The sequence below is a fragment of the Jaculus jaculus genome, chromosome 5 (assembly GCF_020740685.1).
Source record: "Jaculus jaculus isolate mJacJac1 chromosome 5, mJacJac1.mat.Y.cur, whole genome shotgun sequence".
NCBI lineage: Eukaryota > Metazoa > Chordata > Mammalia > Rodentia > Dipodidae > Jaculus > Jaculus jaculus.
Genome location: NC_059106.1, coordinates 47,645,675 through 47,934,032, shown reverse-complemented (window position 1 = coordinate 47,934,032; position 288,358 = coordinate 47,645,675). Strand labels below are relative to the sequence as shown.

At 45.3% G+C, this 288,358-nt stretch overlaps 1 protein-coding gene and 2 pseudogenes across 3 annotated transcripts; 1 reads left to right on the top strand and 2 right to left on the bottom strand.

The window, feature by feature from the left end:
- Positions 1 to 90,966: 90,966 nt before the first annotated feature.
- Positions 90,967 to 218,294, bottom strand: Prdm2 (PR/SET domain 2). 3 transcript variants are annotated; one of them, XM_045150661.1, is made up of 10 exons: positions 218,232 to 218,294; positions 199,727 to 199,798; positions 182,135 to 182,312; positions 181,936 to 182,039; positions 169,844 to 169,996; positions 161,922 to 162,048; positions 136,427 to 136,522; positions 128,535 to 132,930; positions 98,398 to 98,541; positions 90,967 to 92,741 (listed from the first exon to the last, which is right to left on the bottom strand). In XM_045150661.1, the coding sequence occupies exons 2-9, from the start codon at positions 199,733 to 199,735 to the stop codon at positions 98,421 to 98,423; spliced, it is 5,184 nt and encodes a 1,727-aa protein (XP_045006596.1). In that variant the 5' UTR covers positions 199,736 to 199,798; positions 218,232 to 218,294; the 3' UTR covers positions 90,967 to 92,741; positions 98,398 to 98,420. The 3 variants fall into 3 exon arrangements, with proteins under 3 accessions (XP_045006596.1, XP_004657684.2, XP_045006597.1); XM_004657627.2 differs by having other exon boundaries at positions 182,195 to 182,312; XM_045150662.1 differs by lacking the exons at positions 90,967 to 92,741; positions 98,398 to 98,541 and adding an exon at positions 124,084 to 125,618.
- A 24,931-nt stretch (positions 218,295 to 243,225) lies between these two features.
- Positions 243,226 to 245,018, top strand: LOC101616717 (annotated as a pseudogene).
- Positions 245,019 to 246,093: 1,075 nt separating this feature from the next.
- Positions 246,094 to 262,213, bottom strand: LOC101617016 (annotated as a pseudogene).
- Positions 262,214 to 288,358: the final 26,145 nt, after the last annotated feature.

Here is a 288,358-nt window from a genome sequence, read left to right as displayed (position 1 = left end):
CCCCGTGTCCACTGGCCATTCAGCGGGCTCAGCCAATGGGAGGTATACCGGGAGGGCATAGGTCAAAGGGTGATTGAGGGTGGGCATTGACTCCTTTGTTCTCCCCAGGGCCTAGCTGATCCCAGGCAGCTCTTTCCCCAGTCTCTTGCCTCCTGCACTTGTCCATGTGGTTTCTACCTACCCTGCCTACACCTGTGTAAGCTGTATCTCTATGAAAACGAATAGTCCAGGGCTGGAGAGATGGCTTAGCAGTTAAGTGCAAGCCTGTAAAGCCTAAGGACCATGATTTGAGGCTCAATTCCCCAGTACCCACATAAGCCAGATGCACAAGGTGGCACGTGCATCTGGCTGGAGACCCTGATGCACCCATTCTCTCTCCCTCTCTCTCTGCCTCTTTCTCTGTCTGTCGCTCTCAAATAAATATAAATAAACAAAGATAAAACCAATAGTCCAGTCTGAACTGTCCACTTCTGGCCAGGACCCCATTTCCTGACCATCTACGGAGGACAGCAATAGTGAACTAGACTCTTCGCTCATTCATAACTTGGAACACGAGCTCTGGCAGGTGAGGTCTGGAAGGCTAGGGACTCTGAAAGCAAAAGATGCACGCCTGTCCCCATGGAGTTCATAGTCTGATGGGAGAGACAACCTAACCCCAGAGACAGGCATAAAACAACAGCTTTTAGTGAGTTAGGGGTAGAGGTGTAGGGCAGGGAGGAGGTGGCTCAGCAGTTAAAGGTCCTTGCTTATAAAGCCTGCAGACCCATGTTTGATCTTCCCAGCACCCACATAAGCTAGATGCAGAGTAGTATATGTGCCTGTGATCTCAATACCTACATAGTAGGAGGAGGAGCCAGAAGACCACAAAAGCTGTGGGCCAGCTAGACTGGTTCATTTGCAACAGCAAGAGACTGATTCAAAGGTAGAAAAACACAGATACATCAATGTTTTCCTTTGATCTGCCTGTACATGCCACAGCATGCTTATCCCTACACATACACATGTATCAAAAGATAAACAGGGGCTGGAGGGATGGCTTAGCAGTTAAGGCATTTGCCTGCAAAGCCAAAGGACCCAGGTTTGATTCCCCAGAGCCCACGTTAGCCAGATGCACAAAGGGGCACATATGTTTGGAGTTCGTTCACAGTGGTTAGAGGCCCTGGTGTGCCCATTTTCTCCCCCTTCCTCTCTCTCTTTTTTTCTTCCTCCCTCTGTCCCTTCCTATTTCTCTGTCAAATAAATAAGTAAATAAAATATTTTTAAAGGGAAGATAAACAGGTACATAGATAGCAATAGATGATTGATAGATGAATAGATAGATAGATAGATAGATAGATAGATAGATAGATAGATAGATGATAGGTAGATAAACAGCTCTTCATGCTTTGGGGATCAAGGGAGAGGGGCCTGAGAGAGACCAGGGAAGTCATAAAGCTTATAAAGGACACCATCATTACCTAACTAAGTGCAAGGACTGGGGCCAAGGTAGGAGATGGGTGGATGTAGTACACAGCCTCAGGTTTCTGGGATGAACTTCCAGACCAGGCACAGTTATGGAGGAAGGGATATTTACTGAAGCTTACAGAGCCAGGGGAAGTCCAATAATGGCAGAAGAAGCTGGGCTACTTTCATAGATCCAAGCAGAGACAGAAAAATCCGCAAGCCACCAACACCTGAACATGCAACCACACTTCAGGAACGTCATGCAGAGCTCAAGCACTTTGATATCTTTAGACAGGAATTCCAAATCCACCCCACGCCTTAGAGCTGGATCCTAGGATCCACCTACAGTGACACCTCCTCCAGCCAGGTGGCTGCAGAAAATTGAAATAAAATTCTGTATATATTGGGAGGCCATCCATTCAAAATACCACATTCCACACCTGGCCCCCAGTAGCTTCAGTAACCTAAAGCCTGTCTCTGTACCAGTATATTTTAAACTTGCTTGATTTTTTCCAACTTAAAATCTTAAATCTCTCAGTCTCATATCTTTAGCCAAGCACATCCTTCCATTACAAATTTAACCATGATCAAACTCTCTGGGCTGGGGCAGCAGAATGTAGCCAGCCTTTATGCCAGTAGCCCAGTTCCAACAAAGTCCTCTGCAGTCTTTCCTTCCCGTAAGAAAGTTTGTAAGCCAAGAGACAAAATATAATTTTCCAAATACAACCTAGCATTTTCAAACACTTACAAGAATAATCCTTAATACTTGGCTTACCACTCCAGAAGGGGTCTTCAGTAGCAAGTACCAAGTCCATGCCCATTCCTCTAAAACAAAGGTTCCAAAAGACCAAAAACCACGTGTTCAATTCATCTCAGCCACACCCCACATTCTAGTACCAATTCTGTAGTAGAAAGCTGCAGGTATCTGGGATGAACTTCCAAACCAGGCACAGTTACAGAGGAAGGGATATTGCCTGAAGCTTACAGATCCAGGGGAAGTTCCATAATGGCACAAAAAGCTGACCTGTTTTTACAGGTCCAAGCAGAAGAAGAAAAAGCCACAAGCCACCAACACCAGCACACACAAGCACACTTCAGGAACTCCAAGGAGAGCTCAAGTATTTTGTGCACCTTCAGAATGGAATTCCAGATCTACCCCCACACCTTAGGGCTAGACCCTAGCATCCACCCACAGGGATATCTCCTCCAGCAATGTGGCTATATCTCTAAATTACAAACTGTAATAAAATCCTGAATATATGGGGGGGCATCCATTCAAACTACCACAGTGGGCTAGACTAAGCAACCATCAAGGAAGAAGCCTTGTGAGAGAACCTGCTCTGGGAACCCCAGAGAGGGGCCCCTGTGGAAGATGAGATGGCAGTAAGTAGGGGAGACCCACAAGGCCCTAACAGCTGTTTCAAAGGTCTTCGGATCTGACTTGGTCCCTGTGTTGCCAAACCTACTTATCCAGGAAGTTCCTTCTAACATTAGATGCTCCCAGTCCGCCATGGATGGCTTTGGGGTGTGTGTGGGGGAGACCTTGGATGTGTTTTGGGCAGCACCTCCCATTACCTCAGTCTCTTAAAGATGGAAGTTTGGAACTGGGGCTCTGGGCTCAACTTGTTTGGGTTGGCATTTTGTCACCCGCCTGCCAGCTGGGTCAGCCTGATGACCCCGATTCCTTCTCTGTAATATTGGCAGGATGACTGTCTGCTCCTTGTAGAATACTGTGACTCAGGAATGGGATGAAATCCAAGGAGGGCTTAGAACAGCCCAGCATGGAGAAAAGCCTCATTAGCTGTGAGCTACTGTGGTCCTTATACAGAGCCCTGCCTATGGGGAAGAATCCCATGTAAGGTATTTCTCACACGGACGTTCCCACGAGGATAGCAGCCTGAGAAGCCTCCCTTCTTTTTAAGTCCTCCTGAGCCATTTACGTAGTGGTTGTTTCCAAATTCAGTGGACCCTGAATCTCCCCTGCCGGCCAATTCAGGAAGTGTTTCTGCTGGCCAAGCTCCTACGGAAAGTACTGGCTGTCACAGGACATTCTTCGTAGTGATTCTGGAATGAGATGTCACCCTGCGCCAGCAGAGGTTTGGGAATAATCAAGTGGGGTGCCTATATGTAAGAATCAAGGCTACTGAAATAAAAATTGTGAGAGTAGCTGTGATTTCTGGGACAGCTCTTCTCTCTGGGGTAGAGAAGATGCACAAAGAGGTCCAAAGTCAGATGCTAGCTGTAAAGAAGACTGTGTGGGCTCAGAAGGGCCAGACAGGAGATTGCTTTACTTGGGAGTCTAGCTGTCTGTTTCTGAGCATGTCATACATGCAAAGAACTGTGTCCATCAGAGAAATGCATATGTATGATTAAGGTGACAGGACATTTGAGCTAGGACCTAGGTCCAGGCCCTATCGTGCCTACTTGATCCTTGGGTGAGCTTGGGATATTCAGTTTATTTCCTTCACCTCCATCTTCCATCTGTAAAATGGGCAGAGTCTCCATCTCGGGAAACATAATGAAACAGCAGTTGGTAAAGCTTCCAAGAAGCTTCCAGAGACCCAAAAGGGAAGCCAGGAACCAGGGGTAGTTTCACTGAACAGAAAGACTGTTTTCCCAGAAAAGATTAATAGGACACAAGGTCAAAGTCCAGGCACAGGTCTCAGGATCTTGGGAAGCCAGCCCTTGACTCCAGCACAGGACACGTTCCAGCCACACTCCTCTGCTGAGCTGGGTGGTCCTGGGGGCTGGTGGGTAAAGCGCTTGTCATCTAAGCATGAGAGCCTGAGTTCTGATCCCCAGCATGGGAACGCCAAACATGTCAGTGCACACCTATAACCCCTCACTGAAGAGCTGGAGACAGGAGAGCCCCCAAGGCTCACTGGCTAGTTAGTCATCTAATTTGTGGGGTTCAACAAGAAGCCCTATCTCAAAAAATAAGATGGAGAGTGACTGAGGAATGTTGATCGCTTGGCCTCTATACACACGTGCACCCATACGCATACTAACACACGGACCACGCATACAGATGCTTGCCAGAATAGTTGAAAAACAAAAAGGACTCTGACAGTCCCTATGGAAGTTCCCTTCTCATTCATTGCTGGCACAAAACACCTGACTAAAAGCAGCTTATGAAAGGCTGGGGTTTATTTCGGCTTACAGTTTTGAGGGGAAGTTTCATCACGGCAGGAAATGGCACCAAGAACAGACAGCAGAGCATCACAACTTGTCACAGCAGCAGGGGAAAAACAGAAAGATCAAGCTAGCTAGCACTAGCAAATGGGCTGGGGTGCAAAATCCCAAGGCCCATCCCCAGGGACACACCTCCTCCAGCAAGGCTCTACCTCCCAAAGGCTCCACCTATGAGGGATCAAATAGGAGGCTTCATCACAGACATATGAGGCTATGGAGGACATTTTACCTTCAAACCACCCCAGTCCTCCTCATCCTCTGCCTCTCCTTTTCCCTTCCTGTAGCAGGCTGCAGACGGCTGCTCTTCTACCTCCACTCACCTCTCACTCCCTGGAATCTGCAGATGACTCCTTTGTGGGAAAGTAGGGTGCAGGTGATTACCATAAGAATTAGCAAGTGGAAATGGGTTGGAGAGGTGACTTAGTGTTTAAGGCGTTTGCCTGCAAAGCCAAAGGATCCTGGTTCAGTTCTCCAGGACCCATGTAAGCCAGATGCACAAGGAGGTGCACACATCTGGAGTTCATTTGCAAAGGTTGGAGGCCCTGGCACACCCATTCTTTCTCTCCCTCTCTCTCAAATAAAAATAAACAAATTTAAAAACAAAAAGAATTAGCAGGTGGGAAGATCATCCTGGACTCTCTAGGGATGAGCCCTGTGGCCTTACTTACATTTATATGGTGAAATCCTAGGGGCCAGTACTTCTGAATGTGGCTGTATGAGGAGCTGGGATCTTGAAAGAGATGATTCAGTCAAATGAAGTCCTGGAGGTGGGCCCTGATCTTACATGACTGATATCTTCATGAAAAAGTAAAAGGACACAGGCAGGCACACAGCCAAAAGAGTGTGAAGACACAAAGACAGAATGCCACTGGCAAGCCCAAGCCAAGAAGAAAGACCTCAGGAAACACCCTATGACTCTTCTGTTCCGTGTGTGTGCATATGCACGTGTATATGTTATATGTGTGGTGTGTGTGTGGTGGGGGGGGTCTATGCACATGTAGGTGCTCATGCGGCTGGTAGCCGTAGCAGGGTACACACAGCCATGGCAGCCAGAGCCAGAGGGGAACGGTGGGTGGCCCCGGTCTCTGCTCTTGGGCCTGTTCTCGAGCGGCAGTCTCTTCACTGATCCTGGAGCCCACTGTACTTGTCTCCCCACCCCAGCCACGCTCCTGTCTCTGTTCCCCACAGCACTGGGATTATAGGCGTGTGTGGCTATGCCCAGCTCTTTATGTGGGTCCTGGGGATCCACAGTCTTTCTGGCCTCCTCAGGTCCTCATCCTTGCATAGGAGGTGCTGCTCTCCACTGAGCCCACTCTCCAGAATCCCCCCCCCCCCCGCCACCATCCACACTGTGTGACACTCGGCCTCAGACTTCCAGTCTCCAGAACGTTGGAACAATAAGCTTTTATAGTATATGAGTCCCTGGTCTATAGTATTTGCTATGACAACCCTGGGAGCTTACAGTTTTGTGGGGAAGTTTTATCATGGTGCAGAAAGCATGGCAGGCCTGAGCAGGAAGCCTAGGTCCCGTCTCCACATCAACAGAAAAGAATTAGTCCTTCTGAGCTTAGAGCCAGGCTATACTAGCCTAAAGCCTACCCCCAGCCACGCTCCTCCTCCAGCAAGTTTCCACTTCCCAAAGACTCCTCAACCCTCTCAAATTGCCACCAGCTAGGGACCAAGTATACAAGTACAGGAGCCTGGGCCAGGCGCAGTGGCGCACACCTTTAATCCCAGCACTTGGAAGGCAGAGGTAAGAGGATCGCCGTGAGTTTGAGGCCACCCTGAGATGACATAGTGAATTCCAGAGACCCTACCTCAAAAAAACAAAAACAAAACAAAACAAAAAAAAATGAGCCTATGGGGCACATTTCATTCAAACAACCACAGTGAGTAAAAGCGTACTTACTGCCGTCAATCACTATACTGGCAGACTTTGAAGTTCATGGTCTCTTCACCCACAGAACTGTTCATTTTATCTGCATTTTTTGGAAGGGGACAAGAAGTAATTTGCCAAATACCACAATGAGGAAGAATCCCAGTCTGGGTCCTGGGAAGATGGGCTTCAAAATCTGGATCAGCCCCTCCCCTGGTCAGGGCACGTGGCTGAGGTGGTGCCAGTTGTTTAAGAAGTCAGCGGTAGGAGGGCTCCATCGATAAGACTGCAGTAAGCAGAGCGGAGTAGAGGCACTTAAAGCATGACATGACTGATTCAGCTTGGCCAAAGAACGTAATTCTTGATAGAAAAAGCGCCAGCACTTGCTGACCAGGGGAAAATGCTGAAACGCTAACTCGGGATTTATTTAAAAATAGGATAGTTTCATCTGTCTGAGTGACAGTTCTGAGGACGCAGGAACCCAGAGTGTCTGACCACTGCCATCTGGGCCCTCTTGCTGCTGGACAGACGCCTCTCTGGGAACTCCCAAAACCAATCACTGTAATGTTTCGGGAGCCAAGGCAGTGAGTAAAGCAAGCACAAGAACCTGCAAGGGGCGACAGTGTGGACCTCACCTGATGGCCTTCCTCCACCCAGTGCTGCTGTTGGATCCAGCGTCCTGATGCGCAGGATTCCTCCCTCCCCACATCAGCACGAGTGGCTGTTGACATTCGTTTTTTTGATGGTAGCAGATCTGGTGACGTGGACTCTCTGACCTCTTTTAATTTACATTTCCTTGATGGCTAAAGATGTTGAGCACCTTTTTCAAATATTCATTGGCCATTGGTATTTCTTCTTTTGAGAACTATCTATTCCAGTTCATTAGCCCACTTATTGATTGAATAATATGTTGAGATTTGGGCATTTACTTTTTTTTAAAGTATTTTATTTATTTACTTGAGAGAGAGAGAATGGGCATCCCAGGGCCTCTAGCCACTGCAAACCAACTCCAGATGCATGCACCATCTGGCTTATGTGGGTACTGGGAAATTGAACCTGGGTCCTTAGGCTTTGCAGCCAAGTGCCTTAACCACTAAGCCATCTCTCCAGCCTTGGGCATTTTAATTTTTGTAGGTCTTTATATATTCTAAATATTAAGCCTCTGTTGGATGTGTAGTTGACAAAGATGTCTTTCCATCTCTAAGGCTGTCTCTTCACTCATAACTGTTTCCTTTGCTGCGTAAAAGCTCCTTACCTTCATATAGCATCATTCATCCATTCTTAGGACAGTTTCCATTACTACTAGTTTCTTTTTCAGGAAGTTTTTTTTTAATATCTATGCTGATATAATGAAATGTTTTCCCAGCATCCTTCTTGTCAGTTTCAAAGTTTCAGGTCATATGTTTAGGGCTTTCCTCCATTTTGAATTGGTTTTTGTGAAGGGTGAGAGATATGGATCTAGTTTCATTCCTCTGCATATACATAGCCTGTTTCCCCAGTACCATTTGTTGAAGACACTGTCCTTTCCAATGTACGTTTTTGATACCTTTGTCAAATATCATGTGGCTTTACTTCTGGGAACTCTGTTCTATTCCACTGATCTATATTTCTGTTTTGTGCCAGTACCATAGAGTTTTTATTACTATGGATGTGAAGTATAATTTGAGATCATGTATTGTGATACCTCTAGCAATGCTTTTGCTGCTTAGGAGTCCTATGGCTACTCAATGTCTTATGGTATATTTCTGTATGAATCTTGGCATTTTTTTCAATTCATTGAATCATGTTACTAGAATCTTGATGGGGATTGCATGAAATCTTCATATAGCTTTCAGTAATGTTTCCATCTTCACAATATTAATTCTATCAACCCATGAGATTGGAAGGTCTTTCCACCTTCTAGTGCCTTCTTTAATTTCTTTCTGTGGTGCTTGAAAATTTTTCATGGTAGAGGTATTTCTTGATTTCTTTCTTGGCAAGTTCGTTATTCATATATAAAAATATATGTAGATTTTGCTTACTTCTACCTTGCTGAAAGTGTTTATGTATGTTCATGTCTAAGAGTTTTCTGGTAAGGACATTAGGATCTTTTAAGGATATGATCATATTATCTGCAAACAGGGAAAATTTGACTTCTTCTTTTCTTCATTGCATTCCCTTTCTTTTCCTTTCCATTGTTTTATTGCAAGCACACTAGCAAAGATTTTTAGCACTGTATTGAATCTGAGCTAAGAGTGGTACCCTGGCCTTGTTCTTCATTTTAGAGGGAATGCTCTGTTTTTTTCCCCCACATGGTATAATGTTGGCTATAGGATTGCCACATACAGCCTTTATCATATTGAGACATATTCTTTCTATTCCTAGTTTCTTTAAGGCTTTTATCAAGAATGGATGGTGAACTTGGCCAAGGGTCTTTTTTGAACATACTTTTAAAATACATTTTAAATGACTTTATTGCATCTATTAAGATGATTGTGTGGTTTCTTTTCTTAAGTCTACTAGGTGTTGTACATTCATTGACTTATCCTTGGGATAAAACCAACTTGATCATGGTGTGTGAACTTATGCTATTGAATTTGATTCGCAAGTGTTCATTGGGGAAATTTGTCTATGATTTTTTTTTCTTGTGTCATTAATCAATTTTGGTATCAAGATAAAACTAGAAGGAGTTAATAGTGTTTCTTCATTTCTATTTTGTGTAATAATTTGGAGAGTATTGTGTTAACTCTTCCCTAAAAGTTTGATAGAATTTAGCAGGACTTCTGTCCAGTCTTGGGTTTTTCTCTTTGGAGAGATTTTTAAATCACTATTTCATCTTGTTGCTTATCATGGATCCACTATTTAAGTATATATCTTCTTAACTTAATTCTTATAGGTCATATGTGACTATGAATTTATCCATGTCTTCTGGATTTTTCCAGGGGGTATTTTCTTGGAATATAAATTTTCAAAATATCTGCTAATGATTTCCCTGGATTTTGGCAGAATCTATTGTAACAACTTCCTTTTCATGTCTAATTTTATTAATATGAGTTGCTTATTTTGGTTAGTTTTGGCTAGGGGTTTGTCAATCTTGTTTTCTAAAGGATAATCAATTTCTGTTTGATAGATTCTATGCACTGTTCTTGTCAGCTATTGCTTTCACATCCTCATTTTTCTAAGAACTTGGGTTGCATCATGCAAGCAAGCATTCATGGCTATAAACTTACCTTTTTTTGATTATTTGTTTATTTGCAAGGAGAGAGAGAGATAGAGAGAATGGGCATGTCAGGGCCTCCAACTGCTACAAACACACTACAGATGCATGCGCCACTTTGTGAATCTGGCTTTACGTGGGTACTGAGGAATCGAACTGGATTGTTAGGCTTTGAAGATAAGCATCTTAACCACTGTGCCATCTCTCCATCCCCTAGACTTCCTTTCTAGAACTGCCTTAGCTATATCCCAAAGGTTCTAGTAAGTTATACTTTCATTTCAGTAGAGTTTAGGGATTTCTGAATGTCATCCATGATTTCTTCAATGACCTACTCATCATTTAAGAGTCTTGTTTAGTCTCCAAGTATTGTGTAGTTTCTCCTCCTATTGAGTCTTTACTTTGCTGTGGTCTGCTAAGATACAAGAAATTGTATCAATTATTTTGCATTTTTAAGACTTATGGCCTGCAGTATGGTCTATTTTAGAGAAAGTACCATGTTTTGCTGGGAAGGACTTATATTCCATATCTACTGGATGAAAGAAATATCCTGTAAGTAGCTGTTAAGTCCCTTTGGTATATGGTATAGTTTAACTTCTGACATGTTTAATGTTTTACTTTGGATGGCCCTATCTAAAGAAGAGAGTGCAGTAGTGAAGTTAGCAACTGTTATTGTATCATGGATCTTGTAACCTTTTAGGTGCATTACTGTTTGCTTTATTAAATTGGGAGCCATGCTATTTGGTGCATATATGTTTACAGTTGTTAATCCATCTTGATGAATTAGTCCCTAATATGTGGTGGCCTTCTCTGTCTCCTCTCACTCATTTTGGCTAGAAGTCTATTTTATCAGATATCAGAATAGCTACATCAGCTTGTTTTTCAGCTTCTATTTACTTGATAAGACTGACCTCTACCCTTCGATCATAAAACTATGTTTGCCTTTTCCGGTGATTATGTTTCTTGGAGACTAGAGATCATTTGGATCATGTTTTGTTAATTCAGTCATCCAGTCTATGCCTCCTTACTGGTGAATTGAGGCCATTGTCACTTAAGGTCATACCTGAGAGTTGTTTACTGATCCCTGCCCTTTTGTAAGTTGTTGATTGGTTTAATTATTGATTGCTCTATTCTTTTTCTCCAGTTAGTATGACGGTTTGATGGTGGACATGATGGATTCCGTCCTAACTTTCCTTTGTTCCTCTATTCTTCCTATGAAATGTATCCCTTCCTATGTTGTTGTGATTGACACTGCCTTTCTTCCCCTTGCCTCATAGTATTTCTGTGACATTCTGCCTTGGTTGTCATAAAAATGCCTTAGTTTGTGTGTGTCTTATCCTTATTTCTTGTCTTTATTATCCATCATTTTTAAAAGATAGTTGTTCTGGGGCTGAAGAGACGACTGAGAGGTTAAGGTGCTTGCCTACAAAGACTAAAAACTGGGTTTGATTCCCCATCACGCATGTAAAGCCAGATGACAGTGTACAATGGCACATGCTTCCAGAGATCATTTGCAGTGGCTGGAGGCCCTGCCTTCTGGTTTTCTCCCACTTGGTATAATGTTGGTTGAAATTTATTTGCTCTTGGGGTTTAAAACATATTGTTCAATGCTTGCCTAGCTTTTAAAGTTGCTGATGAGAAATCTGACATCATTCTGATATATCTGCTTTTGTAGCTTTTAGTATTGTTTCCTTGCTTTGTATTTTTGATTTTATGATTATAATATGTCATAGAAGGTTTCTTCCCTGGCTATGTCCACTCGGCATTCTAAATGTCTCTTGTGTGTGGCTTTCCATTTCTTTCTTATATTTGGGGAATTTTCTGCTATTATTTTATTGAATAGCTTCCCTATACTTGGAGAGTTTACCAAGCAATTTCTTTCTATCTTGTAGACTCTAAGATTTGGTCTCTTGATCACATCCCAGAATTCATGGATGTTATGGTCATACTTATTTTCTGATGGATGAGAAAGCATTAATACTATCATATGAAGCATATTAATAGCAATTGTTTTAATTATCTAACTCCAAGCCTTCTTCATTTGGTTCTCTTTCTTAGCATGTCTGGAACAGTGTGTTGAATGATGGATATTGGGTATAAACAACTGTAGAGATAATTTGGGCCTCTGGTGAATTATATCTTCCTCTGAAAAGGATCTCTTTTTTCTCTAGAGGCGATTGTAGATAAACCACCTGGATCCAATTAAGGATTAGGATTGTGAATCCGAGTTTCCATCTTTTCTGAGGAATTTCCCATTCACTTTAGCTCCTAAACTACCACTGTTCAAAGACAGTGTTGCCGTCACCTGCTCACTGCTGGGACAAAACACCCAACCACAAGCAGAATGTGGAAGGAAAGGGTTTATTTCAGTGTGAGCCTTGAGGGGAAATTTCATCATGACATAGCAGAACACAGGCTGGGCGCATCTTTCCATTTCAGCTAGGAGGTAGCAACAGAAGTGAGCTAGCTCTGGCAAGGGGACTTGGGCTATAATACCACAAGGCCCACTCTAATCAATACACCTCCTCCAGCAAGGCTCCAACTCCCAAATTTCCATGAGCTGTGAATTGAGTATTAAGATTAATCACAAACACATGAAGCTGTTGGGGTGGAGGGAATATCTCATATTCAGACCACGACTGACAGTAACTGGAATTACAAGAGACTTTCTTCCTTAGTAGATCCCGGTTTTGATATTTGCTGCCAGGCTGTAAGCCTTCCAGAATTCCTATTTTTCCCCACTGACTTTTGACTATCTCTTTCTACTCAGCTTCTTAAACTCTCAGCTCCACGCAGACTGCAACTGTCAAATGCCCTAAGGGGAAGACACAGCAGAATATTGGACCAATATCACTAAGGCTTCTTCCTCCAGGACCTGGTTTCCTCAGTCCTGGCTCCTTGGTAGCACTGTAAACGTTCTTGAATTCTCCAGTCTGCTTGTCAGTAGTGGCTGCGGTTGTTAGTTAATGGTTTTATTTGCTTTTATGTGGAGCCAGTCTTTTCTACTCATTCTCAGTAGGGACATTTGCCTACAAATTTCTCTTCATTACCGGAAAGAATATCTGAAGTTTGGCTATGCTCACTCTGAAACCCCATCTGCTGCCAAAATTCCACAACATGGAACCCCAAGGAGAGGACATTTCCTGGGAAAGAATCCACACATCCCATTTGTCTTACTTATCCACTTGCCAGAAAACAATCACTGCAGGGCTGGGAGCTGCTAGTGTGAGAACTGAGCAGAGAGAGAGGGGGAAGGGAGGGAAGGAGAGAGGGAGGGAGGGAGGGAGAGAAGGCATGTCCAGTGTAATCGGGAATCAGAGTGTATGTGACTGTGGTGGTTTGAATTAGGTATCCCTCATTAACTCTTGTGTTCTGGATGCTAGGTCCCCAGCTGGTGGCTATTTGGGAACTGGAGCCTTGCTGGAGGAGGTGTGTTGTTGAGGGCAGACTTATGGGTATAATAGCCAGTTTCCCCTTGCCAGTGTGGGGCTCATTCTCTAGTTGCTGTTTCCACATGCTGTGGCAGAGGTGACGTCTAATCTCTGCTTATGCCACGTTTTCCTCTGCCATCATAGAGCTCCCTATGGAATCTTTCCTCCACAGGCTTCTTTTGGTCAGGCGCTTTGTGCCAGCAATGTGAAAGTGACCTCATGCTAGGCCCACACTCTGGCTCCTATTCACCTGCAGCACAGAGTCAATACTGAATAAACGCGTAATGAAGGAAAGGGAGGTTTTGACAGTGCTTGAGCAGGGCAGGAACGAGAGCCCAGTCTTTCCTCTGTACAGCCTGTAGTAGCAGTAGGCTGCAGAGCTGCCTTACTTACTATGAGGTGCATTTCAGAGATTTCAGGTACAAATGAAATTCATGTTTTCTGGTTTTTTGTTTTGGTTTTTGTCTGTCTGTTGGAAACAGTGTCTTGCTATGTAGCCCAGATTAGCTTGGAATTCTGTACCTAGCCTGGGCTGGCCTGGAACTGACAATCATCCTGCCTCTGCCTCCAGCCTAATGGGACTATAGGTGTGCACTATCATGATCTGAAGCAAAAAATGTTGTTTTGTTTGTTTGTTTTATTAAATTTTATTTATTTAAGAGAGTGAGTAAGAGAGGGGGAGAGAGAATTGGTGCATCAGGGCCTCCAGACACTGCAAATAAATAAACTCCAGAAGCATGTGCCGCCTTGTATATCTGGCTTACATGGGTGGGTCCTGGGGAATCCAATCAGGGTCCTTTGGCTCTGCAGGCAAATGCCTTAACTGCTAAGCCATCTCTCCAGCCTGAAAAAATACTTTTAACTACAGTCACATTGCTATGGTTCTGACAAATTAACCATAGTAATGAGATGTTAGTGTTGGGTGGAAAGGCTTAAGGTATACAGGAACTCTGTTTTATTTTTTTTGTTATTTTTTTAATTTTTTTTGGTTGACCTGGAATTCACTATGTAATCTCAGGGTGGCCTCAAACTCATGGCGATCCACCTACCTCTGCCTCCCAAGTGCTAGGATTAAAGGTGTGTGCCACCATGCACAGCTCTCTGTTTTCTTTTGGCAACCTTTCTGCAAAGCCAAACTTATTCCAAGATTTAAAAGTTAATTAAAAAAACAAAACAAGAAAGAGCATCTTGTATTTTTGTTTGTTTGTTTGGGTCTGGGAATCGTTTAGAAAATGATTGAGTGAATCTGCTACAAGAGAAAGAATCCAAAGGGCCAGGCTGTCGTTGGATCTGAAATGTCCCTGAGGCCCATGCGCGAAGTTTGGTTCCCAGTCTGTAGCCCTCTTGGAAGGTGGTAGGACCTTGAAGAAGTGTCTCATGGAAGAAAGTTGGGTCACTCAGAACAAGCCCTACAAGGAGATAGTGGGACCCTTATCCCTTTCCCCTTTCCCTCTGCTTCCTCTCAGTCTTCCTCTCTGGGCCTCCGTGACCTCATCACTTGTCCTGTGACAATTCAGAGTTTCTCTTTGTGAAGAGCAGGAAATGGGGCCTGGTACACGTGCAAATGAGAGCGGGTGATCACATCTCCCCTGGTGCTGAGGAGTTAGTGGATGTAAACTACAGCCCATGTTCTATTGTCTGCCTGGCACACTTACCCATTAGAAATGGTAACGGAGCTCTCCGCAGCCTGGTTCTGAAACTGTTCACTCAAAGCCACATGTGAGAGCCTTCGTGCACACACCAGGGCCATGCACACTCACAGAAATGGCATCCCAGAGCCTGCCCATGTCTTCTCTGGAAGAAGGGGCTGAGGACGTGGGAGGGACGTGCGAGTCCTTCTGATTGGCCTCCCCTACGGCTGCTGTGTCACGCTAAGGCCACCCCCGCGCTTTGCAAGACTTGTATGGGCTGAAGAGATGGCTCAGTGGTTAAGATCACTTCCTGTGAAAGCACGTGGGACTGAGTTCTACCCTGAGGACCCACTTAAACATCTGGGCACGGCCATGCACATCTGTAACCCCAGTCCTGTAGGAGCAGAGATCTGAGAATCATCAGTGCTGGTGGAGGTGGGAGTGGGGAGTGTTAAGCTCTGGGATCAGGAAGGGACTCTAGCTCAAATACAAATGGACAGAAGAACAATGGAGTAGGACAAGAGACATTCTGCTGCAGCCGCCACAGGAGAGAACACAGGGCACAGCAAGGGCACATACATGTGCATATACCACCCCACATGCATGCATGCATGCACGCGCACAAACACACACACACACACACACACACAAGCAAAAAAGAGAAATGTCCAGGTGTGAACACACACATGCAATCACAGGTTTAGAGACTCTTATTACAGAAAAGTGCTCAAGGGAGTTGTAGAGATGGCTTAGTGGTTAAGGTGTTCACCTGCGAAGCCTAAGGACCCGAGTTCAATGACTCTGGACTCATGTAAGCCAGATACACAAGGTGGCACATGCATCTAGAATTCATTTACAGTGGTTGGAGGCCCTGGTGTGCCCATTCTCTCTCTCTCTCTCTCTCTCTCTCTCTCTCTCTCTCTCTCTCTCTCTCCTTCTTTCTCTCTCAAATAAAGAAATAAAAGTAAAATAAAATAAAAAGTATTTATAGTTGCCAAAGAAGCAATTTGCACAGTCACCACCAGCCAGGCTTCTCCACCCCACAAAACAGAGACAGGAAGACATGTCTGAGAAGCCTTGCTGCTGTGTGCAGGGATAATTACTAATTTATGTTTTCCATTGACAAATCCAATCATTATTTGCAGATGACATGATTCTATATATAAAGGACCCTAAAGACTCTACCAGAAAACTGTTAGAGCTGATAAACACCTACAGCCACGTAGCAGGACACAAAATAAATACACAGAAATCAGTAGCATTCCTATATGCTAACAACAAACACACAGAGGATGAAATCGGAGAATCACTCCCATCCACAATTGCATCAAAGAAAATAAAGTACCTTGGAATAACCTAACCAAGGAAGTAAAGGATCTCTACAATGAAAACTATAAAATACTCAAGCAAGAAATTGCAGAGGACACTGGGAAGTGAAGAAACATCCCTTGTTCCTGGATCAGAATAATCAACATTGTGAAAATGGCAATCTTACCAAAAGCAATCTACATATTTAATGCAATCCCCATTAAATTCCAACGGCAGTCTTCACAGAAATAGAAAAAAAAAATCCAAAAATTCATTTGGAATCACAAAAAACTTCGAATATCTAAAATAATACTGAGCAACAAAAATGAGTCTGGTGGTACCACCTTATCTGATTTTAACCTATACTACAGAGCCATAGTAACAAAAACAGCGTAGTACTGGCACAAAAGCAGTCATGTAGATCAGTGGAACAGAATAGAGGACCCAGATGTAAGCCCAAGTAGCTATAGCCACCTGATATTCGATAAAAATGCCAAAAATACTCATTGGAGAAAAAACAGCCTCGTCAGCAAATGGTGCTGGGAAAATTGGTTATTTATCTGTAGAAGGATGAAAATAGGTTCTTCTCTCTCTCCATGCACAAGAATTAAGTCCAAATGTATTAAAGACCTTAACAGCAGACCTGAAACTCTGAAACTGCTAGAGAAAAAAGTAGGGGAAACCCCTCAACATATTGGTCTTGGCAAAGACTTTCTGAATATAACCCCAATTCCTCAGGCAATAAAGTCACAGATTGACTGCTGGGACCTCATGAAATTACAAAGATTTTGTACAGCAAAGGACACTGTGAATAAAGCAAAGAGGCAACCTACAGAATGGGAAAAAATCTTTGCCAGCTATACATCTGATAGAGGATTGATATCTAGGATATACAAAGAACTCAAAAAATTAAATAATAAGAAATCAAACAAGCCAATTTAAAAATGGGCTATGAAACTAAATAGAGGTCTTAAAAGAAGAAATACGAATGGTGTATAAGCATCTAAAATTAATGTTCTACATCCTTAGTCATCAGAGAAGTGCAAATTAAAACTATGTTGAGATTCCATCTCACTCCTATCAGATTGGCTACCGTCATGAAAACAAATGACCATAAATGCTGGCAAGGATGTGGAAAAAGAGGAATCCTTCTACACTGTTTGTGGGAATGCAATCTGGTCCAGCCATTATGGAAATCAGTGTGGAGGTTCCTAAGACAGCTAAAAATTGATCTACCATATGACCCAGTTATAGCACTCCTGGGAATATACCCTAAGGACTCATCTCATTTCTTTAGAAGTACATGCTCTACCATGTTTATTGCTGCTCAATTCACAAGAGCTGGGAAATGGAACCAGCCTAGATGTCCCTCAACTGACGAATGGATAATGAAGATGTGGCACATTTATACAATGGAGTTCTACTCAGCAGTAAAGAAAATGGAGTTATGAAATTTGTAGGAAAATGGATGGATCTGGAAAGGATTATACTAGGTGAGGTAACCCAGGCCCAGAAAGCCAAGCACCACATGTTCTCTCTCATATGTGGATCCTAGCTACAGATGACTGGGCTTCTGTTTGAGAAGGAAAAAACTCAGTAGCAGAGGCCAGTAAGCTAGAAAAGAGATAGTAAGGGAAAAGAATGGAAGGGAGGGGTACTTAATAGGATGGTATTGTATATATGTAAGTAGAAGAATAGATTAATGGGGGTGAAAAGGCCCAAAATGAGGTCTGGGGAACAGATTGAGTAAAGGAAAGGTGGAGGGATAGCAAATCAAAATCTAAGAGGATATAAATAAAACATATGTAATCCTACTTTTTTGGACAATAGAACACTCAGGAGCTATAAATTGTTGCTAGCAAATTTTCAGTGCCAGGGATGAGATATCTTCCAGTGAATTTTTGCCCAGGGAGATCTCTGATGTATAGGCCATTGCCGAGGCCATTGGTTTCACAACAGGAATAGATGGTAAGACCCTATTGCTGAAGACTCCATATATTTGGGCTGCAAGGCCACTGAGAAATCTTGCTGGATCTGAGCTGATAACCTCCTCCATGTAGACCAGCTGTCAGAAGCTGGAAGAAGTCATTCTACATGCAGTTCAATGGGAGAAAGAGAAATCACCAGTGAAGATACTCATCAGTGGATACTGTAAGCCTTATAATTGGCCAGCCAGGCCAAATGAGCCAACGGGTGCAAGAGTGGAACATCTGTTATGGGGGAAACCAACTGCCCTCTAAATGGACTGGAGGCCCGCTCCATGGGAGGGAATACATCCCTGATACTGAAAACTTAAAACAGGGGTAGTCATGAGCCCTAGGAGTGTAATGTCTGCTGGTGTCTGGCCAAATGTATATACTATGCTTATCAAACTGTCCAGTAAGCATTTCTGCTAATGTTCACACCCTTATATTAATGCTACTCTCACTTTTGGTTGAGAATCTTCTCTTGTTAGATGGCAGTGACCTTGGGATGACTCATCAGGTATCATGGTGATGGAAAGAAATGACCACAGTGCTCAGTACTACAATATCTCTATCACACCTTCCAAGGCTCAGGGTCTATTGTGGAAGAGGTGGCAGAAAGAATGTAAGAGCCAAAGGAAAGGCAGGACTCCTTACAACATGCTCCATCCAGACACAAAATGGCCTGGATATCCATGGCCTCACAGTGCCTGACACTGCCTGCATAAGACCATCAATCATAAGAGGAGGAAAAGATCAAGACATCAAAAGTAAAAGAGAGACTGATTGAGATGGGGAGGGGGTATGATGGAGAGTGGAGTTTCAAAGGGGTAAGTGGGGGGAGGGAGGGTATTAGCATGGGGTATTTTTTATAATCATGGAAGTTGTTAATAAAAAAGTTTAAAAAAATTTTTTTAAAAGCTGGCAAGATGGAGCTCTTGTAATCCTAGCACAGGGGAGGTGGAGACAGGTGGATTCCTGGACTCACTGGACAGCCAGTCTAGCCTACACGGAGAGCTCCAGGCCAGAGAGAGACCCTATCTTAAAAAAGGGAGATCGTGTCCCTGAGACAGACACCCAAGGTCCTCCTTGGGCCTCCAAACACAAGTGCACATATGTGAATACAAATACACACACATACACACATGTGACACATACATACAACATACACATATGCACACACACATACATACACACATGCATAAAAAAGAAGCACTTATTTCTCCCTGTGGGTTGATGGGTGGGCTGCATTCTGTTGTTGGGGCTCCGTTTGGCTTCAGGGTGGGCTTGAGTTTGGTGTGCAGAGAAGCTGAGGGACGGGGTCTTCCCTCTGCTCCACCCAGGTGCTCAGCAGAGTACGCCAGTCTCAAACAGAGGGAGGGGTGAAGACGGGGGAACTACAAAGGGAGCCTTTACAAGTCAGTCTCCAAAGCCAGGCCGCCTGGCTCCACCCACCAAGACTGTGAACTTGGGGCAGTGACTCAAACAAAACTACAGTGTCTCAACTCCCTGCCTGTCAAACGGACCAAACAGTAACACCCGCTTCTGGGGGTCGCTATGAGACTTTCATGTAAACAGCCCACCCAGAGCATCCAGTGTAAGCTCCATTCCTAGCAAGTGTTTTAAAAATGTCACCTTTTCTCATCCATGCAATCCTTTTATTAACCCTCTCAGGCCTACGGTAGACCCTCAAAGTACCCTTCGATGTCAGGCTCTCAGCAGGCACCACAGCTCTGGGCTGACATTGATGCAAATACCCCCCCCCCAAAGTCACTGTGCCCATAAAGAGGGTGTCTCAGTGATGGATGGCTGCAGGCTTGAGCTGCAGTATGCTGCCTGGACCATCCATCTCCCCACCACCCTGGCAGTCACGCAGCCATAAAGATAACAGGCGCACCGTGGGAGTTGCCGCCAATCCACAGTGCTTGCTCCAGGCACAGCTGCGGCCTGAGCTTGCTCCTGGACTCAATCTACACAAAGCCATGATAAGCATACAAGCAGGGACCACTCAGGTGTCACCCCTGGGTTCAAGGAGCCCAATGCCAGTGAGAATTCAAGCTCAGGCAACGAGATAGTCAGCCATTCAGTCTGTTTTATAAACATCAGTTTAAAGTAGGAAGGGTTTATTTCAGTGTGATGGTTAAGTCGGTGTCCACTTGATCTGTTTAGGAATCCACAGACATTCCTCTTGAGTGGATGTCTGAGGTTGCTTCCAGGAAGGATTAACTGAAGGAAGAAGTCCTTCCCACAGAGGGAGCCCTTCTCCCCCAGAGTGGGCAGCTCGGGGAAGACAAGTATCCCCTCCTCCCACCTGCTGCCTTCCAGCGAGGTCTTCCGTCCTTCAAGGCTCTCCAGGAAGCCTCCAGTCCTTCAAGGACCGGATTGGGATTGCTGAGACATCCAGCTTTGTGGACTAAACAGCTACCAGGTGCCTGGGTCTGTAAACTGCTATTGTTGGACTGCCCTAAAATAATCCAGTACATTCCCTTTATAATCAAAATTCATTCTCTCATTCTGTTCCTCTAGAGAAACCTGACTAACACATCCAGCTCATAGTTCCAGGGTACAGTCCACCATGGCAGGGGGGCGGCAAGGCAGAGGGGCTGCTCCCGTTCGGTCCACAGTGAGGAAGCACAGGGATGAATGCTGCTCAGCCTCTCCTTTTAAAACAATCTAGAACCCCAGCCCGTGAACTGGCGCCATGGTGGTTAGGTGAATCTTCCCACCTCGATTAACCTAATTAAGATAATCCCTCACCAGCATGCTCAAGAGTTAACCTGATTTTAGGTCCTGTCAAGTTGACAATCAATATAAACCCATCACAGTGTGTATGCATGTGTGTGCATGTGTGTGTGTGTTTAGGTATGGGTGTGCATGAAGAGGCCAAGGACAACATGCATCATTGCACGAGAACACCCCATCTTCCTCCAGATAGGGTGTCTCTCTCATTGGCCTGGAACTCACTGAGGAGGCTGCACTAGCTGGCCAGTGAGCCCCAGGGGCCCCCCGTCTCTCTCCAGGCCTGATATTACAAGCACACATCACCAAACTTGGCTTTTTGCGCCTGAGTTCTGAGTTCTGGGGGTTCAAATGCAGCTCCCTTGTGCTTTCATAGCAAGAACCCTATCTCCCCAAGAGAATTTCTTCTCTGATATTCTTAGGATAGTTACACGTAAGATGGACAGAAATATTCCGGACATGATGAGTGTTGCACTCAGGTTCACATTGCTGATAGAAATCACCCAACCAAGAGCAGATTGTGGGGCGGGAGGGGGAAAGAGGTTTATTTTGGCTTATAGGCTCAAGGGGGAAGCTCCATGATGGCAGGGAAAATGACGACCTCACCCCCTGGCCAACATAAAGTGGACAACAGGAACAGGAGAGTGTGCCAAACGTTGGCAAGAGGACACTGGTTATAATACCCATAAGCCCACCCCAACAATACCTCTGCCTCCAAGAGGCTTAATTCCCAAATCTCCATCAGTTGGGATCCTAGCATTCAGAACACCTGAGTTTATGGGGGACACCTGAGTCAAACCAACACAGTAAATTTCTAAATTCTACTCCCCAACTTGCTTCCTTCTAATGTGCCTTATGAAAATTAATTTTATTATTTTTTTAATTATTTATTTGAGAGTGACAGAGAGAGAGAGAGAATGGGCACGCCAGGGCCTCTAGCCACTGCAAACGAACTCTAGATGCATGCACCCTCTTTTGTATCTGGCTAATGTGGGTCCTGGGGAATCGAGCCTCGAACTGGGGTCCTTAGGCTTCACAGGCAAGTGCTTAACCGCTAAGCCATCTCTCCAGCCTCCCCGCCTTATGAAAACTAAGACAAGCATGGGTCTAGAAGCAGAGCTGATGGCATGTGTCCTTAGGAAAATCCCTAAAGCTTTCTAAGCTTCAGTGTCACCATAACTCTAGGGGAGAGGAAGAGTCCTCTCTCTCCAGGGAGCCAAGGAGATGGAACCCGGAGTGCTTGGCACATATCAGGTCCTAGGAGCAAGCTGTCACTAGGGTGGTGGTCGCCATCACTGATGTCATCAAGGCCCCCATCCTTGACCTAGCAGGACCCAGCACAAGGAAATAACATAACAGGACCGCCACCCGCGTTGGCCAACACTGTGGAGAAGCCCTTTCGGAAGAAGCGTACACGTGACATGCTCTTAGAGCCACGTGCTGCCGGTCTATAGACGTCGGGCTCTGTGCAGCCTGAGAAATGAAGCTTCTCCCACAACTGTGAACATGCCTCCTGGCTCCTCCATGGACAGCCCGGCTGTGCGGCCAAGGGTCTGAATCCTAAAAGCAGATGGAAACTGGCAACCTCTGTCTAGACTCGACCCTCCTCTCTGCCCTCCAAGCACTCTGCCAGCTCATTCCCACCACAGTGCCTTTGAATGTGCCCTACCCTCACCGCCTGTTCTCTGCATGACTGGTTCCCTCCTGGCAGTTGGGTCTCAGTCCAAACACAGCCCCTCATAGCACACAGCTCTGAGTGCCCGGTACACAGTGCTCCCTTCCAGGCCTCTTATCCAGCTTCCTCTCTGCTATTTGACTTTTCAGTATCCAAATAGGAGTTTGCTCTTTGCTTCCCTACCAACACATAAGGCTCATGAAGGCAGGGAGCCTCTCTGCCCTGTGCTAAAGAGTGTGTGGCTCATGCCAGAAGGCATTGGGAAAGTTGGGATTTGGACCCAGGTTTTCTCAGAGCAACATCTAAGCTCCTGCGCCCCTGCTCCTCCGCCAGCCTCTGAACAAATAGCAGTCCCAGCCCTACACTGTCCCCTGCAACACCCCATCGTGCTCAGCTCAGCCCCACACAGAAAGGCCACCAGCTCCCTGAGTGACCCTTCAGTTCCTCGGGGTCCTTCTCTGTATCAGTTACCTCCTCATTGTTGAGACAAAATCCTGACAAAAGCCAGTGTCAGGCTGGAGAGATGGCTTAGCAGTTAAGGCACTTGCCTGTGAAGCCTAAGGACCCAGGTTCAAGTCTCCAGGTCCCATGTACAATGCCAGATGTACAATGGTGGCACATGCATCTGGAGTTTGTTTGCAGTGGCTAGAGGCCTTGGCATGCCCATTCTCTCTGTCTCTAATAAATAAATAAAAATTCTTTAAAAAAAAAAGCCAGTGTCAGGGAGGCAGAGTTGATTTCAGCTCCCAGTTCCAGGTCACAGTCCAGCATGCTGGGGAAGACATGGCGGCGGGAGCTCGAGGCAGCTGCTCACACTCAGCCCACAGGGAGGAAGCAGAGTGATGACTGCCTCTGCTCAGCCAGCGCTCTCCTTTTACACAGTCCAGGACCCCGGCCCAGAGAATGCTGTTGCCCACAGCTAAGGTGGGTCTTCCCACCTCAATCAACTTAATCCTCATAATTCCTCCCAAGTGATCCCATGCCTGGTCCAATTGACAACCAATATAACCGAACACCTTTTCCAATCACACCAGAGTGAGCTCTTCCTAGGGACCATCCTATGGGCCCATTAGCATGAGAAGCTTGACATTATGCTTCTATCCATGAACCCCAGGACAGCATCATGCTTGGTCTGAAAAGACTACGAATTTGTCACACATGGAAATAAGAATCCCATACAGACTCAAAATACGACCTCTCTTCATCACCTAAATGGCCCTGCCTCAGCAACTGATCCTCCACCAAGGTCTTCACATAAAAGAATGGGTTAAGTGGCTTGGAGTTTATTTTCAGCCACTTTAAAAACAAATGTATATTCAACACATATTATTTTGCAGTGGTTTTTTTCTCTTTAAGTAAAACAGCATTAATAAGCTTTGAAACAGAAAAAAGTTGAATGATGAATGGTTCTTGTCTCCCTAGATGTTTACTTTGAAGTCACCTCCCCCTTGGAAAAATGGGGAGTGAGGAGGATGCTATTTTAACTGTCACCTCAATATTAAACATACTTTGTCACTCCGACCAGCATTTTGTCACTTTAAGACTGATTTGTGTCTGGAAAAACTCAGGGGCATTTATTGCTGTCATGCAGTGAGGTTCCCAAGAGATGCCTGAACTCTTAAAGCGAAGATAAATTTCCCTCTCTCGGTTGCAAAGCCTGGTTATTTCTACTCATTTATAACGGGGACCTGTCACTGACACTTTAATCAGTACCCACTGTCATTTCTCTCAGGTGCGCAAGCCTTTGTGCAAAAGGAACTTGAAAATGGGGGAGAGGGTGGGGAAACGGAGACACAGAAACCTGGTGGGGGTGGCGCATGGCGTCTTTCTTATCCGAACACTGAGTCAGATCATTTAAGGGTGAGAAAGGGAAATACCTCCAGGTCACATAGTCAGAGAGGCCACCAAGCTCCGAGCCAGTGCCTCTGCCCTCCTGCTGGGACAGGCAGCATACAGGGGTGGCTCCTGGCCAACCACAGCAGAGGGTCCTGCCCTGAGTGTTCAGCCCCTCCAGGCTTTCCTGGGCAACACCGGGCCCTCTCTGTTCAGCCTCCTAGCCCACAGGCAGGAGGAGGACCCGCTATCTGGGCTTAACGAGTGCTCCATGTATCATGAAGCCAATCCAGAAAATGGGACCGGGCCTGCCTCGGGTTACCCCTCTGTATGTTCATGGCTGTATGGTTCACAGCTTATCGGCACAGGCTTTAACTCAGAAGAGCTTTCCAACAAGGCTGTGAGAGAGGCGCTCTGCTCCACTCATAAATGCTTCATTAGTTCCACTGCATTTGCAAACCAAGCCTCACACACAAGCCAAGAAAGACCTTTTTATCCTAAATAAACTCCTACACCAAATATTGATTGGTGACTCTCCGAGATGTCTCTGAAGCTGGTGAACAGCCTAGCAGGATGCAAGGGGGATGGTGGGGGGCGGGCGGGGGTGCTGCTGACTGAGACAGATCCAGGAAGAGTCCCCTCCATTCCCAACCTCTCTACCTTCGAAGTCTAGAACCAAGCTCTGTTGTCCCCAGCCTAGGAAAGAAAGAGATCTATACCCCCAACTTGCTCTGGCCCTGAAAGAAACACAAGGCCTGTTGTAATCTTCCAGAACTTTGATTGGTTTCATTATCCTGCATCCCAGGAGGGAGGGAGTAGATGAAAGGAGTCACTGTCTGCCTCCTACTTGAAATCATTCCTCAGTCCCTGGACTCTGCTTACTTCTAGAAACATGGCGGCGGGCTGAAAAGTTGGCTCAGCGATTAAGAGCACTTCCTGTGCAAGTAGAAGGGCCCAAGGAGGCCAGAGGTTCCACTCAGGTTCGATCCCCAGGGCCCACATAAACTGGGGTGGGTGTGGCCACATGTGACTGTAACCCCAGTCCTCTAGAAAGACAGCACCCCGAGAATCTCTCATCAAGCTCCAGGATCAGTAAGAGACTGGCTCAAATAAGAATGGGCAGAAGAGCGATGGACCTGACATCTTCTCCAGCATCACACCTGAGGTGAGCTGAGCGGACGGGCTGCCGCAGGGGCACACCACAGTAATGAGCAGTCAGGGTCATTAAACAATGTCCCAGTCGATCGCACAGTCTCAGACTGGGTGTTAGGACTATCAGATAGTAGGACTATACGACCTGATCTGTCCATAGAGACCCTGATCTCTGCCTGCATGCAAGTTGTATGGAAAGAAGCCGTGGAGGTAAGCCCCCCAACTCCACACCCCTCACACAAGAAACCAGCCCAGCAGGTGTCCTGTACGTTCTCTGTTTGCTGTTCAAAGTCACGCGTCTCTTTTCTGCTTTCCCAAAACTCATGAAGTCCTCGGCAGCTGTGCCAAGCACCCCAGCTCAGCACCCTAGCTCGGGCCTGAGGCGTCAGTAACCCCGTGACGGAAACCCAGGCCCCAGGATTCTTGAATGGGCCAAGGGTCCAGATGATAGCAGGCATCCTCCTTAAGCTACGTGGGGCTCGTTTATCAGTGACACGCCACTAAGAGAAGCTCAGAGGCCCCACTGGTCACCTTCTCGCCTCGACATGGCCCCACGGCTCTATTCCCAAGTGCCGGGGGCCACAAAGGAACATTTGTTTGAATTGGGGACAACCAGGGTGCTACCACCAGACGAACTGGATTTTGAATGAACACTTGGTCCTCAGGGGCCTGGGCTGTTTTAGCTGGGGCTGCCTTGACCTCCTTACAGAGCTCCAGGGCCACAGTGGAAGTTCAGCCACAGCAACCAGCTTTGTGTGCGAGAGTGTGCCCCGCTCTGAATCCTCCTAACTTTCTCACAAGCTTTGCCAAACCCCTCCAAGGAAAGGGGCTGGCCCTTCATGCTAGTACAGGCAAGCGGGTCTTTTTAGGTTATAAGATGGCATGTTGGTGCCACCAGCTTTCTGACTTACCCCCAAGTTACCAGCCTTGGATGATCTGAAAATAAACTGTATCTTTGGTGCAAAACCAAGTTCAAGAATTCTGTCTCAAGCAGCAAAATTGACCACCTGCTAAAATGCGGCTGGAGGTTTTGTTAAATTATTAAATGTGCTGGGCACAGTGGTGCACGCCTTTAATTGCAGCATTTGGGAGGCAGGGGTAAGAGGATCTCTGTGAGGTTGAGGCCAGCCTGAGACTACGTAATAAATCCCAAATCAGACTGGGCTAGAGGGAGACCCTACCTCAAAAAAAAAAAAAAAAAAAAGAAAGAAAGAAAGAAAAGAAAAGAATTATTAAATGTGTACCAGCCAGCTGGAAGCTAAGGCTGGCTTCGCCTTGTCTTCTATGTCTTCCACAGTTGACCCAGATTGTTAACTTGTGAACGGGCCTGGCTTTCTCCAGCCCTCCATGATTCCCACAGGGAACCCACCCCAGCTTTGGAAGAGTGCATTCTTTTATTCTCATGAACAATAATCCCATAATGTAACTTGGCCTGGGCACATCCAAGCCAAATAAACAGTGACGGTAGGAGAAGTTGCTCCCAAGCCCATAGAAGAAATGCTCACCAGGAGACAAGCTTTCCCAGTGTCCAGCTTAAAGGCTGATGTAGCTTTGCTTTTCTCAGAACAGGACAGCAGAAGTCTGGGTTGTTTGCAGAAGAGCTATCTGGAGAAAGCACACCAACAACCTCTGGGGTAGATACCTTTAGAGTGCCTTGCTGGATGGGAGGGGCCGGAGTGATGCCAGCCCTGTCGCTCCAAGACCCTCCTCTCCAACGCCCTGATGCCACCACGCAGGCCTTCCTCCAAGTCCCCCCACCTCTCTCTCTCTCTCTTCCTCCCTTCCCAGCCCTGGCTAGTTTAATGCCCCTGAGAATTTAGGCCCTAAGTCCAACTCCTGGCTCAGCTCTCAGGGATCTTCCTGGGCCACTCACCCTCAGTGTAGGGAGGCATGAGCCCCAGGACTGGTGGAGAAAACAAGAAGTATGCTTTCAGCCATCTGAGGTATTCTGGGCCTGGAAATTCCATTTCATAGTAGAGATGCCCTCCCAGGGAACTCGGGCTATACAAACGTTCACAATTAGGGTTTTAGCCAGTCACAGAAGGCAAGGACACATTGAGAAAAACAAGAACACTTATAAACTCACCCAGACGTGAGCTTCCTACACAAGATTGAGTCCATTAACATTCTGTCATGGATGGAGGATGAGCTTGTGACCACTCCTCCCGGAGGACCTGTTGGCAGCTAATTGTTGTTTGGGGAAAGAGAGTCATTTTCTTCAGTGCTGTGGCCACTGGTAAGTTGTCCATGCTGACAGACAACCCTAATTTAACTCAGTGAGCCACAGAACAGACACAAATGCAAACGTGAGGCTAGGTGTAGTGGTGTAAATTTTTAATCCCAGCACTCAGGAGGCTGAGGTAGGAAGGTTGATGTGAGTTCAAGGCCAGCCTGGGCTACAGAATGAGCTCCAGGTCAGCCTGAACTAGAGTGAAACCTTGCTTTAAAAATATTTCTTAAGGGGGCTGGAGAGTTGGCTTAGTGGGTAAGGCATTTGCCTGCAAAGCCAAAGGATCCCTGTTCAACTCTCCAGGACCCACATAAGTCAGATGCACAAGGGGGTACATGCATCTGGAGTTTGTCTGCAGTGGCTGGAGGCCCCAGCATGCCCATTCATTCTCTCTCTCTCTTTCTCTCTCAAATAAATAAATAAGATATATATTAAAAAATATTTTTAAAAATAGAGCTGGAAAGATGGTTCAGAGCTTAAGGCACATGCCTGCAAAGCCTAATATCTTAGGATTGATTGCCCAGTACCCACATAAAACCTGATGCACAAAGTGGCACATGCATCTGGAGTTCCTCTGTGGTGGCTAGAGGCCCTGGCATGCCCATTCTTTCTGTTTGTGTCTCTTCTCTATATCTCTCTCTACTTGCAAATAAACAAATAAAAATAGTTTTTAAAAACATGAAAGTAGGACTGGAGAGATAGCTTAGCAGTTAAGGCACTTGCCTGTGAAGCCTAAGGACCCAGGTTCAATTCTCCAGTACCATATAAGCCATATGACAGAATGCACAAGGTGCCGCATGCATCTGGAATTTGTTTGAAGTGGCTAGAGGCCCTGGCACACCCATTCTCTCTATCTGCCTCTCTCTAATAAATAAATTAATGTTTTTTTAAACCCATGAAATCAGTAAGGGGAGTAGTTGGAAATAAGAAGGGGCTTAGCAGGAATATGGGAGGTTGGGAGAGGCATAAGGGAGAGTAATGGGGTGAATATGATTAAAATGCATTATGTACATGTATATAACTGTCAACAGCAAAACAAATATTAAAAGTGAAGAAATACAGAGACGGGAAAGATGGCTCAGCAGTTAAGTGTGCTTCCCTTACACGCTCAAGGGCCTGAGGGCCCTGAGACTGCCAGAGTTCACATCTCCAGATTCCATGTAAAACAGCTGGGCATGGCCACATGCACCTGTGACCTCAGTCTTGGGGAGGGGAGGGACAGAGACCCGAGAATCTCTAGAGTCCTGCAAGCTCCAGAATTAGTAAAAAGAGACTCAGGCTCAAAATAGGACCAAGCAGAAGAGTGATAGAGTGATTCACCTGACATTCCTCACCCAGCTCTGCAGGCGAGCCAGGCAGGCATATGGGATAGTACCAAAGACACTAAACGTGCATGCATTTACTACCATACAGAGAGAGAGAGAGAGGGAGAGAGGGAGAGGGAGAGAGAGAGAGGAATAAATACAGGGACAAGAGCATATATGTGGGCTATTTCTTTCCTTTGTGTTAACAGAGCTAAGAAGCCAGCATCACCACTCAACATTGCCCAAGGGCACTGTGGGGTTCATTTTGTAATGGTCTCCACATCAACTGGCTAGTCCTCACTTCCAAAGAACCATGAGAACAGCAGCAACATCTCTGGGTTGGCTTGCCAGATTGTCCCTATGAAGGAAGATTTGCACTAGAATGGAATGTCCTGGAATACTCTCAGCTCTCTCCAGGAGTTGGAACCAGCGGCTATGGAGAAGGCACACTCTCAGCAGAGTCAGCTCTGCCCCTGGGCCCGTCTGGTCTTGGGGAGGCCCAATTGGCACAGAATAATACTCAGCGGGGCTGGGGAGAAGGCTCAGCAGTTAAAGGTGTTTGCTTACAAAGCTTGTCAGCCTGGGTTAAATTCCCAAGCCACCCACCTAAGCTGGATGCAAAAAGTGGTGCAAGTTAAGATGCAGTGGCAAGAGACCCTGGTAGTATCACACACACTCACACACAAATAAAATCTTAAAGCAATGACTATGTCAGAGACTTCTGGGTAAACACTTTACCAGAGTCTACAACAAAGGGAGCAGTAGAAATAGACTCAGGCAGGAGAAATGGCTTAGTGGTTAAGGAGTTTGCCTGCAAAGCCACAGGATCCTGGTTCGACTCACCAGGACCCACATTAGCCAGATGCACAAGGTGGCACATGTGTCTGGAGTTTGTTTGCAATGGCTAGAGGCCCCATGTCCATTCTCTCTCTCTCTCTCTCAATCAATCAATCAAACATTCCACCTCTTTCCTCTAGTAAATAAGTAAATAAAGTATATTAAAATTTTAAAAAAATGAAGTAGGCTCCAGTTCTGTTACTAGCTGTCAGAATATAAGATACCAGAAGATGTCAAGTAGAAGCAGAAGCCAGGACCTGTCATGTGGCCAGCAGGGCAAGAGACACAGCTGGAAGTGAGCGCAAGCACATAGAACGGGAAGGAGAAACCAAGGAGCTCAGGCCAGTGCAATGGTACCAAACACGTGGTATTAACACGAGCGAAGCCCAGCCTTTCTGTCCCATGGGGATGGAGATACATCCCTCCCTGGCACAAGACAGTACCTACATCTCAACCTATTCAGCCTCTTGTCCCCTAAGAAGGGGCTCTCCCCATGGGGATAAGCGTTTCTCTCTTTGGTCTAGAGATCCTTATGTATAGTTATTGAATGTGACGGGATGCCAGGGTGGGGAGAAAAGACTGCAAAACACTCACAAATATGATTAGCATCTTTATCATACAAAAGTGAGTTCTCAAAGTTTGAGAAATCTATGTGAGGCTGAAAATTCCCTCCAAAAATATGCATGTCTTTATCCCTGAAATGTACCCATCACCTTATTTGTAAAGTCTCTCCATGGAAGTGATTGAATTAAGGATCTAGTGATGGGAAGACTACCCTGGTTCTTTAAGCCCAAATGCCACACATGTACGTTCCTAAGACAAAGAGAGAGAACATACATCCCAGAAGAGAAGGGACAGCAACTAGAGCGCTGTGCACACAAGCCAAGGAAGGCCAACAGCCCCTGGAAGACAAAAGAAGCAAGGGACAGATTCTCTCCAAGAGTACAGCCCGCGGCTACCTGGATTCGAAATCCCAGACACAAGAACCATGGGGAATAAATGTGTATTGGTGTCAGCCACCAGGGCTGTGAAGGTTTGTGATAGAGACCACAGAAAACAGTATGTCCACAAAACAACCTAACACAAGGACATCAACTTGGACGTGCGTGGCAGCACCCAGCGAGGAGCTGGTGACTTTGAGGTCTGCCCTGTGGCATGATGTTTCAGTTTGACTTTGCGGGGATGGAGCTGAGACACTCCGTGCACACACACTCACAAGCACACACATGGCTTCACCCTTGTGGATATACGTAGGATAACTTCATGTACATAAGCACAGAAGCAAAAGAAAAACTGGAAGCCTGTCTGTCCAGACAGTATGCTGGGTAGAAAGGGTGAGGCTGTGGGGAGGAATCTCTATGCAGTGCCCTAAACTAGTCTTCAAATGGGTTAGGTTCAGATTTCCACCAAATGCGAATTTAAGGAAGTCCCTAGCCCTGAAATCAGCATTCCTATGATAATTGTATTTCAAGATACAACCCAAAGACATAAATGCAAAATTCAACTTGGCAAAGCACATGAGGCAACACACCAGCTTCCGCATGAGCCAAAGGAGCCAGAATTGCTCCCCAAAATGCCAGAAGCAGAGCTAGGGAGACGGCTCAGTGGATAAAGCACTTGTCATGCAAGCATGGGGAGAGAGGTCATATTCCCACCTAAATGCCTGATCAGCGTGGCAGCCCCTTCTGTCAGGCACGCGGCCGAGACAGGGGATTCCTGGGGCAAGCTGGCTAGCTAGACTGGCCAAATTCATGAGCTGTGGGTTCAAGTAACAGACCCTGCCTGCTTGTTGGCAAAGCCCAATGACCTGGGTTCAGTTCCTCACTACCCATGTCAAACCAGATGCACAAAGTGGTACATGCATTTTGAGTTGATGTGTAGTGGTCTGAGACCCTGGTATGCCATTGTCCTCTCAGTCTCTCTCTGTCTCCCTACCTCCCCTTGCAAATAAATTAATGAAAAAAGAAAATAAACTATACTTAAAAAGAGCTCCTGACTAAAAAAAAAAATAAAAAAGTGGAAAAAAAACAAGGTACACACAAGACATCAACTCTGGCTCCCATGTGCTTGCAAACACAGGGGCATGCGCACACACACACGCCACATGCACATGAGCACACACAAAAAGTAAAAGAAAAGAATTCCAGAAACATTATAAAATTCCTTTATCATACAAACACTGTTAAACAGTTGAATAAGATAAAATCAAGAGCAAGAGAGACAAGAGATTACTGTAAAATACAAAAGAGCACCTGTGAGATTTGAAGCCACTCACACAGAACTTCTAGAGGTTAAAAAAACACATTAAATGAAAAGTAGGTTGTCTGAAGTTGGCTGAAGATTAGAAATGGCCAGAACAAGAATTAATGAATGGAAAGATTGTTCTGAAGTCATTATGCAGAACACAGAGGAGAGCCCATGGTGGGAACTATGAGAGTTCAGAATGAGAGATCCAATGCAGACCAAAGGGAGGAAGGAAAGAATGGGAAAGAATCAGTGTTCAAAGAAGTAAATAGCTAGGACAGCTTTGGCGGCAGATGCCTGTCATCCCAGCCCGCAGGATGGAGGAGGGCAGGAGGGCAACCTGGGCTGCATGATGAGGTTCTGACTTAAAAAAAAAAGAAGAAGAGCGGGGGAGGGGAAAAGGTGGGGGAGGGAGTTGTAAGAGAAAAGAAAGGGGAAGAGAAAGTGAAGGAAAGGAGAGGAGAAAGGAGAAGAGAAGAAGGGAGGAGAGGGAAGAGAAAGAAAGGAAGGAAAGGGAAGGGGAAGGAAAGAAAAGGAGGAAGAGATAGGGAAGGAGGGAGTGAGGGAGGAAGGAAGGAAGGAAGGAAGGAAGGAAGGAAGGAAGGAAGGAAGGAAGGAAGGAAGGAAAGGGAAGAGGGGAGGGAGGGGGAGGGGAGGGAAAGCAATGGGAGAGGGAAGAGATAAAAGGAAAGAGAAAGAAAGAAAGAGAGAGAAGGAAAGAGAGAAAGAGAAGGGAGGAAGGAAACAGGCAGACAGGCGAGCAAACAGGCAGGCAAACAAGCTAGCTTGAAAGGCAGAAACGCTTCTCAGGACTGGGGCACAAATCCTCAGAGCTGCGAAGCACAAACCCAGACTGGATACATAAAATTAGAGACACACTGTAGAAACTACAGGACAAAGATTCTGAAAGGCAAATGCTGAGAAAAGGCAGGCTTCCTGCAGAGATATGACCCCAAGATCAACATGGCCAAGTGCAACAATACAAGGTAGGAGACAGATGAATGTCATCCCCAAAATGTTGAGAGAAAATAACTCAGAGATCTGTGTCCATCTGATCTCCTTCAGTAGCAGTGGCCAAAATTAAACCAGAGCAGCCAGGGGCCCAGTGTGCAGTCATTCCTGCAGCTGGCCCTGGCCTGTACCGGCCTGGCCCCGAGCCTCTGGGATCATTTCAACAATGCCTGGCTTGAGCTCAAAATCCAACGTTTCCACTTTGGGTCTTCTCCTCCCATACTCCTTCCCACAGGCAGAGGGGGTGGTATTTGGTCGTGGAGATGAGGAGAGGTGTTCGGGGGTTCTGCTCTTGATCATCTGTTCTCTTTCTCCTGACTCAGCACCCTGCCTGTCTTTCCTTGGTATTGAAGGTATGTGCCAGCCTCCAGCATCCCAAGGCACCTGCCCACTCGGTCTTCTTGCTCCTCTCCCTCCATGCCTTGGGCTGGTCCTATGTCTCATCTCTCTACCCTGTCCTTAGATACTTGCTTCACTGAACACAGTGGTTGGTGACTGTTGATTTGAGTATAAAATGTCCCCTATGGCCTCATGTGTTTATGATGAAGCCTCATATTTAACCCCCAGCTGGTAGAGCCTTGTTGGAGGAGGAGTGTCACGGGGGCGGGCCTTGGGGTTTATTAGTTTAGCTCTACTGAGTGTTCACTAGCTTGCTCAGTCTTTGCTACCTCCCAGCCAACGTGACAAGATGTGATGTCCAGCCTTGACTGTGTCACTGTGTTTTTCCTGTCATGCTGAAATTTCCTCTCGAGACTATGAATGGAAATAAACCCTTCACTCCTGTCAGCTGCTTTTGGCCAACTGTTTTGTCCCAGCCATATGAAAGGAACTGCTACAGTGACCTGCCTTAGAGGACAGTGAAACAAAGGACCAAAGAAAATGACCCATGTCCCTTTCCTGTGCATGTGTGTGTGTGTGCACGTGAGGGTGCACATGTGTGTGCAAATGTGTGCATGTATGTGTAGAGGCCAGAGGTCAACCTCAGGTATCAGTCCTCTCAGGCACCGCCACCCCCTTTTTTAGAGAAGGGGTCTCTCTTAGAATTTTGTTTTGAGGGAGGGTCTCACTCTAGCCCAGGCTTACTATGTAGTCTCAGGGTGGCCTTGAACTCACGGTGATCCTCCTGCCTCTACCTCCCAAGTGTTGGGATTAAAGGCATGCGCCACCACACCTGGCTGAGAAGGGGTCTTTCACTGGCCTGGAGTTCTCCAAGTAAGCTAGACTGGCTGGCCAGCAAGCCCCAGACATCCACCTGCCCTGTGCTGGGATTGCAAGCACATGTCACCACACCTGCCTATTTGTTTTTTGTTTTTTTTAACATGGGTTCTTGTGATACCTGGATCCTCACGTTTGCACAGCAAGCACTTCAGAGACCAGGCTATCTCCCTAGCCCCACGTGCCTCTTTTTGAACAAAGCTTAGACACTGTATCAGCTGTGTCTAGCTTGTTCCTTACAGGGTCAGAAAGATGAATGAGGTCTGAATTAGTCTAGAAAATTAAAAAGACATGATTAAAGACGATGATAAAATCAAGCATGGGTGATTCATCTGGATCTGAATGACCCTGCTGTGAGACAGGGAGGAGGAGGGGGAGGTGGAAGCCAGATGCTGTCCTCAGGTATCACACCGCAGTTTTTACAGCCAAACCTTTATAATCTCCCCTACCCTAGATATCACTTTCATTAGCACATTGGATCCTTCCAATAATCTTCATGGCTGCTTGGAGGTTTACCGCGGGCCTACATGGAATCCTTGCTCCCTTTCCTCCTGCCTAGCAATTCACAAGCTGGGCTGAGTTTCACTTCCCTCCCTCCCCGCCCAGGCCATGGTGAAGTGACATGTTTTCCCCTCGGTCTGTTAGATCTGCAGCCATTCGATTTCATTTGGGAAGTGGTGGAAGAAGCTGGTCTGGCTCAGAGCTTTGCCCCAACTTAACTGGTTACCAAGGAGAGGGCTTGGGAGCACAGGTGAGGTGAATCAAGTCTTCCAGTTTTAAGGGCCACTTCAGGAAACCACATTAGGCCAAATGAAAACAGCTCATCCCTAACAAGATATACATACCAGTGCAATAGTGGCATACAGCCTCAGTGGGTAACCAATAGCTTTCTGATTGACTAAGAGATCTGCATGGTAAAAAGGAACCCATATCTGGAATTAGGAATCAGATCAGAATCCTATGGAAACAAAGATCATGCTCTCTAACGTCAAGCCCTCACTAGTCTTTGCTAAAAGAGGGATTACATACATCAAAATTCTCCACAGATTAATAATGCTTATCCCATTTAAACTATGCTGACTTCACTGTGCATTGGAGAATCTAGTTTTCTTTTTCAGAAGGTAGTGAGACCTCAAGTCAAAATATTAAAATACCACCAGGCATGGTGGCGCACACCTTTAATCTCAGCACTCAGGAGGCAGAGTTGGGAGAATCACTGTGAGTTTGAGGCCACCCTGAGACTACAGAGTGAATTCCAGGTCAGCCTGGGCTAGAGCAAGACCCTACCTCAAAACACAAAACAAACGAACAAAAATAATAAGTAAAATATCATGGAGCCTCAGGAAATTTTCTTTATTTGTTTCTATCCCCACCCCTACTGCGGTGGTTTGAATGTAAAATGGCCCCAGAGCCTCACATGTTGGTGATGAAGCCTCCTACTCAGTCCCAGCTGCGTGGAGCTCTGGGAGGTGGAGTCTTGCTGGAGGAGGTGTGTCACTGGGGGCTAAACTTGGGATTTTTGTAACCCAGTCCCCCTTGCCAGTGCTAGCCAGCTCACACTTGTTGCTCCCTCCCTGCAACAAGACGTGATGCCTCAGTGTCTGCTCCTTCCATACTTTCCCCAGAAACTCCCCCTCTAAACTGTAAGTCTGAAATAAACCCTTTCCTTCCACCAGCTGCTTCTAGTCATGTGTTCTGTCGCTGAAGAGATGGTAACTGCTAGACCCATCACCTCTTTTCTAGGTGCCTGTGATGAGGAAGAGTCAAATCCATTTGTCACGATCCTGCATACTGTGTCACAAGGCAAGCAGCATGGCTGGGATGCTGAGAAGCCTGCCTTGTAGCTGGAGGGACACACGTGTTCAGAAGCGCATCAGCGAGGAGACTACCATTCACACAGCAGGGAAGGACAGCCTCGTTCTGTGGTCTGCTTACTGGAGCTGGGGAGGACCAGAAACATAGACGACCCAGGTGGGCCCCCCGCAAGATGTGGCTGTCAGCTGTGGGACTCTGACTGGAATTCTTTCACTTGGTAACACACATCCCCAAGTGGGCAGGCTGCAGGGGACACTGGGACTCCAGGTTGTGTTTAGCATTTATGATTGTACAACCTGGGCTGGGGAGATGCGCCAGTGGGTAAAATGCTTGTCTTGCAAGCATGAAGACCGGGGTTTGATCCTCAGAGCCCACGTGAAAAAGCCAGGAGTGGGGGCAGAGAGATGGCTTGGTGGTTAAATGTGCTTCTGGCCACGAAGGCCTGAGGAGGAGCCCAGACTGCTGCAGCCTGAAACTCCAGAACCCGTGTGAACCGCTGGATGTGGCCACCCACGCCTCTAACCTTAGTCCTGTGGGAAGCAGACGAGAGGCACGGGGGCTCACAGAGGACAAGCTCCAGAATCAGTGAGGGACCCCGTCACACGGGGGCGGAGGTGGAGCCAGGTGAGCGAATGACAGAAGGAGACAAGACCCCTGTGTTCTCCAGTCATAGCAGGCGAGCGCCTAGGGTGCTGCGTCAGCACATACATATGCATGCATCACCCACACCACATCACACGTACTTCACACAGGCAAACAAACAAATGAAAAAAAACCTTTTTTAAAAGCACAACACCAGCAGCCTTTCAGCATGGCCGGGAAGCGGAGCCCACTCCCCCAACCCACCAGCCCCTTCCAGACCAAATATCCGCTTCTTCCGTTGACTGTCCTTCTAACCTCAACCCACTTCCTCCAGGACCAGAGTAAAACCTGGCTGGTGTTTACTCAGCTGTCTTGTATTAAGGATGACATATAATTGAGCATGCAAATAAGGCCATGCTTGAGAGGGGCAGGTATTGCCACGTGACACCAGCAGCAGAGACCTGGACTCGACCTCCCCAGGCAAAGGAGGATTAGAGGAAGCCCTTCTTTAAACAGCCTTTTTTGAATGGTGGATGGAAATTTATTTTCATAATTCTATTGGTTCCTGGCTCTGAAAGTCAAGGAAAGAACAGATATTTGATCTTTATTTATTAGTTTTTGAAGACCACCATGATTGACCAAGAAAAAAGAGTGATGTTTAAGTGTGGGGGGGGTATATGTACATGTGAGTGTGAATACAGACACTCACGTCCCATGCACGTGTGTGTGGAGGCCAGAGAAGGGTGCCAGGCATCCTCCTCTATCACCTTCCACCTTATTTCCCTGAGACGGAGTCTCTCACTGAACCTAGACATCACGGCGTTTTTATTACACTGGCTGACCTCCAGGCCCCGTGCAATGCAAGTCCTACAGGCATGTACATCCACCTGGCTTTTATGTGGGTGCTGGGGATCAAACTCAGGTGCTCAGGCTTGTGCAGAAAGTGCTCTTACCACTGACCAATCTCCCTAACCCTGCTCAGACAGACAGGCCTGCCAGACATGCTTCATCCCACATGCACCTAAACTTGGCTTCACTGAACCAGAGAGAGCAGATCCACTAACAGGGATCAGCAACAGTAACAGAAAATGTCTGGCATGAGCGCTCAGTGGACCGTGCACAGAAGAGACCCTGTGGTAGCTTCTGAGGGACTCTGTAATAAAACACCTTCCTACCCTCTCTCCTTCTCCTCCCTCCCCCAGGAGCGGGCCCTAGATTCCCGCAGCATGGGCACGACACACTGGACGCAATGGCTTTGAACTTGCTCGTAAAGCACAGTCACCCTGCAGAAAGATGTTCTGCCCACACGGAGACACACTCCAAGACACCTCCAGACGCAGCAGCGACACAAGTCAGCTCTGGTCCAAGCAAGCAAGTCCTCCTGCTGTGGCCTGTAGCCGCAGTCACCTTGTCAAAGATACCAAGCCAAGAACGAGTCAAGAGCAGAGATGCACTCAAACACCATTTTTGTGGGCCAATGAGGAGATGGGCAAAGAGACTGTCTCAGCTACACCAAAGTCAAGAGTCTACTATCTTGAGTTTCTGCTGCCTACGCCCTCAGACATCTCCCATAATCCTCTGTACAGTGTTGAAAGCTGCCAGTGATCAGTGAAACTGGATGACGTGATGATAGCCAGCGCCCGTGGGATTATGGCCTTCCACTCCCACCTGGATTCCTCAAGCAGTATGGCAGCCTCCACCTGTTATGCCTGCAAAGCCAAGACAACTTCTCGCCTACCATGTGGTGTACAGCAGTGAAAAGCAGGGAGGGGAAGGCACTGTAGGAGAGGAGTTAGAAATATAGGCTCACCCTTCAGAAGTGGGATGGAGGGGCTGGAAAGATGGCTTAGCAATTAAGGCGTTCACCTGCAAAGCCAAAGGATCCCAGTTTGACTCCCCAGGACCCATGTAAGCCAGATGCACAAGGGAATGCATGCGTCTGGAGTTCATTTGCAGCGGCTGGAGGCCCTGGCACGCCCATCCTCTCTCTCCCTCTCTCTGCCCCCCTCATATAAATAAAAAAATAAAGTTAAAACAAAAGAAGTGAGATGGAGGATGAGGTAGAGGATCAAAGGTGGGCCACAACATAGAAACCACTAAGGATCCCTTGACAAAACCAAACACAGTTTTGAAAACTCTTTATAGAAGTGGTGGGATGTTTGTGATATTGGAGATCAAATCCAGGGTCTTGAACATGTCAGCAAGCATTCTACCACTAAGTCATACCTCCAGGGCTTGTCATGACCATTTTTTAAGTTTTTAAATATTTTATTTATTTATTTATTTATTTGAGGAAGAGAGAGAGAGATCAAAAATGGGCATGCCAGGGCCTCTAGCTACTGCAAACTCCAGAGCATGCACCACCTTGTGCATCTGGCTTTACGTGGGTACTGGGGAATAGAAACTGGATCCTGGGTTAGAGAGATGGCTTAGCAGTTAAGGCATTTGCCTGCAAAGCCTAAGGACCCTGGTTCAATTCTCCAGGACCCACGTAAGCCAGATGCACAAGGGGGCACATGCATCAGGTGTTCGTTTGCAGTGGGGCTGGAGACCCTGGCACGCCCATTCTCCCCCTCTCTCTCTCTCTCTCCCTACCTCTTTCTCTCTCAAATAAATAAATAAAATATATTTTGAAGAAAAAAAAAATAAAAAGAACCTGGATCCTTTGGCTTTGCAGACAAACGTCTTCACTGCTGAGCCATCTCTCCAGCTCCCTCCATGGCCATTTTTGAGTAGAGGATGTAGAATTGGGTTGACTGAGGTTAAGATCGCAGCTCTTCAACACCAAAATCTCACCTGTTGACTAGGAAATGCACCTCTCCCCGCAGGAGACTGTGACGGCAAGGAGCAGCGGCAATGCAATCGACCTGGGCGCGTTCTTTTTTTTTTTTTTTTGTTTCCATTATCAAGTTTATTCATAAGTGAATTTGATGTTGATAAATACAAAAAAGCATCATTCACAACAAAGATAAACCAAAAACCTCTGCAAGGAAACCTCCTGTTTTAAGAACTACCAAGAAAAGCCAGGCAGATGATTCGGTGCAACTTTCTCATGGGGTCAGAAAAGGACATGGTTTAAAGAAAGGTGGCAAGATCAGTAAGCAACAAACCATATCAGTCTTACAGAACTGGCTGATCTGGTCACATTTTTCTTTGAGGTCTTAGTTTCAAACTATAGATCATCAAAGAGTTGCAACTAATGACGTGTATCACCATCACAAACAGTCTGACAGATGTGCAAGTTAGTCCTGCCTGCTTCACATCATTTTCAGTGTTTCTAGCATAGGACATGATACAGAACAAAACTCAAAGTAGCAATAAAAATATTATTCTGTAGTTGAGTAAAGACAAAAAAAAAAAAGTTTCGGACTGTTAAACTTTTAAAGCTTTAAACATTCCTGTTTAACCAGCATTTTAAAAACTTATAAAATCATAACACTGGCAAAGGTTCATGGGAAGACAAAGAAGTACAAACAAGTGAAATGATGAATCCAATTAAAAATTACTTGGTGGTGGTCCGTTGGTGTTAATACTGTTCCTCTTGAATTTGGAGTTACTATCATAAAAGTCACATGCAGACTGAGGACGCCTCTGCTACTGAAGAGACAAAAGGAAATGAAACAAAGAACCAAAACTGGGAAACAAAGGTTAAGTCCTAAAAGATGTCCCGCGGGGTTTCTCTTCCATGATGCGGGAGCCGGAGCTGGTCACCAGCGTCACTGGCTCTGTCCGGGGACATTGGTGGCGGGGTCAGCCCCTGTGGAGCCCGTCTGTGCCCGCCGGATGTACAGGTCCAGAGGCTTCATTTTACTGCCAGTGATCTGGCTAAGGTGTGGCTTTAGTTCTTCGCTGATCACCACACAAACAGTGACCAGGCAGAAGACACAGGCTTTCTGAACACTGCTCTCTGAAGTATCATAACCCTGGATTAGGGACCTGGGTGCATTCTTATTAGGGCTGCCAGATCCACTCTGAATGCTTTCTGAGGCAACTCCTATATGTGTGAGAGGGGCAGTGCACGTGTAAGGGGAGCTTGTGAGGAAACCAAAGACTCACCCAGCATCTAAAGTTCCCAGCAAGAGCATCAGTCAGAGCTGGAGCCCTGGATGCTGTCTACCACATGCTATGTGACATTTGTTGGTTTAGGGAAGGGGTCAGCAAAGTGCTTTTCTGCAAAGAGCCAGACAACGAATATTTTCAGCTATGTAGACCACATGGCTTGGGTTATAACTTCTCAAGTCCATCACTACAGTACAAAAACAGCCAGGACTAGCCCTCACAGTGCTGGACCCTGCAGACTACAAAATCAACCAGCTGGAAAAGAAGTACACATTGTACAATAGTGGTACGCAGCCTCTGCAGCTGTTCTCTGATTGGACACTAGGCTCCGTCAGTGGGACAGAATCCATACCTGGTACTGGAAACCAAGTCAGAATCCCATGGCCAGGAAACTCATAGACTCCAGAGAGAAGTGCTCACTGCTCTATGGAAAAGAGTGGGCTTGCACACCAAAAGTCTCTCAAATAACTGGGAGTATTCCCTTTAACCCAAGATGCTCCCACTCTTCATTGGAGAATCTGTTTTATTTTACAGAAGGCAAAGAAAATGCAGGAGAACCAAGATCCACTGATAAGAGAAAAAGATAACCCACTGCCCACCACAAGTTGTGCCACCTCTTCTACCACATCTGCCGAGGCCCAGGAGAAATTGCAGAAGCAGCAGCAATATGAACACTGCTCTTACTGCTAGCCTGACAACCAGCTCCAGGGCAATGGTAACAGACATGGTGATCAATCAGAACCCATTAAAACAGAAATCCAGAGACTACAGAAAACTCAACACTAGACTGCCAACAAGCCTGACATGATTCAGGGAACATTGTGGAAGAGAGGGGGAAAGATTGTAAGAACCACAGAGTGGGTAGGAATATCCCAAGGCATGGTCCCCACTATCTCCAACAGGGACTGACTGAGGCCTTCATGACTCTACATTGGATACCAAAGCCCCATCGAGGAGGCCCCCAGCCAGGGTAATGGGAATGGGGGCAAGGGAATAAAAGAGTACAACCTGTTACAATATATACATAACAAAATATTTTTTCTAGGTAGACATCAGCTGAAGAGATGGCTTAGTGGTCAAGGCACTTGCCTACAAAGCCAAAGGACCTCAGTTCAATTCCTCAGGACCCACATAAGCCAGATGCACGAGGTAGTGCATGCATCTGGAGTTCATTTGCAGTGGCTGGAAGCCCTGGTGTATCCATTTTCTTTCTTTCTTTCTTTCTTTCTTCCTTTCTTTATTTCTCTCACTCTCTCTCTCTCTCTCTCTCTCTCTCTCTCTCTCCCCCCCTCCGTGTGTGTATGTGTGTGTGCATCTTTTTCTCTTTCAAATAAATAAATGAAAAATAAAAATAAAACTTTTTTAAAAGTAGACATGGACAAAATGGACACAAATAAGTGTGGCTGTGTGCCGATAAAACTTATTTACAAACACAAGTGGTGGGCCTGATTTGGCCTCACAATTGTAGCTTGGAGTTTAGGAAGCTTATTACTGCTCCATACTCAAGAATCAACCTCTTGGGCTGGAGAGATGGCTTAGCGGTTAAGCGCTTGCCTGTGAAGCCTAAGGACCCCGGTTCGAGGCTCGGTTCCCCAGGTCCCACGTTAGCCAGATGCACAAGGGGGCGCATGCGTCTGGAGTTCGTTTGCAGAGGCTGGAAGCCCTGGCGCGCCCATTCTCTCTCTCTCCCTCTATCTGTCTTTCTCTCTGTGTCTGTCGCTCTCAAATAATTAAATAAATAATTTAAAAAAAAAAAAAGAATCAACCTCTTCTAAGACATGAGATATTTATGGACCTAGAGGACTAATCCAGGTCATCCAACTGACATGGATGCGAACCTATGGGCTACCCCTGAGTGTTCCCTTTGCCTGTGAGATTTTAAAAAATGATAGCGAGTAGTTTACATGAAACACAGATCAGGGCTCACGGAGAAGATGGCGTAATTGGGGAAGCCCCATCACATCTCATCTCTTCTGTATGAGTTATGTTTACCACCAACCAGACCAGTAGCCCCCTGAGCATGGACATACCTCACTCTGCAGATCCTGAGATTGTTAAGCCTTGCAAAGCACACAGTGGGCACCCCAAAAACACACGAGGCCCACAGATGCCAGATCCCTCAGGAGCAGCTGCGTTGACCCAGATGCAAGGCCCTCGGAGTCCATGAATCGTCTGTACGTTTAAGATCTCATCAGTGGCACTAACCAAACTACAGATGCCCCACTGGAGACAAACCAGGCTATGCTGCGTATTCCCACCACCTTCTGAGTGAATTCTTTTGACTAGGGAACAATGACTCCTTGGGGAGAATGTCCTCCCTGGAGAACACTGGCCAGATTGTTGTTCTGACTTGCATTGCTCTCTTGATATAAAGGTTTTTGATTGTTTTTGTTTTTTAAGGTGAGAGAAGATTCCATGACCTGATTTAGGCCCAGTTGCTTCCAGAGGAGAGAGGATGAAACCGCACATTAGAAATTCAGGGTACCTTCCCACGGAAATCTCAAAAGACAGCAGCTGAGGAATCTTCTCTTGCAAAGCCTCTGAGACCTCTGGCATAGAAGATGATGTAGCGAAGCCTTTTTGCCTAGAGTGTTCCCCAGATAGATGGAACAAGAGAGTCTCAACCTTTGAGAAAACCAAAATCCACTGAGGGGTGCAGAGAGGGGCTTCCAAAGCTTCCACCTTCCCTCACCAAGCCCATCATACCCCCTTCTGCCCAGCCAGATGCTCTGACTGGTCTGCAGAAAGGTGTTTGCCATATATTCTTTTTCTCAACCTTAGTAATTGCCCATGAAGGAGGGCCCGGCATCCCCACTTTATAGATGCGGAGACTGAGGGAGGCTGAGTCACTTGCCTGAGGACAAGCAGCTCATCACAAGGGAAGCTGGGGCTCAAACCCCAGCTGCACTGCTCTGGGCTCTCACCACCCACTCCATAGGTTGCTCCCCTGGGCGGACACATCCTGTCTTAGAAACCTGTCAGTCTGTCCTCTCTGATAAGCTGTGGTCCTGAGTGCACAGAGCCTGATGCCTGGATGAACCAAGCAGGCCCCCAGTCCAGTCACCTTGTCTGGTGCCTGGAATCAGATGTTGTAGGAAAGACTGAAGGACTGCCATTTCCAAGGTCAAAGGACCACCAATGAAAACATCCACATGACTCAGGCTCCAGACTCCCAACACAGTGTTGTGTTTTGTTTTTGGCACCTTCTTTCTAAGGCACAACAAAATATATAGTGAATACTTTAAACTACAAAAACAAACCACTGGGAAGAACATGTAGTCTTTTTCATGACAGGAATGAATTTCAAAAAAGAAAAAAAAAGCAGGGAAATGGGCACGTGTGTTCTGACGCGACTCCCACAGAATCATAGGCACCTCGGGGACGGTTATGCCAAACCGTGCCCTCGCACTTGGTTTTCCTGGGCTATCAAATGCACATCATAGCAAGATGGTTGGCAGGGGTTAGAGCTGCAACCAGGACAACTGTGCCCTTCTGTTAAGACACTTGGAAGATAAGTGCAGGTGCAAAGACTGCCTGACCATCCCCTCAGCAGACCCCAGTGCCGGGAGAGGCTGTTCAGAGCAGACCCCAGTGTGAGCCGCCAAGTTACTCCAGCCACGGCAGCAACCCGCGGCCTCAATTCCACGTGAGAGCAAGGGCAGGAGATGGCTAATGCAGGACTGGCCACTGCCCCCAAAAGGTGGCCACACTCACCACACTACCCTTTCTCTCCTGACACACTTTCTCTCCTTCTCCAGCTAGCCAGAGAAAATGGACAACGAAACACAGACAGGCCCTCACTCGTGGCGCCAGGCCTAAAAAGTTCAGCATTGAAAGTGACAAATGCCAGGCTGTCATGTCTCTGTCTCTAAAGAGATGAGGCCAACACACACACACACACACACACAGAGAGAGAGAGAGAGAGAGAGAGAGAGAGACTCCACTGCGAAGACCCCACTTCCTACGCTCTGGATACATCACACACCATGTGCTTCCTACCTGCTTCCATCAGCTGGCACTGCTGGCCAAAGACGTGGGAGAAGGTAACCCGGCCTGGAGCAGAACTGGATGCTGCCAAGGTGGAGTCCATGGTGCCTCTAGGGTCCTTGGGTCCAGACCCCCAGTGTCCCTCCAGAAGGCTTTATCTCAGGCTCAACAACTGTGGATCTGAAGCCACTTGTCACCTCCAAGAAGTTTGCAGCAGCGCTTCTCCCTCTCCCGTGGTCAAGTGAAAAATAAAACCCCAGGGGGCTCTGCAAATCTGCACAGCTGCAGGCGTCAGATGTCAAGACAAATCTTAAGTTGTTCTAACTGAAGTTGCTTCTTTCTCGTCCGGGAAGGTAGGCTGCGACTTCCATCCGCCTTCCCCTGTGACCGCTTAAGAGACCGAGCCCAGGGGCTGATGCTCAGCCCTGGCCACACAGGCTGGAGCAGAGAGCTGCCCAGGCTGAGAAGGAGGCGCTGCCTGCGGCGGGCGGGCAGGGCGCAGGAGGCCCCAGGGAGCTGGCCTCGCAGGTGGGCGCTGTCAGTCTGCTCCCCCACTGCGCCGGTCCCGGGCTACACGGTCCCCTGCAGCTGGGGTCCAGGCGGCTGCTAAGGCTGCTACAGCCCCGGGAAGCCCACGAGAGGCAGGCGCGTGCAGCTCCGGCGCTCTGCAGCTCTGGTCTTCCGCCCGTCTCCCCGGTTCATCCCTCACTTTGCTTTCCAGCTCCCCGCCGCCTGGCCCGGCTGTGGGGAATGAGATGATGACAGGGCCCCCTTGCTGTGACCTACTGCAGTGAGGCCCCCAGCTTTCCCAGCCACCTCTTTTCCATGATGCAAAAGGGCCTGTGACTTGGAGAGATCCTGCACGCGGAGGGAAGTGCTAACTCAGCTTAGCGGGCTCCGGGGCTGCGGTAACCTCTTCATGCCCACAGCCAAGGAGGTGCCAGGCACAGGACGCCAGGCTGGTGACAATGAAACCCAAACATCAAGGGAAGCTGAGAAGGCTATTCGTTTCCCCTTGCTCTCCGGGGGTAGAGTGGTACCAGTGCCCCATGTTAGCTACCCCAGTCCTGTGCTGTGTGCAAACTGTTCAGTCCCCTCCAAACTGAAAGGGATCGTTTCTCTGGAAGGGAGGATGGAGGAATGCTCTCCGCAGGATTCCAAGCGCTGCCTTCCCGCATATCCCAAGCACATTAATTTAAAGACATTGCACCAGTGGGCAGTGTTTTGCAGATGATTCAGATTAGAAAGAGCCCCACGCTGACCAGCGGCCAAAATGACTATAATACAGTGATCACAGCTGCTCTCATCAAAACGCCAGGGTCTGTTCCCGCCCCCCCCCCCCCCCCCCCCCCCCGCTGAGCAAGCCACTTGACAATATTTTTGCTTAAGGTATCAAAGGCGAAGTTCAAGCTAATTTGTGGGCTCAAAAGAGTCCCCAAAGAGACCCTCTCCTGTGTAAGCCCTTGGTGCGTGAGGACACACAACAAGGGAGGTTTCAGCAAGTCCACAGAAGCCATGAAGTAGCTCGGGTTCAGATAAGATTCACTGTTCACCCTGCGGCCATGGCTACACTTCATCTTCTCACCGAAGGTAGGTTGAAGGAGCAAGTGCCCCCTTTGTTGCCAAGGAAGAGGGCTCTCCTCGGCCTCACGGACATCAGAGACCATTCTTGGTGACACTGGGGATTTAAAACAATCAAGGAATAAGGTCAGGAGAAGCCATGACTCTTCTTAAAGCAGAAACCCCCATGTTGGAGGGGAAGTGCACCAGCGTCTCCACAGCCATGTGGGTTATAACAGCCCCAACGACGGACTTCTACGCTGCTGCGGAAAACCCAAGTGACCTCTCCAAGCCTGCTGACCTCTGCTGTGTTTAGCAAACCATGTGCTTTCCCTTCTCTCTGCACCCAACCTATCCTGCACTCTTGTACAAGCACTTGGCTCACCAATACATGGTGTTGTCTAGATTACACACAGCATGTTTGCTCCACCCGCTCCCTTAGCCCCAGGCAGGAGTGGCTTCCAGACAACACAGGCTGGTGCTACCTAGTACTCAGGGCCACCAGGAGATACACTGTCCAACAGGACAGCGGGAGTGAAGGAAGGAACTGTGAATAAAGACGGCAGGGTCAGCAGCATAAACCAGGGTGCATGGATCTGCCCGAGAACTACCCTGGCTGCAGTTCTCAAAGATAAACGCAAATTTGATTTCAACTAGATGCTTCCAAAGTAACCCAGAGTAGCTGCGCAAGTCTATATCCTTATACTGTGACCTGCTGGCGTGCAAGTCTGTATCCTTATACTGTGACCTGCTGGCATGCAAGTCTGTATCCTCAAGGTGCGTCCCGCTGGCGTGCAAGTCTGTATCCTCATGGTGCGTCCTGCTGATGCCGAGCACTGTCATTATACATAACGCTCTTGTGACCATTCTCCTACCTCTATGCCAATTTCTGCGCCTGACAAAATGAGCGTGATGGTTCATATTGCCTGTTAACTTGACAGCATTAAAATCACCTGTGAGGGAGGATGGAGATTATGTTAGTCTGTGCACTCCTGTAAGTGAGTAGCTTGATCAGGTAGGAAGATCCACCTTAACTGTGGGTGGCTCTGTTTAATGGGCTGGGGTGCTGGACTGCATAAAAAAGAGAGCTGGCTGAGCCACAGCATTCACCACTGTTTCCTCACTGTGGACACGAAGTGATTAGCTGCTTCAAGTTCCTGCCACCATGCCTTCCCTGCTATAATGGACTGTAACCTGGAGCTGTAGACTGAAATAAATCCTCCCTCCCATAAGATGATTAAAACAAATTATTTGAGAGTGACAGACAGACACAGAAAGAGGGAGAGAGAGAGAGAGAGAGAGAGAGAGAGAGAGAGAATGGGCGTGCCAGGGCCTCCAGCCACTGCAAACAAACTCCAGAGGCATGTGCCACCTTGTGCATCTGGCTATCGTGGATCCTGGAGAATCAAACCTCAAACGGGGATCCTTAGGCTTCACAGGCAAGTGCTTAACCACTAAGCCATCTCTCCAGCCCCCCTTTAAGCTGCTTTTTGTTGGGTATTTTGTCCCTACAAGTTGACTAACACAGCAAGGAAGCTGGGAAGTCCAACAGGTTGGTTCATCAAGCTCACTGCTTTGACTTGCCTTTCCTTAACTGCTGGCAGGCTAGGCACTTCGTGAAACGTGTTAGCCACTGACCTTTCCTTCTGGGGAAACAAGGTGAGGGTAAGAGCTTTGAGGGACAGAGTGCCAGAGATGGGCTAAGAAGAGAGGGCAGAATAATGTAAGAACTACAGGATGGGAAGGTGTACTTCGAGGCACCCTCCCCCAGAGTGACTGGTGACTGGTGCATTCAAGACCTCACAGTGAACACCCATAACCCCACTTTGAAGGGTCCTCAGAGAATGGGCTGGGGAAGAGGGAACATAAGAGTATAACCTAATGGGAATATGACCAATTTTTGGTAAGTTTATATACTAAAGTTCTCAATTAAAAATGAACAAAAAAGGAAAGCAGATTTACACCTATAGAAGGAAAAGATTGGGAGGTTTTTGGGGGAGGAGAGAGGGGATTTTGTCACAAGTCAGCCATTTGGGCAAAGTTGATTTCAAATGCCATGTTATGCTGAAAAGGTTTTAAAATACATTTGAGGCTCTTAGGAAGGGTGTAAATTTTTCCTCACTCACATCAATGTGCAGCTCCATATTTTTCAGATCTCCCCTGGTACCTTTTCAATCTTACAGACTTTAAATTGACTTGCCCCAAAGGGCTCCCTTGACAGCTCAGACTCCACCTCCCTCCCTCCCTGGAGAGGCAAGGGCCGATTTTGCAGGTCAGATCAGGCTCAGCCCACCAGCTGCGATGATCCACAGCTTCCCAGAAGTCCACAGGTCCAGGTGGCGTGACGGGGGCGCGGTGAAGGGCAGTTTAGGAGAACTAGACCCTGAGCTCAGAGCAGGTTGCAGGTTATGCTCCGTCTCTTACAGCAAATAAGCAATGCATTAACCTGTTCCCAGTTGCTAATCACACACCACCACAGCCTGGATAGGCTGTAAAGAAGAGTTTTTATTTTTGACACACAATTTTGGAGGTCTGAGGATTGAGGGTCTACATCTGCTGGCAGCCGGCTCTCTTCCTGACAGAGTCCCCAGGTGGTGCACGACATCATCCTGTTAAGGTTTGAATATGAAACATCACCCCCCAGAGGCTCATGTGTTGAAGGGTTAGTTCCCAATGGATGGTGTCCTTAAGGGGTCACTGGATCACGAGTGCTGTAACCCGCTCAAAATCCTCTGATGATCAAAACACACACACACACACAATCCGCTGATGAGTTCTCACAGCTGTTGCAGTCAAGTTCACATTACTGGCAGAAAACACCCAACCAAGAGCAGCTTGTGGGAAAAAAAAGTTTATTTTGGCTTATAGATTTGAAGGGAAGCTCCATGATGGTAGGGGAAATGATGGCATAAGCAAAGGGTGGACACCACCTCCTGACCAATATCAGATGGACAACCACAACAGGTGAGTGTGCAAACACTGGCAAGGGGAGGCTAGCTATAACACCCATAAGCCCACCCTCAACAATACACCCCCTCCAGGAGGCGTTAATTCCCAAATCTCCATCAGCTGGAACCTAGCATTCAGAACACCTAAGTTTATGGAGAACACCTGAATCCCTGAATCAAACCACCACAATAGCTGAATGGGCTATCAGGAGGTGGGGATGAGCTGGAGGAAAGCCGTGTGGGGAGTGTCAGTGAAGGATATTTCTTGTCCCCAGACCATTCCTTCCCCTCTCTTTGTCCCTTCCCCTCCCCTCTGCTTCCCCAGGCTGCTGTATGCTATGAGGTGAGCAGGTCTATCACACCAGGTTGCGCTGCCTCACCCCAGACTAAAAGCAATGGGAGCAGCTGCCTATGGACTAACACCTCTGAAACAGTAAGCCAAACAGACCCTTACTTCAGCTGACACGTTTAGCATTTTCTCTCAGCAATGACAGATGTGGCCAGAGATGAGATGTACATTGGGGGGGGGGGTTTCTCTCTTCCTTTACAGCCGCCTGTCTTCTGTCTTCTGTCATGGGGGCTTCACCTTGATGACCTTCCATAATCCTAATCACTTTCCAAAGGCCTCCTCTGAATGCCATGGTTAAACTAACCTTCCGCCCACTTAACACCTTACAGTGAAGATTAAACTCCAATAGGACTCTCAGAAGTGACATACCACCTTCCAACAATGGCAAAAACTAAAGGAGGTATTGCAAAACATCTGACCATAAGCAGCTGAAGGAAGGAAAGAGTTTATTTTGGTTTGCAGGGTATTTTTTAATTAATTAATTATTTATGAGGGAGAGAGAATGGGCATACCAGGACCCCTAGCCACTTCAAATAAACTCAAATGCATGCATTACCACATGTATCTGGCTTTCATGGGTTCTAGGGAATCAAACCTAGGTCCTTAGGCATCACAGTCAAGTGTTTTAACTGTTAAGTCATCTCTCCAGCCCCCACCCCTCTTTTTGATTTTTCCAGGTAGGGTCTCACTCTAGCCCAGGCTGACCTGAAACTCTGTGTTTTCTCAGGCTGGCCTGAACTCACAGCGATCCTCCTGCCTCAGCTTCCCAAGTGCTAGGATTAAAGGCGTGCACTACCACACCCAGCTTGGCTTACAGTTTTGAGGGGATGTTTCATGACAGTGAAAGCCTGACAAAGCAGGCAGCCAGGCCATCACATCTCGTTTCCTCAGCAGTGTGAGCTAACTCTGAACACCTAATGGGCTGAACTAACAAGCCTCAAGACCCCACCCCAGTGACACACCTCCTCCAGCAAGAATCCGCCTCCCAAAGGCTCTGTCAGCTGGGTAGGAAGTAGGAAGCTTAATCATCCGCACATGAAGTTGTAAGGGGTATTTTACGTTCAAACCACCACAGGCAGGGAAACTCCCGCATGCTGAGTTGTGCTGTGAATTCCAAAGACATTCTCATTTAATAATAGATGCTACCATATGAGGAAATGAGGATTTAGAAAAACTCATGTACTTTATCAAAATTACCCAGCCAGGCCAGGCATGGTGGTGCACACCTTTAATCCCAGCACTCGGGAGGCAGAGGCAGGAGGATCGCCATGAGTTCGAAGCCACCCTGAGACTACATAGTGAATTCCAGGTCATCCTGGGCTAGAGTGAGACCCTACCTTGAAAAACCAAAAAAGATTAAAAAATTATCCAACCAGAAAGTTACTCCTGGGTGAACAGGATATCAACATGGTGAATGAGTCTCACTACCAGGCTTTCTGACTGACGACCACCCATTGTCATTGCGAAGCAGTGCCTCAGCTCATACTGCACACAAGTTTCCATGGCAACTCACGTTTTCCACAATGTCACAATAAATGTTCTAAATGTTTTTATCAGGTTTATTGGGATATATTTTATGTGCCATATACTTCTTCTATACAAAGTATATAGTTTTAGTATAGTATAACTCTCTGCACAGTAAATGTTATGGAATTTTGGCTCCTTATAAAGAAACCTGAAGGGGGCTGGAGAGATGATTCAGTAACTAAAGGCAGTTGCTTGCAAAGCCTGATGGCCTGTGTTCAATTTCCCGGTATCCATCTACAGCCAGATGCACAAAATGGTGGTGTGTGCATCTAGCGTTCATTTGCAGTGGCAGGAGGTCCTGGTACATCCATTATTTCTCTCTCTCTCTCTCTCTCTCTCAATCTCTCTCTCTCCTTGCAAATAAATAGAAAGAAAGAAAGAGAGAGATAAAGACTAAGAAAGAAAGGAAAGAAGGAAGGAAGGGAGAAAAAAGAAAACCCTGTAGTACTGGGAGACAGCTCAGCTGGGAAAGTGTTCATCATCATACAAAAGGAAGACCTGAGTTCAAATCCAAAACCCACATAAAAAAAGCCAGGTGAGGTTACACACACTTGTAATCCCAGAGCTGGGGAGGCAGACACAGGTAGATCCCTGGGGATTACTGGCCAGCTAGTCTAGCTTACTAAGTGAGCACCAGGCCAGTAAGAAACCCTGTCTCAAAATAAGGTGGATGGCATTTCTGAGAAACAGCACTCGAGGTGCCCACTGGCCACCACATGCATGCATGCACACACACTCACATTTTTTTAAATAAATAAAAGGAATCTGGTGGCTAGGGATATGCCTTAGCAGTTGAAGGCACTTGCTTGCAAAACCTGTGGGCCCAGGTTCAATTCCAAGCCTCCCATGTAAGCCAGATAGTAAAAGTGATACAAGTGTCTGGTATTTATTAGCAGTGGCAAGATGCCCCACTTTGTGTGTGTACACACACAGGCACACACACATGCATGCACACACAAGTAAATAAAACAGAAATCTGTAAGCTTCAGTTTACCCTCCTGCATTCTGTTCTGCTCTCAAACCGAAGAAACTACTTTTCTTTCTGTGTCTATAATTTTCCTATTCTGGACTTTCACATGAGTAGAGTCATGGAGTATACAGATTCCTGTGACTGTTTTCCTACACTTAGCACAGTGTATTCAAGATTTGCCCAATCTGTAGCATAGAAAAATGCTCTGTCCCTTTTTATGGCTAAATAATATTCTATTGTATGGATATATGCCATTTTGTGTATCCACATTAAGGTTTCTTCCATATGTTGATTGTTATGTAAATAATGGTGCTATTAACACTCATGCATGATTTTCTAAAAAGTATTTATTTATTTATTTGAAAGAGAGAAAAAGTAGTCACTCCAGAGCTTGGTGCCACTATAAACAAGCTCCAGACACATGAGCCACTTTATGCATGTAGTTTTATGTGGGTACCGGAGAAATAAACCTGGGCCATCAGGCTTTGCAAGCAAGTGCCTTTAACTGCTAAGTCATCTCTCCAGCCTCATGCATACTTTTATGATGGCATTTATTCTTAATTTCTCTTGGTTATAGATTCAGGAGTAGAAATTCTGGGTCATATGGTAACTTCGTTTAATCATTTGGGGAGCTACTTCTTTTCCATTGGCACCCCAGCATTTTATATTCCTACCAGCAGTGTGTGAGAGTACCAATTTCTTCATATCATCACCAATGCAAGAATATCTTGATACAGCACTGGGTATCCAGTTATTCTAGTGAACTTAAAGATGGCAAATCCAGCCAGGCATGGTGGCTCACACCTTTAATCCCAGCACTTGGGAGGCAGAGGTAGGAAGATGGCTGTGAGTTCGAGGCCACCATGAGACTACATAGTGAATTCCAGGTCAGCTTGAGCTAGAGTGAGACCCAACCTTGAAACACCAAACAAATTCAAAAAAAAAAAAAGATGGCAAAGCCAATGTGTATGAATAAAGGAGTAGGTCAGTGGATGAGTAAATATGCACATCATACAAATGTGAATACATAAATAAACTCATAAAGATATTGAAAGACAGAAGAAAGCATATTTCTTTGTAGTAGAATGCCAATCAATAAATGTACAAAATGCTAGAATTGGAAATTTGCCACATGACAGCCTTTCAGTTATTACTCAGGCAGATGACGTCCATGAGCACTTAAAACAGAGCAGGGGTTTCATGAGCAGCAGTAAACTCATGGCCTCAAGCCAGGTCCTTATGGAATTTATATTAGTCACAAAATGAGAAAGGAAATCTGGGGGCGGGCAGTGGTTCACACTTACAATCCCAGTGCATAAGGGGTGGGGCTAAGCAGGGGGATAACCAGAGTCTGAAGCCAGCCTGGGCTATATAGTGAGTTCTAGGACAGCCTGGGCTGTAGTGTAAGGCCCTAGACAGAGACTCAGAGCTGTAGGAAGAGATTGAGGAAGAGTGGAAAAGCTAATGCTATTAAATATAAATCAATACTAATGTGTAACTAATGTGTTCATATTAACCCATCATATAAATTTATAGATACCAGGTTAGCATTAATTTATTTCATATTCATACATCATTGTACTATAATATTTATATAGAGATATATGTAGTATATACACAGAGAGAAAATATAGAGAGAGAAATTAGTAAATATACACTATATATAGAAAGAGAAATAAAATACAGAACAAAATAGCCTAGATATTGGAACAAGGCTAATGAAATTGTCATGTGCTAAGGTCCTTGAAGAAAGAATATTGATATTAGGCCTTGCCTTGATAAACCAAGGAAGCATATTTTAAAATCCTTTTTTTTGTATACTCATGTGTGTTTGGTATGTGTACATGTGTGGATGTGCATGGACATTTGTGTGCAAATGGAGAGCAGAGGTTAATGTCACGTGTTCTCAGTAACGTTCCTCTCTATTTTACAAGGCAGGGTCTCTCACTTGGGTCTAGAGCTCATGGATTCGGCTGCTCATCTACCTAGACAGCTTGCCCTGTCTCCATCTCCCCAGCGCCAGGATTACACATGGGTGCTGGAGGTCTGAATTCTGGTTTTCACCCTTGCATGGCAAGATCTTTATCAACTGAGCCATCTCCCCAGCCCACATTTAAAATGCTTGAATGAACCATTGAAAGTTGATAAAAAGAATTGACAATCTTACCAGACTAATAAAGAGGAAATATGAATGTAAAAATAATCCAAAAGATGTCAGAAAAGAGAGGAAAAGGAATTATTTAGGAAGCTGGTGTAAAACTGGGTGTTGATGGTGCACAGTTGTGATACCAGCACTCATAGGCTGAGGTGGGAAGATTACAAGTTTAAGGCTAGCTTGGGCTACATAATGAGGCATTGTTTCAGAATTACAAGAAAGAAGGGAGGAGAAGAAAGATAGGAGGAAAAGGAGGATAGGAAGGACGAGACATGAAAGAAGAGAAGAGAGGGGAGAAGAACTGGTGAGTTCTATTACCGTCAGCCTAGGTAGAGCGAAGAGGAAAAGTGGTCTGACAACCAAAGGTGCCCTTTGAGCCGGGCATGGTGGTGCAAACCTTTAATCCCAGTACTTGGGAAGCAGAGGTAGGAGGATCACCATGAGTTCGAGGCCACCCTGAGACTACATAGGGAATTCCAGGTCAGCCTGGGCTAGAGTGAGACCCTACCTCAGAAAACCAAAAAAGAAGAAAAAAAAAAAGTACCCTCTGTATCAAAATGATTCAGCCTAAAATACAAAGCAAAAAATGGTTGAGCTATAAGAAGTGAACCCATATGAGTAAAAATAGAAAAACTAAACAAAAATGGGGGCAAGGACAAGGAAAAAGAGGGTACCAATACATGGTGATCCATATGAAGTATGTTGTTAATAATAAGAAAAATAAACAACAAAAGTCTACAGAGGTGGAAAAAAAATAGACAACATAGAAAAATTGAATGTAATTAACATATTGTCCAAAGGCCATATATAGATCAACTGTGCCCAACAATTACAGAGTATATATACTTTTTACTATTTATTTATTATTTTAATTTGTTTATTTGGTTTTTCAAGGTACAGTCTCACTCTAGCTCAGGCTGACCTGGAATTCACTATGTAGTCTCAGGGTGGCCTAGAGCTCTCGGCAATCCTCCTACCTTTGCCTCCTGAGCACTGGGCTTAAAGGCATGCACCACAACGCCCAGCCTATACTTTATTTTTAAATATTTTATTTTTATTTATTTATTAGAGACAGACACACAGAGAGAGTGAGAGAGAGAATGGGCATGCCAGGGCCTCTAGCCACTGCAAATGAACTTCAGATGCATGTGCTTACCGTGGGACCTGGAGAATTGAACCTGGGCCCTTAAATTTCACAGGCACGAGCCTTAACTGCTAAGCCATTTCTCCAGTCCCTGGCCTATACTTTTTAAAGAGAAGGAGAAAGCCAGGTATGGTGGTATATTTTAGCACATGGGCGGCTGAGGCAAGAGGATACTGCAAGTTTGAGGCCAGCCTGGGCTACATGAAACCCTGTCTTTAAAATATGAGAAGAGAGCCGGGCGTGGTGGCGCATGCCTTTAATCCCAGCACTTGGGAGGCAGAGGTAGGAGGATTGCCATGAGTTCAAGGCCACCCTGAGATGACAGAGTTAAGTCCAGGTCAGCCTAGACCATAGTGAGACCCTATCTCGAAAAACCAAAAAAATAAATAAATAATAAAATATGAGAAGAGGAGCTAGGGATCTAGCTCAGCATTTAAAGGTGCTTGTTTGCAAAACCTGACAGCCCATGTTCCATTCCCCAGTACCCACATAAAGCCACATGCACAAAATGGCACATATGTCTAGAGTTCATTTGCTGGGACAAGAGGCCCTGGCATGTTCTCTCTCTCTCTCTCACAGATAGATAGACAGACAGACAGATAGATAGATAATAGATACATAGATACATAAATGATAAAATATATTTAAATGATGAAAAGAGGGGCTAGGGAGATTGTTCAGTGGTAAGAGCACTTGCTGCTTAAGCATTAAGGCCTGAGAGGCCCTGAGCCCACTACAAACTGATTCCCAGCACCCATGTAAAAAGCTGAGCATTGGGCTGGAGAGATGGCTTAGCAATTAAGGCACTTGCCTGTGAAGCCTAAGGACCCAGGTTCAATTCGCCATGTGTCTGGAGTTTGTTTGCAGTGGCTAGAGGCCCTGGCATGCCAATTCTCTCTCTCTCTCTCTTAAATAAATAAAAATTTTGTTTTCAAAAGCTAAGTGTGGCCATGCATGTCTGTAACCCCAGGAAGTCCTGTGGGAAGTAGAAACTGGAGGATCCTCTGCACTGATGAAAACCACAGCTCCACGTTCAGAGACTCCGTCTCAAGGAGCTATGGAGATGAGCAACAGAGAAGGGCCGCTGACATTCTCCTCTGACTCTACACGTGTGCAGGGGGCATGAGCATCTATGCACACATGTGCATATGCTACACACATCACACCACATGCCACACATACTCTGCACACACACATGCATACATGCAAAAACAAAAAGAGAGAGAAAGGAAAATAAGAAAAGGACATTGCAAAAAAACTGTCCCTGAAAGACTTTAATTCAAATCTCAAAAACAAAAGGAGCAATAGGATGACAGAGGAATAAAGGGAAACTTTCTTGATACAATACATAATTTCAGTTAGGAAGCCTGCAGAACACTTCCTTTATAATGGTGATGTATTGGGCGCCTCCCCTTGAGGGTAGGACTGTGCTAGGAATGACCGTTTCATCCCCTCCTGAAAGTGAGAGAGACAGAGACCTGAGGTTTGGAAGAGACAAACTCATTGCCATTTTCACTTGACATACTTGCTGTGGAGAATCCATCAGTCTACAGATCCATGAGTAGAATAAACTATGCACAGATATTTGATAGGACATATATATTTCAAAAGTAAACCTTATTTCCAGACATGAAAAGAAAAATTCAAAAATATAACAGTGACACCAAAACACACCCAATAAGTGGTCATAGAGAATGGTTGCTAGGGGGAGGAAAGAACTAGCTCACAGTGAGGAGCAGGCTGTGCATGCAGGTCAGAACAAGTGGGGGATCCCGAGTTCCCAACTGGCTGCACTGTGTAGAAAGCTACGTGCTCTGCTCCAACCAAGCGGTGTCCTGGGCAGCTGCTGCTCCCTAAGGTGGCCTGCCTCATAGGCATGCCGTCTTCTCTTCTCTACTCACACTCTCCCTGCTGTTGCTATTATACTTCAATAAAACTCATGTCTCGGACTGGAGAAATGGCTTAGTGGTTAAGGCCCTTGCCTGCAAAGCCAAAGGAACCAGGTTCGATTCCCCAGGACCCATATAAGCCAGATGCACAAGGCGGTGCATGCATCTGGAGTTCGTTTGCAGTGGCTGGAGGCTCCGGTGTGCCCATTCTCCAACTCTCTCCTTGCAAATAAATAAACTCACTTCTTTCTTTTCTTAAATTATTAATTTTGCTCATGTGTGTGATGCTTGCCTGCAGTGGAGTATACCTGCCTGTGGTGGCCAGGACAGAGCATCAGGTATCCCACTCCGGCGCTCTTCCAACCATTCATATTTGATTCAGGAGCTTGCCATTTTTTCACATGTTCTGAAGTTCGTTCTCTATCCCCGTCTCTCTCTCGCTCTCTTTCTCTCTCTGACAACATCTAACTATGTAGGTGAGGTTGGCCTTGAGCTCATGATGCTCCTATGTCCACCTTCTGAGTGCTGAGACCACAGGTGTGCACATCCACACCCCGTCAAAGTTAATTTTTTGTTGTTGTTTCAAGGTAGGGTCTCACTCTAGCCAAGCCTGACCTGGAAATCACTATGTAGTCTCAGGGTGGCCTTGAACTCACTGAGATCCTCCTACCTCTGCCTCCTGAGTGCTGGGATTAAAGACGTGCACCACCACGCCCAGCTCCCATCGAAGTTACTTTTGAGGATCTGGGTGGACACACACCAATCTGAACAACCATTTACCCTGAAACAGCAAGACAATTGAGGAAACTGTGCTATTACCTCAAATTGCCCAAAACAAACTTGCCTGGTTGCAGCATTTAAAATAATTAAATACTGAGTCCTGGTGATAGATTCACTGTCTGGGAGAAGCATTCAAGATCGCTGCTCCTGGAAAAGGCCTGCCCCCAGGAGTGAGCTATTAACTGAAAGCGAACACTGCTCGCCTTAGAGATGTCTTTGTTTCCCCTGTGCACCATAAGTAAGTTTTCTCCCAGCACAATGAGAAGTCTGCTATCGGATCCCAGGAGCTCTTTGGGTAAAGCAGGCCCTTAGGATGTTAATGGACAGATGTGTGGAATCCCGCTGAGATCTGGGGATTTTTCCCCCTTGAGATGGATTTCTCTAAGGAGCTGAGGCACTGAGTGTGGGTTTGGTCTCCCCAGCCCTGTGTTGCTGTGTGATGACATCATTCATTGCCCAAATTGGGATCCTTGAAAGCACAGTGGGATTCTGTGGATCTACATGCTGGCCTTCTTGTAACTAGCTGGGCATAATGCAAACTGAGAGGCAAGACTATAAGGGAGTTTGGCACAGGGCAGAAACCTCCAAACGTAAGCCGAGGATCCCCCAGGGATCAGGGCTGTGCCACGAAGCGTGTTATTAAAACAGGGTAATTGCGCCACTTACCTTCCACACAGCAGCAAGTGCTGTTAGGTCTGAAATAGAAGCCTGTGCTGAATGCATCTTTTATGAGACCCATGGTCTTTTGTGCTTTCCCTGCCTTTTTTGCTGGGCTCCAAATAACCATTTCTGGGCAGGAGGCACCTGGGGCATGCTTTACTGGCACAGCTGAGGCAAACCAAGCCTCCGACTCCATTCCAAGCTCCTCTCTCAGTATGAGCTGACTTCTGGGCTGTTAAAGGAAGGGGGCCCCGGGGCTCATGGTGGGAGTTTATCAGGTACTGGTTAAGGTACTCACACGGTCCAGTGGTCTTTCCATTGTCCCCTGTGCTCCACCCTTTCTACCTCGTAACACTGGCACCTGCGCTCTCTCTGTCCGACATACTGCTGGCCCTCAGCCTCTGAGTCTGATATCATATCTCCCTAGAGGATATCTCTGCTTACAGTCCCCCAAGTGGGTCATATGGTCCTGTCACACATTTCACAGACCTCCTGTGAAAACGGGTTTTGATCTGAGAGCCGACGACCTCATCTTCTGGGGTAAGGCAAGCAAGGTACCGGCAAAATCGAAAGGACATCAACCAACTTAACATGAAGACAAATAACATAGCAATGCCACAACAATTAAAAAATCACAATGAACGCATTGTTAACATTTTAAATAGGGCTAGAAGATGGCTCGGCAGGTAAGCACACTTCTTGTGCAAGCATGAGGGCCTGAGGGGGCCTGAAACTGCCTGAGTTCAAATCTCCAGGTCCCATGCAAACAGCTGGATGCACACCTGTAATCCCAGTCCTGCAAAGGACAGCAGAGACCAGAGAACTGCCCAGACTTGTGAAATATTGCACACTTTGGTATCAGTAAGAAACTGGTTCAAAATGAGAAAGGGCAGAAAAGTGACCGAGAGGGACAACTGTTACTCGGTTCCAGCCACCACAGGAAAGCGCCACTACCCACTGCAGGCGGGAACAAAGGATGCTGCAAGGGGACATACATATGTATACACCACACACACACACTGCTTCACACAGGTACACACACACAGGCAAAAAAAAAAAAAATGTTTTAATAAAGGCTGGATAGAGAGGCAGGGCTCAGAGCCTCATGCTGGATTTGTGACTCAGGAGGTTTGGGGTATGGCCAGAGGAAGCATGGGTTTAGCATGGTCCCAAGTGATGATTCCGCTGCTCGGGAGCTCCACTCTGAGATCCATTGCTCTAAGGTAGCCTTACCATCCTCCCATCTGACCCCACATCAAAATATAGAACAGAACTTCTGTGCTGCAGCAGAAGTGGGGAGGAAAAGTTTCCACTGCGCATGCCAGCATGCTGCAAGATAGACCCTTGTCCCCTGCGGTGGCTCAAAGAATTCCCGCCCTACCTAATACTCCAGTCCTAATCCCTGGATCCTGGGAATGACCATCCGACATGGCAAAAGGCACTAAGAGGATGTGATAAAAGGATCAAGGAGGGAGGCGGCCATGGATTATCCTGCGAGGCCTCATGAAGTCACAGGTTCCAGAAAAAGGAGCGATATTTTCACAGAAACAGAGACTGGAGTGACAGGTTATGAAAATGGAAGAAGGAACTGGGCGTGGTGGTGCACGCCTTTAATCCCAGCACTGGCGGGTGTGGGGGGGAGAGGTAGGAGGATTGCCATGAGTTTGAGGCCAGCCTGAGACTCCATAGTTAATTCCAGGTCAGCCTGGACTAGAGTGAGACCCTACCTCGCAAAACCAAAAAAAAAAAAAAAGGAAGAAGGGGTCACAAGCCAAGGGGCCTATGTGGACCCACCCTGGAAGCTGAAAACAGAAATGACATCAGTCCTATTTCACTTCTGTTGTTTCTTCAGACACCCTCAATGCTTTGCTACTGCCCCTTCCCAGCTCCCTTGTGTATGCTACTCTGAGGGCTTTGGTGTTTATGTGGGTTCAAGCAGACACCTCCAACAGCCAGAACACGGAACACTGACGCTCCGAGGGGACCTAACCACGAGAAGGGAAATCCACATGGCCAGAGGTTAGAGCCTGGTGGCCCCTCCAAGGTCTCATTCTGCTCTTTAAGTGGACTAGAACCAAAATGAACTCAGGAGGCTTGAGACATAGGAGACTGACTGTCACAAACCAACCCCAAGTTGAGTGTAGCAGATGGACTGTGTCCCCCTAAGAATCTATAGACTGAAGTCCTACTTCCAACACCCCAGCATGCAGCTGTGGAGATAAGAATTTTGCCAGCAAGTTAAAATGGGGTCATTAGGGTGAACCTTAAACCAACATGGCTAGTTACCTGTTCAGAAGGTAGATCCAGACACAGACTCACAATATTGGGGAGAACTCTGGCTGGAGATAGAGGAAGATGTGGGGGATGTTTCCACTGGCCAAGGGACAGCAAGTGTTGCAGTCAAGTTCGCATTGATGGCAGAAATCACCCAACCAAGACCAGCTTGTGGGAAAAAAGAGGTGTACTTTGGCTTACAAGCTCAAGGGGGAAACTCCATGATGGCAGGGAAAATGATGGCATGAGCAGAGGGTGGACATCACCCCATGGCCAACATAAGGTGGACAACAGGAACAGGAGAGTGGGCCAAACACTGGCATGGGAAAACTGGCTATAACACCCATAAGACCCCCAGCAACAATACACCACCACCAGGGGGCATTAATTCCCAAATCTCCATCAGCTGGGAACCTAGCATTCAGAACAAATAAGTTTATGGGGAACACCTGAATCAAACCACCACATTCTGCCCCTGGCCCCCACAAGTTGATATCCATACATGATATAAAATGCAATGCATTCCATCCAACTTTAAAAGTTCCCACATTTTTTATCAATCCCAATGATGTTCATACATCCCTATAATCTAAGGTCTTTTAACTGAGCCATAATAAAAAAAAAAAACCTCACAAAACCCATAATGACACAGAATAAACATTCACACTCCAAAACAATGGCATTGGGCATAGCAAAGAAACATTCAGCCAACATAAGATTTAAAACAACCAGGGCAAACATCAAACTCTGTACCTCCAAGTCCAACAACTCTAGCCAGTGACAAATCTCCAAGTCCAATAATTTTAACTAGCAACAAGTCTCTGGTATTCCAATTTCACCCCTCCAGCTAGGCTACTCACAGTCCTGGAAAACTTCATCAGGACTGGCAGCGCTCCTTGGCAGCCATTTCGTGGTCCCGGCATCTCCACTGGGTCTCCACTGCAGTCCACGGTTTATCCTCATGGCCCCATGGGGTCTTCATGCAGGCATCCAGCAAGCAAAACCTGCTTCACACTGCCCATGGCCATTTCCAAAACACAAGACCATGTTGCAAACTCAATGACCCTCTCTTTCCTGCATTTCTTATACTCCACAATACCAGGTAGGCTGCCAATTTGTTAATCCAGGAGGGAATAAAGCAGACTTTGAAGAACAGGACACTCCTTGAGCACTCAGGCCTCTTCAAAAGAGTCTACATTCCTCCTGTTTTCCCAGTGCAGGTCTGCTGGCCCAATCTCAAAGGCTGTATGTAATCTCTCAATTGCAGCTGAACAGGTAGCAGTTCACCCAAAGTTGGTTTTGTTTTGTTTTTTTTTTTTCCATTTTTCTGTGCCATATCCCTCCGCTCACACCAGTTCATTTCTACACAAAACAACCCTGCACAACTTCTCAGATCACGGGCATAACAGCAAGCTTCTCACACAAACTGCTAGTCCAGTCCAAGCAAAGCTCTTTATCATCCTCATAAGCCAAACATCACAGTCCATAGTTCTCACTGCATTCAGGTCTTTCAACTCTGACCAGAATAGTCCATCAAGCTGTACTTACAGCACTGCAAGGCACCTTTTAGGCCAAGGTTTCAAATCCTTCCACATTTCTCTTGAAAATTAGCTCCAAAAGGCCAAAGCCATACAGTCAGGTGTCTAGCAGCAATCCCACTCCTCAGTACCACTTTACTGTTGCAGTCAGGTTCGCATTGATGGTAGAAATCACCCAACCAAGAGCAGCTTGTGTGGTTTTTTTGGGGAGGGGTATTTTGGCACACAGTCTCAAGGGGGAAGCTCCATGACTTCAGGGGAAAATGATGGCATGAGCAGAGGGTGGACACCCCCTGGCCAACATAAGGGGGACAATATCAACAGGAGAGTGTGCCAAACACCAGCATGGGGAAACTGGCTACAACACCCACCCCCAACAATAACACTATCTCCAGGAGGTGTTGATTCCCAAATCTCCATCAGCTGGGAATCTAGCATTAAGAATACCTAAGTTTATAGGGGACACCTGAATCAAACCACCACAGCAAGGAATGCCAGAAAACCAGCGGCAAGTGAGTAAGAGTTACAAGACCACCCCTCACCATCCCCAGAAAGACCAACCATGCTGAAACCTGTATCTTGAACCAGTGAATACTGTGAGCTAACCCTCCTGACTTGTGGCAGCTCCTTGCACAGTCCTAGCTGACTAAGATTTTCAGGTGGCTTTGGCGATGGTTAATATCATCAAGTCAACAACATCATCCAGGACCAGGTCTCTTTTGCACCATTCTACCACATTCAGGGAGTTAGTGCTGCCTCGTGACCTCAGAATAGCTGTGGGAGAAGCTTGGGGAAAAGAAGGACCACTTATCCCCTAGGCGTCTTGTTCAGAGATAATCAGCCTGCCTGGAAACTGCTCAGGGAACCTTCCCTCACATCTCACCAGCCGGATGACCAGCACTGGGGCCGGATGCTCTTTTCCTCCAGAGATGCCACTGGAGCAGGCTGGAAGGCTGTCGTCCTTTCCTGCTGAAGTGGCGGGTGCACTGAGCAACGCAGCCACACAGCTTAAAGCCAAGGAGATGTGTCAGAGCCCATAAACATGTCTCACACCTCACAACAACTAAGGCGTGATTTTGTCATTTATATAAATGTAATATAATATAAAAAATATTTCAAAATGACTGTTTTGAGTTAGGATCTCACTCTAGCATAGAGTGTGAATTCCAGTGACCTGGACTTCACTATGTAGTGTCAGGTTGGCCTTGAACTCACAGCAATCCTCCAACCTCAGCCTTCCCAGTGCTGGGATTAAAAGTGTGCACCAGCACATCCTTAATATAATTTGATTTTTTTTTTTTTGCTTGTGTGTATGTGTGTGTGTGATGTGGTGTGTGTGCACACAGGTGTGTACCTATGAAGGCCAGAGGAGAATATGAGGTGTCCCCTCCCTCGCTCATCTGTGTGTTTCCTTAAATTGTAGTCTCTCACTGATTCTGAAGCTGGCTGTTCTCACAAATCCCCATGATTCTCTGTTCTCTGCTCCCCACACGACCAGGTTTGCAGACATGTGAGACTATGCCCAGCTGTTTCCATGAGAATTTGCAGTCTCAGGCCCTTATGTTTGCGTAGGAAGTGCTTTCACTCGCTGAGTCATCTCTCCAGGCCTCCGTCCTGCCCCCATCCACCTTTGTTAGGACGAATTTCTCATTGTTCTGGAGCTCACCAGGTAGACTAGACTGGCTGGCCAGCGAGCTCCAGGGCTCCGCCTGCCTCTGACTGCCCAGCACTGGGATTACAGTCATGCACCACAACACCCAGCGTTCTTATGTGGGTTGTGGGGGTCGAACTCAGGTCCTCATGCTTGCAAGGCAGGCACTTTACCAACTGAGCTACCTCCCTAGCTCCTCCCCACCTTTTTGACTTTTCACTTTTCTCATCACTATAGACTGAGTTGTGACTCCCCCTGTTCCCCCAAAATTCCCATTCCCAAAGTCCTAGCCCCATCCCCATGTGATATAATTTGGAGGTAGAGTCTTAAAGGAGCTTTAGATTAATGAGATCTTGAGTGTGGCCCAGAGCCAAGAGTTCTGCCATCTTCATAACAAAATGAAAAGGCACGAGGGTGTCCGTGTGTGACAAAAAGGCCGTGTGAGGATATAGCAAGAAGGTGATATTCTGCGAGCCAGCAAGCGCTGTCCCCAGAAACCAGCCCTGTCAATACCACCATCTTGGGCTCTCAGCTTCCAGGACTTGGGAAAATAGATCCCTGCTGTTTAAGCTGCCCAGCCAGTGGTATTAGGGTATAAACACTGTTCCTTTAAGAGGACAGATGTTCCATATATGGAGATAAAGGAGCCATGTCTCCCACCCCGTCCGCATGCAGTTCCTTTCTGATCCCAGATACAGTGAGAGAGAAAAACTTGGCAGTCTGGGTGGGACAGAGATAGTAGTCTGCCTTCTGTCTCTGTAACCTGCCCTGTGCCTTCTTCTCACAGCCTTGGCACCAGTGACCCAAGTCACATCCACCCAGGGACAAGGCCTTACCTCTAGAGACCCTGTGGCGGTTTGAATTTAAAATGCCCCCCCTAGCCTTGTGTGTTTGTTATTAGACGTCACACCTACGTCCCCAGCTGGTGGAGGCGAAGCTTGCTAGAGGAGGAGTGTCACTGAGAGGGGTGCCTTGGGATTTTGACAGCGCACCCACCTGTCAGTAGTAGCTAACTCACTCTCTCTACGGACTCCCAGCAAATGTGCGAAGAGGTGACATTTTGCTGTCTGCTCTGCCATGTGTTCCCCACCATGATGAAACTTACTCTGGACACTGTGAGCTGAAATAAACACTTTTCTTCCATAAGCTGCTTCTGGTCAGTTGTTTTGTCCCAGGTGGCTTCTACAGCCCACCCTCCCCCTTTAAAAGATTACACAACAAGGCATTTCTTTTATTATGAGAGCTTCTGCCTTTGACCATTGGAGAATCTCCCACCCCCACGTGGCTGGTGTTAATAAAGGAATTCCACCTAAAAATCCTACAGTTGAGTGCCTCTCCACCACAAGACCTGGATCAGGATCTTCATCAAGTGGTCTGCTGTGGTTTCTGAGAAGACCCGCACACTCAGACAGTGCAAGCCTCTCTCCTGACAGAGACAAACAACCATGCCACAGAGAGCCCATAACATCTCAGTTAAGGCAGCGTTGGCCTGGAGCCAAGCTGGGCCAGTGTGGCACCCACAGGCTGCTGAAGGTCACAGTCACCCAGGGCACAGAGCCATTGTTTGCAGGTTAATGATGCTTCTCCTCACCGTTGGGTTGATGCCACAGCAGGGCCTGGGGGAGTTTCTCCATGGCAAAGTCAGCCAGTGCTCCCAAACCCCTCCCCAGCGCTCTCCCAAGCAGGGAGGGAAGGGCCTCAATGGAAACAGGGACTGGGGGAGCAGAGCGCAGGCTCAGTCAGAACTAATTCATCAATGCCCACTCCAGCCCCAGGTATTGGCTCTGCTTTCATTAACCCAACAACACAACGCCAAAGCGACTGGGCCTACGAGGCAACAAACGGTAATTCATTCCAAAGCACTCCTGGGCGGTGCAGACTTTCCAGTGAGCAAAGAGCAGCCGATTCATCAGAGCTGGTGCCGGGAGCTGCCTGCTATCCCCTGAGGCGTGACAAGATCTACACTTGGTAGCGCCTTTGCCCCTTTTGCAGCTCGAGCCCCCTCTTCTGTCAGGATGAAATGTGACAAGGGCAGATTTTTCATGAGGCAGCTGCTTGGCCATCTAGATTTCCTATATAATCGATCCGCTGGGATCACAGCTGCAATAAACATCAGGTCACAATTTGTGACTAAATGCCAGTGCCAATATGCTCCGGTAGCTCATGACCGAGGTGTCTCCCACTACAGCAAAGATAAATAAAATACCCAAGGTCACCAGGGCATTTTTCTTCCTATCACCTCCCCATGGAAGAGGCTCGTGACTTCATTTAATCCTGCAGCCTCTGTGAGGAGGAGGGAGTTAATCACGGCTGGAGGCTTTCTATGGTGCTCAGTTGACCTTGAGAAGCTCAAGGACTCCAAAGGGATGGGGAGCGTATTAACTCTGATCCTTTCGAAGACAGATCCTGGGCTGGGGGATGGCTTAGTAGGTATGTCTTCCCATGAAGGAAGACGAAAAGAATTTGTTATCAACAATGTACCCATCCTTTCCTAAAGAAAGTTATTTAGGGCTGGAATGATGGCTTAGCGGTTAAGGCGCTTGCCTGCGAAGCCTAAGAACTCATGTTCAAATCTCCAGGTCCCACATAGACAGATACACAGTGACACAAGCGTGCAATGCTGCACAGGGGGCTCACACATCTGGAGTTTGTTCACAGTGGCTAAGGCCCTGGCATGTCCATTCTTTCCTCTTTTCTTTCTCTCTCTCCCTCTCTCTCTCTCTCTCAAAATAAAAAAGAAAGGTTTTTAAAATATTTTTGTGTGTGTAGTATATAGTGTGTGTGTGTTGTATGCACATATGTTTAGAAACGCATGCCCTACATGCACCTATGTGGGGCCCAGAGGAGAACACCAGGTATCCTCTATCCCCTTTTCTGACTTATTTCTTTGAGACCAGGTCTCTCACTAACCTGACACTGCTGTTTTTCTATCAGAGTGAATAACCAATGAGCCTCAGCAATCCTCCGGTCTCCACTCCCCCTCAGCACTAGAGTTACAGACATGCACAACCACACTTGGCTTTTTAGTGTGCATGCTAGGGATTGAACTCAGGTCCTCATGCTTACTGTACAAGTGTTCCTACACACTGAGCCATCTCTCTAGCCCCAGAGAAATTCTTTAAATATCAAGGAAATAACACACATCCAGAACCACATCTGGAATATCACTGTAGCAAAAGAGAAATAAACTCCCCAAAGTGGTCCACATGCAAATCAAGGGCAGTTGTGAATATTGCCTTCCACAGCAAAAGGGACTGTGCAAGTGAAGGTAAGGACTTTGAGATGGGGAGCTTATTGTGGACTGTGCAAACAGGCATATCTCAATCACAAGATCTCTCACAGGAGGGAGGTAAGAGGCAGGAGAGAGAACAGGGAAAGAAAATGTGGTAAGAGAAGCAAGGACAGGGCTGGAGAGATGGTTCATCAGTTAAAGGTACTTGCTTGCAAAACCTGATGGCCTGAGTTTGATTCCCTAGTGCCCAAGTAAAGCCAGATGCACAAAGTGGCAATGTGTCTGGAGTTCATTTGTAGGGTAAGGAGGCTTGGAGCACCCATTCATTCTCTCTTGCTCTTTCTCTCTTTGTACCAAATAAGTAAATATATAAATTTTTTTTTTAAGAGAGAGAGAAAGAAGCATGGACAGAAAGAACCAGAGGGAGAGAAGGAGAGACAAAGAAAAGGATGTAAAAGAAAGAGAAAATTGAAGATGCTAGGCTTGTGATGATAGAGAAAGGATGAAAGCAAGAAATACAGGTACCTCTAAAAGATGGAAAAGTGAGGGAGCCAGTTCTCCCCATCATGACCACTAGCAAAGGAACAAGTTCTCTCTAGATCCTTCAGAAGGAGAAGGTGCTCTGCTAACTCTTCTGAGACTTCTCACTCAAGAAGCATGATGGGGCTGGAGAAGTGGCTCAACAGTTAAGTCGCTTGCCTTTAAAACCCAAGGACCGAGGTTTGATTCTCCAGGACCCATATAAGCCAGATGCACAAGGTGGTAGATGTGTCTGGAGTTCATCTGCAGTGGCTGGAAGCCCTGGTCTGTTCACTCTCTCTCTCTCTCTCTTTCTCTCTCTCAAATGAATAAAAAGTGAAAAAGAAGGAATATGATATATAACTTTTTTTTTTCAAGGTAGGGTCTCACTCTAGCCCAGGCTGATCTGGAATTCACTATGGAGTCTCAGGGTGGCCTCGAACTCACAGCAATCCTCCTACCTCTGCCTCCCAAGTGCTGGGATTAAAGGCATGCACCACCACACCCGGCTTTAACGCATAACTTTAAAATGTTTTAATGACCAGCCATCAATGTGGAGGTAATCTATTATAGTAGAGATAGAAAATGAATATAAACAGAAGTGCATAAAGAACAAGGTTAGCAGGCTAGAGGGATGGCTTAGCGGTTAAGGCGTTTGCCTGCAAAGCCAAAGGACCCAGGTTCGATTCCCCAGAACCCACATTAGCCAGATGCACAAGAGGGCACACATATCTGGAGTTTGTTTGCAGTGGCTTGAGGCCCTGGCATGCCCATTCATCCTTCCTCCCTCTCTCTCTCTGTCCCACTTTCTCTGTTAAATTAATTAATTAATTAATTAAAACTACTTTAAAAAAGAACAAGGTTAGCAAAATCATGGGTTAGTCTGACAGACTTCCTTCTCTTTTTGAGTTCACTAAGCAATGCTTTATGGCTGAAGCAAACATCAGAACATCACAATGCTATCTGAGTTGGTTCTAAATGTATACAAGGGAGATATTTCATGCAAATGTTTTATACATGTGGGTGCTAAGATTTCTACTGTTCACTGGGATGAGGAAAATGAGACATTAGTAGAGTCTGACAGTGTGTGCTATAAAATGCTTAGAACAACCACTAAAACTTCTACACAAATCCAACCATGGTGGCACACACCTTTAATCCCACCACTTGGGAGGCAGAGATAGGAGGATTGCTGTGAGTTCAAGGCCAGCTTGGACTAGAGTGAGACCCTGCCTCAAAAATAAATAAATAAATATCCTATACAAATACATCTACTCAAGAGCAATTCCTGTAAGTCAAATGGAATTTTTGTCAAGAGTATTACTTTGTATTCAGGTTGGCCTTGAACTTGTGATCTTCCTGCCTCAGACCTTCAGATGCTGGTATTGCAGACATGTCCCATCATGCCTGACCTTCAACACGGATTCTTTTTTCTGAGAAATGTTCAACTAGCACAAGTAAGAGAAAACAAAAACTAAGTACCATCTCAGACTTAAGTACTAGCTTTTCAATAATTATTTCAAATGTAAATCATCTAATTACAGCAATAAAAGATCACCATCCACTTGTTTTGACATGGGGTCTGACATTGGCCTGGAGCACCAAACTAGGTTAGACCTCCTGAGCAGCGAGATTCAGGGATCTGCCTGGCCCCTTCTCCCCAGTGCTAAGTTGCAAATATGTACCACCATGCCTGGCATTTTTGCATGGGTTCTAGTAATTGAAATCAGGTTGGCAAGCTTGTAAGGCCACCACTTTACTGACTGCACTCTCTCTCTCCAGCATCATAAAAATAATTTTTAAGTACACCACAGAAACTCTAACTGTGGGCTGTGGAGATGGCTGAGCAGTTAGAAGCACTGATTGCAAAGCTGGGGGCCTGGGTTTGATTGCCCAGGACACAAGTAAAGTCAGATGCACCAAGTGGCACATGCATCTGGAGTTCGTTTACAGCAGCAGGAGGCTCTGGTGCACCCATACTCTCTCCCTTTTCTTTCTCTCCCTCTCTGCCGGCAAATAAATTTTTTTAAAAAATTTTGTTTTAAAAAAGAAATTCTAAATGTGTGCACATAGAACAAAGAGGTCCAGATAGGTGAAGCAAAACTGACAAGCTAGTACAGCTCTGCGAATACAGCAAAAATGTCCCCATCTGTACCAGTGTAATTGAGAGCGCCATCCTCCTGCTGATAGCTGGTAGAAGAGCTCCATTAAAGCTGAGGGGTCGGCTTCACAGTCACGGCTCTTAGCTACAAAGCCTAATGGCCTGAGTTCAGTTTCCCAATACCAACAAGAAGCCAGATGCACAAAGTGGCCCAAGCATCTGGAGTTTGCTTGCAGCAGCTGGGGGTCCCAGTGCACCCATTCTGTCTGTTTCTCTTTATTTCTCTTGCTTGCAAATAAAAAGAACTAAACAATAGGGACCAGGGAGATGGCTCAGCAGATGAAAGTGTTTGCAGTGCAAAGTTGAGGTCAGAACCCTCGCACCCACATCCCAGCAACGCAAAGGTGACTACAACACCGAAGCAGGAGAATCTACTAGAAGCTACTAGAGAATCTACTAGAAGCTCAGGGGCCACCTAGCCTGGCAAATTCCACGAAAAGATCCTGCTCAAAGGAGGTAGAAATAAGGACTGACACCTCTGCCCTCCACACGCACCCACACTATGCACACAGTGACAAAACCAGAACTAAACATTAGTAACAAATAAATTCTGAGTGACATTTCCAGGGGACTCCACCCAACAGCAGAATAAACATTCTTTTCAAGTTCCCATAGAACACATAACAAAATGGGCCATGCCCTATGCCATAAAACCAACCTCAAATAAAAAATAAATGGAGGAAATGAAAGCATGTGAAGTGTGTTCTCTGCACACAATGGAATCAAACTGTAAATCAACAGAAGATAACCAAGAACTCTCGGAGCACTTGGAAATTGAACAGCACAGTCTAAATTATGTGTGCATCGAAGCGAACGTCTCAAGAGAAATAACAAAAACACATTAAACCCAGTAACAATACAACACATCAACATTTCTGGGACATAGCTAAAAGTTGAGAGGGAAATTTATAGCACTATATTCACACAGCAGATAAGAAGAATAGCCTCAAATCTGAATTCCAAGCTCCTACCTCAAGTTTCTAATGGGGAAAAACAAAATAAATTTAAGCAAGAAGAAGGAAGGGAATAATAAAGATGCTTAAATCATCTAAATTAAAAAACAGATGTATAACATTAAAATCATTGAGACAGGGCCGGGGAGGTTGTTCAGTGGTTAGAGGTGCTTGCTGACAAAACCTGTAAGCCAAGTTCAATTCCCCAGCATCCAGGTAAAGCAAAGTGGTGCATGTGGTGCCTGAATGCAAATAAAAGTCAGGGCTGAAGAAATGGCTTAGCAGTCAAAGTGCTTGCCCATGAAGCCTAAGGGCCCAGGTTCAATTCCTCAGTACCAACATAAGTCAGATGCACATGGTAGCACATGCATCTGGAATTATTTGCAGTGGCTGGAGCTCCTGGTGCACCCATTCTCTCCCTCTCTCTCTCTCTCCATATATATATATATATATATATATATATATATATATATATATATATATATATATTTAACATCTCCAGCTTTTATATATATATATATATATATATATATATATATATATATATATATATATATATATTGGACTAAAAGAATAACAATGAATGGGCTGGAGAGATGGCTTAGCGGTTAAGCGCTTGCCTGTGAAGCCTAAGGACCCCGGTTCGAGGCTCAGTTCCCCAGGTCCCACGTTAGCCAGATGCACAAGAGGGCGCACGCGTCTGGAGTTCGTTTGCAGAGGCTGGAAGCCCTGGCGCGCCCATTCTCTCTCTCCCTCTATCTGTCTTTCTCTCTGTGTCTGTCGCTCTCAAATAAATAAATAAATAAAATTAATAAAAAAAAAATTAAAAAAAAAAAGAATAACAATGAATACTGTGACCTACACTCACAGAAATATGACAACTTGATGTGTTTCATCTAAAAATGCAAATTATCAAGTAAGGTGCAGTGGTTTGTGTTTATAATCTCAGCATTTGGGAGGCTGAGATTAGAGGCCAGCCTGGGACTACAGGGTGAGTTCTAGGTCGGCTTGGGCTAGAGTGAGACCCTGTCTCAAAAAGAAACCCACAAATTGAGTTGTTGGCCAGGGAGGTCCCTGATGCCCCAAAAACATTGCAGGCCATTACCAAGGCCGTTGGTTTCCCACAGGAATAAATGGTAAGGCCCGATTGCTAAAGACTCCACATACTTGGGCTGCAAGGTCACTGAGAAATCCTGGTGGAACTGAGCTGAAAACCTCCTCCATGTAGACCAGCTGACAGAAATCTGGAAAAAGCCATGCTGCCTACAGTTCAAAAGGAGAGAGAGAGATCACCACTGAAGATACTAAACAGTGGAAACTGCAAGCCTTATATTTGGCCAGCCAGGCCAAATGAGCCAACAGGTGCAATAGTGGCATGTCTGTTATGAGGGAAACCAACCACTCTCTAATTTGACTGGAGGCCCACTCCATGGGAGGGAACACATCCCTGATACTAAAAGCCTACAACAGGGTAGTCATGAGACCTAGGGGTGTAATGTCTGCTAGTGTCTGGCTAAATGTGTATACTATGCTCACCAAACTGCCCAGTAAGCACTTCTGTTAATATTCATACCTATATATTAATGCTACTCTCACTTTTGGGTAGAGAAGCTTCTCCTTTCAGATGGCAGTGACCTTGGGAGGACTCAGAAGGCAGATGGTGCTGGGAAGAAGTGACAGGAGTGCTCAGCACTGCAATATCTCAATTACACCTTCCAAGAACCATTGCAGAAGAGGTGGCAGAAAGAATGTAAGAGCCAAAGGAAGGGTAGGACTCCTTACAACGTGCTCCTCCAGACACAAAATGGCCTGGATAGCCATGACCTCACAGCGTCTGACATTACCTACACAAGACCATCATAATAGGAGGAAAAGATCATGACATTAAAATAAAAGAGAGACTGATTAAGATGAAGAGGGCATATGATGGACAGTGGAGTTTCAAAGGGAAAGTGGGGGGAGGGAGGGTATTACCATGGGATATTGTTTATAATCATGGAAGTTGTCAATAAAAAAATAAAATAAAATAAACCTACAAATTATCATAATTTACTTAATACAAAATAGGTAGTTTCAATTAACTACTAAGAAAATTAAATAAATATATATATTTAAAACTCCTCCCAAAAGACATCTCCAGGCCCAGACTTTAGAAGTCTACCAAGTATTTAAAGAAGAATTAACACTAATTCTATATAATGTCTTCTCCAAAACAGAAATGAAGGGAACACCTCCAAATTCATAATCAAAGTTAATGTTACCCTGATAGCAAAACGAGACAGGGCTGGGCATGTTGGCACATGCCTTTAGTCCCACCACTTGAGAGGCAAATGTAGAAGGATCACCATGAGCTCGAGGCCACCCTGAAACAGTGAATTCCAGGTCAGCCTGGGCTAGAGTGAGACCCTACCTCAAAAAAAAAATGTTGATAATATACTTAATCATAAGATCTAGAACAGTACACAGATGTCTGCAATTCACAGCTCTTAACATACTTACAGCAATTATAGACAAATTGAAAAAATAGCCAAAAGAAGAAAAAAGTATGTAGATCAAAAGAATATAAATAAAACTTATTCACAGATTTCTATCTACAAAATTCCAAGGGATCTACCAAAAACTCTTAGAATTATTAAATTTGTCAAAATCAGAAGATACAAGATCTTAATGCAAATATCAATTGTTCTTATACTTACAAGGAATGCATGAAAAATCAGCATTTAACATATAATGTATGGCCAGGCGTGGTGGCACACACCTTTAGCCCCAGCACTCAGGAGACAGAGGGAGGAGGATCACCAAGAGTTTGAGGCCACCCTGAGAATACATAGTGAATTTCAGGTCAGCCTGGGCTAGAACAAGACCCTATCTTAAAAAAACAAAAACAATCATGGAAAATGTTAATAAAAAATGAGGAAAAAATAAAAATAAAAATATGTTAAAAAAAAAAAAGAAAAGAAATTTTAGCCAGGCATGGTGATACACACCTTTAATCCAAGCACTTGGGAGGCAAAGGTAGGAAGATTGCTGTGAGTTCAAGGCCACCCTGAGACTACATAGTGAATTCAGGTCAGTCTGAGCTGGAATGAGAACCTGCCTCAGAGAAACAAAAACAACAACAACAAAAACTCCTCCTCTTAATCATTCTCTCTTTATTTTTATGTCATGATCTTCTCCTCCTATTATGATGGCTTGTGTGTTTGTGTGTGTATATTATATACTCATTAAAATAATGAATTGGATGCAAATCTAACAAAGCATATAATACACTTTTGTGCTGAATACTATACAACATTACAAAAGAAGTCAATGAATATGTCAGTAAATGGAAAGACATACCATGTTCCTGGATTAGAAGACTCATCGTAGTAAAAATGACAACTCTCTTCAAACTGATATGTTTGACATAATTTCAACCTAAATCCCCTAAATGATTCCTTTTATAGATATAGACAAGAACACTATAATGTAGGAATTAGTCTACCTGATTATTTAAATATTTTATTTTATTTATTTGACAGAGAGAAAGAAGAAGAGAGAGAGAGAGAGATGGGTGCTCCAGGGTCTCCGGATGCTGTAAACGAACTCCAGACACATGCACAACCTTGTGCATCTGGCTTACGTGGGTCCTGGGGAACTGAACCTGGGTCCTTTGGCTTTGCAGGCAAGCGTCTTAACTGCTAAGCCATCCCTCCAACCCCAGTCTACCTGATTTTAAGACTAATGATATAGCTAAAGCAATCAAAACTTCATGACAGGGGCCTACAGTCAATGGCCAATTACCATTGGGAGAAAAGAGGCATGGATGTATGGAACAAAAGAAAGATCCAAAAATAGACCCACCCACATAAAAATGCCCAACTTATCTTTGATAAGATGCAATAGGAATCTGTAGCAGTTACCTTCTCATTTCTGGGACACCCCAGCCCCCTTCATCACCTCCCCCAGCCAGAAAGAGTTTATGAGAGGAAAGGTTTATATCTGGCTCACAGTTTCAATGGGAAGTTTCATCACGGCAGGGAACACATGGCAGATGCAGCTTGGTGTCTCATCTCAACAGCAGCAGAGAGGAAGGAGAGAGAGTGATCTGAGTGCAGAAAGGGAGTTGAGCTGTAGCACCCCCAGGCTCTACCTCTAGTAACACACCTCTCCATCAAGGCTGCACCTCCCAAAGGCTCCACCACCTGGGAATTAAGTGTGGTGTTGCTTTTTTTTTTAAATTTCTACTTTTTTAGTTGCTAACAATGTAGATAATCTAACTTTTAAAAATTATCAGCCAGGGGCTGGAAGGATAGCTTAGCAGATAAGGCCAGGTTCAATTCCCCAGAACCCACGTTAGCCAGATGCACAAGGGGATGCACGCATCTGGAGTTCATTTGCAGTGGCTGGAGGCCCTGGTGCACCCATTCATTCTCTATCTCTCTCTCCCTCTCCCCTTCTTTCTCTTTCAAATAAATAAAAATAAAACATTTTTTAAAAATTAGCAGCCAGGAGTGTTGGCACATGCCTTAAATCCCAGTACTTAGGAGGCAGAGGTAGGAGGATCACTGAGAGTTCAAGGCCAGCTTGGGACTACAGAGTCAGTTTCTGGTCAGCCTGGTCTAACGAACCTTACCTTGAACAAAAACAAAAAAGATAAAAGGAAACATAAAGGGAAGAGAAAGGAAGGGAGGAGGGTACTTAATAGGTTGATATTGTATATATGTAAGTACAATGATTGTGATGGGGAGGTAATATGATGGAGAATGGAATTTCAAAGGGGAAAGTGTGGGGGGGAGGGAGGGAATTACCATGAGATATTTTTTTATAATCATGGAAAATGCTAATAAATTTTTTTTTTAATTTCCCTCAAAAAAAATAAAATAAAGAGATATGAGCTGGGCATGGTGGCACATGCCTTTAATCCCAGAACTCGGGAGACAGAGGCAGGAGGATAGCCATGAGTTCAAGGCTACCCTGAGACTACATAGTTAGTTCCAGGTCAGCCTGAGAGCTAGAGTGAGACCCTACCTCGAAAAACCAAAAAAATAAAAAATAAAAAATAAAATAAATAAATACAAAGGGGAAAGTGGGGGGGAGGAAGCATATTACCATGGGATATTTTTCATAATCATGGAAGTTGTTAATAAAAATTTGAAAAATAAATAAATAAATAAAATTGCCTACAGTAAGTTAAAAAAAAAAAAAAAAGAATAGGGGGAGAGATGGCTCAGCAATTAAGGCACTTGCCTGCAAAGCCTAATGACCTGTGTTTGATTTCCTAGTGCCTATGTAAAGCTAGATGCACAAAGTGATGTATGTGTCTGGAGTTTGTTTTCAGTGGCTGGAGGCCCTGATGTGCTCATTCTCTCTGTCTCTCTTCTCTCTCTCTCTCCTTGCAAATATACATACTGTTTTAAAAAATTAGAGCTGAGGAGATAGCTCTCAGTTGGCATGGTACTACACACACACAAAACAGTATGGTGGTACACACTTGTAATCCTAGCACCGGGGAGGCAGAAACAGGCAGATCTCTGGAGTTGGCTAGCCAGCTAGTGTAGTCTGCCTGGTAAATTTGAGGCCAATGAGAGACCTTTACTAAAGGAAGTGAACAACACTCCTGAAGGCTGACGCCTGAGCCATGCATGCACACACACACATACACACACACACACACACACACACACACACACACACTAAAACAATGTGCTATTTTGGCAATCACACAAGAATTAGTCCAGCAGGGCTGGAGGGATGACTTAGTGGTTAAGGCATGTGCCTACAAAGCCAAAGGACCCAGGTTCGATTCCTCAGGACCCACGTTAGCCAGATACACAAGGGGGTGCATGTGTCTAGAACTTGTTTGCAGTGGCTGGAGGCCCTGGTGTGCCCATTCTCTCTCCCTCCCTCCCTCTTTCTCTGTCAAATAAATAAAAAGAATTAGTCCGGCGGTTTGGAGCTGGAGGAGAGAGTTCATACAGGTTATAAATGTGCTAGGCACTGGGCACACCAAGCTCTAAGAAGTCACAGAGGTAGAGATGACCCTCAGTGCAAACTGGGCTCTCCTGTGTGACATCCTGCCTCCTGTCTGCTCTGCCTACAGCCCTGCTCAGGGCACCTAATGGCACTTGGGTACCACGGAGCTGATCCACACATGCTGGTTCAGAGGCCCCGTGGACAGCGGGTTTGCTGTGGTCCCCAAGCAAGTCCAAGGGAAGCGCAGCGAGTCCTCAGCTGTCGGAGCACTTTCTTGCCTAAGCATGATATTATTTTGCAACACCCCGCCAAGCCCCGGCCAAAATGGTTCTCCTACACTTGCCTCTCCACTGGCTCATTGGCACCAGACATGTGAAAGGGAAACTGCCTGGAAAAACAAAACTTTATTTTTTTATTTTTGTTTTGGTTTTTTGAGGTAGGATCTTGCTCTAGCCCAGGCAGACCTGGAGTTCACTATGTATTCTCAGGGTGGCCTCAAACTCTCAGCCATCCTCCTACCTCTGCCTCCCGAGTGCTGGGATTAAAGGCGTGCGCCACCACGGCCGGCCCAAAGCTTCAGTCTTATGCAGCAGGCGGAGGTCAGGGCCACAGTCCCAGGATGTATGTGGCAGAGTGTCAAGAGGCACTTGAATACTCTTTAGAGCCCTTTGGGTCCCACTTGACATTTGGTAACCTCAAATTCAAGGCAGGAGCTGCTTTTTAAGAGCAGGCGGGGCCACCACCCCTGCTTCTGGGCTGAGGGCCAGGGCCAGCTCATAGAGACCAGCGAGAATCCCTCACGCTGACCCTTGGAGGAGAAGGGTTTAGCACTCGGCATAGGGCTGCCAGAAACAGCAAGTCACAAGACGAGCTGGATGCCTGAGCACATTGCAACTTCATATAAACAACTGTTGTAGTGCAAGACTGCCCCATGCCAGACTTAGGACAGACTTATACTTGAGAGTCATTCCATGGATACTGGAAATTAAAACGTAACTGAGTATCCCGCATGTTACCTGGTAGTGTACCTCTGAAGCCGTTAAGGCATGTGCCTGCAAAGCCAAAGGACCCAAGTTTGATTCCCCAGGACCCATATTAGCCAGATGCATGGGGGGGGGGTGGCATGCATCTGGAGTTCGTTTACAGTGGCTAGAGCCCTAGTGTGCCCATTCTCTCTCTCTCTCTGTCCTCTTTCTCTGTCAAATAAATAAATCAAAATAAAATATTTTTAAAAAATAAAATAAAAGCCCCTTAACGATCTAGGAATGGATAACCTACCAAGTTGCCCTTGGAGCAGGCTGAAGGGTCGTCCTTTCCTGCTGAAGTAACTTGTCCACTGAGCGGACCGGGCTTACAGCTAAAGCCAACAATGTTTAGGAAAGCGTCGGCATGTGTCACACCCCCCAAGACGCCTCACATCTGTCCCTCGGGCACTCCGGAGGTAGAGGCAGAAGGATAGACGTTCAGTGCTGGAGAGATGGCCCTGAGGGTACCAGCACTTCCTGTGCAAGCATGAGGAGCCGGGCATGATCACAAGCACCTGTAACCCCAATCCCACAGGGGAGCAGATATCTGAGAAGTGCCAGAGTATGTAAAAACAAAAACAAACATGCAAAAAAAGAAGAAGAAAAAAGCCCAGCAAGTTCTGGGCTGGCTAAATGGTTCAGTGATTAAGGTGTTCGCCTGCAAAACCTAATGACCCAACTTTGATTCCTCAATATCCGCGTAAAGCCAGTTGCACAAAAGGGATTCATGTACCTGGAGTTTATTTGTAGTAGCTAAAGGCCTTGGTATGTCCATTCTTTCTCTGTCTCTCTCTCTCTCTCTCTTTCTCTGTTTCTCTCTCTACTTGCAAATAAATAAATCCATAATATGTGTTTTAAGAGTCCAGGTAGTATTTTTTTTTAAAAAAAAAGGCAAGTTCTGGGATCAATAAGAGATTTCAGCTCATGTAAGGGCAGTTGGCAGAGCAATGCAGCAGATCAACTGAAATCCTGCTCCACATGGCACATGCATGTGTACAGAACACACACATACACACACAAAAAATCATAAAGAAAGATCAGGCATGTGAGGTCAGCCTCAACTACAAAGGAAGTTTGAGGGCACCCTGGACTAAATGAGACTCTCAAACAAGCACACTAAGATAAAAGCCCACTCACTTGACCTCTGGACTTCAAGATGGGCACAGAGAGGCCCAGCCCAGAAGCAAAGACAGGCACTGTTCAGCAGCAGAGCTGGGAGCACTGATGAATGTCACCAGAACACTCTGTCCCACTTGGAAGCTGCCAATCAGCCACTTTGACACACTGCATTGACCTCCATGTAGCCAAGGCTTCTCCAAGGTCAAATTCCCTACGGCCTCCTGATGTACCCCATAGTGAACTGGAGGACCTGCTGGGGTCGGGGCAGGAGCCAGCACCAGCAGACAGACACAGTCCCCGGGCGCTCACAGTGCCGATGCTTGACCAGAGCTAAACACTAGAAAATCCCAGCTGGGACGTGTGTGAAGATGAGATGAGAAAGTAGCATGACAATTTTTCCCACTGCTGTGACCAAATGTGGAGCAAGAAGCAGCTTCAGGGAAGCTCACAGCTCCAGGTTGGTCTGTCGCGGCGGGGAAGGCCTGGGGGCAGGAGGGGCAGGCAGCTGCTCACGTTCAGCCCCCAGTCAGGAAGAGAGAATGAGGAATGCTGGTGCTCAGCCAGCTCTTTCCTTTTTATACAACGCAGACCCGCGCCCATGGGATGATGCTGGCCACGGTTAAGGTGGGCCCTCTCACATTAGTCACCTGACCTAGAATCTTCCTCACAGACATGCAGACAGATGTGTCTCCTGGGTGATTCTAGATCCTGTAAGGCTGACAATCGATGCTATCTATGACAACAACTGAGAGTCTGGGGCCAACCGAGTGGACAGGGAAGGAGCTTAGGGAAGTGGTGCTGGAGCCGAAAGCCATGTAACTATGAAAGGTAAATCACGGCAGGCAGAGGGTTAGTTCACGCCAAGGCCCCGTGGCAGAAGACAGCTTATGAACCCCAGGATCCACACAGCTGCCATGGGTAGGGCAAAGGAGCAAGGTGGAGTGGAGGTGTCAAGGAGAATGGCAGGATGGAGTTTGGAGATGCGCACATAGCCGGGGAAACACACAGCATCCTGAACTGCCAGGACCGTCATTAGGGGAGACGACTGAGGGGACTGGAGGAGACCCTCAGGCTCAGATTCCTAGGAGTGCCAACCCTTACAATCCCAGCCTCTCCTGTGGAAGTCAGCTGACTGCGCTCTCATGACCAGGCAGCCTTGCACCTACCCCAGCCTCTTCTTTTAAAAAATATTTTTTATCATTCATTGATGTTATATATTTTTTCTTTTTTTATTATTAACAATATATTACCAATATATTTTGTATGGATACACCATGTGTTGGTACCCTTTTCCATCATCCCTGCCCCCATTCCACTGGTGACCCTCCTCCATTATTTATTTATTTGCAAGCAGAGAGAAAGAGATAGAGAGAAGAGAGAGGCAGACAGGGTGTGCCAGGGCCTCCAGCTGCTGCAAGCAAATTCCAGATGCATGCGCCACTTTGTATTCCTGGCTCTGAGTGGGGATTGGAGAATCCAACCCAGGTAGTTAGGCTTTGCAGGCAAGCATCCTAACCGATGAACCGTTTCTCCAGCCTGTCCCAGCCTCTTAGCAAAGCATGCCCCCATTGTCTGCCTGGCTGCTGGGTAAAGGATGGGGGTCAAAAGATGGGAGAAGAGGGCTGCATTGCTGAGAAAATTGTAGATGCCACTTCCCACGAGGCCAGGTGCCTCCCACCAGCAGGTCGTCACAATGTGGCAGCAGAGGCTTTGCACCAGGGGCCTGGGGGTCAGCAGTTCTTTCTGCTCGGCTGACCGAAGCTGCTCAGCAGTCCACATGGGTGCTCTAGCAGAGTTCTAATCCGGGGACCCAGGGAGCTAAAGGGACCTGAGACCCCATCTGCAACCATGGCCTCTCTCCTGTGCCTCACAGCGAAGGCCTCCGTAGGCCTCTTCAGAGACGGGAGCAAGGGACAGACGCCACTGGGTTACCTGTCCCTGCCTGGGCAACCCAGCATCCTGGAGCCCTGACTCAAGGGCCCCCTGTTTGCTGGTGTGGTAGTTTGAATTTATGTCCCCTGATAGACTAAGATGTTTTATTAAAGCTGTCACTTGGATTTCCAGCCACTGTGGGTGGATCCTGGGGTCCAGCCCTAAGGTGTCGCTGGAGCAGATCAGTTTCCAACCTAAAGGTATATAGAGTACCTGATCTCTGTCTGGGGTTGCCACAGTGCGCTTACTGGGGTGCTGGGGGTGGGTTGTCTCCCTGCTTGAATTTGGTAATGGAGGCCAGCTTCTTTCACTGTCATGGAACTTCCCTTGGGTCTGTAAGCCGAAAATAAAGGCCCTTCCTCCCATGAACTGTGTCTGGCTTAGAGGTTCATTCCAACAGCGTGCAGCTGACTATGGCAGCTGATCACAGCCTCGGTGAGCTGCTCGGTGCCCCTAGGCTTTGGGTCCCCACCTAAATGTCCAGGTTGACAGGCTGGCCTCTGGGCCATGGCTAGAGACCCATGCTGTGACAGTTCACACTGATTGTCAACCTGACAGGACCCAGAATCACCCGTGGGGGGTTATGGAGATCAGGCTAGCCTCTGGGCCCGTCTGTGAGAGGTGGGCTGGGGTCCTGCGCTGTGTAAAAGGAGAGCGCTGGCTGAGCAGGGTGTTCTTCACGCCCTGCTTCCTCCCTGTGAATGTCAGGTGAGCAGCTGCCTCGGCTCCCACTGCCGCGCCTTCCCGCCGTGATCGGCTGTGACCTGTAAGCTGAAATAAACCCCTCCTCCCTGGACCCCGCCAGGGCTTGTGTCACAGCCTTGAGACGTTCCGCTGACTGACACAAGTGCTGTGTGGTAAGCAGCGTGCATTGGTGACTCTGGTCCTCTTGGCATACACCAATGTCATCTTGGTCACTGAGCAGTTTGCTAAACCTCAGACTTCACCAAAGTCCCAGTTCTCCGCTGTAATCTCCACAGGGTTTAAAATATATATATTTATTTATTTATTCATTTGTAAGCAGAGTGAGAGAGAGGTGGAGGAAGAAGGAGGAGAGAATGGGTAGGCTAAGGCCTCTAGCTACTGCAAACAAATTCCTGATGCATGCACCACGTTATGCATCTGGCTTTATGTGGCACTAGGAAATCAAACCTGGTTGTTAGGCTTTGCAAGCAAGTGCCTTAACCACTAAGCCATCTCTCCAGCCCTCCCTTGGGCTTTAACTCATCCCAGGAAAGTCAAGGCTATGCCGCCATTTGCTACCTCCACAGAGAGCTCTGGGGGGGCCCACTCCTCATGTTGTCATATGAGAGACAGGTGACCCAGTGCAGCAATGTCCTTCCTACTAGGACAGCACAGCCTGCTGCTGGGATCAGGAGGTAATTCTTAATGTGAATTGCCAAAGTTCCCCGGGAAATCTCTGTCCAGTGCCTGACTGAGGTCCGGAGCACGTACTTCTAGTCACTGTGAGGCCACAACCCTCAGACCCAGTGGGCACTGGACCTGGTGGGACATATGAGGTCCTGCTAACAACTCAGGTGCTGCAGATCCCCACCCCACCTCCACCCTGTTCTACTCCAGCGGGTACACAGAAGAGGCCAAGGACCTTTTTTTTTTTTTTTTTTTTTTTGCATGTATATGTGGGAAGGGGTGTACATGTGTATGTGTGCCTGTGTGAGTACATGCATGTGGAGGCCAGAGATTAGCTTCGAGTGTCTTCCTGAATCACTTGCCACCGTATGTTTTGAGACAAGGTCTCTTACTGAACCTAGAGCTCACTGATTTGGCTGGATTAGCTGGCCAGTGAGCCCCAGGGATTCCCCGTCTCCATCTCCCCAGTACTGGGATTACAGATGCACTCCACCACGCTGTTGTACTTACCTTCGTGTTGCTGGGACAAAACACCTGACCAGAAGCAGCTAATAGGAAGAAAGGATTTATTTTGGCTTATGGTTCCCAGAGGAAGCTCCATGATGGCAGAGAAAAGATGGTTGAGCTGATCCTGAATGTCCCTTCTGCCACAGCTGGCGGAAAACAGTAGCCACAGAAGTGAGCCAAACTAACAACGGCAAGCAAGGAGCTAAAAACCTCAAGGTCCACCCCCAGGAACAGACCCCCCCCAATAAGCCACACATCCCAAGTTGCCATCGGCTGAGAACCAAGCATTCAACACCCATGAGTTGATGGAGCAGATCCGATTCAAACCACTACTCACACACACAGCTTCTGTACATGGACTCTGGGACTCCAAACTCTGCTTCTCACGCCTGTGTGGCAAGGGCTGACTTTACCCACTGAGCCACCCCTCCAGCCTCAGATTGCTCTTCTAAGAAAATAATCAGGGGCTGGAGAGATGGTTTAGGGGTTAAGGCATTTGCCTGCAAAGCTAAAGGATCCTGGTTCGACTTTCCAGGACCCACGTAAGCTAGATGCACAAGGGGGCGCATGCGTCTGGAGTTCCTTTGTCATAGCTGGAGGCCCTGGCATGCTCAATCTCCTTCTTTCTCTCTCTCCCTCATTCTGTCAAGTAAATAAATAAAAATAAAATATATTTAAAAAATAATCAGATGATCCTAGAACCAGGTCAGAGTACTTGCCCTCGGGAGCCAGGGTGGTAGATAACGTACATTCTTCTTCTTTTTTATCCACAGACAGTCTGTTGATTGAGAGGTACAGCGAGGGGCAGCAGCCTTCCCGCGGAATGAAGGCGGAAGCACTGAGTCAGGCTGGGGTTCAAACTTATAAGGAGGATCCTAAGACAACAGACTGAATCAGCTGCAGGTCCAAGGGAAGCAGATAAGGCACCAAAGATAACTTACATTCTTACCAGAACAAAGGAAAGTGCACATGAGTATCATGGTCGTGTTCAAAGGAGGAGTGAAGCTGAGGCCAGCAGCCAGCCCAAGGTCACACAGAAGCAGAGCTTGGATCTGACCTTGGGTGATGCTCCAAAGCCTGGGCTAGGAAGAAAACCTACACCTCTCCAATGGCCATGAATCTGGTGAAGGGCAAAAGTGAAAGAGTGGGGAGCTCTGTCCTGGGGGTGCAGGACTGGCCTCTGGGCAGATGTTCCCACCTGTAGGAGACGTAGGTGGTTTGCAGCCCATTGCATTCAGTTTGCAGAACACTCTGTGATTCTGCTGACACTCTTTGGAGGACACCTGCTTATCCCACAATGCTGGCATTTGTGTGTGGTGTCTGCTCACCAGCTGTTAGGGAGGTCTGCTACTCATCTATGGCCTCAAGTTAGCCACAGACGTCTCCTGCTTCTGAGATAGGGAGATTGCTGTCTACTTTGTGTTGTTTAAGCCATGATCTGCATAAACTCTGATTGAGCCTTGTACACAGGGCTGTTCTAATAAAAGTTCTGCAAGCTGCAGCCTCGGAGCTCTTAGTGGACAAAGCTTTGAATCCCCTGGTTCTGTTGACTTGCCCCAGTCTCAGCTTCAGTTCCTTAGCACTGGCTGCGGGGCTCCTTCCCGGTCAGGTAGTGCCAAGGGAAGGACCAGGTCTGCTGGTTCCTCCCGAGGGGTTGAGAAGGATGATGAACATCGGACAACCCAGACCTCTCCTGGCCACCAGAGAAAAACCACACTGAGTCAGGAGTCTTTTCAATACAGGAGCTCGCAGAAACAACTCTCTTTATTACTCTGAGCAGTTGCCTATATCATGTTGGGGACGAAGGCGGGGATTTTAGGATGGGGGAAGAGGTAAGGGCCGATAGTAAACTTTAACTATTGAAACGGTAATTACAATTGCCACATGGAGGTAGCAGGCCAGAAGCCATTAGGCATCTTGCTGAGTCATAGCTGGCCAGAGACAGGTCGCCAAACCTTAGCTAGGCTCAGGAAGTTCCACTAGTCCTCACGCCTGGGCCTTTCAGGGCCTAACATCTCCCCCTTTTGTTTTTGTAAGAGCATTAGTTACCGTGTCCCCTGTCTTAGGTTGTCCCCCTCTGGGGATCTTACCTGTCATTGGTCACATGGAGGGCAGGGGAGGTGGCAGTGGGTCATCTGAGGAACTTAATTCCTGAGTTGCCTGCCTGTGATATCTCGACCTGATGAAGTTTTATTGCCTCCAGCCACTGGTGAATAAATTGTGTAATTCTGTTAATTACACAAGGCCTGACAGTGAGGATAAGGAGGAGGGGAAGGAGAAGGAAGGGTAGGGGTCCAGGTAGAGGGAGGAGGTAGGGTAAGAAGTCATGTAAGCCTGGCAGCTAGTTGTCCTGCTGGTCCCGTTGCCTCCTCTCCAAGTCTTCCTGGAGCCTCTTAATCTTGTCCTGGACGATTCCCAATTTATTGGCATAAAAGCGGCATTTTTCCTGTAAAAACAAACATATACCTCCCTTTTCGGCCATTAGTAGGTCTAGTCCTCTCCTGTTTTGTAGAACTACCTCAGCCAGGGAATCTAGCTTCCAGAAATGATATCTACATCTGGGGTTAAGGTGGCTGGGGCACAAAGGCCTGTCCAATTGGTGGGCAGAAAGTTATAGGCCATCCTGCCTCCATAAACATAAACCATTCCAGAAGGTGGGCAGCGTTGAGCACTGGGCTCAGTTGTGTTAAAAGTAAAGAAAAAAGGATGAATGTATCTCACATCTATACTGAAATTATTCGGGGAAGGCGGGGCCCAAATGCCCAGAGGAGACATTGGGAAAAGCTGGACGGGGATGGGGAAGGTGGCTGAGCAGTTTTTTAAGGTCGTATGGACAACTGTACTGTAATTAGCTGGAGAGGCCCAGATCGGAGGCAAAGCCAGCAATCCTCCACAAGGGAGGGAGTTATTTAGTTTAGCAGGGTGAAGGACCATTTTAGGAACAGTCCTCAGGGGTGGGACACTCCCTAGAGAAGTGATTGTCAGTGTCCCCTTGTTGGGACAAATATTTTAGGTCTCTCACTGGTACCCAAATGGGTCTTTTTCTTTTTATAAAGTCTTTCCATGGACAAATTTTTATGAGCTTTACACAAGTTTCTATCAAAAAATCTCCTTTCCATTACAGAGTTTTTGTATTTTAATTACTTTGCAGTACAAAAGACTATTAAGGCCAGCCAAATGGCTACGACACTGAATATATATAATCTTGCTTACACGTAGGTGCTAATGTCTTGCTGTGGAATGGCTTCCTGACACTGAGTATACATAATCTTGCTTACTGTAGGTGCTATAGTTTTGCTAAAGCCCTGCTATCAAATGGCCAGAGCTATGGATACAAGTCCAACCAAAATGGCTCCTGACAATTCCCCCTTATTTATTTATTATTTTTTTATGAACCGGGCACTTCTGGGCCTTGGTGCAGAAAGACTGTGTCTGTCTTAGGTTGTTCTCTATGATATTTAGGCCTTACCCTTTATCGGTACATGAATTCCATCATTCATGCCCTGTCTTAGGTGGCCCTAACCCGAGAGAATCTTACCCGTCTTTGACTACCAGCCTCTGTAGGGGCTTTAGGATAATGTCTCAGGAAGCTAGGGTTGGGTCCATAGCTATATCCCATGTACTTCTGCACGGATATCCATAAAGGATCTTAAAAGGCATTTAATGAGTATGGGCAGCAGACACAGAATGAGCAAAAGACAAACACCTGTAGCAGCAAATTTCTGTTTCTCTTTCTTCTCTTCTTCTGTTTCATTTCCCTTGGTGCTGACCTGTAATTCCCTGTACCAGGATGTGGCTTACATCCACAATGAGCTGTTGATCAGAAAGACCTACTAGATCTCCCAAAATAAAGGCAGACTTCTGTCAGAGCACTTGACTATCCACCAGAGGTTACTGGTAATTCCCTACTGCTGAAGATACCATACACTGTTGGCACAAACCATGGAAAGACCTATTTGGAATCCAGAAGACAGCCAGTCTCCAATTATCCCATCTAGTGCTGGAAGGCACTACATGAGCTGCCAGGGGCAAGTGGCCAACATCTGTGCAAGCCACTCAAATCTAACTGACTCAGAAGCCAATAGCCTGATGTGATGCTCACACAAGTGCAATAGTGGCAAACAGCCATGGTGGATAACCAACTGCCCTTGGATTGGCTAACAGATCTACTCAGTGGAAAAGAAACCATATCTGGAACTGGGAAACAAGTCAGAATCATATCCAGTTAATGATCCCACTAACCTTGGGCTACAAGAGGGTCTCCACTCTTTAAATTCTCTCTAAATTAATAATGGTTATCCCATTTAACTGGTGCTAACTTCACTCTCTGTTGGAGAATCTGCTTCTCTTTTTCAGATGGGAGCTGGACCAGAGGAGATAAATGACCCAGCACACTCCACCCTGACCTCAGCTGAAACCACAGAGGAACTGGGGAAATGAGCAAGAGTGCTTGCTGCTTTCTCAGTGAACCTGATATCAGCATAAGGGTGAAGGAGACAGACACTGAGGACCCTCATCACCTACCAAACCAGAGATCCAGAGGCTCCTAAGAGCCCATCACTGAAGTAGACTTACAATGCTCCCAGCATGGCTCAGCGAATTTTGCGGAAGAGAGGGTAGAAAGAGTATTAGAGCCACAAGTTGGGACATTTTGCAGAGACCTTTCCTCTTCCCCATAATGCATGACCCACAATCCCCATGGGATTGACCTGCATCCTTAGCAAGGAAGACCTCTTCAGAAAAGTGGCAGGGGGGAGGGAAAGGGTGGTACCAACATGTATTGTTTACATACTAAATATGTCCATATCTAATAAAACATGATGAATTAAAAAAAATAGTGTACTTGTGTGAGGTGTGGTGATTCATGCTTTTAATCCCAGAACTTGGGAGGCAGAGATAGGTGAATCACTGTGAGTTCGAGGCCAGCCTGGAACTACAGAGTGAGCTCCAGTTCCAGGCCAGCCTGGGCTAGAGTGAGACCCTACCTCAAAACAACAAAAACAACAAACAAACAAAAAGAACCAAGAATGTACTTGCATTTACCCCAAACATGACTGACTAAAATAAGAAAAGACAATGATAAATGCTGACAAAGACAGGGAGAAGTTAGATTCCCATAGATAGCCGCAGGAGTGTGAAATCATGCTGCCATTCTGGAAAACAGTTTGGCAGTTATGCCAAAGGTTATCTTCAAGGTTGCCATGTGACCCACCTTTCCCTCCAGCACCCAAAGGAACCCATGCTGCACAAAACTTCTACACAGATGTTTTCAGCAGCATTATTCTTTTATTTTTTTTATTTGCAAGCAGAAAGAAACAGAGAAAGAGAGAGAGAGAGGCTGAGAGAGAATGGCTATACCAGGTCCTCTAGCCATTGAAAATGAACTCAGATGCATGTGCTTTATGTGGGTACTGGGGGATTGAACCCAGGTCATTAGACTTTTTAGGAAAGCACTTTACCGCTGAGCCATCTCTCCAGCCCAGTAGAAATAACCCAATAGTCCATCACCTGAGGAATGGACAGATGATACATAACACATGCTATAGCCTGGAAACATGCTAAATAAAAGAGGCCAGCCACATGGCTCCCAGGGGAAGGGTATTATTTCTTGGTAAATTGCCTTCACCCATGCTCCTGTGAGCAACCCTAACTAAACTCAGGGGATCACAAAAAAAAAAGCATAAAAGTAGGAAGGGGACTAATTAGGAAAAATAGGGGGTTCTGTAGGAGTGGGGAAGAGAGTGTAATGGGAACGTATAGGCATGTATGAAATAGTTTAAACGTAAATAGAGTCTGGGGAGATGGCTTAGCTGTTGGGGGCACTTGCCTACAAAGCTTTCTAGCCAAGTGTAATTCCCCACACCCATATAAAGCAGGATACAGAAGCTGGGGCACACATATGGTGCTTTTTTTTCAGCAGCAAGGGTTCAATTCCCCAGTACCCAGGTGCACAAACCAGGTGCACAAAGTGGCACATGCATCTAGAGTTTGTTTGCAGTGGCTAGTGGCCCTGGAGCACTCATATTCTCTCTCTTTCTTTCTCTACTTCTATGCTTAGAAATCAATAAAATATTTTTAAAAATATTTTTATTAACTTGCAAGCAGAGAGAGAGAGAGGAAGAAATAGAGAATGAATATGGGTGCATCTGGGCCTCTTGCTGCTTCAAACAAACTATAGAAGCATGGCTTTACGTGGGTACTGGGGAATTGAACTGGGCTGGCAGCCTTTGTAAGCAAGCACCTTTAACTGAGCCATCTCTTCAGCCCTAGAAACTTCATATTAGTGGAACTATATAAAAGATACACTGTTTTGTGGCTTTTTATTTATTTAAAAATTAGTTATTTGCGTGTGTGTGTGTATATGGGGATGTCAGCTTGTCTCTTGCCACTACAAACTGAACACCAGACACTTGCACTACTTTTTGTACCCGGCTCTATGTGGGTGGCTGAGGGATTCAACCTAGGCTGGCAGGTTTTGCAGCCAAGTACTTTTAACTGCTGTGCCATCGCCCCAGCTATTATTTTTATTAATTGATTTTATTTTTAAAATATTTATTTGCATGTATGTATGTGTGTGTATATATATGTGCATGCATGCACTCACATGAGCATGCCAAGATCTCTTTTTTAATACTTATTTATTTGAGAGAAAGAGGAAGAGAAAGAGAGGGAGGGAGACAATTGGCATGCCAGGGCCTTTAAATACTGCAAATGAACTCCAGATACACGTGCCACCTTGTGCATCTGGCTTATGTGGGAACTGGGAAATTGAACCTGGGGTCTTAGACTTTGCAGGCAAGTGAGCAGCACTGAGCAGTCTCTCCAGCCCTAAAAATATTTTTTAAGCTGAGTGTAGTGGCACACGCCTTTAATCCCAGCACTTGGGAGGCAGAGGTAGGAGGATCACTGTGAGTTTAAGGTCACCCTGAGAATTCCAGGTCAGCCTGAGCTAGAATGAGACCTTACCTCAAAAAAACAAACAAACAAAAAAAATTTTTTTTAAAGAATCTTGATATTTCTAGAATGGACCCATTTAGGCTGGAGAAGTGGCTCAGTGGTTAAAGCATTTTCTTGCAAAGTCCAAGAAACCAGGTTCAATTCCCCAGTACCCACATAAAGTCAGCTGCACAAGGTGGCACCTGTATCTGGAGTTTGTTTGTAGTGGCTAGAGGCCCTGATACAACCATTCTCTCTTTCTCTCCCTCCCTCTCTCAGTGGTGTGTATGTGTGTGTGTGTGTGTGTGTGTGTGTGTGTGTGTGTGTGTGTGTATGTGTGTGTGTGTATGTAAATATATACATATATATATATACACTTATATATGTGTGTATGTATATATACATATATATATGGTAGTGTATATATGTCAATACAATAAAAGTTCTAGATTCAGTAGTTTCATTTGCTATATGAAATACACATAACACTTTTTATTTTATTGTTTCAAAATACTTTTTATTTTACATGAACCTTTAGTATGAATAAAACAAAAAAAAATCCACTGTAAGTTTAATGAACAATTAGGTATTGAACGGGCATTTCTGAAGAAAGTGGATAATGAATGTGTAATTGCAGTGTTCGTCCTTATTAATCACTCATCACAGAAGGACCCCGGTTCGAGGCTCGGTTCCCCAGGTCCCACGTTAGCCAGATGCACAAGGGGGCGCACGCGTCTGGAGTTCGTTTGCAGAGGCTGGAAGCCCTGGCGCGCCCATTCTCTCTCTCTCCCTCTGTCTTTCTCCCTGTGTCTGTCGCTCTCAAATAAATAAATTTAAAAAAAAAAAGTGTTCTCTGTAGCCGCATACACAAGAAGCTGGCTAGTCTTGGTGATGGGTAACTTCCTGACAGAGGGATGAGCCCCGTGAGGGCAGAGGAGCCTTGGTCATCATCACTAGGACGTCCCCACACGGGCCTTTCTCAGAGCCTCCGGTTTCTCCTGCTGCTGAGACTCAGCCTACCCCACTCCCACCACGCCAGCCAGAAGATGCCTGACCCAGAACTGGAAATGACCACACCCACACACACGTCTTCCAAAAGCTCTGAACACTTTTATTGTTCCTTTTTCACATGGCAAACAGAGAACCGTCTTCCTGCGTGAACTCAACCCACGCTGGAAGAAAGACCTCCCCCGGCCAGGTTTCCTCCCAGCCATCTTGTCTTCCTTACCAGACAGCTTGCCTGGCAGCTGATGAAGGGTGACCAGCACAGTTTGCACATGCAAACACAAAAGAGAGAGAGAGAGTGCGAATCCCCCCAGAGCCTGGCAGTTTTCCAGAGTTCGCTGTTGGCTGAAGGCAGTTGGCCAGGCACTGGGTTCGTGAGTTGCCCTCGGGAGCAGGGGACCTCCTCGGAGCACAGTTTGTGAGTGTGAACAGTTGTAGGACAAGGTGGATCAATAGGTAAGGAACACGAGTTCATGCGTGTGGAGGTGTGCAGAGGGTTCCGGTTCGTGAAAATTAAAACCACGGGAGTTTAACTGGGTGGGGAAAAGGAAAACTGTGTGACACATTTTTCTGTCCATGTGAGGGGTCTTAAGGGACCCTTTTCCTGGACCGCTGTCAGTCCCAATACTACAGTCCACTAATAATTAAATAACACACATTATAAAACCTTAAAAATGGGGCATTTACAGTTGGGGACATAAATACGTGCTTTTAAAAGTGTCTACGTACATATTTATAGAATTACAAGATAACCATAGTAGCCCTGGAAAAAAAAAAAACAAAAAGCAATCCCTTTCTTATGTGACAGCTCTCCCAACTTCTGACCTGCCACTTTGGGTTTGGCTTGTCACCACTGGAACAGAGCCCAGCTGAGGAAAACGGCATTAAAGTGGTCTCAGGCATCCTTGTCTGGGGTCTGCCCCAAAGGCACAAAAACCCAAGAACCTCACTGACCCGGGTCCGAACTCCGAGCTCAGCCACCCGTTTCTCCAAGACGCTGTCCACCAGAGAGCAGGGACTGGGCTCCCCTTGCTTCCTGGCCAGCAGTGGTTTACAGTCTCTGAATATCTGTTTCCACCCCCTGTGCTTTCTAATCCTTACATATTTTGTTTTATTCCCCTTTGTAGCTAACTTGAGGAGTTCAAGCACTGAAAGTATAGACAGCCCCACCAAACAAGGCAAAGAAGGACACAGGAGAGTCCCTCGGCCCCTCCCTGATCATCGCCATCCAGTGGTTTCTCCAGAGAGAGGAAGTGGATCTGCAGAAGGGCGTGAGGCCTGCCTCCTAGATGCACCTTCTTAGGGGTTTTCTGCAAAGACTCAAGAGCTATACTGCTAAAATCTCCAATTACTTAGGCAGGAAAGGGGGTTTCCCATGTGCTGGGGTGAAAAGTTCAGACTTGGCCCCAGTGGGTCTACATGCTATTGATTCCCAGAGATGTTAGGGATGAGGGAGGGATGGTGAGGGGAGGATGGCCTTCATCAGGCAGGAGCGAAGCTGATGCCACCCCCACCTCCAAGGCCAGACCAATGTCCCAGCAATGGCAAAAGACAGTTCATGAAGCAAAAGCAGGGTCAAGGAGCTCTTGAAAAAAATTGCATAGTAGATGAGGCCCCACCCCAGCAGGAAGATGGTCCACAGAACACAGTCCAAGGCCGCTTCCAAGGGCCACACTGAGGGTGATATGGGAGCAGCTGCCTTCCTGCTCCCTGGGGATTGGGACCTTGGCCTGAAGACCACCTGCATTCACCTGCTCTCTCTCTCTCTCTCTCAAGCTTGCACAACTGGGAGAGGTCCGTATTCCCTGCAGGGCAGACTGCCAGTCCCTTTGGCTTCATAATTCCAGGTTACTTCATGTGCTGAAGAGGAAAAGAAAATGAAGATATAACAATTGTGGCCATTTACTTAGTGCCTATCATGACTTAGTGCATGATCCAATCCAATTTTTACACAATTCACTAAAGTACATCATATATACAGAAAAAAGAAAAAAAACCTGGCTTAGAGAACTTTCACAATGCATAACCGGCCTCAAAAGAAGAGGCCAGCCCCCATCCCCTTGACTATCCCTCTTTTGGGGGTACTGGGGACTGAACCCAGAACCGCCCCTATGTTGAGCTAGGCAAAACAATGACTGAGCTACATTCATCTCCTTCTTTCTTTTTATTTTGACTGTGTGGCCCTGACCGACCTTGAACTTGTGATCACCCCACCTCACCTTCCCAAGTAGTTGGGATTACAGACCTGGGCTTCCAGACCCCGCTCATTTTTTTAAAGGTGCATTTGCTAGCCAGGTGTGGTGGTGCACACCTTCAATCTCGGCACTCGGGAGGCAGAAGTAGGAGGATCTCCATGGATTCGAGGCCATCCTGAGCCTACATAGTGAATTCCAGGTCAGCCTGAGCTAGTGTGAGACCCTCCCTACCTTGGGGAAAAAATGTATTTGCTTAGTGTGTCTGTGAGACTCGCCAGCTCTGCCGGTGCAGCTGCAGCTGTCAGCACGGGACGCTTGACTGCCGTCTATGGCGGGAACACGCCGCCCCCGGCCCTCAGTCCTCTGCTGAGTCACACCCTGGGGGTTTTCCAGTGGGGCCTGCGATGCATCTAGACCTATGCTATTGGAACATTCTTGAATGTGTGGACGTCATGGGTGGCTCACCTGCACACACATTTCTGGCAGATGGAGACGCAGGCGTGTAAGGTATGTGCATAGATCATGTCAATATTCTTCAGTGGAGCTGGGCATGGTAGTCCCAGCTCTTGGGAGGCTGAGGTAGAAGGGTCTTTGTGAGTTCGAGGCCAGCCCGGCCTATAGAGCGCGTGCCAGGTCAGCCTCGGCTAGAGTGTCACCCTGTGTATTATTACAGTGCACCCATTCCTCAGGCAACGCTGGCAAACGAGCCGCAGGGTTTGAAGTGCCCACACCGCCTGTGTCAGTGGGTACTGCCAAACAGTTTTCCCACATGAGGGTGCTATCCCCTAGAAAGCTCACAACAGCCCTGGAGGCAGGTGGCACAGGCCCCATGTCCGGGACAGAACGAGAGGGTCAGAGAGGAGAACGGGCTGTCACGAGGTCAGAGGGATGACAAGTGGCAAGGGCAGGGCCGGGCCCTGTCGCCCTCACCCAGAGGTCGTGTGCTCGGGTGGTGGTGAGCCGGCGTCTGGCCGGTGCTTCCTCGTGGGGAAGCGCACTCACGGCGCTGGGCAGGGGGCACTGGGTTGGAGACGAGTGTCTGACAAGGCCCACTGTGCTGGGGGGCTGACAGTCTGGAACCGGCGGGGGCAGGCTCGGGGCCACAGGTCTTTCACCTACTGACCTGCCACTAATTACTGTGTCTATTACCACTGCTGAGAAAAATGTGATAATTCCACAATAGCTCTTCTGGTTCACAGGAGCCAGAACTTTCCAAAGGGGTTTTCTTGCCCTTTTACGAGCGATCTGTGCCACACACCCAAGAGAGGTCTTAACAGTGGAAGAATCGGAACACAGAGCAGGGAGGTGCTCGCGAGGGGGGCTGGTTGCTGAGGTGTGGCTGACAACCCTGGAAGTGGAGCTTGACTCTAGAAACTCCAACGGCCTGGGATTCTCTCAGGGCTGGGAAGGGTCTGTGTTGGAGTGGGGGTGACTTTAAAGGAAGGGACCTCCCTGCTCCATGCTTATGCCAGCAGCTTGGCCCATCTGCCCAGATCCTGCCTGGAGCAGCAGCCAAAAAAGAAGTAGCAACAGACAACTGCAGCGTGAGTTTCCCTTGGGTACACTGAGCCGTGAAAGAAGCCACCTCGCTAGTCCCCACCGAGAGGGCCACCATCTTGAGGGACTTGGCAGCCAGGGCTGCAGGATGGACTGACCGCTGAGCAGGTGGAGCTGGTGGGGGGGAGGGAGAGGCTGCCCCGGGGAACACTCTGAGCAGGGAGCCAGGAGGTGGACCTCTTCTAAACCCTGCCAAGAAACTGGGTCAGTCCCGAACCTGCCCCTCAGAAGGCCCCAAGGCCACTGCTCTTAGCAAAAGTGGCAGTAACAGCTAAAAGAAGGCTTGTGATGGTGGCCGGCCAAGCAAGAGGTGTTCATCTGTTCCCCAGGCTTCCCCTCTCCTGAGGCCAGGAAAGAAAGGGAGTGAGTCTCCGGTAGAATGGGCAGCAATGACACTTCCGACTACATGAAGGGAGAAGGAAGGCTCCATCCATGCCACAGATACAGCCAAGAGAGAAACTTCTAGAAGCTGGAGGAAAAGGGAAAAGCTCCCCTACACCGGGCTTTGACAAGTTTAGGGTAATAAGGTTGTTACAACCTCAGATTCAATGGGACAATGGTGGAGGGCAGCAGGGGACGTCCTTCTCACCAGGTGTCCAGGTCCACATGGCTATAGTCCACCCTGGGAGTCAATGGACCAGAGTTCTGGTGCTGGTTCTACCAATTTCCCCTTGTGCCTCAATTTCTGTGTAAAATGAGGGTGTTGAAGTGTACGTGCCTCCAGCTAATTGCAACAGCATTTAAAAAAACCATTCAGGCTGCGTGTGGTGGTGCATGCCTTTAATCCCAGCACCTGAGAGGCAGATCACCATGAGTTCGAAGCCACCCCGAGACTACATAGTGAATTCCAGGTCAGTCTGGGCTAGAGTGAGACCCTACCTCAAAAAAGCAAAACATAAAAAATAAAAAATGAAAAACAGACAAGAATGTATATAAAAATTGAACATTATTCATTTGTGTCAAAAAAAAAAGACATCAAACTGAAAGCAGGACGAGTGGGAAAGAAACAAGAAGGGGTTCAGTTGAAAGTGGGCAAAGGATGGGGAACAAAAAGTAATAGGAAGGAATTATAATTAAAATACATTATATACATATATTAAAATTGTCAATACAAAAAGTTCAATAAAATAGCATAGGCAATATAGGCTTGGTGTAAGTACAAATTTACAAAATAAAGAAAACCTGGGCTGGGAAGATGGCTAAGCAACTACATGCTTGCTTGCAGAGCCTGCTGGCAGGATTTGATGCCCCAGTAGCCACATAAAGCCAGATGCAAAAAGTGGCACATGCATCTGGAGTTTGTTGGCAGTGACAAGAAGCTCTGGTATGCCCAGTCTCATTCTCACTCTGCTTGCAAATAAATAAAAATACATTTAAAAAATAAAACTAGAGCCGGGCATGGTGGTGCACGCCTTTAATCCCAGCACTTGGGAGGCAGAGGTAGGAGGATCGCCTTGAGTTCAAGGCCACCCTGAGACTACAGAGTTAATTCCAGGTCAGCCTGGACCAGAGTGAGAACCTACCTCGAAAAACCAAAAAATAAAAAAATTAAAAAAAAAACTAAACAAGCTATTAAAGAGCAAATTTTAGCGATTTAGGATTTAGGAATGAAGTTGTTATGACTGGAATTTTTGTTTGTTTGTTTTTGTTTTTCGAGGTAGGGTCTCACTCTAGTCAAGGCTGACCTGGGATTCATTATGTAGCCTCAGGGTAGCCATGAACTCACAGTGATCCTCCTACCTCAGCCTCCCAAGTGCTGGGATTAAAGGCGTGCGCCACCACACCTGGCTGGCTGGAATTACTGATGAGCAAATTGAAGCCAGTGCTAATCAAATTAGGCCTCTGTTCTTTCAAGCACTTAGCCAAGGAAACTGTACATGTTGGACAAATACAGAGAAAGAATAGGCCCATCTCACTGGGTGCTGTGGCTCACACCTGTAACCCCAGCAGAAGGGAGAAGGTTCAGGCAGGAGGATGACAATGAGTTGGAGAAGATCCAAGTATTTCAAAATTTTTTGCCTGACTTTGTGTTGGACAACTAGGTTCTCATTCCCACCAACTCTAGCCAGTGGTTCCACCTGCCTCTTTTAAGCAGGCACCTCTTCACTCAAGAGAGTCCCAGAGCCACAGGGTCACACTAGACCCACCGGGATGCTTGATTCGTAAATCTGGAGGGGACCTTGGATCTGTGGTTATAACTACTCCCCAGTTCTCCTGAGGCTAGGGGTTCTTGGTCCTGTCACACTTGGGCAAGCTGATCGCGAGGAGACAATGACTGCTCCAAGCCTGCTGGCAAAGCCAGGAACCTCAAAATGAAAAATCTTCCTTCCGTGTTGTGGTTTGAAGGTTAAATGCTCCCCATAGGCTTGTGTGTTTGGCTATCTGGTCTCCAGCTGGTGGTGATTTGGGAAGGCTGTGAAACCTTTAGCAGGTGGACCTTTACTGGTGGAAATGGGTCATTGGTGGAGTTGGGGGAGGGTCTTGAGGTCATACAGCCTGGCCCCACTGCTGTTTGTTCTCTAGTTCCTGTGAGCCAGTATGACTAGCCATGCTTTCCTCCATTAATATTCCTTTCTTGTCATGAAACTGTAAACCCAAGATAAACCTCTTCCTTCCATGTTGTTTCTGGTGAGGTTTTCATTCTCAGCAGCAAAAAAATAACTAATATGCATATTTCAACCCTCAAAAACTTAGAAAAACTTTACATTGGTTCAACATGAATCTAAATCTCATATATATATATATATATATATATATATATATATACATACATATATATGCTATATTATATATAAAACTTTATTTATTTATGGCCTATTATTCTTACTACTTTCAAATACACTGTGGGAATATCTTCTGGGCTTAAAACTTCTGAAAATTTCAACTGACCATATGAACTATTTTGTGGGGTTTTTGGGGGGGAGGGGTTTCCAGGTAGGGTCTCACTCTAGCCCAGGCTGACCTGGAATTAACTGCGTGGTCTGAGGGTGGCCTTGTGCTCATGGCGATCCAACCACCTCTGCCTCCCGAGTGCTGGGATTAAAGGTTTTGTTTTTGTGTTTGTCTTGTAAGTGTGCGTTTACGTGTGTGGCTGCACATGGAGGAGGGAAGAGTGCATGTGCGTGTGTGTGAGTGTGAGTGAGGAGGCCACAGCCCGGCCTCGGGTATCATCCACCTGTTTTTGACACAGGATCTCTCACTGGCTTCCCCAGCACTGGGATTACAGGCACACACCACCAGGCCTGGCATTTTATGTGGGTCCTAGGGATTGAACTGAGGTCCTCAGGTTTGTAAGGCTAGCACTTTACCCACCAAGCCATCTCCTGAGCCCCTACAAGTACTGTGCATTATTACTATTTACCACCATAGCTAATACTTACCTAGGGCTGACTGTGGGCCAGACACTGCGCTAGGTTCTCTGCACACACTTGATGCTTGTTTGTAATTCTCTTGAAGTAAGCCTTAGTACAGTCCCCATGTACAGATGTGGAAACTGAGGCTTAGAGGATTTAGCTGACTTGAGGGCCTATGGCCAGTGAGTGGCAGAGTTGGGCTTTGAAACCCAGCGGTCTAGAGTGAGTTTGCCCTCTTGGCCGCTAAGTCCCCCTTGCATGAAGGCCCTGTGCTGGGCTCACAGGTCTTTGACCGGCCAGTCCCTCCCATGGTGTCTCTTTCCCAATCCTGCCCACTGAGACCCACAGCCAGCTCCACCCCAGCTCCATCCTGACAGCCACCCACATGGTACCAGGGCCACCACCTCCTACCTGTCAGGGAGCAGGCGAAGCGTCTACTCTTTGAAGAAAGGTCCGTGGCGCTGAGCTGCAGCCGGGGCCTTGACCTTTCTACACTGCCTGGTGACGTAGGCGGCGGCTGGCTGAGAGCCCCGGGAAGCCAGGCGAAGACTGTAACTGTATGCACGAGAAGAGGAACAACACGTCACCAGGAGCCAGCCTGGACCTCTGACATCAGCAGAGGGCGGGTGTCTTTAGTGCTGGCCGCTGCCTCCCAGATTTGGATAGGATGGCACCTCTGGACACCAGCAGGCCAGACCTTGGTCTCAGCCAATAGGATGTGAGCTTTAACCACCAACGTGCAGTTTGCCATATTTGATCCACCACATTCTTTCTGCAGGCAAAAGGAGGTGTCCACTAGTCCAGTTCTCAGAGCTACCACACAGAGGGACCGTCATGTGAGACCCCCAGGAGACCAATATCCAGCTGAGCTGGGGCTTTACCCCTTTCTGACTCCATTTCCTGCCTGCCTTGCCCTTCTTCCCTCTTGCCAGGCACCCATCAGCACAAAGTGCTGGGAGGAGGTGTGCCCTCGTGCCAAGGCATGCACATACCTCAGTGGGGAAGGACAGGGGGCAGGTACCCTCCAACTCGTGAACCCAACGCTCAACATCCACCCTGGGCCTCCCGGGTGCTCAGCACCTCTATGTTGGTTATACGAAGGGGTAAAGGGATTTCCCAACAGAAATAAAAGCTGGGACCTTTTGAAGTATTATAACCCTGTTTTTTAATGACAGTCTATTAAATGGGAATTATTTTAAAAGAAAAGCCTGTAAAAGGATATTTGAAAGATAGATGGTCCAGTCCATGACTCATCCTTTTCCTCCACCCAGTTAACTCATGCTAGCTGGGGCCCCCATCTCCCAGGAAACCTGCTTTCTCTGCCTTCTGGGTGAGATGCCCCCTCCTGCAGGCCTTCCTGGTCCTGGTCCTGGTCCCCTGTGCCTCCCCATGCTAGCACATCACAAACAATCACAAGGCTGGAACGAGATGGCTCATCAGTTAAAGTGCTTGCTTGCAAAACCCAACGACCTGGGTTCAATTCTCCAGTACCCACATAAAGCCAGCTGCACAAAATGGCGCTTGTGTCTGGAGTTTGTTTGCCAGTGGCTAGAGGTCCCGATGGGCCCATTCTCTCTCTCTCAAATAAAATGTTTAAAAATAAGGGCTGGAGAGATGGCTTAGCCGTTAAGGCATTTGCCTGCAAAACCAAAGGACCCAGGTTCAATTCCCCAGGACCCACGTTAGACAAGCATACAAGGGGGCGCACAGGTCTGGAGTTCATTTGCAGTGGCTGGAGGCCCTGGCGCACCCATTCTCATTCTCATATTCTCTTCCCCTCTCTCTGACTCTAGTAAATAAATAAATAAATAATTTAAAAATACATTTAAAAGCCGGGCATGGTGGCACATGCCTTTAATCCCAGCACTCGGGAGGCAGAGGTAAGAGGATCACCATGAGTTCAAGGCCACCCTGAGAAGACAGAGTTAATTCCAGGTCAGCCTGGACCAGAGTGAGACCCTACCTCGAAAAACCAATAAAATAAAATAAAATAAAATAAAAAATACATTTAAAAATAAGAATTTCAGTCACGGAATAGGGTGTCTGCTTTCCCCTGGACCACTGAGAGCCCAGGGTCAGGTCCAGTCCTCTTTGCCCTATTGCACAATCTGCTCATCACGGTGGTGCTGGTAACCCCAGCACTCAGGAGGCTGGGGCAGGAGAATGGTGAGCTCAGGGCTAGCCTGGGCTACACGGGAACCACTCTCAAAACAAAAGCAAACAGAAAATGACTATCTGCCCCTCACTTCGTGCAGGGCTGTGTTATAAGTATTATAGGCCAACTGCCTCTTCCTTCAATCCACAGAGTTGAACACTGTTACCACCTCTAATTAAAAGATGGGAAGCAGAGGCATACCCAGCTTGTGTGACCATCGTGAGCTGTCTCTTTGTACAAGGAAGGGACAGTGAGCAGGGATTCGGGTCAAAGCAGCCAGGTGAGGAGAAGTGAGTGGAGGTAAGGGGCAGAGACGGGAAAGATAAGAGTTTCTGGAACACCCCTGCTGTTTGTGTTTGCTGGGAGCTAGTTCTCCTCAGGAGGCCGCAGAGCTGGCAAAAAGCAGCTATATATATTGGTATATGGTGGGCAGCACTGGGGAAGCTGTGAAACACCCTATAATGCACAAGGTAGGTCCCACAGCCAAGAGTTATGTAGCCCAAGGTGCTAATACAATAGTCCCCTCCCTCTTTAGCCACAAGGGATATGTTTCAAGACCCCCACTGGGTGCCTAGAACCGAAGATAGTCACAAGCCTATGGATTCTGTTCATTTCTATACCTCTACCCAGAAGTCAGGCACCAAAAAATTTAGATGAGCCAGATGTGGTGCTTATAACCCTAGCACTTGGGAAGCTAAGGCAGGAGGATCACAGGAGTTCGGGCCAGCTTGGGTTACAGTGAGATCCTGTCTAAAAAAGAAAGAGAAACAAAAAGAAAAGCCAAGCATACGTCTTTAATCCCAGCACTCGGGAGGCTAAGATAGGAGGATCAGGAGGATCGCTGTGAGTTTGAGGCCAGCCTGAGGCTCCACTGTGAATTCTAGGTCAGCCTGAGATAGAGCGAGATCCTGCCTCAAGGAAAAGAAAACAAAAGGAGGAGGAGGAGAAGCAGCAAAAATAACAACAGAAGCGGAATGTGGTGGCTCACACCTACAGTCCTAGTACTTGGGATCATTGTGAGTTCAAAGCCAACCTGGAGTACAGTGGGTTGGGTCTGGGTCTTGTGGCTCCTACACAGGAGTCTCCTGGTGTCTGTGACAGTTAGATGAATGCGGGTCTCCCCAGGAGACTGCGCGGCCTGAGACAGCCGGACTTGGTTATGTCTAGCTCGTCGCTGTATTCTTGGCATCTAACACTGAGTTTGAGAACTTGAGTTAGAGACCCTCGAAACTTAATGAATGAGCAATTCCACACTCCAGTGATATTCCCAGTGCTTAGGTTTCTCCAGACACCAAAATCAGCGTTCATTCCGTGTGAGCATGAGATGGTCACCTTGAGGGGTTTCCCAGGACATCCCTCTGTGACAGCCGCTACACGCTTGACATAGACCTAAACCCAGAGCATCAAGAAAGGTCAAGCAAGGCTGGAAAGATGGCACAGCAGTTAAAGGCACTTGCTTGAAAAGCCTGGAAGTCCAGGTTCAATTCCCAAGTACTCACATAAAGTTAGATGCATAAGGTGGCACATTTATCTGGAGTGCATTTACAGAGACAAGAGGCCCTGGTATGCCCATTCTCTCTCTCTTTCTCCCTCTCTGTACTCACAAGTAAATAATAAATATGAAATTTTTTTTAAAGTTAAAAAAAGGTTAGCCAGTTGTGGTGGCACATGCCTTTACTCCCAGCACTTGGGAGGCAGCGATGGGTGGATCATTGTAAGTTCTGCTGTTTTCACGGAGCAGGACTACAGTGTCAGGTCTGGAAGACTATCAAGGCAGGTGACCCCGTTACAAACAGAGGTGGGGTGGGAGAGGCCAGCTCTGTGCTCCATACCCAACCACTTTGCTAGAGGGCCATGTCCACCTGCAGAACGTACACATTGCTTGCCAGATGTTGAACTTCTGGGAATAGAGTCATGGGCCTTAGACACCCCAATCTGTACAAGATAAGAAGGATCCCATGGCAGTCACAGCCACAACTCCCTGTCTACAGGCTCCTAGACAAGGATTGGAAATGGTGACCCTCAGGGGGCTGTGTCCTTTGGACTGTGAGTTCCAGTCATCAGAATGGCCTAATAGTCTGAAGGCAGCTCAAGGGTTTCTAGGTGTGACAGGCAGGCTGAATTCATTCTCTCACTCAACCGTTTCTGTCTCCTGGATCTCTTTCCACCTCAGGGAATGAACGCCGGCTGTTCCCTGGACAGGGACGCTGTTCCCTTAGGCAGTCACGTGGCTCTCTCCCTTTACCCGTCTTCGCTCAGATGTCTCCTCTTTCATTAAAAACTGCAAATTGGGCTGGAGAGATGGCTTAGTGGTTAAGCACTTGCCTGTGAAGCCTAAGGACCCTGGTTTGAGGCTTGATTCCCCAGGACCCATGTTAGCCAGATGCATCTGGAGTTCGTTTGCAGTAGCTGGAGGCCCTGGCATGCCCATTCTCTCTCTATCTATCTGCCTCTTTATCTCTCTGTCTGTTGCTCTCAAATAAATAAATAAAAATAAAAACAAAAATTAAAAAAAAAAAAACCCTGCAAACTCCCTGCCCTGAGACGGACTTGGCTCTGCTCACTGAATGGGCATGCTCTGAACTTGCACTTGGTCCATGTTTTCTGTCCGTGTCTCCAACAGCCAGGCCTTTGTTAGCACAGCACGTGATGAGCAGTGGTTAAACATTGGCTAGGAAAACACTCTGCCTGCTGCATGCCAGGTGCCTCACTTAAGGAAGTTCTGGTAAATTCAAGAGTCCTGTTCGTGCACAGGGTTTTACTGACTCTACACAGCCTGGACAGGCCTAGCTCAGTGTCAGAGTCTGATGCCAGGGCTCAGGCAAGCACCTCACAAACAGCCGTGACCATGTTCCTGTCCAGCTCTCTTACCCAGGGCTTTCTTTGCAAGGAGATATCTGGATACAATAATAGGTACCCAAAAGGGCCGAAGAGATGGTTCAAGCAGTTAAGGCACTTGTCTGTAAAGCAAAGCAACCTGAGTTCAATTCCCCAGTACCCACATAAAGCCAAACGCACAATGGCCCATGCATCTGGAGTTCATTTGCAATGGCTAGAGACCCTGGTGCACCCATTCTCTCTCTGCCAGGTGTGGTACCGCATGCCTTTAATTCTAGCACTGGGGAGGCTGACTGAGGTAGGAGGATTGCTGTGAGTTCGAGGCCAGCCTGAGACTAACTCTAGATCAATTTGGGCTAGAGCAAGACCCTACCTTGAAAAAACAAACAAACAAAAAGTACCCAAGAAACAGAAATGGAAGAGACAGGTCAGGAGGGAGGCCAGAGCAGGGAGAGACAGCGAAGGGTCATGTGGGGTCGTGGGAGGAGGGTGTGGCTCAAGTCGCAGGCAGACAGCAACACCCAGGCTTGTAGGAATGAAGCTGCCTAGTTGCTGGAGATGGAGCACCCAACCACAAGTGGTTGTTCAGGTATTCAGCATCACCAGGCCTTGGGGAGATGAAGAGGGTGTGAAGTCATACGACACCTATGTCCCCTCACCTCTGGGGCTTTCCCAGGGACGGGATAGCTGAGACCAGACATGAAGTTAGCAAAACAGGCTTATTTCCAGGTTGGGGTGAGACCTTCCGATGCGGGTGCTTAGGGATCTCCACACTCCTATCATGATTGCATCATTGCTAAGTCCCCCCCCCTTGTTTTAGGAGGGGGATCTCCTCGCAGGGATGCTGCAGGACATCAGGGGCTCTACAAAATGATCACGAAGCAAGTATATAGTTCTATTTCTGGAAGCCACTGGGATGAAGGTCAATAGTCTCCTTATTATGAAGACCCCAAGATCCAATTTCATCAAATATGGAATAATAACTCTCAGAACATCTCATTCAAGGCAACATGCAAGCAAGACTATGGCCTGTGGGGCATTTGGAATGTGGAATGCAAAGTGTCTTGACTACTCAGGAGATGATGTCACCAGACAGCAAACTGAAGAGATACGGGAAGTCTTAAGGCCAAAGATTGTCACAGAAATGAATATCTTCTGTGAGATTGTTGAGATGTAGATAAGTATGGGCTGGAGAAATGACTCAGCTGTTAAAGGTACTTGCTTGCAAAACCCAATGGTCTGGGTTCAATTCCCCAGTACCCACAGAAAGCCAGAAGTGGTGTGTGCATGTAGAATTTGTTTTCAGTGGCAAGAGACCCTGGTAACCCATTCTCTCCACCACCAGCCCCCCTTTCTCTTTCCCTGCCTCTCTCTCAAGTAAGTAAAAATATTTTTTAAAAAGAATAAAGAAATTCTCTTTGGAATTTGAACAATATATAACATTTGTCTTAAATATCTAGGAACATAAAAGTAAGAAACAAGCACTAGAGAGATAGCTTAGCAGTTAAAAGCACATGCTTGCAAAGCCTGACAGTCCTGGTTCGATTCCCCAGTACCCATGAAGAACCAGATGCACCATGCGGCCCACGTATCTAGCATTTGCTTGCAGCAAGAGCCCTAAATGTGCCCCTGGTTTCACTTTCTTTCTCTCTCTGCTCACAAACAAATAAAAATATGCTAAAAGTCAAGAAACAAGTTAGCTTACTATATTAAATATTCCTGTGTTTCAACACTGTAATTTCATAAGGAATATTGCTTTCAAAGTTTTATACAAGAAAAAACCTGAAAAATAAATTTACACAAATTTTTTCCTCTTGATAGTAAAATATACCCTTACAAATCAATGCTAATTGAAAAATATATAAAACTGCTAGATAGGAGAGGATAATTATGGTGATACAGCTATGTTCAAGGGGCATTTATACATATGGATGAAAATGTTTTAATGAAGTCCCCTTATTTGGTACAATTACTGTATAAAATATTGACAAAAATGTTAAAAACTAAAAATCCTGGGCAAATGGACACCAAATTCTTGAGGAAGAAAGTTCAGAAACAAATACCAATGAGTGAAAAGAAGTCCATGTCCCTGGCATTGTCAGAGGACAGCACATACTACTGCATTTGCTGGCCAGACTGGGGTGACCACATGGGGAAGGAATATAGCAAGTTTGAGAGCAGCCCCCCCCAGTGGGGAAGGCAATGCCTTCCCGCAGCTCCCTCGAGCCTGTCCCCCAGACCCTTCTGGAAGACAACTTCCCAGCCCCAAGCCTGTAAAGGGACTGCTGCTCAGCACAGCGGAGGTCTCAAGAGAGTGAGGGGAACCAGATGTGGGTAGAGAGACTCTGTCAAGGGGAGCAGCAGAGGGCCTGGAGGGAAAAGCTCAGAGTGAGTGTTCTTAGGGCTTCAGAGCCTCCACCAGGCAACCAGGTATGATTTTGGTTGTTCAACACCCTGCTCAGGGCTCTCTTGGAACAGGAGTGGCTAGAAGGAGCTGGGACACATGGCTGGCATCAGAAGTCTTACCCAGCTGAGTCATTTCCAGCACACTTCCTTTGGAGTGAATGTCAGATGTTCTTTACTGTTACCGGAGGCAGGAGAGAGGCAGAGGGCACGGAGCTGGTGCCCAGGAAACTCCAGGCTGAGAAAGAAGATGCTGAAATTCCCTGAGGACTGGTCAGAGGGTACCAGGGAGGCCCCTCCCATCCACACAAAGTCTCCAGGTAGGAAGTTGGGCAAGGAAGACAGAGAAGCAGAGCGTGTGGCTGGGGTACAGGAGCGCAATTTCAGTCCCAGTTCTGTCCCTGTCTTGCTGTGTGGCTTCTGAAGATCTCTCTACCTCTCTGAGCGCAGGAGACTCACTTGCAAAGGAATATCTCAAGCAAGGGGGCAAACGCAGTGTCATCACTCAGGAGCACTGAGCTGCACACCAGGTTACTTCTGGTCCTGGCAATGGTTCCTCAAATTCCCTGTCCCTACCAGGCAGGGCTGCGATGACCTTGTTGTACAAAGAAGGAGACAGAAGCTCACTCGGGCTGTCAAGGGAAGCCATCAACATCTGAATCCAGGACCATTTGCTCTCAAGTCTATGCCTGCCCCGACCCAAGCCACACAGTGACAGGGATAGAAGAACCCTTCTGCGTCCCAGAGCAAGTGACACTGATGAGCTCACAGACCCCCAAGGAGCCGAGTGAGTCAGCTTTAGTTAGGATGGCCCTGACCCGGCTCCAAGGAGCCCTGGAACAAAGATTCTCAAGCCCCACACTTAAAACACTCAGGATGCAGCTCCCAACCCTGAACGTTCGGATTTGTTTGGTTTGGGGCAGAGCCCAGGACTGGGATTTTGAGAACCAACTTCCACAGCCACCGAACTCAGACCTGCTTACAGTGTGCTCCCCAGGCCAGGAGCAAGGACACCCCACAATGGCTTAGTCCCATAGATACTCAGCTGCTCAGCTAGAACCCACATTTTTTTTTGTTTGTTTAGGGTAGGGTCTTACCCTAGCCCAGGCTGACCTGGAATTCACTATGTTGTCTCATGGTGGCCTCAAACTCAGAGCGGTCCTCCTACCTCTACTCCCCGCCCCGCACCCCACCACCAGTGCTGCGATTAGAGGTGAATGCCACCATATCGGCTTCCACCTTACTTTATTTCATTTGTTTATTTACTAATTTATTTTGGTTTTTCAAGGTAAGGTCTCACTCTAGCCCAGCTTGACCTGGAATTCACTCTGTATTCTCAGGGTGGCCTTGAACTCACAGTGATCCTCCTATCTCTGCCTCCCAAGTGCTGGGATTAAAGGTGTGTGCCACCACGCTGGGCTAAATCCACCTTACTTTTTGAGACAAGGTCTCTTACTGAATGCAGAACTCACCTTTTCAGCTAGATTAGCCCCCAAATCCTCCTGTATTGCCTTCCTAGTACTGGGATTATAGGCAGGCATGCGCCACCATGCCTAGCTTTCATGTGGGTGCTAGGGAACCAAACTTCGGTAGCTCATGTTTGCACAGTCAGTACTTTACACAGTGAGCCACCTCCTTGGCCCCAGGTCATGTACATTTCATGGCTGAGGGGACACCAGCAGAGAAGTAAGTGGGTGTCATGGTCACAGAGCAGTCCCGACAGGAGGAAAAAAGGCAATTCCTACGGGGGCCCCAACTCAGGGCTGAGGCCGCCTCTCCATGAATGACTTCCCTTACCAACACCCCCGACGAGGGCCCCAGGCCCAGCAGACCCCTAGTTTGCCCTTGAAGCACCCTGAAGACCCACTACACCCTGCCTTGTGGGGCTTCTGAGTCAAACCTGTTGGGTCTGAATTCCAAATACCCAGAACATAACAAACTGGTAATTCCTGGTCCAGTTTACAGGGAGGGTGCGCAGGCCAGACAACCTCACCAAGGCAGCTGCCAGCAGGGAACCCTCCCGCCCTCTCCCCGCAGGGCTGCTGCACCCTTTCCTGCCAGTCAGGAAGGTGCTGGCCATGTTCACGTTCAGAGTCTGCAAGCAACTCACTCACAGCCATGCGGTTCTTGAGTAGGAGGCCAGCATGGGCTCCAGGACTAAGAGCAGGTCGGGTGACGTTTCAGGGACACAGGAAGGAACATTGGGGGCACGTGCACCCGGCGAGGGCGCCTGATACTCTGTAACCGTCCTGATCGGAAGGAAAGCCCCAGGAGAGCAGTTTGAGTGTGTTCATTTCTCCACGACGGAACCACCACGTTCCTGCGCATGAAGGGGATCTCTGAGAATGCACCCCGAGACAGGAAAGTCAGATGTGCAGCCAAGCTCTGGATGTCTTTGCACCAAGCATGTGCCCATCCACGTTCTCAAGGGCCCAGTTCTCCAAGGACCTGACTTCTCAGGAAGTTTTGATCATTGCCAAGGTCCTACCAAAACATGGAGCTAGGTGCCCACTTTTCAACTCTCTGGAGCCTTTGCTGCCTGGCCCCCCTCCACCCAGACCCTCCACATCCCACACAGTGCAGAGATATCAGCTCTGTAGGACACCATCCCTATATTCAGCCAGTGGAGGAATGACTCCCCCAGCCTCCCAGACTCCCGTCTGCAGCTACCCTTTGCCACACCTACTTCCAGGTCACCCCAACCCTGGGCTCTCTTTTCCCCTCCACCTGAGCCAAAACACCACGTGGCTTTCCTCAGAAAGAATGGATGGGGAGACCACAGAAAGAGCACAAATACGCATGTCAAGAACAAGGACTGAGGCTGGAGAAATGGCTTAGTGGCTAAAGCGCTTTACTGTGAAGCATGAGGACCAGGTCTGACTCCCCAGGACCCACATAAACTAGCCGTGAAGGTGGTGCCTGTGTCTGGAGTTTGTATGCAGTGGCTGGAGGCCTTGAAACGTTCATTCTCTTTCTATATGCCTATCTCTCAAATAAATACAATATACACAAAAAGAATAAGGACTGTCTGCAAAGTACATTTCTCAATGTGAGACAGCAAGAGACAGATGTTGTCCTAGGACACCACATAGGAAAAACTCTTTTTAGTGGTAAAAGAACCTTTAAAGATACTAAGACAGGCCAGGTGGTACACACCTTTAATCCCAGCACTTGGGAGGCAGAGGTAGTAGGATTGCCATGAGTTCAAGGCCTCTCTGAAACTACATAGTGAATTCCAGGTCAGCATGGACTAGAGTGAGACCCTGCCTCAAAACAAAACAAAAAAGAAAAGAAAAGAAAGATTCTAAGACAGTCACATGTGGTGGCACACATCTTTAATCCCAGCACTCAGGAGGGAGAGGTAGGAGGATCACTGAGAGTTCAAGGCCATCCTGAGACCACAGAGTGAATTCTAAGCCAGCTTGGGCTGCAGTGAGACCCCCACCTCGCTAAGACATCATTAGCACTACTGCTCCATCTTTAAAAATGATCTGGACCAAAGATGTTAGAAGCTAAGCTAAGGTCAGCAGCAAGAAAAAAGGGCTTGAACTTCTTGAGATTGGCAGCTGTGTGACTAAGGGGTCTCTAAAACCTTGTGTGGCATTGATGCTCATTCCAGGGCCCCCAGAACTAGTTATCTGTCACCGAGATTGAAGATGGTATGGCACAGAAGCAGGACTGAAGCTGGCTATAGAGGTGGCATCACACAGGGCTTTCTGCTCCTGCCTCAGTGGAGAAGCCTGGGTGTGCCCAGCTGGGAGGGCATCCCAGACGCCAGGCTGGCACAGTCATGGGAAAGGCATACTCGCCATGTGCCTGCACGGGGTTTAGTCATCAGGGAATTGTGCTGTTCAAAGGGGAGGGGGCTGCTGTAGGAGGGGAACCTGGGCTTGCCCTTCACTTGCTGGGGTCCCAAGTAGCCGCCCATGCACCTCTCCACAGAGAACTCACCTGGTCTCTACTTGACCTCAACAGTTCAACCTGCTTTACACAGGGAGAGAACTGCATGGCCCCAGGTTGTTCAGCCCATGCTGAAATGCTTGGGGCCCCTCCAGGCCTCAACCAGTCACGGGGTGGAGGCCTGCTAAATGGGCTCCTCCTGGATGGGGACAAACACCTGGTCCAGCCAGCCACTCAGGGAGCCCACAGGCTCCTAGCCGGGTGGCAGGGCAGTATGGAATGAAAATTTGTCTTGTGTTCTCTCCGTGTTAGTGGTTGCCAGCAGCATGCTGGGGACTGGTTCCCCTTGGACCCTGTGTGTGTCCTCAGAACGTTCCCGTGACATCACAGCGGCCATCACTTCTCTAGCCACTATGTGCCAAGCATTTGGCACGGAATAATGAATTAAATCTTCACAAGAACTTTAAGATGAGTACTCCAGCATTTCAGAAGAAGACATAGGGTACGGAGAGGTTAGGCAACTTTAAGGACCCAAGGCTGGCAACAAGAGTGAGGGCTGAAGCAGATGGGTTTGTGAAGCCCAGTAGCTGTATCCTTGCAAGATTTCTGAATTTCTAATATCCTGCCAGACATATAAATTCCCAATAGAACAGCTTGTCACTGACCCCAAACATACCTCCTCCATTTATCTACTAACTGAATCACCTGATCTGGGCTGGCTGGCCCTAGGGGACTTAAGCGAGGAGTCAACCTCACACACTCTGAATACGCAAGGGGAGCTCTCCAAGGAGATGGCTTTGCTCAGAGGCCTATGCTGAGCCTCGGGGGAGTAACACTGCAAGCACCAAAAATATTTTTTTAATTGATGCTTTGGGATGGTCATGATCTAAATTCAGCCCTAGGAAATGGCACATCCCGAACCGGTCGCTCTCCTTTGTGACTCAGCTCTGCCCACACACGGTGCCATTATTCAGGGATGTCGTTGGCACTTTGAAGGTGTGACACAGGAACAGAAGTTTGACCTATCCTTGTAAGCACCTGCTAGAATCATGCCTCCCAAGTGATGCTGAAATACATAAATGTGCAGGTCCCTTATTTAAAATGGCACTTTACACACGCTATGCTAAGAGAATTATGCCAAAGGGAAGTTTGTGTACATTCAGTGTGCACACATTTTTTTTTCCTAAAATTCTTTTGATTTTTTTTTTTTTTTTTTTTTTTTTTGGTTTTTCAAGGTAGGGTCTCACTCTGGTCCAGGCTGACCTGGAATTAACTATGTATTCTCAAGGTGGCCTTGAACTCACAGCGATCCTCATACCTCTGCTTCCTGAATGCTGGGATTAAAGGTGTGTGCCACCACGCCCAGCTTGAATAATATTTTTGAGACAGGGTCTCATGTAGTCCAGGTTGGCCTCAAACTTGCTATGTAGCCCAAGACAACTTGGAACTTCCCACCTACAACTTCCAAGTGCTAGGGTTAGAGGTGTGTGCCACCACACACGGTTTTATGTGGTGCTGGGGATCAAACCCAGGGCTTCCTGTGTGCTAGGCAAGCACTTTTCCAACTGTGCCACATCTCCAGTCCCTAAATATCCTTGATCCACACTTGATCCATGTGTGGACGCTGATCTCCCAGCTCTAGAGGGCACACCATGCCTGACCCTGTGGCTAGGCTCTGGGGAACAAGGCAGTCAGTCAAATAGACCTGCTCTCTTTCCTCACAGGACGTATGTTCTGGTCATTAGTTGTGTAAGACATAACCTATAATACTGCCGTTTTGTACTGAGGAAAAAACAGAGCTTTACCAGATCTCAGAAGCAGGGACCTGACTGTGGAAATGCTGTGTGTGTGCACACCCGCGCTTGTGTGGACATCATTACACCCTGACACTGGTTCCATGGCGTGTGAGGGCACACCCGTAGCTTGCATCACTTTACTATGCTGTCTTCTGTTTTCCTCTGTGGAAAGGTGGGATTCTGACACATAATGCAACTTCCCGTCAGGAAGAAGCAGATCCTCAGCGGCCACCTTTGTCCCTAGTAGGCCATGCTTGGGAGAGCAAGGGCCTTTCTCCTGCTCCCCACCCTGCTATCCTTCCGCCAACTCTCTTCTGACCTTTTGTGCCCAGACTCAAAGCAATTCTTAAGCAAGTGGCTTCAAGGAGTTTGCAAATTGAAATAAGACTTGTTAAGAACTGGAGTTGCCTTCTTGGGCCTTTTCCCGAAGCCTGAATAGCATGTCATCTTGTTTGCATGGGCCTTTCAAAGCAATGGCCTTGCTGACAACAGTCCATGGGCGTTGGATGGAGTCACACTTGGCTTGCTGCAGAGATGGTGTTTCTGATGGGAACTACACACACACACACACACACACACACACACACACACATGAAGAGAAATGGTGGACCAATCATGGAGGGTGGCTGGTGCAGCATTCCCCTGCTGGGCAGGCCCCAGAAGCCAAGGTCCCAGGACCTGGCAACCCAGTGCAAGGAATGCCCGCTCCAGTCCAGAGTGTGCCTTCCACACATGGGCTCTCGATGAACCACCCACTACCTCGGTCAGATGCCACATCAGCCCACAGCTGTGTCCTTGTCCCTATGCACTGAGCTCTCCTACGGAGACCTGGGCCTCTGATGGCTTGAGCTTGATCCAGTGCTCCTGGGAGGCAGGGCGTAGAGTCTGAAACCCGACAGTCCCAGCCCTGCCAGCAGCAATCTGGGTGTCACCTAACCTTGTGACATAATATCCTGTGGCGCAGGCAGGGGAAGAGTGCGGGGAAGGATGGGTCAGCCTAGAGTCTGGGCCAGCATCGGACCTCAGCGCCCTGGGGCTCGGAGCCCTCTTCTCATGACCTGGCCCTGTAGGGACCACTGCAAGCAGGGAGCCCATGCCTGCATGTCCTCATGCTTTCCCTCAACTCCAGCTAGAGAAGCACAGAAGCCCAAGTGTTGACTGACCTTGGTGAGCAGCCATACTGCCCCGTCACCCTAGACTCTAGCTCCCATGGGCTCTCAAGGATCCAGGTAGCCCTGAGCCAAGCCCCAGGGTCTCCAGCTCACCCGGCGGGCCGCTGTTACTTCTCCCTGAAGTGCGCACACAGGGCTCATGGGGAGTAACCATGCACTGCTCCCCCAAGCTCCTCCATAGAGCCGCAGCTTCCCTCCCCCACCCAGACACTCTCTCCCCTCGGTTTCTCCAGCTCCACTGGCTGACACCACCACTTCCCCCATTTTACACAGAAGCCCACGCTGCCCCCCCCACCGACCTCATCCACCTTCCCTCTGCTTCTCCCCAGCCTTGCGAATGCCCACATTCTCTCCTTATCTTTGACCTTCCAGCCAGGTCTGTGTCCCCATTTCTCCCTGAAGCTCCCCTTGCCAGCTCCCCAGTGACCTCCACTTTCGGGCTCCTTCTCACCCCTCCAGAGGTAAGGGCGCATGGCTCCTTCCTGACCCTCCTGACCAAGGGACAGCCAGTATCCCCCCTCCCCTTCAGCTCTGCAACTCCCTCTTTCTTCTCCCTCAGACTCTGCAAGCTCTGCAATGTGAAAGGCTCCAGAGCAAGTCCCGAGTTATCTTCCCTTCCCCCATGGCTTTAGCTTTGTGTGAGACAAGAGGACGTCTCAATCTCCATTCCCGATGGGTCCTTTCCTCAGTGCATCTGCTCACCCACCCTGTCTCGAATCCAACGTGCCCATGACATCACCCCACAAACTGGCTCTTGCTTGTCCCCTCACCATCAATTAGAGCCTCTCTGGCCACCCAGATGCACAGATCAAAAGGAGAAACCAGGCGCACATACTCAGTGCCTGCCGTCCATCCCTCACCCGACCCTCAGAATGCCACTGCACACAAGCCACACACCCTGCTCAGCCACCATGCTGTCTCTACAGCCAGCATCCCAATGGCTGCCTAACTGGCCTATCTCCACCCTTCTCCCGTCAGTCTCGTCTCAGACCAGCAGTGATTCAAAAGGCAGTTCTCACTCACCACATCGCTCTTCCGCTCAAGCACTCCAGTCACCTCCACTCCCTCAGGGTAAAAATCAGGTGTTAGGTATCAGATGCCCACTGGTTCAGATGACCACCCTCACCTCATCTCCCAACCAGCCCCACTGTTTCCTGAGCTCTCCAGGGATGCTTCGGCCCCAGGGCCTTTGCACTTGCTGTTACTGTCACTGAGGGCTTTCCTCCTAACGCAGGCCCACAGGCTTGCTCCCTCCCCATCAAGTCTTAGCTTAAATGTTCATTTAGTGGTTTGCTTTGGACTTCGAGGTTTATACTGGGCACCCTCTTTTCACTCCCCAACCTCCTATTATCCGCTCCTTATTTTATTTCTCTCTGTAGCAGCCATTATTACCTGACATTCTATATACTTGTCATCTGTCCCTACACCGTAAGCCCTCCAAGAGGACCGAATGGTCTCAGTTCTATTTGCTGTTGTAGCCTTTGGCACCTGGAACAGTGTCTGAAAGAGAACATCAGGCTCACTCTGGATGGATGGACAAATGATGAGAATGGATGGGTGTAATGTATGGATATATGGATAGATGGATGGATGGATGAACAGATGATGAGAGAATGGATGGATGGGTGGGTATGGATAGATGGGAGAATGGATGTGTGTAATATATGGATATATGGATAGATATGGATGGATGGATGGATGGGTGGGTGGGTGGTGTGTGTAATGTATGAATATATGGATGGATATGGGTGGATATGGACGTGTGTAATGTATGAATGGATGGATATATATGGATGGGAGAATTGTTGTGTGTAATATATGGATATATGGATAGATATGGATGGATGGCTGGGTGGATATGGATGGCTGGGAAAATGGGTATGTGTAATGTATGGATGGATGTATAGATAGGGATGGGTGGATATGGATGATGGATGGGAGAATGGGTGTATGGTTATAAGGATGAACAGATATGAGTGACAGACGGTGCACATGGTGAACATGGATGAACAGATGAACTGTAAAGCTGTACAATGCCTTCACGATGAAACAGCACCCACAATGCATCACTATTTCCGGTTTCTAAAGTGGGGTGACAACTTCACTTACCAAAACAATCTGCACACAAAATCTGTCACGTGCTCTCTACTCCACCTCCTGTACATTCTGTTCCTCACCCACACTAACTGGACTGCAGTCCTTAAGCAAATGACTATGTGCCTTCCTAAGCTATCAACTGGGCTTCACAAACAACTCTGCTTTCACAAGCTTGGATGACACTTAATTCAATAGTACAAGACAAGTGGAATGAATAAATACTACTGGCCTTGGGCACAAATTGAAGTGGACTACTAAGAATAGAAATACAGAGCTGGAGAGACTGTACATTGGTTAAGACACTTGCCCACAGAGCCTAACAACCCGAGTTTGATTCCCCCATACCAGATGCACAAAGGGACACATGTATCTGGAGTTCATCTGCAGGGGCTAGAGGTTCTGGTGTGCCCATTCTCTCTCTCTCTTTCTTCTTGCAAATAAAAATTAAAAACAGAAACACCAGGACTGCCTCCACGAGGAGTAGTCAATATCTTCACCCACTGATGGGGGGCTGGGGTTAAACTGACGGCAACTGAGTCTCAACCGTATCATTCTGTCCACAGTCTGTGTGCAAAAGTTCGTTAGGGTTTCTGGAGCCACCTCCAGGCCCTGTGCTCTGACAATGGTCCCATGTCAGTTATTCCTTAGGCAATAGCAGCTACACTCACCAGACCACCGAGAGGAGACATCTGCTCCCTTCATCTGTATGTCCACGTCTGCTGCCTATGATTTCCTCAGCTGGTTTATTATAGGAGCTCTGACTCAGGGGTGGGATGGATAAGGCACCAAGGTGAGGGAATCGGGCCTACTAAGGTCATGTTTCAACACAGCCCAGCCAAGTGCACAGAGCACCGTGAAATCAACCGGCAGGGAAGCGGTAACAAGGAGGGCCTTCGTTGTCCATTACACACAGGCACTCTGAGGGGCTGTAAGGCAGAGAGAGCTCTGGGGTTTCAGATGTCAGAACAGGAAGAGGGGAGTAACCCTACTTTCAGGTCCAAAAGTTGAGAGGAGAGATGGTCCAGTGGTTAAGGCCCTTGCTTGCAAAGCCTAAGAACCCACATTTGATTCCCCAGTTCCCATGTAAAGCCGGATGCACAGGGTGGCCCATGCGTCTGGAGTGCGTTTGCAATGGCTAGAGGCCCTGATGTGCCCATTCTCTCTCTCAAATAAATAAATAAAATATAAAGAATTTTCAAATGTTGAAAGAATTGAAGGCATATTTGAACAGTCCTGCTCCATGATGTTCCGTGTAAGAAAGAAGCACAAAGTGGCACATGTATCTGGTGTCCGTTCGCAATAGCGACAGGCCCTTTTTGTGTCCATCCTCTATCTGCTTCTTTCTCTCAAATGAGTAAATAAATAAAATATCCCCTTCTCATCCAATCACATCACACACAGCTCAAATGTCACTTTAATAAGACACCTGCTGGCAGCTGCCGCAGATGAGCTCTTTAGAAACTTGAAAAGATGGTTTTGAAGGATATGAGCAGTTTGTTAAGTCCAGTGAAGTAATTTCATACACCCTGCACTTTGATTACCATATCTGACACTGGTTCATTGGTCTGAGGCTCTTACATGAAGGCCTAGTTACTTCAGCTTTATTTTCATCTTTCATTTATAAAATTCAAAGCCTAAACCATGAAGGCGGTCACAGTACAGAATTCACCCAGCCAGCCCACATTACTGGAGAAAGTCTGGAAGCATTCCACAGCCATAAGAGAACCTGAACGAAGCAGTGGGGTCCCAGCTGCTGTAGGTGACAGCCCCTTTAATGAGGGTTCCAGGGACTTCTTACAGAACCAGGTGCCTTCTGGTTAGAGAAGCTTCTCTTTTCAGATGGTGGTGACCACTGGGGAGATTCAAAACTTAGCACAGTGCTGAGAAGTGACGGTGGCATGTTCAGAACTCACTGATACATCTCTATCACATCCTCAAGGATCAGGGACCACTGCAGTAGAGCAGAAAGAATGTAAGAGCCAAAGGAAAGGGAAGAGTGTTTTGTAATGATGTCTTCCAGAGACAAAGTGGCTGTGGCACTCATGACCTCAGTGGCTGATGCTATCTACACAAGACCTGAATAATAGGTGGGGAAACGATAATACCAAGAACCAGGTGCCTAAAGCCATCAAGATTCAACCACAGGTTAGCCTCAGACACGGAAGAGAATATTCTAAACCTGCGTTTAAGGCTTCATGGTAGTAAGGAAAACCTGACTAGCAAAATTAATGTGCTCACTGGCACTCCACCAAGAAAGAAACTTGCTACTCTTCACCCCAATGGTCCACTTAGCTGACACAGGTTAAGAGCTTGAAAGAAAGCAGCCTGTATGCACTTGTGACAACCTCTCTGCCACTTATCCAACATTGTCACTTACCAAAGAACCAGCCCAGACCTACAGCAACTGGAACGCACATCAGACCAGCAACCCTGCCCTGGGGCAGATGTACTTTGCCTGCAAGAGGTTCTCGGACATTCTCTTGGAGCCATCTCACTTCTTTGCCTACAGACAGCATTAGGACCACAGCTCAGCTGTCCCATCAGAGCCTATGGAAGGAGGCCAGGAGTGAAGACCACACAGTGATTGACAGCCAGAGGAGGCTGAGGAACACACCCTTCCCAAGGAGAAGCCACATCTCAAGCCTCTGGATGCTTTGGTGTGGGGATAAGGAGTCCTACTTGCCTGAATTATTCCTAAGGAACTCACTTTTCCAAGTTGAAATATTAGTTGGTGGCTACTATGTGCATTCCAGGATGGGTGAGAGAATGCCCACTGTATAGCTTTTAAAAGGCAATGAAGGGACAGTGAGACCACACCCTCTGGCCTTCCTGCATCCAAGGCCTTTGTCCACCCTCTTTCACTCCAGTGGGATCCCAGCACCAATGCAGTCCTATTCCCCACACTGCCTTCCTGGCCAACACAGGCCTGGCGGAGCTGCTATGGACAGGAGTCAGGTTCCATCCTTGATCTCGGGAGGGGCCAGCTGCCTCGGCTCCTCCTCTGACAAAGCAGGATAGAACCCTGCCACACTGAGCTGCCCAGGCCCAGCCAAGTTGTTCCCAGGCTGGATCCCAAAGCACACACAGACGAGGAGGCCTCCAGCAGCCGCTCTCTTCCAGCTGTTTTCATTCCAAGCAACCTGGGTGCTTCTAGTCCACTTGGGTAGGTGAGCCCTAACAACTCAGATCTCTTTGCTTCTCAGGGAGATGCCACTAAGCTGACGTGGAGTGTGACCAGGGGTCACAGAACACAACACTGACAGAGCAGGGAAGCCTGAACTGGATTCCTGAATTCACCTTAAAATACTAGCTTTGACCTCAGACAAACTGCCTCACTTCCCAGTGCCTCAGTTTTCTCACTTAGACAGGAGGGCCACAGTATGAATGAACTCCACAGGGCTGTTTTGAAGATGAAAAGGGAAGGCAGGCAAAGCCTTCCCAACATGGGCTGGCAGGCACCTGGAAGTGCCAGACCTCGGGTTCCTCGGTTACGTTTTCATGGTTATGAACCTAGGCCTTTAAAAATGTGATGCTTGAAGCTCTAGACTAAGAGAACTAGAAGGTGATATGGAGGAGTGATGGTGTAAGAATGAACCGTTTTCATTTAGACTTGAAAAACTTCCTTATAACCTTATTTCTCTTCCTCTAATAAGTAAGTGTGTGTATGTGGGGGGAGGGGTATCTCAGACACAGTGGGGAGCAGCAGGGTCATAAATGAATGGCTGTGGCTGAGGAGAACTCACTGCCCCCTGAGGTCACTGACAGCAGAGCCAAGAGACTCACAGGCCAAGTGACAGTTCCCCGAGCAGAGGGCAGAGATGAGACGTTCCAGCTACTGCAGCCTAACCTGTCATACGCTCTTCTATGCAGCATGTACACTTTGACAGCAGCAACTTTTCATCAGATTCAAGAGGACATCTTCCAAAAGTAACAGTGATAGCAGCCAACAGGCAGTTACTCTGGAGGACAACATCTGGGGTCTTTCGTATGTACCTGGTGTCTTCACAACAACCCCTTGTGATCAAATTGACCATCCATTTTGCAGAAAGGAAAACTGAGCTGAGAGAGATTCAAAAACTTACAGAGGATATATATATATATATATATATATATATATATATATATATATATACACACACACACATATATAAATTTATTAAGACTATAGGCCAGGTACTTTGGACAAAGCAAAGTTCCTGCCTGGGTAGAATTCTCATTCACAGAAGGGGAGACACAGAGTAACTAGAAACCATTCATGGAATGCACAGGTTTAGGCACCTCAAAGAGCCAGGAAGACAGATCAAAAGGAGGGACAAGAGTCAAGGACAGAACCACCCAGGCAGTGAGGTATCTGTCACATTCTAGAACTCCACTTTTGTGTCTTTTGGGCCTTTTTGAAAAGAGACTGGGGGTGCAGCTAAGTGGCAGAACACTTGCTGAGCATGTGTGGAGCTCCAGGTGCAATTTCCAGTAACACACACCCACACGTGCGCGCACGCACACACACACACACACACACACACACACACACACTGTCAGGAGGGCAAGAGTCATTTCAGAAGCCTCCCCTGTAAGTTCCTCAGTGATCACCATTAAGCTGGTCACTGTCACATCCCTCCCTTTCCCACCTGGGGAAGGTTCCTAAATTTTACCTGGCAGTTACTTGGTGGCACCTCCTTCAGCATGTGTATTACACTCAAGTATGCAACACTGAGCAAGTTAGCAGCCATTCCTGGCAGCGCCCTGGTCACCAGGCCTTCCTAAGAAGCCATTACCTTCACACTCACAGTCACAATGAGTGGAAGCCTCGCTCTGCAGGGCAGAAGCCCAGGCTTAGCCAGTGGTACCTATTACCAACAGTACCCAAAGAACAAAATTCCAGCACCCACACCCATGCCACCAATTTCCAATGCAACAAAAGTGCATTCTGGACAGTAACATGGGCATCTGTCTGTATCAAGAATGTGCTCTGTAAATCGAAGCTACCCTACAGCCTCGGAGGATTTAGGGGGTTTCATAATGCATTTGGGTAGAGCAGTTTGGGGATTCGACAGCCAGGTGTGGGGTTCTCATTACAGGTGTGAGACATACCTCAAGTGGTATCACCTTTGTAAACGCAAATATTTCCTTCAAGTTCTGGAAGAGCTCAGAGTGTAGCTATGTGATGCATTCAGAACAGACATCATGCACAGAGCAGATAGCATCGGCTCCTTCCTGATGGCTGACTGCGTCCCGAGGTCTTCTCTGGCCCCAGGACAGAGTGCACACAACTTACTGCTCCACATCCTGATGAGTGTGTCAAAAGTTGTTTTCTGAATGGCTGTCTAGCATGTGCCTGGACTCCTGCATCAGAAGCTTGGGAAAAGAAGCCATCTGAAAAGGTTTCTACACTATCTGCGCTGCCAATGGCTGGTTAGGATTATAAAAGGCAAGTGAGAAGAGAATGTTACTGCAAGAAAAAGTGAAGCCATATGAGGCTTAAGTAATTTCATTCTAATAAAAAAAAATTCAAAATCTATCTTGGCATAATTGAAAAATTCAACTGCTTTCATACATTGCTATAACCATATTCTAAGGTCATAATACCCTTTTGATACTAACTTACCTGTGCAGTGAATTGTAGATTTTTTAAAGAGAATTTTTTTTTTAAATTTTTTAATTTATTTGTTTGAGAGCGACAGACACAGAGAGAAAGACAGATAGAGTAGAGAATGGGCGCGCCAGGGCTTCCAGCCTCTGCAAACGAACTCCAGACGCGTGCGCCCCCTTGTGCATCTGGCTAACGTGGGACCTGGGGAACCGAGCCTCGAACCGGGGTCCTTAGGCTTCATAGGCAAGCGCTTAACCGCTAAGCCATCTCTCCAGCCCAAAGAGAATTTTTATTTGAGAGAGTGAGAAAGAGGCAAGAGGGGGGTAGGAAAGAGAATGGGTGTCGCTGCAAACACCACCTTGTGCATTTGGAGCCTGGGTCCTTTGGCTCTGCAAGCAAGCGCCTTAACCACTAAGCCATTTCTCCAGCATGAGATACTTTTCTAATTAAAAAAAAAAAAAAAAGGAGTCCTGCTTAATCAGATTCAATGCTAAGACTCAGTTAGAACCCAAGAACTCCAGAATATATAGTAGGCTCTGTCCAAGCACCAATATGGGAAGATTCATAAGTATGTTCCTGTTTGCAACACAAACCTGCCCTTCAAATTCCTGGAGATTCTGTGACTCTCCGACCACACCAGGCTAGCTTGCCTCTCACTCAGAGTGCACCTGTCAAGGAACCCTCGGAGAGGTGGTTTCTTTAGTGGGCTTCCTGCTCTTAGCTGGTCAACGGAAAGCACAGTGAGGCACTGTTGTCTTCTAGAAGATGTCTATGTTCCCTGTAACATCTGCCTAAGCTGCAAAGAAACCCAGCCAGCAAAGGAGAGCCAGAACACGCAAGCATGAACAAATCCTTACTCCAGCAGGGTGAGTTGACTCACAAGCATTTCCCCGACCTGCCTCATGGCTCACTACTGAACCTGATTTTTGGATTGCAGCAAGTCATTTAATGCAGTCATGCTGCATGGGTTGATTGGTTTTTTTGTTTGTTTGTTTCCCTCTATTCTTATTGTTAATCCAGAAGGTAAATAAAGCTTACAATACCCTCTAGGTCCTAATCCCCTACTTTAAAAATAACACAACAGGCAGCTTTGATTTTGCATGGAAGGCACTTTGCTGAGGTGGTGGTGGGGGGGGTGACCCTGGACCAGGTTTCTATCCGTGTTAATACCCAGCAGGTCAAAGTGCTCAGGTGGCAGATGAGACACCTGATAACCCCTAGGTGCCTTCTTCAGAATCACTGGCTCACTGGCAAAACCAAAGGGCACCACACCAACGAGTCCCTTGAAGCAGGTTCTGTGGAGTAGGTGTGATGCTGGAACTGCCTGGTCTGCAAGGTGGCCAGAAACATATCCTTCCCAAAAGGAAGAACACTGGACAGTCTCCTATCGGCTCTAGCCTTCCTGGGCAGCCTTGCTAGCCAGGAACCTCCCTCGGCTACAAGGTGACTGTTCTCCATGTTCACTCATGCCTGTCTCTAAGGGAGAATGTAGTCCTCATAGAGATCTCACACTAAAACCTACAGAAAGACCAGGATGGCATGGCCTGCAGCTGGTTCAAGTACCAACTTGCACATGAATGTCCCAACTTATTTCCCTCTGACTTTGACCTCTGCCTGCCAATGACATCAACCTACCTTATGGTGTGATGGTCATGGGTCCATTTTGAGAATGCTTAGTGCAGTCCCCAGCTCACAGCAAGAAACTGCAAGCTGCCTTGAATTCATCTGAAGTTCATCAGATCCCAGCACCTCTCGGAGAGGAAGGGGTATGCAGAAGTGAAGTGCGCCAGTTAGGTGGTGAGCAGGGTGAGGTGGTGGCATGAGGGTACAGTCTCAAGACACTGACCCGTTCACAACAGTTTATATCTGTCTTCTCCAATCACTGCCACTCACAAATCTCAAGGATTATTTTTTCATGTGTGTGACATTGGATAATCTTCTCTGGAATTTAAATGCCCACAGAGATGTTATTTTTGCTTCTAATCTGGATCTCATCATTTCTATGACCCCTCTCCTCATGAAACCCGTGTACTTATGGACCTGCTTGTAGGACCTGTGGCGGGCAGGGTCAAGGCGCTGAAAGGGAAGGGCCCGGCAGGGCTTGGCCTTGGAATAAGCCCAAGCACAAAAGAGGCAGCACAGAGGGCCACTTGCTGACCCTTTGCCTCGGGGAAACGCTGTCCTCTCCTTTGCCATCAGCGCACACACCTCAGAGCCCAGGGCTCAGGAGTGACTCTCAAGAGTTCCTGGGCTCTCCAGCACAAACAGGAACAACGTCTGCTTTGCAGGGTGACCATAACATGAGGTACTAGGACACAAGTCCTCTAGCAATTAGGAGCTACACGCACTTGTCATTTTTTTTTCAGTAGACACTTGCTCTATAGTATGCACTGAAAGTCCTTAGCCTTTCAAGCATGCTACTCGACACCCCTGATCTGTCTCACTCAGTGAAGACCAGCTGCAGAGTTCAGAGCACCTAGTGCATGCTCCCAAATATACTCCATAATGCTCTACCAGACTACCAAGATTAGACCTGGGCAAGGAAGTCGGGTTGGGACCACTGTGGTGTAAAGAACATGAGGTGCCAGGCCAGGGAACTAAAAGGCAACATCAGAGCGTTTTCCTATCAGCCTTATCCTTGTAGCACCTGCAATGTGGCTTGTACGTCCACACAAGTCTTTCTCACTTGCCTGTGCTCTAAATCCATTTTCAAGGTAAACTGCCCTGCATGTTTTTATGGGTGTTAATCTGTCCACAGCAACTTTTGATACACAAAAGCCATGTCAATAGCAAATGTGTTAAACGAGCTCTTATGTCCGTAGCTGTAGCTGCTCTGACCCAGGTAGGCAAGTCACCAGGATGTTGGCATTTTGACACGAAGTTGGATGCCAAAGCATGAAGCTGGAGAACATGTAAGCTGGCAGGGGTCAGGGTTTGTATTCCTTTTGTCCACTGACCCATCCTAAGGGATAAAGCACAGCCGCCACACACTCAATCCTCAAAGCAAGTGGCCTCGAGAACAATTTTTCTAGAAGTACTTGAAGCCACAGAGCTACAAGAGCCAGTGTGGACACAGGGTTCACCACTGCAAACAACGTGAGAGGCTTTCAGATAGTAGCAGGGACAGAAGGTTCTAGTTATTAACTTTGTGGTGTGTAAGGTATGTTGAGCAACACAGAGGGCCAAGCAACCAAGCTGGAACAGCTCCTTCTTCACCAGATTGGGCCTAACAAGGCCTCCTGGGGCCTCCACTCAGTAAACCCGTGCAAGTCTGAACTTCCCGGCACTACGGTCAGAGCAGGGAGACGAGCAGGGTGGGAGGGGCGCCTGCTCTGTCCAGGGCAGCGCGGCAGCACGCTGACCCAGCGATGCTCACACGGCGCTCGGGCCCCGCCCGCTCTCCACAGACTAAGTAATGTCAGAAAACATTACTTGCTCAGGGCGAACCCACCTAACGTGAGGACTGGAGGGTCGCATGAAAGCAGAGGCACAATGAATACCAGACAGCACAGGAAGGAAAGCTGGGTCTGTTTCCCAGACTAGGGCTTTGATTTCTACAGAGGGTGCACTTACACACTGGGGCACGCCTGCAAGAAGGGTATTTAAAAGGGCTACTGCTCAAGGCTACTGCTGAACTCCCACTGCCATCTCTCTTCCTCTGCCCGTGAAAGCTGGCAGACAGAAATGCGAGTATCTGGTCAAGGGAAGCTGTCATGTTTGCAGTCCCCATCCTGAAGAAGAATGACCGGCAGTGGGTCTAGGACAGGAGTGCTAAGGTGCTGGACTAGAAGAAACTGCTGGTCATCCACTGTCCATCAGAAAAAACATAGCACCTGGAAGAAGCTTGACACAAATGTTCCCATTTTGGGGGGTAGAGAACCAAAGTTAAAGCCAGAGACTTGGCTGCAGTAGCAGGCTGGGAGCTCAGACAGGAAACCTTTTACGTCGCTCTTACCAAGTCCACAAGGGCTCGTCTTGGCACTGCTGTCCAACTAGTGTACCCTCTAAACAGGGCACAGCAACTGGCATCACAAACCAGGCCAAACAAAGTGGTGAAGAGAAGCCCTGGGCCCAGGGGCTGACTATGCCCCACATCCTTCAGCATGCTTCCCTTCTCTGCTCCCCATTAAGCACAAAACACAGTCCTTCCACAAGTGTTTACAAAGTTTTTATTGGTTACAATGATATAAAATGAATCATCCAGTTCTTCCCTACTTACTAGGTGTTTGCAGTTTCTACATCATAAAAAAAAATATTTTTTAGACATCTCGTAAAGCCAAAGATGTACTTCATTCTGGCTGGGAAAAGTAGCAAACACCATTCTTGTGTCTCTAAATAAGCTCCCTTTCTCTTTCATTCTCAAGGCTACATTGATTAAAATCAATGAACAGTCCCTTGTGTTATATCAAATTGTAGATTTTAATGTTTTCATTAGAATAGTCTTTATAGCACTTTCCAACAAGCAGTGATAAAACAACCAACAGCAAACTTCAATACAGTGACTCTCCAGATTAACAATGCAAAACAAAAATGGAAACGTCAATCACAGAGAATACAATTGAAGCATCCAAAACAATTTAAATAATTTTAAATATTTTATTTTTAAACTGCTACAAATGCTTTATACAATATTTCAACATAAAGTCCCCATAACAGAAATGTAACAAAATGGGAATGATAGTGAAAGGGTTAAAAGTGGCACAAATTCACCAAACAAGTATTAAGCTACAAATTTTAAGAGGTAGATTACTTTTTAAGTTTGAGAACAAAAAACAGCATGAATAAAATGTAGCCATTTTCCACCAACTCAGTCATTAACTTGGGAGGGGGAAAGCATGAAACTTATGGAGAAGTGACACTGATATTCTTGGGAAGAGGCCAATTTGTTGTCCCAAATCTCTGCTGGAGACTAAGTGTGAAGCTGGTGTGTGAGTGCTTTTATACTTCCATGAAGACAGGTATCTACCCAGGCCTGGGCTGCTTCTGTGCGGATATACTCTACATAGTATCTCATAATAGTTTAGCTATAAATTAGTGCCAGATAGTAATGAGGATAATGTCCATTTGGATATATAAACATAAATCTAATAAAAATAAAAAGAGTCCATACCCAATCTGGTTTCCTCTCCATTATGCTGGCAATCTGCTGTGATTTTAAAAAGGGGGAGGGAAGCTAAGAGATCAGCTGCACGCCTCTGTCTATAATTCTTGTAAAGAAGGCATCAAGAGCTGGTTGTGAGCAAGTGTTTACAATGACTGCATCGATCTGTTGTCCCTGAAGTCTAGGTGAGCTACTGATAAAACAGAACTTGCTTTGCAAGGTTAATCTGCCATGTGCCCAACACAAGGGCCACACTCTTATCTGCAGTGCCAGTCCTGTGATGAGGAGCCAATACATCTAACTTGTCTTACAGCAAGCACCCATATCTTTGGATCTCAATCCCCTGGAACCCAGCACATGTGTGGGCACCACCGAAGAAGCGGATGCCTGACTAACCAGGGCAACAAGGAGCCTGCCGGCAAGCAGCTGTGCGTTACGACTTTTGAGTCAGCTTCAACTGGTCTTGCAAGCTTGGTAGGTTTCGTATCCTTTGCCGTAGTGCTTATCCTAAGTTGAGCATGCAATATCTTTTAGTCAGTTAAGGTCTGTTTTGTTTTGGGGGCTTTCCTACAGGAAGGTCCTAGAAAAATAAGAAAACTGAAGATAAATGACAACAGAACATAAGCTCGCATGAACTGACCATGTTAAAAGAAATGGTGAAGAGACTTGTGAGACACATGTTACCAAGACAGACACAAACATGAATTACAGGATTTAGGAACTCAATGTCCTATTCAAGGACAAGGGTGGAAAACTACCACGGGGCTGTATCTGATGGTACTGCAGAGAGAACCATACTTTATTCTGACTCAGCACATTAAATGGGAAAATCTGATCTAGGGCTTTGTCTTGCTTCTCTACTTTTTAGTTTTCTCAACTGGCTCTAAGAGGAGCACCACAGGAGGACACTGACCAGATGGAGCACTGAGGATGCTAAGACTCCTGGGAGCTCAGGCGTAAATATGGAAAGAGACAAGCTTTCACTTCTGTGTCTCACTGGAGGCATGGAAACAATACCTTGCACCATCTAACTTCAGTGTTACCTTGAAGCCCAAGGTGACTGCTCACTCAGAAAGGATCACAGCCCATTTTCCTGCTCGGCACTGGGCTTTGTCATAAGGATACAGTGAATAGCACCATGGCTAGTGCTCTAGGAAGTGGCCAACTGATAGTCCAAGGAGCTCTCTGTTAAATAGAAAACTGGCTGGTGTTAGGTGTCTGGGTCCTGGGACCAGCATGGTTTGTAAAGAAATAAGAAGGAAAAAGTTGCCAGTTCTGCATCAAGACCTTAGGACTCAACAGGACAAGGAAAACAAGGCACTGAGCCCAGGAGACTAGAGCTCTCTGCATACAGCAGAGGCCCTGCAGCATGGAATCTTCTCTCAACACACATGGAATGGGAAGACAACTGTTAGGAACACTCTCGTTTTCTATGTACCACTGCACAGGCGCACTGAGGACCAGATCTCTTCTGTGTCAGCCTGGGATGAGGACACTTCATACACATGCCCCAGGCCTGAGGCCAGCAATCCTAGTCTGTACTAAGTTTGCTGTGTGGGACTAAAACAAACAAAATTTGGGAAAAATGCCCACTCACATGTCTTGATGGTTATGATATACAAGTGGACATTTGGTCTTAATTCCCCAAAACACTTCACAAGGTTATGGTCCTTGCTGAGTGTTCTAGATAATACACCTGGGTCCTGCAAAGGTGTCCACAGTACAATTCTAAAACCCTCAATGGGGATCAGCCACCAAGGAAACCTACTGTCCCACCAACCACTGAGGACACTACCCATGTTTTCTTGTCTGATTCTTTCTATGCTTCCTTCCAGGACAAATTTCCCTCTGCTAGCTATCAAATAAAGCAAAATAACTCAGTGAGCTGAAGCAAAGAGCAGGGTCACATTTCTTATGCATGCTGGACCTTAGCAGCACTTGGGGTTCTTTACAGCATGGGTTGAGAAAAGTGGGTGCTTCATGGATGCATACCCAGATACCTTCACATTACAGAAGCTAGTTTTCTGTGTATTTCCCCTTGATCTGTCTAAGTGAGACCCAGTCCATTCTAAACCAGCCACCTGGGGAGGTGTTTGTAGTAAAATCCAAGAAAATGTTAGCAAGCTCTAGTAAAAACATGGCAACTTGATAAGGCATGGAGCCTCAAGAAGGGTGAATACAGTGCATGTGTAGGCTAAATGGCTAGAGGCAGGCAGCTAACTCTGTGATGCTACCTATGCACCTGAAATGCCAGAAATGACCAGACCTGTAAGCAACTAACACTGGGACATCATGAGGTACCTTCAGTTCTTCAGTAAGTCACTCAGAGCAACGTCGCAAAGGACTGTAGCCAACACCTTTCTTTAGCTATGCTTCAAGGCACACCAGCATCAAGACTTCCACCCAGTCAGCTATGCAATGACACTTTTGTATCCTCATTATCTCCCCCAAAACTGCAGTCACTCCATAGTTATCCCTAATTCTGTTTGCTCAGAACACCAAAAATTATAGTCACAAAACTCAAGAGTCAGGGTAGGCTGCATACAAAGACTTCAAAGTATCTGCAGAAGTGCCATGTGATGGGAAACAATTCACCTGAAGCTGACCTATGGACAAAATCTGGGAACCAGCAGGAATTTCAAGTGTACAGTGATTGTGGTGGCTTAAGAAGTCAAGGTAACAGACATAATGAGGGCCACATCTTTTCATCTGTCCCTGAGAACAATTCTTAACAAGGGGAGAACATGGATAAGGCAGAAAAGTCAACTTAAATCTAAGATGAATCCTCACATCATTACTGAGGAAAAAGGCACTGACTAATGAGGCTGACCTGCCTCAAGCATCATGGAGCCTGTCAGAACCCCAGGGCCCTGGCCTCCCTGTAGCTCTGAGCATACACTACTGTTCTTCCCCACCTCTATCAACCCCACCAGCCTCACCTGCTGATCACATTACAGTGGAGCAGAGGACAGGAAGGGGAATGTAAGGCTTTTTAAAATATATATAGTGCTTTGTGTTTTTCTGTTTGTTTTAACCAATGGGGCAAGTTTTTAAAATTCAAATGCTAGTGATGAAAGTATGAATAAATGCAGTCCCAGTATTAGTAACTATACCTAAGTCACAAACTATTAGATAAGATAGCAACAATCCCTCCCAACCTAAGAAGACAATCTAGGATCAGGAAGTAGTATGAATGGCTCTGAGATTCCACCCAAGGTACAAGGGAAGAGAACTTCATCTTTTCACATGGAGTACTTTGGAGTTTTTCCATGGCTCAAGGTCAATTCAGAAATTAAAGAAATGGTAACACTCTGTGAGTCCTAAGTCTGATATAAAAAGTATTTATTCATCTCTACAGCAATGATCTTTTATTCCTACAAATTATACAATAGCTACTTCTTTAAAATGCTTGCCAAAATTTTCCAAGGAAAAAATACCCGCCAGCAAGTCTACAGTTTTTCTTACAGTGCTTACCTCCCCCAAGCTCTGGGCTTACCTGAAGTCCTTCAGCTCGTGCTTGGCACTGCTGTCCTCTCTCCTGTTTTCACTTAGGTCCGCAGCAGCTGCCAGCTGAAGGCTTCTGGTGACGGGGCCCCCACTCCGTTCTCTAGATTTTACATTGAACCTGTCTGTTCTCTTCTTACTGGCCAGAGCAGACTTGTTTTGCAAAACAGCTTTACTTTTCTGCACCCTCACATGCAGGCTTCGGGAGGGCTTGCTTGAGAGCTGAGCAGAATGATTCTTGGCAGCAGCTTTGGGTTTTCTGCCCTCAACATGAGTAATTTTGGCCATTCTTATTGGGCTAGAATTCCTTAGAGAGGAGGAGCTTGGTTGTTTGGATTTAACAGAAGCTGCAAACTTGACATTCTGCCTGGATCTGAAGGACGAGGATGGCAGAGAAGCCTGTGTGGGGCCTGAGCTGCGTGCTCTGGTCTTGCCCAAGGGTGTGGGCGCCTGCATCTTAATCTCCGTGTCTGCTGTCCGTCTGCGGGGGTTGCTGCCGCTGCTGTGTGTGTCACTGCTTGCAGCCGATGAGTGCCCACCTTTCTTGGATGAATGAGAAGCTCTTCTTTTAGAAGGGGAGAGGGGTTTCTTGGGACAACTGAAAGCAGCGTGTTTATTCAGACTGCCGATGTACGTGAACTCCCTGTTGCAGTAAGGGCAGATATGAGACGATGACTCAGAAACATTTTTCAAGTCAACCTTCTGCTTTGCAGATTTATTTTTTTGAAGGATGGCTTTCTGTACAAGCTGATTCTTTTTCTTCAATGCATTTAATTTGAGCTTATTTGGAGACATTTTGCTGAGCTCAACACTGAAGTTCAGTCTTTTGGGCTGTCCCATTCGTCTGAAGGCATTTTTCCCAGAGTTGTCTAAAACTACAACACCATTTTTGGGTTGCACAGTTTGTTTCAAGGGCACTGGGTTTTTCTTGGGGGTGTATCTCTTCTTGTCACTAGCAGATGCACATGCCAGTATGTGTTTGTGTAATTCAGGCATGTTGTCAACACCTTTCCCACATTTTGTACAGCGAATGGCAGTAGTAAAAGTCTGTGGAATATTATGGGTAGTGAAGTTTGTGGCCGTCACACCAATACCCATGGGATTTCGGTGATGGTACTGAAAAGGAGGTGGCTTAAAGCTTGGGTAATGTTGATTGAGACCCAACCGAACATCTGGATCTTTCGTCTTTATTCCAGAAGCCATTATTTTTATGGTTGTGTAAAGCTCTTCAGAGGAATCATTTAGTTCCTCCTCCTCTTTAGAAGTTTCCAAGGGGACTTCTGGCAAGCTCTGTATATGCTCCATGTGGGCCTTGCTGGGGTCTGTAAAGTTCTGGGGCCTCAGGGTCCCACTTGCAAACTCATGGTGTGTGCATACTTCATCTGGGTGGAGATCTCTCTGGTGTTGCTGCAAATTGCACAAGAAAGCAAATTCCTTTTTACATACAGAACACACAAAGATGTTCCCAACTCCATGAAGCAAAAAGCGATGCTCTGACAAATCAGTTTTATCCTTAAAAAGCTGCACACAAAATTCACATTTGAAGGGCCATTCTTCAGCATGAATAGATAAATGTTTGGTTAGATCTTTAATGGAAAGAAAAGGTGATTCACAGACATTGCAAACAAAGCTTTTGCTGAATGTTTCCTGGACAACACTCTGCCCAACTGTAGGTGGAGGCTCTTCCCTAGGTTTCAGACCTTCGCTCTCTGACTCCTCCTGTTTGAAAGTTATTGCAGGGAGAGAGGCTTCCAGGTTATCCCCAGAGGAAATCACTGATGATACTGCTGAGAGAGGGGGTGGTGAAGGGGATGTGGAGGAACATGAAGAGGAGAAGGAAGAGGAGGAGGATGAAGAGGAGGATGAAGATGACGAAGAAAGAGTTGGAGGACCAGGGGAAGCAGCAGACATGAGAGGCTCCATGGGAGGAATGGGAGAGGGAGAGGGGGACACTGTCGGGGAGAGAACTGGAAGTGGAGACTGGGCAGTGGCGTTTGAGAGTGGAGAAGGGCAAGGGTGAGGAGTGGTCTCAGAAGAGGGGATGGGAAGAGGGACAGTTGGAAGGAGGGGGGGTGGTGGAGTAGCAACAGTTAACACAGGAGGGCCAGGTGGAGGCGAAGAAGGATCTGTGGGGATCAAGAGAGGCGGGAGCTGACCAGAAGATAGGGAAGCTGTCTGTAGGGCAGGTGGAGAAGGGACAACTTCAGGTGGGGACTCGACAGCAGGGGCAGAGATGCTCGAGTCAGGACCAAGGCCGGGACCTGGCTGGGCATCTAGAGATTTACAAGGACTCGGACTCCTGGTCACTTCTGGCATATTTTCCGGAGGGAAGTCGACACCATCATATTCATTGAGAAGAACCTTCTGTAGCATGCAGGTGGTTGGTTTCTTCTTCTTTGCAGCATTACAGGGTGGCTGCAGCAAATGATTTTCCTTGAATTCTTTGCCTTCAAAGTCACTACAAGGCTTTTTATGCACACTGAGATCTAATACAGATTCCCACTGGACCAGAGTTTTGCCTGTGCCCTCAGCCTTCTGTTTGACACCGCTGGACAAGTCCAGGGGCTGCTGGTTGCACACCCTGCTGAAGGGGGAGCCAGTGGTCCACTCTTTGGATACTTTGTACTCGTCAAAGCAAGGAGGGCTCCCCGTTTCTCTTTCATCTCTCCCCGACAAGCTCCATGCTGGTGAGTCACTATGATTTTCTAACTTGGGTTTCTTGGCAGTCAGAACGGTATCCGTCCAAGCAGCCTTTCCATCACTTGGTTTCCCGAAGTCTCGAAGGGCAGGACTGTGCTGTGGAGAACTGGGTGGAGAACTGGTCCGCCTCTTAAACCTACTGGAGGTCACAGGTAGCATGGAAGCAGGCGCAGACACACACACAGGCCCTAACTTGGGGATCTCAGTGGCTGAAATCCCTGTAGGAGGAGTCAGCTTGTCCTGGGTCTGAAGAAGCTGCTTGAGCTTTGGAGACAAATAAACACTCTTCTCTTTATGGAAAGACATCGCCTCTGTAGTTGGTATGTTGAGAGGGAGACTCAAGGAACACGAGGGTACTGTAGAGTCAGAATCCGTTTCAGCTTTAATTATGGGGAGCACAGGAGGACTGGCAGTCCTCCGTTTCTTAGACTCACCATTTGTGCTGCTGGGAGCCTCCTTGGGAAGCTCAGTGACAGAGACCTGGTTGGTCTTTATATTTTGAGTGATTTCCACTGTAACTGGAGTGAGCAGACAATTTATGCCATACAAGTCTGCTGAATTAGACTCCATCTCAATCACATCACAATTACTAGTGCTACTGTTGGTCTGAATTTTACCATCAATGTAGTAATTTAAGTTTTCAGAGATATTGCTGGCAACATCCATGATATACACATCATCCGCTTCCCCTTCCTCCTCTGGCTCTGTGCTTGGGACATAGACATTCTGGGAGGGCTGGGTCTGCTCTACAGGAGGCTGTGGCTCTTCTAGGAGCCCACCTTTTCGTCGCACACCTTTGGGAATCAGGTGGCGTTCATGAACCCTGCGCTGATGCCGTCTCATGTTAGTATGAGTCCCAAACACTTTTTTACAGTACTTACAAGGATGCAGCTCTTTCACGTCCCCATTCTCCTCCGGAACGCAAGAGTTTACTGTTTCTTGGGAAGCTTTCTCAGAGTTCAGGATCAGACAGTCTTGCTCAAGTTGGGGAGGATCCAATTCATCATTAGGAGTGGCATTTTCTCCAGAAAGTTTGCCCTCAGCCAGGTCCTCTGATGGCTGTAGTGTCAGGCTGGATTTCCGCTTTAGCCCAGCTTCATGACGACGCTCATGCCGCCTTCTGTTTATCTGCGTGCCAAATGCTTTTCCGCAGTACTTGCACTTGAAAGCATGGCTGACTGTGGACATGTGGATATGCATGTGACGCTCAAGCCCCTGCTTAGTTGTAAACTTCCTTTCACAGTGCTGGCATGGAAACATGCATGTTTCAAACACATCCCCATTGGCCTCCTCTTTCCCTCTGGAGATTTCCAGAAGAGGTGTCACTTCTGGAGAGTCTTCAGAAGTTTCATTTGAAATGTTTTTTGGTTCTTCTAATAAATCTTCTGGCTTCTCCTCACACCGTATTTCTGGCTCTTTCACAGAACTTTCATTTGGCAGGTCAGCTTCCTCCTCCCCCTCTTCTTCCAAATCATCATCTTCATCTTCCTCCTCCTCCTCCTCCTCCTCTTCCTCTAGATCATTGACCTCACCATCAGTGGTGTCCTGTTTCCCATCTGGCTCTGGCTGCGGCTCGCAGGCAGGCGGAGGGATTACCAGCTCTGGAAGTGCATCCTGGCTGACCACTTCTGTAAGAAGGACTGGTTGCTCAGGTGGAGAAGCCACAGGTCTCTCTTCTTCTTTAGGACCTAGAAGGCACAGGAATGCAGAAGAACAGAGGTAAAGGCACAACTGGCAACTCTGTGATCACTTCCTATGGTCTTATTTCTCTTAGTCCCTGACATGCATCAACAACAAGAGAAAACTCATAGTAACTTGCACAGTATAGATTTCATTTGTAAAATTCATAAAACTGGATATGAATCTGTCTCATTGCCTCACTCAATAAACCAGAGCACAAACCAGGCAGCTTTCTGGGCCCACCATAGGCAACATGTCCACATGGTGCTCTGGTTTTCTTCTCTTCAGTCACACACATAGACATACACCTTTGCTTAAAGAAATTGCAGAGTCTGCATTATGTTGGAATTGCTAACATTAATGTAAATAAACTAGTTGTAAATTCCCATTTCTCATGGTTCAAGTAAATTGCCAAACACACCATTAGGTTAAATTCTTTTTTTAAAAAATATTTTATTTATTTGAGATAGGGACAGAGAGAATGTAAGTATGAGCATGCCAGGGCCTCCAGCCACTGCAAATGAATTCCAGACACGTGTGCCACCTTGTGCATCTGGCTTACATGGAGGAAAATAACCCATCTCTCTAGCCCCAAATTCTTTTTTTTTTATTATTATTTTTGTTTATTTTTATTTATTTGAGAGCAACAGAGAAAGAGGCAGAAAGAGAAAAAGAAAATGGGTGCACCAAGGCCTGCAGCCACTACAAACAAAACTCCAGATGCATGTGCCACCTTGTGTACATGTGGGCTTTGAGCCTCGAACCAAGGTCCTTCACAGGCAAGTGCCTAACCACTAAGCCATCTCTCCAGCCCCACCCCTAAATTCTTAATAGTGTCTTAATAGCATCCCTTCTCTTTATGACCAAAACTATTATTAGAAACCAAAACATTTTCTAAAATGTCACCAGAAGTTCTGTAAGTCAAAGAGAATGTGTGTTACCCTCCTAAGCTTAATCAAATTATAAGAACTTAAGAATTCTTATAATTTATGATTTAGGAGTGAAGTACTGAAGGAAACACACACTTCAAATCACTTCTGAGTCTGTCTGCCCAATCCTGCCTGGGGTAGACAGGACATGGGCTGCCAGGGAGAACTGGCTAGTAGGTGAAATTTTAATGGAGACAAAGAAATAAGTCATGCAATCATCCGAGGGAAGAGAAGCCCTTGGACAGAGAAACAGCAAATAAACAAGCTCTCAAGGTCAGCAGGGCTAAAAGGGGAAGTTAGGAAAATAGCAGATGAGAGTAATCAAAGACCTGGTAAAATAAGACACCAGCAACAAGGAGCTCCTGAAGATTCTAAAAGATAAGTGACAAGACTCAACTTAGAAGATGCTGAGGAAGACAGGAAAGCCTAGGTAGGTAAGGGAGGCAAATGGACAAAAGCTCAGAGCACTCAGAAATGCAGGATGGCAACATTCAGGTGGTAAGAAGGAGCCAGGCTCTAGATACATAATTGTGGAAATAACTGTGACAAAAGGTACTTGTCAATTAGCTGTGAGAGAAGACAAGGAGGGGTGACTTCAATAAATGTCAATAATTCCATTTACCAAACCACAAAGACTACAGAGCAGTAGATATGTGTCAGGGAGATGGATATGCTGAAGATTAAGGCAGTAATGTAGATGGTATCCTACTGGAGATATTAAGCAGAGAGTATTCATATAAATCTTGAGGCCAACACAGAAGCTAAGCTACTCCTGTCCAAGTCTTCACAGTAGAGAAGGTAGCAACTGTACTAGGTCACTTGGAAAGTAGATTCAGACAGGAGAGGAGAGGACTGTGTTCTGATGACACCAGCACTGAAAAGGTGGGTGTGGTGGTTTGATTTAGGTGTCCCTCATAAAGCCTATGTGTTCTGAATGCTAGGTCCCCAACTGGTAGCAAGTTGGGAACTGAAGCCTCCTGGAGGCGGTGTTATTAATGGGGATGGGTTTATGGGTGTTACAGCCAGCTTCACCTTCCCAGTGTTTGGCACAATTTCCCTGTTGCTGTTGCCAACCTGATGTTGGCAAGGAGGTGATGCCTACCCTTTGCTCATGCCATCTGTTTTGCCTGCCATCATGAAGCTTCCCCTTAAGTCTTAAGATAACCAAAATAAACCCTTTTCTCCCACAAGCTGCTCTTGGTTGAATGTTTTCTGACAACAAAACAAAGCTGACTACAACAGTTGGAAATGGTCACTGAGACATCTGGAGAATTAATGAAGACCCAGAATATAAGGCAAAAGTCAAAAAATATATTTCTAAGGCTCAGAAATTTCCAGAATTCAATTTCTATCACAATGTGTAGATTCCTTTGATTTTTTTATATATAAAGAATCATTTCATCTAAGACGCTTAATGATCTGATTTAAAATAGTCTCAAATAATACACACAGCACCATTAACTAGTTAGGCCCACACAGCTATGTGCTCCACACTTGATGCACCCTGGCAAGCTTCAACTTAAGGAGCTGGAAACCCAAAGAATCTAATGGTTTGTTCAGTGCTGAGGATCCTGCGTAAGTCTAGGAGGACAGCAAGAGCACAAGGCAGAATGGCCCTCATTTGACCAATGCTACCAAAACTAGGCACTATGTATCAAGTACCTTTTAAACTTTGTATTCATTGTTTTCCCTTTTTGGCATTTTCATGTATATATTTTATGGTAGACAAAAAAAAAACTGTCTTGAATTATTGAAGAAAGATGGAATTGTTAAAATATTTTAAATTATGTAGCAATTTTTTGTATTGTTCAAATACCACAGCAAATCTGTTACCAGAAGACAGAAGTTAGATTTATAAGGCTCTAGGAAAAATACTCCCCTTTCTCCCCCATTCCTTCTTTTGGAAAGACTGATGCAAAGCATAAAGAAAGGTTTGGGATAAAGAGGGGACAAGCTCCCCTCCTTCCAATCAATTCCTGCTGTCTAAAAATCACACTGACCTTCACCCACTGGACTCCCCAGGTCATGCTGAGGGTCAGTTTCATGAATTCATCTATTCTTGCTTCATAAAAGGGCGTAGTGAATTGTGATTTCCTTCGCATGGCATCATCGAAAACACTGCTAATTAACTAGGCATGAAAGCCATTCAAAATAGACTACTGGCTTTTCTCTCTATAAATGTTTTTTGAAAGAGTCACAAGTCAAATGGGCCTGTTTGTATCACTATGAACTCTTGAGCAAGCTCCCCAGTCTGTGTATAAATGTGCCCATAACAAATTAAGACATACCTGCCTCTTTTCTACATCAATAGTCCCAAATACGGTGGCTCAACAGCAATGAGCCCATAGCAAGCTGTCTTGCTGATTGCCTCTGAAATCTCACATCATGAAAGACTAAAGTTATTACTGCTCAGAGACATTAAGAAAAACTTCTGCGGCAAGAAATTTAAAGAGAGAAAATTAAGAATTTAAACTCAGACCAAAAACAGTAGCATTCTTATTCTGCTACACAAAATCAGTATTATTAATTGAAGTATAAGACCTACATATGCTAAAGTAGATAAATCATAGCTTACCTTCTACAGAATCTCTCATATTTGCAGAGATGGAACCTGGCTGTATGTCTTGTGTTCTGTTTCCTTTGTTTTTGTTTTCTTGGGATTTCTTCTTCCCTGCAATACAATATTAATTTACTTATTTATTCATTCATCTATTATCATTCTGAATTCTTTAAAGAGGTAATTATTCCAGTCAAAGCAAAGTGTATATTCCTAGGCAATTATCATTTTGGATTCCTAAAGAAATGACTAGATGACGAACATAAACACACTGGGTGTTAAAGGGCACATGCATGTTCTAAGAATGTGGGCCCACGTGTACAAGTGTATGAATGCATGTGAAGGCCAGAGATGGACTGTCAGTTGTCTTCCTTCATTATTCTCCACCTTATTAAAGCAAGGTCTCACTTGAACCCCGGGCTAGCTAAGGTAATTTGGCTAGATTAGCTTGCCCCAGGGATCCCTGACTTTGCTGAGTGCTGGGATTGCAAGCAGGCCACCACACCCATCCAGCATTTATGAGGGTGCTGAGGATCCCAACTCTGAACCCCACACCATGTAGCAAGTGCTTGATCCACTAAGTCTTCTATCTCCCTAGTCCTATAAATATTTTTAAGTCATAGCAAACGGAAGTGGGAGGAGGACATAAATCTTGCTTTTTTTTTTTTTTTTTTTTACAATTTTGGTCATTAGTCTCAAAGTTATAAAAGCAATGACATTAATGGACAACACACTCTCAAAAAAATTAATGCTGGGCTAGAGAGATGACTTAGCAGTTAAGGCGCTTGTCTGCAAAGCTGAAGGACCCAGGTTCGATTCTCCAGGGCACACATGCATCTGGAGTTCGCTTGCAGCAGCTTGAGGCTCTGGAGTGCTCTCTCCTTCTCTCTGCCTCTTTCTCTTTCTCTCAAATAAATAAATAAAAATAAAATATTTTTTAAAAGTTAATGCTGACAGGCATGGTGGCACACACCTTTAATCTCAGCACTTGGAAGGCAGAGGTAGGAAGATTGCCATGAGTTCAAGGTCACCCTGATACTACATAGTGAATTCCAGGACAGCCTGGGCTTGAGTGAGACCTTACCTCAAAAACAAAAAATTAAAATTAAAAAAATAAAATAGTTAAGTTAATGCTGATGATAAGGAAAGCCTGGAAAGAACAGTTTCAATGTCACATAAGTATGTAACAAGGGAATCAGAAACCTATCAGAAAGAGACAATATGGAATAACTTGGAGCCCTTTTGTGTTAAGATCTGATTATTCATAACTATCAAAGCAGCATCTCACTTAAATTGAGACATCCTGGATTCTAAAAGATGCACACACACAAGGCTCAACTATCAACGCAGAGTAATTAGGACCTTCAGGACTTGACATCCTACCCAACATGGTTGGTGTTTCATGAATGCTTCAGGACAAAGTCCAAGAACACTAACAGCATGCCAAGTGATCCAATCAATTCAAAAGCAAGATTGGAACAATGAACAGGTTTCCTGGAGGAACTCAGTAAAAAGTGGACTAGGGTAATCTAAACTGGACCTAGGGTCTAAGTACACTGCAGGCTAAGTAGCTCTGTTTCTTCTGGTCTGACCTAAAACTGGTCACCTTCCTTTACTGTTGGTCATTTCTTACTAGATCCAGATTGTGTTTCCATTTCCTACTTCCAAACACTTCCTTCTCTTTCTGCACCACTCTGCTCTGATTCCAGGCAGCCCCTGACTGTCCTGCCTCTCCTGAACAAGCCTCCAGCCACCTTTACTTCCACATCAGTAAAAGCAGAATGAGAAACTAGTCATTGCTTTTGTAAAACGTGGAATAGTTATATTTTCACTCAGAGAATCATAATAGGAGTATAATTAACCCAAAATGGAGATAGTAGAGCAAATGAAGTTAGGAACACAAATGGAGGTCACTGAAAAGATAGATTAAAAATAGAGAAATCAAGCTGGGCATGGTGGTGCACACCTTTAATCCCAGCACTCAGGAGGCAGAGGTAGGAGAATCACGAGTTCAAGGCCACCCTGAGACTACACAGTGAATTCAAAGTCAGCCTGAGCTAAAGTGAAACTCTACCTTGAAAAACAAAACAAAAGAAACAAAAGAAAACCCCAAAACTAGAGAAACCAATTAAAATACAAAGGACCAATCTTTTTAGACAGCACCAAGTTTTAATAAAAATGTAATGTAACAAGAACAAAACATGGAATGATGGGCCAGAGAGATGGCTTCGCAGTTCAGGCACTTGCCTGCAAAGCCAAAGAATCCAAATTCAATCCCTCAGGACCCACATAAAAACCAGATGCACAAGATGGCACATGCACCACCAGCTCGTGTGCAGTGGCAGGAAGCCCTGGTGCGCCGGTTCTCATTCTCTCCCTGTTACTTTCTCTCAAATAAAATATATTTTAAAATGAAGTATTATTTAGTTTGTCTTAAAGGCAAATTCTAAAATACCATTTGAAGAACTTACTTCAGCCAGTAACAGGTTTGTTTCCCAACTATACAGCAAGGATTCACTCAAATTCCTGGCTATATGCCCATCAGCTCCTTTCCACAGGCAGCCAAAATGGCAGGAACACAGCACACACTTTGCTGAAACCATCCCTATTCTGGTGCAAACAGAAGTCAAAGGGCAGGGCTAGAGAGATGGACCTGTGGTTAATGGCACTTGCTTGCAAAACCTGTTTGATGGCCTGGGTTCAAAATTCCCCAGTACCCATGTAAATGCAGGTGACACACAAGGTGGCAAACGCACTTGCTGTTCACTTGCAGCAGCAAGGGCCCTGGTGCACCCATTTTCTCTCCAGACAGATAGAGACAGACAAATTGTTTTTTTTTTTCAAGGTAGGGTCTCACTTTAGCCTAGGCTGACCTGGAATTCACTATGTTGTCTCAGGGAGGCCTCAAACTCATGGTGATCTTCCTATCTCTGCCTCCTGAGTGCTGAGGTTAAAGGCGTGCACCATGCCCAGCTCAAGATGTATCTTAAGGACCGAAGAGATGGCTTAGCAGTTAAGGTGTGTGCCTGCAAAGCCAAAGGATCCTGGCTGTACTCTCCAGGACCCACCTAAGCAAGATGCACAAGGGGGGCACCTGCATCTGCATCTGGAGTTTGTGGGCAGTGGCTGGAGGCCATGACATGTCTTCTCTCTCCCTCTCTCTCTCTCTCTCTCTCTCTCTCTCTCTCTCTCTCGCTCCCTCTTTTTCCCTCTCAAATAAATAAATAAAACATATTAAGATGTATTTTAAAAAGCAACTCCAGGGCTAGAAAGATGGCTTAGCAATTAAAGCACTTGCCTATGAAGCCTAAAGACCCAGGTTTGATTCCCCAATACTCGTGTAAAGCAGATGTACATGGTGGCATATGTATTTGGAGTTCATTTGCAATGGCTGGAGGCCCTGGTGTGCCCATTCTCTCTTTTTCTAATAAATAAATAAGTACTTTTTTTTAAAAGAAGCAACTCCATTCAAAAGTGAGAATCGGAGATATTTTTCCTGATTCAAAACCACACATTTGGGCTGGAGGGATGGCTTAGTGGTTAAGGACCCATGTTTGACTCTCCAAGTCCCATATAATCCAGATGCACAAGGTGGCACATTTGTCTGGAGTTCAGCTGTAGTGGCTGGAGGACCTGACACACCAATTCTCATTACCTCTCTCATAAAAACATAATTGCAAAAAAAAAAAAAAAACCCCTACAATTTTTTAAGATGTTAATATAGCACTCCCTCAGATCTTCACACAATCCAGGGAGCATGATTCTTCTCAACTGCCACTTACTTTCTATGAGGTTCTGAAATAAATTAAAATGAAGAGGTAATCTAAATCGAGACCCTGTGACAAGCCATATACATAGCAATAAACTATATTATACATTTAATAGGAAACAATCTCACTGTACCAAATCCAGCCAGTAAGCAGATCAAGTGAAGGTGCCAAGCACTATGGCCCACAAGCAAACAGAGTACGGGAAATCTGTAGACTTCTAGTATAAGAAGACAAGACATACTCTGATGCACTCAAAAATCTAACTGCGGAATTATTTAAAAGCTAAAGTGCTATTTTAAAATTTTTCCCCTGTCTAAAAGATCATTAGAACATCCATCTCAACCAAATGTCCATTTTTGGACTCTTCAAACTTAACCAGTAAGTTCCTTTACTGCCCAACCCTCCAGGGAAGCCATACTGTGGAATAGAATCCACTTACAGTACGAGCATCTCCTGCCCTCTTCAGAGGACTAACAGGAACACCCTGCCACAGTTACAGGGTATTCACAGCACAAATGACAACTGGAGGCAAATCCTTCAATTGTGTGGGAGGAAAGGAGCTGACTTACCAAAGGGTGCCTTGCAGCATCCATGCATCTACCTACCAGAATGCCAACAGCAAGCTCCCTTCCAAGTGTGACAACTCAAGACTGAAGACACAGCCTAATGTTCTGTCCCCAAAGGAGATCACTCAGTGGACAATGTTCTGTATTTAGGAGTCAATGCACACATATGGGACTCTATGAGACATATTTATTAAGTGTTACATTAAGTACTTCAATTAACCAATTCTGAGCATGAAGAAACGACACCACTGAAATAACCTGGTGAACAATGGAAGATTTGACTGAGGGATAGGAACCCAACAAGACTATTGCTCATTTATGAAACTGACATTGAATCAGAACCATGTAGCAGAAACACTTGCCACCAGGGCCTCCAACTAGAGATGAAGGGACTAGAAAGACCCTTGCCCCATCTGCTATTCTATAGGAAAAACTTAGGAAGAAGTTGGAAGCACGGAAGCATGTATCATAGAACATGGGTTAGAGCCAGGAGGACTGTTCCCATTTGTAAGTGCCCAGTGTCACACCACTGGTACTGCATAGTATGAAGGAATATACTATGTTTCCTTAATCAGTCAAGTTCTTTCCAGATACTCGACATCTGATCTCTATCCCATCAAACTATGGCACAAGCAAGTATAACTCATCAGGACTTTTACGAGAGAGAGGAAAAGGGGATCTGTCAGCATCTAGCTGTGAGGCAAGAGACTCCACTGGGCAGCTGGCAAGCACACAACAGCACTTATCAGCAGGTTTCTGCAGGGTCCTACACAGCACTACTGCCAGCTGGCTGCTCCACTTGGTCTACACAAGAAACAGGAATGAGCCGGGCGTGGTGGCGCACGCCTTTAATCCCAGCACTCGGGAGGCAGAGGTAGGAGGATCGCCATGAGTTCAAGGCCACTCTGAGACTACAGAGTTAATTCTAGGTCAGCCTGGACCAGAGTGAGACCCTACCTCAAAAGAAAGAAAGAAAGAAAGGGAGGGAGGTAGGGAGGTAGGGAGGGAGGGAAGGAGGGAAGGAGGGAAGGAGGGAGGGAGGGAAGGAGGGAAGGAGGGAAGGAGGGAGGGAGGGAAGGAGGGAGGGAGGGAGGGAGGGAAGGAGGGAAGGAGAGAAGGAGGGAGGGAGGGAGGGAGGGAGGGAGGGAAGGAGGGAGGGAGGGAAGGAGGGAAGGAAGGAAGGAGGGAAGGAAGGAAGGAAGGAAGGAAGGAGGGAAGGAGGGAGGGAGGGAGGGAGGGAGGGAGGGAGGGAGGGAAGGAAGGAAGGAAGGAAGGAAGGAAGGAAGGAAGGAAGGAAGGAAGGAAGGAAGGAAGGAAGGAAGGAAGGAAGGAAGGAAGGAAACCTGAAGAAAGTGAGAGGGAAATGACACAAAGAACAGCACAAAGAATTGGACAAGCCTTGTGCAGAAGGAAAAGCAGCACACACATAAAGATGAAGAAAGGACAAAAGGGGTGGTTTCCTATTGCACCAGGCTCCCACACAAAAATGCCCCATCTGCATCTAGTTGGAGAAGCTGCAACCAAAGTAGCACACTCATTCTCAGGTCCATCATCTATGCCTGTGTTGTCACCTGAGGCCTATAAACTGATTCTCTAGAAGACTCCAAAGTCCTAATCTATACTTCTCATTTTACGCAGGTGACAGACACCCAAGGGCCAGAGATGAGGTGTCTGTCCAAGATCATGTGACTGTATTAGCTCTAGAGCCAAAATCAAAGCTCAAAGATAATAATACTAAAGGTATTCTTTCTCCTATCGCTACCTGAGATCATGGCTTCATATGCACATCTTATTCTTTACATTTACTATTTTATTTGGCAAATGATAAAGTCTTCCATGTGTTTATAGGAAAGTAACAACAATCAAATCAGAATGAGGCTTTCTTCCATTCTGGTTGTATCCTATGCCAGAAACAAGTATCAGTCAACAGCATACACCACATCCCATCAGCAAAGCAGAAGTTCCCCGTGAAACAGCTGCTGTGTATATAGTCGCTCAGCAGCTTAATGACTTACTTTCTCAGACAATGGACAGCATTATCCTGCTGGTGCCTGGGGTGGGAGTTGCAAAATCAAAATTGCCTAAAGCAGCGCATGAATAATTTAATCCAGGCCTGGCCTATGTTCTGCTCTCTGAATAAATTACACAAACAGGAAATTCTACAGAATAATGTTTCGCTTAAAAACATGCAGGCAGCAAAGAGAATGCAAAATTCCAGAAGGTTTGCTCATGTTACATTAAAAATTCATGACAACAGTGAAGGGTCTTGCATTTAGTGATTCAAGTGAATTAAATTTAGAACTATATGGAACCCTACATGTGCTGCCTCCTCCTCACTGGGAGCTATCCAGCCCAAGACTATAAAACAGAATTAAATATCAGACCAGAGAGGCCAGGACCACTGACCTTCCTTAAGGACTCAGATGCAGAGCTGATTCTAAATCAGTCAGGACTGCCTATGAGAGTTAAAGGTCACTGAGGACACAGCTGGGCTATTCTGAATAGAATCAACAGACCACCAGTGTGGGCTGCCTGCTGTTGTTCTCCAGTAGGTGTGGTGACAGGAGAAAAGCCAGAACATATATAAAACTAAGTTTGGCACAAGGAATCAACAGTTGATTTCAGTATCTTATGGAATGTCTGCTTTATACTGGGTGCCCTGAAAGCCACCAGAAAGCCAGATGGGAGAATCAGGAAGCAGGGCAAGAGGGCTGATAAGGAGCAGTGCCTAAGACACTGCATCCAGAAAGGGGTCCGCATAGGTCAACAAGTTCCACTTGGAGACCTGGTGACAATGGTCAGAAATGGCTATTCCAAGTGGCCAAAAGTGAGATCAACAGGCAAATAAGCCAAGGGTCAGGGCTGTCAGTCTATGGCACTTGAGGCTGAGCCAGCTGGTTTTTATAAAAGTCATGTTACACATTTTTCAGATTTCTCTTTCACTAAGAATAACTTTAAAATTTACCTGATGGCTAAAGCTAGGCCCCTCTGGAATTATCACACATATTTTTCTGCAGTGAAATTCACCCAAGAGCTGTCTGTTAACCTGGAGGCAAATTGTAAAAATAAAACGAGTATGGTTAAAGTTGCTCATGGAATGAAGATAGAACTTTACGCTTGCTTCCAACAGAAACAATGGAAAACTGGAGGATGTCACAGTTGTAGAGCTCCAAAATAAATCCCTGGCATGCTTGTTCCCACCCAAGGTTGTTGCTGCACCTGTGCTGGGCTTCCGCTCCCCTCACTCTTCCAAATGGCAGACTGGCAGAGATGGCAAAGATCCCATCTGAAGGAGCTGTGCTTTTCTAGGAGCTTTGACTAGGCAACTCCAAATCTTAGAAAGAGGTCCTCCCGCATAAGAAAGCATTTTCCTTGCCCTCTAGGGAACCTCAGAAAGTTTTGTAGCATGAGGGCTGAAAAGATGGCTCAGTAGTTAAGGCACTCACATACAAAGCCTGATGGCCTGCATTCAACTCCCCAGCACCCACATAAAACCAGATGCACAATATGGCACATGTATCTGAAGTTTGTTTGAAGTGACAAGAGGCCCTGGTGTGCGCACACACACACTCACACATACACTCACTCTGCATGCAAATAAACTTAAAAAAAAAAAGCCTTGTGGCGTGAGCTAAATGATTTTAGAAAGTAGTTAAATTATCTCAAACTTAAGCAAGCTGCTAGGTTGTTCTATTTTATAGTTGAAATTCCAAGTTTCTTCTCATGATCTTTCATAAGCCTTATTGGGTAAGGAGTGACATGACATCAGATCTGCAAATCTTCCATATGGAAAGCAAAAAGGCAATTAAAAAAATTGAACCCAGTGCAAGTGCAGATTCAGGTCTGACCCCCATGGCACACATGCAAAAACTAAGAGTAGTAAGGATGGCCACAACCTCTATAATTGTTCTTTCTCAAGGCAAAAGATACAGACCCCCATTTACCCTCCTCAAAACTCATGATAGGGCTGGGGATTCTTTCAGCCTGGGTTTGGTTCCCCATTATTCATATAAAGCCAGATGCACAAAGTGGAACATGCATCTAGAATTCCTTTGCAGTGGCAAGAGGTACTGGTGCACATATCCCCTCTGCTGCTTGCAAATAAATATATTTTTTAAAAAACATTTCAACTGGTTGATATTAACGTAAACAACGTTAGAAAAGCACAGCTTGGAAAAGGTCTCTACTTCTCATGTGAACAGTAACAGCACTGCTGAAGTAGCTCACTATCTCCACCACCGACTCATACACGCAGTCAGCCTGTTCAGGACAAAGACTACTGTCCTCAGAAAGGAACTAAAAATATCTTTAATAGGCACTAAGCAGCCAGGACTGCTTAAGCATTCAAAGTAGCACTATTAACCTTCTGCTGTCTATCCTGCAACTCTTTTTTTCCTGTCTCACATGACTTCTAACAAAACAATTCATTTGTCTTCTCCTTTCAGACTGGCATACACTCATATTCTTTCTTTGTTTCACTCACTGTACTTGGTCATTATACCTGTCACTACTTAAAGCAATATTGAATGCCTACTAGTATTAACCAGAGTATCAAGGCCAGCAGTCAACTGTGATAAAGCAGTGTTCACTAGTGTGGTGGTTTGATTCAGGTGTCCCCCATACCCTTAGGTGTTCTGAATGCTAGATCCCCAGCTGAGGTCAATTTGGGAATTAAAACCTCCTAGAGGCAGGCTTATAGGTGTTATATTACAGTCAGCATCCTCTTGCCAGTGTTTGGCAGACTCTCTTGCTGTTGTCCATCTGATGGGCCAGGCAGTGATGTCCACCCTCTACTTATGTCATTGTTTTCTTGTTATCATGGAACTTCCTCTCAAGTCATAAGCCAAAATAAACCCTGTTTTCTCATAAGCTGCTCTTGGTCGGTTGTTTTCTGCCAGTGGTGCGAGCCTGACTCCAACAACTAGCATCTCCTAAAAATCCCAAGAGTAAACATATGGATTCACTATAGGTTTATAAACACAGGAACATTAATACCAACTACTTCATCTCTTGCCTGACCATGGAGTGAGGCACTTCCGACCTAGAGAAACTGCAATGATGCCACATCACCGTTGCTCTTCAACCTAAGCCCAGCTCTGGCAGCTTGAATGGACAGCCCCTTTCATGCCTATGTTCCTTTCAAACCTGGAACAAGAGATGAGGCATCTCCACAGGAAAGATCTTGGACCCTGGGATGCTTCCACATGCAAATGGGTCCACATGAGTAGCCTGTGGTCGTGGTAAGCTGTCTTTCAGAGTCAAGCTGAGAATGAACTAAAATTCATTTTCCTTACAATTATTTTTTAAATTGAAAATTATACTGAAATTCAATTCCAAACTTTTTCTAATAGGTCTCCACATAAAAATAAAATTCTTGGTCTGGAGAGATGGCTTAGCAACTGGTTAAGGCACTTGCCTGTGAAGCCTAGGGACCCAGGTTCAACTATCTAGACACCACTTTAAGCCATAGTCAAAGAGGCGAGTGCAAAGTCACACATGCCCATTAAGTGGGTGCAAGCATCTGGACTTAAATTTCATTGGCTGAGGCCTTGGTACAGCCAATTTTCTCTCTCTCTAAAATTAAAAAAAGGTGTGAACTACCACACGTGGCTTTAAAAAGAGGAAAAAAATTCTTCTAACCTATTCAGCGGCACATTTGTTCTCAGGTGCACCAGTTTACATCAGACTGATTTTCTAATTTAGCACAAGGTCACTCTTGATAAGTTAGAACAATTTCTCTCTACTTCATAGGGTTCTACAATAGACGTAGAAAAAAGTACTCATAATTTCTCTTGGCTACTTTTAGCTACAAGACAATGTTAGAAGCTACAGAGAAGCTAAATACATTATTACAAAAATGTCTGCCATGAAGGAATTTTAAATTGATGTATTCTTAACTTTGCTAAGGGGGGGGGAAAAAAAAGCAGGCCATCCACAAGAAGCCCTATGGTCAACAAAAATCAATGTGGGTGGACATGTTGTTCCAAACAAGCTATTTCATGAGAAATAAAAAGGGAATGGTGGGATGAAGAGGAAGGAGGAAGGCAGGTGGAGGCTGAGAAGACCAGACAGGGAAATACCACCCACCACACATCCATAGCCTTTCAGTGATGCTAACCTTATTCAGCACCCATCTTCAAGGTTCATCTTAGATGTATCTTTCTGTCAAAGCAGGCATAAAGGAATGCCCACAAGATGGAAGGAACCTTAAGATAAAAGCTTACCAGGGGGCTGGAGAGAGAGCTCACTCTTGTTTTTTTTTTTTTATTTTTATTAACATTTTCCATGATTATAAAATATATCCCATGGTAATTCCCTCCCTCCCCACCCCCACACTTTCCCATTTGAAATTCCATTCTCCATCATATTACCTCCCCATTACAATCATTGTAATTACATATATACAATATCAACCTATTAAGTATCCTCCTCCCTTCCTTTCTCTACCCTTTATGTCTCTTTTTTAACTTACTGGCCTCTGCTACTAAGTATTTTCATTCTCACGCAGAAGCCCAGTCATCTGTAGCTAGGATCCACATATGAGAGAGAACATGTGGCGCTTGGCTTTCTGGGCCTGGGTTACCTCACTTAGTATAATACTTTCCAGGTCCATCCATCTTTCTGCAAATTTCATAACTTCATTTTTCTTTACCGCTGAGTAGAACTCCATTGTATAAATGTGCCACATCTTCATTATCCACTCATCTGTTGAGGGACATCTAGGCTGGTTCCATTTCCCAGTTATTATAAATTGAGCAGCAATAAACATGGTTGAGCACGTACTTCTAAGGAAATGAGGTGAGTCCTTTGGATATATGCCTAGGAGTGCTACAGCTGGGTCATATGGTAGATCAATCTCTAGCTGTTTTAGGAACCTCCACACTGTTTTCCACAATGGCTGGACCAGATTGCATTCCCACCAGCAGTGCAGAAGGGTTCCTTTTTTTCCACATCCCCGCCAGCATTTATGATCATTTGTTTTCATGATGGTGGCCAATCTGACAGGGAGAGCTCACTCTTTAAAGGCACTTGTGTGCAAAGCCTGAAAGCCTGGGTTCAATTCCCCAGTCCCCACATAAAGCCAGATACACAAAGTTGTGCATGTCTGCAGTTTGTGTGGAGGGGCACTAGGCTGTGGTGCACAAACTCTCCCTCCTTCCCTCTTTTTCTTCCTGCTTGCGATACACAATTCTCTTTAGAAAAACTCACCATGGGCTGGTGAGATAGCTTAGTGGTTAAGGTGTTTGCCTGCAAAGCAAAAGGACCCAGATTCGATTCTCCAGGACTCACGTAAGCCAGATGTACAAGGTGGCACATACGCCTACAGTTTGTTTGCAGTGGCTGGAGGCCCTGGCATTGCCCACATTCATTCTTTCTCTCTCTCTCTTGTTCTCTCTGCCTCTTTCTCAAATAATATCTATCTACCTACCTACCTACCTACCTACCTATCTATCTATCTATCGTATTTAAAAAAAAACTCACTAGGACCACTCACAGGCTAGTGCATAGGACTAGGGGACAGGGTATCTCAATCAGGCCATTTCCAGTAGGTTTTCCATTTTCAAGGTCACATCTCCTCTAGCCCTAATCACAAATGGCTGCATGCTTGCCCTGTTCCTAATGTTGGAGCAGTACTCTAAACAAAGTAAGTCTTCAGCAACAGAAACTCTCAAAATTTGCATGAATAATACTACATAGACCTTTGGGACATGACCCAACAAGAAATAATCCCACTCAAGACAGCAGGGAGACAACATGACACATACTAGTAACAATGAGCTGATGCTCTCATGAGAGTGAGATGCGCACATGTGGGCTACTGCAGAGTTCCAGGCACAGACTCAACAAACAGAACCAACCCGAGGGATATCCACGGTAGAGTCTACTGAACAAATAAGAAGCCCCACATTTGCAAGTCTGCATTGTCAGCACGCCTTCTTCTCGGGAAGACGATGACATTCTGCATCCACTAGCAATTCCTCAGCCATTGATTCTGTTCATTTTACACTGAAGAGGAACTCACCCAGATATCATTATGGACATGGACAAGTCCTTTGAGGGCAGGAGAGAAAAGAGAATTCTGTCACTCATTCATTAATGTCTCCACCAGTATACATGCAGGCTTTACTAGTATAAAGTTGCTGGTATATCCCACTTTAAAGTCTACAACCTGATTTTATTGCTCCAACAAATTTTTAAACCTAAATTCCAAATATTAAACATATCAGGGTTCACATTAGTCAGTGGGATTTGTCTTGGGAGGATACCTTGACATCACTTTGAGACTCAGGTAACACCGAAGGCCTACACCTGAGTGGACATGAGCCCACTTAGTAGACAAGACTGATATCTGTCAGGTTGTGAGTTCATGCATGTGTGTGTGCCCACAGGAGGACATTTGTGTAACCCCAGTTTCACAGAATAATCACTACTAAACCATCTATACGTCACATTTTCTTCCCTGAAACAGACACTGTCAGTCAAGAGTGACATCTAAGAAAATTAATCTTTCACTTTTTTTTCCTTCACTTCTCATCCACAAAGACTGCAAAGATATCTGAAATGTTTCCAGCTAGCTCCATGGCTATCTAATGTCTAAGAAAATGTCAAGCACATAAAATCTGATTATAACACTACACAGTCGGGAGTGGTATGAATCATGTAAAGTTGAAGCAAAATTAGGAAGAAAATCCCAAGCCTTTCATTTGGACAAGCAAATGACCAAGCACTGACAACAAGTCCAAGTCCAGAAGCACAGGCATCCTAGTTTGGAGGACAAGTACAAGACAGATTTGAAGACAGCAGCAGTTCCCTTTAGGGAACAATTCTTGTGGGCCATAATAAGTCAAAGCAGCCCTTTACTCTTACCTAATTAAAATCTATTGAATCCCATATCACTAAAGCAAAATTACATAGATTTTAAAAGTACATGTTGGTAAAGGATGAAGCTGTTTGTTTTCAGAGTGTGCTGATCTGGTGAACACAAGGTCTAGCAGTTACCACAGAATGCACTGTGCTGGTGCATCATCAGTTACAGTGAGTCAACACAAAGTCCAGATACACAAATGCCCTGCGCAGCAGGTAGGTCTTATCCTCATCTTGCTTTGAGGCAGAGTCTCACTCTGTAGCCCAGACTGTTCTTAAACTCATGGTGATCCTCCTGCTTTAGACTCCCAAGTGCTGGGGGTTACAGGCACAAGCCACTATACCCAGCTCCTCTTATGTACATTTTGTAGACAGGTAAACTAAAGGTCAAACCATGCTATCTGTTCAAAGTCACATTGTTACTGGAACTAGTAGTCAAATCTGTCCTACGAATTCCAAGCTATATTCTTGCTTACCACACACGAAATAAATAAATAAATCCATGCTCTGAACATCTAACATTCAGTTGTAGCTCAGGGTACAATCTGACCCCCACTTTCACATACACATTCAGACTCACTCTAAACATGCTATCCATTTACAAAGTGCTGATGGAGACCCATCTGACCCCCACTTTCACATACACATTCAGACTCACTCTAAACATGCTATCCATTTACAAAGTGCTGATGGAGACCCAAGTTACAAGCTCAGATCTGAACCAGGACACCTGAGTCTTTGGGGCCATACATTCAAACTACCACAATTTGTATTCAACAAGGAAGCAACAGTGAAGTCCATACTTTATCAGTGTGTTTGCACCTGGCTTTAGAAAGAAAAGAAAGTACAAGTTTTTTTGTTTTTTAGCATAGACGTCAAAAGAAGTACACCTCATGTACTTCTGACAATAACTAGATTTTACAGGGCACTGTCTTCATAAAACCTAAGAGTCAGAAAAAGAAGGTAAACATTGCTATTGTTTAAAAAGATTTATTTATTTGCAGGGGGAGGGAGGATGACTGGTGGGCACATCAGAGCCTCTAGCCACTGCAAACAAACTCAATACATGTGCCACTTTGTGCATCTGGCATTATGTGGGTACTAGGGAATTGGACCTGGGTCATCAGACTTTGCAGGCAAGTGCCTTAACCACTGAACCATCTCTCCAACCCTGAACATCACTATTTTAAAGACATTAATTATTTAGTGTGGGGGGGGCTAGAGGACAACTTTGGGGTTGCCTTCCCTCTTGTTCCTGAGGCAAGTTCTCTCACTGTCATTCACTACCTGCTTCTTTCAGCAACTCCTGGGAAACTCTAGACCTCCCTTTACCAGCAGGCATATTGGCATTACAAAAACTCAACACAGCTTCTGGCTCTTACTTACATGGTATCTTTTTTTTTTTTTAATTTATTTATTTGAAAGCAACAGACACAGAGAGAAAGACAGATTGAGGGAGAGAGAGAGAGAATGGGCGCGCCAGGGCTTCCAAGCCTCTGCAAACGAACTCCAGACGCGTGCGCCCCCTTGTGCATCTGGCTAACGTGGGACCTGGGGAACCGAGCCTCGAACCGGGGTCCTTAGGCTTCACAGGCAAGCGCTTAACCGCTATGCCATCTCTCCAGCCCTTACATGGTATCTTGAATTCAAACTCAAATATTCAGAGCAAGTGTTTTATCCACTGAGCATCTCCCTAGCCCCAAGCATCGCTTTTTATCTAATTTTTTGTTTTGTTTTCCAAGGTAGGGTCTTGCTGTAGCTCAGGCTAACCAGGAATTCACTATGTCATCTCAGGGTTGCCTTGAACTCACAGCAATCCTCCTACCTCTGCCTCCCAAGTGCTGTGATTAAAGGCATGCACCACCATGCCTGGCTTTCTAGTATCTTCTGAACTCAACTATACCTATGATTTTACCCTGGCATATATACAGTAATGTACATTCCCCCCCCCCAACCCCACCACCCAAGGTAGGGTCTCACTCTAGCTCAAGCTGATCTGGAATTCACTATGGAGTCTCAGGGTGGCCTCAAACTCATGGCGATCCTCCTACTTCTGCCTCCCGAGTGCTGGGATTAAAGGTGTGCACCACCACACCTGGCTTTACATTCTTTTATATTGAGTTTCTTATAATTCTGATGCGAACCTAAGTACAATATGACATTTAATAAGCCTAGCGCTCAAACTTAATCATTTTGTCCATATTTCCTATGAACCACCTGGCAAAGTAAAGATTTTTCCTGCGTAATCATGCAGCTGCTAATAAAATTTTTAATTATAAGTTTATTTGAAATCTTAGGCTCCTTTAAAAAAAAAATACCCAAATGACTGTAGCTTATAATAGACTGATACTCCTTTTTATGATGTAAAACTGTATTTGGATGCCAGGGCAAATTGTATCTTCAGCTCATGTTTAAGCCTAGCAGAAGTACAGCCCCCAGTGGACACAGTTCCACGTTAACTACCACCACCAGGGCTACCTGCAGGATAAAGCTGCGTGTGCATCTGTCCCCCTGCGGCCAATGCTAGCACCCTTACAACAAAGGAACCAAAGAGGGGAAGACAGTAAACCCTCGTTCTTCTCCTAGACTTTGGACATTCTGCTTAAAAGCAGAAGTCACTCTACTCCAGAGAAAAACAAGCTCTGGTGATCCCAGATTTAAAACAAAACTACAGCTAACAGCAAAACATATTCAATAGCTCAAATTGGTAAGAATATGAAAATTGAGCCTGAAGCCAAACAGCAAAAATAACCAAAGACCCAGAAATTCCATCGTTGTCCATTCTCTTTGTAACTTCAAACAGTGCCTATAATCCTGTCCAGAGGATCTGAACATGGTGAACAAACCAGTCTGCCTTCATTTTTGTACCATGTGATGTCTCAAGAAACTTACAAAAGACTATACACTAAAAGGTAGGATTATAAACACAAGAGGAAAAGACTATTACTATATCTTAAATAGACATACAAAAAAAGAGAGGGAAACGCAATCTGAGCACTATTTTTATTGATTTTTTTTAAAAAAAAAATCAAAGCAAAGACAGTGCTTTATGACTGCACAGAATAGCAGAATAGAGCTGATGCATTAGAAGTAAATCTGTCCTTGGTCATTCAGACACTGATTAGTAAGAGCATATAAAATTAAAAGTACAGATTAGCAAAGAACGTGGTGCAATCTTTTAGAACCCTGTATTTTTATGACACATGTGCAACAGTATTGTTTTATCATAATAAATTTCTTGCCTATGAAACTACCTAAATATTCTCTGTGTATTCATAACAAATGTGTACTTATATAACGTTTAAGGTAAGCATACATTCACCAGCTAATTATTCAAACTTTCATGAAAAAACATTCCAAAGGTAGGAGTAGTAACATATACCTTTAACCCTGACTCAAGAAGCTAGAGGCCAAAGTAGGAGTTCAAGACCAGTGTGAGATACAAAACCAATTATGCAATTTCTACATCAGGATCAGATATGGAAATAAAAAGCAGTTATATCAGTGCCTTTAGAGCCATGATAATTTTCTAGTATCCTATTCATAATTCCTCAGGACAGGATCTACTGCAGATTACAGAACCCTAACCCTAGCATGTGCAAGCTCTGATCCAAGTTCAATTCTTACTACTAAAGAAACAAACACATCTGTGATTCCAGCAATTAGAAAGCAGAAGCAGAAGGTTCATGAATTCTAGGCCTACATAGGAGACATCTCCAAAAGATAAAACAAACAAAACAAAAATCTACTGTGAAACATAATAAAAAAAATAAATAAATGGCCATGCATGGTGGTGCATGTCTTTAATGCCAGCACTGGGGAGGCAGAGGTAGGAGGACAGCTGCGAGTTTGAGGCCAGTCTAGAACTCTGTTCTTGTGGTTTCAAGACAAATACTAAAATAATATAAAACCTAATAGAAAGGAAATAGTCACAAGTAGCCTAACATGTCTAAAAACAACTTGACCTACAACAGCTGCAGGGAGTAAAAAAGTAATCTGGGAGTTGTCTTTAAAACTGTTTACTTGGGGCTGGAGAGATAGATGGCTTACCGGTTAAGCACTTGCGTGTGAAGCCTAAGGACCCCAGTTCGAGGCTCGTTTCTCCAGGACCCACGTTAGCCAGATGGACAAGGGGGCGCACGAGTCTGGAGTTCATTTGCTGGAAGCCCTGGCGCGCCCATTCTCCCTCTACCCCCACCTCTGTCACTCTCAAATAAATAAATAAAAATGAACAAAAAAAATTAAAAAAAAACTGTTTACTTGGGGGCTGGAGAGATGGCTTGGCAGCTAAGGCATTTGCCTGCAAAGCCTGAGGACCAAGGTTTGATTCCCCAGTATCCACATAAGCCAGATGCATAAGGGGCATGTATTTGTAATTTGTCTGCAGTGGTTAGGGGCCCTGATGAGCCCATTCTCATTCTCTCTCTCTCTCTCTCAAATAAAATAGTTTTTTTTTTTTTTTTAAAGGCTTATGCCAGGTGTGGTGGTGCATGCCTTTAATCCCAGCACTCAGGAGGCAGAGGGTAGAAGTATCACCGTGAGTTCAAGGACACCCTGAGACTATGTAGTGAGTTCCAGGTCAGTCTGGGCTAGAGTAAAACTCTACCTTGGCGGGGGGGGGGGGGGGGGGGCTATTTACATGGGGTGCTGCTCAAACAATACATCTAATTTAATTTACAACCCCCTGAAAGCAAAAATAAGTAAAGGCAATCCGGGCGTGGTGGTACACGCCTTTAATCCCAGCACTGGGGAGGCAGAGGTAGAGGATTGCCGAGAGTTCGAGGCCACCCTGAGACTGCATAGTGAATTCCAGTTCAGCCTGAGCTAGAGTGAGACCCTACCTCAGAAAATCAATTAATCAATCAATCAATAAAAAGGTATTAGTCCTCCCTACATTAATAGCTACTTTCGGATTCAGAATTAAAATGGGTGATTTCAGCTGGAGAGATGACTCAGCAGTTAAGGTGCTTGTCTGTGAAACCTAAGGACTCAGGTTTAATTCCCTAGTACCCACATAAACCAGATGCACAAGATGGTGCATGTGTCTGGAGTTTGTTTGCAATAGCTAGAGGCACTGATGTACCCACTCTCTCTCTGTCTCTCTCTGCCTCTTCCCCCCACCTCTCTAATAAATAAATAAAATATAAGTCAGGCGTGGTAGTCTACGCCTTTAATCTCAGCACTCGGGAGGCAGAAGTAGGAGGATCGCTGTGAGTTTGAGGCCACCCTGAGACTACATGGTGAATTCCAGGTCAGCCTGAGCTACAGTGAGATGCTACTTCGAAAAACTAAAACAAAATAAATAAAATAGAAAATAAAATGGGTGATCACTACATATTTCACCCTGGGCAATTAGCAAAGCCAGTATACTGCTTCTTATACTATCTGTCCTACTCAAAAACACTGCAAATAAAAACAAGTTTAGGCAAGGCAGACTCGCTAATGTAGTACCCAGGTAAAAGGGGTAAATCATGCAAGCCCTCTGAATGTCAATCTCCTCTGCTAGAAGAACAGTGATCTCCACTTTGTAGGCTTACTGGGAGAAGAGCTGGTGATGGTACAAGAAACACTATGCACATGGATAAAACCAAGATTAGCTGTCACTTCCACCAGAGGTAGAAGCAGCAATTCTATCCCCAGAAGACATGACATGGAAGTGTCAAATGATGACATACATCTGTATCAAAATACATCTAATAAATGAACTCAGCCAAGGACTCCTATTAGAATGCAGCAAACTGGTTCAGTCTGGAGCTGTTCTTGATAACATAAACATACAGGTATATGAATGCCACCAGAGTATCAGGCCAAGTGACCAAGTATGGCTACAACTTTCAGTTCTCCACTCAACACTTCACTCAATGAAGTACCTGTTAATAGTTAACTTCCACAATGTGCTCTTGGGAACCTAGCCAATGCCTGTATTCTTTAGAGACAACTTCAAGTAACAAACGACACCCTCCTCTCTGTGATGCTCCTAGAACACCAAATCCACATACTGTAACAGCCATCTGTAACCCTGGAATGACAAACTGCCTAGGGAAGAAAACATTGCTACAGTTGTCAAACAAATTGAAAATCAAAAATTTACAAAAGAACCCAGGGTTCATATTTAAGGAAACAACAAATTAGGGGCTTTAACTTTTAAGTCATAGTAGATTTTTTTTAAACCAACTGAACTAGATGGAACTTATTTATTAAGGGCCAGTTTGTTACCTTTTTTTATTTAAGCTTCTAAGAAACTTAATTCTAATCACACCTTCTTTCTCCATTAGGCATTACTAATGGAAAGAACAGACAAAACAGAGTTTCTAATACACTCAATGGGGCTATCTCAGTTTTTTTTTTTTTTCACATATTAGGACTCTGAAAATTCATCTACTGAAATACAATTGAAATTTCTGCAAAAACTTTGGAAATTTTTGGCTACTCCACAATTTCCCTCTAAACAAAGTTACATGTAAAAAGAATCAAAAACACAAAAACATTTTCCTGCTTTTTAGGCTATCCCTAGAATAACTGAGAGATGGTACAAGTAGAATTAGAAAAATATCTCTCTATTGTTGAAAAGGAAACCTAATTAAAACTGTACATTTAGAAACAGCCCACGACAGTTACATAGAGCAATTGGTTGGCAGGCAGTCACCAGTGGGTGAGACATGAAACACCCAGCACAAGGCACCACTAGGATGGGATGTAAGGCAGTCAGAACTACAGCAATGACAAGCCCTCTATGACCCACCAAACACAGCCAGTTCACTGAGTCCAATGTGACAAGCCTGGAAACCATAGAGCAAGCAGAGGACCATTACCACCAGTGGCTGCCCCAAGCCTTGCTCCACACGTGCAAGCAAGAACTGTAGGTGAGTGAACACAAGACTAGTCCATCAAGCACTTAGCTCTGCTATCATGCTCAAGCCCCAAACTAGGTCTAGCACTTAGCTTCAGCTAAGCTACCTGAAACAGTTGCCAGGGACGGTGGAGAGCCACACCACTGAAGCCAACTTGTGCCCAGCTTTATCAAATGGAATCAGTGCTGTCTCTTTGACTACTGCCCCACTGCATACAACAGCAGGTTCAGCAAGTTCTGGCACTCACTGGCAGAGTGATCCTGAACATTCCTCATTTGCAGCTAGAACAAACCACCCCACAAGTAGAGAGTTAGTGGGAACAGGTAGAGTGCTCAGCTCTGCAGAGTACATGTCTCTGGCCCAGAGGCTCCCATCATACCCTTCCTTCTGCATGCTTCTCACCTGCTGTCTAGCAGCTTCCTACCACCCCATGACCTTCATAAGGAAAACCCCATCCACTGTCTTTTCTCTGTTTTGTAATCATATTATGACATAGCTTCTCCCAAAGGCCCTTGCTGACCCCACCCCAGCAAGAACACTCAAGTATGACTTGCAATTGGCTCCAAGGACAGACATGGAATGCCACATGCAAGTCTGGTGCTTGATAGGGTTACCTCTTATTAAATCTCCCCAACCAACCCATATGGGATGCCTGGCTAAAAGGGGACAATATGGTCACATGCAGAACTGAGTTTTACAAAGCAGAAATATGCATGCTGGTTTCTTGAGTAGACATGCTCCTAGAACACCAGGATGGTCTCTGTCCTGGAGCCCTCAGTCCCTGGAACTTCCGGTATCATTTTTGTTACAGCCTCCTTTATGGACCCCCAGCCCCATCAACAGCATGTCACATTTCATCTACTCCTCATCCCACTGCTGACATTACAAGGCCTGTCTTGCTCATCCACAGCTTGTGGGTCCCTCATCCTAGAAAGACATTTTGGGGCTGGAAAGATGGCTTAACAGTTAAGGTGCTTGCCCGTGAAGCCTAAGAACAATGGTTCAATTTCCCAGTACCCACATTAGCCATATGCACCAAGTGGCACATGCATTTGGAGTTCACTTGCAGTGGTAAGAGGCCCTAGTGTGCCCATTCTCTCTCTCTCTCAAATAAATAGAATATTTTTTAATCCATTTATAGGAAGACATTTCGAAGAGTAGGAGCCTTTCATTTTGGTCCTATTGTGACTTCAGCAGCCAGAATACCATGTGATACAGGCTAATCATACAAGAACTGGGATCCCTTAAGATGGCCCGAAGCTTCTCTGAGGGACTCACCACTCCCAGCCCAGGCTATATTCTTTGAGATTTTACCTCCTAACTTGACTTTGGTAATTTAGCACCTTTGGGAAGATTTTCAAATATGTGTGATTTCAAAATACTAGATTGTTCTTCACTGCACCAAGGGGTCATTGCAACAACTCTGATTAGAGAGAGATGAAACAGTTCCTTTTAAGCTGATCATAAAAGTCACCTGGATAACTAGTTTAGATTCTCAGCACTACTGAAGGTTTTTGTGAAGGACTGAGCCACCTGACCTTAAGGATGTTTCCTACAGTTTATATTACTGGGTTATTATAAACCTTCTGTCTTCTTCACCATCCAGCATTAGTATAAAACTTCTTGCTAGCTGCGCGTGGTGGCACACACTTTTAATCTAAGCACCAGGAGGCTGAGAGAGAAGGATTGCCAGGAGTTAAAAGGCCAGCCTAGGGCTAAATAGTGAGTTCCAGGTCAGGCGGGGTGAGAGAGAGACCCTGCCTCAAACAAAACCTCTAGCTCCAATTTTAACTCCTATTTTGCTGGAACAGTGAGGTCTGTACATTAGAGGCTTCTAGTTGAAGCACAACAGTAAAGGCTTGGCCTGATAAAGACTATAGGACAGAGATCCACTGCTTCCGAGGTGGTCCACACCAACTAGCTAAAGGAGCCACCAACTCAGAAAATCCTTGGCAAGAAGCCTGCAGTCACCATTAGATATTGTACTCTGAGTTACCAAGAGTCCACAAGCTTCCCTTCCATTGTCCCACTTGCCTCTTGCCAACTTCATAAGAGTAAGTAGCTCAAGCTCTTCACTACTGTTACACCCATTTTAAAGTTAGGAACTGCACCTCTTCAAGGTGGTATGACTGGCCCACAGTCTCACACTGGGTAGAAACCTAAGTGCCTCTATTTCCCAGTCCTCCATCAGGCCTATCTGTGTAAAGTACTGATGTCCTTCAGGTAAGGTCTCAGGCAGCAGAGAGCAGGGCAATACTACTGCTGTGCAGTTAGCTCGCGGAAGTGTAGTGCCGCATCACAGCACCTGCTGGGCACATGCCAGGCCTGAGGTCCATTCCCGGCACCAACCAATCAATCAATACCAAATAAAGGATTCACCAACAGTATTTATTGCTAGCAAGTTTAATCTCTCATTTCTCAATCATGAGTAGGGAGCAGAGATAGAGATTTAAAAAAATTCTAGATGTGCCTTTTCTATACTACTATCATGGATAATAATCCTCCTATAGTTCACATTAAGACAGCCAGAGACACCTAACACTAGGCCCTCCCCCTTCTCTACTTGAAAAGTTTAATCTGTTTTGTCCAAGGAACTTCTTGAATTTAACCTTAGAGTGCTCAGACATGTATGAAAGGTTAAGCAGAACTGGGCGTGGTGGCATATGCACTTAGAAGGCTGGAGTAGGAAGAACACTGTGAGTTCCAGGCCAGCCTGGGTCTACAGAGTGAGTTCCAGGCCAGCTAGGGCTAAAATGAGACCCTACCTGGCGGGGAGGGGAAGGATGATGGTTAAGCAGAAATGCAGAGCTGTAACCCCAAAATAAATCCTAGTGGAAAATGCCACATTCAGCCCATGGCAGAACTGCCTGCTCCTGGTCAGAAATAGTATGGACTACATTCTCAAAGTGAGATGGACTTTTCCTTTCTTACATGTTGAGTCATTTGTGTTTGCCCACCAATGAATTACTTCCTGAGGGCCTACTACCTGCCACCCAGCCACACTGATCAACAATTTTGACAAACTCCAACTGCAGCCTAGACTGTAGATCTCATGAGAATTACAGCTACCTTTTTGCTTGACACTGACCATTGAGCTGTATGACAGAAAAGAGTGCCCAGAACATGGCAGAAGCACAGTAAACATTAGGTCATATGACAGAGCGAAGGAAGAATGGGACCAGCTTGTTACATGTAAAGGAATTGGGGCTTTTCATTTACTGTAATAATCCTGATGCTCCTCCAATGAGCTGATGAACTCTTCAAGGTCCCTACATGCAACACACAGCTGCAGGCGTAACAGCTGTCATACAAAAGAGTAGAGGTCGAGAGCAGTGAAGAACTCAGACCTTTGTTTTTCTCTCTCTTAACCAGTATTAGGTGGGGCTCAATGTCAATCTACAGACCAGCTGTGCATCTTCAACATCTGGCTTTCAGTAATGCTAAGTTAATACTGCCCCTGAGTGAAGCTCATGTGCATGTTCTATCTAACATCACAACCAGAAAAGACACAATTTCAACTCTGAAGTCTCCACTGCACCTGAAAAGAACCGAGTTAATATAAAAGCTGGAAGTTAGCTTTCATGGTGTATTTAAAACTATTAAGCTTGACTATTTTTCTCCAAACTTAGGTCCCAGTGAGCGAATATGGCTCCAACAGTAAGCTGCCAAAAACAAGCTGGCTATATGCTCCAAGTATGAACATCATGCAAGTCTTTTAATTAAAACTGAGGATTCAGTACAGTGTAGTCATTAAATAACAATAGGACAATAAGAAATATTAAGTATCCAACAATAAAAAACCAGCAATCTAGGCACTAAACGTGTAAGCTCACAATCACAAATGAATCAAAAAGGCTATTTTCAGGTTCTTCTAGGCATCCAAAACTTTTACTAAAAAGAATGAGTTGAGACTAGGTGTGGTGGTACATGCCTTTAATCCCAGCACTTGGGAGGCAGAGGAGGAAGGATAGCTGTGAGTTCAAGGCCTGCCTGAAACTACATAGTGAATTCCAGATTGGCCTGGACTAGAGTGAGACCATATCTCAAAAAAATAAATAAAAATAAAGAGAATGAAATAGGTCCCAAACATATTCACCAAAGTATACTACAGGAAAAAATTGACTTTGTCATTAAGTTATAAACACTTTTCAATGTAGTTAAGTCTAGTGGCACAACAGGGCCCTCAGTCTACTGATGGCGCTCAAGTCACAACCTACCTAAAAAGATTGGCAGCATAAACATAACGAACACTAAACACAGAAACAGGTCAAATTTCATAGTTCAGAAACAAAATGCTAAGCTTGTTATCAATGAAAGCCCAGTACACATTTAATTTCGTTTTAAACCTGTAATTGTCTAGACTCTGATTATCTGATCCAGGACAGAGTATTTAATGACCTTAAGCAGAAACTAAATCACATTCAATAAATAGAAACTACTCAGCAAGAGGCTCACCAAACACCCGAGTCTATTTCCATTTTGCTGTGAAATGCAAAAAATAGGTAATTAATGGACTTGCGGAGTCTTTTTAGATTTTCAAACACCAAACTTGATTTTATTTACAGTCTGACTTCACATACTTTGTTATGTTCTTGGTGAAGAGATTACAAAGTATATCTAAAAATATGCAAAATTTAAAAAAATGTATTTCAATGCAATTTAAAGAAAACTGCCACACCGTGTCTGGACATGAATTCAAACTAGGTTCTACAAAAGATTGCCAAATTCATACTAAAATTCCTCATTAAAAATTTCCATGGCCGTATCAGAATGCCAGCTGGAAATAGGATACAGCCAGCCAAACTATTTTCCTACCCTCAAATTATCTCCTCCCTTTGTAAGTGTGGCTGCATTCTACCTTCTGTTCAAAACATCATAAATCATAAAACTAAGAAGCGAGTCAAGATGACAGACCAATACGCCTCAACTTCCACAATGCCCCGCAGCATCCTTTGGGGAAGCCCACCGCCCTCCAGCTCCCCTCAGTCTCCGTCTCTCCGTAGAACTCTCCCCGCCTCTCTCTCCTCCTCCTCGGCCTCCGGCTCCGGTCCTCCGCGTCCCTCTGGACCTCCTCCCCCGGCCCGCGTCCTGCGCGGCGGCCGAGTCAGAGGAGCGCTGTCAGCCGGGCCGGAAGACAGGCCGCCTGTCGAGAGCCATTCGGGTTCTCGGTGGAGGCCGGGAACGAGCCGCGCCCGGCCGGGCCGCGTACTTTCCCCCGCGCGAGCGCTCGGGTACAAGTTCGCTAACAGCTCGGTGAGCACCCTGGGTTCGCCGTGATTCAGCAGCGGGCCGGGCGGGGACCGCGGGCCGGGCCGGGAGGGCCGAGTCCGGAAAAGGTCACCGAGACGTCGCGGGCGCCGCGCCCGGCCCGCGGCCCGGATGCCGACAGAAGGGTGGCGGCGCCGGATCGGTGACTGCGCCGGGCCAGGGGATGCGGTCAGACGCGGCCGACGAGTCTTACCTTTGCGGCTCTTCGGGGAGCTCCGCTTGCTCCGGGCGCTGGCTCGCTCTTCCTCAATCGCAGCTGCTATCTCGGGGTTGTCTTCCCCATTGTACCAGACCAGGAGCTCCTCGCCAGGCGCGATTGGCTGCGGAGAGAGACGAGACAAGCGTCGAGCCAATCAGAGAGGCGTTTGTTAGTGGGGGCGGGGTCGGCGCCGCGGCGGGCGGGAGTGGGCGCCGATGGCAAACAGCTGTCGGGCGGGCGCCGCCGCAGGCTCGCGCGGAGAGGGGAGACGCTCGTGGCCGCGCACAGGAAGGAGGCGGGGCTCGCAGCCGATGGGAGGAGCTCTCGGGCGCGCGCAGCGGCAGCGCTGGGAGGAGGAGCTGCGGGCAACGCGCAGGGAGGGAGTCGGGGGATAGGTGTGGAGGACGCGGGAGGTAGGGACCGCCTCGCACTCCGTCCCTGCCTCACGCAGGAGAGAGGGACTGCCCCGCAGATGTGGGGTGGATGCTCGGTCTCCATAGCCAGGTGCCTGCACATCCTACAGCGCCAAACCTCACGCCACCCATTCATAAAGAGAAAATAAAATGTGGAACCATTTTGCCTCAGGAAATCCAAGCGGATGGGAAGTTGAAAGCAAAGGCAAGGAGCAGCACAAGCTTCTGACCCCAAGAGCACGCGCAGCTTAAGGCTCTGCACGCTGGACCGTGCGCGCGCCGTTTCGGGTATCACAGAAATGCTAACCCAGGCAGCGCACGGCCGCACATCCCCTACGCAGCCACCAGCCAGCGCGAGGCCGAGCCCGTGAAGACATCGAATGTGCATCACACTCAGAAACAAAAGGAAACGCTGTTTATATCTCCTATGTGTAACACTTCTAAAGCAGTAAATTCTTCACAGGCATATATGACCGTGAGGACACCACCACCATTATACAACACCTACAGCCTGATGAAATATTTTGAATGCAACAACGATGGGCCCTAATAGAATTGTGGGAAATAGCTTTCACTCTCAAGGGCTCATTCATTAAAAAGTTCCACGGAATCAATGCAAGTAAAAGTCCATCACTGGATAAGAGTCCATGAGTCTATTCTGTCAAAAATGAACCAGCAAATATGTAAAAAGTAATACTTTTGAAATAGATCTCAACAAAACAGTGAAAAAGAAATGAGGGAATTAGAAAACAACCACTTAGCAATCAAGACTCACTAATGGATGCTAAAACTCATCAGTGAAAGTCTGGAAAGATCATTTGCCTACTCTCAAAATAATCCCCCCACAGAGTTATTATCAATGGAAATACTGTCTAAGAAGACAGCACTTGTCTCCTGATGCCATCCATGCACACAGTATCACTTCTGGGATGCTAAAAGGTGTGACAGGAGTTAAGCACAATGAAGCCCAGGAGTTAGTCTAGAAAACAACTCGCCAGTTCTTCTGAAACTTCTGTTTCTGCTGAAACACTAACCTTAAAGAGACTGGTAAGACGATGACCACCAAATACCATAACAATGTTTTCCTACAAATGCATGACTGGAAACAGCTGACAACATCTTAGTATAGTGGACAGATGAGCTAATAAAACACTGTCTTGGGGCTAAGGAGATGGCTTAGCAGTTAAGGAGCTTGCAAAGCCTAACGACCCAGGTATGATTCCCCAGTACCTGTGCAGTGAACCACACACCTGGAGTTTGTACTGTCTGAAGGCCTGGCATGCTTCCCCTCCTTTCTCTCTCTCTGCTTGCAAATAAATAAATAAACTAACGTACACTGTCTTGGGGCTGACTTCCTGGTTTTGACCAATGCATGATGTAAAAGTAAGAATGGTCCTATTTTGGTTTGGTTTTTGAAGGGGATGGAAGTTTCATCTAGCATCAGTTTAGAAACAAAATAGTTCCCCACTTCCACAGCTTCTAGTTTAGATAGCCCTTGGTAGTAAACATTATTTTGTTTCATTCTCTGAAGAGCTCCCACTATTTATATAGTTCCAATTTCAAAGAATTTAGTTATCTAAAATAAAAGAACTTAGCCACTGTTCCTTTGCTCCCTAAATTGACATTTTCATGTATTTTTAAGATATTTATTTGTAAGCAAAAAGAGAGAGAATGAAAGAGAGGGAATAGGCACACCCAGGGCCTCTTGCCACCATAAACAAATCCCATATGCATGCACCACTTTGTGCACCCAGCTTTTCGTGGGTAGTAGGAAATCAAACCCAGACCATCAGGCTTTGCAAGCTTAACAATTTAACCATCTCTTCAGCCCCCAGTTTATCAACTATGAACTAACATATTTTGCCTTTGTTTGAATCAATCAAACCTAACATTCCCAAATCTCATTTGATAAATCACCTATGCGTGAGTTAAAATCACCATCACATACGCCTTCTGGCACGCTGATGAGCTAATCTGCTTTATTCGCTTTTTGAAAGTAAAAAATCTCTAAATCATGTAAATTTTGGTTCATTTCACTTTTTAAATTTTATTCATTTATTTGAGAAAGAGAGGCAGACAGACAGGGCCTTTAGCCACTGCAAATGAACTCCATACACATGCACCACCTTGTGCATCATCTGGCTTTACAAGGGTACCATGGAATTGGACTTGAGCCCTGAGGCTTTGCAAGCAAGTACCTTAAATGCTGAGCCATATCTCCAACCCAAAGTATTTCATTTCTTTGTGTTTTATATCATATTCATAAAATGATGACATCAAATAATATTTGAAATAAGGATACTACAAAATATTTGAAGTATTAAATAAAGACAAAGTTAAAAGAAAATGGGAAGAACAGGGAGAAACTGTTCTTAATATATTCTTCAAACAGTGCAGCCACAACACTGGCTAGACGTCAACACTGGACAATCTCAGGAAACCTCCAAGAAAAATGACGCCTATTCCCACCAACCCTCTTCTCCAGGTGTCAGCAGAGAGCACTCAGCACTAGCTACTGAAAAGCTCAGTACCAACACAGAGCAGAGGAAACTCAGGGGAAGAGAGTACATGGGACCCTGGATTTGCTTCTCCAATACCAATATGAAGGGAGGAATGGAAGGAAGGAATCAATGCTAGGTTTTCACAGAAGGGCACTCACATCCATCCAACTTATTCTTACCGCAATACACATACTATGAAAACACACCAAAATCGGTTTGTACTGCAAATTTAATGTAAATTTTTTAAATGCTAACAGGCTGCCAAAACCCTAAACAGGAACCTGGTTTGTTCACCACCAAATAGCTGTCTCCATTGCTCATGACTAAGACGTTACCATACTGGAGCTGCATACTCCCAGCATTCTGTAAAAAGAGATACCATTCATTTCTCTTAAAAAGAGAAAAATACAATCTTTTTAAGCGAAGGAGTTTTGCTTTTTTTTTTCTTTTCTGTGCTGTTGCTATTTTCTGCACTCCTTAGTATTTTGAAGACAAAAGCAGCACAAATCCACGTTTTAAGAAAATGAAGTTGCAAAATAAGGAATGAGGGAGGTCCCTGATGCCCCCAAAACATTACAGGACATTGCCAAGACCCTTGGCTTCCCACCAGGAATAGATGGTAAGACCCTATTGCTAAAGACTTCACATACTTGACCTGCAAGGATACCAAGAAATCCTGCTGGAACTGAGCTGATAACCTCCTCCATGTAGACCAGCTGATAGAAAGCTGGAAGAAGCCATTCTGCATGCAGTTCAATGGGAGAGAGAGAAATCACCAGTGAAGATACTCAACAGTGGACACTGCAAGCCTTTTATTTGGCCAGCCACACCAAATGATCCAACAGGTGCAATAGAGGCACATCTGTCATGGTGGAAACCAACTGCCCTCTAATTGGACTGGAGGCCCACTCCATGGGAGGGAACACATCCCTGATACTGAAAACTTAAAACAGGGGTAGTCATGAGCCCTAGGGGTGTAGCGTCTGCTGCTGTCTGGCTAAATGTATATACTATGCTTATCAAACTGCCCAGTAAGCACTTCTCTTAATGTTCATAGCCTAATATTAATGCTACTCTCACTTTTAGTAGAATATTTTCTCTTTTCAGGTGGCAGTGACGTTGGGATGACTCAGAAGGTATCATGGTGCTGGAAAGAAGTGACCAGAGTGCTCAGTACTGTAATATCTCTATCACACTCTCCAAGGCTCAGGATCTATTGTGGAAGAGGTGGTGGAAAGAATGTAAGAGCCAAAGGAAGGGTAGGACTCCTTACAACGTGCTCCCCCCAGACACAAAGTGGCCTGGTTATCCATGACCTCACAGTGCCTGACACTACCTACACAAGACCATCATAAGAGGAAGAGAAGATCATGACATAAAAATAAAAGAGAGACTGATTGAGATGGGGAGGGGATATGATGGAGTTTCAAAGGAGAAAGTGGGGGGAGGGAGGGTATTACCATGGGATATTTTTTATAATCATGGAAGTTGTTAATAAAAATTTGAAAAAAAAATAGGGAATGACTCAAAGGTTAAAGGCACTTGCTTGCAAAGCCTGCTGGCCTGGGTTCAATTCCCCAACACCCACATAGAGCCAGGTATACAAAGTGGCACAGGCATCTGGAGTTCATTTGCAGCAGCAAGTGGCTCTGGCACAACCATACACAGTCATTCTCACTTTCACTTTTTCTCTCTCCCTCAAATAAATAAATATTTTCTAAATATGAAGTTTCAGACCCAAACAACATTTTTGCCTGCAGAGTCTTGCAACCCTGAAGGACAAAGCGTTTTGAGAAGTGTGTCGCCAGGCAGCAGCACTGCTGCAGGAGCTTCCCAGCAGTGTGTGCTCACACAAGCAAAGATGGCCAGCAGGGTGCTGGCTGATGTAGTCTAATAAAATCTCAGGAGACCACTACTGAAAGAGTATATAACTATACTATATGGTAATGTTTAAAACACAAACAAAAAAGAAAACATCAAACCCTTCCAATTTGTCTTTAGAATTCAGAAAGGCTGGGATAGAGAGATGGCTTAGCAGTTAAGGTGCTTGTCTGCAAAGCCTGAAGATTCAGGCTTGATTCCCCAGTACCCACGTATGCCAAATGTACAAGGTGGCACATGTATCTGGGATTAATTTGTAGTGGCTAGAGGCCCTGATGCACCCAAGCATATTCTCTTTCTCTCTCTCTCTCTCTCTGTCTCTCTCAAAAATAAATAAAATAAAATATTTTTAAAAGGGGGCTGGAACTAGGCATGGTGGCCAGTACTTGGGAGGCAGAGGTAAGAGGATCACCATGAGTTCGAGGTCACACTAGGACTACATAGTGAATTCCAGGTCAGCCTAGACTAAAGTGAAATCCAACCTTGGGGGGAAAACAAAAAAGCCTGGAGACCTTGTCTGTCCTGCTCATCAGTGCAGTCGTGTACCTGGTACACAGAACTCAATAAATACTTATGCAAATAACGGACAGGAGATTGCAGGCGTAACAGTTAACTTTCGGAAACTTAAAATAGCTTTTGTGTTTGGTTGATTTAGGGTAGTTTTGTTGTTGCTGTTTGGCTCCAGGGCCTACAGTATGTTCTGCCACTAAGCTATATATATCCTGAGACCTGAAGTTTTTAATCATAGTAAAAACAAAACTAGTGCTGAGATTCCCCAATTATCTTAAGGGTAGAATAATGAGTTGAGAAGGTGATACAGAACCCGGAGGACATCACATGTCATTCGTTTACAAAATCTGCCCCCTAAAATGATTAATCCCAAAAAACACAGTGAAGATGGTCACCAGTGAGGAATCTGAAAGGCTTCATGCATACATCAAAGGTAGGATCAGGGATGGCTGCAGAGATCAGAACTGTTATTTTGAACAAAAACAAGCAAAATGATAACTTATTAGTTCACACTTTGAGTAGTTATTTTACATTAAGATACTACAAATTGGCTTCTTTGATCTTCACAATAATGCATAACTTCATTTTAGTATCTTATCTAATACAAAAATTCTGAAATCTAGGTGCTTGAAAAAGTCATGTTTACATAATGCAACATGGAAAACTCCACATTTGACTTTGTGACAGATCATAATCAAAAGATAGGTCCAGTAAAAATACTGCATGAAATTAATTACCTTCTATCTACTTATATAAGATGTATATGAAATATAAATGAATTCTATGTTTAGACTTTGGCTCCATCCCCAACATATCTCAAGTGTATGCCCATATTCCAAAATTCAAAACATTTCTGATAATAAACACTACCAATAAGGGACATTCAGCCTACACTACTGTCTCCATCTCACACACATCCCTCGTCACAATTGGTTTGTTTGTTTGTTTGTTTGTGGGAGGGGGGAGTTGTTGTTGTTGTTGTTTGTTTTACTCTTTGAGATAGAGTCTCACTCTAGCCCAGACTGACCTGGAATTCACTCTAGCCTCAGCGTGGCCTTGAACTCACAGCAATTCACCTCCCTCTGCCTCCCGAGTGCTGGGATTAAAGGCGTGCGCCACCTATGCCTGGCTTCCTCACGGCTATTCCAGAAAGTGACACTCAGCCTGCAGTACTGCCTCCATGTCACACTCATCCCTCAGCATTGCTTCAGCTTCACCCACTACTCTACCTTGCCAATTCAACCAAATGTCTCTCAATTATGCATAATGGAAAAACAGAATGAGTTTCTGAATCCCATTTCAAATTTAGTGTTTTGAAAATCATATAGCAATCCTCCTAACAAAAGCATGCTACTATAATCCAGCCAAAACAAAGTAGGAAACAATGTTTTGGATGTAATGTGTGTGTAAATGAAGAAAAAAAAAAATTCCTGGGAGGAATAGAAGCAAGGACATAGGTTTATAAATTAGGTAATAGGCAGTCCAATTAGGTGACAAAGTCAGAAAAATGCGGGTAAGGAAAATTCAATAGTCACATGTTAACAAAACCCACAAAAGGCCTAGTGCTACCAGGATGACAAGCTGGGGACTCAGCACCCCTGCCATGGCCTTCTCGTCATGCTCCTTTGTGAGAAGTGCCCAACTCTGTGAAAGACACTTCACAGGCTTGTCCTGCAGCGTGTGACATTTTAATACAGATAAGTAAACAATACTTGCTAGGTACAGAATTTGTAGCAAAGTTATATGTTCCAAAAAGGCAAAAAAAGATTCCACCCTAGAACATTCCATGTATAGAATACAGACCGGTCTTCTACATGAACACGACCAGTGAAAATAAGGGAGAGAGACAGAATCTAGCTTGTCACAGAAACACAGCAACATGAGAGGCAGCCTGGTAGTAATATCCCAAATGTACTGGATATCCTCTTCATCAGCTCTGAGCATGGCTGTCCTTTACCTCTGAGCAATTAACATCTCCAAATCAAAATTCAGCAGAAGGGCCAGGCATGGTGGTGCATGCCTTTCATTCCAGCACTTAGAAGGCAGATAGGAGGATAGTCATGAGTTCAAGGCTGCCCTGAGACTACATAATGAATTTTCTAGGTGAGTCTGGGCTAGAGTGAGACCCTACCTCAAAAAACAAATCAAAACAAAAAAAATCAGCAGGAGAAATATGTTCTATTTAACTCTATCTTGAATAAAACTAAAGGAAAGAAAAAGCCAACAATCCAAGACTGAAGACTATTCATGTGTTTTTAGTTAACACAGTATCACAACACTACTGATAGCTTCTCACGGTGGGCTAAATCTACTAGACAGTTCCCACCCCTATCTGAGTTACAGGAGAAGGAGGGAAAAGCTGCAACTAGATAATCAGCAGTATCAGGGAAGATGGAGTCTGTAATTACTCAACCTGAGCTTCCTGCTTTCATTCCCCTCACATGGGAAGCTGCAGCAACCATCTATTGAGCACAGAGCCCTGAGTGCAAGGATAAACCACTCCACACACAACCCTCTCCAGCACTGCAAAGTTGTCCTTGGCAATTAGCACCTGGGATAGCAATTAGAAAATGTTGGGTAACCACTAGTAGACTCATTCCAGAACTGTTACCTTTAAAGTTTTATAGTAAATGGCTCTGTTGATTTCCAGTGGAAATAAATTCTGCTCTTCTCCTGAGCAAGCCCAGTTCACATATCGCAGCCAGTTGCCTTTCTGTGGATCGGTGGCATCAATGCACATCCATCCCAAATTCGGGTAGTATACCTAGGGACCAGACAAGCGTGAGCCTCTGTTAAAACAGGAGTACCTGAAAACAGTTCCATCTTCCACTTTTAAAACAATGGTTTTCATTCCTTACAAGTACTCTACACGCATTTCAGAGAAACAAGATAAAGAAGGATAAAGAAAAAGAAAAGCTGCTGGGCTGGAGAGACGGCTTAGCAGTTTTGGCCTGTAAAGCCAAAGGACCCAGGTTCAATTCCCCAGGACCCACGTAAGCCAGATACACAAGCAGCACATATGTCTGGAGTTTGTTTGCAGTGGCTATAGGCCCTGGCATGCCCATTCTCTGTCTGTCTCTCTTCTATCTCTCTTTGCTTACATATTAATTAATTAATTAAATTAAACAAATATTAAAATTGAAAAACAGAAAAGCTGAAAACTGAAACCCTAAAGTGAAACTTCTTAATTCTGTTTCTCTCTGGGCTTGGTTATTTTTGTTAGACATAAGCAACTGTGGTTAGAATGCTTTTGCAAGTGTGTGCAGAGGGACAAGTGGCAAGTACACTCCCTCACATGTCACTTGGCAAAACAGCACTTGCAGTAGTGCCCAGAAGCACCTGAAACTGACAAACTTTTGGGGATGTCCTGCCAGCCTGAGTGCTGAGTATGGGTCTGGACTGCTGGGCTACATAGCGCATAGTGTCCCTCTCTAGTGGGGTTGCCAGGGACTTCAGAAAGTGAGCACAGCTTGTAAATCAGAGACAAGTTATGATGCTTTTGTAGGCACAGCTCACCTTAGCAGTTACCCCATCCAGCATATCAATCAAGACTATGCCTTTAATCCCAGCACTCAGGAGGCAGAGGTAGGAGGATGGCCGTGAGTTCAAGGACACCCTGAGACTAATATGGTGAATTCCAGGTCAGCCTGGGCTAGAGTGAGAGCCTATCTTGGGGGTGGGGGAAGACTAGAGTGTGGTAGGACACACACTGGGAATTATCAGAGCCCTCCAGGAAGTGATAGTGAACGAGCCCGCTTTCAGGAGCCGCACGGAGAGCAGCCTTCATCTGATCCCTGTGCACTCAGTTCCTTCCCAGAAGTGCTACCAACACTTACTGCTCATGCTTCATGTAGACAGCATCTACTTTGCATGCAGTTTTTAAGTTTAATTTTGTGTGTGTACACATATATGTGTTCTTTTCTCCCAAACTAGACAGCAAAGTACCCAAGGACAGACTGAGACAGAAGTGCAAGCAGTCATGTGGAACAAGACAGCCGTGCTCGTCCCTGAGGCAACAGTCTGCCCTCTTCTGGCACTCAGCCCACGTCTACCGTATAGTAAGTGAACACGATACGGTCAAAGGGTGGAAGGAGAGTATCTTTACACACCATGTTCTAAGAAGTACTCACCGTGTGACAGGGACCCTGTCAGAAGTGCTCTGTGGTTACTTTCTTGCATCATACTAAGCAGCAAAGTGGGGTTTTCACTCTCATCTAAGTACCACTGTGCATTTGTCCAGTTGTTTACTAAACACCTCTCTGCACTACTTTTAAACAGAAGTTTTTCTTGTTGACTTAGACAACCTCACACCTCCCTGACAAGACCTCTCCTACCACCTAACACTCTAGGAGAGACTACAAGGCCTTCTTGTCCCATCAGCAGAGCCTCTCTCAGCTTTACAGCTCATACATGGACAGGCACACATACACACAGACTCCTGCCCCCTGAAAACACAGCAGGCCTCCAATGCTGTGTAATGAAGACAGCAGTCATGCAACAGAAAATCTGAAGTTAAACCAAATGCACCAAAGCAACAGAAGCCTCTTTCAGGTGCTCAGGAGATGGGACTGGCATGTTTGCCTGCACAGTGAAATGTGGGAAGTGAGTGATGGCTCCTGGACATTGCCCATCCCAATCAGTCACTTCCTAGTTGGCACATGCTATACTCCCCTTGCCTCTGGGCTCAGGAGCGAGGTCTCCTTGTGATTATATCTATCATAGATGACACCACTCGATCACCACCCACATCCTCATACCAGCAGTGTGGACAGATCAATGGGGCTGTACAAACACACACAGAGACAGCTGCCAGGGAAACCCAGAGTGGGAGAGAGCAGTGAGATTGCCCACCTAGCTCAGTAGCAAAAGGCACTCCACAGGAACTCCCTGGTCTTTGAGACACAGACCTTATAAAAAGCTAGTTCTAGTTGAGTGAAGTCTTCATTTATGCACGGTCCACGGCTTCAAATGGGGCTTCTAGGATTTGTTTTGGAGTTGTTTTTGTTTTTGAGATAAGATCTCAATCGGTAGCCCAGGCTGACCCAGAATTTGTGGCAATCCTCCTCCCTCAGCCTCTCCAGTACTGAAGCTCAGGTTTTTAAAATAGGTAAACAAGAGATTTGTAACTCATTTACAAAAAGAAAATTATCAAAGAATAATTTCAAATAACATATCGTACCTATTAAATTGAAAAACTTGTTTTGGTTGTTTTTTTTTTGTTGTTTTTGTTTGCCAAGGTAGGGTCTCACTAGCTCTAGCCCAGGCTGACCTGGAATTCACTATGTAGTCTTGGGCTGGCCTCGAACTCATGGAGATCCTCCTACCTCTGCCTCTCAAGTGCTAGGATTAAAGGTGTGCACCACCACACCTGGCAAAACTTGTTTTTTAAGGGGGTAAAAAGGACTGGGGTTGATAAAAGCACTTGTCTAGCAAAGTCCCTAGTACTAAAAGATGTGTGAAAATATGCACTTCATTTATACATACATTCAACCAGCAAACACACTTGTAGAAGTTTATTTTGAGATAATTGGACAATTGTATCCAGACATGTATACATAAATGTATTCTGTGGTTTACTATTAACTTTTCCTAATTCATGAATTAGTTCAGTAAATTATACTCCATCCAGATAGGAGAATATTAAGTAATTGTTAAAATGTTTTACAAAAGTCTAGCTGTATATACAGGAATTTATTTTCTTTTAGATATTCCTATATTCCTCAAGAATTTTTCAAACATACACTATTGCTGTAACTAAAAAAGGAATTAAAATGTCACTAGAAAGTCCACTGTTTTATATAATTAATATACACTAATGAAATATTTTTAAGATAATAAAGATAACAAGACATTGTGGAGCTCTATCAGCATAACAGAAACAATGAATTGGTTACTGAATAAAGTCATTTACAGAAAGAATGAACTATATGATATTTTTTAGCTTAAACATATGAATATATAAAGACAAAAAATATATTGCTGAAGACTCCACATACTTGGGCTGCAAGGCCACTGAGAAATCCCGCTGGAACTGGGCTGATAACCTCCTCCATGTAGACCAGCTGACAGAAAGCTGGAAGAAGCCCTTCTACATGTAGTTCAATGGGAGAAAGAGATAACACCAGTAAAGATACTCAACAGTGGACACTGCAAGCCTATTAATTGGCCACCCAGGCCAAATGAGCCAACAGGTGCAATAGCGGCACGTCTGTCATGGTGGAAACCAACTGACCTCCAATTGGACTGGAGGCCCGCTCCACGGGGGTAAACACATCCCTGATACTGAAAACTTAAAACAGGGGTAGTCATGAGCCCTAGAGGTGTAACATCTGCTGGTGTCTGGAAAAACGTATACAGTATGCTTATCAAACTGCCCAGTAAGCACTTCTCTTAATATTTATACCCTTATATTAATGCTACTCTCACTTTGGGTAGAGAATCTTCTCTTTTCAGATGGCAGTGACCTTGGGATGACTCAGAAGGTATCATAGTGCTGGAAAGAAGTGACTGGAGTACTGAGTTACATCTCAATCACACCTTCCAAGGCTCGGGGTCTAATGTGGAAGAGGTGGCAGGAAGAATGTAAGAGCCAGGGCTGGAGAGATGGCTTAGCGGTTAAGCACTTGCCTGTGAAGCCTAAGGACCCCGGTTCGAGGCTCGACTCCCCAGGGCCCACGTTAGCCAGATGCACAAGGGGGCACACCCATTTGGAATTCGTTTGCAGTGGCTGAAGGCCCTGGCGCGCCCATTCTCTCTCCCTCTCTCTATCTGCGTCTTTCTCTGTCTGTCACTCTCAAATAAATATATATATATATATATATATATATATATATATATATATATATATATATATATATATATATTAAAAAAAAAAGAATGTAAGAGCCAAAAGAAGGTTAAGACTCCTTACAACGTGCTCCTCCACACACAAAATGGCCTGGATATCCATGACCTCACAGTGCCTGACACTACCTACACAAGACCATCATAATAGGAGGAGAAGATCATGACATCAAAATAAAAGAGAGACTGATTGAGATGGAGAGGGGATATGATGGAGAATGGAATTTCAAAGGGGAAAGTAGGGGAGAGGGAGAGTATTACCATGGGATTTTTTTTTTTTAATTATTTGAGAGCGACAGACACAGAGAGAAAGACAGATAGAGGGAGAGAGAGAGAATGGGCGCGCCAGGGCTTCCAGCCTCTGCAAACGAACTCCAGACGCGTGCGCCCCCTTGTGCATCTGGCTAACGTGGGACCTGGGGAACCAAGCCTCGTACCAGGGTCCTTAGGCTTCACAGGCAAGCGCTTAACCGCTAAGGCATCTCTCCAGCCCACCATGGGATATTTTTTATAATCATGGAAAATGTTAATAAAAATTGAGAAAAAAAAAGAAAATGCCATTAGAAAATCTAAAAAAAAAAAAAGAGAGAGAGAGAGAGAGAAAATAATATAAAATTGAACCCATGTAACTTATCAGTAATGGTTTTCTCTGAAAAAGAAATGGGATAATTCATTAATTTTTAAAAAGGTTTTTTGAGGTAGGGTCTCACTCTATAGTTCCAGGTTGGCCTCGAACCTATAGCAATCTTTCTACCTCTGCTTCCCAAGTACTGAGATTCAAGGCATGTACCACCACACCCAGCTACTTTTATTTTTGTGTCTTTTAAATTTTATTTTCCTTTTGCTTATATGAACCTCCTATCTTTCCCTTACTGATGTTGTAGAATCTATGGAAACTAAGGGAAAAGAATGGGAACAACAGGTTACTGTTTTAAAGTCTTCCTCATCATTATCATACACACTCTGTGTAAAAAGCAGCAGCAGGCAGCTTTCTTGCTTTCACTCACAGCTTAATTGTAGTTAAGAGCTGGGATGAGAATGTGCTTTGTCACAATTTCCATCTCAGCCAGTCAAACCTCAGTTTCCAATCACAATCATTTCACTGGCAAAACTTTGCTTAATTTAAATACAAGCTACTATACTACAAAAGTATCATCCATCATCAGACAAGGGCAACCAAAGGACATCTGTTAGAGGGCACATCCCAGAACTCTGGTTACTCATATGGATCATTCCAAAATACGAAAGTAAAAAGTAATTAGCTTGGCCTTTCAGCTACTCACAGCCTAGCCTTATTATTTCCATGATGGACGCCTCTGACATGACTCAGTAGGTTTCAGACATAAAATTACACAAACGTTTCTAGAAAATCTCCCAACAGAAGCCAAATTTTATTTATTTGTGTGGGGGTGGGACGCACTAGGGCTTCTTCCCGCAGCAAACAAATGCCAGACATGGTTTACCTGGACAGCTTGGGAATGGAACTGGGGCTGGCAGGTTTTGCAAGCAAGTGTCTTTAACTGCTGAGCCATCTTCCCAGCCTCAATTTATTCTTACTCGTAAATCATAAGTTCTAGCTATGGACTGAAGATGTTTAAAAATTCCACAGAACCCTACTAGTACCATACAACCTTTTCTGCATGTGTGCATTTGTAGACTTTGTGGGGAGATCTTCAGGAAGGCGTTGTGGTCTAGATGAGTGTCTTCCTAGGTCTCCTGAGTGTTGCTATCATAAAGTAGTGGACTCGAGAGTGGGGCCTAGTAAATCATTGAGGCCATGCCCTCAAAAGGGATTGCGGAACTCTGTCTGTCCCAATTCTTTCTGTTTCAGTTTAAGATTTGATCCTTTTGCTCTTACACATGCTTCTGTAAGGATATGCCACCATTACCAAAGGCCTAAACCACAGAGCCACTCAATTTTGGACATGAATATCCAGAACTGGAAGCCAAAACAAACCTTTCTACTTCATCATTAGCCTGTCTGAACACAACATGATGGTGACACACAAGTGTTGTGCAGCAATTTCCTGCTAGATACAACAGTCAGAGGGAGGCTTGTTCCAAAGCTCATTACGGCTCAAGGAGAAAACAAGGCACAGGACCTTATAAGGCTCAGGAAAGGAAGTTCATAAAACTCACAAGATTGACAAGGCCCCATCCTAATGTTATATAAAGAATAAGTACTGGCTTAGTGGTTAAGTGCTTGCCTGTGAAGCCTGAGGACCCCAGTTCGAGGCTTGATGCACAAGGGGGCACACACATCTGGTGTTTATTTGCAGTGGCTGGAGGCCCTAGCATGCCCATTCTCTCTCTCTATCTGCCTCTTTCTCTCTCTATCTGTCGCTATCAGATAAATAAATGAATAAATAAAAATAGTGCGTTTCATTAAAAAAAAGAAGACAGAAATCTAAACTTTAAAAAAAAGAGTAAGAACTGCTTGGAAGAAGAGACTTTCACTAGTGGAGCTGTCTGCAAGTCATGCACTGAACTCTGGCGACACAGGCTCTGTAAGTCATCACCTAAGATGGGGTAGACTTATGTGGGATACAGATGTTTTTGAGTCATTCATGTTCCTGTAAGAAACCCCTCACCCATACTCCTGTATGGAACCCCAATAAACACACTGATTTAGCAATTTCGGACTTTGGTGTAATCCTTACTTTGGTCTATTGTTGGTATCCAATCTAGGGGAAAGTGTAACCCAACAGTCTTCACAATAAAAGCCAGTCTAAGAGTCTACGGGCCTTGCTAGAAGAACTCTGAATAGACACCAAGAGGCTCATTCCTGATCAAACTCCAGAATAGCTTCAAGACCTCAAGAAATCGAGCTACCAGGAACTCAGACTTCCTAAGTACACAAAGAATGAGGTCACTTCTAAGAGTCCTTTACTCCAAAATTAACAGTTTCCATGAGGTAATGTCAGGAGTTCATCACACCATATGTTCATAATGCCAAGTTCAGTGCTCCAAAACATATGGTAAAAGTTGAACAAGGAGACACTAAATGAGTGAATAAATGAATTTCCAAAGGGGAGGGGAATTGTACCACATCAAGCTGCTAATATAAAGTTAACCTGTTTAGAAAAACCACTTGATTCTCTCTACTCAATATTCTCATGTATCCTGAAGCTCCTAAGGGATGACTGGCCCAGCTGTTTCTATGTCAACCAATTTTATGGGTATCTCACTTTGAAGTACCAAGTTCTACATTACTGGTATAACCCACTCAGCAAATTTGAAGCACCAGACAACTGCCCCCCCACCACACACAGAAATAAAGCTCAGTAGCTTTTCTATAAAGGGTAACACTAAAATAATTTTAGTCTATATAGGCCACAGAGCCTGTTGCCATGCTCAACTCTGCCATTATGGGGTAATGAGAGCCACAGATAGCATGAAAATAAATGGAATATAGCAGTAAACCAATAAAACTTTACTAATGAACCAAAGCTAGCATCTCACAAAATTTCATGTGCCACAAAGTTTAAAAATGTGAAGATCCTTTATAGTTGTAGGGCTTTAAAAAATAAGTGGCAAGTTGAACTTTCCTAGCAATCTAGATCTTTCTTACAGTGTTACTTTGACAGAGTTCAGTAGCTGTAAAACAGTAGTGACAGCTGAGCAACACTTTCTTTTTATCAATATTTATTTGTTTATTTGAAAAGAGAGGAAGAGAATGAGCATGTCAGGGCCTGTTGCCACTGCAAATGAACTCCACATGCATGTGTCACTTTGTGCATCTGGTTTTATGTGGGTACTAGGCAACTAAATCTGGCCTGCAAGCTTTGCAAGCAAGTACCTGTAACTCCTGACTCATCTCCCCAGCCCCTGAGCAGCGCTTTCTGAAAAAAAGGTTCTGCAGATTCAGCTGCCTGGTTTCTCTCACTTTTTCCTCTTCTGACCCGCAAGCTTCACATATAAATGATTTCAAATTAGAAGAGAGCAAGAATTATGAAATTCACTTGCTAATAATATTGTCATAATGGTACTGACGGCTAAGAAAAATGTCTTTATTTCTTTGAAGTCTTCTCCCTACAGACAGACCACTTCTCTATTTTAATTGATATGCAGTTCTGCTTCTCTCTGTCCTCCTGGCTTAAATTTATTACCTACATGAATAAAAGGCAAATAGAAGGAATCAATTTTCAGTTAAAAGAATAAAAATTTAAAGGCCAGGGAAATGGCTCAATTGGTTAAAGGGCTTATTATATCCACATAACCCAGACGCACATAGTGGCGCATGTATCTGGAGTTCGTTTGCAGTGGCAAGAGGCCCTGGCGTGCCCATTCTCACTGTGTCTGTGTGTGTGTGTGTGTGTGTGTGTGTGTGTGTGTTTCATAAATAAAGAAAAAGAAAATAATTTTTTACAAAAGTAATTTGAAGAGCTGGGCATGGTACACACCTTTAATCCCAACACTCTGGAGGCTAAGGTAAGAGAATCACCACGATTTCGAGGCTAGCTTAGACTACCAAGTGAGTAGTCCAAAGAAAAAAAAGAAAAAGAAGAAATCAAGCCCAAATTTGAAAGGTTTACCAGCAGGGAAGGATGACACACATTTGCAATATATCTTTTGGGAGGTAGAGGGAGGAGAATCCCAAGTTCAAAGCCAGACTAAGCTACAATGCAAAATCAAAGGTTTTGTTGCTGTTGTTTCTTTCCGGCAAGGGAGGGGGGGGGGGGAAGAAGTCTTTTATCAAAGACTGTTTCCAAATTCTGGAGACTGCTCAACACATATGGGAGTGTTATTCTATGCATCCCCTCCCCCAACCCATAACAGAGGAAGATCAAAGCATGATGTCTCCTCTTTGAACCTATTTTGTGCATTCACCCTGGGCACACTCCAGTGCTTCTCTCCTATTATTTCTGATTTAATGGAATGTTTCATTGAAAGCTTAGAGGACTTAAGATGGAGTTATAGTCAAGAAAATTAGTTTAACACTTTATATTAGATTAGCTCGACAATGGCACTCTAGCTAGAGTGTGAAACCCTGCTGCTAAAGAAAAGCCCATCTGAAGAGATTTTGATGGAAGGACAAATACCAAGATGAAGTTCAGTATAGAAGCATTATGATACATGTATGACAATTAAGACAGGGGCTGGGACAAATTAATGGGAAAATGCACCTTTTACTTTGATTTTCCGTGTTTTTAATTCTATTTTATTTATGAGAGAGAGTGTTGGGGTGGGGGATCAGGGCCTTCAGCCACTGGCAAACAAACTACAGACACATGTACCACCTTGTACAACTGGTTTACCTGAGTATTAAGAAGTTGAACCTGGTTCCATTGGCTTTGCAGGTAAGCACCTTAATTGCTAAGCTATCTCTCTAGCCCATGATTTTCTTTTATCTTTGAAAAATATTTTATTTATTTGCATGGAGAGTGAGAGACAGAGAGAAAGAGAGAAAATGAGTGTATGAGGGCCTCCAGCCTCTGCAGACAAACTCCAGATGCATGCACCACTTTGTGTATCTGGCTATATGTGGGTACTGGGGAACTAACCTGGGTCATCAAGCTTTGCAACCAAGAACATTTAACCACTGAGCCACCTCCCCAACCCTACTTTGATTTTCATATAGTTTCATATAGTATCATTTATAATCTTTTCACTTTGCCATATGAAGACATAGGTAATAAACACCTTGTATTTTAACAGTTTAAAATAAAAAGGTTTATCAACTATATACACACATACACACAAATGTGTCTTCCAGTGAGAAGTGAATAAGACTGACTTATTTAGTTGCTGAGAGGAAAAGTCAGCTTCATGAAACCTTAAACCTCACTCAGAAAAACTGGTACCATCATGATTGGCTTACAAACTATAGCAATAGGTAAGTAGGAGTATCTTAAATTAATAGCAGGATGACAACAAGTTTATAGGGACAAATGAATCCAACTTCACATTCCAAATCATAATTTTTCAACAAGCTACTATCCAGTCATTCTAAATGTAAATTTCAATGCAAATAAAACTTTCTACAAGGCCTGAGTAATAATTTGACAATATGCCCAACAACACTGAATTGTTATGCTAGGTAAAAAGGTGACATTAAGAGGTTTACTATTAATGATATCTGTTGAAGCTTAGCAATATACACATGAATTTGAGTGTGCCTTTCCTGGCTCCTTGACATTATCTGCACCATGACCATTCCCATCTGAGTAGAATGCTTGTTCCCTCCCTCTGGGAAACTTAAAAATTCAAGGCACATTTATTTTGGTGTATAATCACATGGGCAGACATTTATAATGGCACAGGCATTGTCTTTAGTAATAAAGTTTTTTTTTTTTTTAGCCAGTCAGTTTTCTCAATTATAGAGAGCTCTTTCACCCTAAAAGTAGTAAAATAGCATATTGAAATGATTCTTGTGGTAAATCTTTGTTTCCTAAAGCCTCAAATTTCACTTCCAGGATGTTCTGTGACAGAGCTAGGAAGATGGCTCAGTGGATAAAATGCCTGCCACACAAGCATAAGCACCCAAGTTCAGAACCCCACACTGTTTGTCATCCCAGTGATGCCTATGGGCCAGAAGGCAAGAAGACAGGAGAATCTACCAGAAGCTCAAGGCCCAGGTAGCCTGGTAAAAGCAGCAGTGAACAATGAGACCCTGCCTCAAAGGAGGTAGAAGGCCCTTGACACCTGAAAGTTGCTCCCTGACCTCCACACTACCCATCTGCAACAACACACACACACCCAAAAATAAATCACAGTAGGTTACTAAAAAGAAGGTATTATAATAGACTCATGAGAAAGAAACCTAAAATGGCCAGGAGAAGCTGTCAGACCAAGCAAAGACGACTTCCCCAATGCCCTGAGTCTCTTGTGGGGATGTGCCACACATTTCCCAGCCATATTTGACGTGCCAGGCTTTCACAAGTCAACATGCAAGAAACAGGTACGACTGTTTACCATCCCAAAGCTGAACTTGCTTAAGAGAGTCACATCCTGACCTGAGGTGCTTCCCCAGGGCACTACCTGAGCTGACTGCGGCTTAAGGCTGGATTCCATGCAAAGGGCAGGAATAGTATCAGCTCATTTATCTTTACAGCTCTCTCAATGAAATGTTAATATTCAGATATCCTAGTAAAGCATTTTCAGTGCCTTCAACTTGTTAATGGAAGATTTTCACAGCCACAGACGAAGTTCCCTGCTCAATGTGAGGAAGCTAGAAGCAGGACCTAAACTTAAGTGACAGTCACAGTGACAGTGATGCCCCATTGCTTGGCAGGAGATAAGGCTGTGACTCTGTGACTGCACCACTCAGGCCTCAGCCGCTGGCAAGGTCAGCCCCTCTAGAGGGGATGTGCTACCACCCTGTTCTGTTCTCCAGGGTTGTTGGAAAACATGAAAGAGAATGAAAACTTCTGCACAGTATGTAAGTGTGCAATGGGCCAAACAGATCCAACTCTGACTGTTCCAGTGACAAGAGAGTCACTCTAAAATACAGAGAGGAAAGGAACTCGCTCCTATTCTCTTTACAGCCACCTTGGAGTGTGTTTTAGGGCAAGTATCTGTGTCACCTGTAAAGTGATTAGCTGCCACATAGACAGTCGAGACCTTAGGGAAAGCAAAACACCCTTGGACAAAGCAGTATTAAAAAAACAAAACAAAACACCAGATTTGGGGGAAAAAATTGACTTTCATTGTCAAAGAGAGCCAAGTAGTTTCAAAACCCCCAAAGTATATGTAAATAGCAGTCTGTACCCAGTGAAACACATTTTCCCTTTAACAAAAATACTCTTGATTTTAAAGAACATATTAAAATAATTTAATTTCAAATGCTGAATTGTAAGAGCAGGGTAAGAATTTCTTTAAAATATAGACAACTTATAAAAAATGAGAATTCTTTCTTACCTCCCACATGTATACATTATTCTTAACCTGAGATCTTTTTTTCTTATCACCAACAAATGGCCCAAACTTTTTCCCTTTTAAAATTGGCTTGGTGGCCCAAACACCTAGAAAAGAAAACCAATATTTTTATAATATGCTGTGATTATTTTAAAGGTTGAAGTCAAAGGTACATCTGTTCATTTTGTGGCCCAATGCCTACCTAACATGATCCCACAGGAAGCTGCCTTATCTGTGCTGTCCCTGTGACAAGGGCACTCACCGATCCGGGTCTTGTCAACAGCAGATGGTAAAAGCCTCAGTTCCTCTGGAAGTCCTCGAAACACATGCTCAGGTATCTCAGACAAGGTCTCTGTGGCTGCCACAGGCTCAGTAACATTCTACAAGTGGAAAAAAAAAAAAAATCACAGGGTCTTAGCAAAAAGAAGAAAACCCTGTGGGGTTGTTACTGCTTTGTTTAGCTTGCTATTTCTAGTACAATGAGCAAACATGCAAAAATGTAACGGAAACTTGAATCAGGCAGGCCAGACTGCTATGGTGATATGGAAGGAAAATTTCTGGAGTTGCCCTGAAGCATGTTTGAGTCTCCAGAGAAAACCAATGCAACCTTCAGGCATGTCTCTGGTCATCTATTTGGTTCTAGTCCCCTATACCCAGTTTCAATATCAATCTCTAGCACCAATCACTTTTAAAGTTCTAATAGAATCTAGCAGCAAAATACATCTTAAATTTTTGTTTGTTTTTTTGAGGTAGGGTCTCACTCTAGGTCCAAGCTGGCCTGAAATTCACTATGTAGTCTCAGGCTGGCCTCCAACTCACAGAGATCCTCCTACCTCTGCCTCCACAAAGTGCTGGCATTAAAGACATGCCCCACCACACCTGGCTTGTTTATTTTTATTTTTTTAAATTTTTATTAGCATTTTCCATGATTATAAAAAAAATCCCATGGTAATTCCCTCCCTTCCCCCCACACACACTTTCCCCTTTGAAATTCCATTCTCCATCATATTACCTCCCCTTAAGTTTATTTTTAAATCAAACACTATGCTAGAGAGATGGCTCAGAAGTAAAGGTGCTTGTTTAAATCAAGGGTTGCCAGCAGCATACCAGGGCACTTAAAGAATACTTTTGGCATACTTCTTAAAGACTGTACTGGCTGATCAGATACTGCCCCACCCACACATCCCTCTAGCAATAAAACCCATCATAACCATGATTTGAACATTCTACCAAGCTCACTGTAGGCCCTCACTGTAAGTTTCCAGGAAGCAGCAACTGATCACTAGATGCCAGGCCACTAAACAGCAAAATCACCATGTATCCCAGATTCAACAGGAAAGAGAATTGTATATAATTACTTCTCAAAGTTAGGTCCAGATTTCATCATAATCTTAAGAAATAAGACTGTCATGAGACATGCTTATAAGGTTGAGGAGATAGGTAGCAACTGGGAGAATAACTACCAAACCGAGGAAGATGGTCTAATAATTACAGCACGCATACTCTAAAGAACAGAGGTGGTCATAAAGTCTAACTGACTTGACATCACCACGCTGCGTGAGTTTTGCAGTCTGAGGGGTTTCATTTCCTCCAAAAGCACACACTTCCCCAGGACTTCCAGAGGAGCCAATGCAGGCAAAAGCAAACTCCAGTGCTTGCCTGTAAAGCCTAAGGACCCAGGTTCGAGGCTCGACTCCCCAGGACCCACGTTAGCCAGATGCACAGGGGGTGCACGCGTCTGGAGTTCGTTTGCAGTGGCTGGTGGCCCTGGCGTGCCCATTCTCTCTCCCTCTCTCTATCTGCCTCTTTTTCTGTCTGTCGCTCTCAAATAAATAAATAAAAATATTTTTTAAAATAAGCAAACTCCAGGATACAAAGATTATTTCTTCCACTATAATGAAGCTCTTGTACCTCTTAAGAATGTTATAGGCCAAGAAAATAAAATATCATTAGAACTTGCAGCCTCCCAGCATTTTTCCTTTCTTTCTCTTCCCTTTCTTACATATCAATAGACTGTTGCAAGAGAAATAAATTCCACAATCATCATGGAGTACTCTCTGGCCTGCCTGGAGCTGAAAAGCCCAAGAGAGCATCTACAAACCTGTTACCTCTTGGGCACAGCCAAGTAATCAGTGTGCTTGCTTCCAAGGCACAAAGACATCTTTTGCAACAGAAGCCCCAACACATCTTCCAAAAAACAAGTTTCAAATTGCCCTAGAAAATGACCTTATGGTACTTGTATTAGCTATAATATGAATGCATTTTGCTGCCATTTCTCACTTTTAAATATAGCATACCCACTAAGCATGGTAGCAAATACCTTCAATGCTAACACTAGGGAGACAAAGATAGGATGACTGCTGTGAGTTTGAAGTCAGCCTGAGCTGAAGTGAGACCATACTTTGAAAAGAACAACAAAATAAATAGTTGTAGCATCAACAGCTAAAACCCTTTTTTAATGTATAAACTGGGTATTTGGAGCTGTGAATACACTTTCTGCCAAAGGGGAGAGGTGCTGACCTGGAAGTTGGTAACTAGAGTGCACAGTGACGACTCTATGGTGCTGACAAACTAAGCAGTATCAACAAACCCTGGTGGAATCATGAGTGCTGGGAGAACTGGCCACTAGGAATGGTCAAAGGCAGTGTTGTCCTTTTTCTCAGATGTAGCCTATCTGTCCTGCCTAAGAGCATTGCCCTTGAACACAGCCTGTTGCCAACCTGAACTAATATTTCCAGGCACTGCTATGGCACATCTAACAACTCCATGTATACTGTGAGCACCCTTGTCATAAGCACTGTGCAACAGTCTTTTAGGTCTGTCAGAGATACCACAGTGTTAAAAGTAAGCCCTATCAGCTGGGCGTGATAGCGCATGCCTTTAACCCCAGCACCTGGGAGGCAGAGGCAGGAGATCACCGTTGAGTTCGAGGCCACCCTGAGTCTACACAGTGAATTCCATGTCAGCTTGGGCCAGAGTGAGTCCCTACCTCAAAACAATAAAACAAAAAAAGAAAACAAACAAAAAAAGCCTGCCCTATCAATACGTCACTCCACAAGATATACACATAGAAGAAACTGAAGCTTAGGGAAATACCCTAAGTTACTCTCTTTTTTAAAAGACTTTTATTTATTTTCTTTATTGGAGAGAGAGAATAAGTGTGCCAAGGCCTTCAGTCACTGCAAAAGAACTCCAGATACATGTATCACATTGTGCATCTGGCTTATGTGGGTCCTGGGGAATCAAACCTGAGTCCTTTGGCTTCATAGGCAAATGCCCAAACCACTAAGCAATCTCTCCAGCCCGTCGAAGTTATTCTGAATCCCTGTCTGTCTGACTCTAGAGCCCAAGCTAATATTCACTACAGATTCTTGTTAAGATCCGCTGGAATATAATCTGATATTTTCTGTTTTACAGCTCAGACTCCATAAGTACATCAGCAGGAGGTGGCACCTACAGTGGGATTGGTTTTCCTACAGGAAATGTGTGACTCAAATGCAAGAGCTTAGGCACTAAAAATCTGGTACCACCTGTAAATGTGAATATAAAGGACCCTGCAGAGCAGCAGGAGTAAGCAAGAAAAAAGGGAAACTGTTTTGTCCCTGCCTACTTGTTTTAGATCTACCCCTTATTTGTTTTGAGATAGGGTCTTACTATATGGCTCCAACTCCCAACTGACTGGACTCCAATTCAAGATCTTCCTGCCCTAGCCTCTTCAGTGCTGGGATTACCAGCCTGTGATATCAATCTCACCTCAACCACAACTCTTAATGTGGGCTCATATTCATATGGAGGAAAGCTCTTTTCTGCTTGCTATAGTATTCTTCACATGACAACAGGCCTCAACTTCAATTCACGGTAAGACACTCCAGACACTGGCTGGACCAAGCCTCCCCTTCCATCTGCTGGAATTTTCCTAGCAGTAGCTCTGGCTGCAAACTATCCAATGCACACAAACAGTATCTTTCACTCAGGGATCAATTCCCAGTGTTGAGCAGCAGACTTGAATGAGTGTCTGACTCTTTGTAGAATACCCACTTAAACTCTTTGAAGAGGGACAAAAACAAGTAACAGGGTCTCCTAGTCTATCAGGAAGGCTTTTCCCACTGGTGCCTCAATTTCTAGGACTTGTGCCAGGTATTTTTTGAGTTGATACAGCTGTCCTTCAATTGGTTCCAGGACCAGGATTCATCCCAGCCCATTGCCCCACCTGCAGATACCAAAGCCAAGGAATGCTCAGGTCCTGTGGTAGTTTGAATTTATTTCCCCCATAGGCTCAGGTGTTTTATTAAGCTTGTAATTTGGGTCTCCAGGGACCTGGCTGGAGGAGGTATCACTGGGGGACAGATCCTGGGGTACAGCCCTAAGGCGTATTTGGGAGTGGATCTGATTTCCAGTCCAAAAGTATGCAGCAGTCTAAGCTAAGGCTGGCCCCTACTGTTTTGTGCCTGTTGCTTTTGGGGTTGGCTGGCTGGTGATGGTATGCCTCTGCTTGAGTGTCTGAAAGCAGCTTCTTTCACCACTGATGGAGCTTCCCTGCATCTGTAAACATGAAAGAACCCCTTCCTCCCCTAAACTGAGCCTGTTTTAGATGTTCATCCCAGCAATGTGGAGCTGACTGTAACAGGTCCCTTATGTAAACTGCACAGTATTTACATATTACCTTCTCTTTCCATATACTTTAACTCATCTCTAGATCATGTGCAATACCCAGTACAATGTAATGTTATATAAACAGATGCTATGCTGTATTGTTGAGGGATTATGGGCAAGGGAAATGTCTGTATATATCCACTACAGTGGCAAGTTTGTTTTCTAAATATTTCAAATCTGAACTTGTAAAACTTGCAGAACCCATGGATACAGAGGGCTGACTACATAAAAATCATTTTTTAGGGCTGGAGAGATGGCTTAATGGTTAAGCGCTTGCCTGTGAAGCCTAAGTACCCCAGTTCGAGGCTCAATTCCCCAGGACCCACGTTAGCCAGATGCACAAGGGGGCGCATGCATCTGGGGTTCGTTTGCAGTGGCTGGAGGCCCTGGCGTGCCCATTCTCTCTCTCTCTTTCTCTCTCTCTCTCTCTCTCTCTCTCTCTATCTGCCTCTTTCTCTGTCTGTTGCTCTCAAGTAAATAAAAATGAACAAAAATTTTTTAAAAATCATTTTTTAGTAAAGACTTTGAACCAACATATTGGTTTGTATGCAAAACAATCACAATTTGACCCAGGAACTGTTTCCCACATAGATCTTAATCTAAAAGCAGCTGCAACCTCCACACAATGTTAAGTACCCCCTGGGGGGCTAATGTTCTAGGTATAACAAAATGAAACAATGCAAAACCTGATGCTCAGGGGGGAAAAAAAAATCAAACACAGAAAGAGGGTGCAGCGATTAAATGGTGTGGAAGCAGAGAAAATGTGCTGGCATTTAGGTGGGGCATGGGAGAACACCTAATAGGAAAAGGCAGCAGCAGGGATCAAATTCTGATTAGGAAGAAGGCTGTTTAGCTCAGAGAGCAGTCAGGCAAAAAGACCACTGTGTCCAGGGCAGAGGAAACGAGCAACCAGGGCCGAGGCAGGGCAAGGCCTAGAGAAGAGCATCCCCATGCACAAGGACTGAGAGGCAGAGGAGGTATGCAGTCATGAAGACAAAGGCAGGTTCAGCAAGGACAGGACTTCCACTGCTTCCTGAGACTCTCCGGTCCCTTTTCCTGTGCTGGTCTATGGAGCACTGTACTTGTATTATTTTTTTATTGAGACAGGTTCTCACATATCCCAGACTGGATGAGGATGACCTTGAACTTCTGATCCTCTTGCCTCCACTTCCTTGTGCTAGGTACTACCACGCTCAGTTTGTATAGTGCTATGGACTGAACCCAGGGCTTCATGCATGCTAGGCAAGCTCTCTACCAACTAAACCGCATTCTAAATTTTTTTTTTTGGTTCATTTTTTATTTATTTATTTGAGAGCGACAGACATAGAGAGAAAGACACATAGAGGGAAAGAGAGAGAATGGGCGAGCCAGGGCTTCCAGCCACTGCAAACGAACTCCAGACGCGTGCGCCCCCTTGTGCATCTGGCTAATGTGGGACCTGGGGAACCGAGCCTCGAACCGGGGTCCTTAGGCTTCACAGGCAAGCGCTTAACCGCTAAGCCATCTCTCCAGCCCCTAAACCGCATTCTAGTTCCTGCTTTGAATGTTTAATCCTGATCCAGATGGAAGAGATTAAAGAACTCTGCTCTCCTATACTGAGGACTTTTCTCTGACAGCTTAGTGAAGAACAGTCTCCAAACTTGTGCTGACACACAATCTGTAACAGCAAGCATTAAATTCAAATGTGTTAACAAGCTATAAATTATTCAGTGACCATGTTGATGTGTTGTCTCAACCTCTCACTACCTCAAACACAAAGAAAGTCAATATTCTCGCCAGGCATGGTGGCGCATGCCTTTAATCTTAGAACTTAGGAGGCAGATATAGGAGGATCACTGTGAGTTCAAGGCCACCCAGAGACTACATAGTGAATTCCAGGTCAGCCTGAGCTAGAGTGAGACCCTACCTTGAAAAAATCAAACAAACCAAAAAAAGGTCAATATTCTCTCCCTTCCCCAGCTACTGGCCACAGGCCCTCTTCACCCAGCCCATTATCCAATCATTAACAAATACTTCCCAAATACCTACTCTAGGCTAGCACCATGCTGGGCAGTGAGGCGACAACAGTCAATAAAGCTGAACAAGGCTACCCACTGGGGAACCTTTCTGTACCTAAGACAAGAAACCTTGGAGATGTGTTTCCAGGTCTGACCTTTCTGGAGTACTGGAGACCCACATGCTTTCCCTGGTCACCTTTCCTGTGACCCAGAATGTGACCCCCATACTGGATGAGTGGGGAGCTGAAGTAAGATAGCCTTCAGCCGTTTCTGTGGGCCAAGACCTGTGCTCAGAATTTTATGCATGCTCCTTCACTTAATCATCAAGACAAGAATAATCACATGGAGTACGATGGAGTTGTCAGGACAGTCAGGCATTATTCCAAGAGACCACACTGCCTCACTCATTCTCTGCATTACTACTTGCTATGGTTACTTTTATGGTCCTCATCGTTCAGAGAAAAGTGAAACCTGCCACAGTCCTAGCCATTACACAGTTGAGCTAGACAATTCCAACCCTGCCAGGCTTCAGGGTTTGGCCTCTCAAACACTAAGCCACAAAACAGCAGCAAACAGCCACTTCCCCACACTACACAGTTTTAATGAAGTGGACTCAGATACAATCCAGATGGGTCTCTACTACCTCCACCAGGGATGCCTGGGAACCCTTTATGGGGTCAGCAAGGTCAGAGTTACTATTATAATAACACAAGATGTCACTTGCATACTTTACTGTAAGGTGTGGGATTTTCTTTTTCATTTTCTTTTTTGAAGAAAGTAAAAGTTTTATTCGAGAAAGACACACGCTGCCAGGCTGTCTTGTAAAAGAAAAACCCAACTGGAATTTTCCTTTTGTAAGCTCTGTTACAGGATGACATAGTCATTCTGAGAGCTGATGAATGGGAAATTGCTAAATTGTGGCTTCCATACTCTAGCAGGGCGCGATGTAACCACTGGCGACCCAGGAGAAGAGCGCATGGGCTCAAGGGCTCCACGGCAGCACCAGGAAGCTCTGAAGCAGCAGCACAGCAGACCAGAAGAACGTGGGATAGACAGACGCCACCCGGGAGAAGCAGAGCAGAGGAAGAACAAGAAAAGGAGCCAATATGCATTTGTACTGCTGACTTCTGCACTACCCAGGTGACAAGCAGGCCTACTAATGCCTGCCCTAACTTCCTATCCTAACAGGATTTCCCGTAGGTAGCTTGCATTCCATGAGTCCCCACTGGCTGCAGAATTCAATCAAGAGGCAGTTCAGGAAGGCAGATGCTGTGTCTGGTGCCTGGCTTATGATGACAGGCACAGAACAGTGGCAGCTGTGAACCAACACAAAGGGGCAGTTGAAGAGTACATGGGTCCCTTGGAGGACATGGAGGCTTCAGTGGAAAGCAGAGAATGAAGAAGTGCAGAGCCTCAGGACACGATTTTCAGGGGTCATGTACACAGAAGCAGCAGCAAGTGTCCTAGTGCTAGAAACGGGGGCAGAGGTGGAAGGGCTCCATGAGCTGCTGTTAGTCAAATAGGAAAGAGTTCTAGGGAGGAAATATAGGCAATGACAAGATGGCTGCACCCCTGAGACCTACTGGATCTGATCCCCTTCTCCATTCCCACCATCCACCACCACTGTCCTACAAGCCTGAAATGACACAGTGATCTGGTCTTGGCCCATACGTGCACAGCCAAGGGCTCCAGGGGCTATAGCATGCTCAGCCAGCAGGAAGGAAGAGTCATCTGCCTGCAGACCACAGACTGATGCAGGATACACAGGTACCTCACTGATGTCAACAACATCAAGAGTCACACAATAGACTGGGGTGTGGCTCAGAGGCATAGCTCTTTTTTTCCCATAACTCTTGCCTAGCATGCTCAAAGCCCTGGATATGACTCCAGCAGCACATACACACAGTCACAGGCACACACACACACAAATACAAAGTCCACCAAAGGACCAGGGCTGACAGGTAAGGGGAGGTGGAAAAGAGGTGGGGATAAGCAGGAGGAGCTATTCATTGATGAGACCAAATTGCCATTTCCTATGCAATCTTCATCCAAAGCCACAAACAGTGGAGCTGCGATTCTTTCTAGTCAGCTGGCATTGATTTATTGTAAAAAGAGAAAGGGAAGGAAGAAAAGAGTTAGACTATTGGAAGAAATCACACACAGGGCTGGAGAGATGGCTTAGCAGTTAAGCGCTTGCCTGTGAAGCCCAAGGACCCCAGTTCGAGGCTCGATTCCCCAGGACCCACGTTAACCAGATGCACAAGGGGACGGACGCATCTGGAGTTCGTTTGCAGTGGCTGGAGGCCCTGGCATGCCTATTCTCTCTGTCTCTCTCTCTCTCTCTCTCTCTCTCTCTCTCTCTCTCTCTCTCTCTGCCTCTTTCTCTCTTTATCTGTCGTTCTCAAATAAATAAATAAAAATAAACCAAAAAAAAAAAAAAAGAAGTCACAGACAAATCCCCATTTATCCTTACAGTCCCTCCCTGTCCCCACCAGTATACCGGCCCATGCTGTGACCTCTCCTCCCCTCCTTGGACTAGGCACTCATCCCACTCTAGGGTTTGGCACGTGGCAGGTTTCCCACTGATGATGACTCCAGGCTGCTGGTCCTCCTGCTTCCAACCAGTCCATGTCCTCTTTATTTATCCGAATTAAGATAGAATCCCAGGGGGTTGGAGAAATTGGTCAGTGGCTAAAGGCACTTGCTTTCAGAACCTGATGGTCTGAGTTTGATTCCCCAGGACCCACATAACGAGATGCACAAAGTGGCACTTACATCTAGAGTTTGTTTACAATGGCAAGAGGCCCTGGCATACCTATACTCACTCTGTGTCTTTCTGCTCCCCTCTCTCTCTCAATAAATAAATATTTTTTTCTAAAAAAAGAACTCCAGCTTATCCACAAAGACACCCCAAACAACTAACCACACCTATTCCTTTTCTGACTCTCTATCTGGTCTGTTTTACATCATGTACATATGGGAGGCAAGGCTCATGGAGAAACCATCTGTGACAGTCCAAACGAGGGACGTGTGGATCTGCATTCAGTAGCAGTGAGAGGAGAAGGCATGCATCTGGAAGAGCTAGGATGTGGCTCCTAGTTGAGACAACAGTAGTAACTTATCAGTGTTTCCTGAAAGACAGGTACTAGCCTTCATTTTACTAACTCATATACCACTGACTGCAACCACAGGATTACATACCAGACAGCAAGCTACAACCAATCAGTCTGTCTGGTCACACAATGGCAGCACTCTGAATGGAACGTGGGCAGTGAGTCACAAGACCACAGAGAAAAAGCAAAACTAAACTATCTCATCCTGACTACCACATTAATTAATACCCAAACACAAAAGGAAAGCCTTCTTGCCACAACGCCCTTCCAGTTATTTAAGGAAATGCACTCCAAGCTGTTAATTTTTTTAAATTTCTGAAAAGGTTTGTTTTCATTCAGAAAGACCTGTCTAGATCTTATAAAAACTGCTAATTAATCTAGTAAAATACGTGATTCAAATGAGATTTAAGTAACATTACTGGAATGCTAATTTCTTATACATTTATTAATTGAGATTTAAATCCTAACAAGAAACACCTTACTTGGAAGACCTTTATTAAAGTCTGAAAATTAAATTTGTAATCATTACTACAAATATATACACTACATACTTAGCATATGCTAGAACAGCAAAAATGATTTCAATTTTTATTCTAGCATAGTTTTAGGGTTTAAAAGAGAGGGAATATGGGCTGGAGAGATGGCTTAGCGGTTAAGCGCTTGCCTGTGAAGCCTAAGGACCCTGGTTCGAGGCTCGGTTCCCCAGGTCCCACGTTAGCCAGATGCACAAGGGGGTGCACGCGTCTGGCGTTCGTTTGCAGAGGCTGGAAGCCCTGGCGCGCCCATTCTCTCTCTCTCCCTCTATCTGTCTTTCTCTCTGTGTCTGTCGCTCTCAAAAAAATAAAATTAAAAAATTTTTTTTAAAAAAAGAGAGGGAATATAAATAAAAAATAATGAGCACACATTCATGCAAAAATGTAAAAGCACAAGAATAAAGTTTTTTGGTTTTTGGTTTGTTTGTTTGCTTGCTCGCTTGTTTGTTTTGGTTTTTCAAGGTAGAGTCTCACACTAACCCAGGCTGACCTGGAATTCACTACGTAGTTTAAGGCCAGGTGGAACTGAACTGTGCTCCTCTTACCTCTGTCTCCCAATGCTGGGATTACAGACATATGACACTACGCCCAGCTAGAATAAAGTTTTAAACACCGCCTGTATATAAACAGCAAAAAACACAAAGGCTTAAGAATCTACCTGACCTCATACTTTAAATCTTAAGTATACATTCATCTTTAAATCAAAAGGAAACTTTAGACCACCAAGTTTAAAGGCCAATACAGGGCTGGAGTGGTTAAGGCACTTGCCTGTCTAAGGACCCAGGTTCAATTCTCAGTACCCATGCAAGCCAGATACACAAGGTAGGGCATGAGCCTACAGCTTGTTTCCAGTGCCTGGAGACCCTGGCATAACCATTCTATATCTGCTTTTCTCTCTCTTAAATAGATCAATAAATATTTTTAAAATACAAATACAGAGCCCGGCCTGGTGGCGCACACTTTTAATACCAGCACTCGGATGGCAGAGGTAGGAGGATTGCCATGAGTTTGAGGCTAGCCTGAGACTACATAGTGAAGTACTTGGGCTAGAGTGAGACCCTACCTCAAAAAACCAAAAGATAAAAAATAAAAAATACACACACACACACACACACACAGACACATATGTGTGTGTGTGTGTCTATAGTAGAAAGTATTTAATTAAGATTTATATTTTTAACTCAACTCTAACATTTTCTATACTCAAAACCTTCCAAAAGTCCCCTATCTCTCAGGCAAAACTCTTTTCAGTTCTTTACAAGGCCTATGGAACCAGCTGCTGACCCCTCTTTGTCACTCACCCCTTTTCTCCTTGACTCCCAGTGGCCTCAGAACCAGTGGCCCCCGCCGCCCCACACTCTAAGGGCTAACTGCCTGCTGTGTCAGATAAGGTAGTCCCATGTGCAGCACGGCACTGGCCATGACTGTGTTGCAGGAAGGCGCCTGTTCTACCTCACACAGGCAGCACCAATAATTGGGTTTTTAAAAGTATAAGTAGGGTTTACTGATATTTCATGAAAATGTATATAAATAACTCCACTTGTGCATTTCTTTGGTAAATAACCACAAATTGTTCTATCAGTTTTAACCTATTAAAACATGCAGCTTCTTGGGATGGAGAGATGGCTTAGTGGTTATGGGGCTTGCCTGCAAAGCCTAAGGACCTAGGTTCAATTCCCCAGTATCCACATGTGATGCACAAGGTAGCACATACATATGGACTTCATTTGCAGTGGCTAGAGGCCCTGAAGTGCCCATTCATATTTATATTTCCTCCCTCCCCCCATCTTTCTCTCTCCCCCCCCTCTTTCTCTCAAATATAGAAATAAAATGTTTTTAAAAAGAAGTTTTAAAACAGGCAGCTTCTCAGCAATTAATTTGATCAAAACTCTCAAATGAGAGCAGTAGCTCACAGGAAATTTAACTCTGAGATTGAGAAGACTTCTATTTATCCATACAAGATACAGATTATTAACAAACATGTTAGGAATCACCACCAAAACTGACACAAGCAAAAGACACCCAAGAACTAGAGGGTACACCACTCTCTCTTTGTAGACTTGGCAAACAAGACAAATCTTCAAGGCCAACATGACAAGTCTCTCATTAAAAAAAGGGAAAACAAGATTCTAAGCTACACACTACTACTCTAGAACAAGCAACAAGAGAAAAAGTCAAATAGTCTTCAATATTTTAAGACAGTACTTCACATTTGGCTAACGAATGAATGTGACTGTGATAAACAGTAAACAGATGGGCACACAGGACAAGAAAGTCTCATACACTATCCTGGGAAAGGACAGCTATCAAAATGGGTTCTAAAATGCAAAAAAAAAAGAAGCCTCTTTCCCAGAGCTAGCAGGTCTACCAAGCTGTCCTCCAACATGGCGTAGGTCTCAGAGAACAGGCATCAGCATACCCTGCACAGGGCTCCATAGCAAGCATGGCAGTTGGAGCCAGAGTCTGAACATGTCCACCAGATTATAGCACTGTTGACTGCATCCCACTGCACTTAGAAAAGAGAAGTGTCTTCTCTGCCGGGTGTGGTGGCACACACCTTTAATCCCAGCACTTGGGAGGCAGAGGTAGGAGAACTGCTGTGAGTTCAAGGCTGCCCTGAGACTCCACAGTGAATTCCAGGTCAGCCTGGGCTAGAGTGAGGCACTACCTCAGGAGAAAGAAGGAAGGGAGGGGGGGAGGGAGGGAGAGATGGAGGGAAGGGAAGGGAAGGGGAGGGGAGGGGAGGGGAGGGGAGGGGAGGGGAGGGGAGGGGAGGGGAGGGGAGGGGAGGGGAGGGGAGGGGAGGGGAGGGGAGGGGAGGGGAGGGGAGGGAGGGAGGGAGGGAGGAAGGAAGGGAGGGAGGAAGGATAGAAAAGGTCTTCTCATGGCCCATAAAAGGCTTCAGAAGAACCATCATTCCTGGTTCCTGACTGACGACAAAGTTGCCCTTGTCCCTTACACAAATATCTTCTCCCAGAGCCTCTGATGAGGCCAAAATCCAGCCACTGGCTTACCTTCCACTTGAACCAAGCTAGTTCCCACCTGAGGATCTTTATATTCAATGCATATCATTCTGCCTAGAATTTTCCTTACCTTGATCTTTACACATAGGAATCCTAGTCACCACCTGAGTCTTGATTCTTAGATTAATCACCTTCTCCAAATAGCTTTCTGTGAGCAAGTAATCTAGAATCTCCCCCAACTTCACCTATTATTCATTGTCTACCTCAGGACCCCACCTCACTGTCTCCACAGCGCTCTTGCTATCAACCAGAACCTGCCTGGCCATCCTCTGATCATGCAAACTATAGTATCTATCATATGCCAGGCTCTGTGCAGAGGGATGAATGAACATCCCCAGGGTTGAGGAAAGAGAACTACGGACAGCTTAGCAAATGCTCAGGATTATATCTGCAGCACTGACGAGGTAAAACATTCTTTGATCATTCAGAAGGCTACAATGCCTTGTTACTGGTTAACAGAAACAACACATACTGATGGAAATGGAGAAATGCTTCAATTATATGCCACTATATGGCCAGAAAATTATAAATTTCAGTCAGGCAAAGACACAGAGAAAACTGTGGCTCAGTAAATTAGCAACAAGATTGTCTTAGTACATCATCACAATTACCCTCAATTATCAAATCTCTCTGCCCTCTAACATGAATTTTAAGATACAAGTACTTGCATGACCATGGCCAATGAATGTTACGTGTTGAAACAAAGTGTCTATCATTCCTGGTTCTTGAGTGACAACAACAGCAGAGTTCCATACCAATCTACACCAGATATTTATGTGGAAAGAACAAGAAACAAACTAGTGCTGTGTTAAGTGACTGAGGTTTGGAGTTGCTTGTTACCTCGGCACAGTGTAATCTATCCTGGCTGATACAGCACTATGGCATGATGACCAAGAGCCAGGGCTTTGGAATCTGACAGGCTGGGCTGGTTTGATATCTAGCTCTTTCACTTACTATTGGAATGACCACAGGCAAGTTACAGCCACCTTGCTGGGTCTTCATGTCTTCACCTACAAAATGAAAATTAAATAACCTGCACTTTATGAAGTGACTATAAAAACTAGGAGAAGAGTATACTATGCTTAGCAAAGAGTGTCCAGCATGTGTGCTAAGCATTCAACAGAAAGCAAGTGTAATAACCCTAGCAGAGCTACTCTAAGCTACTTGGAGTCTACTACATCATATCACTAATAAATCTAGGGAAAAGGGAACACCTCTGAGGTACATACAGATAACCCCAGGTTTACAACAACTCCTTACCACTTTTGACTTTACAATGCGTTTATCAAGCTGGAACTCCACAAAAAGTTGAGGAGCAATGATTCAGGTTGGTGTGGAATACTAATGAAGAAATGAAGGTCATCTATGATCCAAATATGGAGAGAATGGAAAACCGGGTGGGGTGTGACAATGATCAACCAGTAAGGTTCAGTGAGAGGGCAAAAGGCTCACAAGTCCAGCAAGCTGGGCTTCATCAAGATGAAAGGGATAGCAAAGTCATGAGTACTGAATGAACAACAGGAGAACAAGAAAGAAAGACAAAAGAACACATGCTCTAGAGGCTTGTGGAACCCTGGAGGTGAGCTCAGAAGTATCTGGCAAGCTATCCTTCTGGCAAGAACTTGGGACACAGTGACATGGCTGTGATTTCAACAAGCAGTAAAAGACTGTGCAGAAGAGCTGTGGATTCTACTATTCCTTCTAAAGGAATCACTCAAAGCAATATAGTATGACCCTGCCCAGGATCCTGTATCCTTCCCTCTACCTCAACTGGCCGTCCACATGAAAGAAATGGGTCTTTACTATTGTCTTAGAAACCATGCCCATCATTGAGACAGACCTGACAGCAAAAGTTCATCAAGGCAATGCTGAGCAGCTCCTTGACAGAAAGAAAGCAGGGGTCAACTATAAACCAATTTATTTGTGTGCTTGGACCTAGATTTGTAGTGAAGTCAGTCTCGAGTTTATAATGCACCTAATGCTCATTTTCAATGGCTGGAAACAACAGTGGCAAATAAAAAAGCAAAACTCGTATACCATCCCGAACAATTTTTAATATTTAAAAATTACAGGACAATTGCCAGAAAACAGATGGAAGTGCTAAAATTTTAATCACAAAGAGTGGGCAATTTTTATAATCTAAATAAACCTTTCATCACTACCAAACTATTTAAACTGCACCCAAATCCGAAGTCTGCTAACCATTAGAAACATATGAGGATACTTTCCCACTGATATTTCGCATTTGACATCAAAGGGAGCCCTCTAGAGAGCTGATATTAAAACTTGTCATAAGCATAATGAAATTGTAAAAGAGCCAAAAAATGAAATGGTTACTGCTACAATTCTTTTGAATACCAGGCAGACTTTTTTAACATAGTTTTGTTTGATACAAATGGAATATTTAAGCAAAATTGAGACATAAAAAAAAAAAAGTCCAAACACACTGGAAATCTTACTAGCCCAACAAGGTGCAAGAAGTACAGCATTGGTACAACTGTTAACAACTCATATAAGTGAGCACAGAGCAACAGTGCAACAAGAATACAGCCAATATTTAAATTCTGTGAAAGCTTCATTCTGACCAAAAAACAAAACCCCTTTGACACAGTCCGTGGGCAGCAGAAATGCAGGCTCCTTTAGGTGACTCTCTTTACATTAAAAATCAATCTTAAGATAGGAAAATAAATAAAGTTTATGATATATATCAATATAACTTCGACGGACAATGACTGAAAATCCATTCTGTATTTTCCCTCCCCCTTCACCAGTTCAAAAATGATTTGCCTTCAAAAGCATGTCAGTAAATCTTCACGTTTTAAAATAATAGATACCATGTGCTCCATGTGTTCACCACGTTCATACTTCATGATGTACAGTCTCTGCAGTACAACAAATATACTTATGATAAATGAAGTAATGAAAAGAAATCAAAAGGATCATTTCAAAAACTTCATATTTCCCAATGCAACATGGGCCTGAAGTTATTAAACTTCCTCACCTGATGAAACTGGACTTATGATTTCTAGCTAGAAAAATCTGTAAACAATAAAAAGGTGTCTGAAGTTTTAGTTGATAAGGAATACAAAATGGTTATATCAGAGTTAAGATAAAAACTAAAATATATTATATTCTTCAAATTTTTAGGTTTTGTCCTTTGTATTTAAAAAGTAGTGATGACATCAAAATAAAAGAGAGACTGAGACGGGGAAGGGATATGATGGAGAGTGGAGTTGTAACGGGGAAAGTGAGAGAGGAGGGCATTATTAGAGCTTATTGTCTATAATTACAGAAAGTGTCAATAATAAAATTTTTTAAACATGTTTTAATTTTTTTGTTTATTTTATTTATTTGAGAGCAACAGAAAGGAGAGAAGCAGAGAGAGAGAGAGAGAGAGAGAGAGAGAGAAATGGGTGCGTCAGGGCCTCCAGCCACTGCAAATGAACTCCAGACATGTGCGCCCCCTTATGCATCTGGCTAACATGGGTCCTGGGGAATCGAGCCTCAAACCAGGATCCTTAGCCTTCACAGGCGAGTGCTTAACCACTAAGCCATCTCTCCAGCCCAATAATGAAAATTTTTAAATAAATAAAGTGTATTTATAAAAATTTGAAGAGAGAATGTTTCAGGCATCCATAAATTTCTACAAAAAGTTTTCAAAAGGTATTTGAAAACAGAATGCTACTCTAGAATAGATTAAAACATCACCATTGATTGTGCTTTTATCAGAACACCTTTAAGGTTACAGAAATACCCACAGCAGGATAATCTCCAGTGATCACACACCCTCCTGTAAAGAGAAAAACATCTTACATTTCAGTATCTGCCTTCTTTTTTCAATGGAAAGGGTTTTCAAGGATAAAATACTTAAGAGTTTGTGTTTCATCAGCTCTAGTCTCTGAAAATAACTTTCAAACTTCCTGTTTCAGTCCATTTAAAATTATAAAATAAAAAGTGCTAAAAATGAACACGTAATATGCTTCAAACAAACAAAAAAAAAAAAAACTATAAGCTGGGTGTGGTGGCGCACACCTTTAATCTCAGCACTTGGGAGGCAGAGATAGGTAGATCACCATGAGTTCAAGGCCACCCTGAAGTAACACAGTAAATTCCAGGTCAGCCTGGGCCAGAATGAGACCCTTCCTCAAAAAAATCAAAAAAAAAAAAAAAAAAAAAAAAACTACAAAAACCTCACACTGGAGTGTGTCAGGGGACAGTAAAACAGACAAGTGTGAGCTCAATTCTTTATGAAGGAATCTCCATTCAGTACCCACAGAAATGCCAACACACGACAAGCCATGCACATTCCACTCTACATACAAGCACAAACAGTGAGTACAGCAAACTGATAAATGGTGTTAGGAAACAAAAGCAAAACTTGGGGAGAAATGGAGGTCTATATTACTCTCTTAAAATCAACATATGGTCTAACATCTAGGTCATGAATTGGTATAAATTTTTATTTTTAAACTCACCTGATTCATTTTCAATTCCTGCTGTGTTCTGTAAAGACACACAACAAAGACACCTCTCTGATTACATGAGCCCTAAAAAGAAAAACAGACAATGGTAATATGTACCTGCCTACAAGTCCACAGGGATTTAAACCACACACAGAACAGGCATATAAAGAGCTCCAAGCCACATCGACTTCAGTCCATACTGACCACTCCTCACACTTTATTGTCCACAATAAAATGGACTTCTTACTATCTTCTATAGGTTTCATTGCACTCTACAATGAAAAGCAAAGTCATTAGAATGACATCAAACTTTGGCTTTAGAATTGCATCATTCCTAAGAAGAAACCAGTTAGCTTTGTTAATGGGCAGAAGCATTGAGGAGTGATTCATTATGCAATGCAGTTGTCTGTCCTTTTGCTTTCAGTCCCGGGCTGCATGCAAACACAATCACACCCCATTACTCTGTTTCTCAAGTTCCTGAAGTAGAAAGATGGATTTACTAACAATGGCATGAGAAATTCTCTTTGAGAAAAAGAACAAAAAACATGCAGTAACATGCAATATGTTTCAATAAAAGTAGGTTCACAAAAAGGTGCAATCATATTCAGCATACTCACAGCAGAGTAAAAGAACACAAAGATACAATCCTTTCTTGTAAGCACACGGCATACAGCCATACACCTGGCAAGGACAGTTCAATGAAGGGCCACATATACAAGGGTAGGTAGTCCCATGAGATTACTGCCTTATCTAACCAGTTGTCTGAGCTATGCTGTATAAGTACATTTGTGATGTTCACAAAGAAAAAATCGTCCAATAATGCATTTCTCTAAACATACCTTAATACAAGACTGTATTCATTTCTAAATAACAATGTATTAGCTGGGGCTAGTGGAATACACCTGTAATTTCAGCACTTGGGAGAAGGTATGAGAATCAAGTCATTTTGAGCTACATGAGACATGATCTCAAAAAAAAAAATTATACACACACACAATATCATTTGAAATGTCCTTGAGTTATTTGCAATCATTCATAATTTATGAAAATCATGCCACTTCAAGTAGAACCTCCCTGTAATATTTTAAGTGTTTCCACTACATACACACATACCATTAAGTACAATTCTTTTGTTTCTTCATGCATTTGTTTATGCCTTATCTTTCCTTCCCTCACTCACAAGTCACCTTACATTCTAACTTTCTGTTAATAGCCCAGGGAATATGTCATTTAATGGTATTCTTCATACTGTAAGAATATAATGCCTGCCTCTGTCATAAAGAACAATGCTTTGATATATTTTATCCCAGTTCTGTAATAAGAAAAGTTGATTTGTTTATCCTTTTCTTGAGCTACTGAACCACACTCACCTGATTACCTTTAATAAGCAAGGGTACTATATTTAAATATGGGCCTGCTCATCTGAACCATTTTATTTGTATTATGCCCAAGTAATGTATTCCATAATACTGCATCTTGTTACACAGACCAGACAATTCCTTTGAAATTAAACATCTGACATCTTTCTCACATATATCTAACATGTTCTTCCTATCTGCCTGTATCTATTTATTCACCTGTATCTATCTATATCTATGTATCTATATAGATAGGCATAGATATCAATCAAACACAAACGATCCTGATGACTACTGAGGCTTGAGATTATTACCATATTAAAAGTGCATATTTGGGGCATGAGAGGTCCTCAGGATCCCACATAGCTGCCCACTGGTTACCACCAGGTACCAGCGGTCCTGAATCACTCCTTATGCCTCAGGCTTTCACTTGTCCTCTTACTAAGCTTTTATAGGTAAGTTTATGGATTTGGATAAGGAAGGTTCTCTTTGGAATTTTTCTTTTCTTTGGTTTTGCTTTCTTTTGAGGAAGGGGGCTCACTCTAGCCAAGGCTGACCTAGAACTCACTCTGTAGCCCCAGGCTGGCCCTGAACTCACCACTGTCCAACATCTGCCTTCCAAGTCCTGACATTAAAAGCATGTGCCACCATGCCAAACAAAGGGGGTTGGTTCTCCGTGAAACACAGACTAAAATCCCAATAAAATGCACCACTTTATGAGAGCTGTTTGGAAGGAGATATATTTCTGTGCCATTTCCCTTGTTCTAGCCTTCCCTTTCATAATAACTATTATGTAGGAAGCTTTTTCCAAGGACCAGGAGGCTCTGCCACTGTAACACAGTTAGCCTGGCACTCTTCACCAACTGACAAGACACACATGCAAGCAGGTTAGAGACCTTGACCAAGGTCCTATATCTGCTCTCTCTTTTAAGGGGACTTTGCTGCTGTTTAATTTTGTTTGGGTTCATAGTGATGGTGCTATTTAACAGCTTAATGAAAATAGTAATGTGTCACATACTTGATTCAAATGAAATACTCTTGAATAGGAATGTATTCAAGAGCTTTATTATATATTATATGTAATATATTAACATATCAATATTATTGTTATATATAAAATATTAAATATAATATTACAGCATATATTCTATATATTTATCATATTTAAAATCAATAACAACATTTCTACCAGTACAAAAAAACCACACACCTACCAGCAGTGATTTGCCCCATCCCTTTCTAATCCCCTTTCACAGTACAATGAAACTTTTTGAAAAATATTCTTTTTCATTTATTTGCAAGCAAAGAGAAAGAGAATGAGTGTACCAGGGCCTCCAGCCACTGCAAACAGACTCCAGACACATGCTCCACTTTGTGCACCTGGCTTTACATGGGTACTGGGGAATCAAACTCAGGTCATTAGGCTTTAAAGGCAAGCACCTTGACCGCTGGGCCATTTCTCCAGCCCAGAAACTTTTAATCTATTTCTGCCTTATAGATTTACCAATTCTTTCATATTGCCAAAGAACAAAATGATAAAGTAAAGATCTTTTTCTAAAAAGTATTTATTTATGTATTTATTTGAGAGACACAGAGAGAAAGAGAATGGGTACACCAGGGCCTCTAGCCCACTCACATGCGCCACCTTGTGCAGCCGGCTTTATGTGGGTACTGGGGAATCAAACCTAGGTCCTTTAGCTTTTCAGACAAGCGCCTTAACCACTAAGCCATCTCTCCAGCCAATTTTCTGATGGGGCTAGAGAGACAGTAAATGGTTAAAGGCACTTTCTTGCAAAGCCTGACAGCTGGGTTCAATCCCCCAGTACCCACATAAAACCAAATGCTTTTGCATCTGGAGTTTGTTTGCAGTGGCAAGTCTCTGACATGCCCTATCTACCACCTTTTTCTTTCTCTCTCTCTCTCTCTCTCTCTCTCTCTCCCTCCCTCCCTCCTTCCCCCGTCTCTCCCTCCCTCCCCCCCTCTCTCTGTCTCTCTCTTTCTTCCGCCCTTGCAAATAAATAAATATTTTGTAAATATTTTGATTTAGTTATTTAGAATTGGGAAGAGGGAGAGAGAAGAGGATGTAAGATTGTGCCAGGACCTTTTGCAACTGCAAACAAACTCCAGACCCATGCAACAGGTTGTGTATCTAACTTTATATGAGTACTGAAGAATCATTATAAGCAAGCACCTTTAACAGCTGAGCCCTCTCTCCAGCCCAAACTTAATTGGCTTTATTGTTGATTCTAGAAACTAGATGGCACTTAGTGAGTGCTCCCTCACCTGCCTGTTTCTCCTGAATCCCCTAAGCACCTACTACGTGTCAGGAACTATTCTTGGGCAATAACCCTTGGGAAGACCCCTGACCTCCACAGCAGGGAGTGCACAAACATGAAAAATACATGTGTCAGATCAGAAGGGCAGGGGGCCCATAAATACAGAAAATACATCAGATGAGAAGGTGCTGAAGAGAGAAACAAGGAGACAAGGGATAGAGAGAAGGACAGAGGACTGACCATCTCTGCCTGTGTCTCTACATCTGACAATACAACAATTTGGTCGGAGGGGAGGGGAAGGGAGCTCTTTCAGGAAAGCTGGGAAGAAGAGCTAAAACCTGAGAAGGTATGAGGTTGTGGAGAAGGGAGAGGACCTAGAAGCTGCAGTTGTGAGTGTGATGTCTACAGGTATCTGGCCTGGGTCCTTGGGCACACAGGTGAGGAAATTTACAAGAGGTGATGTGAGGTACCAGCACCTAAGCTAGGCAGAAGATGGTGCTGGATGGCCTGGTGGGTGAGGAGATTGAAATGACCGGATCCTGAATATCATTTAAAGCAGAGCCGCTGAGTATGGATGGTAGATAGATGTGAGGTATGAACAAAAGGGGACATCAAGGATGAAACCAAGCTCTTTCTCGGTCCTGAAGGCAGGAGAGAAGGAGATATTACTTTCTAAGGTGCTGCCTTCCTTCCATCTGCTTTGCATTTGGTTCTCCCTCTTTATTTCCCATTTCCTATCCTTCACCCTTCTTAGGTGCTAGCTCACAGGCATGATTCAAGCAGGTGAGTCATCTAATATCTCACACTGGATAGCCAAAACATACAGGATTTAAAACATTAAAGTCTGTAATGTATTATCTTAATGAATGGGAACCTCCTATAAACTCAAAGCTACTACAGAATTCGGACTGCTGTGTAATTAGACACCTATGATGCCTTCCATGCTATTAGTTCCCTCTTTTTCTGGAGAAAACAAGGATCCCAAAACCCTCTTTGAAAGGTGTCACTTTACATGTGTGTGTATGCACACACATGTGCATGCAAGAGACCCTCTTCTCTTTCCCTTCTAATCCTAGATGGTCAAAGTTAGACCCCCTATTTTTTTCCACTTTTTTTCTATCTCCTTCTTGACTCATACCATAGTAAAGAACATATCTAAAATATTTCACAGGGTCGGGGGTGGTGGCACACGCCTTTAATCCCAGCACTAGGGAGGCAGAGGGAGGAGGATCGCCATGAGTTTGAGGCCACCCAGAAACTACATAGTAAATTCCAGGTTAGCCTGAGCTAGAGTGAAACTCTACCTCAAAAAAACAAATATAGGGCTGAAGAGATGGCTTAGCAGTTAGGCGCTTGCCTGTCAAGCCTAAGGACCCCGGTTCGAGACTCGATTCCCCAGGACCCACATTAGCCAGATGCACAAGGGGGTACACGCATCTGGAATTCTTTTGCAGTGGCTGGAGGCCCTGGCGTGCCCATTCTCTCTCCCTCCCTCCCTCCCTCCCTCCCTCTCTCTCTCTCTCTCTCTCTCTCTCTCTCTCTCTCCCTCCCTCCCTCCCTCCCTCCCTCCCTCCCTCTTTCTCTCTCTGTCTGTTGCTCTCAAATAAATAAATAAAAATAAACGAAAAAAAAACTTAAAAAAAAAACCAAATATATACATTTATTTATTTCACAATAACAAAACCATTTGCAAACCTGACAGTGACTTTTTAGCTGATGTTTTAGATTAAATTATGCATTAAAGTATGCTAAGGCAAAAACCAAGATAACTGAACTGGCCATGGTGATGGGTACCCATGGTCCCAGCTTACTTGAAAGATCTGACAGGATTGCTTGCGCCCAGAAGTTAAGACTCACGTAAGCAACCTAGAAGACCCCCGTCTCCAAACAACAAAAAGTGAGACTTGGGACATTCTTCACAGAGCATCACTGTGTCAAGATGGACAATGCCTTATGGGAAACGTGCCCTTCATTCTGGGGCATTTAGCACTTTCCTGAGCAGGCGATGCCAGACATGCCTCTAATCATTTTTCACAAGCAAAAATGCCTACATGCATTCCCAAGCACACACCCAGCAAAGAACCCCTGGTCAGTGGTAGTCATGTGACTACTTGAGATGGGATCACAGATCCAAATGCTATTCTGAAGTTTCTTTCCAAGACTCCTCTGGCATGGCTCAAAGCCCTGGAAGCTCCTGGCAATCTTGCCTAACCTTCATGCTCGGCACGTACTTCCAAATCACACTTTCACATGCCCACTGAAGTAATGAATGGTACCTTGAGGTCAAAGTTCTATCAATGTGAGAAGCTTAATGATGGAGCCTATCAATGCAAAACTAGATAGGATTCTTTTCCCACATAGCAACAAAAACATTCTGGCAAATGCATTTCTTCATGATAAAATATTAAGTGGCTCTGGTTTTCCAATGGTAAATACTGAAAATTTGGAAACAGAAAATACATTAAAGCAGAAAAAGTACAGTAGACAGATACAAGTTTAGAATCTATATTCTCATTAGTTTACTAGTAGCATGCAATCTTTGAGACGTGATCTCTGTATTTCTAACATTTTAATAATATGCATGTACTTAACTTTTTAAGATTCTAGAACAAATCATCCTTAGTGGTATGTAACCTGTTAGTATCACAAAGATGATCTGATTGTTTATGACCAGGATCAATATAACAACAAAATCATCACTAATCCCTGAAGATGCCAAAACAATCTCAGCAACTGGTAAGTGCTGTTATCTGATATGGCAACTGGAAAATCAAATCTGAGTATCCAAATGGTAAATGCTCCTGTCCCTGTAGCCCCTCACCAACCATCTAAAATACAGCAGATTAATCTGACCACAGACACAAACTAGCACTAATAAACATGTAATACTGGTTAAGCTGTCCTCATCTATCTCTGCAGGACTGTAAATTCTACAAAGCTAGTTGGAAGCCATAGAAAAGGCAATAGCCAAGTCTTTAAAATTGGTTTAAGCCTAAGGGAAAGGGGAATTGGGAAAATAACATTTAATCTGACATATACATTCACCGATAAGTCACTGGTTTTCTAATTATTTTTAGAACCAGTTTAGATAGATTTTTAGTGGCTATTTGGAAAGTACTATAATTAACTTCATAGTAAGTCACTTTCTTAAGTTACAACCAATCCCACATCATAACATGAAAATCAGAAGACATTACTGACTTTTAAGACTTAGGAATGTCTGGACAAAGAATAAAACCAGGGTTGGAGACAACAGCTTAACAGTTAAGGCACTTGCCTGCAAAGCCTAAAGATCCAGGTTTGATTCCTCAGTACCCACTTAAAGCCAGATGCACAAAGTGGTACATGCATCTAGAGTGTATGTGCAGTGACAGGAGACCCTGGCATGCCCATTCTCATTCTCTCTCTCTCTCTTCCTTTCCTATCTCTCTCTGCTTGCAAATAAATAAATAAATTATAAATAATTTTAAAAGAATGAAACAGAAATGAATAAGGGAACTAGAATGATTATACTAAATTTTAAAAGACAAAAAAAAAGTGATGACAAAGGCACTAGTTACAAGACAAAGACTGTAAGATGGCACTTTGTGAGAGGAGTCTTACATAAGAAAAACTGTAAAATTCATCACTGCGCAAGTGGCCCTGGTGACCACTAGGCACCACTGCAGTAAATGTTCAGGTGAAGAAACTTTTAGCTGAGAGGTGCACTGACTTCATCTTGCTCACATTAAGATTCTCCCAAGCCAGAAACTTCAAACAAACAGATGAACTGTGCCAACTTTTCTCCAAAGTTTTTACTGACTTACAGTTACTGTGCTCACTGCCACAGAAAACTTGTACTCGTTCCTACTGGAAGGTGCCATCCATCACCACACTACAATGTGGAAGCTCCAAGCAATGACCTGAAAACAGGCTGTGCTCACATTAGGTTAAAGAGAAACAAATACTGCCAGCTGTCCAGTAATGTGTTGAATGAAAATCATTCATCTTCCTTTCCCAAAATAATGTAATTCCACAAGAAAAATCATCTAGTGTCATGCTAAAAAAGCACAGCCCCAACTTTCCCTGGAAAATACAAATTACAAGGGCTCCATGGTAGCATGCTTGTCTAGGAGATTCAAAGCTCTGGTTCAATCCCCAGCAACGACCCCCCCCCCCCCGCCACACACACACACAGAAAACGAGAATACAGACCGTTTTATCAAGTTAGAGAAACTATAATGAGAAGTCAAACCTGAAGTGTTTCTCATTTTAAAAACAGGAAGATTGTGTGTGTGGAGAGAGACCAAGAAGACAGGAAGATGCAGCAAACACTGACTCAGAGGGTGTGGACTGGCTGAAAACTGTCTCTCACCCACTAGAATGACTTCCACCCAAGGCCAAAGACAGTGGTGACAGAGAGAACAGAGAGGACTTGCTTCACCGACAAAAGTGAGGAGACACAGGACACAGATATTTAAAACCCTGCAAGCCTGCCCCCTTCAATATTAGTGTCCTCAACATATGCTAGAGGTCTAAAGCAACTTCCCCAGGCCAAAGGACCCGATGTGCAGAGCAGTTCTGTCAGGACACAAACTGAAATGAGGAAGTGGGGTTCAGTGGGTTTACTCCAGGTGGGAGAACCTGCTGGTGATGGCACAGTTTCTGTGCAACAGACTGAAAACACAAAGGTCTCATGTTACCAGAGGTTTGGGAACACAAGTAAGAAAATAGAACCGATTAAGTACTCTGTTCTAAAGACCTAAGTTATAGTGAGCTCTGAGGTCAACAGCCTTAAGGCTCTGGTAGGCCTCGAGCAATTAAACACACCACATTAACATGTCAGTAAGAAACCAGCTGATATGGCAGGAAAGTACTATAAATCCAAACCTACACCGTGGGTGCCCAGGGGTATTTCCCATCAGAATAGCTCTTCTACTATTTAAAAAAAAAAAAAAAATTAATGGGAAATTTTAAAAAAAACGCTGCTCATGAGCAGGAGGGTATAGCTCAGTCACAGAGCACTTGCCTAGCATGTGTGAAACAATGTGTTTGCTCCCCAGGTCCACAAAAGAAAATGTTCCTAGCATCCATTAATAAGCAGCTTAGAAACAAATGTTTGGCCATTGTAGATTACCTAACACTTTAACTGACATGTTATAGACACCTGTTAATACTATCCCTTATTTATTTCATTAAATTTATACTAGTCCTGTGTCATATTTCCCTGAGCATGAAATTTATAACATCAGAAATCTCAAGCTTTCTGTAATAATCTGGCCTGGGAGATGGCTCAGAAGGTAAGAGGGCTACTCACAAGCATGAGGGCCTAAAAGGGCCTGAGTTCAATTTCCCAGCTAGGCATGGCCAAGCATGCCTATAACCCCAATCCTGTGAGGAGCAGAGACTGGAGAATCACTGAGGCTGCCAAAACCCACAGTGCTGCATTTAGAAAGGGACTCCATCTCATCTTAAGAAAACACCTGGATGACAGAAGAAGACCACCTGACCTCTTCTAGTCTCCACACACCTCTAAGAGCATCTATATATAAACATGTAAGTATCTCACACACAGCACATACTGCACACATATGAAGCTATATTGTTTTTACCTCTCACTCTAATATTAGTCTATTCCTCCCCATAATACAAAAACAAAAGGAGCATTTGTCAGTGTTCCTGGATGCAGTTAAGTCAATACCATCAAAATACTCAAATTAAAAAGTTAATTTCCTTTCCTTATTTGGAAGAGTAATTGCCAAGAAATATAGAGGGAAAAACCAACATGAAAAAGTGGGATAGAAAAAGTGGGATAGGCAGGAGCAAAAGGATCTTCTAATCACTCCCTGTGTTCTGATGAGAACTCCTCTGCACACTCAAGATTATAACAACTCCCATCACACAACAGAAGTCACCTATAACCCACTGTTAGCTGTATATTCTGTCAAACAGCACCAAAATAAGCAAGTTTTGTTTAAAATATACTTATGTAACATTTTCCCCCTGTTAGGTGCATAAATGTTGGTCATCATTATGAAAGAAAAATAAAGCCAATTCTTTACTAGGCACTCAAAATGGTAAGCTTCAAACAACATTTCTACCACAAAGACAGCTCATTCCACAAACACACACATCCCAAATGAAGTCTGGGCTGACCCTTTCTGTTTCCTTGTTTTCACCACAGCTGCTGATGCAGAAAAGAGATGTTCAGATGTGTGAAGCCTTCTGAAAAATGTTTCTGAAAGGTGGAAAAAAGCTACAACATGGACATACTGATCATGGTAACCCAAGTCCTCAGCACTCACCCAAAGACTCTAAACATTTATCTGTTCACCTTTCAGTAGTTGCTCGGAGCTCTTGGGGTTTTTTCTACACACCAACGAACACAGGAACATTCACCTTGCGTGTAAACTACACATTCATGATGGGGACTTCCTGGCATCCCAGGTGAACTCCCTGAGGCACACTGGAACTCATCTGAGACACAGCCACTACTTAAACTCTCACCTGTTGGGTGCAAGGCACACTTACATCACCTCAGGATTCTCCCAAGATTTCATGAAGGCATGTTTTTTTTTGTTGTTGCTTGTTTGCAGAAGGAGTTAACTCTTATAATCTGATATTTTACAGTCTTTATAGGTTTACAGTCTAAATGTGCAACTACTGTTCTCAGCAATGCTTAAAAACAGTAGCAATGTCTTCTGTCTCTAATGTGTATGTATTGTTCTAGAGTTCAAGAAGCCCTTCAAAAAATACAAGCTATGGGCTGAAGGGATGGCTTAGTGTAAGGCGTTTGCCTGCAAAGCCAAAGGACCAAGGTTCGATTCCCCAGAACCCACGTAAAGCCAGATGCACTAGGCGGTGCATGCATCTAGAGTTTGTTTGCAGCAGCTGGAGGCCCTGGTGTACCCACATTCTCAGCATTCTCTTTCAAATAAATAAATTAATTAAATATTTAAAAAGAATAAAAATGAATAGGACAGGGACAGTTCCAGGGGGCTTGGGGTTCCAGACTAAATCTGAACATTCTGAACATGACCTTATAGGTAGAACTCCCCAGATACTTTTGTTCCAAGCCCCAATCCCTGTAGGTCTGTTAGGAAAGATAGAAGAACTACTAAAAAGTAAAATCCACAGTAATAGCAAAAGGAGAGCCAGGTCTCAGACAGGCTGCCAGGAATATAACTTTAGCTACCTGGGATGGGCAAGGAGGACTTTCTGACTGAGAATGTGTCATCAACAAAATCAAATCTAATATTTAAGGATGATTAAGTTGCCAAGAAACTTGGAGTGGGTACAGAGAAAGACTGGGGTCTTGAAGTAATAAGCAATGAGTGTTTGGATTTCAGAAGGCTGAAAAAAACAAAAAAGGGCCCACACTATAGAGAAATTGGTAGCCAACTGGACAGCAGGTAAGATAATCTGAAATGTGGAATGTGACTGACAGGGAGAATGGTTGTGAAGACATTTTAAAATTATTTATTTATTTATTTATTTATTTATTTGAGAGCGACAGACACAGAGAGAAAGACAGATAGAGGGAGAGAGAGAGAATGGGCGCGCCAGGGCTTCCAGCCTCTGCAAACGAACTCCAGACGCGTGCGCCCCCTTGTGCATCTGGCTAACATGGGACCTGGGGAATCGAGCCTCGAACCGGGGTCCTTAGGCTTCACAGGCAAGCGCTTAACTGCTAAGCCATCTCTCCAGCCCTGTGAAGACATTTTAAAACAGAACTGTCAGGCACAGAGTGGGACTAAAGTAGAAGGTGCTAAGCTCTATTTTGGAGTCTGACCTTGGCAAGAGGCCAGACATTTCTACAGAAAACACCAATCAAAAGGGAAAACTGGGGCTGGAAGGATGGATTAACAGTTAAGGCACTTGCCTGTGAAGCTTAAGGACCCCGGTTCAAGGCTCAATTCCCCAGGACCCACATAAGCCAGATGCACAAGGGGGCGCATGCATTTGGAGTTCATCTGCAGTGGCTAGAGGCCCTGGCCCACCCATTCTCTCTCTCTCCCTCTCTGCCATTCTCTCTCCCTCTCTGCCATTCTCTCTCCCTCCCTCTCTCTCTCCCTCCCTCCCTCCCTCTCTCTCTCTCTTCCCCTTCTTTCCCTCCCTGCCTCCCTCAAATAAATTTTTAAAGAAAAGGAAAACTGGGCTGGAGGGATGGCTCAGCAGTTAAGACGCTTGCCTGCAAAGCCAAAGGACCCAGGTTTGATTCCCCAGGACCCATGTTAGTCAGATGCACAAGGGGGTGCATGCATCTGGAGTTCGTTTGCAGTGGCTGGAAGCCCTGGCGCACCTATTCTGTCTCTCTCCCCCCCCTCCTCCCTCCCTCTCTCTCTGTCAAATAAAGAAATAAATAAATTTTTTAAAAAGCATAAAGAAAATAAAAAAGGTAAAACTGGTCCCCACACACACTGGCATGAAGGGTGGGGATGGGGATGCACTGGGGTGCCTTAGGAAAGAGAACCACCAAGATGCAGGGGACCACAAGTATCCATAGAGAGAAAAAGTTGCAGGATTTGACTTTGTGCTTTGTGGAAGACACGCAAAAGACTAAAAAATACACACACACACACACACACACACACACACACACTGTGCCATGTCTGGGAGGAACATTCCAGTAAGGTCAGAAAGCCTAAGGACAATGCTTTCAACAACAGTGCCTAGTTCTCTCAAGTCCTATTGTATTAGAAATACCTAAGAAGAGTTGGAGAGATGGCATAGTGGTTAAGGTGCTTGCCTGCTAAGCCTAAGAACTCATGTTTGAATCTCCTGATTCCATGTAAGCCAGACACAGTGATGCAAGCACACAATGTCGCACATAAACACAACGGGGTGCACACATCTGGAGTTTGTTCACAACAGCTGAAGACCATGACATTCTCTCTCTTACTCTCTGCCCCCCCCAAAATAAAAAAAATAAATATCTAAGAAAAATGTTCTTGTTTTTCAAAATCATTTAAGTGCCTTCATATTCTTTACCTATTTATTTCAAAATTTCCCAGTGAAGGAGAGTAGCAGTAACTGTCCCCACTTGACAAGTATGAAGAATTTAAGGGGAAGTGACCAGCTTTCAGCCCTGCACACATGCAGCTGTACAATAAAATGGATACTGTCATTCTGAACACTGAGGAAGGGCTCCACTAAATTCCACCCTCAAATAAATTTAAAAAAAAAAAAAAAGGAGAACTGGGCTGGACTGTGCCCAGAACCACCCTTCTAAGTGACAGCAAAGCTTCACAATGAAGAACCTAAGTTCGCATGGAGCCTTCCTTTGGGGAATTTCTACCTACAGGCAGAACCTAAAATCAGGACTTTCAGAATTCTGGCAAAGTCCTCCAGACTGAGAAACATTTGAATTGAATGTCACTTTTATTTACATGGCTACTCCAAAACACATTTAATTTCTATCATTTTAATAAGACATTAGGGAACACAGGATCCGTGATGACTTATGCACAGGCTTGATGAATCTCACAATTCTATTCAAATCTTGAGAGCTTCATGTAAATTATTGGAGTTTTCCCACCAGAGTTAATAAGAGTCTTAGAAAAACTATACATAAGTGCAAATAAAATGTGTGGGTTTTACCAATTTCCAGACTGGCTGCCCGCTATAATCAAACTAACAGTTCCACTTAGCTTTACATGTTTTAGACATGCTGGCCAAGAAGTAATTCAGCTCTTTCAACGCTAACCTAGCCTGTGATTTACTGCAAGAGCTACAAAATATTCTTTTCACTAAAATGGCTAGAAAATATGTAAGTATTCAATGAAATTTTCTTTATTGTATGTTCCAAAGGGCTAATAAATGGAAACATAGTACAGGTATGACATGAACCAAGAATCTAAGAATAATACTACATAGGGCTGAGAAAAAATAAAAAGCCATCTATCCTTCCAGTGCCCCAGATTTACTATATACAATGACTCTAATTCATGCTTCAGGGAGGTGGGTAGGGAATGGAAGGCATTCCTTTTAAGAAAGAATATGTACACAGAATATGTATTCATGGTAGTGCAATTATCCACATATTCCATAACTCAGAAAGCTACCCATTACCCAATATGGCTCCTACGGCAGATTCTCTTCATATGTTGTATTTATCAGTGCATTCTGACCAAATATTATTCCATGCCAAAAAAAGAAAGAAAGACATCATGCTGTCTATACATAGTTTACAAATAAAGATTTGGAAAGTTTTATTTTCTTCCCTAGGGAAGGGTGCATTACTGATGCATGTTTTCCATGAAGATCAATTAGCTCTCTTTAAAATATAATATATTAAGTTAAAGCTAGGTAAGCACTCCAACAGCAAGCCTTCTTTCCTCAAGACAAAGCCATCATTTTTGTGCACAACTCAAGCTGGTTTTATAAAGGAGATCTGAGAAAAAGCTAGTATGGCTTCCATCATCAGTCTTCAAGGGGCTGCTTCCCCAAGTCTCATCTACAAGAAAAGAGTTCTTTCTGTGCTATTCAACATAATGAACCACATGCTTCAATTATTCATCATGCATCAACTCTATGCAAATTTATTTAAATTTCATAATAATCTAATCTGCATACTGGGAATGCTGATCCCATGTTATGAAAACTTCATAATTTCCAGGAGATCTCACACTGCCACAAAAGGATGCCAATGCACAGCTGCCAAAAGTAGCTATTCTGTAAAGTCACAAAAGCCAAAACTGATAGGAACTTGAACAGAGCAGGCAGCCTATTCTCATTCATCAAGGCATAAACCACCCCATCTATTCTTTATCTTTTTATTTTACTGTGTATGTGTGCTGCCACGTGCATGCCACAATATACATATTGAGGTCAGACGCCAGTTTTCGAGTGTTGATCCTTGCCTCCGTCTTGCTTGAGTCAGGGTCTCTAATCTCGTTGTTCACTGCTGCATTAGCCAGGCTAGCTGGCCCATAAGCTTCTGGGAAATTCTCCTGTCCCCACTCCCATCAATGTCAATGTGCTGGGATACAGATGCCCACTGCAGCTTTCCACTTACACCGGGTTTAGGATCCAAACTCAGGTACTAAGGCTGGAACAGCACATGATTCTGCTAAGCCATCTCCATAGCCCTATACCATCCACTCCTACAGTTCTTTGAGATTCCATAAACCACTTCTGGGAGTCAACCATTCAGGCAGTGGAGCCATCATTTAACAAAGTGGTTGAGAATCATGCAAATTCTGTCCCTCATCCCCACACAAGGAATATTTGGCAATGTCTGAAGACCTATGGATTGTCACAACTGGGGGAGGGGCCACTAACACCCTACGTACGGATAGGAAAGCTATTCAGCATTCTACCATGTACCAGAGGTCCCCACACAGCAAAGACTAACTGAGCCCAAATGTCAACAGTGCAGAGTTTGAGAAACGACTCTGTAACACAACATAAGTACCACTGTTTGTATGAACAGACTCCACAGCTCTCAGCTGCTCTGCTCTACAAACATGAAACTTCTAACTTTAAGGCAAGCTAAGCTGAGCATGGTGGCACATGCCTTTAATCCCAGCACTCAGGAGGCAGAGATAGAAGGATAGCTGTGAGTTCAAGGCCACTCCAAGACTTCGTAGTGAATTCCAGGTCAGCCTAGGCTACAGTGAGACCCTACCTCGAAAAACAAAACCAAACCAAACAAAAAGGCAAGCTAGAACACGGCCTCAGGCCTCATACCAAACACTGCACAGGGTGACGTCCTGATGAGCAGCACACAGACCATGAAGCACTGGGCACACCTCAGCAGGAGCCAGCGCCAAGATCATGATTGGAAGAGAAGGTCCCAGCCACTCAGATAGATCACCCTGTAGCTGCCCTTTGCATAAGAGTTTGCATACGCTCCCTCAATGCCCGGTCTTCTATCAATTCCCACTGTGGAGTTTCTAGTGAAAGCCTGAAGATTTGTTTTAGAGAGGATTTTTTTTTTTTTTTTTTTTTTTTTTGGTTTTTCGAGGTAGGGTCTTACTCCAGCCCAGGCTGACCTGGAATTCACTATGGAGTCTCAGGGTGGCCTCGAACTCACGGCGATCCTCCTACCTCTGCCTCCCAAGCGCTGGGATTAAAGGCGTGCACCACCACAACCGGCTTAGAGAGGATTTTTCTTTTCTACATATGGATTAAAAATAACTTGGGCTAGTCAGAAGACATGAAAAATATTAAGTAACCTAAGGTGCTTTCCATCCTGGAAACTATGATTTCACAGGTCCTATAAGGGTTCTAAATCAGATCTGGAACTTGAAAAGAGATCAGCAGCTTATAAAAACAGTCCCATGAGTAAATAAACATCTAATGTAAAGTAATCACCACATGAAAATGTGTGCAGAACTGCACAGATCCAGCTGAGAAAAGCCAGGAAGATGAAATTGACTTTTACTTCTTAAAATAGTATCTGCAATAAAAAATGCATATTGAATGCCAGGCGTGGTGGCGCACGCCTTTAATCCCAGCGCTTGGGAGGCAGAGGTAGGAGGATTGCCATGAGTTTGAGGCCACCCTGAGACTCCATAGTGAATTCCAGGTCAGCCGGAGCCAGAGTGAGACCCTACCTCGAAAAACCAAACAAACAAACAAAAATAAAAATGCATATTGAGAAGCTAAGAAGGCAGAATTTATATTTTTCACATTTTACATGACTACAGCTTTTAAATATCATCATAGACAAAACTTAGTTGATGGAAAGAAAACCTCAGGCTTCAGAAACTTTATATATCAATGTGAAATTGATGGGTAAATGATGGCCATTAAACATATTGAAGAACAATCAATCAATAGCATAGATACGTGCTTACAAGGTTATAAGGAAACACAAGTTATAATTAATAGGCACAATCAATTGATCTTGTATAAAATATAAACATACAGAAGTGCATGCTTTTATAAAAAACATACACACTGAGCCAGGTGTGGTGGCGCACACCTTTAATGCCAGCACTCAAGAGGCAGAGGTAGGAGAATCACTGTGAGTTCGAGGCCATCCTGAGACTACATAGTAAATTCCAGGTCAGCTGGAGCTAAAGTGAGACCCTACCTCAAAAAAACCAAACAAAAAAAAAACACGCACACAATGAGAAAGTCTGGAGACAATCTGTTCAAGTGTTAACAACAGTTATCTATAGAGGAGGAAGGTTAGGGCTGATTTCAATTCCTTCTTTGTGTTCTTCTCTATTTTCCAACTTCCTACAGTGAGAATATTACAAAACGAACACATTATTACAAATTTACACTGCATTGTTTCAGTTCTTGTGTACTAAATTCAACAAACTTGAATGAAAGTACCCATTTTTCAGTCAACAAAAAGAATCAACAAAGCAGACAGTAATTGAGCAGCAGCATCATGTCCTTGGCTCTTTTCTAAGAAGTTTAAATGTATCCATGTATTTCAATCAAACTAAAAAGATGCGCTGGGTATAAAGAGCCCTGGAATAGCACCAAGTACAATTGAGTGTCTTCCCACTAAGGACATCCAGCTCCATTTCCACGGCTTGAAATGAAAGGAGCTAATAAAATGATCTTTTAAGGTCTTCTCAAAACTAACTTAAGATTTCACATGGAAAAAAAAAAATGGCCAAGTAAAATGTTTGCAATAAAGCCTCCAGAGTGGCAGAGCAGCTGCATATAATCGCAAAAACAGAAATCCACTTTTAAAAACAAAGACTGAGGTCTCTCAGTTCAGTTCCTCTCCAAAATATTTACACACGTATTTCCTATTATGTTTTTAAAGGGCCCTACATGTTTGATACCAACGTAGACATAAATGATCAAATTGAAATGAAGTCTGTGCTGTCGTAGGTAAAAAGCCACCAACAGATTCTGTTTATAATTTTACAGCTGCATTTAACAATATACCTTAAGTAAACAAAAACTTTAAAGATAGTTGTGTTGGGGGGGGGTTCATTCTATTCTAGGTCTAATCACTTCAGTGTCATAGTTAAAAAGCTCTAAGGACCGGCAAAAGGCAATCTAGTGTCAAATACACCCCAACGCTCAATGCAACACGAAACGTACACTGCGGGGGGGTGGGGGGGAGGCTGACCGGAGGGGATGTGCAGCAGGAAATCCCATCGCTGTGGGTAGAAATTGCAACTGCGGCGTGAAGGGAACAGGAGACTTCCCACTAGCTATGAGACTGTTCCCACGGATCAAGGCCTGACACCAAGGTTACCAGCAGGGCTGGGGTCGGTGCTTGCTACGCGTGGATTGGGGAAGAACGCTGACCTGCTAGGGTTTTACTTCGGGTCTCGCTCGCTCGCGCCCTCCGGGGACACGTTTACGGCTAGCTTCCCCTAACGAGACCAATCCTGTGTCGACGGCAGCGATGCCTGTCACTGTGTCCGCGCGCACACTAGGTCTACGGACACCAGGAGACCATTTCCAGATCACGACCTCACGACAACTATGTGGCAAACACAAAGACGCAAGACACAAACTCGGGATGCGGACGGGCTCCGGCACACACTCGGCGTTGGCACACAAAAGAGGCAAGGTGCGGCCGCCGGAGCCTCGGGGCAGCCCCGGGGCCCACGTGGGCATCGAGCTGGCGGGCGGGCGGGCGGCCCCGCAACCGCTGGCACACCCCGCGGACCCCGGACCCAAACCCACAACCAAGGGCCTCGAGCGGACGCCCGTCCTCGGGGAAAGCTTCCCGACCACCGCCCCCCCGCGCCGCCGCCGCCGCCGCCGGACCCGGAGCTCCGCGCCTCAACCCCGCGTCCCCATCACCAGCACCCCCAAAACCGGCCCGTCGCACCCCGGAGCCCCGGAGGGCGGCGCGTCCTCGCCCGGCCCGGCCCGGCCCCCCTCCCGCTGGCCGTCATCACCGCATTGCCCCTCACCGCGACCGGCCAGCATCCCGGGAGCCCGCGGGAAGGACGCCCAGCCCGCACTTCTTACCGGAACCCGCCGCGTCCGCGTCTCAGCGAGCCCGGGGCCGTCGTGGCCGTCGCCCACCCAGCAGCGCCGGCGCCCGCGGCCGAGCAGCCGCCATCTTGGCCCCGGCCGGAAGTGACGTCGGCGGGGGCGGGACCTGGGCTCCGAGTGCGCCCCACCCCCACGAGGGTCCTCGGCCGGGGACCGCGCGCTGCACGTGCGGGCGAGGCGACTCGGCCGCCTGGGTGCGTCGGTGCCGCTGCAGGCCTCGCCCTCAGGGAGGAAGCCCCGCCGCCAGCGCTCGGGTCTGCGCGGGGTTCAGAATTCCTGCGAGATTCCGCTTCGGGTCCCTTCGCAAAGGCCCGGCCGCGAGGACCAGGGAGGAAAATGGTTGCACGGTGAAGCTGCTAGATGAGTCGTCCCGGACCCCTTGCTTGGCCCGTGGGCCCCAAGATAATGGAATTGTTCATCCCTGACAAAGGCGCCGTTTGCTGGCTGCCAGCCCCCGGGGCCTTAGCTTGGGCACCACCGAGCTGTGGTCCAGAGCTTCGCCTTGGCCCCCGGGAGCCAACGCGAAGTGTTTGCAGAGGCGAGAGTCAACCGGGATAGACGCAGGGAGGTGCGGGGCGCTTGGACTGCACGTGGCTCTCAGACGTCGGAGGAGACCTCAGGCTCGGCTGCAAGCCCGAGGAGAAAGGTGACCTTCACCTCTAGATGATTTCCAACGCCAGGAGCACTTCGAGATAAAGTTATTCTGTGACAACGAAGTCAGGAGGAAGTCCTAAGTGTGGGGCTTGGGGAGATGATGGCTCAGCGGTTAGAGGTGCTCGCCTGAAATATTAGTGAGCAACATTAGCCCTCTGTGGAAAAGGACCCAGTCTGAAGAATCGACGATACTGTTAGGCTTGGGTGTGCCTCTGAAGCTTTGGAAAGACCACATGAAGTCATTTATGTAACTGTAGTTATGGAATTTTTTTTTTAAAAATCTACCATTGATGTGGATCACGAGATAATCTTTTTTTTTTTACGAGATAATCTTTATTGTAAAGTTTTGATGCTATAGCTGATGACCAAAAGTCCTAGTGAACAAGGGAAGATAATGTCATGAGAGTAAATGTTACCGAGGATCTAGATGAATTCCTTTCAACTTGATCCATGCATCAAAATTATCTGAGGTGTCTATGAGGAAAAAGGGGGTAGAGACCCCTACCATTCCACCAAAACACTAACACGCAAGTCAAGGTTTTTTGTTTTTTGCTTTGGTAATTTTATTATTTATTTATTTGCAAGCACATAGAGATAGAGAGACAGAATTGATGTACCAGGGCCTCCAGTCGCTTCAGATAAACTCCAGACACATGCACCATTTTGTGCATCTGGCTTTAAGTGGGTACTGGGAAATCAAACCTGGGTCATGAGGCTCTGCAGGCAAGTACCTTAACCACTAAGCAATCTTTTCAGCCCACAAGTCAAGATTTTGAAAGAGAGTCATATGCTACTTGGCATTTGGTAGGATGTAAAGAAAAAGAGAACTGTCAAGTTATAAGTGACATGATAAACCAGATAGCATCATACTAAGAGAAGGCTGACAGAGTAGTCAGTGGTTGTCTTTTGTGTCCTTAATCTTAAATAACAATACATTTGTCTCCTGGGGCTACTGTTTGACATTTGATGGCTCAACACAACAGAAATTGCTAAATGTAGAAATGTAGAGACCAGAATTCCCAGATCAACATCATCAGTGGGCCAAAGTATTAGTAGGGCCATATTCCTGGAAGCTATAGGAGATACTGCTTTTTTCCTTCTAGCTTCTGGTGGCTGCCAGCATGCTTTGCCTTGTGACAATGTCACTCCAGGCTTCAAGGTCAGCATCTCCATTTTCTCTGCTCCATCTTCACATCACTTCCTCTGTGAGTAAATTCCCCCTGTCCTGTCTTACAAGAATACTTGTGATTGCATGGAGGGTCCACAGATACACCAAGACAAGCTCCCCATCACTTAGTCACATGTACAGAACATATAAGGTGATGTCTGAAAAGTCAAGAGATTTAGATATGGCCAGATGTTTGGAGAGCCTTACTTAGCCTACTACCTTGAACTCATCCTTGGGATTTCTAAGTCCCTTCCCCTCTGATCAGCCATTTTGTATTTCCCTTAAACATGACTTAACCTGTGCTACTTCACAAGGTGAATATGCATTTTATATTTTATCTGTTTAATCCAAAAAAACCATGTTCTCAAAAATATAATATAGTATCATGAGTGGTTACTATCTGTGTGTGTAAAATGCTAAATACTACTTTTTAACCTTGTGGAAGTAGTGATTTGTTGTTGTTTTGTTTTTCGAGGTAGGGTTTCACTGCAGCTCAGGCTGGCCTAGAATTCACTATGGAATCTCATGGTGGCCTTGAACTCATGGAGATCCTCCTACCTCTGCCTCTCGAATGCTGGGATTAAAGGCATGTGCCACTCCACCCGGTTTAGTGATTTGTTTTTTGAAGAATGAGAGGGGTATTTTGAAATATTTCCCATCCCATCTCACGGGCTGTTTATTAGTGGATAGAAGTATAAAATGAACCGTTTATCAAAATCTACAACATGAATAAAACTCCACACTAGACAGGTCACAGAGCACAGCTCTGGTCAGTTTTGTGCCTTAGCATTGCAGTGCTATTACAGCGTACATTTTCACCCATTTCAATATCCCAGGACTCAAAATAGTATCTAAAATGATAGATAGATTATTCTGAGAGAGGGTCATCTCCCTGGCTCCCTCAGTGTGGTTGAACTAACCCAAGTATATGTGGACCATACATTGTGTATCTAAACACACAGGATATGATTGTAGTTAGAACCACAGCAATGCTTACAGTATTGCTCCTAAAGAGATGTGAAATTTGTGTTCTAGGATTTTTGTTGTTGTTTGTTTGTTTTCCCCAGGTAGGGTCTTACTTTTACCCCAGGCTGACCTGGCATTCACTATGTAGACTCAGATTGGCTTCATACTCACAGCAATCCTCCTACCTCTGCCTCCCCAGTGCTGGGATTAAAGCTGTGCACCACCATGTCCGGCTGAGTTTTGACTAGAGATACATGAATGAGGTTCAAAGATATAAACTCTCTAGGGACCACGAAAACAAATGTGCTTTGTTGTGTAACAGACGCTTTGAGCTATACTGTCTCATGAGAAATTTTCTGCAGCCCCAGGACTGTTTCTCAGCAGTGGTGAGACTTGATGGTGAGGATTGCTGCAGTCACCTGTCCTGAGCACCCTGCCTGCCCTCCACAGTGCGTCTTCTCTTTATCCTTGCCACAGCAGTGACAGCTGCAGAGCATGCTGAAGCTGAGATCCGCTGTGGAGACACAGCTGGTGGCAGCCAGAGGCAGAGTCAAGGACTTGTCGTCTGCTGTCAGAGTCCACCACATGTCTCCTGTTTATGCTGCTTACAGTTGTCAGGCTGTTCTAAGGCACTGGGACCAAGACATTGCCCTCTGAAAATATAGACACCCATGGAGGAGACTGGATTTGCTAAGGCAGCTTAGAGCGCAGCGTGAGGTTAGAGCTAGGCCTTTGTGCCCCTAATATGTCCCCATACTGCCTCTGTTTGCTTGTTTTGTTTTCGTTTTTTTGAGACAGAGTCTTATGTAACCCAGGCTGGCAATGTAGCAAAGGACGATCTTGAACTTCTGGCCTCCCAGCCTCCACCTACCAAGTGTTGGAATTACAGATGTGTGTCACCATGCACAGCCCCGCTTTTTTTTTTTTTTTCCAGTAGCACTTTAAAAAGCAGAGAATGGGAGCTGGAGAGATTGCTCAGTGGTTAAGGCACTTGCCTCCAAAAACTAATAACCTGAGTTTGATTCCCCAGTACCCATGTAAAGTGTGTACAAAGGGGCATAATTCTGGAATTCATTTGTGGCAGCTACAAGCCCTGATATATCCATTCTCGCGCCCTCTCTCTCTCTCTCTCTCTCCCTCCCACCCTCCCTCCCTCTCTCTCTCTGTCTCCCTCCCTCCCTCCCTCTCCTTGCAAATAAATAAATAAGTATGACTAGATTTATAAAAACAGAAGGCAGAAGAGAATGGGGCTGGGGAGATGGCTCAGTGGTCAAAACCTACCAGTCCAAGTTTGATTCCCCAGTACCCATATAAAGCCAGACACAAAAAGTGGCACATACACTTGGAATTTGTTTGCCATGGCAAGAGGCCCTGGATTGCCCACATAGGTGTTTCCTCCCTCCCTCCCTTCCCCCCCTTGCAAATAACTAAAAATATGTTTCAAATGAAAAGGAGATAAAAGTGCCAGGTGTGGCAGTGCACGCCTTTAATCCCAGCACTCAGGAGGCAGGGGTAGGAGGATCACCATGAGTTTGAGGCCACCCTGAGACTACATTGTGAATTCCAGGTCAGCCTGGGCTACCTCAAAAAGCCAAGGGGAAAAAAAAGAGAGAGAGAAAAGACCCCAGTCCAAAAGCTACAATAACCAATTCTATCACAGATAACTTTGTCTCATCCTATAAGAAAATCTGGATGGCTGATTCCAGATTTTTCCACTGCACTTCTTCAGTCATATTTCTTCAGAACTAAGCGTAGTGATAACTCAGTGAAGAGCTCCAGCCTTTCCCACACAGATGTCCCTGTGTCGCAGCAGTGCTGGCTTCTTTCTCAGAAGCTCCAGTGGAAGGAGCTGAAAGGCCAGGGTGGTTTGTTCCTGAGAACACAAAGGGAAGAAGGTTCCATCTCCGCCTTCCTCCAAGGCGGAATTAATTCACTGAGACACCACCACGATGGCATGAATAAAACATACAAGTTGGCAACAAAGTCATAAAGTGAAATATCTTTCACTGTGAAACATGCACATGAGGGAACAGAAGATAAATCAGGGACAGAAATGCACGGGCTGCGCCAAGGTGGTGACACTGGGTGGCAGGTTTGTTTCCTCAGATTAGAAGCTGTGTTGTGGTGCCTTATGAGAGGTTATCTGTAGACAGGGTGGCCTGCCATAGCCACTGGTCATTGCTCGCTCATCCCCGACATGACCATCTGCTATACAGGGACGCCATAGAGCCCCCGTCCTAGAAGTGCTCAGCCGCTTTTCTTTATCTTGCTTTCTGGCTGGGATTCACTCATCAAGCCTTCTGCCCTGCATCCACAGTTGGCTTTTCTTTGAAAGCCAGCCTCTGAGTGAGATCGTCCTTGGTTATATGACTTTCCGGGGGCTGCCATAACAAAACACAATATCGTCAAGTCGATGCCTTAACACAATATACGGGCATTCTCTCACAGTTCTGCAGGGATTGGCAAGTCTAGTCCTTCTGGGAGCTCTGACAGAGAACCTGGTCCATGCCTCTCTATAGCTTCTGCTTTTCCCTGATACTGGGTGGCTTGTAGACACATCGCCTCAGCTGCCTTCGCCTTCACAGGGCCTCCTTAGGAATATCAGTCACTGAAGTAAGGCCCACCTTAGACCAGGATGACCTCAGATACTTGCATTTGCACAAATGCCATTCATGGGTACCCACATGCATGTGTGTGCGCACGCACACACACACACACACACACACACACACACACACACACACACACACGCACAGTTGCTGTTGACACATTCTGAGGTTCTGGAAGGCTTGAATTTTATCCAATCCAGTACAGGAGTAAAGCCCACATGCATCATTTCCCCTGATGATGAGCCCCAGTGCAGCTCCCATCAGCAGTCGTGTGTGCTGTGTGTCCTGTCACAGCATTAGTTCTTAATGTGTATGTTTTACACCCCCACACAACCTATGCCTCTGAGGGGGAAAGCTGTCACGTAGCATCTCCATTATGCATCACTCATAGGCACGTGTCTTCCTCAATCAGTTCTTTTGGTTAATGAAGACTAGTGCCCTGTTTTGCAACCTAAATGTGATCTCTGGACTAGAAACTCATTCATCTCGGACAAGCAACAGCTCAGGCTGGGATGTAGCTCAGTCTTAGAGTACTGGCTCAGCACATGCCAGGCCCTGGGTTCAGTTCCCAGCACTGGGGTGAATTCACTTCAATTCAACTTCTCCTCCTCTTTTTATTAAGCTTTATTTACAAGCAGAGAGAGATAGAAGAGAGACAGAATGGGCACACCAGGACCTCCAGCCACTGCAAATGAACTCCAGATGCATGCGCCCCTTTGTGCATCTGGCATAATGTGGGTCCTCATGGACCCAGGTCGTCAGGCTGCACAGGCGAGCACCTTGATCACTGAGCAATCTCTCCAGCCCTTTTCCTCCTCTTCTCTGATGCTGCACTTTCCTTCTCCACCCTGTCCAGAGGATTTAAATTCTGCTATCCTGTTGTGATTATTGGGTGCCATGAGAAATATATTCCTTCCATTGCTCCAAAAGCAGGACCAGAGGACCTGACATTTCTTTGCCATAGATAGATAGATAGATAGATAGATAGATAGATAGATAGATAGATAGATGATAGATAGATAGAGATAGATCATAGTTACACTGTTTGCTTACATGCCGTGTAAATATTTATGCCTTACACCACACTCTAGAACAAGTTCATCTTGTATACAAGATTCTAAAAAGCTTTTAGGGGAAAAGAATGTGGTGTTAAGGGTGTGATTCCATGACAGAGTGCTTGCTTAGCACGTGTTAAGCCCTGGATTTAATTCCCAAAACAGGAAAAAATGCCATAATGACGCTTGTCTATAATCTTAGCTGCTAGGAAGGGTAAGAAAATCTCTTGAACCCAGGAGTTCAAAGTCATCATGGGCAACATAGAAAGACTCCTATCTAAAAAGAAAGAAAGGAAGGGAGGGAGGGAGGGAGGGAGGGAGGGAGGGAGGGAGGGAGGGAGGGAGGGAGGGAGGGAGGGAGGGAGATGGAAGAAAGAAATGGCCATACCACTCTGAACATGCCCAATCTCATCTGATCTTGGAAGCTAGGCAGTGAAGCTATGCCTGGTTAGTGCTTAGAAGGGAGATCACCTGGAAATACAGGTATTGTAGGCTATTAAAAATGTGATGAAGCCGGGCGTGGTGGTGCACGCCTTTAATCCCAGCACTCGGGAGGCAGAGGTAGGAGGATCGCCGTGAGTTCGAGGCCACCCTGAGACTACATAGTGAATTCCAGGTCAGCCTGAGCCAAAGTGAGACCCTACCTCGAAAAACCAAAAAAAAAAAAAAAATGTGATGAGCTGGGTGTGGTGGTGCACACCTTTAATCAGCACTGGGGAGGCAGAGGTAGAAGGATTGCCATGAGTTTGAGGCCACCCTGAGACTAGAGTGATTTCCAGGTCAGCCTGAGCTAGAGTGAGACCCTACCTTGAAAAAGAAAAAAAAAAAGTGATGAGAGCTGGAGAGATGGCTTAATGGTTAAGGCACTAGCCTGCAAAGCTTAAGGACCCGTGATTAACTCTCCAGATCCCAACTAAGCCATACACACAAAAGTGAGGCAAGCACAAGGTTGCACATGCCCACTAGGTGGCACAAGTGACTGGAGTTGGATTGCAGTGGCTGAGACCCTGGCATGCCAATTCTCTCTCTTCTTTCTCTAGCAAATAAAAGTTAAGATGTGGTGAAATTCATCTAATGTTAACTGTGTAAGCCAATTTTAAGTGTACAGTTCAGTGACTTTCAGTAGTAGTGTTGTTGGGTAACCATCCGTCTTCCCACTCCAGAACTGTTTTTATCTTACAACACTGAAATCCCATGCTCATTAACAGTAGTTATCCAGTCCTTCCTCCAGTTCCTGGCAACCACCACTCTGCTTTCTGCCTCTGTGAATCTCCGTGTTCTAGTTATCTCACAAATAAGTAGAGTCATACAGTATTTGCTTCTTTGAGACTGTCTGTTTCACTTAGCATCTGTCCTCAAGATTCATCCGTGTTGTGGCATGTGTCAGAATTTCTTTCATTTTTGAGGCTGGATGATGGTCTGTTGGAGGTATGCATTATTTTAGTTGCTGCTGTTGATGGTGTGTTTTCAAGCTAAGGTCTCACTCTAGCCCAGGCTGCCCTGGAGCTCATGCTGTAGTCCCAGGCTGACCTCAAATTAATGGTGATCCTTCTACCTCAGCCTTCTCAGTGCTGGGATTAGAGGCATGCACCACCACACCCAGCCAGAACATACTATATTTTGTTTACCCGTTTCTCTCTGTAAACCCTTGAGTTGCTAAAAAAAAAAAAAAAAAAAAAAAAAAAAAAACTCTCTCTTTTAGACCCTGCTTTCGATTCTTTTGGGTCTATATCTGGAATTGAAAATACTGAACTATATGGCGATTCTATTTTTTATGCATGGGTGTGTGCATGTTCAAGTATGTGCGGATACACATGTACATGTGTGGGGAGGCCAGAGGACAACTTCAGGTGCCAGCTCCAGGAACACTGTCCACTATTTTTAATTTCGTGAGGAACCACCATACTCTTATCTGTAGTGACCGCCAATATTGTTCAAGTATTCCAACTTCTTCGCATAGCTAATAGCACTTAATTTTCTGTTTAAGTGGCCCTGCTGATGGGCATGAAATGATATCTCCTGTGTGTGTGTGTGTGTGTGTGTGTGTGTGTGTGCGCGCACACACACACACATGCACGTGGCAGCAGCAGAAGCAGTATTAGTAATGTGTGACGTATGCACATGCATATACCCTATACACATGCATATACCCTATACACATGCATGTACCCTATACACATGCATGTACCCTATACACATGCCTGCAGAGACCAGGGAAGAATGTGTTGTTCATCCATGTGATTCCTTGCGATAGTTTCTCACTGAACTGGAAGTTGCTGCTTTTTGGCCAGACTAGCTGATCAGAGAGCCCCAGGAATCCTCTGGTCTCCACTACCCACAGGACTGGGGTTACAGGCATGTTTGGCCGTGCCCAGCTGTTTATGTGGGTACTAGGGAATCAAACTCAGGATGACTGAGGCCCTCTCCAGCCCAGACGCTTGTGCAGGCAGCACTCTTCCCCACTGAGCCGCCTCTCCAGCCCTTCGTGTGGGTTTTGACCTGCATTGCTCCAGTGAGTCCTGATTGTTGCACAGCAAGCACGCTTGCCCATGGAGCCATCTCCCCAGCCCCTCTTTGGGGTTCTGACTTGCATTGCTCTGAGTCCTGATTTTATTGGTTTTTCAACACTGTGGTTAAAATACTTGACACAAACAAATAAAGATTTTTTTGCCTCCCAGATTTAGAGGTTTCAGTTCATCTGGGCAGGGAAGGTCTGGCTGAATGGAGCAGCATACATACTGGTAGCCAGGAAACAGAGAGAGAGAGAGAAAGAGAGAGAGAGAGAGAGAGGGAGAGAGAGATTGAGATTGCCTTGTGGGCTTCCTCCTCATTTGCCTATTATTCCATGTGAGTCAAGCCCCCAGCCCCGAGCCCATTTATGGATGGCACCACCCACATTCAGAGTGGTCCTTCCCGGTCAGTTCATCCTCTCAGGAAATCCTCTCAAACACACCTAGAACTGTGCCTTACTAAGCTAGCTACTTCTCAACCCAATTAAGTTGCCAATCAAGATTAGTCATTAAGTGAGGCTGAATATCTTTCCTTATGCTTACTATGTGTATATCTTCCTTAAACAAATGTCTATTTCAATCCCTTGCCCATTTTAGTTGACTTTGTTGTTGTTGAATTGCGTGGCTCTTTATATATTATAGATAGTTAGCCCCTTAATCACATACATGATTTCCAAATATTTTCTCCCATTCCATGGGAGGTCTGTTCACTCTGGTGATTGTGGCCTTTGATAAACAGATCAGTTTCAGTGCCGGCCAGTGTCTGTTTGTTCTTTGTTGCCAAGCTAATGTCATGAAGTTTTTAAGCAATGTAAGCTACAATGCATCTTGATTTTTGTATATGTAGTAAGGCAAGATTTCAACTTTATTCTTTATAATGAGTTTCCCCAAACCATTTGTTCCAAAGAGGGTCTTTTTTTTCTCACTGAATGACTTTGTTACCCTTGAAAATCATTTAATTTATCCATATAACAAAAGGCTTACTTCTGGACTAATAAACAGTGTGTGTGTTTTGGTTTGATTTGGTTTGGTTTTACAAGGAAGGGTCTCACTGTAGCCCAGGCTGACCAGGAATTGTAGTCTTAGGGTGGCCCTGAACTCATGGCAATCCTCCTACCTCTGCCTCCCAAGTGCTGGGATTAAAGGCATGTGCCACCACACCCAGCAATAAACAGTTTTTAAATGTGTGTTTAGCCCCTGTGTTTTTCTTTAAGCTGTTTCAGCCTCTGAAACATTTTTAGTATTGAGTTTTTATTATGAGAACTTATAGCCAGGAAATTTTAAGTGTCTTAGTGTTAAGGTGTTGTGCCCTTCATTAAAAACAAACAAACAAACAAACAAATAAATAAAATAAAGAACCTATTTTCCCCCCACTTAGGGTGTCTAAAGTCTGACTGATAACATTGTGATTACTGGGTATGACGCAGTGTAGAATGTGTGTGAAGCCCTGCTTGAATCCCCAGTTCCAAAAATTGAATGTATAAATGAGTGAATGAAACTGTGATGAAGAGGGAAAAGGTTGACACCCGAGAAAATTAAATGCATTGGTCAAAATAGGAGTGTTGTTTATCCAAAAACTATTTCATGTCTCCAACAATCTGTAATACCGAGCATTATGTGGCATGGCTCTTGGTTAGAAGATCCTCAAGGACTGTGCTTGGCAAATCCAAAGAGGCAGCACATTAACCCACTAACTAAATAAACCCTGTCACCATGAGAAAATCCAATTCACTTCCTGGAACTCTGGCTACCTGATCTAAAAATATCAGCTTCTCAGAGCCCATTGGGAAGAAAGAGGGACTTTGCCCCTTACTACACTCAAGGCCCTGCTGGGTCAGAAGAGGGACATTACCCCTTTCAGGGTGCTTCATGATGCTATGCACAACAGCAACATTGGGGAGGGCTTGACATTCATAACACTGTCTTTATGTATTCTGCTCCAAGAGCAAATGTCAAGAAAAAATTTACTAGCAAGGCTGATGCCTCATTTGCATTCTCTCAGCCATCAGAAATGTGATTGCTTTCCCAGAGACAGAGCTGAGGAGAGGAAACGGCACCCTGGGCCATGACTGTCAAACTTCCTCTCCTGACATGATTAAAATTAAAAATAGGCATTCTTACCAACTGGTTTTCTATTCACCATGGGGCATCACAATTCCTCAACGGCTTTTTTTATAACCAACAGTGATGAAATAGTATAACTATAGTTATAGGATAGCAAACACATAATTTGTGAGAAATTAATATTTTGTGTAAAATGTATACATGGTGCTGAGATGTAAATTTGGTTCCTTAATATCATTTTGTTGTTAATATTTTTTTTTTTTGAGGTAGGGTCTCACTCTGGCTCAGGCTGACCTGGAATTCACTATGTAGTCTCAGGATGGCCTTGAACTCTTGGCGATCCTCCTACCTCTGCCTCCCGAGTGCTGGGATTAAAGGCGTGCGCCACCACGCCCGGCTGTTGTTAATATTTTTAATTATTTACTTGTGAGGAGAGAGGGAGAGAGACAGAAAAAAAAATGGGCCCACCAGGACCTTTTGCTGCTGCAAACTAACAATAGATATATGTGCCATTTTGTGTATCCGGTTCTCCATGGGTATTGGGGAATTGAACCCCACCCAGCAGGCTTTACAGGCAAGTGCCTTTAATAGCTAATGGCCATTTTTTGAGTCCCCTGTGTTCTTCTTAAAATATTTGTTTTAGCCTTAAACATAATTTTTGATGCTTTGTTTTTGCTTTTAAACTTTTGTGGTTTAAGAATTTACACAATCTTAATTGTGTATCTTAACATTGCTTGGCCTGATTTATATTATAGTTGTAAAATTAAGAGGCTAAGTTAAGCCCTTAAGATCCCTTCTAGTTGTAAAAATCTATGGGTTTGGTTGCACTTATATAAATTATTCCATGACAGTTTCATGGCTGAACACTAAAACCAGCAATATTTGGTGAGAGCTATTTTGAGTTAGAAATAGTCTATGTGGGGCTGGGGAGAAGACTCAGTGGTTAATGGCACTTGCTTACAAAGCCTGATGACCCAGGTTCGATTCCACAATATCCATTTAAAGACAGATGCACAAAGTAGTGCATGCATGTAGAGTTTATTTTCAATGACAGGAGGCCCTGTAACACTCATTATCTCTCTCTAATAAATAAACATCTTTAAATCTAGAAATACATAATTATATGTATATGAATATATTATACAACATGCATAATAAAGACACATATTAAGTCTAATATGAATAAGAAAATATATTTGACTAGTATGTGTTATCCATATAGAAAAGGTACCACTCTAACCAGGTGTGGTGGTACACACCTATGATCTCAGCTCTCAGAAGGTCAAGGCAAAAGAACCACCACAAGTTCAGGACCAGCCTGGGCTACATAATGAATTTGAGACCAGCCAGGGCAACATAGCAAGACCATGTTGTGAAAAAAGTCAAATAAATAAAAGAAAATATTAAAGGAGGAGCTGGAGAGATGGCTCAGTGGTTAAAAGCTTGTGCTTGCAAAACCTGCAGGTACAGACTCAATTCCCCAGTACCCCACATACATCTGAAATTCATGTACAGTGACAAGAGTTCCTAACTCCCTCTCTCTCTCTCTCTCTCTCTCTCTCTCTCTCTCTCTCTCTCTCTGTTTGAAATGCATGAGTAAAAATATTTTTAAGGGCTGGAGAGATGGCTTAGCAGGCTTGCCTATGAAGCCTAAGGACCAGGGTTCAATTCTCCAGGACCTGCTGTAAGCCAGATGCACATGGTGGCATATGTGTCTGAAGTTCTTTTGCAGTTGTTAGAGGCCCTGGCATGCCTATTCTTTCTCTCTCCTCTCTCTATCTCTCTCTCAAATAAATTTTTAAAAAGTAAAAAAGAATGTTAAGAAAAACTCACTTATAACGTTTTGTGTGTGTGTGTGTGTGTGTGTGTGTGTGTGTGTGTGTGGTGCATGCACGTGTATATGTGTATTCACACATGTGAGGGCAAATGTATACTAGTGCATGTATGTGTACCTGCATATAGAAGCCAGAGGTTGACCTCTTCCTCAATCACTCCTTTAGTTAAAGCCAGGACTCATGGGTTCAGCTAGACTAACTGGCCATCTTGCCCTAGGGAGTCCCCTTCTCTGCCACCAGAGCACTGGGGTTTCATCTGGGCCACCACACCTGCCCACCATTTATGTACATGCTGGAAAAGTGAGCTCAGGTCCGCATGCTTGCACTGGAGACACATTATCCACTGAGCCATCACCCTCGCACATGACATTTTTTTAAGTTCAAAAAAGTGTTGTGTATTCTCTCCCTGAATTGAAAGATTACTGAATAATAGAACAGAAGCTGACTTGAAAACAGGAAGAAAAGAAAAGTCCTCTTCAGGTATATGATGTATATTTAACAAGAGGCTCTACAATTCTAAAATGTAACTGCAAGAGTGGTATGCATGAGACTAATTAATACCACAGTGACATCAACTGCCTCAGCTTTACTGAATCTTTTCTGCCAAGATTTCTGAGATACATGTATAAAGAATCAGAGATGTATTCATGTGTTTTTTGATTTCAGATCACTTCTAAAGTATATATAATAACAGTATAGAAGAAGAAGAAGAATACAAACATGGCAGGTAACAAGAGGCTGGGAAGATGGCTCAGCAGTTAAGTGAGCTTGCTTGCAAGCCTGCCTGCCCAAGCTTTTTAATTCCCAAGCAACCCACATTAGCTGAACACAAATATGGCACAAATATATAGCATTTGTTATAAGAATCCAAGAGGCCTAGCATGCCTATGTACACACATCCACACATGCGCACACAATTACATAAATACATTTTTTTAAATAAAAGTGTTATATGACAAATTTCCTTCACATTGAAAAGTATAAACAACTGTTGCCGACTTTATCGAAAGCATCTGGGTCAACTCACTAGCTGTATACAATAACGCATAAGATCTCGTGACCTCAGGGGGAAGAGAGAGTATAGACAGAGATCTAGGAACAATGAGCTCCCTTGAAGTGGTTATAGTAAACCTGCTGACGTGCTGCTTTGGGGTCTCCTCATGCTCTGTAAGGAAGCCCTCACTCCTGTGGCTGCTTTGGGGGCTCCACGTTCCTATAGTAACCCCTCTGCATGTTCCTAAGTGACCCCCAATAAACTCATTGGTTCACTGACTGGGATTAATGTAATCCTGCATTGGTCTGCCCTCTGAGCCCTATTTGAAGTGAAGATGTGTGTTTGCGTCTCACCAGGGGAAAAGTTCCCCACAACAAAAGAGAGGAAAGGTAAGGAAAGACAGCAAAGAAGAGTGGGGAAACTGGGCTAGAGAGATGGCTTAGCGGTTAAGTGCTTGCCTGTGAAGCCTAAGGACCCCGGTTCAAGACTCGTTTCCCTAGGACCCACGTTAGCCAGATGCACAAGGGGGCGTACGCATCTGGAGTTTGTTTGCAGTGGCTGGAAGCCCTGGCACGCTCATTCCCTCTCTATCTGTCTCTTTCTCTCCCTCTCTCTCTGTCACTTTCAAATAAAAAATGAACAAAAAAAATATTTTAAAAAAGAGTGGGGAAACTGAATGAGCTCAATGGAAGTGTCCATACACCAAAGTTCTTTATGGTCCAAACAGAAGGCGTGTCCTGCACCTGATATTAATACCATTCCCAAGTGAGGGCATAACACTCGATGCGGCCTAGAGAAAGCCATTCTGGAAGGGGCTAGCATTAAAAGAGCACATCTGTGTTAGTCCCATTGAAACATTCCCTCCCAGAAGAAAGAGGGAAGCTCAGGAGACTTGGTGGGTGGACATGTCTGGGAAAGCTGGAACTTTCAAGGTCACAAGCTCATCGCAGCAGTAGGGGGAGGAAGCCGGAGGCTCTGATCAGCCAGCTGCCCACATGCATGCAGTGCAGGCCAGGAGCTTCAGAGTCCGGGCGTCTCCTACGCCGGGATGGGCTTTCCGCTGAGAATCCCCTATTCTCCTGTAAGCAGCCCCTCTCCCCGCTCTGTAAGTAACCCCAGGAAACTCATCGGTTCCCCAAATTTGCATTTTGGTCCAATCTGGTCTGTTGTCTGTGCCCCATGAGGGATGAATAGACATGTTTGTATCTCCCCAGGAAAGAAAGTTTCACACAACTTCAGTGTCCTCCAGAGAAGCAGAATCCACGGAATGTGTGCATATGTGTACACATGCATGCACCGAGGATGTGCATAAATACCAATATGCATGTATACATGTAAGAGAGAGAGAACACACTGGCTCATGTGTTTATGGAGACTGGAAAACCCAAAATCTGTGGGGCTGACAGTGGCTGAAGACCCAGGAGAGCTGGTGGCGCAGATGAACTCTGCAGGGTCCCTCTCTGGCTCATTCCTCTATTCAAACCTCCAAACTGATGATGAGAGACCTACCCATGTCATGGAGGGCAGTCTGCCTTATCCAGAGTTCACCAGCTGTAATGTTAGTCTCATCCCAAAACACCTTTCTTCCAAGTTGATATATAAAATTGACCTCCACAGAGACACAGGACATTGCTAACCAGCCAGTGGTACCACTGATTTCTGAAGCGGAGGCCGCACTTGCAGATCAAGTAGACTTTTGTTTTTACAGATCTCTGCTCGGCCTCCTGAAAGGCTGCTCCTAAACGCTGCTGCCCGTCTTCAGTATTCTTTTTGTACTTTGTTCTTTTCCCTACACATGAATTGCTAAAGAAAGATTGTTCCTAGCGAGTCAGGAGGCTGAGGCAGAAGGATCACTAGAAGTAAAGAGATGGAGAAGAACCTGGGCAGCGTAGGAAGCACCTATCTCAAAAAAAAAAAAAAAAATTAAAGAAAGAAAGAAATTATGAAATAAGAAAAAATACAAAAGACAATCCTGATTGAGTTTCTATGCCTGTTAGTGTTTTCCTGTCTTTACCTGAAGTCTAACCATAAATTTCAGAGGAGTCATATGATGAGTTTACCACTTAAGTACAGTCTTATAGTGTGAAGTATTTCTTGTTTGTACATGTGTGTGTGTGTACAGTGTACTCATATGTATGTGTAGATCATGCATCCTGTGTGAGTGCATGTGGAGGCCAGAGGAGAACTTCAGGTGGCCATTCTATATCATTCTATATCATTCATCCACTCCTTCCTTGAGACAGAGTCTTTCTCTCTGAACCCAAACCCGCAGATTTATAGAGCCCCGGCACTTCTCCGGTCTCTGCCCCACACAGGTACAGGCATGCGTGGCCACACCCAGCTGTGGACATGAGCGTTTGGGAATCGAACTCAGTCTCGGACCCTCAGACCTTCATAGTTGTGCAGCAAGCACTTTTTAATCGCTGAGGCATCTCTCTAGCCCAAAATATTTATTTTTAATATATGCGTCTTTAAAAAGCAATGTCAAACAGTGAAGATGTGTTTCTACAAAATACTTCAAGCTTCTTAGAGGAAAGCACATTCGCGTTCTAGTGCATGCATTGGCACATACATGATACAGGGGCATATACTGGGGAGAAAACTTTACGATAACATTCTATCTAAAAGCAAAAATAGCAACTAGAAAGATGGCTCTGCAGTTAAGGCACTTGCCTCCTGGGTTTAGTTCTCCAGGACCCACATAAAACCAGATGCACAAAGTGGCGCATGTGTCTGGAGGTCATTTGCAGTGGCTAGAGGCCCTGGCGTACCATCCCCCCCCCCTCTCTCTCTCTCTGTGTGTGTGTGTGTGTGTGTGTGTGTGTTTGAAAATAAAATATTTAAAAGTGAAACTAAGAATACAGATATAACATCAAGTGTAAGACATTTTCCTTAAATGACATTTTCTCCGGAATCTTCCAGAGAATCTCCTGCTTTCTCCTCATACCCTCCATCTCTTTGTGCTGCACTGTCCATTAGATGAATTGTGCCAGAGTTATATGGGGAAAAATTGTCACTTGTGTCACTAAATTGACTAAGCGTGGATGTGAGTTCCGGTGGTCCAGACTCCTTCCTTCATTCGGCACAGGCTTACCGAGCCTCGTGCAGGAAGCAGCTTCTGTGTGAGGGGACAGACCCAGCTCAAACCCTCGCAGCCTCCCTGACCTTGACTTCCAGTCTCTCACCCCGGCCCCTGTCTTCCTGCTTTTCTTCCTAACTTCCGTCTCCGGGATGTCTACGTGTTGGTGTCCTCTTGGGCCCTTTGGGACTCCCCCTATCACAGCAGGGAGCACTTCCTCCCACTGCTTTGACCTCTAGACTTCCTCCAGCACATCAGTCCCCTGCAACGGCATGTTTAACGTTCATGTGCATGTGCACATGTGTTAGTGTGTGCAGGTTCATGTGTGTACACAAGCTGCATGTGTGTGTGTGTGTGTGTGTGTGTGTGCATGTATGCTTCTATGTGCAGGTTCATGTGTGTATACATGTATGTACGTGGGAAGCTTAGCCAGAGGACAACCTCGGGTGATATAGCAGTCACCTTGTCACTGCTGGGACAAAACACCAAACCAGAAGCAGCTCATGGAAGGAAAGGTATTATATCAGCTTTCAGTCTCCAGGGGAAGTTTCCTTATGGTGAGAAAAGTATGACAGGTCTGAGCAAGAAGCCCGGATCAAAGCTCCACATGAGCAAGAAGGAAGGAGTCCAGAGAACCAGGCTTCAGATGGGCTCCAGGCACATGGACTAGAGCTGGGCTATATTACCCCAAAGCCCATGCCCAGTGACAGACCTCCTCCACCAAGGCTCCACCTCACAATGGCCCCACAACTTTCCAAACTGCCACCAGCTAGGGACCAAGTATTCAAAGTACATGAGCCTTGGGGGAACATTTCATTCAAACAACCACACTTATTATCCTTCTCAGGAATGCTGTCCACCACTTTTAGAAAAGTATTTTATTTGCCGGGCATGGTGGCGCACAACTTTAATCCCAGCACTCGGGAGGCAGAGGTAGGAGGATCACCGAGAGCTGGAGGCTACCCTGAGACTACATAGTGAATCTCAGGTCAGCCTGGGTTAGAGCGAGACCCTACCTCAACAAAACAAAAAATAAAACAGAAATTACTTATTTATTTATTTGAGAGAGATAGGAAGAGGCAGAGAAAGAAAGAGAAAATGGGCATGCCAGGGCAAGCACCTTAACTGCGAAGCCATCTCTCCAGCCCCTGTCCACCATTTTTGAGCTGGGGTCTCTCACTGAGCCGGAGTTCACCAATTAGGCTAGACTAGCTGACCAGCAGTTCTGTGCTACCCATGCAGGGGATGAAGAGAAACTCGACGAGGAATTTTGTCTTCCTTAAGCAGATCAAGATCAAGAGAAAGAGGTTTGGGGGCTGAGGCAATGGGTCTGCAGTTAAAGGCACTTGCTTGCACATCTGTTATGAGCATGTAAGGACCAGCATATGGTCCAGGGACAGTTTAGATAAATAAGTTTGTTTTTCTTTGTGTGTGAGAGCAAAATTGCAAAGTCAACCTTTGTAAGCAAAAATCTAAGAAAAAAACTGAGTACAATGACATAGTAAGAGATTACCAGAAGGTGTGTGTGCAACCCTAGATAAGTAGTGGAAAATACAAAAAACCCAGCCGCTTAGCAGCCGCTGTCCCAGTCCTCCCGACACTATGACTGACTGAACGGCTGCTCAGCGGTCCGGACTGAGACCTCCGTGAGACGCATCGCTGATCCGAATTCATCTGCCCGACACGCTGTCCAAACGACCGAGACGACTGAGACTCGCCTTGAAAACTGCAAACCGAGAGAAAGTCGGAGCACGGACCCCGCGTCGCCAGGTTGTGACGTCAGAAATCTCACAGACCGAGTCTCGCGATACTCCCAAGTGTCGCGATATCAGGTTGTATACATTTTAGACTCACTAGAAATATTGTGTTAGTAGTGATGAATATAATTTGGATATATATTATATTAGCTATAATATTAGTTGTGATAGTTTGGACTTGCTTGTGTGTGACTTTCATCCCAGTAAACTCCTTTGCGAGTACACCAGCGTCTGAGTATTATTGACCTTCATGGGCGGAATCCTCTCAACCAATCACCTTTGAGAGTGCTCGCGACAACATCCTGCCAGCCCAGGTTCAAACACGTGAGCCTACATGGGACATTTCACACTCCAACAACCAAAGAGGTCAAAAACTGTGTGGGAACGACTGAGTCTAGAGAGTGAACGGGCACCACGCAGGCTGAGGCTAATAGCGCTTTATCATGTGCTGCGTGCTTGCTATGAGGTCAGTTTAGGTGATTGTAACACCTCCCCACGTGCCCCCAAATACATGCAGCGGAAACTACATGAGGTGGTCGACATGCTAATTGGCTTACTTATAGAAAGATCACTTTACTACAAGTATATACGCAAGCACATATATCAAAACACCATACTGCATACCTTAAAGACATGTGCTTCTTAAAAAATATACTGTCATTTATTTATTAAATTATATTCTTTACAACTTGCTACATATTTGTTTTTTTTAATTACTTATTTATGTGTGAGTATGTGCCACACGCCTGTGTGGAGGTCAGAGGACAACTGTGAGGTGTGTGTCCTCCACCTTTTTTGAGACAGAGCCTCTTGCTGGTGCAAATGAACTGTCAAACAAACGGCAAAGGAACGTCACACCAGTTGGCCCGTGAGCTTCAGGGTCCCTTGGCACCGCTGTCATAGGCGTGCTGGGATTGCTTTGCATGAGTCAGTGTGCATCCAGATTTATGTAGTGCTGAAGAACCAAAGCCAGCCCGGCATGCTTTTCAAGTGCCTTTAACCGCTGAGCCATCTGCCCCGCCCACAATATACACTATTTAAGATTGGGGTGCTGGGGGCTGGAGAGATTGCTTAGCAGTTTAGGCCTTGGCCTGCAAAGCCAAAGGATCCCGGTCCGATTCTCCAGGTCCCACGTAATTCAGATGCACGAGGGGGCGCACGCATCTGGAGTTTGTTTGCAGCGGCTGGAGGTCCTGGCACGCCCATTCTCTCCCTCTCTCTGCCTCTTTCTCTCTCTCTCAAGTAAATAAATAAATAAAATACTTTTTTTAAAAAAAAAGAGTGGGGTGCTGGTGTCAAAACACATGTCGCAGCTGGGGAGATGGCTCAGAGGTTTAAGGCATTTGCTTGCAAAGCCTGTTGGCCCAGGGTTTAATTCCTTAGTACCCTCATAAAGACACATGCACAAAGTGGTGCATGCATCTGGACTTCGTTTGCAGGGGCAAAAGGTCCTGGTGCACCTATATTCTGTTTCTTTGTGCCCCCGCCCTCACTCTCTTCCAAATAAATAAATAAAATATCTTTTCAAAAATATCTCAAATAAAAACAAAACAAAAACCATATACACTGATGGAATATAGAGGACTGCTGGAGTCCTGTGGTAACTATGTCCAGGAACAGCCCATACAGATATGGCCAGTAGATTTTTTTGTTTTGTTTTGATTTTTTTGATTTTTCGAGGTAGGGTCTCACTCTAGCCCAAGCTGACCTGGAATTCACTATGGAGTCTCAGGGTGGCCTTGAACTCATAGCAATCCTTCTACCTCTGCCTCCTGAGTGCTGGGATTAAAGGCGTGTGCCACCACGCCCAGCTATGGTCAGTAGATTTTTGTCTTTGTTTGTGTTTTGGAGATAGGATCTCATTCCAGCCCAGGCTGTCCTGGAATTTGCCATATAATCCCAGACTGGCCTTAAACTCACAGCAATCCTCCTAACTCTGCCCCTCAAGTGTTGGGATTAACGTATGAGCCACCATGCCTGGCCTGATTTTTTTTAATATTTTATTTCTTTATTTGAGAGAAAGTGAGTGAGAGTGAGTATGGGTGCATAAGAGCCTCCTGTCACTGCAAATGAATTCCAGACACATGTACCCCTTTGTGTGTCTAACTTTACATGGGTACTGGGAAATGAAACCCAGGCCATAGGTTTTGCAAACAAGTGCCTTTAACCACTGAGCAATCTCTCCAGCCCTAATCAGTTGATTTTTGACATGGGTGTCAAAAGGATTCAATAAGAAAAAAAAATTGGAGACACAAATGGCTAATGAGGTGCTGGGAAGATGGTCCAGTGGTTAAAGCACTTACTGTGGCAGGCTGACAACCAGAGTTTGGATCCGCATCAATTCAGATCCCTGGAACCCACATGAAGTTGGTACAAGCAGCACAAGCATCTGTACAGCCAGCACGCCGATGCAGCAGGAGGGAGAGCCAAGAGAACCCCAGTGATTGCAGGCCAGCTCGTATGGCATTCTCAGCAGCAAAGAACAAGAGTGACTCTGTCAAACATGGTAGATGGTGAGGACTACATCTGAGGCTGTCCTCTGACATCCATGTGTGGGCTGTGACATGTACACGCACACACACACACACACACACACACACACACACACACACACACACACAGAGAGAGAGAGAGAGAGAGAGGGGAAAAAATAGCCAGTGAGTCATAAAAGATATCCACCATCACTTGCCTTGAAGGAATCCAGAGTGAAAACCGCAATCACTTCCCACTTCCCACCCACTGGGGTGGCTGTCATCACAAAGGCAGACAGTAACAAGTGTTGGTCTGGATATGAAATAGCTGGAATACTTACACGCTGCTGATGAGAATGTGAAATGGTACAGCAGCTTTGGAAAATGATTCAGCAATTCCCCCAAAGAGAGACATACAGTTACCCCATGACCCAGCAGTCCACTCCTACGTTACACATCCAAGACTATGGAAAACATATGTCCGTAGCAGATCCCCAGTGCAACGCCATTCATAAAAGCCCCAAGCATGGACAAGCCACACCCTGCATCCCTACAACAGAGTATCTGTCACTTCTGACCCATGCATCGATAAGAATACTGCTTGAGCACGTGATCCTCGGCGGAAGGAGCCAGGCACCGAGAGCCACACATGGCAGGACTCATTCATATGAAATACCTCAAATAAGCAAATCGAATCTATAGAGACAGAAAGTGGATTCGTGGTTGCCAGAGCCAGGTGCAGAGAGGAATGGGGAGTGACTGCAAATGAGTGGAGGGGTTCTCTTTGGGAGGATGAAAGTAATCTGCAATTTGATGATGGCTGTACAACTTGGTGGATGTGCTGAAAAATCACTGAATTGCCTACTTTACAGGAGCAATTTTATGGTATGTGAATTATACCTTAATTTACAAAATTGCAAAGATAATCGAATCCCAACCCTGGATGCTGCACTCTGAGCATGTGAGAGGCAAGGAGCCGGAAGCCCACACCTCACACCCAGGAGACTGGGGAAGGGCTCTGGGGAATAGGGGTTGGGGGGGATTGGTGCTGTCAAAAGCTGTGGCCTTGGAGAAACTATTTAAATCAAAATAAGAAAATTAGTGGGGCGTAGTGGCACACGCCTTTAATCCCAGCACTCGGGAGGCAGAGGTAGGAGGATTGCCGTGAGTTCAAGGCCACCCTGAGACTCCATAGTGAATTCCAGGTCAGCCTGGGCTGGCGTAAGACCCTACCTTGAAAAACCAAAAAAATTAAAAAATAAAAAAAATAAAATAAAAGCAGTCTGGGGTGGTGGCTTAGTGGATAAAGAGAGCGTTCGCTGTGGGCATGAGGACCAAGTGCAACCCCAGCACCGCAGGTGCCGTGGTCTGCCTGAAATCCTAGGACCGGGGAAGTGGAGATGGGACTCCCCCGGGGTAAACTGTCTAGCTGGACAGCTGAATCTGTGAGCTCTGGGTTCAAGTGAGAGGCTGCTTCAGTAAAAATAACGAAATGGGGGCTGGAAACATGGCTCAGCGATTAAAGGTGCTTGTTTGCAAAATCTGAAGGCCTGGGTTCAGTTCTTCAGTGCCCACATAAAGCCAGATGCACAAGGAGGCGCATGCATCTGGAGTTTGTTCTCAGTGGCTGGAAGCCCTGGCAGGCTCCTGTTCTCTCTTTCTCCTCTCACAAGCTCTCTGTCATTCTGTGTGTGTGTGTGTGTGTGTGTGTGTGTGTGTGTGTGTGTGTGTGTCTGTCTGTCTGTCTGTCTGTCTGTTTGACTCTTCCTCTGTGTGTCTCTCTTTTACATAAATAAATAAAATATTTTTTGAAAATACAGAGTCAGCCAGGCATGATGGCACACACCTTTAATCCCAGCACTTGGGAAGGCAGAGGTCGGAGGCTTGCTATGAGTTCGAGGCCTCCCTGAGACTACATAGTGAATCCCAGGTCAGCCTGGACTAGAATGAGACCCTATCTCAAAACAAACAAACAAACAAAAACAGAGTCAGGTGTGATAGTACACACCTTTAATTCCAGCACTCAAGAGGCTGAGGTAGGAGGATCATCATGAGTTCAATGCCAGCCTAGAGTTAAAGAATGAGTTCCAGGTCAGTCGGTCATTCTGGGCAGAAGTGAGACCCTACCTCAAAAACCACAGCAACAACAAAAACCCACGTAAGTGTGTTTGTATAATTAGATACAATACACTGTAACCTGTAGTATATGTGGATATATTAAGAGAGAGGAAACTAACAAACACCAGAATATGCCATCGTTTTAGCACATTTTTAAGTACGTATGGAAGAAATATTTTTTTAAAAAAAGACAGACCATGAATTAGGCCATAAAAGAATTCTCAATAAATTCCAAAGAGACAGGATCATACCCACCATTCTGACCGTGTTCCCATGTTTAAACACAATAAAATTAGAACTTAATAGCAAAAGCCGAACACAAAAATACCATGTGCCTGGCAGACTAAATAATACTCAGAGACGACACGTAGGGTTATAGAGGAAATCCAAAAGGGAAATGAAAACATTCTTAGAACTGAGTGACAAGGAGTGAACTTGTGTGTAGCGCTGGCAACCCAGTGAGGAGGCCCCGGAGAGTTACGGCTGGCGCCAGCCTGATACCTTGCTCAGCCAACTGGACTCCTGCTCCAGGGAGGAAGCCACGTGGGCGTTCATGGTGAAGCTAAAGGGAATTCGGGTCTCTTCTCTTCCACTTCCCTCGTCCTCCCCCTCCATCCCTTTGCCTTTCTCTCTCTCCCTTCCCTCCTCTCTTCCTCTTGTTTCTCTCTACTCCTCCCTCTCTCTCCTGTCTTTTTTAAAAGAAATTGTTGGCATGTGTGCAGTATGTGTGTGCATGTGTGTGTGTGTGCGTGTGTGTGTCTTGATGTAGTGCCCTGTGCCCTTGCCCGGGGCACCCCGTGGGCTCACCCACAGCAGCCTGAGAAAAACGTCAGGTGTTCTTCTCCATCAGTCACCTGCCTGTCTTTTGTCCTGTTTTGTTTTGTTTTTTTTTAAACTTGCTAGGAAACCCCAGTAATTCTTCAGGTTCTGCTCCCCGCAGGACTGGGGTTGCAGATGTGCGTGGCCTTGCCTAGCTGTTCATGCGGGGTCTGGAGATTTGAACGCCCGCCCTCTTGGGTCCTTGTACTTGCATAAGAAGCACACAACCACCGAGCCTATTTTCCTTTCTTTTGAAACAAAATTTCTCTATGAGCCCAGGCTTGCCTTCAAGTCACTATTAGGCCAGGCTGGCCTTGAACTTTAAAAACTTTATTTATGACAGAATGGAGGAAAGAGAAAGAGAAAGGGCACGCCTGGGGCCCGGTGTGGCCACTCTCTCCCCACTCCTGTCTCTCTCTGTCTCTGTCTCTCTCTTTGCCTCTTTCTCTCTCTCAGGTGAATGAACAAATAAATAGTCAGAACAAGACCCTATCTCAAACAAAATGAAACCCAAAGCAAAAATTAACAACAAAAGAAAGGGGGACCCAAGAGCGGAAGAAGGACAATTTTGTTTTAAAAAAAGTTTTATTGACAACTTCCATAAGCATAAACAATATACCATCCACTCCCATGACCCCCACCTCCTCCTCCCAAATCCCCCTCCACTGAGCCCCTTCTTCCTTCCAGTTAGATTCTCTTCTATTTTGATGTTATCATTACTTTCCTCCTATTATGCAGGTCTTATGTAGGCGGTGTCAGCCATTGTGAGGTCATGAAGATCAAGGCCACTTTGTGTCTGGAAGACATCATTATAAGCAGTCCTCCCCATTTCCTTGGCTCTTACATTCTTCCTGCCACCTCTTCCACAATGGTCCCTGGGCCTGGAGGGTGTGACGGAGATGTCTCGGTGCTGAACACTCCACTGTCATTTCGTCTCAGCCTTTTGGTGAGTTTTGAATCACCCCAGTGGCCACTGACATCTGAAAAGAGAAACTTCTCTAAAACTGGAGTAGCATTAATATCTGGGCAAAGACTTAAGTGCTTAGAGTTTGGTGGGCAGGATGTATGCATTTATGCAGCCAGCAATAGTAGTTTCCACCCTAGTGCTTATGACCTTCCCAGCCATAGGGTTTTGAATTATTTTCAGTACCAGACTTGAATGTGGAACAGGCCTCCAGTCCAATTAGAGAACAGTTGGTTTCCCCCATAAGACATACCACCATTGTACCACTTGGCCAGATGTAAGGCTTGCAGTGTGTGCTGCTGGTTAAGACCAGTATTTTGTTGAGAATTTTTGCATTGGTGTTCATGAGGGAGATTGGTTTACAATTTTTTTTTCTTTTTTTTTTTTGGTTTTTCGAGGTAGGGTCTCACTCTGGTCCAGGCTGACCTGGAATTCACTATGGAGTCTCTGGGTGGCCTCAAACTCATGGTGATCCTCCTACCTCTGCCTCCCGAGTGCTGGGATTAAAGGCGTGCGCCACCACCATGCCCGGCTTACATGATCTATTTTAGAGAAAGTTCCATGTGCTGCTGAAAAGAATCTATTCTGCCCCTTTTGGATGGGTATTCTTTAGATGTCTGTCTGGTCCATTTGTTCCATGACTTCATTTAATTCAAACACTTCTCTGTTTGCTTTCTGCCAGGATGACAAGTCAGTTGGTGAGAGTGGGTATTGAAGTCACCCACTACTCTTGTGCTTGGGGTTATCTGTGGCTTTGTATCTAGCATGCTTGTTGAAGGAGGCTGGATGCACCCACATCGGGGCCTATGTGGTAAGAATCGTGGGCTGGAGAGATGGCTTAGCGGTTATTGCTTGCCTGTGAAGCTTAAGGACCCCAGTTCAAGGCTCGATTCTCCAGGACCCACGTTAGCCAGATGCACAAGGGGACACACATGTCTGGAGTTCCTTTGCAGTGGCTGGAAGCCCTGGTGTGCCCATTCTCTCTCTCTCTCTATCTGCCTCTTTCTCTCTCTGTCACTCTCAAATAAATAAAAATGAACAAAAAAAATTTTAAAAAAATAAAAAAAGAATCATAACGCTGCTCTTTTCCTCCTTGCTGCTCCCAGGTCACAGTCATCACGCATGACACAGGAACCATCTGGTCCAGGAAGTTCACAACCAACTGACTGCTTCAGAGGAAACAAATGGTCATCAATGTCCTTTAGCCAGGGGAAGGCTACAGTACCTAAGACAGAAATTTGGGGAAAACTAGTCAAAATGTATGAGACCACAGCAGACATCTTTTTATTTATTTATTTATTTTTGGTTTTTCGAGGTAGGGTCTCACTCTGGTCCAGGCTGACCTGGAATTAACTCTGTCATCTCAGGGTGGCCTTGAACTCATGGCGATCCTCTTGCCTCTGCCTCCCGAGTGCTGGGATTAAAGGCGTGCGCCACCATGCCCGGCTCTCAGGCATCATTTTTGTACTTGGATTCAGAACCCATTTTGGTGGGGGCAGGACAACTGGCTTTGGCATGACTTAGGACTCCTTGGATTATGCAGAGAAATGAACCCCAACGCAGACTTGCAAGACATGGCTTGTGTGAGAAGAAAAAGACCTCAAGAAAACAGTGAAAGGAATGCTCAGAACAGAACGAAGAAGGTCAGGGGCACTGCCAAGGCCAATGTCAGTGCTGGCAAAAGGCCAAAGGAGTGAAGGCTGCAGTGACTTGATGTGCCACAAGGCGGCAAGTGTCTAAGGTGACCAATAAACTGCAAAAGCTCAAAAAAAAAAAAAAAATTGTAATGTTGCCGGGTGTGGCACACACACTTGGGAGGCAGAGGTAGGAGAATCTCTGTGAGTTCGAGGCCACCCTGAGACTACATAGGGAATTCCAGGTCAGCCTGGGCCAGTGTGAGACCCTATCTCAAAAAAAAAAAATTATAATGTCCTCTTGTTGGATTTTTTCCCTTAATCAGTATGAAATGACCTTTGCTTCTTTTCCAAGGTAGGGTCTCACTCTAGCCAGAGTGACCTGGAACTCACGCTGCAGTCCCAGGTTGGCCTTGAGCTCACACTGATCCTCCTACCTGTGCCTCCCAAGTGCTGGGATTAAAGGAGTGCGCCACCACTCCCAGCTAAAGTGATCTTCTTTATCTCTTCTAACTAATGTTGGTTTGAAGTCTATCCTATTAGATATTACACTTGTTTTCTGGCCTCATTTGCTTGAGATGCTATTTTCCCTTCTTTGACCTTAAGATAGTGTTTGTGTTTTATGGCAAGGTGAATTTTCTTAGAGACAACAAAAAGAGAATTCTGCCTTTTAATCCAGTCTGTAAGTCTGTAATTGGTTGGGGCATTTCAACCACTGATATTAAGAGTTATTATTGGCCGGGCATGGTGGTGCACGCCTTTAATCCCAGCACTTGGAAGGCAGAGGTAGGAGAATCACCGTGAGTTTGAGGCCAGCCTGAGACTCCATAGTGAATTCCAGATCAGCCTGGGCCAGAGTGAGACCCTATCTCGAAAAACCAAAAAAATTCTTTTAAAAGGTGTGCATTTCTGGAAAGGACACTGTGAATAAAGCAAAGAGGCAACCTACAGAATGGGAAAAAAATCTTTGCCAGCTAAATATCTGATAGAGGATTAATATCTAGGAAATACAAAGAACTCAAAAAGTGAAATAACAAGAAAGCAAACAAGCCAATAAAAAAATGGGCTATGGAGGTAAATAGAGCATTCTCAAAGGAAGAGCTCTGGGCATTTGCTCGGGGACGTCCTAGGCCGAGAACTAGAGAAGGAAGGGGTTGGCTGTGCCGATGGCCTGAGCTGCGATGAAGAAATGCCCACGCTGCCTACCACGTTCATTGCTGGAGGGCCCAGTGGTGTCAGTGAGGAACCACTGCCCCCCAAGAGCTGGGTCTGGGGTCACAGAGTTCATGGAGGCAGCCACGGACCCTACCCCTGGACCAGACCCAGAGGATGCACTGCTCCCTAGGCTGGGGTCACCAGCAGCTGATTCAACATCAACAGCTGGGGCTGGTTCACTTGGAAGGGGTTGACAGCGGCCGGGTTGGCGGCACCAGGTGCCAAGAGAAGGTTGAGGGCCTGTGGGGTGGGCCTGGTCACCAATGAGTCAAGGTTCAGCAAGGCTGAGCTGGGGCCCAGGAAGGACTCCGGTGTTTTCTGAGCACTGCTGGGCTTGCTTTAGGCAGAAGTCAGGGGTTGAGACTCAAAGGCACCAAGGCTTCTGTTTCCACTATCCTGGGATGGCAGACAGGCCCCTGACTCAGCCGTCTTTTTTGAAGTTCAAAGGTTGCCACATTCAGAAAAGTCATCTTTGGGCTGGAGAGATGGCTTAGTGGTTAGGCGCTTGCCTGTGAAGCCTAAGAACCCCGCTTCGAGGCTCCATTCCCCAGGACCCACGTTAGCCAGATGCACAAGGGGGCGCATGTATCTGGAGTTCGTTTGCATTGGCTGGAGGACCTGGTGCACCCATTTCCTCTCTCTCTCGCTGCCTCTTTGTCTGTTGCTCTCAAATAAATAAATAAAAATGAACAAAAACAATTTTTTTAAAGTCATCTTTGGTTGTACCATTGAGGTTACCAAACAGCTCCAAGGCCACTAAAGCAGAGCTGGACTCGGCATCCGCTATGGCAGGGGAAACATGGCACAAGCAGAGGCTGGAGGTCAGGTGGACAATAGTAGCAGAAGAGTGAGCTGAACTCTGGCAAGGGGAGCTGAGCTATTACACCCCTAAGTCTACCCTCAACAACACACCTCCTCCAGCAAGGCTCCACCTCCCAAATTGCCATTGGCTGGGAACAGAGCATTCAAAACACATGAGTGCATGAGGAGACCTAATTCAAACCCCACACTGGATCATACTCGCCCTCAAGTGAGCTTCCAGAGTCTCCTGACTGCTTCTCATTGCTTTAGGAGCATCGAGATTACAGACAGGCACATGCGCAGCCCACGTTCTGCTTTACCCGAGTGCTGGGGATACAAACTCCAATTGGCAGGCTTGCAGAGCAGGCACCTTTAACCACTGAAACATGTTCCCAACCCTCATCTTTTTTCATTCCCAGGTAGGGTCTCACTCTAGCCCAGGCTGACCTGGAATTCACTATGTAGTCTCAGAGTGTCCTTGAACTCACAGTGATCCTCCTACCTCTGCCTCCCGAGTGCTGAGATTAAAGGTGTGCACCACCACGCTCAGCTTCAACCCTCATCTTTAATTATAAAATGTATTTTATTTTGTTTAAGTTACAAAGACCTATGGCGAATTCAAAATTTGGACAGTTGTCTGTACCCTAGCCCCCCACCAAGGGTTCCACACATGCAGCTAGTTTGAGAAACACTTCCTGAGGATTCCCTCCTTCCTTTCACAGTGGAGTCACACCATTCCGGTTCTTTATGAAGGATGTGTCCTGAATGTCAATATGAGCTGCCTAATTTTCACAAGGCCTGGTGAAGCAGCCTGCAACTGGGCAGGAAGGTGCTGAGGTCTTTGCTGATGAAAATGCATTGGCTCTTCTGTTTATTTAAAAAAAATTGTTGGGCTGGAGAGATGGCTTAGCGGTTAAGCGCTTGCCTGTGAAGCCTAAGAACCCCGGTTCGAGGCTCGGTTCCCCAGGTCCCACGTTAGCCAGATGCACAAGGGGGCGCATGTATCTGGAGTTCGTTTGCAGAGGCTGGAAGCCCTGGCGCGCCCATTCTCTCTCTCTCCCTCTACCTGTCTTTCTCTCTGTGTCTGTCGCTCTCAAATAAATAAATAATAAAAAAATAAAAAATAAAAAAAATTGTTTGTTTTTGTGAGGTAGGATCTCACTCTAGCTCAGGCTGACCTGGAATTCACTATATACTCGCAGGGTGGCCTTGAACTCATGGCGATCCTCCTCCCTCTGCCTCCCGAGTTCTGGGATTAAAGGAGTGCGCCACGACGCCTGGCTTGTTTTTAAAATGACGAATGTGTGTGCATCTATGTTGGCACGTACATGTCACAGCACGTGTGGGGGTCAGAGCCCAAGCTCAGGTGTCAGTCCTCACCTTCTGCCTTGTTTGAGACAGGGTCTCTTGCTGTTGGCTGCTGTGTGGGCCCAGCTAGCTGGTGTGCAGCCCTTCCTGGAATTCTCCTACCTCTGCCACCCATCTTGCCACAGGAGCACCGGGACGACAGACGGGCACTACCACATCCGGCTTTCCTCAGGTTCGAACTCTCAGAGCAGTGAGAGTTTTCACCACCGAGGCATCTCTCCAGCCTCCTTCTGCACTTATGGGGGAGTTTGTGGCGTCCTCCTCAGCACTGCCGCCTCGAGCTTGGCTGCAGCCCGCGCTGTGACCCTCCAAGAGGCAGCATTATAAAGAACCGAGTCTAGGACTTGGGACAGGAGGGAGAACATGAGTGGTGGGCGGTGCACGTTTGTGGGCATGAGGGCTTTTTGCAGGGTGAAGCCAGATCACACGTCAGCGTTGACACTGCAAGCAGCATGTCCTCCAACCTAATGAGGACGTCAAGCCTCTTCTTGCCCTCGAAGGGCTGTCAGTCAAAGGGTGTGTTTCTTTCATTTTAGTTCCTGGAGGGACAATTCTTTTGGAAGGATGTGTTTGTCTTTTTCAGACTACAACGTGCCCCACAAGCTGAAAGTATTCATCTTTTTGAAATCACACGGGCTTCCATTTCCAGGCCTCAAATTAGAGGGACGTTGCCTTAGATAAAAATATATCCATGGGGAAAGACTGTAAGAGCCAAAGGAAGGGTAGGACTCCTTACAACGTGCTCCTCCAGACACAAAATGGCCTGGATATCCATGACCTCACAGTGCCTGACACCACCATCATAACAGGAGGAAAAGACGATGACATCAAAATAAAAGAGAGACTGATTAAGAGGGGGAGGGGATATTATGGAGAGTGGAGTTGTGAAAGGGAAAGTGGAGGGAGCATTACCGTGGGTTATTGTCTATAATTATGAAACTTGTCAATAAAAATAAATTACTTGGACTGGAAAAATATATATATATATCCATGGGGGAGGGGACAAAAGAAAGTCATGAGGGTATCTGTGACAAAATGCAACAAGCACACATATGAAATTGTCAACAAACAAATAAAATAAAAACAAAAATATATGTTTATAAATATAGATTTGATTGACTTGGTGGCAGCCAAGCACGTTGGGACTGATAAAGTCATCTAATGTATGGTTTCAGAGCTGTGACTGTGTTGGGCTAGGGGACCTGGAGGAGCCTCATCCTCCTGACAGCTCAGTGTGTTTCCCAGTCTGTGAGTATTAAAAGGGTAGAGACTGAAAAAACAAATTAGTTCTATATCATAGTGAATCCTATTGCTGAAGTTTATTTTAATAATAAAATCAAATATTATTTTATTTGTGTGTGTGCGTGTGCACGCATGTGCATAGAGTATAACCTTAGGTGTTGTTCCTGAGAAATTCTGCCCACCTTTTTACTTGTTTGGCTTTCGAGGTAGGGTATCCCTCTAGCCCAGGCTGACCTGGAATTCACTGTGTAGTCTCAGGCTGGCTTTGAACACACAGCAATCCTCCTACCTCTGTCTCCCGAGTGCTGGGATTAAAGGTGTGCGCCACCACGCAGGGCAGGACGGGTGGTTTGGAGCCTGGGCAGTGCAGGCCCACCTGACATTTCTCTGCAGAGTTCCTTCAGGACCCTCTGGTCAGTGCTTACACTAAACAGCTTTGGACTCTGCCTGGCTCACCTCTGAAGCCAGCTCCCGGCTCCTGTGCACAGTGAGTGACGGTGGTCTCCTCATCCAGCTCTTCTGAAGCTTCTAGTCGCTGCTTCCCTGAGCACTGTGGGGCCACTGTGTTCCCGTGTCCAGCCTGCCTCCTGACGGTGTTCACACTGGGTGGAATGCCTTTGCACCCTGTTCTCGATTGTGCACAGTGGCGGAATTCTCCTTTAGGCTGTGTTGGTTCAAATCTGCTTGCCAGGGAACAGTTTGTAACTCTTCCACCCCATGGCTCTTTAGAACAATAAAGTGAGGCTGTAGCAGAGAGTTTTGACCCTTCAAGTCTGACCCAATTTTGTGACTGTAAGCTACTTAGCAGCAGTCCCACTTTGCAGATCTAGATGAGGACCAAGAATAAAATAACAAGTCTGGGGCTGAAGAGATGGCTCAGTGGTTTAGGCGCTTACCAGCGAAGCCTAAGGACCCAGGTTTAATTCCCCAGGACCCATATAAGCCGGGTGCACTAAGTGGCTCATGCAACTAGAGTTCGTTTGCTGTGGGTGGAGAGCCTGAAGTACCCATTCTTCTCCTCTCTCTCTCTCTTGCTCTCAAATAAATAAATAAAAATGTAAAAAAAAATAATAATAACAAGCCTGGGGCTGGGGAAATGGCTCAGTGGTTAAAGGCACTTGCTTGCAAGCCAGACCTAACAACAGATAGTGCAGGTTTGCAGGGGCAAGAGGCCCTGGCACACCCATACACACACATTGATTTAACCACTCTGGGGTTTTTTTTTTTTTTCTCCTTTAATTCTAGCCTCAGGCAGTCACTGACAGCAGTTTTAACTTGATCCCTCTTTAATCCGGAACATTCTGTTCTTTATGTGCGTGGCTATGCGGAAGAAGGAGCCCTCTGGTGGCCATGTTGGAGAATTGCAATAAATTGGTTTCACAGGCATTAAAAATTTTGTGTGACATATATACATTATGAACTGACAATGGAATCCGTGCAGCAGTAATAACTACATTTTATAAGGATGCATCTTGTTATGATCTCAATTTGTTTGGAGCTATCTAAATAAAAGTAAGGCAGGTTTTTTTTAGGTGGAATGAGAGCTTAGGTCATAAGGATTTTACATATATACTGGCACAAATCATTGTAATACCTTTTTCTTTCTGAAAGAATAAACTTCCTATATAAATTTGTATAACTAATGAAATGATTTAATAGAAAAAAATTTGTGTGAGTAGGAAGAAAATTCAGTAGCAGAGGCGAGTAAGCTAAAAAGGAAATATAAAGGGAATAGAAAGGGAGAGGGGACTTAGTAAGATGGTATTGTATGTATGTAAGTAGAAGAACAGATTAATGGGGATGAAAAGGCCTGAGCGAGGTCAGGGAAGAAATTGAGTAAAGGAAAGGTGGAGGGAGGGCTAATCAAAATCTAAGAGGATACAAATAAGTCACATGGAAACCTAGGTTTTTGGACAATGGAACACTTAGGAGCCATAGATTGTTGCTAGAAAATTTTCAGTGCCAGGGATGGGATACTTTCCAGTGAGTTGTTGGCCAGGGAGGTCCCTGATGCCCCCAAAACATTACAGGCTATTGCCGAGGTCCTTGGTTTCTCACCAGGAATAGATGGTAAGACCCTGTTGCTGAAGATTACACATACTTGGGCTTCAAGGTCACTGAGAAGTCCCACTGGAACTGAGCTGAAAACCTCCTCCATATAGACCAGCTGACCAAAAGCTAAAAAAAAAAAAAAAAAAGCTACACTGCATGCAGTTCAATGGGAGAGAGAGAAATCACCAGTGAAGATACCCAACAGTGGACACTGGAAGCCTTAAATTTGGCCAACCAAGCCAAATGAGCCAACAGTGCAATTGTGGCACATCTGTTATGGTAAAACCAACTGCCTTCTAATTGGACTGGAGGCCCACTCCATGGGAGAGAATTGATCCATGATACTGAAAACCTACAACAGGGGTAGTCATGAGCCCTAGGGCTGTAACATCTGCTAGTGTCTGGCTAAATGTATATACTCTGCTCACCAAACTGCCCAGTAAGCACTTCTCTTAATATTCATACCCATATATTAATGCTACTCTCACTTTTGGTTAGAGAAGCTTCTCTTTTCAGATGGCAGTGACCTTGGGACGATTCAGAATGTATCATGGTGCTTGAAAGAAGTGACTGGAGTACTGAGTAACATCTCGATCACACCTTCCAAGGCTCAGGGTCTATTGTGGAAGAGGTGGTGAAAAGAATGTAAGAGCCAAAGGAAGGGTAGGACTCCTTACAATGTGCTCCTCCAGACACAAAATGGCCTGGATATCCATGATCTCATAGTGGCTGACGCTACCTACACAAGGCTATCATAACAAGAAGAAAAAATCATGACATCAAAATAAAAGACTCATTGACAGGGGTAAGGTATATGAAGGAGAGTAGAATTTCAAAGGGGGAAGTTGGGGAAGGGAGGGAATTACCATGGGATATTGTTTATGATTATGGAAATTGTAAATTAAAAATAAATAAATTATTTATTTATTTAAAGATGTGTAACCACCACCTTCCTAGGTGGAGTGATGCATGTTAGAAGAGGGTTGATATTATATGAAACAGGAGATGGGGGGTGCCTTTAAGGACATAAGGTGTCCAGCTGTCTTCTGTTGGGAGCTGAAGGATTGGTTGCCTGGTACTCAAACTTTCAAGATTGAAATCCTGATGCCTATAGGGTCAGGCTGATCTCTGTGTGTTTATCTCACTTACTCTGTTGCCATGAACAGATCAGATATTTAAGAGTGAACAGATAGTTCCCAAAAGAAAAAACACAGGTGTGGTGGCACACGCCTTTAATCCCAGCACTCGGGAGGCAGAGGTAGGAGGATCATTGTGAGCTCAAGACCAGCCTGAGACTACATAGTGAATTCCAGGTCAGCCTGAGCTAGAGTGAAACCCTGCCTCAAAAATCCAAATAAAATAAAATAAATAAAAGAAGAAGAAATGCAAATTACCAGTGGATTGTTTTTTAAGTGCTCAACATCTTAGTCATCAGAAAAATATATATTAAAAGCATTTAGAGGGACTAAAGAGATGGCTCAGTGGTTAAAGGCACTTGATTGTAAAGCCTGATGGCCTGGGTTCAATTTTCTAGTACCCACATAAAGTCAGATGTACAAAGTGGTGCATATGTCTGGAGTTCATTTGCAGTGGCAGAAGGCCCTGATGCACTCAGTCTCTCTCTCTCTCTCTCCATATAGATGTGTGTGTATGAGAGACAATATATGTATATGAATATATATATATATATATATATATATATATATATATATATATATACACACACACATACATACATATATATGTGTGTGTGTATGTGTATATGTATATATACATATACATACATATATATGTATGTGTGTGTGTGTGTATATATATATATATATATATATATATATATATATATATGCACAAAAAAATTTAAGTGTACTTTGAGATTTTGTCTTACCCTAATCAGAAAGGCTATCATCAAGAAAACTAATGACAATGAATGCTGGTGAGGTTAGAGGGAGAGAGGAACCCTTATTCACTGTTGGTGGGAGTGTAGATTGGTTTAGCCACTGTGTAAATCAGTGTGGAGGCTTTTCAAAAACTAAAAATAGACCTAGCATATGACTTGGCTATATTACTCCTGGCGTATACTCAGAGGACTCTACATCTCAGCACAGAGAGCTGCACATCTGTGTTCACTGTGGCTCTATTCACAGTAGCTAGGAAGAGGACGCAACCTCAACGGGACACTCAACATGTCCTTTTCATTCTCCTGTTTGTCTGGGTGTGGTGGTGCACACCTTTAATCCCAATACTCAGGAGGCAGAGGCAGGAGGATGGCTGTGAGTTCAAGGCCACCCTGAGACCACATAGTGAAGTCCAGGTCAGCCTGGGCTAGAGTGAGACCCTACCTCAAGAAAAGAGTAAAAAGTATGTTGGGGGCACAATACTGGAGGAAAATGATCTAAGGGGAAGAGATGGCAGAGAGGAAAGGGAAAGTGAAGAGTTAATCAAAATTTAAAATTTATGGATAAGCTATATGGTAACATACTTCTTTGCAAGCTAGTAATATATATGTTAGAAAAGAGAGTTTGGGCAGAAGTATCCTGTGTAGGTGGATAATGTTTTACCCAGAAGCCATAAATTGTTATTAGAAAAACTGCAGTGCCAGAGGTGGGATGACTTCCAGCAAGATATTGACCAGCCCCCCGGGGTCCCCAAAACATTACAGGCTGTTGCCAAGATCCTTTGTTGTCCACCAGACCTAGATGGCAAGACCCTGATCCTAACAAGTTCACATGCTTGGGCTATGAGTCACGGAGAAGTCAAGTGGAATTTGAACTAGAAGCCTTCCCCTGACTATCAGGACGCTAGAAAGGCCTATGCAGTCTGTTGCAGGAGAAAGGTCACCAATGGTCTTAACCAGCCGTGGACCCTACAAGCTTTGTGGCTGTCCAGCCAGGCCAAATGCACCAACTGGTGAGATGATGGCATGTCCTGTTATGGGGAAAACCAGCTGCTCTCTGATTGGACTTGAGGCCCACCCCACCAAAGGGGATCCATGCTTGGTACTGAAAACCTAATGAAAAGCCTATGGCTGGGGAGGTCATAAGCCCTGGGGGGGAGGGGGAAACTATTACTATTGTCTGGCTAAATGTATATACATCTCTATCACACCCTCCACCACTGCAGAAGAGGAAGGGGAGGAGCGCTTTGTAACATTGTCTTCCAGACACAAAGTGGCCTTGATATTCATGACCTCACAAGACATGCATAACAGGAAGGGAAAAAACAAATGGCATTTAAATGGAAGAGACAGTAGTTGGAAAGAAGGGATTCAATAGAGGGAGGATTTGGAAGGGGAAAAGGGGAAGGTGGAGAGGAGATTATGATCATGTTATATTGTTTATATTTATGGATGTTGTCAATAAAAATGTTTTTAAAAAGTCACAAACTACTGAGCAAGGTGGTACCTGCTTTTAATCCCAGCACTCAGGAGGCAGAGGTAGGAAGATTGTTGTGAGTTCAAGGCCAGCCTAAGGCTACAGAGTGAGTGCCAAGACATCCTGGTCTAGAATAAGACCCTGCCTCAGAAATAAACAAAAACCATCAAAAGCATTCACAAGCCATGCAATTTGCCCATTTGAAATATGGAATCCTGTCTTTTAATATGTTCATAAGGTGTCCAGCCAGCACCACAATCTAATTTTAGACTATTTATTGACTTAGTGCTGTGCTGGGGACTGAGCCTAGGGCATTGCACATGCTAAGCGATTACTTTGCCAACGAGCCACATCTTCAGGGTCCTTAGTTTTGAGACCCAGTCTTGCTACGTAGCCCAAGCTAGCTTTGAACTTGAGCTTCTCTTGCCTCAGCCTCCATGTTGCTAGGATTTTAGGCATGTATCACCCAGGCCTGACCTAGTTTTAGAACATTTTTGCCCCCCTTAAAATATGTACTGGGGTGGGGGGCTGGAAAGATGGCTTGGCGGTTAAGGCATATGCATGTGAAGCCTAAGGACCCAGGTTTGATTCTCCAGGTCCCATGTAAGCCAGACGCACAAGGGGTGCATGCGTCTGGAGTTCATTTGCAGTGGCTGGAGGCCCTGGTGTGCCCACTCTCTCTCTTTATATCTTTCCCTCTCTCTATCTCAAATAAAAACTAAAATAGATAAATAAAATATTTTTTAAAAACTGTACTAGGGTTAGAGAGATTATGGCTCAGCGGTTAAGGTACTTGCCTGCAAAGCCTAATGATCTGGGTTTGATTCCCCTGTACCCACGTAAAGCCAGACATACAAAATGGTGCATGCATCTAGAGTTCATTTGCAGGCACTAGAAGCCCTGGCACACCCATTCTTTCTCTCTCTCTTTTTTTTTCTGTTTTATGCTACTTGCGAATTAGATAAATAAAATATTCAAAAACTGGCTGGGTATGGTGGTGCACACCTTTAATCCCAGCACTCGGGAGGCAGAGTAGGAGGATCATTGTGATTTCGAGGCCACCCTGAGACTCCATAATGAATTGCAGCTCAGCCTGGGCTAGAGCGAGACCCTACCTCGAACAACCACCACAACAAATTATATATATATAAAAAATATGTATTCAAAAGCTGTACTATTAGCAGTTAATCCTCTGTCTACTCATCTATTCCTACTCCATCCCTCACCCCTAAGAATACAATTTCATTTGGAAATTTTATTTGAACATGTGTCTGTGTCAGGTGGGTTGGGGGAGTGTGCCAGGGTATCTTGCCACTGCAATTGAATGCCAGTCCAGCTTTATGTGGGTGGCTGAGGAATAGAACCTGGGTTGGAGGAGTTTGTAAGCAAGCACCTTTAACTCTTGAGCCATCTCCCCAGGCCCTGCATTTTTTTTTATTTTTTATTTGAGAGCGACAGACACAGAGAGAAAGACAGATAGAGGGAGAGAGAGAGAATGGGCGCGCCAGGGCTTCCAGCCTCTGCAAACGAACTCCAGACGCGTGCGCCCCCTTGTGCATCTGGCTAACGTGGAACCTGGGGAACCGAGCCTCGAACCGGGGTCCTTAGGCTTCACAGGCAAGCGCTTAACCACTAAGCCATCTCTCCAGCCCGGCCCTGCATATTTTAATTGATTAATCATTATGCTAATACATGAAGTGAAAACACTCAATCGGAAGCAGGTTATGGAAGGAAACAGTTTATAGTTTCAAGGGGACATTTCATCATGACAGAACGAAGCAGACAGCCAGGCACTGCATCTCCACATCAGCAGAGATGAAGCAGAGCAGGTGACCAATGACCACCAGTGAGACTGGGATAATAAACCTAAGACCCACCCCTAGTGGCACACCTCCTCGGGCAAGCCTCTGCCTCCCAAAGGCTCCACAAGTTTCCCAAATAGACCAACCAGCTGGGGATCAAATATGAAGCGTAATCACAATCACCTGAGGCCACGGGGACATTCCACACTCAAACCACCACAAAGACCCTGTCTCAAAAAATAAGATGGGGGCTGGAGAGATGGCTTAGTGGTTAAGCGCTTGCCTGTGAAGCCTAAGAACCCTGGTTCGAGGCTCGGTTCCCCAGGTCCCACGTTAGCCAGATGCACAAGGGGGCGCACGCGTCTGGAGTTCGTTTGCAGAGGCTGGAAGCCCTGGCGTGCCCATTCTCTCTCTCTCCCTCTATCTGTCCTTCTCTCTGTGTCTGTCGCTCTCAAATAAATAAATAAATAAATAAATAAATAATTTTTTAAAATAAGATGGAGGGGTGGAGGGATGGCTTAGCGGTTAAGGCATTTGCCTGCAAAGCTAAAGGACCCAGGTTCGATTCCCCTGGACCCACAGAAGCCAGATGCACAAGGTGGCACATGTGCCCATCTTCTCTTTATCTGCCTCTCTCTCTCTTTCTCTCAAATAAATAAAAATTAAATAAATAAAAATATTCTTAAGTGCATAGTATTAGTTTGATTTAATGCAAATGAATTTTACTATGGGCTTTTATATGTCTTTTTGAAGTGCCCATTAGATCCTAGGAATGCTCTGGAACAAAATACTATCAAAGCTAGTTGTGGTGGAGCACACCTTTAGTCCCAGCATTCAGGAGTCAGAGGTAGGAGGGCTGCTGCAAGTTCAAGGCCTGCCTGAGACTACATGGTGAATTCCAGGTCAGCCTGAGCTACAGTGAGACCCTACCTCAAAAAAAAAGAAAAAAATGCTGGAGAGATGGCTTAGCAGTTAAAGCACTTGCCTACAAAGCCTAAGAACCCATCTTCAACTCTCCAGGTCCCACGTAAGCCAGATGCACAAAGTAATGCAAATATTCAAGGTGGTACACACATCTAGAGTTGGGTCTCAGTGACTGGAGGCCCTGGCATGCCAATTCTCTCTCTCTCTCTCTTGTGCATGCACACACTCTTGCTCTGTCTCACTCTCTCTCAAATTAAAAAAAAAGGTCAGTCTGTTGGGCTTGCCTCGAAAAAAAAATACTGTCATATAAGAATCATAAATAATACTATCATACAAATAAAAAAATGTATTCTTTGATAATAATCTTTTGCATTGTAAATTTGAACTTCAGCAAGGTTCAAATTCTTTCTTCAGAAACCTTGCTCGGATAATAAGGGTGCATTTCTGAACCCTTTCTTTCATAGCCACGAAAGCTAGGTATTGCTTCTGGTCTAGTTCCACCTCAAGATCAACACAAATCAACACCCTGTGGCCTTGTGTGGACTCCTTGCATTTCCTCAATGAGTCAGGGTGGTGGTGCATGCCTGTGACCCCTAGAGTTCAGAAGACTGAGGCAGGAGAATTGGGAGTTTTAGGCCAAGCTGAGCTCCAAAGTGGGAATCTGCAACAACAAAAAAAAAAGAAAAAAGATCAAGTTTTTAGAAATTCCTGATTTTGTAAACAGTCGCAAAACCAGGTCATGTTGATGATAACAAAATGTCAAGTTTACCATAGGAGTCCTTAATTCTCTATTTGAACATGCACCCAGCAGGATGTTGTCAGAACTGGCTCTTAGCCTGTGGTTGGTGACTCCATTTTAAATTCCAAATTTCCCATCATATTTCCACAGTGGGTTGTTAATAACTACCATCAGGGACAGGTAGGGCATCCTTCAGGTGGAATTAGGATGAAATACCAAAAGATTGCTATGGACACAGACACTCCATGAAGGCTGTATGGATTAGACCGGATTTTATTTTCAAATACAAATACTTTAAATTACTTCCTTAAAAAAATATTTTATCTATTTATTTTCAAGCACAGAGAGAGAGAGAAACAGAGACATAGGGCACAAGGGCCTTTGCCACTGCAAACAAACTCCAGGCACATGCACCACTTTGTGCATGTGGCTTTACAGGGGTACTGGGGAATCGAACTCTGGTCGTTAGGCTTTGCAGGCAAGCACCTTAACTGCTGAGCCTTTTCTCCAGCCCATCATTCCTTTCTTTACCTGTCACGACCACCTTGACCAGCAAGAATGATGCGACCCGAGAGCTCTTCTTTAAGCAGTTTATTCAGGAACCTTGAACAATCTTCTGACCCCGGGGAGAGCCGACCCACAAGCTAAGTAGTCCTCGCTAGCCAACCCTAGTGAGCCACGTGGCCCATGCAGATAGGTCCACGATTAAGGAAGCAGAATTAGTTAAACAGCCTCAGCCAAATGAGGACTTGTTTATCCCAGAGAGTGCTCGCTATCGGGCTAGCGGAAGGCGGAAGCCGATGCCATCTTTAGGGCACGGCACATCGCAGCTCTCCACAGTTCCCCCTTTTTGTTTTAAACGAAACAGGTGAGAGTAGAGGTCTGCGCTCTGTAGTGAAATCCAGTACCGATTTTTCCAGAGGCGGGAGTAAGTATGGATATTAGGGGAAAGGACGGTACTAACCCGCTTTCTCTCAGACATGCTCTCCTCTAGGCTGCTAAGTGCAGGCGGCATACCTAGAGTGCAGTGCTTTGCCTCGCAACCTGAACGTGCTGAGTGTTCTAGCTCTTCATGACAGCAAGCCATGAGTAAGGGGACTGTCCTGCCTCAATGGCCGTAAAGGCCTGAATAATCATAGCTGCATTCCTTTGCTGTGTGACCCTCATCTTGCATAGACACCACAGGCCCACCAAGAAGGCCAGCACCAGGAGACCAGCCATCACTCCCAATAGCACCATGACAAAAGGGAGCCCACCTAGGCTGAGGGGGAACATCCATGCCATCTCCATAACTCCGAGGCCATCGACCACTAATCCAGGAGGCATTAACTGAAAATTGGCCTGGGCTCCAAGGGGCTTCCATCCAGGCAGCAGACTGATTATAAAGCATCACACATGGGCTTATTTGACTAATATTACTTACCAGCAAAAAGCACAAACTTCCCACTAGTGGTACACTAACATTGCCTTCAACGGGACTAATTTCCCCATCCAAGGGCAAATAGGAGAGACCTAAACTTTTATTGCTAGCAAAAAAAGTGAGGGAAAACTTGGGCATTATATTGAACCAGAGAGGCTTTGGAAACACTGACAAGATCCCCCATCGAGGTTCTGCCTGAGTCAGACTCCACCTCAGGCCTATCAGCATCCATAGTGGAAGGATCTTCATGTTGGACTTTTCTGGTCAGTCTCTCGGGCACCCACATTGGATCCTGATAATCCTGCGGAAAAACACAAACAGACCCTCTTGTCCACGTCAATACAGGATCAGGGCCATGCCACATTCCTGTGAGCACATCTTTCCATTTAACATATCCTTTCAGGGATCCACCTTGACATTGATGACAATCTGCCGCGGAAAGGCCATCCACGTCCAAATTTTAAAAATTAAGAGTAAAAAGAGCTAGAGATATTCTTTCCTTGGGGGTGCAGCCTTGGCCTATTCCCCCTTTTTGTTTTTGTAAGCATTCTTTTAAGGTGTGATGAGCATGTTCCACAATATATGGTTGCATGACCCCAGAATGTCCCTCCTGATCTTGCCATTTTAACTGTCTTGCACTCATATCTGGAGTTTTTGCATAACCTAGGCCTTGAAGAGTTTGAGAAGAAGCCTGTATTGGCCAATTGGATGGCCAGTCTCTTTTTGAAATAATACTTTTATCTGTCCCGGTATCCAGAAGCCCAAGAATTTCTTTACCTTCAACCCTTAATTTTAATGTAGGTCTCTGCTCAAGATCCAGGGATAAAAATGTTAAATCATTTCCTGTGGACCCAAATCCTTTATCTCCTCTCTCTCATAAATTAGTGGTAAATCTTTCATGAAGGCTGGGTAAAATGAGTAACTGGGCTATACGATCTCCAGGGGAAATGGCCACAATCCCTCGAGGGGAAGACACCATGATCTTAACTACACCGGTAAAATCTGGATCAATCACGCCTGGATGAACTATCAGGCCTCGTAGGGCTGACGATGATCTTCCTAGCAACAAACCAACTGTACCTGGTGCTAGGGGTCCTTTAAAATCAGTATCCACCACCTGGACCCCCATGCGAGGAGTTAACACGAGTCTGATGGTGGCACGGAGGTCCAATCCTGCTGAGCCTGCAGTGGCTCTCCGCGGTCCCTCAGATGACGGAGGGTGGGCCATCTCTCCACTTCCTGGTTGTTGTTCTGACTCTCTACTGCCCCATATATTTGCGGGCCCTGGTGGCGTGGGCCCCGCTGTCCGTTTTTTGGTTGGGCTCCACCATAACCTGGACTAAGAAGTTGCCCATTAATATCCTTCACAGATCGGCATTCATTAGCCCAGTGGTTCCCCTTTTTACATTTCGGACATAGCCCAGGCTGCCTGGGGCGTAGGCTGTTTTCTGTATTTGGTGTATTTTCCCTCTCAGGGCATTGCCTTTTAAGGTGTCCCATCTTGCCACATCTAAAACAAGCCTTTGAACCTCCTCTCTTGTTTTGAGACAGCTGTACCACAGCCGCTGCAAGACCAGCATTTGTCAGGGGTCCTCCTAGTTCTCTACAAACCTTCTTCCAAGCCGCCAGTCCCTTGCTCTTATATGGGGTAATAGCAGCTCTACATGTTTTTGTACATTGCTCATAAACTAACTGTTTTATAAGGGGCATAGCAGCATCAGGATCCCCCAAAATCCTTCCTGCCGCTTCTACCATTCTCGCCACAAAGTCAGAGAATGGCTCCATGGGTCCTTGTAAAATCTTAGTAAGATTACCACTAACTTCTCCTTTGTTTGGCAAGGATTTCCATGCCTTTATGGCAATCTGATTGACCTGTCCATAAACCTGTACAGGATACCCTGTCTGCTGGTTGGCAAACCTTCCCTGTCCTAGCAACATATCTCTGTCCCAGACGGGATTTCCATCCCTAGCATTGACAGCAGCCTGCTCTGTAGCAAATTCAATTGTAAAGGCTCTCCAATCTAAATATTGTCCTGGACTCAAGCAGGCTCAGGCTAGTCTACCCCAATCATTTGGGGTCATGCAGTGCCTGTTCAATGACTCTACTTGGGCTATGGTGAATGCAGCAGTTATGCCATATGTTCTGACTGACTCAGCTAGGGACTTGATGACCTTAAAATCAAGAGGCTCCTCATAGCGGTTACCCTGAGCATCTTGAAAAACTGGACAAGCAAGTTGTAGCTCTGATCTTGCAGCTCGCCACACTTCCAGGCAAAAGGAACGCCCTGAACCTCCCGAGGGAGCTGGGTTGCCCGACTCATCGTACAATGGCGGAGCAGAAGGGATCTTGTTCAGCTGTCCCGCCGTACTATCGGGCCCTGACTTTTCTTTTTCCTTCTTCTTATCCTTCAAAGAATGTTTGTCCATCCTCTCTACCAAAGCTTGCAGCTCCTCATCTGTATCAGAGCAGTCCGTGTCTGTTGTTTCCCTTTCTCCTGACTTCTCTGATCTTTCTTCCTTTAACATTTCTAAAGCTGTTTGTCCTTCCTCCACTGCTCTGCAGTACCTCTGGTCCTCGAGACAGCGTCTAATCAGCTTCCAGATTGGTCTAACTCCTGCCTTTAAAGTTCCCTGATCCCAAGCGAAGTCCAGATCCCTCCCTAACTTATCCCAGCACGCGACCGTTAGGTTACCCGACATCGCAAACCAGGGGACGACAGTATCGCACTCATTCAAAAATCTCTCTAGGGTACTTTTCTTAACTTTTAAATTCTTTGACAAAATCAGTTCCTGAAGAGCCAAAAAAATTGGGTGCGAATGAGAAGCGCCCATAGTTATTCTTACCTTTAACTCTGCTCACTGGTCCACAGTGACTTTACTTTCGGTTGTCGCTTCCCCGCGATCTTTATTGTCCCACCTTACCTTAGGGAACTTACCAGCGCTGCCCTGACAGCAAAAAGTTCTGAGCCTCCTTCGAGAGAGAGGTTCCCCGAATGGGCCACCACTTGTCGCGACCACCTCGACCGGCAAGAATGACGCGACCCGAGAGCTCTTCTTTAAGCAGTTTATTCAGGAACCTTGAACAATCTTCTGACCCCGGGGAGAGCCGACCCACAAGCTAAGTAGTCCTGCGCTAGCCAACCCTAGTGAGCCACGTGGCCCATGCAGATAGGTCCACGATTAAGGAAGCAGAATTAGTTAAGCAGCCTCAGCCAAATGAGGACTTGTTTATTCCAGAGAGTGCTCGCTATCAGACTAGCGGAAGGCGGAAGCCGATGCCATCTTTAGGGCCGGCACATCGCAGCTCTCCACATTTACCCACCTCCATCCCTGGCTGTCCTCCCAGGATTCTAACCCACCGTGTCTTCCTGTAAGCTGCTAATTAGCTATTCAGCTGACAGCAAGCACCCTTCAGCATTTTAATTAGTGATACCTGATGATTTAGTCAAGAGGACAAAAAGTATGTGCTTTGAGGCCGGAGAGATGACTGAGTGGATGAAGAGTGTTTGCTGCTCACACATGAGGACCTGAGTTTGGTCCCCAGCACCCATGTAAAGAGCTGCATGCGTCTGTAATTCCAGCATGGAGGAAGGCAGAGACAGGAGGATCTCTTGGGCTCACTGGTGAAACAGTGAGCTCCGTGTGCTGTGAAAGACTGTCTCAAGGCAGTAAGGTGGAGAAAGAGGGCACCCGTTGTCCTCCTCAGCCCTTCACACACGTGGGCACGAAGCTCATGCCTCTGCACACACACATGCATTCACCACACAGAACACATACACACATATACAGCCACCCACCCCCAAATAAAATGTGCTCTGAAAGACACCTGAAAAGAGGCTAGGGGGCTGGAGAGATGGCTCAGCAGTAAGGCGCTTGCCTGCAAAGCCAAAGGACTCAGGTCAGATTTCCCAGAACCCATGTCAGCCAGATGCACAAGATGGCACATATATCTGGAGTTCATTTGCAGTGGCTGGAGGCCCTGGCATGCCCATTGTCTCTCTCTCTCTCAAATAAATAAAGACATTGGGACTAGAGAGATTTCTCAGTGGTTAAGGCACTTGCCTGCAAAGCCTAACAACCAGGTTTCGATTCCCCAGTACTCACATAAAGCCAGATGCACAAAGTGGCACATGTATCTGGAGTCCATTTGCAGCAAAGCCAGATACACAAAATGATGCATACATATGGAGTTTGTTTGCAGCCTCTCAAGACCCTCGTGTGTCCATTCTCTCTGTCTCTGTCGGTCTGTCTGTCTGTCTGTCTCTCTCTCTCTGCTTGCAAATAAATAAATAAATAAAATATTTTTAAATTTTAAATTTTTTTTGTCTATTTTTTATTTATTTATTTGAGAGCGATAGACACAGAGAGAAAGACAGAGAGAGGGAGAGAGAGAGAATGGGCGCGCCAGGGCTTCCAGCCTCTGCAAACGAACTCCAGACGCATGCGCCCCCCTGTGCATCTGGCTAACGTGGGACCTGGGGAACCGAGCCTCGAACCGGGGTCCTTAGGCTTCACAGGCAAGCGCTTAACCGCTAAGCCATCTCTCCAGCCCAAATAAAATATTTTTAAAAGAGGTTAGGAAATTGAGATGGGCTATTCTCCTGTGACAAAATTTCTCCTATTTTTTCTTGGCCAATGATGTCTTCATTACTTCTTGCCACCAGCTGGTGCTAGGGCTCCACACAGGGAGCATGCAGTTACACCATACGGGTTGTGATGGGGTCAGCAAGAGCGGGTTGTTCCTCTTCGTTTGCCACAACCCAATCATGCTACTTCCGGTCTGGCTGGTCAACAAAGAGGAAGCAGTTTGTGACCTTCTTGCCTAGGGCAGTTCACTTACAATAGCCTCACAGCTGTGCTGACACTATCCAAGAGATTTCCTTTCGGATGAGATGATCTTTCTACATTAAAATTTTCTGATGTTTATTATTGCATCCATTTCTGGCATATGTATTATTTTCATTTTTCTTGATTCATACATATGTTGCATTTTGTGGCTATTTTAAAGACAAAGATCTCCAAATAAAAATATGAAGCCCTGGGCTGAAGGGATGGATGGTTTAGCAGTTAAGGCATTTGTCTGAAAAGCCAAAGGACCCAGGTTCAATTCCCTGGGAACCACGTAAGCCAGATTCACAAGGTGGCACATGTGTCTGTAGTTCATTTGCAGTGGCTGGAAGCCCTGGCATGCCCATTCTCTCTCTCTCTCTCTCTCTCCCCCCCCCCCCACTTTCCCTCTCTTGCTCTTTCAAATAAATAATAAAATAAATAAATATTTGTTTTAAAAAAAAGAAAGGGTTCATGAGAGGTGAGTAACAGGGAAGACAAAAGAGGGTGGATGGATGTACTTAACAATCCAGATACTAATGTGACACTTATATGCTGAGAAATGATGGTAGAAAAACGTTAAAAGCCTTTGTTTTCTGTAATAATATAAACCATTATATTTCTACAAAAAAACAGAAAACTTGGTATACACAGAAAATCATTCCAACTGATACCACATGACAATCTCAAATCTGAGCCGAGGTGTCTCCGGCGGCGTTCACTGGTGTTGAGCGTTGGGACAGCGTGCGTGGAGAAGCTTGAGGGCAACAGTGAGCAAGAGACCCTGCCTCAAATGGGGGGGAAGGCAACAGCACCCTAACGTTGTCTCTTGACCCCCACATGTATGCCATGGCACGGATACACCAACACACACACATCATACACACACACCAAAATAAAGTAGTGATCAGCTTACCGGACGTAATAACAGCGCATTCACTGCGGTTCCACTGTAATTAAGTAAAGATTCTCATTGAGGCGCTCAGCCTCTTTTGAGCCCACGGCTATATCCTCTTGAAGATAGCCTCGCAGGGACCACGGAAAAGATGCCTTATGCATGTGGTGGGCAAGTCTCTCCTCATACCTGGAAAAATACTGCTCCCTGCTGGTCATTCCTAAGATGTCAGCAAGTGAAGAAATACAGCTTTGGGACCAAAAAAAGAAGGAGCAGGAGGAGAAAGAGAAGAAGAAAAGGTTCATCAGTTGGTGAGAACTGTACACCTCACCCTTCAAAAGAAACTTTCACAAGTTGAGTTTCGCTGCATTATTCTGTCATTGTAGCTTCTGTGTTAAGAACCATAGAACGAACCAGAGTAAATCATTATTTGCAATCCTCTGAGTCAGTTTATCAGAGGCATTGGCTATGCCATTTCTGTAAGCAATGTGGAGTGTCCCTATGTGCTCAAAGGTGGGACTTTTTAAAAATATCTATTTATTTATTTGAGAAAGACACAGAGAGAGAAAAAGAGAGACAAAAGAGAGTATTGATGTACCGAAGCCTCTTGCTGCTGCAAACTCCAGGCACATGCACCACTTTGTGTATTTGGCTTTACACAGATACTGGGGAATTGAACTGGGGCTGCACAGGCTTTGCAAACAAGTACTTTAACTGCTGAGTCCAGTCCTCAGGCTTTTGAAAAGGAATCACCATGCTGTTTTCCAAAGATCAAAACTGTATTGATTAAATTACACGAATGTCAGAAAGAAAAAAAAACATGTAAATTCATTTGTAATCTAGGAATGAAGAAAATTTCTGTTTGTTTTGAGACAGAGTCTCACACTGTAGCCCAGACTGATCTTGAACTTACAGCAATCAACTTTCCTCAGTCCCCCACATGCTGGATTACTGGCGTGAGCCAACATGCCTAACCAAAAAAAAAATATTATTATGATTTTCAATACAGAAGCAATAAAATGATGGTAAATTAAACTATCAAAGAACAACAAAACATTTTAATCATGAAAATAATATAAACAATGACACAAAGAAAATAATCTGGGGAAAATTGCTGCTACATCCCAAAGCATTTATAGTAAGAGTGCCTAGGAGTTGAAAAATCTAATTTTAAAAGAAGTTGAAAATTACAGTTCGTAGAAAATCAAAGGCAAATGGCTTTCTTTCCAATGGTAGTGGTGGTAATTTAGTTTTTATCTATTTTTTTTCCAGTGCTAGTGATGGTAATTTAGTTATTATCTTTTTTTTTTTTCTTCCAGCGATGGGGGTCAAATCTAGTATCTTGTGCATGCTAGGCAAGCACTCTGTCTCTGAGATATCTCACCAGCCTTCCAGGGCCGGGATGAAACCCAAGCACTGTGTGCTTGCTAGGCAAGTAGTTTACCACTGAGTGCCTTCTCCAACCTGACAAATGAGCTTTAATGACACAAGAAGGTTCTGAAGCTCACTCATAATAGAAAAAATTAGAAAACGACATTAAGATTCCGTATCAGAGTAACTGGATTTCAAAAGCACCGTAGGCGGGGCTGTGCCGAAGAGGGGCTGTGTGGAAGCGGGGTCTCTCATGAGTCACTGGTGGGAACGCAGACTGAAATGAACTCCGTGCAGGAGGATTTAGTAGCATCTAACCAAGTTCCGTGTGCATTCGTCCCTTGACATGCAACAGTATCTATGAGGACAACATAAACTGTTGGGAACAACCAGCATCCACTTATAGGGAAATGGCTGACTAACGTATCAAACAGCCACCCAAGGGAGCTGCAAAAGAGAATGCACACTACATATGGATCTCTCACTACTGTGATTAAGTACAGCTTAAGGAAGGGAGGGTTTATTTTGGCTTAGGGTTTGAGAGTACGGACCATCATGGCGGGAAAGGCTGGCTGGTCACGTTCTGTCCATGGTCAGAAAGCAGAGACGTGAACGCTGGTGCCCAGCTCACTGTCCCTCCTTTCCGTACAGGCCAGGCCCCCAGCCCGAAGGATGGTGCTGTCCACAGTCAGGGTGACTCTTTTCACTTTAATTAGCCTAACCTAGAAACTCCTTCAGAGACCTGCCCAGAGCTTATTTACATTGTGTTTCTAAATCCCACCGAGTTGACGAGATTAACTGTCATCACACATATAAATTTTGGGTAATAAAAGAAACATTGTATAGACCAAAAAAAAAAAAAAAAAGGTTGATGCAGGCTATTTGAACAAAGAACAACCCAAAGGCTGGGGAGATGGCTCATCAGCTAAAGGCAGTTATTTGTGAAGCTATTGGCCTGGATTGGATTCCCTAGCACCATAAAAAGCCAGATACAAAGTGGTACTTGTGTGGAACATGTGTGCCTATATATGTGTGTGTGTGTGTGTGTGTGTGTGTGTACACATATGTACACACACATTAAAAAAAACAACTCAAGGAAAAGTGGTTCCAAGAGCCCACTAGAGTAGCAGTGGAAGCAAAAAGCTTTTACGGGATGAACTCTGACGTAGAATCATTACCTGGAGGGCTACAGCTAAGTGTTTGCCTTATTTGAACCTGGTGTGAGGAGGCATCTGCCATATTTGGAGATGGCCAGATGTGAGCTCACTAGTTGTGAAACCATCAGCTGCATTCGCTGTTTGTAGTTGGAGGAGGCTCTTTTCCTCATTTCTCTCTTTTTAAAAATATTTTATTTATTTGTTTGTTTGAAAGGGAGAGCAGAGAAAGAAAGAGAGAGAGAATGGGCCTGCCAGGGCCTCTAGCCACTGTAAGTGAACTCCAGACACATGTGCCACCTTTTGCATCTGGCTTATGTGGGTACTGGGAAACCTAACCTGGGTCCTTAGGCTTCACAGGTAAGCACTTTAACCATGAAGCCATCTCTCCACCCCTCATATTTTTCTTTTCATTATATTTCTTTTCCAATTAGCCACATGAAATGCAAGAAATGCTTCCAAATTCTTGTGCTCCTACATAAGGACTCCAGGTATAGAAACAACCTCAGGCTGGCCTCCTGCCTACCTGGTACTAACAGGAGTTATAGCTTAGATGTGTGTGTGTGTGTGTGTGTGTGTGTGAAGATAGTCTCACTCAAACTCATGCTGACCTAGAAAACATTTAGATTGGACTGACCTTGAACTCACAGAAGTCATCCTACCTTGGCCCCCTGAATGCTGGCATAATAGATGAGTCACCATGACTGGCCCAAGCAAAGAAAGTATCACCTATAAGACATATATAAGTATATATAGGGTACCCCCCCACACACACACAAACACACCATACACTTGAGTCACAAAGGAGAAACATGGGCTGGAGAGGTGGCTTAGCAGTTAAGGCACTTGCCTGCAAAGCCAAAGGACCCAGGTTTAATTCCCCAAGACCCACGTAAGCCAGATGCAGAAGGGACGCATGCATCTGGACTTCATTTGCAGTGGAAAGAGGCCCTGGCATGCCCATTCTCTCTGTCTGTCTCCTCTCTATCTCTGCTTGCAAACAGATAAATTAAATTTAAAAAGAAAAAAAGAAGGAGGGCTGGAGGAATGGCTTAGCTGTTAAGGCATTTGCCTGAAAAGCCAAAGGACCCAGGTCCAATTCCCCAGGACCCACATTAGCCAGATGCACAAGGGAGCATACATGTCTGGAGTTCGTTTGCAGTGGCTGGAGGCCCTGGCACGCCCAATCTCTCTCTTTCTCTCTCTCTCCCTCTTTCTCTGTCAAATAAATAAATCAATAAAAATAAAAATAAAAATATTTTTTAAAAAAGAGAAACATTTTCAGATGGTGGTGACCACTGGAGTGACTCAAAACTGACAAGAAGTGACGATGGAGTGTACAATGGTATATTGTCTATATCTGTGGAAGTTTTCAATAAAGAAAAAGTTTAGGTATGGAGAGGTGTCTTAGTGGTTAAGGCACTTGCCTGTGAAGCCCAAGGACCCAGGTTTGATTCTCCAGTACCCATGTAAATCAGATGCACAAGGTGGCACATGAGTCTGGAGTTCATTTGCAGTGGCTAGAGGTCCTGGCAACTCCATTCTCTTTTTATTTTTTTATTTTTATTTTTTTTAAATTCATTTGAGAGCGACAGACACAGAGAGAAAGACAAATAGAGGGAGAGAGAGAATGGGCGCGCCAGGGCTTCCAGCCTCTGCAAACGAACTCCAGACGCGTGCGCCCCCTTGTGCATCTGGCTAATGTGGGACCTGGGGAACCGAGCCTCGAACCGGGGTCCTTAGGCTTCACAGGCAAGCGCTTAACCGCTAAGCCATCTCTCCAGCCCTCCATTCTCTTTTTATCCCTATTTCCTTCTTCCTCACTGTCTCTCTCTCTCTCTCTCGCTCTCTCTCTAGTAGATAAGTAAATAAACAATGTTTTTAAGTTTAAAAGAGAAAAGCTGGGTATGGTGGTGCATGCCTTTAATCCCAGCACTTAGGAGGCAGAGGTAGGAGGATCGCTGTGAGTTCAAGGCCACCCTGAGGCTATATAGTGAGATCCAGATCAGCCTGGATTAGAGCGAGACACTATCTCGAAAAACAATTAAACAAACAAACAAACAAAAAAACTTAACTAAAAGTTTAAAAGAGGAGAAACATTCAGAAACCCATACTTGCACAAGCAAACAAGAATGACAAGAGGGAGAGCAGAAGCACGAAAGGAGACCTTCCGCTGGGCGTATCTTGCTTTCTAAACTTTCACTGTGAAATCACTTCAATATTTTATGTATTCAAAATTTTCAATGTAGGTCAAAAGAAGGGGATAAAAGCACCTTCTCAAATTTGAAAGGAAATCAAAACAAGTACTAAATTATGTATCAAATATGATGATGTACCCCAAAGATGAAAGAGGTATTTCAAGTTCCTTACAGATCTAGTCTTTGGAGCAGACATCCTTAGTGGAATATGTTCCAAGGTCAAAAGAGAACTTGAACTTTATTCAGTGGTCTTTTCATTAGCAGTAATGCTGGTGCTATAGCTTTGAGATCACCTTATGCCTAAGGCAGGCTCATAACTCATTACAATAATAAAAATTATGGTTAGGAATTGACAATTTAGTATAATAGAAAAGCCACAAATATGACATTAAAGTAATGAAGTCAAACCTCAATAAAATTAGATTTGTAGTGGAAATGTTATTATGAATTTTTGAGGTTTATTTATTTCCACAAAATATATATGCTTTCTAGGTCAGTCTACAGAAGCAATACAAACGAAGTTGATAGCAGCCTGAAGTATCTGAGAGAATGCACGAGTCAAATAGGCAAGAAGGTTTAAGATGCTCTGGGCTTGATCAAAGAGTCGCGGAGTTATGCCAGAGGGCCAATTTGTAGGGCTCCCAATGGCTCAAGATGAAGTGGTTTGAGCAACACAATGAATGACAGTAATTAAAATACAAACATGTGAATATCAATGAGTTTATAATAATCAGAGGGAGATCAAAGGAGATGGAAATAGAGAAGGAGTGCTGGAGAGATGCCTTAGCAGTTAAGGCGCTTGCCTGTGATGCCTAAGGACTCACGTTCAACTCTCTAGGCCTCACATAAGCCAGACCCACAAATTGACGCAAGTAACGCAAGTGCACAAGGTTGTACATGTGCACAAGTGGGTGCTGTGCGTCTGGAGTTTGATTGCAGTGGCTGGGGGCCCTAGCATGCTAATTCTCTCTCACACACACATATATTCTCTCTCTCTCTCTCTCTCTCTCTCTCATTAAAAAAAAAAAAAAAAAAAAAAAAAAGACCAAACCGGGCGTGGTGGCGCAGGCCTTTAATCCCAGCACTCAGGAAGCAGAGGTAGAAGGATCACTGTGAGTTTGAAGCCAGCCTGAGACTACATAGTGAATTCCAGGTCAGCCTGGACTAGAATGAGACCCTACCTCGAAAAACCAAAAAAAGAAAAAGAGAAAAGGAGAGATAGAGGAAGAAAGGAAAGGAGGGAGGGAGGAAGTTGATGGGGCATTTCTAACAGAGGAACCATCCTTACTGTTACCTGCTACCAACGACAACCCTCTGCCTCCCTCTGCACAGGACAGACAATGCTCCTCTGGGTGAGGTGTAGTAGAAATAAGACCTATTTGTGAGTCAGATACAATAGACAACATCATCTATAGTGTGTCTTTGTCTAGGAAGTTGGACCAAAATCTGACCCAGCACTTAGACTTAGCTTCCGGTTTAAGGAGAAACGAGAATAAGCCAAGGCGAACAAGTTCCAACTAAAGCAACAAACGGATGCAGCGAGTGGAACCTGCTGCAGGAAACCAACCCAGCCTCTGGGACACGTCAAGGGTATGAAGAAAATGAGGATGTTGTAGTCAGCTCCACACTGCTGGGATGAGCCTCCAAACCAGACACACTTTATAGGGGGAATGGCATTTATTTCAGGCTTACAGATCCAGGGGAAGTTCTAAAATGGCAGAAGACGCTGCCCCCCTTTTTAAATATATTTTATTTATTTGAGAGAGAGAATGGGTACCAGGGCCTCCAGCCACTGCAAACGAACTCCAGTTGCATGCAGCCCCTTGTGCATCTGGCTTACATGGGTCCTGGAGAGTCGAACCGGGATCCTTTGGCTTTGCAGGCAAACATCTTCACAGCTAAGCCATCTCTAGAAGCTGGCCCCCTTTGCCAAATCCATGCAGAGAGAAAAACCAACAACAACATAAACAAGCACACTCTGGGAGCCCCAGGCAGAGCTCAAGCACTCTACATACCTTTAGGTTGAAAACAGATCTTCCCCCACCCCTTTGGGCTGGGCCCCAGGATCTGCCCAAGGTGATACCTCCTCCAGCCAGGCAGTTGGATTTTTGGGGGGGTTCCCACCTCAGGCTGACCCAGAATTCACTATGTAGTCTCAGGGTGGCCTTGAACACATAGCAATCCTCCTCCCTCTGCCTCCCAAGTGCTGGGATTGAAGGCATATGCCACCATGTCTGGCCGACAAGATTTTTAATAAAACATTCAAGTCTACTGGGGGGACATATATTGAAACTATCACAGAGGGCAAGGTAAGGAGAGTATTTCTAAGTTTCAAAAAATTGCAAGATCCATGATAATCAAATGCAATAAGTAGGGAAATATAAATATAAATTGACTAATCATTCTTACTTAGGAATTTTTTTTTTATAAAAGGGAGAGTGAGAGAGGGAGAAAGAGAAAGAGAATTGGCACACTAGGGCCTCCAGCCACTGCAATCAAACTCCAGACACGTGTGCCATTGTGGTGGTTTGATTCAGGTGTCCCCCATAAACTTAGGTGCTGTGAATGCTAGCTCCCCAGCTGATGGAGATTTGGGAATTAACACCTCCTGGAGGGAGTGTATTGTTGGGGGCAGGCTTATGGGTATTAAAGCCAGTTTCCCCTTGCCAGTGTTTGGCACACCCTCCTGTTGCTGTGGTCCACCTTATGTTGGCCAGGGGGTGATGTCCACCCTCTGCTCATGCCATCGTTTTCCCCTGCCATCGTGGAGCTTCCCCTCGAGCCTGTAAGCCAAAATAAACCTCTTTTTTTCCCAGAAGCTGCTCTTGATTGGGTGATTTCTACCAGCAATGCAAACAGGACTGCAACAGCCATCTTGTGTGCATCTGCAACCTTGCCTGCTTGTATGCTTGTGTGTCTGGCTTATGTAGGATCTCAAATATGGGTCCTTAGGCTTTGCAGGCAAGTGCCTTAACTACTAAGGAATCTCTCTAGCCCTTAGGAAAAATAATGACAGGGGACTGGAGAGATGGCTCAACAGTTAAAGGCATTTGTTTGCAAAGCTTGCTGGCCCTGAGGTTTGATTCCCCAGCACCCATGGAAACCAGTGCCAAAATGATGTCTTGTGTGCTTGCAATGGCAAGAGGCCCTGGCATGCCTATTGAAAGGAAGGAAGGAAGGGAGGGATGAAAGGAGGGAGGGATGGGGGAAAAGAGAGAGAAGGAAAGAGAGAGAAAGAAGAAAGAAAAAGAGAGACAGAGATAAAAGATGAAGGGAGGAAGGGGAAAGAAAAGAAAAGAGGGGCTAGAGATATTGCTTAGTGGTTAAAGGTGCTTGCTTGCAAAGCTTGATAGCCTGGATTCAATGCCCCACTATTAACATAAGCCAAAAGCATGGCAGGAGGCCCTGGCATGCCCATTCTCATTCATTCTGTCCTTCCTTACCCACTTGCAAATGAAAAAATAAAATATTTTTTTAAAACAAAAGAAAGAATGTAAGAACCAAAGGAAGGGTACCACTCCTTACATGCAACTGTCCGGACAGAAATTGGCCTCAATATCCATGACTTCACAGTGCCTAGCAATACCTACACAAGATCCTCATAATTGGATGGGGTAGGAGAAAAAGATGATGACATCAAATTAAAAGAGAGACTAATGGAGAGAGGGAGGGGATATGATGGAGTGCAGAGTTATGAAGGAGAAAGGGGGGAGGGGAGGGAAATATCATGGTTTGTTGTCTGTAAGGATAGAAGTTGTCAATAAAATATATATATACTTTTAAAAAGGCTAGAGAGGGGCTGGAGAGATAGATGGCTTAGTGGTTAAGCACTTGCCTGTGAAGTCTAAGGACTCCGGTTCAAGGCTCGTTCCCCAGGACCCATGTTAGTCAGATGCACAAGGGGGCGCATGCGTCTGGAGTTTGTTTGCAGTGGCTGGAGGCCCTGGAGTGCTCTCTCTCTCTCTCTCTCTCTCTCTCTCTCTCTCTCTCTCTCTCAAATAAATAAATAACAACAACAACAACGGCTAGAGAGATGGCTTAGCAGTTAAGGTCCTTGCCTATGAAGCCTAAGGACCCATGTGCAACTCTGGAGATCTCCTGTAAGCCAGATGTACCAAGGTGAGATAAGTGCAATGCCACACATGCCCACTAGGTGTCACAGTCACAAGTGTCTGGAGTTTTATTGCAGTGGCTGAGGCCCTTGCACACCAATTCTCTCTCCACCCGCTCTCTAAAATAAATAAATAAAAATGAAAGAAAGGAAGGGATGGAGGGAGAGAAAAAGAAAGGCTTGTGAAGATAGTGTGGGAAATGGCATATTATGGGGGAAACCAACTGCTCTCTAGTTGGATTAGAGGCCCGCTCCACAGGAGAGAATACAGACTTAATACTGAAAACCTAGTCAAAAGCCTATGGCAGAGGAGGTCATGAGCCTTAAAGAAGTAACGCCCACAGTTTTCTGGCTAAATGCACATACTATGCCCACCAAACCACCCTGTGAGAACTTCTTTGAATGTTTATACCCATATATTAATGCTACCCTCATTTTGGTTAGAGAAGCTTCTCTTTTCAGATTAGTGGTGACCTCTAGGATGACCCAAAAGTCACCATAGTGCTGAGAAGTGACAGTGGAGTATTCAGCTCTGAGACATCTCTATCACACCTTCCAAGGCTCAGAATCCATTGTGGAAGAGGTGCTGGAAAGAATGTAAGAGCCAATGGAACTAAATAGAAAGTTCTCAAAAGAAGAAATACAGATGGCATATATACATTTAAAAAACTGTTCTACATCCTTAGCCATCAGGGAAATGCAAATTAAAATGACTGTGAGATTCTATCTCACTCCTGTCAGAATGGCTACCACCAAGAAAACAAATGACAATAAATGTTGGTGAAGATGCAGAAAAAGGGGAACACTTCAACACTGTTGGTGGGAATGCAATCTGGTCCAGCCATTGTGGAAATCGGTGTGAAGGTTTCTGAGACAGCTAGAAATAGATTTACCATATGACCCAGCTATAGCACAACTTGGCATATCCTAAGGACTCATCTCACTACCTTAGAGATACTTGCTCAACCATGTTTATTGCTACTCTATTCACAATAGCTGGGAAATGGAACCAGCCTAGATGTCCCTCAACTGATGAGTGGATAATGAAGATGTGGTACGTTTATACAATGAAGTTGTACTCAGCAATTAAAAAAAAATGAAATTTGTAGGGAAATGGTTGGGTCTGGAAAGGATTATACTAAGTGAGGTGACCCAGGTCCAGAAAGCCAAAGGTCACATGTTCACTCTCATATGTGGATCCTAGCTACAAATATGTAGACTTGTGTGTGAGATGGAACCAAAAATCAGAAGTAGAGGCCAGTTAGCTAGAAAAAGGCTGTAAAGGAGAGAGGGGAGGGAAGGGCTTAAGGGAATGGTATTGTGTATATATAAGTAGAAGAACAGATTACAGGGAAGGGAAAGGCCTAAGTGAGGTCAAAGGAAGAGATTAAGAGAAGGCTGGGAGGAGGGTCAAGCAAAATTCAAGATATTCTGAATAAGACATATAAAAGCCTACTTTTTTGGATTATAGCACATCCAGAAGCCATAGATTGCTACTAGAAAATTTTCAGTGCCAGGGATGGGATACCTACTAGTGAGTTGTTGGTCAGAGAGATCGCTGATGCCTCCAAAACATTACAGGGTATTGCCAGTGCTCTTGGTTTCCCTCGAGTAACAGATGGCAAGACCCTACTGCTGAAGATTTCATATGCCTGGGCAGCAAGGTCACTGAGAAATCAAGCCGGGGCTGAGCTGAAACTCTTTTCTCTGTAGACCAGCCATTGGAAGCTAGAAGAAAAAAAAAAATTGCACTGCATGCAGCCCTATAGGAGACAAAAGTCATCAGTGGCAGAAACAGTGGACACTGGAAGCCTCAAGTTTGGCCAGACAGGCCAAATGACTGAACAGGTGCAATTGTGGCATGTCTGCTCTGGAGGAAACCAACTGCTCTCTAATTGGACTGGAGGCCTGCTCTACAGGAGGGAATACATGCCAGGTACTGAAAAACTAATCAAAAGCCATGGCAGGGGATGAAATTTAGGAGTGTAAAGCCTGCTCTTGTCTGGCTAGATGCATACATTATGCTCACCAAACTGCCCAGTAAGCAGTACACTTTAATGTTCATATTCATATATTAATGCTTCTCTCACATTTGGTTAGACAACCTTCTCTTTTCAGATGGCGGTGACCACTGGGATGACCCAAAAGGCAACATAATTCTGAGAAGAAGTGACAGAGGAGTGTTCAGCATTGAAACATCTCTATCACACCCTCCAAGGCTCTGGATCCACTGTGGAATAGGTGGTAGAAAGAATGTAATAGCCAAAGGAAGGATAGGACTCCTTACAATGCAACTGTCCAGACAGAAATCGGTCTTGATATCCACGACCTCACAGTGCCTAGCAATACCTTCACAAGACCCTCATAATGGAAGGAAAATACAATGATATCAAAATAAAAGACAGACTAATGGAGAGTGGCGGAGGGGAAAGGGAAGCAGGGGAGAGTGGAATTGAGAAGGGGAAGTGGGGAAGGGGAGGAAAATATCATGGTTTATTGTCTTTAAGTTTAGAAGTTGTTAATAAAAAATTATACATTAAAAAAATGTAAGAGCTGAAGGAAGCATAAGACTGCTTACAATGCAATCTTCCAGACATAAAATGGCCTTGATATTCATGACCTCACAGTGCCTGACACTGTCTACACAAGACCTTCATAATAGGAGGAAGAGATGATGACATTAAAATAAGGGAGAGACTAATTGGAAGAGGGGGATTCGATGAAGGGTGGATTTGAGTGGGGGAGAATGGGAGTGGAAAGAGGAATTATCATATTTTATTGTTTACACTTATGGAAGCTGTCAGTAAAAACTTTTTTAAAAATATAAGAAAATTAAAACAGGTTGAGCAACCCTCATAGAAAAGTATAGCTGAAAAGCCTGGAATGCTTCATCTGAATTTCAGGGGTGTACCAGAATATATTATGTGTCATCAGAAGAGATTCTGGGGATACAGCTGATTTTGTAGCATTTTTTTTTCATTTTTTATTTATTTATTTGAGAGCGACAGACATAGAGAGAAAGACAGATAGAGGCAGAGAGAGAGAATGGGCGCGCCAGGGCTTCCAGCCACTGCAAACGAACTCCAGACGCATGCGCCCCCTTGTGCATCTGGCTAACGTGGGACCTGGGGAACCGAGCCTCGGACCGGGGTCCTTAGGCTTCACAGGCGAGCGCTTAACCGCTAAGCCATCTCTCCAGCCCTTGTAGCATTTTTTTTAGCATCCACAAAGCACCATTATGCTGTCAGTATTAGAAATTGGAGGCAGGGCTGGTCCCAGGTCCCACGTTAGCCAGATGCACAAGGGGGCGCATGCGTCTGGAGTTCGTTTGCAGTGGCTGGAAGCCCTGGCGCGCCCATTCTCTCTCTCTCTCTGCCTCTTTCTCTGTCTGTCGCTCTCAAATAAATAAATAAAATAAACAACAAAAAAAAAAAAAAAAAAAAAGAAAAAGAAAGTGGAGGCAGAAGGATCAGAAGTCCAAGGTCATGCTTGGCTGCATAGCAAGCTTGAAGTCAGTCTGCCTCAAAACAAATAACAATATGAAAGGGAGAGGGAGAGAGACTTTATTTTGAGATGCCTCTCTGGCTTATATTATTTGGATACAAATTCTTTTATATTTTTACATTTATATATCCATTTATTTATGTATGTATGTATTTTGGTTTCTCCAGGTAGGGTCATGCTCTAGCCCAGGCTGATCTGGAATTCACTATGTAGTCTCAGGGTGGCCTCTAACTCACAGTGATCCTCCTACCTTTACCTACTGAGTGCTGGGATTAAAGGTGTGTGCCACCACACCCAGATTTATTTTATTTTATTTAAAGAGAGAGGGGAAGAGACAGATATATAGAGAGAATGAGCACACCAGGGCCTCCAGCCACTGCAAAAGAACTCCAGACACATGCACCACCTTGTGCAGCTGGCTTACATAGTATTGGGGAATCAAACCTAGGTCCTTAGGCTTCACAGGCAAGTGCCTTGACCATATAGCTATCTCTACAGCCCCCGCCCTTTTTTAAAAAATTTTTTTTGAGGTAAGATTTTACTCTTATCCAGGCTACCTGGAACTCATTCTGTAGCCCAGGCTACATTTGAACTTACAGTGATTCTCTTACCTCAGCCTCCCAATTAAAGGCATGATCCTGGCTCTATTTTTTTTTCTTTTATTCTTTTTTTTTTGCATTTATATATAAGTGTGTGGAGTGTGCGTATCCATATGTATATTGTGGAGCCAAGCATGGTGGCACACGCCTTTAATCCCAGCACTTGGGAGGCAGAGATAGGTCGATCTCCAAGAGTTCGAGGCCACTTTGAGACTACATAGTGAATTCCAGGACAGACTGAGCTAGAGTGAGACAATACCTCGGAAAACTAAAGGAAAAAAGAAAAAAAAATACATGTGCACATATGTATGCATACGTGTGCATGTATGAGAGGTTGATTACAGGTGTCTTCCTCAACCACTGTATTTACTGAGACAGGACCTCTCACTTAAACCCAGAGCTCACTGCTTCCTCTAGTCCCACTAGTCAGCTGGCCCTCGGGGTCCCTTCTCTCTACCTCCTGGGCACTGGGATTACAGGTGGGCCACTAGGCCTACCTGGCATTCACATGAGTCTGGGGGCCCAAACACTGATCCTCATGCTTGTACTTTATCCACTGAGCATCTCCCCAGCCCTCAAAATTCTATTTTATATTATGTTACTATTTAAAATAAAATTCCACTGGGCATTTGTACAATTCAACATACTCAAAAAGTCTTTTCGAGGCTGTTAAAGAGCCGGCATCTATCCTCCCAGTGGCTCTGCTGCTAAGTTCCTTCCACAAGTAAGGCTAAGCTGAACGCTGCTGCTGTGCCCAGAGGTCACCCCTAATTTGAATTGCGTCTTTGTGGGGTGACACCCTCCTAAAGGTCTCAAAGCCATGAACAGATGCTTCATTCGTACTCTCTCCCACTGCCTTTCCCTGGGGGTGCTGAAGGCTCTTCCTAAGGTTCAGAGCCTGCTCAGCAACATGACAGGCCCTCAAAGGGAGCTTCTGAGCAAGACAAGCGCATCCAAGCTCCAAGCAGGGAGCCACGCCTGGGGAAGAGATGAGGCCCCTGTGTGCTTGTGGAAGGAGACCGTAGGATAGAATTGGGAGGAGGACAGATCCAAGTCTCTGAAGGAATCCTATAACCCCATTAGCCACAGGACTCACTCACATCAGCTCCAGTTGCACAGCAGATCTGGAAACCGACTGCTCAGCTATACCAGCACATCTAAGCCCACCATTCTGGAAAAACCGCCTGCATTAAGTAGCTAGACAGGCTCGGTGTCTTGGTGGGACAATGCAGGTGAGGGGAGGAGAAGGTTTATTTCAGGCCTACAGTTTTGGTGGAAAGCTTCACCATGGCAGGGGAAGGGTGGTAGAGCAGAGGTTGGACATCACTTCTTGCCACAGCAGCTGGGAGTGAACAGAACTTTGGCAAGGGGGGAAACTGGGCTACAACGACCCAAAGCCCATCTGCGCCCTCCAGCAACACACCTCCTCCAGCACGGCTCCCCCTCCCAAATTGCCACCAGCTGGGAATAGAGCATTCAAAACACATGAAGCTGTGGGGAACATTCCATATTCAAACCACCACAGAAGGCTTGGAAACCAGTGAGGTCAGATCTCTCCCTCGTCATCAGCTTTAGGCCCTATCTCTCCTCTCCCTTGCGAAGGGAGGACGGTGGAGAGTTTTGTTAAGGGCAAGCCACTCCCTCCTGGTCAGAAGAATAGAGTCTGAGTTTTCACTCTGCCCTGGGTGCAGACATGACATTCTGAGTTACCCAAAACATAAGATGATGGTTCCCTCCCTTAAGAGTTAACCCAATTGAGCCCAGGGATCCCCCAGATCTTCTCTGCTAAATTGGCCTGCTTTTCTATTCTAACTCAAAAAGTCCTAATCCTTCCTTTCTTCCTTCTATCTCTTCTTTGGATCCTGGCCACAATCCTAAGCAAGCTTGAGCTGACACTCTGACAATCTCACTCTCTGACGTCTCCCCTCTTTTCTTTTACTTTTTAAAAATTCATTTTACTGTGTGTGTGTATGGGCACACCAGGGCCACTTGTGGCTACAAAGAAACACCAGATGCCTGCAATACTCCACTGTTTCTGTCCAGCATAGGTAGGTGGCTTGGAGGTATAGTAGGTATGAACTTGTGGAAAGACTGAAAATAAATGAAAATTCTGTGGCCATCTAAGTTCTTCTAAAGGCTTTCCACACAATTGGCTCTCCCACCCTGATAAGTGACTGTGGACAGGGGAAGCTTGGTTACTAAGATCACTGCCATCTGTTCCCATTGTTCATAGCTCAAGGTCAATGAGCAAGAATGTTAACCTAAGGCCAGGCATGGGAGCACACACCTTTAATTCCAGCACTCGGGAGGCAGAGGTAGGTGGATCGCCATGAGTTCAAGGCCAGCCTGAGACTACATAGTGAATTCCAGGTCAGCCTGGGCCAGACTGAGACCCTACCTTGAAAAAAAAAAAAGAATGTTAACCTAGGACATGAGACCATCTTGACCATCTTGTCCAAGCTTTAATGACTCCTTGGCTTTCTTGCCTAAGCTTGGTAGCTTGGTTCATAGCAGAAACTGGACATTATTATAAGATGATTCCAGAAATCTTTTTTTTTTTTTTTTTTTTTTTTTGCTGGGGGGAAGGGATGTTTTCAAGGTAGGGTCTCACTCTAGCCCAGGCTGACCTATGTAGTCTCAGGCTGGCCTCAAACTCACAGCATTCTTCCTACCTTGGCCTCCCAAGTGCTGGGTTTAAAGGTGTGCACCAACATGCCGGCCATTCTAGAAATCTTAAAGGACACCACAGCTTTCTTTGCAGAAGATCTTTTTTTTGGGGGGGGGAGGCTAAAAATATTTTATTTATTTGAGAGAGAGAGAGAGAGAGAGAGAGAGAGAGAGAGAGAGAGAGAGAGAGAGAATGGACGTACCAGGGCCTCTATCCCTGCAAAAGAACTCCAGATGCATGCATAATCTTGTACATCTGGCTTACTTGGGTCCTGGGGAATCGAACCTGGGTCCTTTAGCTTTGCAGGCAAGCACCTTAAATGCTAAGCCATCTCTCCAGTTCTTGTGCTTCTGCAGAAGATCTTTATCTGCTTATTGCTTTTGTCATTGGTATGACAGAATACCTGATGGGAGCAACTTATTGGAGGAAAGATTTAGTTGGGCTCATGGGTTCGGGGGCCTCAGTCCATCATGTGTGGCAGTGGCAGTGGTTCAGTCCAGTCCCGGCAGCCAGAACCTGAGGCCGAGCCTTGTTCACATACAGGGAGGTCAGGTAGCAGAGGCCTCGGGCTGGAACCATAGGTGGGTATAACTTTCGAGGGCTCATCTGTAGTGACATAGTTTCACCAGATAGGCAGCTCTACATTCTAAAAGCTACAGAGCCTTCAAAATAGTACCAAAAGGTGGGACAGGACTTTCAAAACATGAGCCTGGGAGGGACTTTTCAGGTTCAAACCATAGCGCAGACTTTTCCATAAGGTGTCTGCAGACACATGATTAGATCATCTGATTTCATGAACTACAGAGATCTAAAAGTGTCATCTCTGGGCTAAATACAGAGACCACTCTCATTCATTAGTCACACCGGCTCCATGCAGGGGATGTACTTTGTTTAGTGCACATGAGGCCCTCGCTTCGGTCCTCAGTCCCTCAAACCAAGCCAGGAGTGGACAGATGGTTCAGCAATTAAGAGCATTTTCTGTGTAGGGATGAGGGCTTGAGGAAGCCTGAGAAACTGTTTGAGTTTGACTCCCAGGACCCACAAAAACAGCTGTAACTCCAGTCCTATGGGGAGCAGGGACCAGAGAAAACCGCTCAGGGAAACAAAAGTGGCAAGTCCTGAACTCAGGAAGAGACTCTAGTTCAGGGAAGTGGAAGAGGGACGCAGGGGGCTAAGTGACATTTCCCTCTGGCCACCACAGACAGGTAAAGCCCGCCACAGGCCAGAGCATAAAGCACTGCCTGGGCACTGAATTATTTTAAAAAGGGGATCTATTGGATTAGTTTACAGTAGTCCAATAGCAGTTGCAGGCCCGAGAATCACCGAACCTGATAGCTGCTCAGTCCATGTGGCCAGATGCCTCAGCTGTCCCGACCCAGCACTGCAGATGGTGCCAGAAAGCCTGGAGGCTTCCTGAGGAGCTGCTGGGTTTCGATTCATGCAGGTCTGCATTTGACGCTGGTCTTCAGCCCGCACTGGTCTTCAATCCACGCTGGAAGGCAGCGAGCAGCTCCGGCAGCCAAGTGGAAGGAAGGAGGAGGAAGGGAGGAAGGGAGGAACTTTTTTTACCCAGAGCTTCCTTATATCAAGTCCCCCTCTGAGCGGCCGCCCACTCTGGGGGAAGGGCTCACCCTGGGGGAAAGACTTATTTCTTTAGTTGATCCTTCCTAGAAGCAACCTGTGGATTACTAAACAGATCAAGTTGACAACACCTTAACTATCACAGGCATATACACGTTCATATACCACACACGCCTTACCATACAATAGACTGCCACATTACACACACACACACCTTCATACACCACACATGCCCTACCACACACATATAGACCACCACATTACACACATACATACCACATAAACCTTCATACAACACACATGCCTTACCACACACACACATAGACCACTATGTTACACACACATACATACCCACATATACCACACACGCCTTACCACACGCACACAGACCACCATGTTACACACACACACCCCACATACACCTTCATACACCACATATGCTGTACACACAGAGACCACCACATTATACACACACACACACACACACACACACACACCACATACGCTTTCAGATACCACATACACCTTAGCACACACACATATACCACCATGTTACACACACCCATATGCATGTATACACCACATACACCTTACCACATGCACAAATACCACCACATCACACACACATACACTCAGACATATGCCACATATAGCATACCACATACACATAAACCACATTAAACACACACACACACACACACACACACACGCAAACAATAACAACAAAAACCTACCAGCTATTCATGTTCCTTCCTACACTTTGCTTGAGACACTCAGGTACTGTGACCAAGGTCCTCCAGGCCAGAAGGGATGAAAACAAGGCCCTTGATTTGAGGTACTTACACTGGAAAACGCATGAACTTCGGGTGAAGGCTGGCCTGTGACAAGGCCCTCAGGTGTGATTTATGGGTTAACCATCACTTCCCTTGGCATGGAGAACTAACAAGCTGGAGACTAAATGGAGACCTTTTACAACCACCCAGTTGTTTGTGAACAAACTGGGTGTGTGGGTTTGGCCCAGTGCCTAAATCCACACTTGTAGACAAGAGACCATAGCTGGCATGGCATGGTTTATTTACAAGTGGGTTTGGGCTTGGGCTGTGGTGGAGAGTTGGCACAGCCATGATTTAGATCCTTCCCCTTCTTCCTGGGCCCTGTCCAGTCTGCATGCTTCCTCCTTCTTTTGTTGCTCTTTTGGAGCCCAGAGATCGACACTGCATGGTGGGTCAAGACCAATGGGAGCTGCGTGTGGGGCTCACTTCCTGAGGATCGCCTGGGCCCCAAAGGGAGCTGTGTGGTGAGTGGATGATTCCCATGGAAGCAGACACACTCTACGTGTGGAAAGGGGCAGCAGGTTACAGGCAGAGGTTTGCACGCCATGCTAAGACAATTGTATCTGGAGAATTCTCTGTCAGGTGGTATGGGGCTTTTCTAAACTAGCTCTAGCCCCTCCAGTTCAGTGCTTTTGATGGTCTGAATGAAAAATGTCCCCCACAGGGCTGAAAAGATGGCTCAGCATTAAGGCTCTTGCCTGCAAAGCCTAACAACCTAGGTTTAGTTCCGCAGTACCCACATAAAGCCAAATGCACAAAGTGGTGCATGGAGCTGAAGTTCATTTGCAGTGGCTAGAGGCCTTAACATGCCCATTCTCATTCTCTCTTTGTCCTTACAGATTAAAAAAAAAAAATAAAACTATTTTTAAATGTCCCCTATAGCCTCAAGTACTTATGGTTAAGTCTCCTCAGTTGGTGGATAAAGTCTTTGGGAGATGGGGTCTTGCTGTGGATGGTGAGTCACTGGGGTACAGGCTTTGGGATTTTATAGTCCCGCCCCCTGGGTGTTCAGAGCTAGTTCACTGAGACCTTTTCCTTCTTCCTGCTGAGATAAGATGTGATGCCCTGGCTGCCTGCCCTGCCCTGCTTCTCCCACCATGAAGAGGCTTCCCCTCAAACCCACAAGCTGAAATAAACCCTCTTCTCTCATAAGCTGCATCTGGCCAGGTGTTTTGTCCCAGCAACATGAAGGTGGCTGCTCCACAGACTGACGTATCAAAGGCAGAGCCTCAGCTCAGGGTGTGGAAGGGTCATGTCCCAGTGAACTTTTCTGTGACATCACCAACTAGGTGGAGCTGAACAGCGGGAATCTCTTCTCTCATGAGCCAGATGCCTGAGCGAGGTGTTTCAGGCTGCACCTTCTCTGAGGCGCGAGGGGACATCTATTCCACGCTTCCCCCAGCGTCTGTGGCTGTATCCACCAGCTCCGCCTCGGTGACACCCTGCTGCCTCGTCTTCGGCCCGGGGCTCCTCTTCACAGGTCTCTCCTGGGGACGCTTGTCTTCACATTCGCAGGCCAGCCGGGCAATCCATTTCAAACGACTGAACTTAGTGACACCTCTTCCCATAGAAGGTCACATGCATGAGTTTAGGGACTTGGGGCACAGGAGTCATTTTAGGGAGTCCCTGCGGAATCCACTCAAACCTACATGAGCTTCTCCTCCCAGTATGCTTCACCCAAGGATACTGGTGGAAGTGGTGTGAGTGGTGGGACTAAATCTAGTGGTTTCTTCTCCTGTCACCGTTCTCTGAGCTAAGGGAGAAGGGTCGGGCTTGGCTACGTTGGTGTTGGTGAGTGGGCGACCGTAGGCATTTTAAGAAGAAGTTATCACCACCCCTTAGCCCACCGCTCTCTCACACCCACATGACTGCTCAGACCCCAAACCCAATTTTAATGTTACGCTCTAACAATTAGAACATGCTGGCATGGTGGCACAGACCTTCAATCCCAGAACTCAGAAGGCTCAGGTAGAAGGATTGTCTTGAGCTCAAGGCCAGCTCGGGCTATAGCGTGAGTTCCAGGTCAGCCTGGACTACAGGGAGGCCCTACCTTGCGGGGTGGGGGGGAGAATTATTAGAATAATGTCACCCTATGTTGACACCTATGACCAGGGCCTACCTGACAGGAGACACTCACTCAGGGAGCATCCTTCAGTGCTCACGGAGTACTTATTAGGAATTTAGGCTCACAGAACATTCTTCTTCACTGGAACATGGAGCAAGGAAGGTGTTGCAGTGTTACTCACCACGGCGGGTGGAGGAATTGGTGGTTTGGTCCACCCATGCGTTCCGCTTCCCATCCTGGGGTTGGCTCTGCCCATTGTTCCAGGCCATAAGTCTGTCACCATGGATTTCTCTAGCATGAGTGACAAACTGGAATGACAGTCCGGTAAAGTCTACTCACATCTGTCCATCACAGAGGAAGCGGGGTGGCTGCCAGCCCATTGTTTAGAAGTGTCTGGGGAATGGCTTGAGGTCAGAGTCTAGGAGGTCAGGGTTGCTTTCCATCTGGAATGGGGGTGACAGGGAGTGGGGAGCTTCCCCTGAAGGTGGGTTATTCAGAGGGTGTGCTAACTTGCTAGGGAGGCTGTGCCAAACAAGGACAACCCAGATGGGCTCAAACCACAGAGGTCTGCTCTGGATGCCCCATCTGCAGTGAGATATATAGATGAGATCATCTCCTTGGGTGGCTCTAGGGGAGCAGTGCACCCTTCTCCAGCTTCCTGGGGCTACAGTGGGGAGGCCTGTGGCAACATCACACCCAGCCCTACCTCTGCCCATGTGGCCATCTCCTCTGAGTTTCTGGTCTTCCTGTAAGAATGTTTGGTCTCGCTGGGTGTGGTGGCGCACACCTTTAATCCCAGCATTCGGGAGGCAGAAGTAGGAGGATCTCCAAGAGTTTGAGGCCACCCTGAGGCTACACAGTGAACTCCAGGTCAGCTTGGGCTAGAGTGAGACCCTACCTCAAAAATAAACAAACAAATGAACAAAAATGCCAAAAAGAATGCTTCGTTTGGATTTAAAGGCTACCATTAATCCAGGATGACCCCACAATGAGATTCTTAACTCAAGTACATTTTTAAACTCTGTCTTTGTGGGGCTGGGGAGATAGGTGAGTTGGTAAGGTGTTTGCCATGCAAGCATGGGTCTGTACAGCATGGGTATGGTGATGCCTGCTTATATCCCCGCGCTAAGGAGGTGGAGGTAGGTAAAGCCCTGAGGAATCACTGACGGTCCAATCTAGCCTGATTAGGTGAGTTCAGGCCAATGAGAGGCTGTGTGTCAGAGCATTCCTGAGGAGTGAGACCAGAGATTATCCTCTGGCCTCCACATGCACACACATACATGTAGGTATGCCCGTTACGCACACACTCATGCACGCGCATGTGACTGTTTCCAAGTAAGATCACCCTCACAAACCAGGCATGGTGGTGCACGCCTTTAATCCCAGCATTCAGGAGGCAGAGGTAGGAATATCGCCGTGAGTTTAAGGCCACCCTGAGACTACATAGTGAATTCCAGGTCAGCCTGGACTATAATGACACTCTACCTCGAAAAACCAAAAAAAAAAAAAAAAAAAAAAAAGAAATCATCCTCACCGAGAGATTTTGTTATTTTTTCAGTCTTAGGGGTGAAAGGTGCTTGTTGCAGTCCGGTTTGCATTGCTGGTAGAAATCACCCAACCAAGAGCAGCTTCTGGGAAAAAGAGATTTATTTTGGCTTACAGGCTCGAGGGGAAGCTCCACGATGGCAGGGAAAAACGATGGCATGAGCAGAGGGTGGACATCACCCCCTGGCCAACATAAGGTGGAACACAGCAACAGGAGGGTGTGCCAAACACTGGCATGGGGAAACTGGCCATAAAGCCCTTAAGCCCGCCCCCAACAATACACTCCTTCCAGGAGGCATTAATTCCCAAATATCCATCAGCTGGGAACCTAGCATTCAGAACACCTAAGTTTATGGGGGACACCTGAATCAAACCACCACATTCCGCCCCTGGCCCCCATAAACTGATAACCATACATGATGTAAAATGCAATGCATTCTGTCTGACTTTAAAAGTCCCCATAGTTTTTATCAATTCCAATGATGTTCATACATCCCCATAGTTCAAGATCTTTTAACTGAGCCATAATACCAAAATATAACCTCAAAAAACCCATAATGACACAGAATAAATATTCACACTGCAAAAGATGGCATTGGGCATAGCAAAGAAACATTCAACCAATACAAGATTTAAAACAACTAGGGAAAATATCAAACTCTGTAGCTTCAAGTCCATCAACTCTAGCCAGTGACAAGTCTTCAAGTCTGATAATTCTAACCAGCAACAAGTCTCTGGCATTCCAATTCCGCCCCTCCAGCTAGGCTACTCACAGTCCTGGGAAACTTCACCGGGGCCGGCAGCTCCTCGGCAGCCATCTCATGGTCCCGGCATCTCCACTGGGTCTCCACTGTAAGCCACGGTTCATCCTCATGGCCCCATGGGTCTCTATGCAGGCAACCAACAAACCTGCTTCACACTGCCCATGGCCATTTCCAAAACACAAGACCGTGTTGCAAAGTCAATGACCCTCTTTCCACCATTTCTTATACTCCACGATACCAGGTAGAGTGCCAATTTGTTAATCCAGGGGGGGAATAAAGCAGACTTTGAAGAACAGGACACTCCTTGAGCACTCAGGCCCCTTCAAAAGAGTCGACATTCTTTTTGTTGCC

Bases quoted from the DNA above. Each gene is read 5' to 3' on its own strand.
- Prdm2 (XM_045150661.1), bottom strand. The intron at 169,997-181,935 runs GTAAGAAAGAAT...TCTGGTCCCTAG, and splicing joins ATAATGTATACATGTGGGAG to GTATACTACCCGAATTTGGG. The intron at 98,542-128,534 runs GTAAGCCCAGAG...TCGTGCATACAG, and splicing joins CACGAGCTGAAGGACTTCAG to TTACAGTCTTCGCCTGGCTT.